We start from the raw sequence: 264,100 nt of genomic DNA, 5'->3' as shown, positions 1-264,100 counted from the left end.
TTTAAAGAAACAGAAAAGGATTGAAAGACTGAAAGTACACTACTTGAAATACAGCTGGAAATATGGCTCACCCAGAAACTTCTGGAACATTGGGTATTTGTAAATTATAAAAAAATCGAGAATAAGAAGAATGTTTTAAACAGGATATAAGTGATGAGACTAAGCAGTATGATCACATTCCGCAACCTTTAGTGCCATAAATATAAAGAACACAGCTAAACAGGAACTGGAGATCAATACTTGGCTTTAACGATCAATACTCCTATTATCCCTTGACTACACATAATATAAAATTACATTTTGTATGCCCATTACCAATAACCACTGATTTGTTTAATAAAAATAACCACAAACAGAGAAAAATATTAATATATCCATCCATGTTGCTTACTGTAAGGATAGTTTGCAATTACTATTCTAAGATGCCAATTAGCAAGGCAAACTGGCCATAATGGAATTAAATGTAAATAGATGTAACCTATTGCACATATTGCACATTTTCCCTCTACATTCTAAGGCGGTATTTTTTAAATATTCTATAAATAGGGTATAGGAGAGCTTTAGAGTAGAGATGAGCGAATTTACAGTAAATTGGATTCGTCACGAACTTCTCGGCTTGGCAGTTGATGCCTTATCCTGCATAAATTAGTTCAGCTTTCAGGTGCTCCCGTGGGCTGGAAAAGGTGGATACAGTCCTAGGAGACTCTTTCCTAGGACTGTATCCACCTTTTCCAGCCCACCGCAGCACCTGAAAGCTGAACTAATTTATGCAGGATAAGTCATCAACTGCCGAGCCGAGAAGTTCGTGACGAATCGAATTTACTGTAAATTCTCTCATCTCTACTTTAGAGGATTAATGCCAGTGACCCTTAAGGACATGCGCCGTAAATGTACAGCGCTGCATAGCACCTTTTAGCGCACAGCGCCGTACATTTACGGCGCGGATGTGATACAAGCGCAGGAGATGCGCTCGCTTCAGTTACCGCCGGTAATGGTGGACATCAGCGATCCCGCTGATGTCTGCTATTAACCCCTCAGGTGCCGTGATCAATACAGATCATGGCATCTACGGCAGTGCGGCACTTATAATGGCTGTGTCCTTAACCCCTTAAGGACCAGGCGTTTTTCGTTTTTTGCACTTTTTTTTTTCCTCCTTACCTTTAAAAAATCATAACTTTTTCAATTTTGCACCTAAAAATCTGTATTATGGCGTATTTTTTGCGCCACCAATTCTACTTTGTAATGACATCAGTCATTGTACCCAAAAATCTACGGCGAAACGGAAAAAGAAAACATTGTGCGACAAAATTGAAAAAAAAATGCCATTTTGTAACTTTTGTGGGCTTCCGTTTCTACGTAGTACTTTTTTCGTTACAAATGACACCTTTTCTTTATTCTCTAGGTCCATACGGTTAAAATGATACCCTTGTATAGGTTTGATTTTGTATTACTACTGAAAAAAAATCATAAATACATACAGGAAAATTTATACATTTAAAATTGTCATTTTCTGAGCTATGAGGGCTCATTTTTTGCGCCGTGATCTGAACTTTTTGTCGGTACCATTTTTGCATTGATCGGACTTTTTGATCGCTTTTTATTCATCTTTTCATGATATAAAAAGTGACCAAAAATACGCTATTTCGGACTTTGGAATTTTTTTGCGCGTACGCCATTGAACGTGCGGTTTAAAAAGTGGTATATTTTTATAATTCGGACATTTACGCACGCGGCAATACCACATGTGTTTATTTTTATTTACAGTTTTTTTGTTTTTTTTTTATTCTTGGAAATGCCAGGTGATTTTAACTTTTATTAGGGGAAGGGATCATTGAAAGGCTTAATGATTTCTTTACACTTTTCTTATGCCATATTATAGCCCCCAGGGGGGGCTATAACATTGCATGTACTGATCTTTACCACTGATTGATGCATCTCCATAGGAATGCATCAATCAGTGTTTTCGGCGATTGAATGCTCAACCTGGATCTCAGGCTTGAAGCATTAATTCGGCGATCGGACTGCAGGAAGGAAGGTAAGAGAACTTCCTCCTGAAGTACAGCTGTTCGGGATGCCGAACAGCTCCCTGAGCTAACCGGCACATTTTACTTTCACTTTTAGCCGCGCGGCTCAGCTTTGAGCGCGCGGCTAAAGGGTTAATAGGGTGCAGCACCACGATCAGTGCTGCACGCTATTAGCGGCAGGTCCCGGCTTCACTATGACGCAGGGCCCACCATGATAAGATGCGGGGTTACCGTGTAACCCCGCGTTATATCACAGGAGCGGGACTAGGGGCGTAAGTTTACGCCCTTGGTCCTTAACAGGTTAAAGGGGTACTCCAGCGCTTAGACATCTTATTCCCTATACAAAGGATAGGGGATAAGATGCCTGATCGCTGGGGTCCCGCCGCTGGGGACCCCCGTGATCTTGCACAACGAACCCCGTTAGAATCAGTCCCAGGAGCGTGTTCGCTCCGGGTCTGATTACTGTCGATTACGGGGACGCAGCATTGTGACGTCACGGCTCCGCCCCCTCAATGCAAGCCTATAGGAGCTGTCACGCCTCCTCCCATAGGCTTGCATTGAGGGGGCGGAGCGCGATGTCACGTGAGGTCACAATGCTCCGTCCCAGTGATCGACAGTAATCAGACCCTGAGTCTAACGGGGTGCGGTGTGCAAGATCACGGGGTCCCCAGTGGTGGGAAACCTGCGATCAGGCATCTTATCCCCTATCCTTTGGATAGAGGATAAGATGTCTTAGCGCCGGAGTACCCCTTTAAGGTGAAAATAGGTGTCCTTAATGGGTGAGTCCTTAAGGGGTTATCCGGCAATATTTTTTATTCTCCCATAATGTGACAAGTAAATTTATATACCTAAACTTACCTCCCACCACCCCCCTGTGCAGCTGGTATCACTCTCCTACCCTCCGATGCGGCTTTCTTTCTGCTTTTGGGGCCTGACACGTCAGAATGCCGCTCAGCTAATTGCTGACTGCAGTAATGTTCGGCCTTAGCTGGGTGGAAGTGTGGATGGTCGGGCACCAGGTAAAAGGCCAGGCTGAGGCAGTACATCACTGTGGAGCAATTAGCTGAGCAGAAGTCTGTTGTGTTGGTCCCCAAAAGCAGTAAGAAGGCACAATAGGAGAGAGGCATAGCAGTGGCACTGGGGAAGCGGCAGGAATTAAGTCAAAGTTTAGTATTTTAAAGTTGTCCAGTAAAATTGATGATGTTCCTATTGTCCCCAGACTGCCTTATAAAGTAGCAAACACTTTTTAACTTGTCTTCCTCCACTCCTTCCTTTGTTGATCAGGTGTTAGGGTGCCCCATTCACGGCTGGTGACACTGCCTTCCCTCGAGCTGCAGGATGTTGCATCTACAGCCAGGGGAACTGACAGTGCTGCTGGCCAATCACTGGCCCGAGGTAGGACACTGCAGAGGAAGGTAGTTCAAGTACTTATTTTATTAGGCAGACTGTGAAAGATTTAAAAAAAAAAAAAAAAAAAAAAAAAAAAAATCTATTTTATCGGACAACCCTCTTAATTCTGAAAGCTTGGGCATAATGGGCGAATAAAAATGCACCCTAAAAATTCAGTTTTTGTCTTTTTAGTGATTAAAAGGCCCAAGAAGAAATGTGTGCTCTTTAGGCATCTGTATTTACACACCCAAAACAGTTTTTGGGCTCTTTCCTGAGCTGTCACATGGACCAAAATACCGTATGTGAAAATTGACTGCATTAACATCTTTCCCTCAAAGTGGTTTTGTGTCATATGTCTTAAGTGTTTTTTTTTATACGGACTTCGGTTTTTATGCGCATTAACTTTTTTGCTTGATTGTATCAATAGAAATTAAATAGAAAACTTACATGCACAAAAAAATACAGCTGCCATGATTTCATTACCATGTACATCTGACAACTGGTTAAATATTGTGAATTCAACTTGAGAAAAAACAGACGTGGTCGCACATCTACAACACACACCTTGATCTAATGCTTTTCAGCACTATTTATTAAACTAACAGGTTGTTGGTGTACTTTATGATCATCATAGCCACCTGTAAGTAGCTGGTCCCAAGCATAAAATGGCGCAGCACTGAGTGGCGCCACCACCGCCGCCCCAACACCATTGCCCACAGGGGGAAGAACCCAACTGACAGAGCATCCCCAATGGCACTTAAAGCAATCCCTGGGCCGCACCATGCCACAGACACTGCGGCCGAGCAGCAACGGAGTCAAATAGCACCGCACCAGGGGGAACAGATGTAAAAAGCTTACCATGTGTTCCCAGTATGAGACTGGGAGGCTGCAAGGAGGGGAATAGGGCCCTAATGCAGCTTCCTGACAATGATACAGGCCTGGGCTGAGGGGGAGGGGCAGAGTGCAGACCAAGCAAAAAACAAAAAGGCGATAGAAAACGCAATGTGAATTCAACTTGAGAAAAAACAGACATGGTCGCACAACATGCATTTTTTTTTGCTTGGTCTGCACTCTGCCCATCCCCCTCAGCCCAGGCCTGTATAATTGGCAGGAAGCTGCATTAGGGGCCTATTCCTCCTTGCAGCCTCCCAGTCTCATACTGGGAGCACATGGGGAGTGAGCTTTTTACATCTGTTCCCCTTGGTGCGGTGCTGTTTGGCATCCATTGCTGCCCCGGTGCTGTGTCTGTGGGGTGGCGCGCGGCCCAGGGACTGGTGTAAGTGGCATTGGGGCTGCTCTGCAAGTTGGGTCATTCCCCCCTGTGGGCACTGGTGTTGGGGCATTGGTGGTCGCCACTCAGTGCTGCGCCATTTTATGCTAGGGACCCACTACTTACAGATGGCCATAACGTGGCTAATGGGCTTGCACTTCATGATCATAAAGTACACTAACGACCTGTTAGTTTAATATATGTTGCTGAGAAGCATTAGATCAAGGTGCATGTTGTGGATGGGCGACCATGTCTATTTTTTCTCAAGTTGAATTCACATTGGTTAAATATTGTATTGGCAGGAAATGTAGGGGAACAACCTGTCACAGCCGTACCCCATATTACAGTACCATGCAATATCCGTAGGCAAATAAACAATACACTGATTAGGTTTCATTATTTAATTCACACCAAATATTTTCCATGATGCACCTAACGCATATTACTAAGAATTCTACATCTGATTAACTGATCGCAACTAAAATAGTAAAAGAAGCCAATTCAGAAATAAAACTTTGACAAAGTTATTGTTCCATTTAAAACAATTATAGAAATAAAGATTTGTTATCTAATTAAAAGATGTTTTATTATTTTTGGAACTATTAAAAATGTTTGACTTAAGAATCTTTAATTTCTATGGTGCTTATGCGAAATATGGAAAATGGTGCCACTGACAACTGCAACTCGTTCCACAAAAAAAAAATATATATATACTGTAGCCACATTCATTTGTTTTTTACTGTGATGTAGTAAAACATAACAAAAAAAATACCACACAGTAAATGCTGTAAATAAACAAATTCCAAAATAAAATAGCAGATTATATCATTATAGTAAACTGTTTGATAGCTTTTTATTTACAATTTTTTCATTAACGGCATTAATTTTGGCGGATAAAAAAAGCATTACATTTTAATGGTCAATTTCCAAATGCTACAATGTCAGTTATGTTTACTTTTTTTTTCTGTCGTTAAAGAGAACCTGTCATTTGGAAATTGCCAAAGCATCCAAGCCCATATGTTAAAGGAAAACGGTCTTCCTGTTCACCCACAATAAACCCAATACACTGGGTTATAGTGTAGGTGAACAGGAGACAGATGCGGGGTCATTGAGTTAAATATGTACCTTCAGCCCGGCACCCGATCCCTCTGAAGGTCCGCTTCTATCGTCGGTGAATTGCACACTGGAGACGGGCCCGCCGGTCGAATTTGAATATTCATGCTCGCTGGTTATGTGAGCCCTTGCGCCAACTGAGCGCTCACGTGACCAGAGCCCTGTGTATTGGGTTTAGTGTGGGTAAACAGGATGACGGATTTGCTTTAACCCCTTAAGGACGGAGCCCATTTTCACCTCTAGGACGAAGCCCTTTTTTGCAAATCTGACCACTGTCACTTTAAACATTAATAACTCTGGAATGCTTTCTGTTATCAATCTGATTCTGAGATTGTTTTTTCGTGACATATTCTACTTTAACTTAGTGGTAAAATTTTGTGGTAACTTGCATCCTTTCATGGTGAAAAATTCCAAAATTTGATGAAAAAATTAAAAAATTTTCATTTTTCTAACTTTGAAGCTCTCTGCTTGTAAGGAAAATGGATATTCCAAATAATTTTTTTTTTGATTCACATATACAATATGTCTACTTTATATTTCCATCATAAAATTGACGAGTTTTTACTTTTGGAAGACACCAGAGGGCTTCAAAGTTCAGCAGCAATTTTCCAATTTTTCACAAAATTTTCAAACTCGCAATTTTTCAGGGACCAGTTCAGGTTTGAAGTGGATTTGAAGGGTCTTCATATTAGAAATACCCCATAAATGACCCCATTATAAAAACTGCACCCCCAAAGTATTCAAAATGACATTCAGTAAATGTTTTAACCCTTTAGGTGTTTCACAGGAAAAGCAGCAAAGTGAAGGAGAAAATTCAAAATCTTCATTTTTTACACTCGCATGTTCTTGTAGACCCAATTTTTGAATTTTTACAAGGGGTAAAAGGAGAAAATGTATACTTATATTTGTAGCCCAATTTCTCTCGAGTAAGCACATACCTCATATGTCTATGTAAAGTTTTCGGTGGGCGCAGTAGAGGGCCCAGAAGCGAAGGAGCGACAAGGGGATTTTAGAGAGTACGTTTTTCTGAAATGGTTTTGGGGGGCATGTCACCTTTAGGAAGCCCCTATGGTGCCAGAACAGCAAAAAAAAAACACATAGCATACCATTTTGGAAACTAGACCCCTTGAGGAACGTAACAAGGGATAAAGTGAGCCTTAATACCCCACAGGTGTTTCACGACGTTTGCATATGTAAAAAAAAAAAAAAAATTCACTAAAATGTGGGTTTCCCCCCAAATTTCACATTTTTGCAAGGGTTAATAGCAGAAAAGACCCCCCCAAAATGTTTAACCCCATCTCTTCTGAGTATGGAGGTACCCCATAAGTGGACCTGAAGTGCACTACGGGCGAACTACAATGCTCAGAAGGGAAGGCGTCATATTTGGCTTTTTGAGAGCAAATTTTGCTCGGGGGGCATGTCGCATTTAGGAAGCCCCTATGGTGCCAGAACAGCAAAATAACCCCCACATGGCATACCATTTTGGAAACTAGACCCCTCACAGAATGTAATGAGGGGTACAGTGAGCATTTACCCCCCACTGGTGTCTGACAGATCTTTGGAACAGTGGGCTGTGCAAAATTTTTCATTTTCACGGACCACTGTTCCAAAGATCTGTCAGACACCAGTGGGGTGTAAATTCTCACTGCACTCCTCATTACATTCCGTGAGGGGTGTAGTTTCCGAAATGGGGTCACATGTGGGTGTGTTTTTTTTTTTTTTGCGTTTGTCAGAACCGCTGTAACAATCAGCCACCTCTGTGCAAATCACCTCAAATGTACATGGCGCACTCTCCCTTCTGGGCCTTGTTGTGCGCCCCCAGAGCACTTTGCGCCCACATATGGGGTATCTCCGTACTCGGGAGAAATTGTGTTACAAATTTTGGGGGGCGTTTTTCCCTTTTACCTCTTGTGAAAATGAAAAGTATAGGGCAACACCAGCATGTTAGTGTAAAATTTTTTATTTTTTTACACTAACATGCTGGTGTAGACCCCAACTGTTCCTTTTCATAAGGGGTAAAAGGAGAAAAAGCCCCCCAAAATTTGTTAGGCAATTTCTCCCGAGTACGGCGATACCCCATATGTGGCCCTAAACTGTTTCCTTGAAATACGACAGGGCTCCAAAGTGAGAGCGCCATGTGCATTTGAGGCCTGAATTAGGGACTTGCATAGGGGTGGACATAGGGGTATTCTACGCCAGTGATTCCCAAACAGGGCGCCTCCAGCTGTTGCTAAACTCCCAGCATGCTTGGACAGTCAATTGCTGTCCAGAAATGCTGGGAGTTTTTGTTTTGCAACAGCTGGAGGCTCCATCTTAGAAACACTGCCGTACAATACGTTTTTAATTTTTATTGGAGAAGGGGGGTGGGGGCAGTGTACATGTGTACATGTAGTGTTTTACTCTTTATTTTATGGTAGTGTAGTGTTTTTAGGTTACATTCACACTGGCGGCAGATTACACTGAGTCTCCCGCTAGGAGTTTGAGCTGCGGCGGAAAATTTGCCACATCTCAAATTTGCAGCGGGGAACTCACTGTAATCTGCCGCCAGTGTGAATGTAGCCTGTACATTCACACGGGAGGGGGGTCAAAACTACAACTCCCAGCATGCACTGACAGACCATGCATGCTGGGAGTTGTAGTTTTGCAACAGCTGGAGGCACACTGGCTGGAAAACCTTGAGTTAGGTTCTATGACCTAACTCAGTATTTTCCAACCAGTGTGCCTCCAGCTGTTGCAAGACTGCAACTCCCAGCATGTACTGATTGCGGAAGGGCATGCTGGGAGATGTAGTTATGCAATGGCTGGAGGCACGCAAGTACAACTCCCAGCATGCCAAGACAGCCTTATGCTGTTCCTGAATGCTGGGAGTTGTAGTTTTGCAAGATTTAGAGGGGTTCAAGTTGTAAATCACTGTCCAGTGGTCTCAAAACTGTGGCCCTCCAGATGTTGCAAAACTACAACTCTCAGCATGCCCAGCCAGCAAACTGCTGTCTGGGCATGCTGAGAGTTGTAGTTTTGCAACATCTGGAGGGCTACAGTTTGAAACCATTTAGTGATCTACAACCTGAACCCCTCTAAATATTGCAAAACTACAAGTCCCAGCATGCCCACACAGCAAACAGCTGTCTGGGCATGCTGGGAGTTGTAGTTTTGCAACATCTGGAGGGCCACGGTTTAGAGACCACTGTAAACTGTGGCCCTCCGGATGTTGCTAGGCAACAACTCACCTAGCAGGACCCAGAAGCCGCCGCCGCCGACGTGGGGGATCCCCGCATGGAGGATCGCGATCCGGGATCCAGGTAGGGACCTTCAGCGCCGACCCTCCCTGGACGGTTCCCCCGTTTTGCCCGGACACCGATAGGTGGGCAAAGCGGGGGAACCGAACTTTAACCCCCCCTCCCCCGGTCTGCTATCGGTCGGTCGCTCGGCCGACCAATAGCAGGGATAGGATTGGTGGCAACCCTGCCACCAAACTCCTATCCCTTTAGGGGGATCTAGGGTGTCTCGGACACCTACGATCCCTCTTATTTTCCGGGTCACCAGTGACCCGTATGACCCGGAATCACGCAGATCGCAGGTCTGAATTGACCTGCGATTTGCGCGCACCGCGGTCATGGGGGGGTCTCAGGACCCCCCTCGGCGATGTGCCGGGATGCCTGCTGTTAGATAACAGCAGTCATCCCGGTCCGATCACCGCTACCGGTGACGCGGCGCTCCCGGAACCCCGCGACGTACATGTATGTCGCCGCGCGCCAAGTGACACTTCGCGGCGCCGTACATGTACGTCGCTCGTCGTGAAGGGGTTAAAGAACCAGGTGGTCCCTAAGTAAATTGAGATCTTTGAATAGCCAGGCTAAGTATGCTCACACTTACTCGACCAAGGTAATCAGAATATTACAGCAGGTAATGCTGCTGTAATATAATCATTGGTGTAAGTTGGTACAAAGTAGAACTACTGGTAAAACAATTTTCATCAGAAGCTATTTAAATTTTATTTTTACCTTGCCAGGAAAGGTAAAAGGAGGAGAGGATACAAAAAAAATAAAACTACCACAAGGACATATTTTTAAATAAGAGGGGCAAAGGCATTTATGCAGTAATATCAGGAAGTATTACTTTATTGAGAGAGTAGTGGATGCATGGAATAGCCTTCCTGTAGAAGTGGTCACTGCAAATACAGTGAAGGAGTTTAAACATGCATGGGTTGGGCATAAGGCTATCCTTCATATAAAATAGAGATAGGCATAGGGCTATCCTTCATATAAGATAGGGATAGGTATAAGGCTATCCTTTAAATATGATAGAGATAGACATAAGGCTACCCTTCATATAAGATAGAGATAGGCATAAGGCTACCCTTCATATAAGATAGGGATAGGGATAAGGCTACCCTTTATATAAGATAGAGATAGGTATAAGGCTACCCTTCATATAAGATAGGGCTAGGTATAAGGCTATCCTTCATATAAGATAGAGATAGGCATAATGCTACCCTTCATATAAGATAGGGATAGGCATAAGGCTATGCTTCATATAAGATAGGGATAGGCATAAGGCTATCCTTCATATAAGATAGGGATAGGCATAAGGCTATCCTTCATATAAGATAGGGATAGGCATAAGGCTATTCTTCATATAAGATAGAGATAGGCATAAGGCTATCCTTCATATAAGATAGAGATAGGCATAAGACTTCATATAAGATAGGGCCAGGGACTATTCATAGTATTCAAAATATTGGGCAGACTAGATGGACCAAATGGTTCTTATCTGCTGTCACATCATATGTTTGTATGATAATATTTATTTGACTGTACATGCAACCTTCAGTACATAGGGCATACCAAACTATGTTTTAGCACCTAAATGAACAAGCTCCGCTTGTTGAGAAGTCCGTCATTTGGGTAATCTGTTGCACAGCACCCAGGTTTTTTTTTCCCCCCATTATGTTTGCACTGCACTTGGACCCCTTGTACTAAATACCCACTGAATACAAAGGATAAGCAAGGCTTCAATGACTTAGGAGGTCAGTACACATAAAAGGTTTATGGTGGTCCACAGCCACAGGAGGTGAGCATGTATTGCTATATGCAAGTACTGTCTATTTTGCTAAACAGTATAACCTTCTAAGGTACTCTTCAGGTGTGCTCTTTTTTTTTTTTTTTTTCTTTTCTTGTAGATACACTAATAATAAAAAAAAAATCTTATGGATCTTAAAATGTGACAGTAAAAATGATTTAAAAAAAAGGCTTGGTCACTAAGGCCTAAAATAGGCGTGTCACAAAAAGGTAAATTTAGACTTACTAAATATAAGAGTTTATATAATATCTCCTAATTGTGGTTTCCAATGCAGTTCCTATGTGTAAGATAATTAGAGATAATTAGTTCCCATTTTAAATACAAAAAATGTGTACATTTATTTTTACATGTATTTTTTGTACATGATTTTATTTTTGTTTGATGCTGAAGTCATGTTACCAATGATTATAATTTTGAATGACAGAAAAAGGTGTGGGGAGGAATAAGTAGAATAATTAGGACAGATAAACATTCCCTAGTAAGAGAAATGTGATACTGGTTGGGACGATACAAAATAGAGCAATTGATTATTATAGGTGCTGTTAGCCTGTTGTCAATGGGCTTTTTTTTTTTTTTTTTTAATATGAGTAGAACTAATAAAAAGTTATATTGAGGCCAAAGGGTGCTGCACAGTGCTCCTCTTCTTCATCTCTAGTACAATATAAATCTGGATTATTCTGATATGTCTACCTGACAAGGTACAGGGCTCCCTACTTATCATGTATCATTTACGATACTGATGTCTTCCTATGGGACACAAGAACCTTTGGGCCCCCTACAGAATCCAGGGCAGAGGTGTGACTGGAACCTCTGTACCTTCTATAGCTACAACTTGCATAGAGTAAGAATTAATATTTGGATTTTTTGGACTTTTGTCAACCTCTATCTGAACTCCACTGTGACAGAAAACCTTATCACTTATATCTTGCTTGGTTTAACCATTTTAAAGAATGCTATATTAGTAACAATTAGGTTTGAAATGAGTAATAAGCCACCACCCCTGAACATGTCATCATTTGTGAGAAATACTGACAGATATATATTTATCTTCCACATCACAACTTTCCCTTGTGTAGTGATTGTCATCTCTGATGTAAACCAGCTCGCCTGTTCCTCTAATGTAATCAATAGCTTACTTTGCTAACATCAGTATTTTAGCTTTTGCATGGGCGCATGTATAGTGTTTTACAGGATAACCATCTGTGAGTCTTTCATTAAGGCTAAGTTTCTACTTGTTTTTTTGTCCTGCGTTTTTTGGTTTGAAAAAAAAAACGCAAGAAAAATGCCTGAAAAACGGCAGTGCAATTTCCTGCGTCTGGCGTTTTTTCTGAGGTTTTTTCATTTGTGTGGAAATTGCAGCTTGGCAGTTTATTTTGGTACCCAAAATTTATTGGGTAACAAAAAAAAAAAGGATGCAGTAGTGATGTAAACATTTTTATTTAACAAAATGTATATATTTTATAACAAAATTTGTATTATTTTTTTAATAAAGTGTTTGTGTTTCACTTTTTTTCTCTGTTTTACTTTTTTATAGGTAGTACTACTACTCCCATCATGGAACATACTGTTCCATGATTGGAGTAGTAGTACCTGTACTAATAGACATATCGCCCCAGGTGTCAGTCGTGACACCTGATGCGATCGTCCATAATATAGCAGAGATGCAGAGTGGCTCTATACAGCGCTCGCATTTTTGCACTATACTCCGGCCAGTGATGTGAATAGAACATCACTCATTCATATTTTCTGCCCAGAGTGGGAATTGGCTGGATGGTTGAAGCCAATCACATCTCTCAGCGGGAAATATGAATGAGTAAGTGGCCGGCCAGAGTATAGTGCAGAGATGCGAGCACAGGAGAAAGCCGCTCCATCTCTGTAATAGATATGACGATTGCATTAGGTGTCAGTAGTGATACCCGCTGTGATCTGTTCTTACCTGCAGGTACTACTACTCCCAACATGGAGCACACTCTGCTCCATACTGAAAGCTGTAGTACCTGCATTAATAGACAGATCGCAGCAAGTGTAATTTCTGACACCTGTTGCGATCTGTCTATTAATGCAGGTACTACCGCTCCCAGCATGGAGTAGAGTGTGCTCCATGTTGGGAGTAGTAGTACCTGCAAGTAAGAACAGATCACAGCGGGTATCACTACTGACACCCGCTGTGATCCTCCTATATAATGTAAAGATGCGGGTGGCCGCTCTTCTATGGTCCCCTGCACTGACCTATATATACACGTATTCCTATTTCCCACAGAGAGTTGTGATTGGCTGGAACTATCTGCCCAATCACAGCTCTCTGTGGGAGATATGAATAGGTGTATATATGGCAGTGCAGGGGACCATAGAAGAGCAGCCGGACACATCTATACATTATACAGGAGGATCGCAACGGGCGATCTGTCAATTAGTACAGATACTACTACTCCCGTCATGGAACAGTGTGTTCCATGCTGGGAGTAGTAGTACTACCTAAAAAATTTTTAAAAAATTATGAAAAAAAGTGATAAACATACATACACTACATTTTTATTATTGTCGGCTACATTTTTAGTGCCCTACCCACCCACATAAATTGATCCCTGTTTTAAAAATTTATAAAAATGTTGTTATAAAAAAGATACATTTCGTTAGATACAATTTTTTCCTTCACTACTGTATCTTTTTTTTTTTTTAATGGTACCCTACGAACTTTTATTAAAAAAGGTATCTCCATAACTTTTTTTGGATCGCTAAAGTCCAAAAAAGAATAAAAAACGTCTGCGAAAACGCCAAAGTTAAAACCTCCATATCGTTTTTCTTGGCGTTTTTTCACTTCCATAGACTTCTATGGGAGAAAAACGCCATGATTTTGACTAAAAAATGGCCAGTGGCTCAAAATGCTGCGATTTTGGAAAACCGCCAAGGAGCTGAAAAACGCCAAAAAAGAGTGAAAAAAAAAACAAAAGGATTAAAAAAAAAGCCAAAGTGAAAAACACCAAGTGGAATAAGAAGTTTGCGATTTCTCATTGATTTACAGCTAACATCTGGCCGCAGCGTTTCTTGACCGAAAAAACGCCATGCAGCAGAATTGGCGTTTTTCTTGGTGTTTTTCCAGAAAAAAAAAACTTAGCCTAAGTAGAAAGTAGAAACTTAGCCTAAAAAAGAATGACAAATAATCCTATATAACAACAAACCAAGCTCTATCGACATCTTTGGAGAGAATGGGCCTCATTCACTAAGAGTGTTGGGTATTTACTAATGTGAAATGTTGTTCAGACTTGCAGGATTCCTCTCTATTTACTATGATGATTCACAGATTTACAACATTTTCTGACCAGCTTTTTCTTGGTGGAAATTTTCAGCTATTTATTAACAGGATTTTCTGTGAGTTCAATAGTAAATAGGTTTAGTTGTGAAACCACGCCCATGTATGAGATGCCCACACCCCCTTTGTGACTGACCATGCCCCTTTTTTGGCTTTTCACATTGCACTGTTGGGTTTGTCGGATTTTCCTGGCACAGACATGCCGCAGACACTATGCACCAAAATATCCTGACAAAAACTATTCGGGTTTAGCTTAGTAAATGAGGGCCAATATGTTCATGGAAAACTGCATATTAAGAAATTTAGCTGCATGTAACATTAGCTATTTGTTTGTGACATTCCAAATACAGAGAATATGTATACTATTCATATATATTTATTTGTTATTTTTAATATAGACAATTACTGTACTTCTTTTTGTTTTCCCTCCCATTTGCTATTATGTTGCCATTTTTTGTCAACTGAGTCACACAGGAATGATGAGGTAGGAAGAGGTTACTAAAACCCCAACAGTTGATTTAACCAGTGACACACTGATGTTTTTTGCATTATGTTGCAACAGAGAAAGAGGAACACATGTTGTAAAGATGTGACATTCTGCAGCAAGTGAATGAGGGAATAAATAAAAACTCTGAAAACAAAAATCATCTGGTTTTGCCCAACGCCACCAATCATAGCTCTGGTTTCATTTCTTTATGAGCTCTGTTAAAATTGAACCTGAGACCTGATTGGTGGTTGTGGGCAAAAGCAGATAGTTCTCGTTTTCACAGTTATTATTTATTAATGAGTAAATAATACACATGTGCCATTCATGGTGCATTTGAGTGGCACCGACCTGGGGGCATAGTTATCAACTGTCAATGGGGCACCACCACTTTAAAACAGCAGTGGCTGCTAGAATCAGATGTGCCTGCATTAGGCATGTCAGTAACCAGCACCCACTGCTACAAGACACCGGTGTGTGATGTCTGCTGAGGTGTCCTGCCCTCTCCTTGCCTGGAGGAAAAGAGCAGGACAGGGGGGAGAATTCTGCCTGTGACAACGATTTACTTACATAGGGGCTATGTGGTGGCTGTATTTAAATGGGTATGCATGAAGAATAGATGGCAACTCACAATCTTGCAGTTAAAACTTTTATTTTCGTCAGGTCGTTCACAGGTATGGCCGACGGGCCGTTTCTCGCTAACACAGCGCTTTCTGGTGGTCTTGAGAAAGCGCTGTGTTAGCGAGAAACGTCCCGTCGGCCATACCTGTGAACGACCTGACGAAAATAAAAGTTTTAACTGCAAGATTGTGAGTTGACATCTATTCTTCATGCATAGGATTTTGGACACTTACTTATGATTGAGCACCACGAAGCAGATACTGTACTGGACTGAGTTAATGCTGAGAGGGGTCACTTCCACCGCATTAAGTGCACAGCAGTGCTGACTGCTTTTCTCTTGGTTTGTATTTAAATGGGGGCTGTATCTATATGAGGGCACAAAGTGGGCACTATTACTGTGTGAGACAATATTGATGGGGAGTTTGTATAGAAGTTGGGATGGTGCTGGAGAAAGAAGCCTAAAATGTTTGTCTGTCAGATTCTGCGGAGACAAGTCATGACCAGAAATAGTCATCATGGAGGATCAGCTATGATTGACTCAGAGAAGACAGCACCTGTGAGTCACTGGATGTAACACTATTCTGTATTATGTTTGTATTATGCTTGGAGGTGTAGGGTTATACTGAGGTCTGATTCTGGGGTCTCTTTCATTCAGGTGGTGTGATTTAAGGCTCTATATCATGCATTGGGGTGCGATTCTGGGGTTTGCATTATGCAGGGGGTAATACTGGGGTCTGATTCTGGGGTCTGTATTATGCAAGTCTCATCTGGATTAAAATGGTTATCCATGCTGAACAAAGACTTCTATGTCACTATTTGACCCTTCCATCATTATGGCCTGTTCTAAAGAGTAGCCTACCACCAACTCAACCAGCACTTTCTCCTACATAAAACTACATCCCAAGTATGGAAGAAGGATAAAAATATAGCCAATTTTTCTGACTTTATACCGGATGTGCCACTATGACACAATCCTTGTATACCTAAGCTACTAGCCTTAAAGGATAGGTAGAACTCATGGGTAAAGTATCATACCCACACAGCAAAAACATACTCAGAATCCAATGAACCATTAACTATTAATTTATAATGCTTTAAATGCCCAGTTCCTTTAATCTCAGGCTCCAATCTCACATTACCCATTAATCTGAGTTTTTAAATCATATAGTAGCATAGTTCATTAGGTTGAAAAAAGACCAGAGTCCATCACGTTCAACCTATAACCCTAATGAGTCCCTACTGAGTTGATCCAGAGGAAGGCAAAACACCCTCATACTCGAGGTAAAAATTCCTTCCTGACTCCAAATATGGCGGCAGAATAAATCCCTGGATCAACCTTCTGTCCCTATAGATCTAGAATCCATAATCTGTAATGTTATTACTCTACAAAAAATTCATCCAGACTCCTTTTAAATTATTTTACAGAGTTCACCATGACCACCTCCTCTGGTATAGAATTCCACAGTCTCACTGCTCTTACAGTAAATAACCCCCATCTGTGCTAGTGTAGAAACCTTCTTTCCTCTAAACGTGGAGGATGCCCCCTTGTTATAGATACCGTCCTGGGTATAAATAGATCATGGGAGAGATCTCTGTACTGTCCCCTGATATATTTATACATAGTTATTAGGTCTCCCCTAAGCCATTTTTCTAAACTAAATAACCCTAATTCTGATACTCTTTCTGGGTACTGTAATCCTCCCATTCCCTGTATTACTCTGGTTGCCTGTCTTTGAACCCTCTCCAGCTCCACTATATCTTTCTTGTACACTGGTGCCCAGTACTGTACATAGTATTCTATGTGTGGTCTGACTAGTGATTTGTACAGTGGTAGAATTATTTCCTTGTCGTGGGCATCTATGCCCCTATTGATGAATCCCATGATTTTATTTCCCTTGGTAGCAGCTGCCCGACACTGGTAACTACAGCTAAATTTACTGTTAACTAAGACCCCTAAGTCCTTTTCCGCATCAGTCATCCCAAGTGTGCTCCCATTTAATACATAATCCCAGCCTGGATTTTTCCTCCCCATGTGCATTACCTTACATTTATCAGTGTTGAACCTCATCTGCCACTCCCCAGCCCAAACCTCCAACTTATCCAGATCCATTTGTAACAGTGCACTGTCCTCTATTGTGTTTACCGCTTTACAAAGTTCAGTATCATCTGCAAAGATTGCTACTTTACTATTCAACCCCTCTACAAGGTCATTAATAAATATATTAAATAGAATAGAACCCAAGACTGACCCCTGTAGTACCCCACTAGTAACAGTCACCCAATCAGAATAAGTACCATTAATAACCACCCTCTGTTTTCTATCACTGAGCCAGTTACTTACCCACTTGCACACATTTTCCCCCAGTCCAAGCATTCTCATTTTATGCACCAATCTTGCACCATGCACCAATCATTCTCATTTTTTGCAATCCAACCATTGCCCCTGGTCCAGTCTGGAGCTCACCTCCTCATAAAAGCTGATCAGGTTAGTTTGACAGGACCGATCCCTCATAAAGCCATGCTGATATGGGGTCATACATTTATTTTTATAGTGGGGATCAAAAGTTTGGGCACCCCAGGTAAAAATTAGTATTAATGTGCATAAAGAAGCCAATAAAAGATGGAAAAATCTCCAAAAGGCATCAAATTACAGATTAGACATTCTTATAATATGTCAACAAAAGTTAGATTTTATTTCCATCATTTACACTTTCAAAATAACAGAAAACAAAAAAATGGCATCTACAAAAGTTTGGGCACCCTGCAGAATTTATAGCATGCACTGCCCCCTTTGCAAAGCTGAGACCTGCCAGTGTCATGGATTGTTCTCAATCATCATCTGGGAAGACCAGGGGATTTCAATCTCAAAGGTTTTAAATGCCCAGACTCATCTGACCTTGCCCCAACAATCAGCACCATGGGTTCTTCTAAGCAGTCGTCTAGAAATCTGAAACTGAAAATATTTGTTGCTCACAAAGCTGGAGAAGTCTATAAGAAGATAGCAAAACATTTTCAGATGTCAATATCCTCTGTTCGGAATGTAATTAAGAAATGGCAGTCATCAGGAACAGTGGAAGTTAAAGCAAGATCTGGAAAACCAAGAAAAATATCAGACAGAACAGCTCGCAGGATTGTGAGAAAAACAATTCAAAACCCACGTTTGACTGCACAATCCCTCCAGAAAGATCTGGCAGATACTGGAGTTGTGGTACACTATTCCACTATAAATAGATACTTGTACAAATATGGTCTTCATGGAAGAGTCATCAGAAGAAAACCTCTTCTTCGTCCTCACCACAAAAATCAGCGTTTGAACTTTGCAAATGAAAATATAGACAAGCCTGATGCATTTTGGAAACAAGTTCTGTGGACCGATGAGGTTAAAATTGAACTTTTTGGCCAGAATGAGCAAAGGTACGTTTGGAGAAGAAGGGGAACAGAATTTAATGAAAAGAACCTCTGTCCAACTGTTAAGCATGGGGGTGGATCAATCATGCTTTGGGTTTGTGAAAAAGCTGAAGTTAAAGAGAGGATGGCTTCTACAAATGGATAATGATCCTAAACACACCTCGAAATCCACAGGGGATTACATCAAGAGGCGTAAACTGAAGGTTTTTCCATGGCCTTCACAATCTCCTGGCCTCAACATAATTGAAAATCTATGGATAGGCCTTAAAAGAGCAGTGCGTGACAGACAGCCCAGAAATCTCAAAGAACTGGAAGACTTTTGTAAGGAAGAATGGGCAAAGATACCTCAAACAAGAATTGAAAGACTCTTGGCTGGCTACAAAAAGCGTTTGCAAGCTGTGATATTTGCCAAAGGGGGCAGTACAAGATATTAACTCTGCAGGGTGCCCAAACTTTTGAAGATGCCATTTTTTTATTTTCTGTTATTTTGAAAGTGTAAATGATGAAAATAAAATCTAACTTTTGCTGACATATTAAAAGAATGTCTAATCTTTAATTTGATGCCTTTTGGAGATTTTTTCCATCTTTCCTTTGCTTCTTTATGCACATTAATACAAAATTTTACCGGAGGTGCCCAAACTTTTGATCCCCACTGTATCAAGATACTCCAAAATAATAATACTCCAAAATCTCTTCGAAAACCCTCAAACAATTTACATACAACGGAGGTTAAACTAACAACCCTATAATTCCCAGGGTAACCTTTTGATTGGCACCACATTTGCCATGTGCCAGTACTGGGGAACAGTCCCTGTTACTATAGAGTCCCCAAATATTAAAAATAGGGTTCTGTCTATTACATTACTTAATTCCTTTAAAACACGGAGGTGAATGCCATCTGGACCTGGTGATTTGTCTATTTTGATTATTTGTAGGCGGCACTGTACTTCTTCCTGGGTTAGACAGGTGACCTGTACAGGGGCGTTTTACCTTATCTCGCTGTATTTCACCTGGCATTTCATTTTCCTCTATGAATACAGTGGAGAAGAATTTGTTTAACCCCTTAATGACGAAGGACGTATATTTACGTCCTCTGCCGTGGTGACCCTGCGTCATATCGGGTCGGTGCCGGCGGCCATCAACGGCTGGGACCCGCTGATAATACAGGACATCACCGATCGCGGTGATGCCCTGTATTAACCCTTCAGACGCGGTGATCAAAGCTGACCGCCGCGTCTCAAGTGAAAGTATCCCGGCTGCTCAGTCGGGCTGTTCGGGACAGCCGCGGTGAAATCGCGGCGTCCCGAACAGCGTACAGGACACCGGGAGGGCCCTTATCTGCCTCCTCGGTGTCCGATCGGCGAATGACTGCTCCGTGCCTGAGATCCAGGCAGGAGCAGTCAAGCGCTGATAACACTGATCACAGGCGTGTTAATACATGCCAGTGATCAGCATGAGAGATCAGTGTGTGCAGTGTTATAGGTCCCTATGGGACCTATAACACTGCAAAAAAAGTAAAAAAAAAGTGTTGATAAAGGTCATTTAACCCTAATAAATGTTTTAATCACCCCCCTTTTCCCATAAAAAAAATAAAACAGTGGAAATAAAAATAAACATATGTGGTATCGCCACGTGCGTAAATGTCTGAACTATAAAAATATTGTTAATTAAACCACACGGTCAATGGCGTACACGTAAAAAAATTCCAAAGTCCAAAAAAGCGTATTTTTGGTCACTTTTTATACCATTAAAAAATTTATAAAAAGTGATCAAAAAGTCTGATCAAAACAAACTTCAGATCACGGTGCAAAAAATGAGTCCTCATACCGCCCTGTACATGGAAAAATAAAAAAGTTTTAGGGGTCAGAAGATGACATTTTTAAACGTATAAATTTTCCTGCATGTAGTTATTATTTTTTTCAGAAGTGCGACAAAATCAAACCTATATAAGTAGGGTACCATTTTAACCGTATGGACCTACAGAATAATGATAAGGTATCATTTGTACCGAAATATGCACTGCGTAGAAACGGAAGCCCCCAAAACTTACAAAATGGCATTTTTTCTTCGATTTTGTCGCACAACGATTTTGTTTTCCGTTTCGCCGTGGTTTGTTGGGTAAAATGACTAATGTCAGTGCAAAGTAGAATTGGTGACGCAAACAATAAGCCATAATACGGAATTTTAGGTGGAAAATTGAAAGGGTTATGATTTTTAAAAGGTACGGAGGAAAAAACGAAAATGCAAAAACTGAAAAACCCTGCGTCCAGATCAGCTAGGATGTGAGCGGAGACCCCCTTACCTTGCTCCATGGCGTTTGATTGCTCCAAGCCTGAGCTACAGGCTTGAGCAGTCGATCCCCTAGAACACTGATCCATGCAAAGTTATGGCTTTGCAGGGATCAGGGTAAAATATCAGTGTGTGCAGTGTTATAGGTCCCTATGGGAGCTATAACACTGCAAAAAAAAAAGTGAACAAAAAACTTAACAAAGGTAATTTAACCCCTTCCCTAATAAAAGTTTGAATCGCCCTCCTTTCCCATAAAAAAAAACTGTGTAAATAAAAATAAACATATGTGGTATCGCCGTGTGTGGAGATGTCCGAACTATAAAAATATATTGTTAATTAAACCGCACGGTAAATGGCGTATGCGCCAAAAAATTCCAAAGTCCAACATAGTGTATTTTTGGTCACTTTTTATATCATGAAACAATGAATAAAAAGCGATCAAAAAGTCTGATCAATACAAAAATGGTACCGATAAAAACTTCAGAACACAGTGCAAAAAATGAGCCCTCATACCGGCCCGAAGTACGACAAAATCAAACCTATATAAGTAGGGTATTAATTTAACCGTATGGACCTACAGAAGATAAGGTGTCATTTTTAACGAAATGTAGAAACGGAAGCCCCCAAAAGTTACAAAATTACACTTTTTCTTCAATTTTGTCGCAGAATGAATTTCTTTTCTGTTTCGCCGTGGATTTTTTGGTAAAATGACTAATGTCACTGCAAAGTAGAATTGGTGGCGCAAAAAATAAGCCATCATATGGAATTTTATGTGCAAAATTGAAAGGGTTATGATTTTTAGAAGGTGATGAGGAAAAAATGAAAATGCCTGCGTCCTTAAGGGGTTAATATTAAGTCCAGTAGGGTGCCCCCTTCTGGTCGGGCCCTGTACCATTTGGGACAGATAATTGTGTTTAACTATATTCAGAAACCTGTTTCCTTAAAGGGGTACACCGGTGGTCAACGTGTTTTTGACTTACCCTTTTTGTTTCATTTCTATTCTTGTTGTTTAGGCGACTCTATTTCCGTTCTTTGTTGTCTTTTTATCCCCCACTTTGTTTCCCTATCTTTGCTTCCATTTCCTGTTTCTTGCTGTGCTGAAAACTACAAATCCCAGCATGCCACATGCCTTGCTGGTTTGGGGCGGCTCCTTTTTTTTTTTTTGTTCCACCCTTTACCCACCCTACTATTTTCCCAGGTCGGCCCCCTTATACACAGCACACTAATATAATCAGCCCTGGTTGGGATACACCGGAATACACACACAAAAGGGACTACAACTCTCAGCATGTGTCATTCAGGAGTCTTCAGTCTGTGGTAAAACACCAGCATGCTGCCTCTGTAGTCTCCTGGGGGTTGTAGTTCACCACACCTCTATAGGGCATACACCAGTGTTTCCCAACCAGGGTGCCTCCAGGTGTTGCAAAACTACTTCTACCAGCATACCCGGACAGCCAAAAGCTGTCCGGGCATGTTGAGAGTTGTAGTTTTGATTCCCTGGTTGGGAAGCAATGCACTTTGTTTGTAATATACTGAATAGGCTAGGCCAGTGTTTCCCAATCAGTGTGCCTCCAGCTGTTACAAGACTACAACTCCCAGCATGCCAAAAGCCTGTCAGGTCATGCTGGGAGTTGTAGTTTTACAACAGCTGGAGGCACACTGGTTTGGAAACACTGGTGTAACATGATGTGTATGCTGAATAGGCTAGGACAGTGTTTCCCAACCAGTGTGCCTCCAGCTGTTGCAAAACTACAACTCCCAGCATGCCCAAAGTCTGTCCAGGCATGCTGGGAGTTGTAGTTTTGCAACAGCTGGAGGCACACTGGTTTGTAAACACTAGCATACACACACATAACAGGGACTACAACTCCCAGCATGTGTCATTCAGGAGTCCCCCTCCTCCACACATAGAAATCATCCCCAGTCCGAGATTTATCCCCCTGCAGTCTATACATCCCCAGCCCGTGCACTTTGTTATCCTCCCCTTCAGATAACACTCTTATCTTCTCTGTCTTCTTTCAGTGCAGACCTGTGTCCTCAGAAGACAAAGCAGGGGGAGGGGAGATGAGGAGCTGTGTAGGAGCTTCTTGCTCTCAAGCACACCTGAGTCCTCCAGGAGGGGGAGATAAGGGGGCGTGGCCTATCTCTGTCATGGAGTTCTGAAAGAACAGAGGGAAAAAAAACTATGACATCTTGTCCACAGCCTAATCCTAACCTGTGGACAACAGTAAGTGTGCATTCACACCAAGTTTTGTACATACGGGTGCCGGATCCGGCGGGGGGAGGGGCAAACCAGGCACTCCCGTACCCCTATCGGATCAGCCCGTGACTACATTTACTTTAACACCTTAAGGACCATGGACGTGTATACACGTCCAGGCTGAATGCACGTTCAGCCATTAGGATGTGTATACTCGTCCATTGCTCTCGTGGGTGCTACCCAGTTCACCCACGAGATCGCAGCAGGGACTCGGCTGTAACACACAGCCGGGACCCTGCCGCAATGCCGGGACTGAAGTAAACTTCCGTCCTGGCATTTTAACCCTTACAGCCGCGGTCGGAAGTGACCGCTGGCTGTAAGTGTTATGACAGAGGGAGCTCCCTCTGTCTTCCCTGCAGCACCTCGCAGCGCAATCGCGGGGTGCTGTGTGTAATCCCCGGCGGGAGGGGACCTGCCACACTGCCGGGACCAAAGAAAACTTCGGTCCCAGCAGTTTTAACCCTTACAGCCGTGGTCGGAAGCAACTGCAAGCTGTAAGGAGTTTTGACAGAGGGAGGGGGCTCCCTCTGTCTCTCTCCTGTAGCACCCCCCAACTATCGCGGGGTGCTGCTGCTTACCTGGGCAGCCGGGGGTCTTTACTAGGACTCCCAGGTCTGCCCCGGTTATTGCCTGACAGGACGTGCCTGAGGCAAGTCCTCATATGCTCCCTGCTAGTGTAAAACTGGCAGACAGCATATAACTGCAATGCTTTGGAATACTAAGTATTCCAAAGCATTAAAAAAAACTGTAAAAAAATATAAAATAAATAAAAGTGTAAAAAAAGAAAATGTAAAGACAATAAATGTAAAAAAAAAAGGTGTAAAAAAAATGTATCGAAAAGTGTAAAAAATAATAAAAATACATTTATTAAATAAATATAATCAAAAATAAAAATGCATAATGTGTAGGATCACACGGCGCACATCCGCAGCATATTACATGCTGCGGATGCCCGCCAGCAGTCACGATAATGAGCTCCCTGCTGCGGCTGGGTAGCTTTGTGTGTCCACTAATAGCGGCGGATTTCCCACCGGCAGTCAGAAGCGGACACACTGAGCTACCCAGCCACAGCAGTGATCTCGCCCCTTGTGACTGCTGGGGGGGCAATAAGCCTTGGATGTGCTCTGTGCCGCTACACTGCGTCCCGTTCATACTGCGTTTGTGCAGTGTTAGAGATATCTGTCAGCATAACGTCAAAAAGAGTGATGCTGACGTATACTGTTGCATCTCCATTTATTTCTGAATGAGACTGCTGCAATATACATTGGCGTCGCTTTTTTGACATGACAACGGACACCTATACTGCAGAAATGCAGTACGAATGGGGACTATCCATATAATGATGCCCTAAAAGATAAAGGGGGCTCCTCTCCTTCTTGGTCCTACCAAGCGGTCAAGCAACCAGATATAGCCTAAGTAGGGGTACTGCCCAGCCCAGGACGAACAGGGTGATAAAATATGGGGCGTATTTCCTCCATTTCAAAGCGACTTACCAAAATTTTAGCGACTTACCAAAAAAAGCTAATTTCTATTTTTTCCACTGACTTTGAAATAATTCTAGCCACACAATAAGGGCTCAAAGTACTCACTTTTGCCCTAGGTGAATACTTTAGGGGGCATAGTTTCGAAAATGGGGTCACTTCTGGGGGTGCGGTATTGTTCTGACAGCTAGAATGCTTTGCAAGTTGAAGTGCGGCCCATAATTTGTATAATGACATCCTGAAAGCCAAATGGGGCTCCTCTCCTTTTGGGTCCCACCATGTGGCCTTGCAACCAAATATGGTCTAAGCGGGGGTATTACCGAACACTGGACAAACAGAGTAATAAAATATGGGGCGCATTTTCTACTTTTCAGATGAAATGTACAAAAAATATGTCCCACAAATGATGCAATTGTGAAAAAAAAAGAAAATTTAGATTTTTCCACAGATTTTGTATCCATTCTAGCCACACAAAAAGGACTCAAAGTACTCACTTTTGGTCTAGATGAATACTTTAGGAGGTGTAGTTTCCAAAATGGGGTCACTTGTGGGGGTTCTGTATGGTTCTGGCAGCTAAAACCCTTTGCAGGCATGAAGTGCAGCCTACAATCCATTCGGGCCTAAAATGATGCCCTGAAAGCCAAATGGCGCTCCTCTCCTTCTGGGTCCTACCATGCGGCCAAGGAACCAAATATGGCCTAAGTGGGGATATTTCCAAACACGGGCCGAGCAGCTTAATTAAATATAGGGTGCATTTCTTGCAATATCAGAAGTGGTGTACAAAAAACATGTCCCACAAATGATGCATTTGTGAAAAAATGCAAATTTCGAATTTTTAACACTGACTTTGTAATAATTCTGCCAAAAAACTATGGTGTTAAAATACTCACTGTACCCCCTAGCGAATACCTTGAAGGGTCTAGTTTTTAAAATGGGGTCATTTGGGGGGTGTTCCTATTAGGGATCGACCGATATCGTTTTTTAGGGCCGATACCGATAATTGGTGGAGGTTAGGGCCGATAGCTGATAACTTATACCGATATTCCCGTATAAGTTATCGGCTATTTATCCCCCCTCGACACCGCTGCAGGTCATTGATTTAAAGCGGGCGCTTTAAATCAATGCGCTGCAGTGGCTTTTGCGGTACCATAGGCCGCGCCGCCACCACCCGCTTCTCTCCCCTACCTGTTAGTGTGGTCCGGGCCATCCATTCTTCCTTCCTGTAGTTTCCGGCGGCATTCCGGGTGGAGGGTGCACCGGTCCGGGCTGTCCTTCTTCTCCGGCGGTCATCTTCTCCACTCCGGGCAGGCTCCGGCCTAGTACGCTGCATAGACGCCGCTGCGCAGTGACGCCCGTGCACAGCAACGCACCTGACGTCACGGTGTAGCGGCGTCTATGCAGCGTACTAGGCCGGAGCCTGCCCGGAGTGGAGAAGAGGACCCCGGAGAAGGACAGCCCGGACCGGTTCACCCTCCACCCGGAATGCCGCCAGACACTACTGGAAGGAAGGATGGCCCGGACCACCCCCATTACGGGTAAGTTTATTTTATTTTTTTATTGACTCGGAGGGTGAGGGAGGGGCCCGACCCGTATAGCGGTATGGGCAAAAATCCATACCGGTATACCGCCCAGCACTACGGTGGATCGGGGGGGGGGGGGCGACGCGGTGGGTCGGGGGGGGGGGAGGCGGTTGCCGTGCGGTGCGGCGGGTCGGAGGGGGGGATGCGGTGCGGGGGGCGGGGCATTATCGGCTTATCAGCAAGGTAATTGCCGATACCAATAATGCCCAAAATCGTGATTATCGGCCGATAATATCGGCCATGCCGATAATCGGTCGATCCCTAGTTCCTATGTTCTACCACATTCAAATTTCTGCAAACCTTGCATAGCACATAAAAAAGATGTACTTTTCAATTTTCAAGTTAAATTGTTAGGCTTCTAATTAATTTAAAATGTGAATTAAAAACAAAAAAAAATGCTGTCAAAATAAAGTAGACATCTGAAAGTATAAGTTTCATAAACTATTTGGTCAGTATGTATAAATATATGCAACCTATTAGTGTTAAAATAGCAAAAAATCGTAATGGTTTTTTAAATGTCATGATTTTTTGCATTGTAAAAAAAAACTACAAATGATATCGGCTTACTTTACTATGTACATGAAGGACAACTTATGACAAAAAAACAATGTCAGACTTATCGTGATTGGCAAAACGTTACCAGAGTTATTCTCTAATAAAGACAGACATCCCCGATTTGAAAAAACAGGCCTGGTCTTTCAGGGGCGTACAGGTTTACTTGTGTTGGTCCTTAAGGGGTTAATGATCCGACCGGAGTCAAACGGTGACTGCGGTCGGCTCAGTTTTGACCCGTATGCGGTTTTGGACCAGACCTAAAACCGTAGTATACTACAGTTTTAGGTTCGGTCAGGAAACCGCATACGGGTCAAAACTGAGCCGACCGCAGTCACCGTTTGACTCCGGTCGGATCATTAAAAAAAATGGAGTCACGAGCTGATCCGGCCGGGGTACGGGAGCGCCCCTCCCCCCGCCGGATCCGGCACCCGTATGTACAAAACGTGGTGTGAATGCACCCTAAGAGATCCAACACAGAACTTCCTGGCCCAAAAACAGGTAAGAAAAAAAGACACATGCTACACAAACATATAATACATGTCAATTGCAAAAAGCATGAACATTAAAAGAAGATGCAATATAGCCAAAAATCTTAACCACCAGAGTACCCCTTTAATGAGATTCACAGGTCTCAGTCTCCCAGTTTATATCAGGATAGTTAAAGTCCCCCATTATTATCACATCATTTTGATTTGCTGCCTTATTTATTTGCCTCAGTAATTGATCTTCTGTCTCTTTCATTATGTTGTGTGGCTTATAGCAAACCCCTATCAGAATTTTTTTATTTTCATCTCCATATATTTCAACCCATAATGACTCCACATTATCGTTTACCTCCCATATATCCTCCCTCAGTGCGGCCTTCAGACTGGACTTTACATAAAGACAAACTCCTCCCCCTTTCCATTTTGTCCGATCCTTCCTGAATAGACTATAACCCTGTATGTTGACCGCCCAGTCACAGCTATTGTCCAACCAAATCTCTGTTATACCCACTATGTCATAATCCTCCTCAGACATCAACCACTCCAGTTCCTCTGTTTTATTGGACAGACTTCTGGCATTAGTCAACATGCAATTTAAAGGTATATGTCTTTTTTTCCTATGAAGCCTATCCCTATTAACTATTGTAACCCCTCCCTCCGCTCCACCCCCAGGTACATTAATAAGTCCCCCTCTCTATCTAAACTATCTTCCCCCTCTACGTTGTAGGTTCCTTCCCCCCCAGTCCCTAGTTTAAACACTCCTCCACCCTTCTATCCATCTTCTCCCCAAGCACAGCTGCACCCTCTCCATTGAGAGGTTCTCCATGCACTCAAACCCCTCCTTCCTACACCAGCTTCTGAGCCACTTGTTTACCTCTCTAATCTTCCGCTGCCTCTCTGGTGTGGCTCGTGGTACAGGTAATATTTCAGAAAATATTACCTTGGAGGTCCTTGCCTTAAGTTTCCAGCCTAAGTCCCTGAAATCATTTTTAAGGACACTCCACCTACCTCTTCCTGGTGCCAATATGTACCATGACTACTGGGTCCTCCCCAGCCCCACCCAGCAACCTGTCAACCCAATCCACCATGTGCCAAACTCGAGCGCCAGGAAGGCAACACACTGTTTGGCGATCCCGGTCTTTGTGACAGATCACCCTGTCTGTCCCCCTAATACTTAAGTCCCCACTACCAGTACCTGTCTGACCTGCCCTGCACTCCTCAATCCCTCCTTACTGGAGCAGACACCCCCCTGGCGGTCAGAGGCAGAGTCCTGCTGCTGTACTGCTAGCTCTGAAATGGCAATCCCCCCTCATCTGCCAACCGGACAAACTTGTTGGGGTGTGCCAGTTCAGGACTAGCCTCCCTGACACTTTTCCCTCTACCCCCTTTTCTAACTGTAACCCAGCTAGCTGCCTGACTGTCCTGCACCTCTGCCCCACTATCCTCCCCCACCTCTACCCCAGAGAGTACTTGCTTAGTGAGCAGGAGACTCCTCTCCAGGTTGTCAATGCATCTCAGTATTGCCAGTGGATCCTCTAGATCCAGGATCTGGGCTTCCAAAAGAACAACTCGCATACATCCTGCACAGCAATATGCACCCTCAAACTGCTTTTCAATGATTGCATACATTGTGCAAGATTCACACTAGACTGCCTTTTCCAACATGGAGGCCATAATTGATTTGGGGATTGCAAAAATTAACAGTAAAAAAAACTATAAAATATTTCAATTAAACTCCCTGAATTTAAAGTCCCTTAATTTTAAGTCCCTCTCACTTTTATGCTTACACTCACTTGTATATGTAACAAAGCTGGATGTGGATCCTCTAACCTGTGTGGCTGATGACTCGGACCATATCGGGGAGCGGAGTCTAAGGTGCCTCTGGTCTCCACCAGAGCCCACCACAAGGCAGGATACCCAGGTCGCTACCCCCGACACGGCTCGACCACACAGGTAGCTGGGCAAGGCGAGGTACAGGAGGATAAGGCAGTAGCATAGTCAACGTAGCAGAAGGTCAAGGCAGGCGGCAAATGTGCGGAGTGAAATAACGTAGCGGAAGGTCTGGATACACAGGCAAGGCAAACAGGCTATAGGGAACCCTTAATCTCAGGCTAGGGGCACTGAAGATCCAGCAGGAAAGTGTGGGAGGTGCAGGGATTTTATAAGATAGTGTCAGGTGCAAACAGTAATTATGGGCGTACTGGCCCTTTAAATTTCAGAGCTCCGGCGCGCGCCCTAGGAGATGGGGACGCGCGTGCCGGAGCTGGGACACAGCAGAGGAAGCAGCAGCCATACAGGGTAAGTGACGGGCTGGGATTTGCATTTGGGCGCATCCTGCGATGCGAATCCCAGCCCCGCCTACAGCCAGGGACAAGTTAACACTGCGCTCGCGGCCAGTGCAGGCAGCCAGAGCGCAGGACATAACAGTACCCCCCCCTTTGGTCTCCCCCTCTTTTATGAGGACAAAAACTTGTGGATAAGGTCATGGTCTAGAATGTTGTCCTGCGGGTCCCAAGATCTTTCCTCCGGGCCAAATCCTTCCCAATCCAAGGAAAAAAAACGTTTTCCACTGATCAACTTGGAGTCCAAAATTTCTCTGACAACATAAACATCGGAGGTACCAGAGATGGGAGTAGGAGTGATGACTTTTTTAGAGAAGCGGTTATGGATAACAGGTTTTAAGAGGGATACATGAAAATAATTCTGGATCCGGAGAGAAGAGGGCAGATGGAGAGAATAAGCCACAGGTTTTAAACGTTTTTTGATCTTGTAGGGACCCAAATAGCGAGGCCCCAGTTTATAACATGGAACTTTAAAATGGATGAGCTTGCAAGACAACCACACTTTGGACGTCTTTTCTTGTCCGCTTGTGACTTCATGCCAGTGGTGGCATGCAGAAGAGAGTCACGTGTCATTTGCCAGATGGAGACGAAGTTCTTCACTTGATCATCTGCCATGGGGACTCCAGAGGAAGTGGACAAGGGTAAGTGAGGACGAGGATGAAGTCCATAGACCACAAAGAAAGGAGAAGACCCAGAGGATTAAGAATCCTTATGGTTGTATGAAAACTCGGCCCAGGGTAGCAGATCGGCCCAGTCGTCTTGGCGAGCGGAAACAAAATGGCAGAGATAGTCTTCCAAGACCTGGTTTACTCTTTCGACCTGTCCATTGGATTGAGGGTGGTAACCCGAAGAGAAATCCAATTTAACTTGAAGGCGTGAACAGAGGGCCCTCCAGTCCAGAACTTAGAGACAAATTGGACTCCTCGGTCAAAGACCATATGGGAGGGCAATCCATGCAGGCGGAAGATATGGCAGAGGAACAACTTGGCAAGCTGTGGTGCAGACGGTAATCCCGGTAAGGGCACAAAATGATCCATTTAATAGAACCTATCCTCAACAACCTAAAAGACCGTATTACTGCCAGAAGAGGGAAGATCGGTGATAAAATCCATTGCAATATCGGTCCAGGGTTGCTCTGGAACAGGCAAAGGATGTAGTAGACCCGCAGGCTTAGAACGAGGAGTCTTGTGCCAGGCACAAACTGAACAAGCTCGGGCAAAATCAACGACATCCTGTTTTAGAGTGGGCCACTAATACTGTCAGGCAATGAGCTATATGGACTTACGAATACCAGAATGACCGGCCATTAAAGAGGAATGACCCAATTTGAGGACTCTGAGTCTTAAACGGGGAGGTACATAAGACTTTCTTGGTGGCAAGTGCTGAAGACACACTGGTGCTACGGAGATGAGACGATCTGGGGAAATATGTTGAGAATGGGATTCCAGGCCTTGAACATCAGAGGATCTGGACAGAGCGTCTGGAGGAAGATTCTTTTCTGCAGGACGGAATTGGATTAAGAAGTTAAACCTGGAGAAAAACAGAGACCGAGCCTGTCGAAAGTTGAGCCGATGAGCAGACTGGAGATAGAGCAAGTTCTTGTGGTCGGAATAGATAGTAAGCGGGCGTACAGAGCCCTCCAAGAAGTGACGCCATTCTTCCAATGCCAACTTAATGGCCAAGAGCTTGCGATCTTCGATGGTGTAATTTCACTCTGCAGGGGAGAAGGTTTTTGAGAAAAATCCGCAAGTTAACGTTCTCCCCTTAGAAGACTTCTGTGTCAACACTGCACCTGCTCCAACAGACGAAGCATCTACTTACAAGATAAATGGCTTGCTAGGATCGGGTCTAGACAGAACAGTAGCTGAAGTGAAGGCAGACTTTAACTGTTTGAAAGCTTCTTCAGCCTCAGGAGTCCAGACTCTTGGATTTGCAGTCTTCTTGGTAAGTGAGACGATGGGAGCTACCAGAGTGGAGTAGTGAGGAATAAACTAACGATCGTAAGTGGCAAAGCCGAGAAAGCGCTGAATTGCTTTCAAGCCCGAAGGTTGAGGCCAGTATAGTACTGCGGACAGCTTGTTGGGATCCATTTGGAGGCCTTGACTGGTAATAATATACCCCAGAAATGGAAGGCTGGTTTTTTCAAACGTGCATTTCTCTAGTTTAGTGTAGAGATGATTTTCTCGGAGACGCTGTAAGACTTGACGTAGGTGAGAGTGATGAGAGTGGACATTGGGCGAGTAGATGAGTATGTCATCCAAGTAAACAACAACACAGGAGTACAAGAGGTCACAGAAAATATCATTAACGAACTCCTGAAAAACTGTTGTAGCATTGCAGAGTCCGAATGGCATCACAAGATACTCGAAGTGTCCATCACGAGTATTAAATGCGGTCCCCTTCTCTTATACGAATCAAATTATGTGCCCCACGAAGATCCAATTTAGAGAAGATTTTGGCACCACGCAGACGATCAAACAACTTTGAGATTAAAGGAAGTGGGTAGCGGTTCTTTACAGTAATTTTATTCAGACCACGGTAGTCGATGCAAGGTCACAGAGACCCATCTTTCTTTTCCACGAAGAAGAAACCAGCTCCGGCAGGGGAGGAGGACTTCTTGATGAATCCCTTCTGAAGGTTCTCCTGGATATAATTAGACATGGCCTGTGTTTTGGGAACAGATAAAGGGTAGATTCTGCCCCTTGGGGGTGTGGTGCTGGGTAGCAAGTCAATTGGACAATCGTAGGGGCGATGTGGTGGTAACACTTTGGCTTGCTTTTCACTGAAGACATCAGCATATTCCAGAAGAAAGGAAGGCAAACCGGGCAGTGGACAAGATGATGGTTCCAATTTTGTGATACGTAAGTGGATACAGTTATTGTTGCAATGAAGACCCCAGCGAAGAACTTCTCCAGTTTTCCAATCCAGCTGCGGAGCATGGAGTTGCAACCATGGTAGGCCAAGCAAGAGAGGAGAAGTACAATGTGGGAGAACATAGAAGGACAAGTTCTCCCTATGCGAGACTCCGACCTGCATAGTCAATGGTTCTGTGCGATAAAGCACGGTACAATCCAGTCTTTCACCATTCACCAAGGAGATGAAGAGAGGCTTTAACAGGCGGGACACCGGCAGACGATGCCTATGCACTAGGGAGGCATCAAAAAAAATTCCAGCGGAGCCAGAGTCCAGAAAGACAATAATGGAGATGATCTCTTTGGAAGGTAGAAAAAGCTGGATCGTCATATTTAAGCGTGGAGAGGTGGTATTCACACCTAGGGAGGCCTCTCCTACAAACCCTTGGTGCGAGCGTTTCCCTGGCTGAGGACACAGAGGACAGTCTTTTAGGAAGTGATCCACACTGGCGCAGTATAGGCAGAGATCCTCAGTTTGTCGGCGAGTCCTTTCCTGCGGGGTCAGGCGAGACCGATCTACCTGCATAGCCTCCACTGCGGGAGGCAAGGGAGAAGGTTGAAGGCTGGTGCCAGACGAGGAAAGCGTAGAGGTCGTGCAGATTCCCTTTCTTGGCGTAGTTCCTCACGTAGCTGTGAGAAACGGATATCAATCCGGGATGCCAACTGTACAAGGTTATTGAGATTAGATGGCAATTCCCGGGCAGCGAGAACGTCCTTGATTTGACTTGACAGTCCTCTCTTGAAGGTGGCACTGAGAGCTTCTTCATTCTATGCTAACTCCGATGCCAGGGTACGAAAGCGAATGGCATACTCACCCACAGAGGAGTTGCCCTGAGTAGGCTCAGCAATGCCGTCTCAGCGGAGGAAGCTCGAGCAGGATCTTCGAAGACACCCCGAAATTCCGACAGGAACGCATGGAGATTGGTAGTGAGAGCATCACCGCGGTCCCAAAGCGGAGTTGCCCAGGCCAAAGCCCTTCCAGTTAAAAGACTGAGGATGAAGGCCACCTTTGCTCGTTCCATAGGGAAGAGATCCGCCATGAGTTCTATGTGCATGGAGCACTGAGTCACAAAACCACAACAGGACTTGGGATCCCCCTCATATTTCTCGGGAACAGACATAAGGGGGTCTCCTTCAAATAATACGACAAACCTATCTCACTCCGACAAGTTTATTGACAGCCTGCCCCAAATGTCATGCAATTGACACTGACTTCATAATTCACCATACAAGACATCAGGTAGTGTGACATTTAAAGCAGGCTTGTAGCATATGCATGCAATTGTAACCCACTTATAAAAATGTCTAAAACTGTGGAATTTGCTAAATGTAACAAGGTGAGTGGAGATCATATGTGCATATTGTGAAACTGTATTTATATCCAGTCCTTTCGAGAAAAAAAATTAATTGGATTAGGTTGACATTAGGCTAGGTTCACACTATGGAATTTCTTAGAAAATTCCAATTGGAAATTCCAATGATTCTGCTGCACAGTGCACACTACAGAATTTCAGCAGCTGATGATCTGCCGCTAAAATTCCACCAAGAAATATCTTGCTCCTTCTTTTGGAGGAATCCACCTTGAATACATTGCCATCTATGAGGCTAGCCACACTCAGAATCTCCAGACAGAATTTTTCTGGCAGAAAATTCCATAGTGCAAACCTACTCTTACTGTGTGTCTGCTAGGAAATATTAAACATCATATTGTATCTCATAATGTAACTGATAACTTGTTTTGATGGGGAGAGAATAATAATATTTTATTATTATTATTATTATTATAAATAATAATAAACTCCTTGCCCTAACAGCTGTCTAACAGTGTCAGCATTTTGGAACGTGAATTGTAGCTGACAGATTCAAATGCAGTTATTGAAAATATAAATAAACTCATAAAAAAACACATAAAACCATAATGAGCACCCGCCCTCCCCACACATGCCAAAGTGGATATACATAATCGCATGAAGAAGGTGGACTGGGTCAACATCTCAAAATGTATGGGCTGTGCAGGAACACAGGGTTGGTAACAGTACAGAAAAGATGACAATCAATATAAATAAAGGCATATATCTCTCGCCCCCTGCTCCTGACATTAACTCCTCCCCCTTCAGCTGACAACTTTGCCACCTTCATGGACATGCCAAGAATGAGGGGATGAATACTGATAAAGTTTTCAGCCAAAGGGGTGGAGTTATCAGCCAAAGTGGGAGGGAGAAGCATTGCTAGAGTACAGCATGGAGAACGCCTCCATTTCTTAGAAATACATACACCAAAATTAATACTTTGAAAAATGTCCTCTTCTGATTCCTATAACTTTTTTAGTTTTCCACTTAAGGGGCGGTATGCTGGTTAATTTTTTTGCACAGTGATCTGCAGTTTTTATTGGTACCATTTTTGTTTTGATTTGACTTTTTGATCACTTTTTATTCATTTTTTATTGTATAAAAGGTGACCAAAAATACGCTATTTTGGACTTTGGAATTTTTTTACGTGTACGCCATTGCCCATGCGGTTTAATTAATTATATATTTTTATAGTTCGGACATTTACGCACGTGATGATACCACATATGTTTATTTTTGTTTACAGTTTTTTTTTATGGGAAAAGGGGCGTGATTCAAAGTTTTTTTTAGGGAAGGGGTTAAATCACATTTATTAACACTTTATTTTCACTTTATTTTTCAATGTTATAGCCTCCATAGGGGACTATAACATTGCACACACTGATTTTCAAGACTGATCACTGCCATGCAATAGCATGGCATTGATCAGTGTTATCGCTGCTCGACTGCTCCTGCCTGGATCTCAGGCAATGAGCAGTCATTCGGCGATTGGACAGCGAAGAGGCAGGTAGGCATCGTCCTCATGTCCTCCAAGCTGTTCGGGACGCCGCGATTTCACCGCGGTGGTCGCGAACAGCACCCCTTAGCTAATCAGCAATGCTTACTTTAGTTTTAAACGCGATGATCAAGTTTGATCACTGCATCTAAAGGGTTAATGCCGGACATCAGCCTGATCGTCGATGTCCGGCATTAGCCGTGGGTCCTTGGTGCCTATAGCAGATTCCCTTTAAAGAGGTACTCTTGAGGGAAAAAATGTTTTGTTTTTCAAATCAACTGGCGCAAGAAAGTTATACAGATTTGTAAATTACTTCTATTTAAAAATGTTTGCCTCGTAAGGACATAGGGCATACAGGTACACTCTTGTGTCCTGGAACTTAATGACCAAGGGTGTACCTGTATGCCCTGAATCCTAAAGTGACTTTGAAGGTGCAGAAGGGTCCCGTTACCTGCCTCCTGGCTTAGCTAGGCTGTATCAGTGGATTGCTGATCACACTGTGTAATGCTATGCCATATGCATGTCATTATACAGCGAATGTAATCTAATGATTGCATATAAAAGTTCCCTATGAGGACTTAAAAAGTGTAAAATAAAAAAGTCTATGAAACTATATTAAACCCCCTCCCCTTCTAAAAAAATCTAATCATTTTACAAAAAAAATTTAAATAACTAATTTGCCGAGTGCATAAATGTCTAAACTATTAAAATATAATTAAACTGAAAAAACATACCAAACACCAAAAATATAGATTTTTAATCACATCATATATCAGATTTTTTTTTTTTTATAAAAAAGCAATTTAATAGTCCCTTAAAAACAAAAATGGTTTTGATAAAAACTGAAGATTACAGCGCAAAATGATGAGCCCGCATACTTCCCTGTATACGGAAAAATAAAAAAGTTATAGGCGTTAGAAATGGTCAATGTGATATATGGCAATTTTGTAAAAAAAATAAAAATAAATTCTAAAAATAGTACAATAATAGAAAAACTACATAAATTGGGTATTCATTTAATTTTATTGACTCACATAATAAAGATAATGTATCATTTTATTATTAAGTGCACTGAGTAAAAACCAATCCCTCCCCCCAGTATTTCCCAGGCAGTGTGCATCAAGCTGTTGAAAACCAGCCAAAAGCTGTCCAGACATGCTGGGAGTTGTAGTTTTGCTATATCTGAATGCACCTGCTTGGGAAACACTGCCATACACTGAGCGATCTTGGCCTCCAGCTCAGCTCCTCCCCCTGCTGGTCATGTGATCACAGACTCATACGGAGGCCTGCTGGGGTCAGAGAAAGGACCAGAGTGCAACAGAACAGATGACTATGGCATGGCTGGCAAGTTACAGGTTACACTATGAATACTGTGCCCTGACCCCTGCCAGTCCTCCCTCCCCCACGGTGAATTCTATCCCTGTACTGTTCTGTGATTGCATATTAAAGGGGTAATCAGGTGGAAAACATTTTCTTTTTAAATCTTTACCCAGTACTTATTAGCTGCTTTATATATGCTTTATATTACAGAGGAAGTTCTTTTCTTTTGGAATACATTTTTTGTCTTGTACACAGTGCCCTCTGCTGACACCTGATGCCCGTATCAGGAACTGTCCATAGCAGGAAAAAATCCCCATAGCAAACCTATGCTATTCTGGACAGTTCCTGACACAGACAGAGGTGTCAGCAGAGAGACAAAAAAGAAGCTCAAAAAGAAAATAATTTCCTCTGTAACATACAGCTGATAATAAGTACTGAAAGGATTGAGATTTTTAAATAGAAGTAATTTACAAATCTCAAACCTCAAGGATAGTAGTTAAAAAAAGAAATAAAAAAAAGGTAAAAAAATATTTTAAAGACCGTGCTTCAATTAAACAGATATTTTATTAGATGTATAAGATTTTAATTGCATATATTCCTCACACAGGGCCCTTGTAGGAGGAAAAATAAATGGCAAATATAACATAAAATATGCAGTGATAAAATCAATGTAAAAAATGACCGTATAAAGCATACAGTGAATTACTAAATTCAGCTACTGGATGTCTGGAAACTAAACAGTCTGTGTATGGTGAAATAATGTTGGTTGAATGTCCATTATTGCAGTAGTGATTACATATTACCCATTCCTGGTGATGGTATCGTGCTGTAATGTTTAAGTCCATGCAATGTTCCTGCTGGTTAGTAAGCGCTGGCAGGCGCAGAATGTGGCTGGTCCAGACTGCGCTGGACCCGATGTTTTGCCACACAGTAACACTCCTCGTGGCAGCGGCGTCTGACGTCAGCCAGGGAGGTGATCAGGGAAGTGGATCTTGGAAGATGGGTTGCAGGATCTCTGTTGGCAGCAGAGAGACAGGACAGCATGGAGGATCTCACAGCAAGAGGATCTCCAAGTGGATGGATTGCAGGAGGTAGATGACAGTAGCAAATTGTATAAATTCCGGACTCATAGCAGTTAGTACACACTGTCTGTTTACTGTGTGGTCATAGGCTAGAACGTGTATTCGGGGTACTCAGGCAAATAACTCTAGACCCCTTCCTCACAGCTACTGAGGAAGGGGTCTGGAATTATTTGCCTGAGTACCCCGAAAACGCGTGTGTACTAACTGCTGTGAGTCCGGAATTTATACAATTTGCTATTGTCATCTACCTCCTGCAATCCATCCACTTGGAGATCCGCTTGCTGTGAGATCCTCCATGCTGTCCTGTCTCTCTGCTGCCAACAGAGATCCTGCAACCCATCTTCCAAGATCCACTTCCCCGATCACCTCCCTGGCTGACGTCAGACGCCGCTGCCACGAGGAGTGTTACTGTGTGGCAAAACATCGGGTCCAGCGCAGTCTGGACCAGCCACATTCTGTGCCTGCCAGCGCTTACTAACCAGCAGGAACATTGCATGGACTTAAACATTACAGCACGATACCATCACCAGGAACGGGTAATATGTAATCACTACTGCAATAAAGGACATTCAACCAACATTATTTCACCATACACAGACTGTTTAGTATCTGGACGTCCAGAAGCTGAATTTAGTAATTCACTGTATGTTTTATATGGTCAATTTTTTACATTGAGTTTAACACTGCATATTTTATGTTATATTTGCCATTTATTTTTCCTCCTACAAGGGCCCTGTGTGAGGAATATATGCAATTAAAATCTTAAACATCTAATAAAATATCTGTTTAATTGAATCACGGTCTTGAAAATATATTTTAACCTTTTTTTTTAACTACTATCCTTGAGGTTTGGGCTATTTTTGCACAACATATTTAGATTATTTCATCACTTTGGGTATAATTGATTGCCCCGATACCTCAGACAGTAGTAAATTGTGAGCTGCACCAACCCCTTTTTTTTCTTATTTACAAATCTGTTTAACTTTCTGGCACCAGTTCATTAAAAAAAAAAAGTTTTCCACCGGAGTACCCCTTTAACCCTGTACTTTTACCCTGTGTTATATACCTGTACTGTGACATCACTGCGTATTATCCCTGGACTGTGACATCAGTGTCTGGCAGTATTATATTTAGAGGATACAGCATCTTGCATCATTATATTAATTATCATTTTCATATAGAGGATCAGACTCCGCTGACAAAGTGAGGAGCCATCTGGGCGTCAAGTTCTACCGAGAGACAGGATTTAGCTGGAACTAGTCCTGGCAGTATGTACCAGCTGAATTAGATAAGGAATGACTATACAGAAGACGTCACCTGTAGTCACTGATATCATTGTGTATTCTCCTCACTATAGAGAAGACGTCACCTGTAGTCACTGATATTATTGTGTATTCTCCTCACTATAGAGAAGACGTCACTGATATCATTGTGCATTCTCCTCACTATAGAGAAGACGTCACCTGTAGTCACTGATATCATTGTGTATTCTCCTCACTATAGAGAAGACGTCACCTGTAGTCACTGATATCATTGTGTATTCCCCTCACTATAGAGAAGACGTCACCTGTAATCACTGATATCATTGTGTATTCTCCTCACTATAGAGAAGACGTCACCTGTAGTCACTGATATCATTGTGTATCCTCCTCGCTATAGAGAAGACGTTACCTGTAGTCACTGATTTAATTGTGTATTCTCCTCACTATGTCCTATCAGAGCTGGAGTCCCTTGAAAGTTCTGCAGTTATGATGGATGAAACAACAACTCCCAGCATAACCTTACCGCTGTTTAGGTCATACTGGGAGCTGTAGTTTTACATGGTAAAAACATCTTTAGCACTTTCCCATTACGTGGCAATTGGCATATTTGATTATTATTCTAGAAAAAACTTTCTGCTACACGCTACACCACTAGCATCATCACAATAGGCTATAAGATTACTTTTGGGGGGGGTTTGTAAGGGTTGACACCATTTTCTACCGCACCAAGTGACACCAACTCTGGCAACGCCACTGCCCAGCTGTCAGCCCGACTCCCAAGGGTATTATAAAGCTTGATTCTGTAAGTATAAAACAGCCTAACATAACACTAAAGGTATGCCTAGAATATGCTTGTGAAGCTGTAGTGCACGGTGTGTATTATCTTCACAAGCATATTCTTGGTGACAGTTGCACTTTAAGTCCAAATGGGCTGTGTCCTTAAGGGGTTAAGCCTTCCACTACTTAGCTGCTGTATGCTCCAGAGGAAGTTGTGTAGTTCTTTTCAGTCTGACCACAGTGCTCACTGCTGCCACCTCTGTCTGTGTCAGGAACTTTCCATACAAAGAGAGATTCACTATGGGGATTTGCTCCTGCTCTGGACAGTTCCTGACATGGACAGAGGTGGCAGCAGAGAGCACTGTGGTCAGACTGGAAAGAACTAAACAACTTCCTACGGAGCATACAGCAGCTGGTAAGTACTGGAAGTCTTAAGATTTTTAAATGAAGGTAATTTACAAATCTGTATAATCTTCTGGCACCAGTTGATTAGAGAACTTTTTTTTTTCCGGAGTACCCCTTAATGGTGAAGAATGACTAATGCCTCAGACTCTGCTTACCCAGTTAATCCTACACCAATTTTATAAATATACAGTAACTGCAAACAAGATGAAGTCCAAAGCATTTATAATGTTAAGGCATACCTATAACCTAGCTAAACTTTTAATATATTGTTCCTTATGTAATTAAAAGACACTTTGCTATTTACTTGCTGTTAGAATTCTCAACCTTTATATGTTTCTCATGTGAATGGAAAATCGGCCACAATGTGGCTCTGTTCTGTTCCCTGTCGCAAGTCGGTTAGTTTGGCCTCCCCCCGACCTCACAGTGTGTGGGTCATGGTGAGGCACAGCTCTCGGAGGCTTCAGTGACGTTGCACCTGCTGGGGGACACCCACTTTTTCCTGCCAGGAGCTCACACACTGTGAGTAAGAGGAAAGGTAAGATACAGAGCTTTTTAAGGGCAGGAAGGGTGTTAGGAGTAGTTAGGGAATATAATCTGAGTTAGTTTAGAAAATATGGTTTGATGACAGGTAGTCTTTAACCCGTTTACGCAAAATCAGGTACATGTACCTGATGAATCGCGGTGACTTCGCGCAACATCAGGTACATGTACCTGATGGACATAAACTGTCACAGCGCCGCCGCGCGCTGTGACAGTTTTATGAAACTTGCTGTGCTACACAGCAGGACCTCCCTGAAGCCGGCCAGGGACCAATCGCAGCGGTCCCCGGCCGGCGATCGCTGCTATTGGTCCGTCAGTTCAGACGAACCGAAAGCAGTGATCTGGCGGCGGTCTCCTCCTTCCCCCTCTCCTCCGTCGCTTCATTCAGTGAAGCGATCGGTGGTGAGAGGGGCCCCGTTGGGGGAGGCCGCCCGCAGCACTCAGGATCGGAGCGCAGCTCCGATCCTGAGTTAACCCTGTAGACGCTGCGGTCACTGTGACCGCGGCGTCTATTAGGATTACAGAGGGAGGGAGCTCCCACTGTCACCATCGGCGCTCTGCAAAGTGAAAGCAGAGCGCTGATGGTTGCCATGGCAACCGGAGGACTGACAGTAGCCTCCGTTGCCATGGCAACATGAGTGATCAGTCTCTACCTAAGGTAGGGACTGATCTTTCCTATGCCTGTCAGTACTGACAGACATAGGCAAAATTCAATGGAGTACAGATGTGTACTCCATTGAATTCTGTGTATAACAGTAAAACAAAAAAAAGTTAAATGTGAAATAAAGTGAAAAAGAAATTAAAAAAGTGGAAAAAAAAATAAAAATGTGAAAAAAAATTAAAATAAAAAATATGAAAAATAAAATGAAAAAAATTGGAAAAAAATAGTAAAATAAATTATATATATATATAATACACCCCAACACAAACTCAAAAATAGTCCCCCCAAAAACATCAACATGTCCCGCAAAAAAAGAGTCCATACACAATTGCGTCAGTGAAAAAATAAAAAAGTTATGGCTCACAGAATACGGCGAATTAAAAACGTGATTTTTTTTACTAAAATCGTTTTTATGCTATAAATGAACTAAAATATAAAAAAAAGCATAGAAATTTGGTATCGCCGTAACCGTATCAACCTGCAGAGTAAAGTTAACATGTCTTTTATACCGCATGACGAACGACCTAAATTCTTTTAATAAAAAACAACTGCAGAATAGATTTTTTTATGTATATCACCTCATAAAAAATAAAATAAAAAACGCTCAAAGTGTCACATGTGTCCCAGAATGGTACCAATAAAAGCGTCAACTTGTCTCCCAAAAATATTTTTTCACCCCAAGGCGTCTGCGACTTTATATGATGCCAACAAAATATCCTAAACTAAAAGGGTGCCCCAAAATCCACATAGCACTCCTTCATGTCTGAGGCCTGCATGAGAGACACGTAGCGCACAAAGGCCACATATGGAATATTTCTAAAAACGTCAGAATTCAGGGAATAAATCTTGAGTTTTATTTCTTTGTCAACACCTATTGTGTTACAGAAAAAAATGGATAAAAATGAAAAATCTGCAAAAAAAATGAAATTTTTAAATTCAGCCTCCACTTTGCTTTCATTTCTGTGAAGCACCGAAAGGGTTAATAAACTTCTTTAATGTCATTCTGACTACTTTAAGGGGTGCAGGTTATAAAATGGGGTGATTTATGGGGGTATCTAACATTCAGGCCCCTCAATTCCACTTCAGAACTGAACTGGTCCCTGAAAAATCAGATTTTGAAATTTTCTTGAAAATCTGGAAAATTGCTGCTAAACTTATAAACCCTCTAACATTCTAAAAAAGTAAAATAATGTTTATCAAATGATGGGAACATAAAGTAGACATATTGCAGATGTGAATTAATCATTAATTTGGTGCGATATGACTATTTATGGTACAAGCATAAAATGTAAAGTCTAGAAAAATGCAAATTTTTCATTTTTTTGCCAAATTTTTCATTTTTTTTACAAAAAACGCTGAATATATCAATCAAAATTTACCACTAATGTAAAGTACAATATGTCACGAAAAAACAATCTCGGAATTGGATTGATAAGTAAAAGCATTCCAGAGTTATTACCACATAAAGAGACACATGTCAGATTTGAAAAAAAGGCCTTGGTCATTGAGGCCAAAACAGGCTGTTGAGTAAAGGGGTTAAAGACACACTATATAATAGACTCTTCATTTTTCATAATAAATCCAAAAATATGTATATAAAAACAATGTAAAGTAGTAAAAATGATAATTTGAGGAAGTATCTTGTTACATACACAAGTTAAAAGTGTTAGCCAGGGTAAAAAAAAATCTGTATTTAAAATTAGTCATGCAACCACAGGATCTAATAGCAGAATGATCTTATCATTGTTCTATTTCTAAATGAGACATCAGAGGGAAAGAGTTAGTTATTTCAGGACATTATCATTCTATCTGTGGCAAATACATTTTCATGTCCTGTCTTGCATAAAAGCCTCCAGTGTTATGTGAAATGGCAATTCCGTAGAAAATAAACTTTTTAATTTATTCTATTTTAAACTATTGTTTTTCCTTTTATATTCAATAAAGTTGTTATTATAAAAGGTTACCGTCTGCTGTATGAAGTTGTATTCTATGTTAAGGTGTGTGGCAATGTGCTGACTAAGTCATTGGTCTTGAGAATAAGGATCAAAGTAAAAGTTTTAGTAATTGGCGTTTTCATTTTTCTTCTCTTCTTCTAAGAGCCATAAATATAATTTTTTTTATCTACAGAGCCATATTAGGGCTTGTTTTCTGTACTTTGTAAATCTTTTATGTTACCATAAAATGTGCTTCAAAACAGAAAATTGGGTGGGGGGCACATTTTTTACACCATTCACTGTGCAATAAAATATGCTATAGCTTGCATCACGTTTACAAAAAAATGCAAGCTGGGAAAAAAAATAATAATATATATATATATATATATATATATATATATATATATATATAATGAAAGTTTGTGGAGTCCGCTCTCACTGAATATCCAAATGGCTCACCTGTGCCAAGGACCGGCCGGGTCCGCCCTCGGCCCAAAATCCAATTGAGAAAAGAAAAAGGTCCGGCACTTTAGGTGAAGGATTAAAACCAGCTTTCCTTTATTCAAAACCTTGACACAGTTCACATACAGAACAACGTCTGAAGCGTTTCGCCTACGTTGGGGCTTAATCGTAGACTACGTTGGGGCTCAGCTGAGTACCCGGCGTTGCCTGGTTTTTCCTTCCTAATCCTTGTCGGGGAGGAAAATCAACAAAGGAGGAATCTTTTGACTTCATATCCCGCCCTCATATCTTAACCTCCTATCCCGACCTCCTATCTGTCCTCATATCCCGTCCTCATATCCCGACCTCCTATCCTGTCCTCATATCCAGTCCTCATATCTTGTCCTCATAGCCCGACCCCATATCCCGTCCCCATATCCCAACCTCCTATCCCATCCCCATATCTCATCCCCGTATCCCAACCTCATATCCCATGCTCGTATCCCGTCCTTATATGCTGTCCTCATATCCCATCCTTATGTCATATCCTGTCCTCAGGTGGGACTGATTTGTGATGAAGATATTGTAAGCTGGTTGCCGCGGGAATCGGACACGACCATCCCTCCCGGGCCACCCACAGGGAACCTTGGATTGGACCCAGCCCTCAATTTTGGGACACCCAGATCAGGTGCTCCCGTTGGATGATTACCCATTACCATTACTCATCCTTTACCGGGCTACCTATGCACAAGATCTTGTGGCCCCTAGGGGGAATTTCCATTCACCAGGATTCATCGGTCATCAGTGTGGCATACACCAGATCATTATTTCTAACAGAACTGTCCAGACCCCTGTCACCTATATTACACAACCATTGAAGAATACCTTATGTACGCACTTTCTCAAGCCTCTATACATGTGATGACACTAAGTAGCCGTGTGTAGGCTCTCTAATGACCCTTCTCCAAGTATTCCTCTTGAATCCCTGAGGAGCTACCTGTAGGAGTACAGAGTAGCGAAACGCGTTGGATTTTATGGTCTCCCCCACATGTACATACAAATATCTTCTACCATACTGTACAGACAACTGCCCTTGTCTGACATTTGAATACTGTACCACACCCCTGGTCAATCCCATGGATGCTTCTACATTGTACCTAACACGTGTTTGATTATTGTATTAGTTATCTGTGCGATTTATGTCTAACCCCCTACCATAGGGGCCACTCTCCTGCTGTACCCATCTGATGCATCATCAGATATGCTTCCCCTTGTAGCCTAGGGCCTACTAGGAGGTTCTGGTGTAGGCCCAGGTCACTAGGACAGGGGACCTACAGTATTGTTAGGCAGCATCTAAAGATAGGGACAAGATCAGTGGTCCCCATCCGATCTACTTTCTTGTAGTGTTGTTGTACCTAATTTATGTAAACATCATATGTGTTGAACCACTCCTACTATCACTGTTATAGTGTTGTTAATAAATATATTGCAAATGGAATATGTTGTTCTTGATTTTCTATGTATTTCCTAACATATTTCCCCTTACCCTAGATTAGTAACATCTCCACTAGTTTTATCTATGCGCCTATATTATGCGCCTATATTTTAAGTGGACATATAAGTAACATGTGACCAAATATTATCTAAATATCTCCAGCTGTTTGGAAGTTATGCAGTAAGATATATTTCCCATAGACTTGTATGGGACTTTAAACAAAAACCCCGACCCTGGCAAATGGGGGTGAGTAAGGGTTAAATTACCTATCCTATGTTTGTTGTTGACATATAAGTAACATGTGTGCCAAGTTTCATGTTAATATCTTTGGACGTGATGCTGGAACACACACACACACACACACACACATACATATACACATTGAATTTTATATATATAAATATACTAGCTGAGTACCCGGCGTTGCCCGGTTTTTCCTTCCGAATCCTTGTTGGGGAGGAAAATCAACAAAGGAGGAAGCTTTTGACTTCATATCCCATCCTCATATACTGTTGTCATATCCCAACCCCATATCCCGTCCTCAAATCTCAACCTCATATCCCGTCCTTATATCCCAATCTCATATCCCGTCCTCATATCCTGTCATCATATCTCAACCTCATATCCTGACCTCCTATCCCGTCCTCATATCCCATCATATCTCGACCTCATATCCTGTCCTCATATCCCAACCTCATATCTCGATCTCATATCCAGCCCTCATATCTCAACCTAATATCCCGTCCTCATATCTCAACCTCATAGCCTATCCTCATATCCCGTCCTCATATCCCGACCTCCTATCTCGACCTCATCTGCCGTCCTCCTATGTCGACCTCATATCCCGGCCTTCATATACCGTCCTTATATCCCGTCCTCATATGCCGACCTCCTATCCCGTCCTTATGTCCCATCCTCATATCCTGTCCCCAGGTGGGACTCATACAGGTCATTGTGGTTTCATAAAACTCCATTAATCTGTGTGACCTGTCTCATTTGGTTGAGCTTGCTACATATAGGCTCAATCAAATGCAGAGCCACAGCCACGATGGATGGAGAGTGATTGTGCTTGGGGGGGGGGGAGGGGTGATTCCCCCCCCCCCCATTTCTCCACCAGGGACGCATTTAAAGCGCAACTGTCACAAATTTGTGCCCCCATTAACTAATTGCAGGGTAACAAAGTTCTTTTGAATTACTCTCCAGGTATACCTTTTACTGCATTCTAGCAGCTTTTATCAGGCGAAAAAATGCTTAATAAGACAGTCATCAACAGTCAGATAGGCGTTATATATAAAAAAAAAAAAAAACAGTCAGATAGGCGTGGCTATGGCCACCCGGCCTTCATGCCTATCTGCTGTATGTCATCGCTAGGACCGCAGTGTGATTGGTCCCAGCACATAGGCCCCTTTATTATCCTTATCTGTGGCGGCAAACATACAAATGTTTAAGTAAAACAAGTGCCCGTTCTTCTATCAGATTACAATGCCCGTTCTCCTATTCTCCTATTAGGTTACAATGCCGTCACAGGGGGTTAGTCTGCATAGCAAGCGGCAGAGGACTACGCTGTGCACTGGGGCCGGGAGCGAGCGCTTGCCATGAAAACTAGCCACCCGCAGCACCGGTGATGGTATCACAGCATGCTGGGGCCATCAGGAGAGAGTGCTTGCAACCCAGAGTACCAGGAGACAGTTTTCTTCACATCACCGGTGCTGCGGGCGGCTAGTTTTCATAGCAAGCGCTCGCTCCCAGCCCCAGTGCACAGCGTAGTCCTCTGCCGCTTGCTATGCAGACTAACCCCCTGTGACGGCACTGTAACTTAATAGGAGAATAGGAGAACGGGCATTGTAAACTGACAGAAGAACAGGCACTTGTTTTACTTATACATTTGTATGTTCGCCGCCGCAGATAAGGATAATAAAGGAGCCTATGTGCTGGGACCAATCACACAGCGGTCCTAGCGATGACATACAGGAGATAGGAGCGGCGGCCGCGGGCTATAGCCATGCCTATCCGACTGTTGCTGACTGTCTTATAAAGCATTTTTTAGCCTGATAAAAGCTGCTAGAAAGCAGTAAAAGGTATGCCGGGAGAGTCATGTTTTTAAAAACATTTCACTATTTCTCTTATACTTGCAAAAATTAATTAATTTGGGATTTGCTAGTGCCTATGGCAGGCTGTAGAAGCAGATCTGTTATGGCAGACACCAAGCCCTTCAGAAGGCCTCAGGCTGCCATGACAAGGGTTTGACACACCACAGGGAGCAATCTGACCTCTATGCTACCAAAGACGAGTGGTACTACTGTTTAAATACCGCAGTCAATGCAGGCAAAATAGTAAGAAGCAGAGATTGCTCCTTGCTTGCATTTAGTGGTGGCCCTCGGTGGTCTCGATCCCGCTCCACACATCATCAACAGGTTAATGTCTGAGTCCTGGGTTATCAGCAGATTAATATCTGAATCCCTAGTAGCCTATGGCAGTGAAGGGGTTAATACAAAACTGCCTGGTGCTCTTGTGCAATCTTGTGACTTATAATGGGGTTCATCAGATTTCACAACAGTGTCAAGTATTTTGAGGGGAAATATAGGTCTGCATGCCCTGCTACTTATAATGTGCACTACTTGTAGCCTCACTGCTGCCACACATTGAGGTTTGGAGACAGGGTACACAGTTAATTGCAACCAAAGTGCAGTTGTTCCCCATCCTTACAGGCTTGCAGCAGGTGCCCTATGCGATCCCATGGGTTGCACACAGCTAAGGCAGGCCATGCATCCAATTGTTAGGTTTTGGGGTACATATAAATTAAAGGGGTTATCCAGGATTAGGAAAACAGAGCTGATTTCTAAAAAAAAAAAAAAAAAAAAAACAGCGCCATGTCTGTCCCCAGGTTGTGTATGGTATTGCAGCCTAGTTTCATTGACGTGAATGGAGCCAAGTTGTAATACCACACACAACTTGGGGACAGACGTGGTTCTATTTCTGGATAACCCATCAAATTGTTCACACTACTGTAAGAATATACATGAGCATTGTTAAGATCATGCACCTCTAAATGGATCAGACATTCAGTCTACAGTAATCAGCTGTCCCCAATTTATAGATATATTTACAGAAGTACTGCTTCAAATACACCAGGGAGAAATAGTCTGCAGCACTCACCATCATGAGGGCTTGAGAAGGAGAACATGCAAGCAAAATGGCTGTTGGCCAGTAGGAGCGCATGTCCTCTTAGAAACTATTTTTTAACTGTTGAAAGAATTAAGATTGGAGAAGCTAAATGGCGAATTCTGTAAATCCTTTTCTCCCCAGTGTTTTGGAAACAAGTATCTTGTCAAGATCATAAGGTGTCTCCTGTTTTATGGCCCTGTATTCACAGGTCTAAGGAAGCACAGTATTATGTATTACACAGTATTATAACTTGGCATCATGGGCTCAAAGGCTGAAGAAAAAACAAATCCTGAATACCCATTTAAAAACATAACATTTTTTCAATCACATCTGTTCCTCACTGGTCAAACTTGATCCAGCCTTGGTGCTGCTTTGGTATTCTAACAAAACCTCCTCACCTCAAAATCATGACTTAGCCACCCATACAATAATGGCAGCAAAGTTGCTAAATTCTTGTTACTTCTTTTTATAGCACCCTTGGTTACAGGGCTCTGTACCTAGTGTAAGGGGTTCAAATACAGATAACACAAGTACAATAAGCGTGAGATAGCAAATGACAGACTAACATAGATATATAAAGAGAAGGCCCTGTCCGCAAGGGCTTAAAATCTGCAAGGGAAGGGTAGTCTGTTCTGAAAAGATGGGTTTTTAGACTGCTTTTAAAGGTCTGTGAGCCGGATATGTTGGGGTAGCAAGTTGAGTCACATGGGGGAGACACAGGAGAAATCTTGCAGACAGTTTTGTGAGGTGGAGATGAAGGAAAAGCTTAGATGGAGGTCTTGGAGGATCAGTGATTATGTGAGGGGACAGATTGTGAATGGCTTTGTATGTCATTTCTAGAAGTTTGAGCTGCATTTGTCGGACAACAGGTAGCCAGTAATGGGGTTGACAGAGGGCAGAGGAGGAGGAGCGAGGAGAGAGTGGGATTAGTTGGGCAGTAGAGTTCAGAATGGATTGGCGGGGAGCGAGAGAGTTTGATGGACCATTGTCATAAAAAATCTTAATGTAAATTAATGTAATTTTCAGGAGTAATAACAGAAGGCCATCACAATACAGGGCACTAAGTAAAGATGCTCCCCAATTATCTTGTGGATAATACAAAGATTTAGTCGGCACTCGGCAGTTGTAGAATGATGTAGTCGGCACTATCTGAATGCCCGTATAGCTGACTCACCCCTGTGTGCAGCTGTATAGAGCCAACTAGGTGCATTTCGCTGTGTCCAGGTGCTCAATCATCAAAAGCAGCAGTCCCTTTGAAAACTGACCTAAGAGGAGAAAGATATGATGATGGCACTCTGCAGCATAGCAATAGCTTCACTTTATTGAAGAGGTAACATAGGCATAACAACAAAGGAGTGGTAACATGAAGCGACGACCTGGGAAAAAAGTGTTGGAACTCACCCAAGATTTCCACTCAAGGGATGGCCCTTCAGAACTGCTGCTTATGGGAACAGTTTTCCTGCTGTGGAAAAAGTGCAGGAACTCCATTCCCATGTGTTCCTGCAGGACTTGAGCCCTGCAGCTGTTAAATGATGTATCCTACAAAGGCAAAATCTCTAATGAGTATTCACGAACAGTCATTTTAAAGTAAACAGATTAGACACCACAGATATATATAGACAACAAAACATTTCCCATGACCAACTGTTGTAAATCTTTTTTGTCTTGCAAAAATTTACTAAGGCTAGAGTTACACATATGCGGCGTCCAGCTCCAGTGAAACTGGGCGAAGATTGCCACAACTGATGCCAGTTGTGTATTATTCGGCATCCATTGTTTATGATCGCCAGACAGGGGAATGCAAGATGCATTTCCTTGTCTGTGCCGGTCCTGCAAGTCCAATCATCTTGTGTCTCCGTTTGGACTACGGATGATTGGACTCGCCGGACCAGGGATCAGTTCTTGCTTCATCTTCCCTCCAGTGCATTTTCTGCAGTACCGGAGAGGGGAAAAAAAACTGACGGTGCACACATGTAAAAGGAAGCCTAAGGGACAGTACAGGCTTAATTTGGTCTTACACAGAATATAGCTGTCAGCTGAATGCTTGTATTGCTAAGAGCTTTCTCTCCAGACTCCTGACAGCGACTTACCTCTTAGATATCTTAATGTATCTGACTGCTTGATCCTTCCCTCCCAAGACGTCTGCTGTCAGTAAAGAGTTGGGAGGCCACAATACACATTAGATGGTTGATCAGTCCAGCCGAAATCAGAAGTTTTGTCTGAAACTTCTCTATCGCGTATGGCTAGCTTTAATCATTAAGTTGGTGGTGATGGGGGGTTTGTACATATATAGTAACAAAGATTCATTCCCAGCTATTATGTTTACAATGTAGAAAACACAAAATACCGACAAGAATTTATTCTTTCTTTTGTTACTTGACAAACAATGATGACTGGGAATACTTGCCCCTTGTGAATAGGAGGCATATACCGACTGAAATTGTTTCTCACCTTCTAAAAACTAGGAGAGAAAAATTTTGTGAAGGCAAATATCTCATTGTATAGAATATACTTACATAATCTTACGTGACTTATTATAAAAGCATACAAAAAGGGACTATTTTGGGGACAGATCCTAAGTGAATAAATTTAAAGTTTTTGTATAATTTTCGTTCTATTGTGAAAACAATCTCGGAATTACTAAAGGGAATTGAATGGCGATAACTTCATGACTAAACTTGGTATAAGTAACTTCATGTGAACTCAAGGAGATAGTTGCAAAAAAATGATAGGCAAAGGTTTGTTTTGAAACAATAACATTTATTAATTCTCAAGATCGGTAATACACGTGTTTACAGAAAAAATAAATTATCATTAAATAACAATAAATATAAATAAAATAAATAATAACAGAAAAGTTCAAACTATTTTAAATAACATTTTTAATACTGACGCATTAAATAAATAAATAACTTATTGTTTACTGACTAAAGTAGTGAAATATTTTTGGAATTCCACTAACAGATGTCCAATAATGGTTTTTATATCTTCCTTTTCGTGTATTTCATGTGTAAGCTGTGTGCAATTGACCTTAAAAACCTAAGGGACAAAAACATAGATTGTTTATCTTGTGATTTCCAACTACTTATCAACAGTTCATACATTTTAATTAGTGATATCGTAAAGAAATAGGGCAGGGTCACAAGGGGCACATCCGCAGCGTATTTGACACTGAGGATGCGCCGACGGCAGTCACAGAGGGAATGCAGAGAGAGCTCCCGGCCGCGGACGATTGCTTGCTCTGCAGTCTCTCTGAGTGCCTTCAGTACATCTGCAGCGTCAAATACACTGCGGATGTGTGATTTCTCACATACATGCATCACCATGCCCCTCCCCCCATCCTGACCTCCATCTACCCAAGTGTCCGCAATAAAAAAGGGAATTTCAGTTATCACAGCTATATATTAATAATAAACTCCCTACTCACTTGAGGCTGTACAAATTACCTATTTTTATACTAACATTGTTAATATTCATTTTGATAGAAGGAACCCTGAACACACCTCGATTTCTGTCTATAATAAAACCATCAACATGCCCATCATTTGTCAGGGGAGAGTTGGCAAACCCTCATATACATACGATTCAGCTGACTTTGCTCTTATGTATACATGCATCTTTAATTTTCATCATGTAGTTCAATACAAACAAATTATGCAGAGAATTTACATAGCTTTTCTATATATAACTGTAAACCGGTGTCCAAAACGGTGCAGTTATCCAGAGTATGATAATTCACATTTAAGACTTAGGCTCCTTCACTCTATACTGTTTCTCCGTTAAAAGACCTGTTACAATGTCCCATTAAGAAAACCCTTAAAAACGGGCGTTAAAAAAATCCTATTCATGTCTAGGGGATTTTTTGATTATCCGTTCTCACCCGTTGTAGCCCTTTATGATCAACGGACGTTGTTTGTGACAGGAGAAAAATTTGTGCATGTGACGTTTTTTTCTCCCATCACAAATAACGTCTGTTATTCAAAACGGGTTTGAACAAATAATCAAAAAATCCCATAGACATGAATGGGATTTTTTTAATGGCCGTTTTTAAGGATTTTCTTAACAGGACATTGTGACAGGTCTTTTAACGGAGCAACAGTATAGTGTGAAAGGAGCCTAAGTCTTAAATGTGAATTATCATACTCTGGATAAATGCACCACTTTGAACACCAGTTTACAGTTATATATATATATATATATATATATATATATATATATAAGCTGTGTAAATTCTCTGCATAATTTGTCTTATATTGAACTGCATATGGGGAAAATTAAAGATGCATGTATACATAAAAGGAGCTTTTCAATATATAACTGTAAACCGGTGTCCAAAGTGGTGCATTTATCCAGAGTATGATAATTCACATTTAAGACTTAGGCTCCTTTCACACTATACTGTTGCTCCATTAAAAGACCCGTTACAATGTCCCATTAAGCAAACCCTTAAAAACGGCCGTTAAAAAATCCCATTCATGTCTATGGGATTTTTTGATTATCCGTTCAAACCCGTTATAGCACGTTATGACTAACGGACATTATCGTCACATGCACTAATTTTTCTCCCGTCACAAATAACATCTGTTATTTTCTCTCCTGCAGTCCCCCGAGTGATCAGCTGTATGGAGCTAAGTTTGCTCCGTGGCTGATGACAGACAATACAGGGGCCAGCGGTTTGTGACGTCACGGCTCCACCGGCCCCTGTATCGTGAGTCATCAACCACAGAGCAAACTTAGCTCCATACAGCTGATGGCTCGGGGGGGGGGGGGGTCTGCAGGAGAGATTGCAGGGGCCCCCAGCAGCAGGACCCCTACGATCAGACATCTTATCCCCTATCCTTGGATAAGGGATAAGATGTCTAGGGGTGGAGTACCCCATCAATACGAAATAGTGGAGATTTGTAAAGAAGAAGACATTCGATATATACAATATATTAAATATAGAAACATAATGCAATGCCTTAAAGGGTTTATCCAGGGAAAAACTTTTATACATATCAACTGGCTCCAGATAGTTAAACAGATTTGTAAATTACTTTTATTAAAAAATCTTAATCCTTTCAGTACTTATGATCTGCTGAAGTTGAGTGCTCTCTGATGACACATGTTTCAGGAACTGTCCATGTGCAGTTCTCGAGACAAGCAGAGATGTCAGCAGAAAGCACTGTTGCCAGACAGAAAAGAACAACTCAACTTCAGCAGCTGATAATTATTGGAAGGAGTAAGATTTTTTTAATAGAAGTAATTTACAAATCTGAAAAATAATTGAATAGTAAGCGTTGTATTATACACACAAGTTACAAACTGACCTGTAGATAGTACGGTTGCTGTGTAAGTGTAATGATCCCACAGCAATGCTGTTACAGCGCGATCGCTGTGTATTGCAGTGAAGGAGGTACCTTACTGAATTGACTCCCGGATGTAGCGGGTAACTTCTTTTAATGTTGTTTTTCAGAGTGTTACTTCAGAACTAATGGTCCATTAAGGCAATCCAGATGACGGAAGCCAAGACTTCCGAAACGTACGGCGATAGCCTTGTGGACTGCTGAGGATACCATAGTGACGTCACTCACAACACACTCAGTCGGAACCTTAACCTGATCGTAGCGTGCGTGCAAGTTAATAGAGGCGCCACCGGCCGGGGCGTGCTCCCACTGCAATCCACGCTCCTTCCTATAGACCGGACCCTTCATGAAGTAACACTCTGGGAAACAACATTAAAAGAAGTAACCCGCTACATCCGGGAGTCAATTCAGTAAGAACCACTTGCAACCTCTGGAACACCACTTCAGGGAGCCCACGTATCTGCAGAGCGGTACCTCCTTCATTGCAATACACAGCGATCGCGCTGTAACAGCATTGCTGTGGGATCATTACACTTACACCGCAACCACCGATTTTTTTCAGCAACCGTACTATCTACAGGTCAGTTTGTAATATAATGTGTGTGTATAATACAGCGCTTACTATTCAATAATTTTTCAGTATATTACTTTCTACACAGTGTGCATCCATAGGGGAGCACATTTATAGTAAAGCAGCAGTACAATCACACATCAAACCAGACCCATCCAGCGCTAGTGATCTTTTTTATTCTCTAATTTACAAATCTGTTTAACTTTCTGGAGCCAGTTGATATATAAAAAAAAGTTTTTTCCTGGAATACCCCTTTAAGTGTAGATAGAAATAATTGAAACCTACATGTCCTGTGAAATGCTTGAGGTGGTAATGCAAAGATTTTAGCTGGTCCGGCATATTTCCTTCAAGTGCTTCAATAGAATGTTTTGCATTGCATGACTTTACTTCAATGGGCACATTCTGCAAAATAACATCATTTAATCACGAGTTGGCATAACATTAAGAAATTGTGTTATTTAGCTATATATAACATGATTTAGTAGTATAATCATAGGACTCCCATACTCCTAACAAGGAACTGTCTTTAATATAGCCATTTTCACTACTTTTTTTCTGCGCTCAACTCCCATCCTTCCAGTGGACTCAGTGACAGTGCTCCCTTTAGTGAGCCCTAATGCTTCAATTCACCTTTAGGCTTCTTTCACACTAGTGAATGGGATCCCTCTAATGTCCGTTATAACTCCCGTTATTGTGGCCAAAGATAGCGAGTGAAAAAGGCGTCTCATGCACAATTTTTCTCTCCCGCTATCTTCCTAATGGACGTCACCTACCAAACGAAAACGGTAGTGTGAAAGGAGCCTTAGTGGTGTTGCAGTGTAACTGAACAGCTATTGCCAAATTCACTTGCTTATTACTGGTGATTGGTAGGAGTCATAAAAAAAAGATTGTCTATAGAGAACAATCTAAAGGACAAACTATAAAGGACATCTATAAGATTCATATTAAAGAAGTCGGGTTTAGTGAAAATGTTTCCCCTATCCAAAGTGTAGGGGATAAGTGTCTGATTGTGTGACCCCCTTGCCATCTCCTGCTGGTGCCCCAACATCTCCCCATGAAAGAAGCTGTGTCGACCACAGCACAAAAGCAATGGCTGACACCCTCCTCCATGCATCTGTACAACACTAGGATGGGGGATAAATTTTACTAAACCCGGAGTACTCCTTTAAGACATCACACAGGTGTATCTAAGTAATCATCCACTAATGTAATATGGTACAAATTCTAGTAAAGTTGCAGACATGATCTCCTTTGCTATAAATACAGCTAAAGGAAAAACATTCAAATATACTACAAATCCTGTACATATAAATACTCAACAAACATACATGACAAATCATAATTACAACCAGAGGTAGGTTGTCTACTAGATGCATATCTGTACATTTATTCATAACAGGTCTGGGTAGAATATTTCTTACACAGCATATTATACATCCCCCATAAAAAAAATTAAAAAAACAAGACACATAAACCAAAGTCTATATATACATGTAGTGGTTTTCTTACCTCTCTTTTATTATCGGGGTACAGAGATTTCATAAGTAGGCTGTCCTATAAGAAAACATTACAATGTAAGTATTCTCAAAATAAAGGCTGTATGAATATGCACCATAATGCTTTCATATACAAGAACACACATATACATATATACTACTTACCTGAACAATTGAGTTTAGAGTTATTAGTTCTTTAATAATTTGCTGCACGGATGACAGTTTAGAGGTATTTAATGATTTGGTACAGACGTAATAGATGGAGAGTGCAATGCACACAGTCCTTAGTAAGTTCCTCATAGTTAATGGTGTCAGTCTGTTTAGGTTTCAATGTATAGATTAGAATTGTCCTGAGTAAAGAGTTGACTTGGTCTGAGTTTTATAGACAACGTGCAAACCTCAACGGGAAGTGACAAACACTACACCAGAAAAAGATTCTGCTGTGTGCTCATAGACATGAATCTGATAAGATTTGTGATAACACAATCCCAATATGTGTAAAAGAAAAAAAAAATTTGATATATTTTGCTCATGGAAAAGGCAAGAAAAGTTGAGCGGTGTTGGGAATTTACAATGACAGACCATCAGGTGGGCAATATGACAAATTTTTCCCTATCTAATTCTACATATCAACTAATAAGTAGATTTTCTATAAGCACACTGTTAACATAAAATGGTTGCAAAAAATGAATACATGTAACCTAATTTATAAGACGCAACTCTGTTATTAACCCCTTAAGGACCCAGCCAATTTTCACTGTAGGACCCGGCCATTTTTTGAACATCTGACCACTTTCACTTTAAGCATTAATAACTCTGGGATGCTTTTACCTTTCATTCTGATTCCGAGAAAGTTTTTTTGTGACATATTCTACTTTATGTTAGTGGTAAAATTTTGTCGATTCTTGCATCGTTTCTTGGTGAAAAATTCCAAAATCTGATGAAAAAATTAAAAATTTAGCATTTTTTTAACTTTGAAGCTCTCTGCTTATAAGGAAAATGAATATTCCAAATAAATTATATAATGATTCACATATACAACATGTCTACTTTATGATTGCATCATAAAGTTGAAATGTTTTTACTTTTGGAAGACCCCAGAGGGCTTCAAATTATAGCAGCAATTTTCCAATTTTTCACAAAATTTACAAAATCTAAATTTTTCAGGGACCAGTTCTGTTTTGAAGTGGATTTGAAGGGCCTTCTTATTAGAAATTCCCCACAAGTGACCCCATTATAAAAACTGCACCCCTCAAAGTATTCAAAATGGCATTCAAATGGTTTGTTAACCCTTTGGGTGTTTCACAGGAATAGCAGCAAATTGAAGGAGAAAATTCTAAATCTTCATTTTTTACACTCGCATGTTCTTGTAGACCCTGTTTTTGAATTTTTACAAGGGGTAAAAGGAGATAAATCTTCCTAAAATGTGTAACCCAATTTCTCTCGAGTAAGGAAATACCTCATATGTGTATGTCAAGTGTTTGGTGTGTGCACTAGAGGGCTCAGAAGGGAAGGAGCGACAGTGGGATTTTGGAGAGTGAGTTTTTCTGAAATGGTTTTTGGGGGGCATGTCGCATTTAGGAAGCCCCTATGGTGCCAGGACAGCAAAAAAAAAACCACATGGCATACTATTTTGGAAACTACACCCCTCAAGGAACGTAACAAGGGGTACAGTGAGCCTTAACACCCCACAGGTGTTTGACGACTTTTCGTTAAAAGTTGGATGTGTAAATAATTTTTTCTTTTTTTTCCACTAAAATGCTAGTTTTCCCCCAAATTTAAATTTTTGCAAGGGGTAATAGGAGAAAATGCCCCCCAAAATGTGTAACCCCATCTCTTCTGAGTATGGAAACACCCCATATGTGGACGTCAAGTGCACTGCGGGCGCACTACAATGCTCAGAAGAGAAGGAGTCACATCTGGCTTTTGCAAAGCAATTTTTCCTGAAATGGTTTTTGGGGGGCATGTCCCATTTAGGAAGCCCCTATGGTGCCAGGACAGAAAAAAAAAAAAACCACATGGCATACTATTTTGGAAACTACACCCCTCAAGGAACGTAACAAGGGGTACAGTGAGCCTTAACACCCCACAGGTGTTTGACGACTTTTCTTTAAAAGTTGGATGTGTAAATTATTTTTTCTTTTTTTTTCACTAAAATGCTAGTTTTCCTCCAAATTTTAAATTTTTGCAAGGGGTAATAGGAGAAAATGCCCCCCAAAATTTGTAACCCCATCTCTTCTGAGTATGGAAACACCCCATATGTGGACGTCAAGTGCACTGCGGGCGCACTACAATGCTCAGAAGAGAAGGAGTCACATCTGGCTTTTGCAAAGCAATTTTTCCTGAAATGGTTTTTGGGGAGCATGTCCCATTTAGGAAGCCCCTATGGTGCCAGGACAGAAAAAAAAAAAAACCACATGGCATACTATTTTGGAAACTACACCCCTCAAGGAACGTAACAAGGGGTACAGTGAGCCTTAACACCCCACAGGTGTTTGACGACTTTTCTTTAAAAGTTGGATGTGTAAATTATTTTTTCTTTTTTTTCACTAAAATGCTAGTTTTCCTCCAAATTTTTAATTTTTGCAAGGGGTAATAGGAGAAAATGCCCCCCAAAATTTGTAACCCCATCTCTTCTGAGTATGGAAACACCCCATATGTGGACGTCAAGTGCACTGCGGGTGCACTACAATGCTCAGAAGAGAAGGAGTCACATCTTGCTTTTGCAAAGCAATTTTTCCTGAAATGGTTTTTGGGGGGCATGTCCCATTTAGGAAGCCCCTATGGTGCCAGGACAGCAAAAAAAAAAAACACCTGGCATACTATTTTGGAAACTACACCCCTCAAGGAACGTAACAAGGGGTACAGTGAGCCTTAACACCCCACAGGTGTTTGACGACTTTTCCTTAAAAGTTGGATGTGAAAAGATTTTTTTACACTGAAATGCTGGGGTTACCCCAAATTTTTCATTTTCACAAGTGGTAAAAGGAGAACATGTCATTGTAAATTTGTAAGTAAATTTTTTTGGAGTAAGGACATACCTCATGTCTGGGCGTAAATAGCATGCACACCGGTCTCAGAGGTGCCGGAGATCAGTCAGGGTCGTTGAGCTGTGTATTTCTCCTATGGAGCCAGAACAGTGGGACCCCCCCTCAAGGGGCATTACATGGGGTAAATAACTGGGGTACACTAAATAACTAAAATGGGGTACAGTGGGAGATAAAATTATAAAACAGGTTATGTTCCCAGAATGATGATCCAGAGCATAGCCAAAACTAAAAAATATGCCCACCCCAAACCCTATGCTCTGAATCATCATTCTGGGAATGTGATGTGTGTGGCCGTCCCTAACCTGTTGCCTCAAATGCACATCCCGCTCAGGTGGAGAGAGCGCTGCGCATTTGAGGCAACGTAAAAAGTCCCTGATGATAGTGACTCAGTGACCCATGACACATTTTTTATAAAAAAAATACCCCCAGAGGTCTTATCAGTTTTTATTTATTGATTTTTTTTTTTTGATTAAACATTTTTTTGGGCAATTTAGTGGTTTTATGGGGTTAAAACTTGGAATGTACTCTGGACTTGGTACACTGGGGTCAAATTGTGGAAAATTTAAATGAAGAGGGAAAATTTAGTACTCCATGGAAGTGTGATACTCCCTGAAGCAATCCTTAATGCAGAGGCCCGGCTGATCGGGGCAAGTGTCACATTGAGTGATGGTGTCCTTCCGAATCCCCCTCTTGTAACACACTCTGCATCTTTTCTGGGCTCGTCCCTTCTTTCCAGTGTGGGGGACCTCACCTGGAAAGTGTTGGCCTGGGACGATCCTGTCACCTATATTTCCAGTTCCTTGGGAAGTCCGGCCTGCTCTTTCCCGGTCGACAAAGATCAGGACCTTTAGGACTTCTTCTTGGAACTGGAGGAATGTCCCTGTGTTGCCAGTGTACTGGGACAGTACAAAAGCATTGTACATGGCAACCTGTACCATGTAGACCGCAACTTTCTTGTACCATACCCGTGTTTTCCGCATGGCGTTATATGGCTTGAGGACTTGATCAGAAAGATCAACTCCCCCCATATACCGATTGTAGTCCAGAATACAATCGGGCTTGAGGACCGTTGTTGTGGTACCTCGCACAGGGACAGGTGAGCTGCCGTTACCATGAATAGTGGTCAGCATAAGGACATCCCTCTTATCCTTATACTTGACCAGCAACAGGTTTTCATGGGTAAGGGCATGGGACTCACCCTTGGGAATAGGTGTCTTAACAAAATTTAGAGGGAGGCCTCTCTGGTTTTTCCGCACGGTCCCACAAGCGTACGTCGATCTGGCGGCAAGGGATGTGAACAGAGGGATGCTGGTATAAAAGTTGTCCACGTACACGTGGTAACCCTTATCCAGCAATGGGTGCACAAGCTCCCAAACGATTTTCCCGCTAACACCCAGAGTGGGGGAACAATCTGGGGGTTCAATACGGGAATCTCGTCCCTCATACACTCTAAACTTGAGAGTGTACCCGGAGGTACTCTCACAAAGTTTATACAGCTTCACACCATATCGCGCCCGCTTCGAGGGAATATACTGGCGGAAGATGAGTCTCCCCTTAAAACTGATAAGAGACTCATCAACCGAGAGCTCCCTAAGCGGTACGTAGGCCTCCAAAAATTTTGCCCCAAAGTGATCGATGACCGGCCTCACTTTGTAAAGCCGGTCATGGGCGGGATCACCTCGGGGTGGACATGCCGCATTATCTGCATAATGCAGACATTTCCAAATGGCCTCGAACCGCTTTCGTGTCATGACCATACTGTAAAGCGGGGTCTGGTATAGGACGTCCCCGCTCCAGTACTGCCTGACACTTGGCTTTTTGACCAGGCCCATATGCAGCAAGAGGCCCCAAAATGTCCTCATTTCTGCTGCACTGACGGCGTACCATTGATTGGACCTTGCCAAAAAAGAATTCGGGTGGTGGGGCGATGAACTGCCTGTCGTACAGATTCGTCTGCTCCACCATCAGATTGACAAAACTGTCACTGAAAAAATAACTGAAATAGTCAATTTCAGTGAATCCAGAATTGTCAATCCGGATTCCGGAGTCGCCAACAAACTCCGCAATCCGTGGCTGATAAGCCTCTGGGGGTCTCCAGACAGGTTCACCGGAAGGGGGCTCTGGTAAACTTGTCTGGGGGGGTCGGACTCCTAGTACGAGCAGCATCACCACTCGCACTAGTGCCGGCCACTGGGCCACTATCATCGGGGGTGCGTGGCCTCGCCTGGCGGCGTCTCCGCCGCCGTGCAGGGGGCTCATCATCAGTACTAGATGATGAGGAGGAAGATGAAGAACACAGGAATGTTGGATCTTCATCGTCCTCACTGGCAGATTCGGAGTCGGAGGCAAGAAAAGCATATGCCTCCGCTACCGAAAATGCCCGGCGAGCCATCGCCTTTTTTCTACGGTGGCGGGGGGGGGGGGGGTGTATGTACTGTGTGTGTGCTTGGTGTAACTATGTATAACTGTGTGTGATTAGAAATCACACACCGTTATATGGGGGGGAAAAAAATGCTGCAGCCCCCCCAAAAAATGGGGGGGCTAATGCAGTGCCCTGAACCCCTAATAGGGCCCGGGTCACACTGAAAAACTGCAGAAGACCCTTGGGGACCTATTAGGGGGTCAGGGAGGGGGGGAAATTTTACTTTTTTTTTTACTTTTTACCCTACCTTTCCCTGGATTGTATTCTTTCCCTGATCTATGGGGGGCTTCTTTTCTTCTGTGGGGGCTCCGATCTCGGCAGAGGGGGGGTCCCGGTCTTCCTCCAGCAGCTCTGACCGCTGACTGAACTCAGCCAGCGGCGGGAGCTGAGGGAAGATGCTGTTAACCCCTCCCCTGCCGGCTGCTATTGGCTGGACGATCGTCCAGCCAATAGCAGCGATCCTGGGGGGGGGGGGGGGTGACGAAATCGCCACCTCCCCATAGATACAGTGGGTGATAGGGGGTGTATCATACACCCCCGATCACCTTGTATCTCCGGGTCAGCGGATCACACGTGACCCGCATCGCCGGAATAGCCGCAAATCGCATGTGTGAATTCACATGCGATTTGCGGCGATCGCCGACATGGGGGGGGGTCTGATGACCCCCCTGGGCATTGGCACAGGATGCCTGCTGAACGATTTCAGCAGGTATCCCGACCCGATCTCCGCCCGGCGGGGACAGGAACTGCCCATGACGTAACTGTACGTCATGGGTCCTTAAGACCCAGGGTGTCGGGACGTAACGTTACGTCATGGGTCCTGAACGGGTTAAAGGGGTACTCCGGCCGTAAGACATCTTATCCCATATCCAAAGGATAGGGGATAAGATGTCTGATCGCTGGGGTCCCTCCACTGGGCACCCCGTCAATCTCTCGTGCAGCACCCACCTGTCTCAGCTGCACGGAGCGATGATCACTCCATGCAGCTAAAACAGGTGGGTGCTGTGTGGGAGATTGCGGGGGTCCCCAGCGGTAGGATCCCCCCCCCCCCCCCCCCGTGTTCAGACATCTTATCCCCTATCCTTTGGATATGGGATAAGATGTCTTAGGGCCGGAGTACCCCTTTAAGGAGAAATTCTATCAGGGCGTAACTATAGGAGGTGCAGAAGTAGCAGTCGCACAGGGGCCCTTGTGCCTAAGTGGGCCCAAGGCACATCTGCCCCATAAGAGACCAATTTTATAAATGGCACATGGGGCCCTGTTGCAGATTTTGCATTGGGGCCCAGAAGTTACAAGCTACGACTCTGAATTCTATCTATAACTGGATTGCTTTTGGGGGATTGAAAGGGCTTACTGCTTAAAATCTGCGTTTGACTCCTTTCTATATACTTTATTATGTCCACTAATAAACACACTAATCTGTATAAAACCAAATGGATAAAAATTGAAAAAAATACACCACTTAGGACAGCGAGAAAAGTCATATGTTGGTTACAATCCCCCAAAAAGGGTCACAATGGGAAAGGGAACAACAAGGAAATAAATGACACATTGCGTTACATGTTGAGGTTATAATGCAACAAATTGCCACACAACTACCGCACCATTAAATAGGTGTACAGCGATGTCATGCATGGAGGCCTTTATGAGGCCCTTGGATACCATGACAGCCCAACGGCACCCAGTGATCGTGTCCTTTGGTTGGCAATGAGGTGACAGAGTTAGCTATCTCCCACTGTCTTACCTTTTTGATGCTATTGCGATTTACGATGGCATATGGGTGTTTTAAGGCAGGGAAGAGCGCGCATGCGCTTGAAACGCGTATGACTGTGGAGGGAGTCGGTTTTACTGTGTATTGTTTGTTCATTTTGATACGGAGAAAATAAAGCTGCAAGTCTTAAATCTGGTGCCGGATCATCGTTTGTTCTTCTGCCTTGAATATCAGCACTTTGCCGAGTGTGGACCCGTGCACAGAAACTGATGGAGGTGAGCTGTACAAAACTATTTTCTTGTCTGTAGGGATTGGAGTTATCTCTGATCCAAGCCACTTCAGCAGATTTGCAGCTGCTGGTGACATACATTTACAGGGCTTTTGTGATAGTGTATAGTTGCAGCGCCATAAATGTATCTCCGGTGATTAGAGAATTATTATGTTTTAGCACCAATAAGTTTGTTCTTTATTCAAGGCTCTTTTTACTTCTGTACTATGCCATTTTTAACAGGGATTCAGGTATTTTTTATGTGAAAAAAGCACAGTTCTTTTTTCATTCCAATATATTTCATTCTAATATGGTGGCAAATATACCAGGACCAAAATAAAAACTTGACTGACGCTATTGAAATGAAAGAATTTTGTCAGGACTTAACACAGTCAATCAGAAAATGTATCTGATATAGCTGTCATAGTTCATTATAAGCCCCTAGGCATCAAGTTTTGGGTGGAATGTGTCTATATTTGCTGTATCAAATGTCTATGGTAAACTAAAAAGGTATTGGATTCTCTATTCAATTCTATTAATTTACATTAATATCTTACATGTAACCCCATATATGCAATATATAAATGTGTCTTCATAATTCCTTAAATGTAATGGAAATTAAATCTTCTCCAAATATGACTGTTCAGTAATATTTCCACCCAGCCATATAGAGACATACCGCAAAGAGGAAATTCTTGAAACTTTGATGCTTGTTCTTATCATGCAGATGCTGAAATTGATACTCAGGATGCTAAATGATGTGTAATGTCTAAGATTTGCCAATGAGATGAGAATTTTTTACTTTCTAAGGAATGTGTGTATTGAAATTAAATTTAGCTGTAGATTATTTAAGAGCAAGGGGTGTTTCCACTTGTGAGAAGTCTAAAGGTAACCTATTTTATAGTTGATAGAGCATTTATTTTCCTTCTGATATTATATACTTAGAAATACTTGTTGACCCCCGCACGAAGCACCGGCTGACACGCCTTCTCCATTTATCTCTATAGGAGAGCGGTTTGGCAATCTCCGGCTCTCCCATAGAGATACATGGAGGGGACTGTCGTCTGCCAGTTTGTGCGGGGGTTAACACGCTCAGTTATCGGGGACAGCCAGGGTCTCGTACAGGATATTGTGAGTGTGTGTGTGGGGGGGGGGGGGGGGGGGGGGCAGCGGCTGGACGAATAGTGTTATGTGCGAATATTCGGATAGCGAAAGTTTATTGTGAATATTGCAACTTCGCGATTTTGCGAATATTTAGAATATGGCTAAATATATTCGTTATGACGAATATTTGTTTTATGTTTTTTGTTTTTTTTTTACAGTACACATCATAATGATGTGTACTGTGTAAATAAAAAGTGATCATCCCTCCCTGCTTCCAGCTTGTGTTCCAAAGAAGGCATATATGAGAAAATTCACGAATATCGTCATTTCCAGAAGACACTGATCCCTCCCTTCTTTTTGCTTGTGGGCCAATGAGAAGGATGTAAATACAGTTGTCAGAGGTTAGCAACATCCCTAGCAACCAATAGGAAAGTAGTTAGTTGAAAGATATAATCGCTCATGCGCATTTTGCGAATTTCATTACGAACTTCACATGGAAAAAAAAGTTAACGAATATGCGAAATTCACGAATATAGGACGAATATTCATCAATATATTTGCAAAATATTGCAAATTCGAATATGGCCTATGCCGCTCATCACTACCCATGATCTAAAACTTATCCCCTATCCTTTGGCGCTAGTGGCATCTGTGCTTTGAGGTGGCAAATTTCAGAGCAGTCAATTCAGAATAGGTTCAAATTGGTAGCACAACACTCTTGGTGCTCGTTCATTTTGACCGATAAGTATGTGTCCTTAGGTAGCGTGGTAGTAAAGTAAAAAGACTTCATTTGTTGCAGGACTAATTTTGTAGTATATGCTGTCTGCTGCACCTGCTCGAGGTTCTACATTGGTTACGCAATACATGCGCTTAATGTTAGATTCCGCGAGCATGTGCATTTGGTCAAGACACAGAAAGGCTCACCAAGACTGATTCAGCATGTCCTGGACAAACATGGGGAGAATACGAGTGTTCTCTCCTTCTGGGGTCTAGAGCATGTTCACACCTCAGAAGATGTGGACTGTCGCAAGAGCCTTACTTCAATGTGAGGCAAAGTGGATTCTGAAGACCAATGCACAGTGTAACTTAGGACTTAACGATCGGTTAGATCTGAGTCCGTTTACTTAATACCATCTACTCCAGCATATATTTCTGTGTAAGATACTTTTACTACTTTTACGAAGCTGTATTATGTGTCGATGCCTTTTTCTCACCAGGTCTTTCCTTTGTTGCACTTTTTTAATATCTGTTCTTTGTTAACGCCTTCTGACGTCATACAGATAGGTGTATTTAATTACCTGGACGTATGAGCAGAGGTGTGGCCTGAAGAAGTGCCCATAAGAGGCGTGAAATAGCTGTTACTGTCTCCTGGTGTGCCTCGTCCACACTTGTCGGTTTTTACTGCTGCACGGTGCATTAAAGAATTTCTAATTTTGCACATATCCCGGTGGTGAGTGCCTCCTGTATCTATCTTCAAGTACAACAATTTTTTTACTTGAAATCTTAGGGCCCCATTACACAGTATCAATATCAGCAAATGCTTATTCGTTGGCTGATCACATTGTTTTAGCAATTTAATATAAAACTCTGTTGGCAGCACATCTTTCTGGTACAATACTGTGGACATTACAATACTGAGAAAACAATAAGGAAAGTGGTCAGTGGGTAAAGACATTGATATTTCAGGGTCCTTGGGTACTCCCCTAAGTAAAGTGCCTGATCGCTGGGGGAGGTTGAGATGGGGTGAGGAGGGGGGGTGGGGGTGGTACCATCGCAATCTCCTGTACGGGTGCCAGCAACTCCCCTGTCCTCGCAGCACACTTAAAAGTTGACTTCCCTTAGATAGTACTCCTCTGCAAAGGAAGAGGTTTTGTTAATCTACATTTTCAGAAAAAGTAATCCAGGGTTTCCATAGTTTTTTGAAGCCCTGGAAGCCCTGCATGGTATTAGATCTAATGCATGTAATTTTTCATTGAACATAATACAAGAAATTATTTCTTCAACTTAAATAAATAAATAGGGAGATTTCCATTGATTTGTATAGAGAATCTGTCACGCATTGTATTCTACCCAAACCATGGGCAGCACAAACATGTGCAAGGACCGGGGTCCTGTAAGACTATGACTCACTCTGAGACGCATGGAAGCTTTAGAGAAATCATAGTTTTAAAAAAGCTATCAGGACTGGGGGGAAGTTCGCTTGGCTGCTCTCCTCTCAGTTGGCCTTGAGTGACGCGTCTCTCTCTCTATTTGTGAGATGCATTTCTTGAGGCTGGCAGGGCGGAGAGCAGCCATGGTTACCGCCCCCGTGACTAATTAGCCTAGTCCTGATGGCTTAACCTATAATTTCTCTGAAATGTCTAAGTGTCTCAGAGTAGATCATAATGTATCAGAATTGCTCTTATTACACCTGTTTATTGCTGCCTATAGTTTGGGCAACATAAAACAGGTAGCAAGTTCAGGTTTGACACCTAACAAGAGAACTTGTCAGTTTGGAGGAATCAGATCTAAGGGCTACCTGGTGCCAAAAGAATGGAACTATAGGGCTCGCCACCATATGTGAGTATGTGTGTCAGTCACCTGAAACAAACAGAGGATGACTATAAGAAGATGACATTGAGCTGTTCAATGAATAGGTGTGATCTATGCTAAATTTTAAGTGGTATTTCTGCCAGGGTAGTTTGATGAATCCCTTTAAACATCCTGATACAGCAGTGGTGCCATCTATTAACCCCTTAAGGACCCGGGGTTTTTCTGTTTTTGCATTTTTGTTTCTTCCTCTTTACCTTTAAAAAATCATAACTCTTTCAATTTTGAACCTAAAAATCCATATGATGGCTTATTCTACTTTGTAATGACATCAGTCATTTTACCCAAAAATCTACGGCGAAATGGAAAAAAATCATTGTGAGACAAAATTGAAAAAAAAAGACCATTTTGTAATTTAGGGGGCTTCTGTTTCTACACAGTACATTTTTCTTTTTATTCTGTAGGTCCATACGATAAAAAAAGATACCTTACTTATATAGGTTTGACTTGGTCATACTTCTGGAAAAAACCATAACTACATGCAGGAAATGTATACGTTTAAAATTGTCATCAAATTCAAGCAGAAACTGTCCAAAAACTCACAAGTTCAATGGATGCAAGACTTGTGAAGCTGCTATCAAATAAGGGGTCCTATGTTAAAATGTAACATGAACAAAGTTTAAAAAGTTAAAATGTTTTTAAAAGTTTGATTGAAATAGCTTTTGATTTCAGTAAATCTGCTGCAAACACAACAAATGACAATTTTCAGTTCTTTACAACCTATAAAGTGTTTTGAAACTTACTGTGCGTAATAATTTGGAGCAGTGCATTGTAAGTTTATGTTAAAAAAAATACTGTTATCATTAGGAGGTTTGTGCAATAAAATTTGAATTGAACTGAAATAGTTGATAACATGAGAATTATGCTGACTGTTATTTAACTCAATTATTTAGGTAAATGAGAAAAATATCATTTGTATAATAATTTGGAACAGGGTGTATAACTTTATCCTATAAGGCAGGGCTTCTCAACTGGCGGACCACAGTCTAGACCCACAACGTGGCCGCCAAATGTCCGGACCGCCAACACTTCCAGCTGGTTCAGAGAACTGGAAAGCGGAGGCATCTAATCTCTCTGCATTCAGTTGTATTTGTGTGTTCAAAGTGTACCTGTCATATCCCACAAAAAAGTTAGATGTTACTTAGTACCTAATCCTGATCATGTACATATAAGTTATATGTCCATGTGAAATTTAATTTTTCCTTTTTAAGAAATTTGCAAAAATGGTGAATGATGGGGAGAAACATGAATTCTTTTTTTTATTGCATCACAAGGCAGCAACATAGCAAAATGTAAAAAAGTGAAAGAATGTTAAAACATTTTGAATGCATTGAACATTTTCATGATAAGTATATGTTCACCACATTCAGAATGTAACTCTAGGTCCAGTAGGCAAAACAGTTATGATCCCACCCCCCGCCCCTTTAGAAAGGAATCAGCCAGTAACACCATTCTTCAGGCATGATTAGACCACTCCAGCCATATTGTTAAGAATATTCCATATGGAGAATGGGTACATTTACGTTAGAACTGCTCTGCTTTTCATATGGAATCTAAATTACTTCCTGAGAGGTTAAGAGAAAGAGAATATACAGTGGGGAGAACAAGTATTTGATACACTGCTGATTCTGCAGGTTTTCTTACTAGTATGTAGAGGTCTGTAAATTTAATCATAAGTATTTTTACTAGGTGGTAGGTTACCAAATCCTTATGTCATACAATAAAATGCAAATTATTATTTTTTAAATCATACAATGTGATTCTCCGGATTTTTGTTTTAGATTCCGTCGTTCACAGTTGAAGAGTACCTATGATAAAAATTACAGATCTCTAAATGCTTTGTAAGTAGGAAAACCTGCAAAATCGGCAGTGTATACAATACTTGTTCTCCCCAATGTACAAAGCTTAATCTCATTGAAGCTAAAAATAGAGCTAGTGGTTTGGACTGCAACCATTAAATTTCTAGGAGTTATTAAACCTAAACAGAAGATAAAGGTCATAGACACAAGGGGTGCAAAAAAAGGTCACGCATTTCGGGTGTTGCCACCCTTAGTGATATTCTTAGTCATGTAGTATGACTAAGGGTGACAACACCCAAAATGTTTGACCTTGTTCACACCACTTGTGTCTATGACAGGACACTTGCACTATCTTCCAGGCTGGATATCTTTTCTTCTATTATTGATAAAGTGCTTCCCATTATCACCCGAGTCTCAGAGAGGATCACATAGGGGTGAATATAAATTTGTCATTTAAATCTAAACTATATGGAGCAGATACAAACAAAGGATCAGTGCCATCCTTCGTTACTTCATATAGCAAATAATTGCTATGCTATGCTATTAAACAAATCAGGAAATGTTATCTTCCGGTTTTAGCATAGAACGCCACTCCACACGAGATGGTAACGAAAGGGTTACATGTAGTAGCTAGGCAAGGTCCCTCCCTAGGATCTATTGTTTGCCCTAGTCTCTTTTTTGGGGGGGGAGAATAAAAAAACACCTAGCAATACTTGGTTAAACCATTTAGGCACCTGGAGTGCTCTGTGCGCTGAGGACAAGCAGGGCTCTGTGCAGTGAGGACAAGCAGGGCTCTGTGCAGTGAGGACAAGAAGGGCTCTGTGCAGTGAGGACAAGCAGGGCTCTGTGCAGTGAGGACAAGCAGGGCTCTGTGCAGTGAGGACAAGCAGGGCTCTGTGCAGTGAGGACAAGCAGGGCTCTGTGCAGTGAGGACAAGCAGGTATCTGTGCAGTGAGGACAAGCAGGGCTCTGTGCAGTGAGGACAAGCAGGGCTCTGTGCAGTGAGGACAAGCAGGGCTCTGTGCACTGAGGACAAGCAGGGCTCTGTGCAGTGAGGACAAGCAGGGCTCTGTGCAGTGAGGACTAGCAGGGCTCTGTGCAGTGAGGACTAGCAGGGCTTTGTGAAGTGAGGACAAGAAGGGCTCTGTGCAGTGAGGACAAGAGGGGCTCTGTGCAGTGAGGACAAGCGGGGCTCTGTGCAGTGAGGACAAGCAGGGCTCTGTGCAGTGAGGACTAGCAGGGCTCTGTACACTGAGGACAATCGGCGCTCTGTACACTGAGGAAAAGCAGGGCTCTGTACACAGAGGACAAGCAAGGTTCTGTGCAGTGAGGACAAGCAGGGCTCTGTGCGCTGAGGACAAGCAGGGCTCTGTGCAGTGAGGACAAGCAGGGCTCTGTGCAGTGAGGACAAGAAGGGCTCTGTGCAGTGAGGACAAGCAGGGCTCTTTGCAGTGAGGACAAGCAGGGCTCTGTGCAGTGAGGACAAGCAGGGCTCTGTGCAGTGAGGACAAGCAGGGCTCTGTGCAGTGAGGACAAGCAGGTCTCTGTGCAGTGAGGACAAGCAGGTCTCTGTGCAGTGAGGACAAGCAGGGCTCTGTGCAGTGAGGACAAGCAGGGCTCTGTGCAGTGAGGACAAGCAGGGCTCTGTGCAGTGAGGACAAGCAGGGCTCTGTGCAGTGAGGACAAGCAGGGCTCTGTGCAGTGAGGACTAGCAGGGCTCTGTGCAGTGAGGACTAGCAGGGCTCTGTGCAGTGAGGACTAGCAGGGCTCTGTGCAGTGAGGACAAGCAGGGCTCTGTGCAGTGAGGACAAGCGGGGCTCTGTGCAGTGAGGACAAGCAGGGCTCTGTGCAGTGAGAACTAGCAGGGCTCTGTACACTGAGGACAAGCGGCGCTCTGTACACTGAGGAAAAGCAGGGCTCTGTACACTGAGGACAAGCAGCGCTCTGTACACTGAGGACAAGCAGAGCTTTGTGCCAGAAACGATGCTGACCAGTCCTGGCACAGGTGCAGGAGGTGGGGGGGCGATGGCTAGATTTGTTAGTTCAGTAACCTTTTTCGTGACTGTACCCCCGAAGGACGAAAGTATCCCCCTGTGCCATTATCCCCCCCTCCATTTTAATCCCCTTGTGACATCATTCCCACCTCCATCTTAATACTCTTGTACCATTATTCCCCTCTCCCCCTGATCCCCTTTTGCCATAATCGAATAATGGCAAAAGGGAATGAGAGGGAGGTGAGAATGGCGGCACAAGGGGATTAAGATGGGGGGGGGGATAATCATTAAACCCCCCCCTCCAGATTAATCCCTTTGTGCCATTCCCCCCCCCCCTCTTATCCACTTGAGCCCCCTCCCTCTGATGCCCTTTTGCTATTATCCCTCCTCCATCTTAATCCCCTTTTGCCGTTATCCCCTCTCCCTCCATCTTAATCCCCTTGTGCCATTATTCCCCCCTCTGATTATGGGCCAATATATGAGATACATACAATAACACCCTCCCATACTGCAGTGTTACATTTAGTTTAACATGCTTACCAAGCCTGTGTTTATCACGTTTGGCAGGAGTCAGTGGGCCGCACTGATGGGTGACTTCCGGCACCTCCGCGCAACATCAGGGACATCACACGTCAGGCCTGACAGCCACTGCAGCTCACGTAAAGGGGCCGCAGCTGCAGGTACAATGTAGTGAGCTGCGCATCAACTGCAGCGTCCAGTCCCCACTCTGCGCTGAAAAATACTGGCCAATGCATGGCCGGTATTTGTCAGTGAATTGCCGTACCCCAGCATAACCCTTGGCATACCCCTAGGCGTACGCTTACCCCTGGTTGAGAACCCCTGTGTTAGTTGAACATACACATGCAGAATTTTCAATCTTTACAGAAACAGCATGGCACATATCTTCAGCAAAGACTCTTTGAGTTGAGGGGCTTCTTAACCCCTTAACGACCCCAGACGTAAATTTACGTCCTGGTGTGGAGGTACTTTGCGCTCCAGGACATACATTTACGTCCTGTACATGACCGCGAGCCTCAGAGCAGTGCTCGCATCATGCACTGCAGGTCCCAGTTGCTATCAGCAACCGGGGACCTGCTGGTAATGGCGGACATCAGCAATCATGCTGATGTCCGCCATTAACCCCTCAGATGCCGTGATCAATACAAATCACGGCATCTGCAGTAATGCGCATGTTTAAATGGATGATCGGATCTCCTGCGGCACTGCCGTGGGGATCTGATCACCCAAAATGGCAGCCAGAGGTCTTCTCACCTGCCTCCGGCCGTCTCCAGGGCTCTTCTGCTCTGGTCTGAGATCGAGCAGACCAGAGCAGAAGATGGCCAAAAACACTGATCAGTGCTATGCCCTATGCAAATCAAATTATTGCTATAGATCGTCCCCTATGGGGACATAAAAAATGTGGAAAAGAAAGTTAAAATATGTAAAAAATAAAGTAAAAAAATTAGAAAAATCCCCTCCCCTGTTTCCCATTTTTACCCCCAAAAAGTGTAAAAAGAAAATAATAAACATATTTGGTATTGCCACGTGCGCAAATGTCCGAACTATCAAAATATAATGTTGATGATCCCATACGGTGAATGGCGTAAACATAAACATTTTTAAAAAGGCCAAAAATGCTGCTTTTTAGTCACATTTTATAAAATATTTTTTTTTTATAAAAAGTGATTTAAAAGTTCCAAATACGCAAATGGGGTGTTGATAAAAAGTATAGAATATGGTGCAAAAAATTAGCCCTCATACAGCCAGGAATACGGAAAAAATTTAAAAGTTATAGGTGGTCAAACTAGGGCAATTTTAACCCCTTAAGGACGGAGCCCATTTTCACCTCTAGGACGAAGCCCTTTTTTGCAAATCTGACGACTGTCACTTTAAACATTAATAACTCTGGAATGCTTTTACTTATCATTCTGATTCTGAGACTGTTTTTTCATGACATATTCTACTTTAACATAGTGGTAAATTTTTGTGGTAACTTGCATCCTTTCTTGGTGAAAAATCCCCAAATTTGATGAATTTTTTTTTTTTAAATTTCACAAAATTCTCAAACTCACTATTTTTCAGGGACAAGTTCAGGTTTGAAGTGGATTTGAAGGGTCTTCATATTAGAAATACCCCATTAATTACCCCATTATAAAAACTGCACCCCCAAAGTATTCAAAATGACATTCAGTAAGTGTTTTAACCCTTTAGGTGTTTCACAGGAAAAGCAGCAAAGTGAAGGAGAAAATTCAAAATCTTCATTTTTTACACTCGCATGTTCTTGTACACCCAATTTTTGAATTTTTACAAGGGGTAAAAGGAGAAAATGTATACTTGAATGTGTAACTCAATTTCTCTTGAGTAAGCACATACCTCATATGTCTATGTAAAGTGTTTAGCGGGCGCAGCAGAGGGCTCAGAAGCGAAGGATTTTGGAGAGTACGTTTTTCTGAAATGGTTTTTGGGGGGCATGTCGCATTTAGGAAGCCCCTATGGTGACAGAACAGCAAAAAAAAAAGAAACACATGGCATACCATTTTGGAAACTACACCCCTTGAGGAACATAACAAGGAATAAAGGGAGCCTTAATACCCCACAGGTGTTTCATGACTTTTGCATATGTAAAAAAAATGTTGGTTTTTCCCCCAAATTTCACATTTTTTAAAGGGTTAATAGCAGAAAAGACCCCCCAAAATTTGTAACCCCATCTCTTCTGAGTATGGACGTACCCCAAAAGTGGACTTAAAGTGCACTGCGGACAAACTACAATGCTCAGAAGAGGAGGAGTCATATTTGGCTTTTTGAGAGCAAATTTTGCTCGGGGGGGCATGTTGCATTTAGGATGCCCCTATGGTGCCAGGACAGCTAAAAAAAACACATGGCATACCATTTTGGAAACTAGACCCCTTGAGGAACGTAACAAGGGATAAAGTGAGCCTTAATACCCCACAGGTGTTTCACGACACTTGCATATGTAAAAAATAAAATAAAAATTTTCACAAAAATGTGGGTTTCCCCCCAAATTTCACATTTTTGCAAGGGTTAATAGCAGAAAAGACCCCCCAAAATTTGTAACCCCATCTCTTCTGAGTATGGAGGTACCCCATAAATGGACCTGAAGTGTACTGCGGGCGAACTACAATGCTCAGAAGAGAAGGCGTCATATTTGGCTTTTTGAGAGCAAATTTTGCTCGGGGGGCATGTCGCATTTAGGAAGCCCCTATGGTGCCAGGACAGCAAAAAAAAAAAAAACACATGGCCTACCATTTTGGAAACTAGACCCCTCACAGAATGTAATGAGGGGTACAGGGGGCATTTACCCCTCACTGGTGTCTGACAGATCTTTGGAACAGTGGGTTGTGCAAAATTTTTCATTTTCACAGACCACTGTTCCAAAGATCCGTCAGACACCTGTGGGGTGTAAATTGTCACTGCACCCCTTATTACATTCCGTGAGGGGTGTAGTTTCCAAAATGGGTTCACATGTGGGTGTGTTTTTTTTTGCGTTTGTCAGAACCGCTGTAACAATCAGCCACCCCTGTGCAAATCACCTCAAATGTACATGGTGCACTCTCCCTTCTGGGCCTTGTTGTGCGCCCCCAGAGCACTTTGCGCCCATATATGGGGTATCTCCGTATTCGGGAGAAATTGCGTTACAAATTTTGGGGGGCGTTTTTCTCTTTTACCTCTTGTGAAAATGAAAAGTATAAGGCAACACCAGCATGTTAGTGTAAAAATATTTATATTTTTACACTAACATGCTGGTGTAGACCCCAACTGTTCCTTTTCATAAGGGGTAAAAGGAAAAAAAGCCCCCCAAAATGTGTTAGACAATTTCTCCCGAGTACGGCGATACCCCATATGTGACCCTAAACTGTTGCCTTGAAATACAACAGGGCTCCAAAGTGAGAGCGCCATGCGCATTTGAGGCCTGAATTAGGAACTTGCATAGGGGTGGACATAGGGGAATTCTATGCCAGTGATTCCCAAACAGGGTGCCTCCAGCTGTTGCAAAACTCCCAGCATGCTTGGACAGTCAATTGCTGTCCAGAAATGCTGGGAGTTTTTGTTTTGCAACAGCTGGAGGCTTCATCTTAGAAACACTGCCGTACAATACGTTTTTTATTTTTATTGGGTAAGGGGGGGCAGTGTACGTGTGTATATGTAGTGTTTTACTCTTTATTTTATGTTAGTGTAGTGTAGTGTTTTTAGGTTACATTCACACTGGAGGCAGATTACACTGAGTCTCCCGCTAGGAGTTTGAGCTGCGGCGGAAAATTTGCCGTAGCTCAAACTTGAAGCGGGGAACTCACTGTAATCTGCCGCCAGTGTGAATTTAGCCTGTACATTCACATGGGAGGGAGGTCAAAACTACAATTCCCAGCATGCACTGACAGACCATGCATGCTGGGAGTTGTAGTTTTGCAACAGCTGGAGGCACACTGGTTGGAAAACCTTGAGTTAGCTTCTATGACCTAACTCAGTATTTTCCAACCAGTGTGCCTCCAGCTGTTGCAAAACTACAACTCCCAGCATGTACTGATTGCAGAAGGGCATGCTGGGAGATGTAGTTATGCAACGGCTGGAGGCACGCAAGTACAACTCCCAGCATGCCAAGACAGCCTTATGCTGTTGCTGAATGCTGGGAGTTGTAGTTTTGCAAGATTTAGAGGGGTTCAGGTTGTAAATCACTGTCCAGTGGTCTCAAAACTGTGGCCCTCCAGATGTTGCAAAACTACAACTCGCAGCATGCCCAGACAGCAAACTGCTGTCTGGGCATGCTGAGAGTTGTAGTTTTGCAACATCTGGAGGGCTACAGTTTGAGACCAGTTAGTGATCTACAACCTGAACCCCTCTAAATATTGCAAAACTACAAGTCCCAGCATGCCCACACAGCAAACAGCTGTCTGGGCATGCTGGGAGTTGTAGTTTTGCAACATCTGGAGGGCCATGGTTTAGAGACCACTGTAAACTGTGGCCCTCCGGATGTTGCTAGGCAACAACTCACCTAGCAGGACCCGGCTGAATTGCTGCCGCCGCACGTGGGGGATCCCCGCATGGAGGATCGGGATCCGGGATCCAGGTAAGGGACCTTCGGCGCCGGTCTCTGGACAGTTCCCCCGTTTTGCCCGGACACCGATAGGTGGGCAAAGCGGGGGAACCGAACTTTAATCCCCCCCCCCCCTCCCCCGGTCTGCTATCGATCAGTCGCTCGGCCGACCAATAGCAGGGATAGGAGGGGTGGCACCCCTGCCACCAAACTCCTATCCCTTCAGGGGGTTCGAGGGTGTCTCGGACACCCCCAATCCCTCTTATTTTCCGGGTCACCAGTGACCCGTATGACCCGGAATCGCGCAGATCGCAGGTCTGAATTGACCTGCGATTTGCGCCCATCGCGGTCATGGGGGGGTCTCGGGACCCCCCTCGGCGATGTGCCGGGATGCCTGCTGTTAGATAACAGCAGTCATCCCGGCCGATCACCGCTACCGGTGACGCGGCGCTCCCGGAACCCCGCGACGTACATGTACGTTGCCGCGCGCCAAGTGACACTTCGCGGCGCCGTACATGTACTTCGCTCGTCGTGAAGGGGTTAAACGTATTGATTTTGTATAAAAAGTTTAATATTTTTTAAAAGCAGTACAATAATTGAAAAGTATGTAAAGATGGGTATCATTTTAATCATATTGACCCATAGAATAAAGAATGCATGTACCGTAACATGTACAGTGTGAAAACGAAACCCTCTAAAATTTGCAAAATTGTGGTTTTCATTTTAATTTCCTCACTAAAAAAATATATTTTTTGGGTTCACTGTACATTTTATGGTAAAATGAGAGGTGTCATTACAAAGTACAATTGGTCAAGCAAAAAACAAGCCCTCATATGGGTCTAGGGCAGGAAATATAAAAGAGTTATGGATTTTAGAAGGCAAGGAGGAAAATACTAAAACGCTAAAATAACATTGGCCTGGTCCTTAACCCCTTAAGGACTCAGGGTTTTTCCGTTTTTGCACTTTCGTTTTTTCCTCCTTACCTTTTAAAAATCATAACCCTTTCAATTTTCCACCTAAAAATCCATATTATGGCTTATTTTTTGCGTCACCAATTCTACTTTACAATGACATTTGTCATTTTACCCAAAAATGCACGGCGAAACGGAAAAAAAAATCATTGTGCGACAAAATTTAAAAAAAAAACGCCATTTTGTAACTTTTGGGGGCTTCCGTTTCTACGCAGTGCATATTTCGGTAAAAATTACACCTTATCATCATTCTGTAGGTCCATACGGTTAAAATGATACCCTACTTATATAGGTTTGATTTTGTCGCACTTCTGGAAAAAATCATAACTACATGCAGGAAAATGTATACGTTTAAAAATGTCATCTTCTGACCCCTATAATTTTTTTATTTTTCCACGTACAGGGCGGTGTGAGGGCTCATTTTTTGCGCCGTGATCTGAAGTTTTTATCGGTATGATTTTTGTTTTGATCGGACTTTTTGATCACTTTTTATTCATTTTTGTAATGGTATAAAAAGTGACCAAAATACGCTTTTTTGGACTTTGGAATTTTTTTGCGCGTATGCCATTGACCGTGCGGTTTAATTAATGATATATTTTTATAGTTCGGACATTTACGCACGCGGCGATACCACATATGTTTATTTTATTTTTTTACACTGTTTTATTTTTTTTTATGGGAAAAGGGGGTTGATTCAAACTTTTATTAGGGAAGGGGTTAAATGACCTTTGTTAACTTTTTTCTCCACTTTTTTTTTTGCAGTGTTATAGCTCCCATAGAGGGCTATAACATTTCACACACTGATCTCTAAGGCTGGGTTCACATCATGTTTTTGCCATACTGTTTTCAATCCGTTTTTCTAAAGAAAACCGAATGGCAAAAAAACGGATGGAACAGTATGGGAAAAAGTAAACCGTATGCGTTTTTAAACAGTATACTGTTTTTAAAATTTCCGTCAGTTTTTATAGAAAAAAAAACATACGTTTTTGAAAATGTTGTCCATTTTTAATGGGAGGGGTCTTGGGTGGGGACTTTAGGATTCAAATGCATATGTGCAAAGTAAAAATGTATAGGTTTTTCCCGTATGGAACCGTATACATGTGCATTTCCCATTGACGTCCATGTTAAAAAAAAAACGGATGCGGTTGCAGTACGGTTTTTAAACCGGAGTCAAAACCGTGGTTGACCACGATTTTGTCTCTGGTTTAAAAATCGTACTGCAACCGCATACACTGATAGCTTTGCAGGGATCAGCCATAGCCATAGATTTGCAGGGATCAGCGAGATAGGGGCTCGATTGCTCAAGCCTGTAGCTCAGGCTTGGAGCAATCAAATGCCAATTGGACGTGACGGAGCAAGGTAAGGGGGTAAGGGGGATTTTATCGCGATATCCCGATCAGCCGGACTGATTTTCATTTTTAGACGTGGCGGTCAACTTTGATAAAGGGTCTAAAGGGTTAATAGCGCGCGGCACAACGATTGGTGCCGCACGCTATTAGCCCAGGGTCCCGGCTATCGTCAGCAGCCGGGACCGACCCAGTGTGATGCGGGGTCACGGTGTGACCCCGTTTTAAACACCGGGACCGGGCGAGGGGCGTACAGGTACGCCCTTTGTCCTGAAGGAGTTAAATAGTGTAAACGAATATGGTACAGTATGTTGTGTTTAGAATTATAGATCTAATATAAACATAGAAAATAAATGTCAACATAATAGTATGCAAAATATATATTATATTAAAATAGTAAAGAAAATATATATAGTAAAACATGGTAAGGTAACCATCAGTGGAAAATTTTTTGATGTTATGCACAATATAGACCATAGCATAAAATGTGTAGAATAACCTATAATGAGTGAAGTAGAAACTTCACATACTATACATGGTATATATAGAGACCATAGCATATAACCTTCAGTCAGTGAAGTGGAAGCTTCACATATTATACATAGTATAGCAAGATACGGGTTATTTAACCCCTTCCCGCTAATAGACGTATACATACGTCCCAGCACCCGACATGTTCGCGCGCTGGGACATATGCATACATCCTGACGATCTCCTGCTCTACCGCGCGCAGCTCAGGAGATTGGTGGCATGACCCGGCTGTCAATCACAGATGTTCACCAACGGCGGAGCCACGTCAAGATTGCGGGTCTCCGTTGGTTGCTATGGCAGCAGGGGGTCAGATGATGACCTCCTGTCTGCCTGCTAAGGAAGCCTGTGAGATCCAGCCAGAGGCTGGATCGCAAAGGCTGTACAGTGTGCAGCTGATCAGGTCATACTGTGCTTCAGTACAAATGTATTGCAGTATAGTATAACCTGTAAAAAGGTTCTTCAATAAAAGTATGAAGTGTAAAAAAAAAATTATAAAAAGCCCCTTTCCCAATAAAAGCCCTGTATTATCATAAAAAAAATCATATACAAACTAGGTATTGAAGCTTACAAAATAATTACCATATATGTGGGTATGTGTGAAACTAACTTACTATAATACCAATACCCTATTAAAATATAACCTTTATTATGTCTTGTGAAAAATATACTATAGATATATAATCTCCAGCGACCTGCTGTATATAAAGATATACAATGATGCTCACATCAAGCTAGTATCTATACATGTCATAGGCATGCATATTTGAAAAACAGATATATGCAGATAGGTTAACAATACAGTATAACAATAATGTTGAGTGTCACTCACGTATTGCAGGCTGTATTCTCTTTTCAGTCCTTAGGGAGGAGACTGTCGTGGGGTAAGATAAAGTTAGGGTGGTATTCGAATGTGTATAGTTAATAATGGTTATAATAACCTAACTCACACTCCTTCTATATCCAGAATCTTACCCTACCTAACAGCGGGGGAGGCGCCCCCACTTCAACCGTTGACTCTCCACTCCCTATGGCTAACTAGACAAAATATATGCATACATATCAATACAAAGCCATTAATAATATATAACATATATATTATTTTTAACATATAACATTTATAATAAATATAACATAACTTTTATTGCACAGTGAACACCATAAAAAAATTTAAAAAACGCCAGATATTTTCCAGTTTTTCCACAATATTTTGGAGTTTTTCACAAAAAATGCTGCATCTGTCAACAAAAATGCACCACTTATAAAAAGTACAATTTGTCCCCAAAAAAAACAATCTCAGAATCGCTCCGCTCTGAAAAAACATTCCAAAGTTATTACCATTTAAAGAGACACATCAAATTTTTGAAAAAGAGCCTGGTCAATAACGTAAAAAATTGGGTCCGTCCTTAAGGGTTTAAAAATTGATTTTTTTATGACCAGTACGCAATCTGGTTAAAAAAAAAAATAAAATACATATAATATAATAAGATGATATAAAAATAATAATAATAAAAATCGATATAGATATACATGCTCTGTTGTGGACCTATTGAGCTTGGGAATAGCACATAAAAAATGAGAATAAAAGTTTTTTAGAGGGATTATCCGCTGCAAGTGATTACCTAACTAGCTCAGTAGCCTTATTAAGACCTCCTGGCATCAATATGCCCAACCTGAAAATCCAGTACTCTTCTACTTAGTTCTTCATATCTATTGGAGACATTCTCTCCAATTTGATCAATCGGATAGATTCTGACGAGGTTGGCTACTCCAGGGTGTTTTTCTACAGTGTCGGGATACACTGTGCAGGAAGAAGCCTTTTTTGATGTTTCTTCTATGACCAATAAGTCTAAGGTGCAATTCTTGGGTGGTGCGACCAACGTATTGTTGGCTGCACATACATTCAAGTACATAAATGACATATGTAGAACGGCAGTTTAGGAAGTGTTTGATGGTACAGGTCTCCCCGGTACTGTTACTTGTCAGGGATTTTGCCTCAGGTTTGATGGTATTACAGCAAAGACACCGGCTTCTTCCGCATTTGTTTATTCCTGGATATTGTTTATGGATTTCAGGTTTGGCTTTATGTTGCTTCAGTTTGCTGGGCACCAACATTGATTTCAAGGTGGGTGCTTTCCTGTAGGTGATTCTGGGATCTGATGGTAATGTATCTTTTAGGACTTGATCGTTTAGTAGAATGTGACAGTTTGGATTTTATTTGGCTGTGGGCGAAATTATATGTTGTTACAAAATTGAGAAGTGGTTGTTCTTTTGTCGGTTTGGTGTCACTGTCGGTAAAGGTCTTTTTTGCCAAACATTCCTCCTGAGAGAGATTATTTGCTCTTTCCAATGCTTCCAGAATTAGCTGTTCGGGTAGCCTTTTATTTTGAAGCGATTGGTGAGGATCTTGGCTTGCTGTTTTGGTACAGTTTTTCGTATTCTTTTAAACTGACAAAATGGTATATTGGGTCGCCATTTTTTTCAGATGTCCACTATTAAAGGAGAGGTTACTGTTGGAGTCAACTTTCCTGAAATAGGTTGTTGTAAGTATTTTATTGGAATCATGATATATTTACAGATTTAGATATTTTATCTTGTAAAAATTGTGAAGTAAGTGCAATGCCCCAGTTGTTCTCGTTAATGGCTCCTACAAATTGGTCGTTGATATCATTCTGTCCATTCCAAAGGAAGAAGAGATCATATATGTATCTCTTGTGTAAGATCACATGTTTCATAAAGAGATCATTAGAGGTGATGAATTTCTTTTCTAAGCTGCCCATGACTAAATTAGCATAAGACCGTACCATCGTGGTACCCATAGCGGTGTCAAGCATCTGGTGATAGGTGGCACCGTCATAGCCAAATAAATTTTTAGTTAAAATAATTTCTAGGCAATCGAATAGGAATTGTTACTGCATGATGGGTATTGATGGCTCTTCTGCCAGGACCTCACCAATGCATGCTATGCCAATATCATGATTGATGTTGCTGTAGAGTGCAGTCATATCCATGGTTAAAAAGATGTATCCTTCATTCCATTTGATACTCTGTAGAAGGGAGATCAATTCATCAGAATTCTTTAAAAAACTTGGAAGGGCATGTACATGTTTTTGGAGTATGAGGTCCAGATATTGAGAAAGGCGAGATATGTGGCTATTTATACCTGATATTGAAGGATTAGGAATGATGAGGAATTTTGTCTCTTCTTTATTGATGATATTCTTCATATGTGCCTCTTCTACAAGCAGACCGATTTTGTGCTGTAAGGCAGGGTATGGATCTTTTGGTCAGAGCAGCACAGATATCTACAGCTGCGCCGGATCACTCGGTCTATACAAACGCAGAGCGCGATCCTGCTAGATACGCAACTCATCACTATTATTATTACTACTACCATTTTAATATTTATACTATTCAGAACCCACTACCATTGCATATCATGTCTGCTTATTATCATCTTAACCATGTTATGTAAATGTATCTATATAAACATTATATAGCAAGTTTGTATGTTTCCGGCCTGAATGTGACATTATCCCTAAGTGAACACTTCTGCGCTTTTTCAAAATACTTAAAGAATAGCTATCACTAACTTAAATTTCCCTAATCCCCCTCCCCATCTGTCCCTGACACTACCTACATCTATCCCTGTATTTATTTAATCGAATTCCCCATAAAAATGTCATTTTTTTAACCAGCTTCGGTAGCTCAAAGTTGAGCAGTCTCCGGAGGGCAGGAAGTGGGCGGCCCCGGTCGGCGTGACATCATCTGAAGCCTGGCTGGGGCTCGCTTCCGCCCGTCTTCCTGAATGCTGTGTGTGCCCATCTCCTCTCTCTCCTGAGACTGCAGCTCAAGCGCTGCAATGAATGAGGAGAGCGAGATGGAGGGGGGGGCGGGGATATTTAAATTTCACGCGCCGCGCGCGCACGAGCGCTGTGCTCGCTCTCTACCTGTTTCCTATACAGGCAGAGAGTGCGCTGTGAACGCGCATTCCGGACCACGTTGTGCCACGTTGCCCGGCCAGCGTTGGTCCGAACGTGATGAATGTCAGGGGGGAAGTAATCCTGAGCCATATAGGGTGACACCTAGTGGCCAGGTTTTAAAATGTAAAAAAAAAACACATGACATGATTTTTTTTAAAATAAAATATATTAGAAACATTTTTATTTTTACATAATCTATTTAATAAAAACATTTTTTTTAATGAGAGTACACATTTAAGGCTCGGCAGCAGTACGGCACCACAGACCTGACGAAGCGAGGGTCCCCTCACGAAACGCGTTGTCTATTGCTTATGTTTTTATCGTTTACTAACCAATAAACCTTATTTGGTCTTATACTTGCTGCCCTCCATGCCTCTATGATGTGACAGCTCTAATCGGCCGCCGAACCGCGATCCTTTCAAGTGAGTGGACCACTTGGACCCTCACTCCAAACTACATATAACTGACACCTATTTTTCCTATGTAGAGAATAACACTAGTCTACATTACTAGTACCTGGAAACTTCAGGAACTTTACATGAAACATTTTCCGCGCAAATGACACCAAGGGGCGCCCGAGCACTGCAGAAAGTGGAAAACTAGAGATTCGCGAATGCTGCCAGCAGATGGCGCGTAAGTGCAGCTATCTGCTCACGTGACAGCCTTCTCAACTCCTTTGACCCGGAAGAGAAAACACGCACAGGAAGTCTTCGTGTGACCTGAGCTTGGCATTGAAGCGCAGAGCGACAAGGTGAGGGCTTAAGTCTGTGGCACCGGGGGGCGGTTGTGTAACGTGTCCCCTGCCTTGCTTATTGTGTTGTTAGCTCTTCGGCCTGTCTCCCGGGCTGCGCACTGTCTTGTGCACGGACATGGATTCCTCCTCTACTTCTAGCAGAGGTTAATGGCCCAGTAACCCTTGAGGTGAATGCACGTTACTTTTTGTGTAAGAAGCTGTAGTCTTGGGATGATAATACACAGGATGGAAGAATTAGTAGTTATGTGTGTGGTCCATCTAGACTGCATACCCCCATGTGTTATCCAGTTTTGCGCCCGTGTGGTAGTTAATGTTGCCAACTGGCCGGTAGTTTGCCCAGCCTGCCAGTATTTTTATACCGGCAATGCAATGGCCGGCATTTATCCAACCAATCCTCCAACTTCCGGAATGTTGCACCATAACCTATAACCGTGAATCCCAACCAGAGCGCCTCCAGCTATTGCAAAACTACAACTCCCAGCATGCCTGGACAGCCAACGTATATACAGTAACCCCCCCCCCCGACATATGATCAAATCGACATACGATGCTTTTATATGTCGGGGCCATCGCATTAACTGCTATTCGACAGCGCAAAATGCTTAAGCTGCTATCGGATAGCAATTTAAGTATCCCGGACAGGTTCACTTACCTATCCCCGCTGCTCCGGGTCCACTTCGCGATCCTCCGTCTTCTGTATCTTCTCCGGGGTCCGGGCCTCGCTTTCCGGCGTCGTTATTACGTCGCCAGAAAGCGAGGCCCGGACCTTGGAGAAGATGCGGAAGACGCCGGAGCAGCGGGACAGCATCGGGAGCCCCTGGGACAGCATCAGGAGCGGTGAGGATGCGGTCCGGAGCGGCGGGGACAGGTGAATATTAAATGCACTTTTTACATTGCACGAATCCCTCAACATACGGTGGATTCGACAAACGATGGGTCGTTTGGAACGAATTACCATCGTATGTTGAGGGACCACTGTAGTACTATATAGTATAGGTCAGTGTTTCCTAACCAGGGGTGCCTCCAGCTGTTGTAAAACTACAACTCCCAGCATGTTATACTATATACTGTAGTAGTATATAGTATAGGTCAGTGTTTCCCAACAAGGGGTGCCTCCAGCTGTTGCAAAACTTCAACTTCCAGCATGTTAGACTATATAGCAATGTATATAGTATAGGTCCGTGTTTTCCAACCAGGGTGCTCCCAACTGTTGCAAAACTACAACTCCCAGCATGCCCGGACAGCCAATGGCTGTCCGGGCATGCTGGGAGTTGTAGTTTTGCAACAGCTGGAGGCACCCCTAGTTGGAAAACACTGACCTATACTATATAGTCCAACATGCTGGGAGTTGTAGTTTTTGTTTTGGGCAGCTGCTGTATCAGGGCATGCTGGCAGTTTTAGTAATTAACTGCAACTCCTGAATTTAAAGGGGGACTCCCGTGGAAAACCTCCTTTTTTTTTTTTTTTTAATCAACTGGTGCCAGAAAGTTAAACAGATTTGTAAATTACTTCTATTAAAATATCTTAATCCTTCCAGTACTTTTTAGGGGCTGTAAACTACAAAGAAAATGTTTTTCTTTTTGGATTTCTCTTATGTCACGACCACAGTGCTCTCTGCTGTCCATATTAGGAACTGTCCAGAGCAGCATATGTTTGCTATGGGGATTTTCTCCGGCTCTGGACAGTTCCTAAAAAGAACAGCAGAGGTCAGCAGAGAGCACTGTGGTTGTGACCTAAGAGAAATCCCCCCCCCCCCCAAAAAAATTTCCTCTGTAGTATACAACCCCTAAAAAGTACTGGAAGGATTAAGATATTTTAATAGAAGTAATTTACAAATCTGTTTAACTGTCTGGCACCAGGTGATCTAAACAAAAAAAGTTTTCCACAGGAGTACCCCTTAATAAAAAATTTAAAAAAAGTAACATCAAAACAAAAATGGTACTGTTAAAAACGACAGATTGGGGCAGAAAAAATGAACACTCATACAGCCCCGCATAAGGAGAAATAAAAAAGTTATAGGGGTCAGAATAGAACCAAATTTCCCCCGCATATGTGTATCCTGTGATGTCACGCATATATAATTAATTATGGAAATTAGCATGGCAGGTATTTTTTATTTTATTTTTTTGCAAGAAAGGGGGCTACACATGGTTAACCTCTGTCATGACCTTACCTGTAGTGTCGATCAGATTGTCCATATAGATCCCATGAAATGAAGCTATATGTCTGGCCTATGACATGGAAGGTGACAGCTGTAATAAGAGAACATTTCCCTATATGTCTGGCAGCGCCTTCCTCCTACACCTGTGACTAAATGCAGCTATAAAGAATACCCATGATTCTTTGACTTTGTGCACTTCAGTATTGATGTTCCCTTTGTCTTTCTAGCTAGTAAACCATGGGGCTGCACTTTGGAGATCTCGCCAAGGTCCGCCATGTCATCACCTTCACATTGTCTCCATTTGAACAGAGAGCTTTTGCCAACGCCTTGTCCAAAGGGATCCCCAACATTTGGAGAAGGTTCTCATCCAACTTCCTCACTATAGTACCACGTAAGTTATTGTCGATGGTTACATAGCACTGATATATTCACTGGTGCCCCTATCAAGCATATTTACCATTACTAGTTCTACCTTACTATCTGTTTCATTCCAGCACAGCTACATTCATGTGTTGTATTACTGTAACTGGGCATTGTGATCACTGTGTTAAATGTGTCGGAGGCTGTGGTCTGTCCTTGGTCATCTGACTTCCTGTTAACTACAGGATGACATCATTACCTACCAGATCACCTTTGGCAGCTCACAGACCCCTTCCAGCTCCATCTGTATGCTGCTCCTGCTATGTCTGGAATCAGAACATATAGTACGGATACATGACCCATGAAGCTGTGTTCGCATGTAGCATTTTTGCTGTTTTGTTTTTTTACCCAAAATCACTGTAAAGTGGCATAATTTGCTACGTTTTTATAAATTGCCGTAAAAACACATAATTTTTACCTCAATTTTGGAAAATCTCTACAAAAAAAAAGCACAAACAATGCAAGATGTGAACAGAGTCTCTTATTAAAACACCTCATGTGTCATTTACACTTCATGGCAATATTTCGCCTTTAAAAAAAAAAAAAAGAAAAAGAAAAAACACTGACCACTTAGTCTCAGTAGTTTAGGCTGCTGGAGCCTATCCAGATGATTCGGTTGATCTTATTTGGTGAAGCGCAGTTTTGAGGCTCCACCCCCTTTCTGCAAAGCCAAATGCTTTATGGGAAATGTAGCCACCATTAGAAAATAACTTCACTGATGAAATTTAGATCAATATGGCTGAAAACCCACCCCACTAGACCACCAGGGATGGTTAGATCCCTTTAGACACCACTGTTAACTTTGATCGCTGCATGCTGGGCTATTAGCCTTCGGCCCCGGCTACTGAAATCAGCTGGGGGCCACAGAATATGGAGCAGGCTTGAGCCAGGAGCCCGCTCTGAGGGCCGGTGTGAGGTGCAGACTTGCGTCCCATGCAAGTCTTCATCCACTCCTGCGCCTCATTATTTAACAATAAAGTCGGTCTGGCCCTGCTTGCCTGATACAGGGCTAAATTTGTGAAAAGTTCACCTGCCCGGCGCCCAGAACTACATGTCAACAGGTGCCAGAACACTGAAACAGATTTGTAAATTACTTCTATTTAAAAACGTTAATCCTGCCAGTACCTATCAGCTGCTGTATGCTTCACGGGAAGTTCTTTTCTTGAATTTCTTTTCTGTCTGACCACAGTGCTCTCTGCTGACACCTCTGTCCATGTCAGGAACTGTCCAGAGCAGAAACAAATCCCCATAGCAAACCTATCCTGCACTGGACAGTTCCAGACATGGACAGAGGTGTCAGTAGAGAGCATGGTGGTCAAACAGAAAGGAAATTCAGAAAGAAAAGAACTTACTCTGTAGTATACAGCAGCTAAGTACCAGAAGGGTTAAAAATTTTTTTATAGAAGTAATTTACAAATCTGTTTAACTTTCTGGCACCAGTTGATTTAAAAAAATAATTGTTTTCCACCAGAGAACCCCTTTAAGGACATGGAGCATTTTGGCCTTGAGAACACAGCCAATTTCCATTTGTGTTTTTTGTTTTTTTTCTTCTTAGCCTTTTAAGAGTCAAACTTTTATTTTTCCATCCACAGATCCATATGATGGCTTGTTTTTTTGTTTTTTTTTTGTTTGCCCAATTGTACTTTGTAATAACACCTTTCATTTTACTATAAAATGTGAAAAAAAATATTCTTTTTAGGGGGGGAATATAAAAAAAAAGACATATTTGGAAATTTTTGTTTTTTTTTTAGTTGCACTCAGTGCACTTTATGATAAAAAATGAAATGTTCTTGTTGTTCTGTAGGTCAATGCGGTTAAAATGATACCCAATTTATATATTTATAGATTTTCTATTATATTTTAATAAAAAAGGCACTTTGCTGGAACTTTTTTTTTATCACTTTTTATTTAAATAATGTCATTTTTTTTTTTATATGATGTGACTTTGATATTTTATTTTTTACATTTACGCTGATCAGTGTGCGGGATCATAAACATTATATTTTAATTGTTTAGACAATTACACACATTTTTATAAGGGGAGGGTGTGTGTGTATATATATATATATATATATATATATATATATATATAAATATACACACACACACACATACACTTTAATTTTACACTTTTGGGTAAATGAGGACTTTTACTTGCAATCATTAGTTTGCATTCACTGTTATTGAGTAGCATTGAGATTTACATTATGTGGATGGCCAGGTGCATGTACCTAGCCTGCCTACAAAAAGGGCACTGCAATGCTCTGTAGGAAGAAGAGACTAGCAGAGGCAGTGTGATGCTCTGTAGGAAGAAGAGACTAGCAGAGGCAGTGTGATGCTCTGTAGGAAGAAGAGACTAGCAGAGGCAGTGTGATGCTCTGTAGGAAGAAGAGACTAGCAGAGGCAGTGTGATGCTCTGTAGGAAGAAGAGACTAGCAGAGGCAGTGTGATGCTCTGTAGGAAGAAGAGACTAGCAGAGGCAGTGTGATGCTCTGTAGGAAGAAGAGACTAGCAGAGGCAGTGTGATGCTCTGTAGGAAGAAGAGACTAGCAGAGGCAGTGTGATGCTCTGGGCAATGTTCTTTTTGGGCCCTGGCATTCATGTGTATACTACTGTAAAACTTGCCCCCTACCTAAATGATGTTGCAAACAAAGATTGCCCCTTCATGAATACAGCAGTCCCTAGTGGCAATGACATCTTTAAGCAGAATAATGCTCCATGCCACATTGCTAAAGTTTCTCAGCAATGGTTTGAGGGCTCACAGTGTTGATTTGTACCATATGCTGGAAAAACAAGTTTAATTCATGGTGGACCCGCCATACAACTTACAGGACTTAAAGGGGTTAACCAGGAATAGAAAAACACAGCTTACTACTTTCAAAAAACGCACCCTGTCTGTCTCCAAGTTGGGTGTGGTGTTAGGGCTCCATTCACTTCAATAGAACTTAGCTGCAGAACCACACACATCCTGGAGACAGACGGGGAGTGGATTTTTATAGAAAGTAGCTTAGTTTTTTTATTCCTGGATAAACCCTTTAAAGAGGCTTTCCGGGCTAATATGATTAATGGCCTGTACTTAAAGGGGCACTCCACTGCTCAGCGTTTGGAACAAACTGTTCCAAGCGCTGGAGACTGCGCCAGGAGCTCGTGATGTCATTAGTACCACCCCCTCATGGTATCCTGCCCCGCTTCCTCAATGCAAGTCTATGGGAGGGGGCGTGACACATTGAGGGGGCGGGACTATGTCACAAGCTCCCGGCGCCGTCTCCAGCATTTGGAACAGTTTGTTCCAAATGCTGAGCAGTGAGTACCCCTTTAAGATACGCCATCAGTCGCTGACCGGCTGGGTTGCTGACACCTTTGCTGATTAGTTGTCTGGTGCCCACGCTACAAAGTGGCCAGCACATTGCTCTATTTACTATGTAGTGCTGCTGCTGCCGCCACATTACTGTTGCTCTGCTTCCATTCATGTGAACATTAGCTGATCTGCAGTAACCAGTTGCAGCCACCACACAATGAAGAGACTGTTGCATTTGGTCCACTTTAGTGTGTCATGCTGGCGATCTGTGTGCGCACCCCACCAATCGGCAATTGATTTCCTGTCCTGAGGATAGGCTATCAATCATATTAGCCTGGAAAACCATTTTCTTCACTAACTTATGAAACTCCTTCCTGTGTGGTGCCACTCATCCACCAGCCAGTAAACCCCCATGTAAACACTCAGGGGGTCACCATTAACCCCTTAATGACAAGCCCATTTTCACCTCAAGGACCAGGCCAATTTTATTTTTGCGTTTTCATTTTTTCCTCCTCGCCTTCTAAAATCCATAACTCTTTTATATTTCCATGTACAGACCCATATAAGGGCTTGTTTTTTGCGTGACCAATTGTACTTTGTAATGAAACCTCTCATTTTACCATAAAATGTACGGCGAACCCCCCAAAATATTTTTTTAGGGAGGAAATTTCAATGAAAACCAAAATTTTGCACATTTTGGAGCGTTTCGTTTTCACACTGTACACTTTACGGTAAAAATGACATGTGTTCTTTATTCTGTGGGTCAATACGATTAAAATGAAACCCATGGTTAGATACTTTGTTTTTGTACCGCTTAAAAAAAATCTAAAACTTTTTGTACAAAATCAGTAATCTAAAATCTCCCAATTTTGACCACCTATAACTTTTTAATTTTTCCGTATATAGGGCGGTATGAGGGCTCATTTTTTGCGCCGTCATCTGTACTTTTTTCGATACCACATTTGCATATATAAAACTTTTAGATCATTTTTTTTGTTTTTTGAATAAAATGTGAAAAAAAAGCAGCATTTGTGGAATTTTTTAATTTTTTACATTTACGCCATTCACCGTACGGGATCATTAACATTATATTTTGATAGTTTGGACATTTACGCACGCGGCGATACTAAATATGTTTATTTTTTTTAATTTACGCTTTTTGGGGGTAAAATGGGGAAAAACTGACAATTATCATTTTTTTGGGGGAGGGGATTTTTCACTTTTTTTTTTACTTTTTATTTTTACATTTTTTCAACTTATTTTTACACTTTATGTCCCCATAGGGGACTATCTATAGCAATTGTTTGATTGCTAATACTGTGCAGTGCAGTATGTATAGGACACAGCACTGCTCAGTATTATCGGTGATCTGCTCTGGTCTGCTTGATCGCAGACCAGAGCAGAAGACCCCCGGAGATGGCCGGAGCTAGGTAAGGGGACCTCCGGCTGTCTTGCTGGATGATCGGATCCCCGCGGCAACGCTGCGGGCGATCCGATCATCCTATCAAAGTGCCGCAATGCCACAGATGCCGTGATCTGTATTGATCACGGCATCGGAGGGGTTAATGGCGGACATCCGCGCGATCGCGGATGTCGGCCATTACCGGCAGGTCCCCGGCTGCTGCTAGCAGCCGGAACCTGCCGTGTATGACGCAAGCACCGTTCCGATGCTCGCGGTCATTACACAGGACGTAATTGTACGTTCTGGTGCGGGAAGTCCCGCCAAACCAGGACGTACATTTACGTCCGTGGCCGTTAAGGGGTTAAACCATAGGATCCCATTACACCGTAAAGATGCCTGATTTTGGTCAGAAAGGTTAAGAACAGGTAACATGAAATGATAATTTGCATCAGTGCGCCTCTTTACATGTTGTTGGTGCTGGCATACTGTACTTCCACTGTTAATTATGTGTCTGTATCGGACCTTATTGTTACAAAACCAAAATCATGAGGTTAGTAATGGGTGCTGAATGCAAACACTGTTCACCTCAAGTTCTGCAAGGTCACTTAAAGAACAGATAGCTCTAGTGCCCAGTGTAGCAGGCCTGATGAGAAGAACCCAAAATATTGTGTGGGAACATGGCCTAAGGGTGCTGCCACCGGTAGTATTGCAAATCCGTAAAGCTGTGTGTTTTACCCCGAGTTGCCTGGTTTTGCAATGTTGTTTCTGGCTGCGCAGCTTTAACAGTACAACAAGTTGAAAGCACATGTCTCGCCTCTAGAGAAGCAGTGTGGCCAAAAACCAAGGCTTTTTTTTTTTTTTTTTTTTTTAACCCTGTATGGGCACTCATCTACAGTAGATGAATAAGTGTCTGTATGAGTTGTTCACATCATTGGGCCACTATTTTGGGTGTAGTCCACTGCCAAACAATTGGGTAAAAAAAATATTAAGACACATAATATGAAATATTTCATATTTACACCTTGATTTAGTAGTGTTTGTCAAGAGAATAGAAATGTTCCTGGCCACAGAACTAATGTCTCTTTTCTTCTGCAGCTTTTGCTTTGGCATATTTGACCTACAACTGGGGAACCCATGAACATCAGAGACTGAAGAGGAAGGACCCCTCCGTGTTTGAAAATGACCAGTAAAGCAATCTTCCTCCGGCCATTACATCCACTAGAACTCTCTAAGGCTCTTCAGAGCTGCATCCTATGAAAAGGATTATTTATTGCAGCGTGAAGTCTGACTTTCCATATAATAAAATTATTTACTCTTCTTTGGTGTGATTGTTATTTTTAGATGTTGCTACTTTCTTATTTGAAAAATTTATTTAAACTTAATTTTTACTTTTTAACCAGTGGTTTTCTGATCGCTAATATAATGCACTGCAATGCTGCCATAGTGCAGTTTATTATGCCTGTAAGCATTATACTAACAGGCAATCTGTACAACCATGCCTCTGGCACGACTGTATACAGACTTATCCATGGCACCCCTGAGGTTCTTCAGAAAGACCCCAGCTGCCACGAAGACCTGTTTACACCCTGCATTGGGCTGAAGAGTAGGTAAGACACCTTCTGTGCCATTACTTGCAGGGGATTGTTTCGACCCTTGCATGTAACTGGTTAACTGCCAGGAACAGAGGTTTCTTTGACAGTCGAGCACCCACAATCCTGACACAGGGAAACAGTATGGGGAGATCAGCCTGCCCCCTGAGAAAATCCCATCCCCTAATAATCCAAATCACCCCCATTTTTCAATTAAACATATAAAAAAAAATCACATTTTGTATTTTTATGTAAACTTGTTTTACTTACAAAAAATACAATAAAAACAACCCCCCACCCAAACTTGCAAAATTGGGATGTTCAATTTCACCCCACACTTTTTTCCAGTTTTGCCATAGTTTTGTATTCAAATGAAAGAAGACATTACAAAGTACAATTGGTCCTGCATAAAATAAGCATTTTAGATGAAAAATTAGAGTTATAGCTTTGAAAAGGTCAGGAGGAAAAAAAAACCTGGCTGCACGATGAAGGGGTTAAAGGACACCTGCTGCAAAAAGAAGCCCCTCTATATAGTTATTAGAAATTTCCTACAATTTGACCCCTATTCAGATTCAGCCTATTTTTTTTAGCTTTATTTAAATGGTGAAATCTCACAGAAAAATTTGGGCGGACCTTACACAGTCAGCAGACATGCGCTCTATAGCAGTGTTGAGAAACGTAGTCTTTCACAGGTGATATAACTGATGCACTGACTACAGTAAGACTAAGAAAATCCAGAAAACATAACTTGGTGGGAGGGGGGGGGGGTCTTGAGGAACGCGCTTGGGAAACACTACTCTAGACAGCAATGCATTTCCAAGCACATGCTGCAGAAAGGATTGACCGGTTTAGTATTTCTGTGAAGTCCAGGACTTTGAATTTCCACTGTGCAAATTCTGCCCTGTGCACAATGCAGCAGAATACGATTGAAAACAAGTAAAGTTTGCTGTAACGGAATTTCAGAGCGGAATTTGTCTACTGGATTTTGCCATATGAGTGTGGTCTTAGTGATAGCAAGGAAAGGGTTACACATCAGCTCAGTAAACATGGCGGACAGGCCACACAGACTGAAGGGGGAATCGTATAGGGTGTGTACAAGTATGGAGAGAAAATATTTTAGGAGACCTATGGAGAACTTGAATTTTTTATTTTTTTGCATAAGTACAAAAAGCAAAAACAAAAAAAATACTTTTAAAAGGGGTATTTTAATGTCACATAATCATATATAGCGCTTCTTAGGTGTCTGCCCCAGTTCAGAAATGTCTGAAAATAATTTGTTTTGTGGGTATGCTATGTGTATGTGATCCTACACTTTCCATTATGCCATTGCTTTACCTTACCTTGTGATTACAGCCTTCTCACTCTACTTCCCACTCACAGCACCCCTGCCAGATAAGGGATAATTTCAAATTGTGGGAATACCTCATTAACAGCAATAATGTTGTCAGTCTGTCCCCATTAAGTTTAGGAGGACTTCCTACACTGACAGACTGACCATAACCGCTATCATTGTCCCCTTCTTCCCCCAGTAATAGCCTCCTGGCTCGACTGCAGTTCAGTTCCTTGCATGTCCCCCTCTCTCTGCTGCCCCCCTCAGTGTCACCTCCAGGGCCACCGGCCTCCTCAGCTCTGCATTCCAGTGAATGATGACGTCCTGTAGAGGAAGATATGTTCAACCTATTGTAACTTCTGGCTTAATGCAGCTGGCAAGCACAAGAGTGATTGACAGAGCAAGGAGCCAATGCCTCTTCACCCTATCGAACTTTCCACCCAGCACCACATTCAACTGTAATAACATCATTAGGATGCATTTACAGTTGAACGCAAGATATATGGGGGCTGCCCAGGGACCTCGGGATGTCCCGTCCCCCCCCCCCCCCCCCAAAAAAAAAAAAAAACAATATGAATGTCTTGGCGGATCCAGGAAGGTTGGGAGATTTGAAAATTGGATTCCTGCAAGGATCCATTTGCACATAAAAAAAATTTAATAGTGTACCTGGCGTCAACAAAAACTTTATATAATGTAGATAATACCATTATATGTATATGTGTAATATACATTGGTTAAAAAATGTGTATATTTGTGTCCCTACAGCTATTGCCTGTGTGTCTCTATGAGGAGTCCAAATACAGAAAGTGAGGGTGGACAAGCAGGGCTCTGTGCACTGAGGCTCTATGACACGCTCCTGGCTCACATAACAGGATGATTGACAAGCCAGGAGCCTCCACAGAACCCTGCTTGTCCCGCTTTCACTTCCTATATTTGGTCTCCTCACAGAGACACCCAGGCAATAGCAGCAGGGACAGCATTTTTTTCACCAAAAAATATACACATTTTTTGAATTCATGTATATTACAAATATACATATAATAGTATTATCTACATTATATAAAAAGTTTTTGTTGGTGACAGGTACACTTTAAGGGATTTTCTAGGACTAAAGATGGATGGTTAGGTTTTTAATTGCAATTATTGTATACAAGGCTTGTAACAGATCATACATTGAGGGTATATAAATGGCTGTTCCAGGTAAAGAGCACGGGAGCACTTCAAAAAGGTTTAGTCTCCAGAGCTGACAAGCCTCCTTTACCATAGGAACTGTGAGTTTATGGAACAGTCTGCCTCAGGAACTGGTCACAGCAAAAAACTGTTGGAGGAGTCAAAACAGGCTTTAGGGTGCTTTCACACTACGTTTGTAGTGTACGGTTGCTTAATCCGGTTGGTAGGGGCAAAAACTGTCTGCTCCCGTATCCCAGCCGGATCCAGCCCGAGCCCCATTCATTTCAATGAGCCAACTGGAGTCAAACGCTGACTCTGGTTGTCTCATTTTTCCCCGAATACGGTTTTCTGACCGGACCTAGAACCATGGTATACCACGGTTTTAGGTCCGGTCAGAAAACTGTATACGGGGCAAAACGGGAGTGGCCGGTTTTCGCCCCTCCCAACCGGATCCAGCAACCGTACACTACAAACGTAGTGTGAAAGCACCCTTAGATGCATTCTCAGAACAAAATAATATTAATGTATGTAGAGATTTAAAACCACATCCCCTCCTCTTCATTCACGCATACCCCTTTCTTTCATCCATCTCCTCTCCTCCTTGAACTTGATTAAACATTGGTGGCTTGTCTTTAGTATAGGCCATTAGTCAATGATCTGTGGCATCCAACATATCCATTGCGTGTAAATGTATTTTTCAGTAGATTACCAGATGATTACCTTGATCTACAGTATAATAGTATTGCAAGAGCTAGTATTTCTGGGACACTGTAACTATTAAAGGGGTATTCTGGCTTTATACATCTTATCCTCTATCCTTTGAATAAGATGTATGATCGAAGGGTTACCGCCGCTGGGGCCCCCTGTGATCTTGGTGCAGCCCCCAGCATTCTGTGCCGGGTGCTGCCTCCGAGACGGGGACGTGATGTCACGGCTCGCCCCATAGACATAAATGGAGGGCTGTGGATAGGGGATAAGATGTATAAAGCCAGAATACCCCTTTAATGATTCCAGTGATTCATTAGCCCCATGCTCCTTAGGCTATGTTCTCACACAGTATTTTGATCAGTATTTTTTGCCAAAACAAGGAGTGGAACTGAGCCTTAGAAAAACTTTTACGGAAAGATTTGCACCCTTTTCTGTGTTTTGGACATTGATGTGCACTATAGTATTTTTAATTTTTAGTAAATTTTTTTTTTTTTTTTAAAGTGAAAAAATAAGGTTAAAAATATTGTGTGTGCACATTAGTTCACATGTACCTCACACATGTACCTCATATCAGATAAAGGAATGAGACATTAATCACAACTATGCAAATTGTTGTATAAAGTCCAATGCATTTGATCATTCGGATGATGGACTTTTCATGTGATGATCACTAGACTATATCAGATCATCAGTTTTATCCAAAGTACTCAGAAAACTGGACGTTCTGATCTGATGCAAAGCAATCGTATTTCATCATCTCTGTCCAAAGACTTCTGGTCTGTGACCTGACTGATGAATGTCATGTGGTGTGAACAATATTGGAGTTAAAAGTGATATGTTTCTTATTATTGACCTATTTTATAACTATTTTCTTTGTACCACCCCTGTGTATGGTGTAGAAATCTGACTGGCTGAGGGCTCATATACCTTATATGGCCCAAAATAGGTAGATACGCCAATTCATTCCAGTGTTTTAGTCACACCCATTATACGGAGGTAATAACCTCAAGCAGTGTCTCCCTACACTCTATGATATTTAGACATTCAGAGATTGGTTGGTGACTGGTTCACCCACATTATTATGTGATCTTCCAAATTTATAAAACATGTATATACAAAGCACTTGCTGCCTTTTGTCTCCATTTTACGCTGTATGTTTTATAATATTCCTGAAAACTTGCCATGACCTGGCACTAGGCCTAAAACTAATCTGAGACTAAGTTCTGTACAGATCATTTCCCAGTAATGCCTTTATTTCTAAGCACAGACAAAGTGACACCAATTTTTATTTTTTATTTATCCCCCCCCCCCTCCATGTGTAATATGTTTCTATGGTGGTACAGCTGCACAAAAGCCTAGGATTGCCAATTGTCAGCTGTAGTGGTGTAGAGTATGCCGCCACTGGACTCTAGAGCAATAGATACGTGTTCTCCAAAGTGATGGATCATGTTTCTTTCTCTGGATAGATGGATGGATTTAATATATGCCTACTGAAATGCATAGTCTCTACTGTAACATTCAATGAAGAAGGAACTTCTGGTATTGGTCAGTTTTTTAAGATTTGGGTCAGGACTCTTATTTACTTTTATTAAAAGTATTTATATAAGTTTTACAATAGTAATAACAAACACCGCCAACAAGGCAAAAAAGAACAGTTACAGACAATAGCACTCCCGAGAGGTCCCAGAGACCATCACCACCATCGTAATAAGGAGGGAGAGTACACTGAAATAGGTACCCGTATAGCAGAGGAGCAGCCCTGCCCTGGGTCCGCTGAGATATCTAACAATAGCCAAGGGGTCCACACCTTATCAAATTTCTTAGGGCACCTGCGACTAAGATATAGAGCCTGATACAACGGGACATATTTGTTTACCAAAGATATCCACCGTGACAGCAGGGGGGGGGGGGGGGGGGAGGCGATATTCTTCCACGTCATGACTACTACTTTGCGGGCACAATACAACAGAAAACGAATTAGCAAACGTCTATGTGAGCTAGAGATCAGATCATAGTGATGTCGCGAACATAAAATTTTCGGTTCGCGAACTTCCGCAAATGTTCGCGAACCGCCATTGACTTCAATGGGCAGGCAAATTTTAAAACCCACAGGGACTTTTTCTGGCCACAATAGTGATTTAAAAGTTGTTTCAAGGGGACTAATACCTGGACTGTGGCGTGCTGGAGGGGGATCCATGGCAAAACTCCCATGGAAAATTACGTAGTTGATGCAGAGTCTGGTTTTAATCCATAAAGGGCATAAATCACCTAACATTCCTAAATTCTTTGGAATAACGTGCTTTAGCCCCCTTTAGGCAGCACATAGAGCCCCCTTTTAGGCATCAGATAGTTAGATCCCCCTTTAGGCAGCACATAGATTCCCCCATATTAGGCAGCACATAGTTAGAGCCCCCCTTTAGGCAGCACATAGGTAGAGCCTCCCTTTAGGCAGCACATAGAGCCGACTTTAGGCAGCACATAGTTAGATCCCCCTTTAGGCATCACATAGTTAGATCCCCCTTTAGGCAGCACATAGATTCCCCCATGTTAGGCAGCACATAGTTAGAGCACCCCTTTAGGCAGCACATAGAGCCCCCCTTTAGGCAGCACATAGATTCCCCCATATTAGGCAGCACATAGTTAGAGCCTCCCTTTAGGCAGCACATAGAGCCCCATTTAGGCAGCACATATTTAGATCCCCCTTTAGGCAGCACATAGATTCCCCCATATTAGGCAGTACATAGTTAGAGCCCCCCTTTAGGCAGCACTGGTTTTATTTCACAGCCAAAAAAGGTATTTTTTTATTTTTTATTTGAACAACTGTCACACCAAATGTGATTTGCACTAGTGTGACAATGAGCAAAAAAGGTTGCCAGCGGAGTTCCCCTTTTAAGCAGAGGTCCCCAACAAGGGTGCCTCCAGCAGTTGCAAGACACACGGACTGAACTTATAGCCCTATTAATACTGTAGTTAGTTGCTTGAAGGAACTTAAGTTTTACACTGGAGTACCCCTTTTAACCAGCGGTTCCCTCCCAACCAGGGTGCCTCCAGCTGTTGCAAGACACACGGACTGATATTTGAGCAGATGTTAGACTAGTGCTTTAGGAGTAAAGTGGACGATGAATACATCACCTAGCAGCAACCTAGCTATCGCTTTCCCTATTACAGCAGGAGCAGCTTCTCTGTCCCTCCACTTTCTAAGCCTGCAGCATGCCGAATGAAGGTAAAATGGCGTCCGTGCAGGAGGTAGGAGGCTCTGGATGGGAGGGACTGCTGCTGATTAGCTGTAATGTGTCTGCTGACTCTGACTCACAGGGTCAAAGTTTACCGCAATGTTAAAGTATAGGGGGCGAATCGAACTTCATATATGTTCGCCCGGCAATGCGAACGCGAACATGCTAAGTTCGCCGGGAACTGTTCGCCGGCGAACAATTCGCAACATCTCTAATCATTAACAACCCACAACAGGCACACCACAGGGTCAAGGATAAAAGGAAATTCCAAATGCTCAGCCAGAAACCCCATCACCTACCTCCCTCCCTCCTGAAGACCGCAATGACTGGACACTCCCACACAGCATGCAAGAAGGTACCAACCTCCGAGGAGCACCGAAAGCACAGGTCAGACGGAGAGAGACCAATACTCTTAAGCCAGGCAGGGGTATAATACAGCTGCAGGACATACCTGGATCAGCATATCTCTACAGCTAACAACCATTGCGTAGTAAGAGCCTTCAACCTCCCTCCATTGACCCTCAGTCAGACCCGGTATATCAGCCACCCATTTATGATAGGCTAGGGAGAAGGGGCTAGGCCCTAGTGACTGAAGAAGGGCATAGGACTGAGTAAGAGGTTTGGATAGATCCATAGTACCCAAAAGGAGCTCCACCTCCGAGAAAACAGGGGTAAATGACAGGGAGCCAAACTGTGCCTGAACAGCATGCCTGAGCTGAAAATACCTAAACAAGGCACTTCCAGGGATGCCATAACGTTCTTTCATGATCCGAAAAGTAGAGGAAAACCTGATCCTCCCGGAACAGATGAAGCACAAATTTGACTCCATGTGGTCCCCAAAAAGTGGCCTCCTGTAACCCATGTAGGTGAGGTAAGTGTACGTTCCCCCACAAGGGTGCCCTGGGAGATACCAAGGGCTGCGGAAACCTATTCGACACCACGGACCATAGTCTAGCGACAGTTAGCAGAGTATAGGAAGAATGAGAATGATACCTGTAGAGTGTATTGGTCAGAGCTTCATAAGACCCCATAAGCGCACCAGCCAGGGCAGTGGCCAAATTTGACAGGTCCAGGTTGATCCACCACACTGCATAGACCAACTGAGAGGCAAGAAAATAGTTGTATACGTCAGGGGCAGCCAAGCCACCACGCTGCTTGGGAGCCTGAAGAAGGGCCCGACCAAGTCTGGGAGGCTTTCCCTGCCAATAGAAGGATCCCAGAGCACCACTTAACGCACCAAAATACTTCTTAGGGGGAATGGCCGGGGCTAAGTGAAATAGATATAAAAATTTAGGAAGGTAGATCATTTTAAAAATATTGATCCTACCAGGTAAGGAAAGAGGGAGCGTGGACCACATCTTCAGTCTCTTCACGGTGGAGTGTAGTAGAGGCTCTAGATTCAGAGGAATATAGTCTAATAGGGATGGAGTTACCTCCACACCCAAATAGCAAAAGCGAGGAACCACCTGCACTCCAGCCGGAAGAGAGGGCAGTAGAGGGACCCAAGAAGAAAGCACCATAAGAGAGGATTTAGCCCAATTAACCTGCAGGCCCAAATCTATCAGGCAGGTCCATAAGGGACACTAGCGAATCCTCAGCATCCGCCATATAGACTAGAGTATCATCAGCATATAGGGAGACCTTCTCGATTATAGACCACCTAGGAATACCGCAGATACCGGGGTCCCTACGAATGGCTGCAGCCAAAGGCTCTATCGCAAGTGCAAATAAAAAGGGAGAGAGCGGGCACCCCTGCCTAGTCCCACGCCTCAGAGGGAAGGGAGCTGAAACATCTAGGTTGGTACGGATAGTATGGGACTATCATACAGCAGACGAATCCAAGCGCAGAACCTGGGGCCAAACCCAAACTCGCTCAACACCTCCCAGAGATAGGGCCACAAGACTGAGTCGAAGGCTTTATAAATATCAAAATTAACAACCACACCTGCAGGAAACCCATCCCCTACCGCCGCTATGATGAGCTGCAGACGCTTCACATTCACATCAGTGGATCTACCCGGCATAAACTCTGTTTGGTCAGGATGAATGACAGTACCAATAACCTCATACAGACGAGTGGCCAGGACTCTAGCCAAAATCTTAATATCTATATTCAAAAGGGAGATGGGTCTGTAGGGAGTACTTTGTCCTTTCCAGGTTTGAGAAGCACCACTATGAGAGCTTACCGCATGGAATCTGTGAGAGCATCAGCCTCAGGTAAAGAATGAAACAAATTGCGCAGAACAGGGGCCAATTGTTCTTAGGACTCTTATTTCCAAGTGAAGGGTAAAGATAGTGCTACATACAAGGGCATTTTAAACAAAGATACTGTATTCTTCCATATTGTGACAACAGTGTAGGGGTGGCCTTTTATGGTTTTAGCATAGCAACCAATCACAACTCAGTTTTCATTTCTCCAGGGCAATATGCGAAATGAAAGCTGAGCTGTGATTGGTTGCTTCTACCAAAAGGACAACTTGATAAATCTTCCCCATATTGTGTTAAGTTTGGTGTGGAGAAACGTATCCTGCATTCCAAACCCATGAAACATCTTTGGATGAATTGAAACAGATTTTAGATCTTCTTATCCAACTTTTGTGCCTGACCTCACATACCTCCTTTTTGGGTAAATGTGGGCAATTCCCACAGAAGCACTCCAATCCCCAGTCGTATGGAAAGCCTTCCCAGAACAGTTAAGGGAAAGGAAAAGGCAAAATTGGGGGTTTCCATTTCGAGCGCTACTGTATAGAGAATCATGGAAGAAGAAAGAATGGATCCAGTGCAGGCTTCGTGCAAATAGGAACTTCTTTTATTCAGGTACCAACATACAGGATAAAAAGTGAAGCGTTTCAGCCAGACTTGTCTGGCTGAAACGCATCACTTTTTATCCTGTATGTTGGTACCTGAATAAAAGAAGTTCCTATTTGCACGAAGCCTGCACTGGATCCATTCTTTCTTCTTCCATGTGAATCTTTGCTGGTGCTGGGGTGCACCTGTCCAGGCGCGGACATTGAACGTAACCAGGGGTGAGATGATGAACTCTCTTTTTCTCTGAACTGGATAGCTAATGGTATGAAGATTCAGTACACTGCCATCAATTACACAGGACATGTCCTTTTTACTGAAGATATCTAAATAAAACAACACGTTTCTGAGAATGCTGGCGCCTTCACACAGCCTCTGCACAGGCAGCCCCATCAGGACGACAGTACTTAAGTGTTGTGGACCTGAGGAAGGAGCCAGCATGAGACAAAATGCGTTGTCCTTTTTACTGAAGATATCTGAATAAAACAAGTCCTGTGTAATTGATGGCGGTGTACTGAGTCTTCATACCATTCTCTAAACAGTAATGCTCGAAATTGAAACCCCCAATTTTGCCTTTCCCTTTTCATTAATTTCCAATTTCGTACCTTGCGGTACTACGGATAGAGGGGTCGAGCAGCAGACTGTTTACAACCACCCCAAAAAACCTAATCCTACGGTACAGTTGTGCTAGTCCTTTGCACAACCATAAAAGTTCAGTGGGGATTTTTTTTTATCCTATTCCATTCCTCCGTAAGTACTACACCAGGGAGCGCCCCGCATTTGTCTCCCCTCTTTCCTATTCCCAGAACAGTGGAAGCCGTGACAAAAGCAAAACAAGACTCCAACTCCCTTTTAACACCCAAGGTTTTGAAACAGAATTTTCAAGAAGCTCAAATAGGTTTGATGGTTAGGTGGTCAAATACATTTAGACATATAGTGGAGGAAGACACTAGTTGATTAGAATGGCTAATGGTACATGGGGGCCATAACATTTTTGTATTGGGCCCTGGAACTTCTAATGCGGGGGGGGGGGGGGGGCAGTTGTTGCATAGAGCGGTAGAGGCACGTGCTTCATATAATATTTATAGGAGCGCCAGATATGCACGAGCACTGTACTAGGGTATCTCCAAGCTTCCTTAGACAATGCACCCAATGCACCACTCTATGCAGCAGGCTATTTCATGAGTCAGGCCCTGTTAAGAAGATCGTGGGGTGTCCCAGAGGTTAGGTAGCCCCTAAGTTTTTTAAGTGGCTGGAATAGTCTTTTAATATAGAGTTTTTATAGTGCTAAGCTACAAAACTCAATATCAAGCTCCAGTATACAATGCAAAATCCAGTGGATCTAGGGGATACATTTTTAGGGGCTGACATACCCCTTTAAGTAGGGTCACATGAATAGGTGAGTCAGCAAAATATTCTAAAGCAATCAGTTTTCACGTTATCATTTTCTTTATGCCCAGCTCCATATTTAGGAATTTTTACAAGGTTCAAAAAGGGAGTAGAATGTAAAACATGATAAGATAAGGTCTATCTGTGGGCAATTCTGATGGTGTCAGTGACCTAAATTCTAGGACCTCAGGAGTACATTTCCCGTAAGGTCTTACATGAGATTTTGAACCTGGTATTGGGTATTCTCACCTTTTAGATAGATCAAATAATAACTGAAAGTATTTTATGTATCAGTGGACTTATCACCATTAAGTTAATTAATTAATAAAAAATTAATAGTGACAGGTCCACTGGACTATTAGACCAATCGGCATAAAAATAAATAAATAAATCAGTTTGTTTATAACTGTAAAGTGCTTTCTCATTAAATGTAGTTTTAGAGTGAGAAATATTAAACTACATAAGGCTAGGTTTAGATTGAGAAAAGTACGGATTTTTTCGGTGCTAGGACCATGCAAACATTGCCACCTCCATAGACGGCAATGTACTCTGCGTGGATTCCGCCAAAAGAATCGGCGAGAGTATTCTTTCAGCAGAGGAATTTCATTGGTGCGAGTGCTTTCTCATCAAATGTAGTTTTAGAGTGAGAAATATTAAACTACATAAGGCTAGGTTTAGATTAAGAAAAGTACGGATTTTTTCGGTGCTAGGACCATGCAAACATTGCCACCTCCATAGATGGCAATGTACTCTGCATGGATTCCGCCAAAAGAATGGGCGAGAGTATTCTTTCAGCAGAGAAATTTCATTGGTGCGCACTGTGCTGCAGAATCCCATTGACAGGAGATTTTGCTGCATCGGAATTTCTGAGCATGATAACGATTGGACATCCCTCAGTAAGAACTTAGCCTAACACGTTAAAGGGGTATTCCGGGCAAATACATCTTATCCCCTATACAAAGGATAGCGGATAAGATATCTGATCGCTGGGACCCCCAGCGATCTCCGTGCAGCACCTGCATTCTATGCGGGGCTGGGTCTTCAGTCTCAGAAACCTCTTTGTTTCTGGGACTGGAAACGTGACTTCACACCACACCACACCACCTCCATTCATGTATATGGGAGGGGCGTGATGGCCCCACTCATAGACATGAATGGAGGGGGCGTGACGTAGAAGTTTCTGAGACTAGAGACGCAGCCCCGCATAGAATGCAGCTCTCCTTGCACATGTTTAATTTTTTAATTTGATCTCACACCAAGATCATCTATTACCAGGGCTGGCGTCAAGGCAGGGCAAACCGGGCAATTGCCCAGGGCCCCCAGGAGGCCCCCTGTGGGCTGCTCAGTGATGGATCGGGGGGGGGGGGGCAACGGGGCAATTGCCCCCCCCCCCCCCCAGATTAATTTCCTTCTCACATTCAGGACATCCCTGTGTCCCAAAAGATCTTTTCGGGACACAAGGATGTCCCGGTCACCTTTATGCGGCCCCGCGTTAACTTTAAAAACGCAGGGGTCGCCGGAAGGTAGCACACGCAGGGACGTCACTGATATCCCGTGTGTGCGCCCATAGGAGCAAAGTGTAGTGGAGCGGAGCAGCAAGGATGCACGCATGATAAGTTACCAGCGGCAAGTCATCTTCAGTGCTCTGACCACTGCTCCTCCGGTCCCGGAACCTACTGCTATGGCCTATAGGCCATTGCAGTAGATCGTGACCCCTGACCAGGTGAGCAGTGGACGAAGCACTGAAGTGGGGCAGTACACAGGCATACAGACCCCAGCCATACACTGTATATGGCTGAAGGCTGTATGTCTTTGGGGAAACTATACTGCCAACCTAATGTGGGAGAACTATACTGCCAACCTAATATGGGGGAACTATACTGCCAACCTAATGTGGGGGAACTATACTGCCAACCTAATGTGGGGGGAACTATACTGCCAACCTAATGTGGGGGAACTACAACCTAATGCAGAGGTACTATACTGCCAACTAAACAGGGGGGAGGTACTACAACCTAATGTGGGAGAACTACAACCTAATGTGGGGGGAACTACAACCTAAAGTGGAGGGAACCATACTGCCTACCTACTGTGGGGGAACTACAACCTAATGTGGGAGAACTACAACCTAATGTGGGGGAACTACAACCTAATGTGGGGGGAACCATACTGCCTACCTACTGTGGGGGAACTACAACCTAATGTGGGGGAACTATACTGCCAACCTAATGTGGGGGAACTATACTGCCAGCTAATGTGGGGGAACTATACTTCCTACCTAATGTGGGGGTACTATACTGCTTACCTAATGTGGGGGAACTAAACTGCCAACCTAATGTGGGGGAATTATACTGCCAATCTAATATGGGGGAACTATACTGCCAACTAAGTGTGGGGGAACTACAACATAATGTGGGGGAACTATACTGTCAAACTAATGTGGGGGAACTACAACCTAAGGTGGGGGGGGGGGAACTATACTGCCAACCTAATGGAGGGGGAACTACAACCTAATGTGGGGGAACATACTTCCAACCTAATGTGGGGGAACTACAATCTAATGTGGGGGAACTATACTGCCTACCTAATGTGGGGGAACTACAACCTAATGTGGGGGAACTATACTGCCAACCTAATGTGGGGGAACTACAACCTAATGTGAGGGAACTATACTGCCTACCTAATGTGGGGGAACTATACTGCCTATCTAATGTGGGGGAACTATACTGCCAACCTAATGTGGGGGAACTATACTGCCAACCTAATGTGGGGTAACTATACTGCCAACCTAGTGTGGGAGAACTATACTGGTATTTGAAGTGACCAAAAATGTGCAGATCTGGTTAATGCACTATTACGACTTTTGGGGCCCCACTTTTGATTTTGCCCAGGGCAATGTGGGGGAACTATACTGCCTACCTAATGTGGGGGAACTACAACCTAATGTGAGGGAACTATACTGCCAACGTAATGTGGGGGAACTATACTGCCAACCTAATGTGGGGGAACTATACTGCCAACCTAATGTGGGGGAACTATACTGCCAACATAAAGTGGGGGAACTACAACCTAATGTGAGGGAACTATACTGCCTACCTAATGTGGGGGAACTATACTGCCTACCTAATGTGGGGGAACTATACTGCCAACCTAATGTGGGGGAACTATACTGCCAACCTAATGTGGGGGAACTATACTGCCAACCTAATGTGGGGGAACAATGCTGCCAACCTAATGTGGGGGAACTATACTGCCAACCTAATGTGGGAGAACTATACTACCAACCTAATGTGGGGGAACTATACTGCCAACCAAATTTGGGGGAATTATACTGCCAACCTAATGCGGGGGGGACTATACTGCCAACCTAATGTGGGGGAGCTATACTGCCAATCTAATGTGGGGGAACTATGCTGCCAAACTAATGTGGGGAAACTATACAAAAATAATAAATTGTACTATTCTGATCCCTATAACTCTTTTATTTTTCTGTATATGGGGATGTATGAGGGTCATTTTTTGTGCTGCATTTTTTTTCTTTTGATGGGACGTTTCAATTGCTTTTTAGATATTTTTTATGGTATTTGAAGTGACCAAAAATGTGCAGATCTGGTTAATGCACTATTACGACTTTTGGGGCCCCACTTTTGATTTTGCCCAGGGCAATGTGGGGGAACTATACTGCCTACCTAATGTGGGGGAACTACAATCTAATGTGGGGGAACTATACTGCCAACCTAATGTGGGGGAACTACAACCTAATGTGAGGGAACTATACTGCCTACCTAATGTGGGGGAACTATACTGCCAACCTAATGTGGGGGAACTATACTGCCAACCTAATGTGGGGGAACTATACTGCCAACCTAATGTGGGGGAACTATGCTGCCAAGCTAATGTGGGGGAACTATACTGCCAACCTAATGTGGGAGAACTATACTGCCAACCTAATGTGGGGGAACTATACTGCCAACCAAATGTGGGGGAATTATACTGCCAACCTAATGCGGGGGGAACTATACTGCCAACCTAATGTGGGGGAACTATACTGCCAACCTAATGTGAGGAAACTATATAAAAATAATAAATTGTACTATTCTGATCCCTATAACGCTCTTATTTTTCTGTATATGGAGATGTATGAGGGTCATATTTTGTGCTGTGATTTTTTTCTTTTGATGGGACGTTTCAATTGCTTTTTAGATATTTTTTATGGTATTTGAAGTGACCAAAATTGTGCAGATCTGGTTAATGCACTATTACGACTTTTGGGGCCCCACTTTTGATTTTGCCCAGGGCAATGTGGGGGAACTATACTGCCTACCTAATGTGGGGGAACTACAACCTAATGTGGGGGAACTATACTGCCAACCTAATGTGGGGGAACTACAACCTAATGTGAGGGAACTATACTGCCTACCTAATGTGGGGGAACTATACTGCCTACCTAATGTGGGGGAACTATACTGCCAACCTAATGTGGGGGAACTACAACCTAATGTGAGGGAACTATACTGCCTACCTAATGTGGGGGAACTATACTGCCAACCTAATGTGGGGGAACTATACTGCCAACCTAATGTGGGGGAACTATACTGCCAACCTAATGTGGGGGAACTATACTGCCAACCTAATGTGGGGGAATTATACTGCCAACCTAATGCGGGGGGAACTATACTGCCAACCTAATGTGGGGGAACTATACTGCCAACCTAATGTGCGGGAACTATACTGCCAACCTAATGTGTGGGAACTATGCTGCCAAACTAATGTGGGGAAACTATACAAAAATAATAAATTGTACTATTCTGATCCCTATAACGCTTTTATTTTTCTGTATATGGGGATGTATGAGGGTCATTTTTTGTGCTGTGATTTTTTTCTTTTGATGGGACGTTTCAATTGCTTTTTAGATATTTTTTATGGTATTTGAAGTGACCAAAAATGTGCAGATCTGGTTAATGCACTATTACGACTTTTGGGGCCCCACTTTTGATTTTGCCCAGGGCCACGCTAAGCCTAAAACCGTACCTGTCTATTACCATCACATAGTGGTTGAATATTCAAGTCCTCTATACTATTATTGAATAAAAATCTCTATAAACAGACCAATTTTACCAATAATACTATACAAACAGGGCAAATAATACTGGCATAAGAAACTCACATCGCAATAACATAGTGACTGACTTATACCATCATACTGTTGCTGAATAAAAAACAGAATGAATGGAGAGCCGTGGAGCCATTCTGGAGATTGCAGGGGTTCCCACCCGTCGACACCCACATGATCAGACACTTAGGCGAATTGTTTAAATGTTAGATTACCTCTTTAACTGCTGCTGTGCTGTGTATAGTCATTTACTTACTGTAGGCACCCTATCAGCCCCCAGAAAACCTGCTGCAGCCTGTTAATAATATAACCTAAATGGAATATGCCACCATCCTAACTTGTTCCTCCTCCACTGGGCGCCAAAAGACAATGGTAAACAGTGTGATGATGGCAGTGCAGCTCCCAGCCTCCACCCCTAAGCTACATTGGAAAGATGGGGCCTGCTGCCTGCTTGAATCCTGGGCTGGCGTCAAACTATTAACTGTGATCTCCAATGATAATCCAGCTTTGAACATAAAGCCCATTAAAGCCCCCACGATATGTCCTCGTTAAATGGGCATTGTCAACTCAAAAAACTTTTTATGAGTTGTTACTGAAAATTAAAGACCTTTTGTAATATAGCTGTTTACATTTTTTTGAATATTTAATAAAGAAAACGGCTCCTGAAAGTCCCACCACTAGGCTTGACCTCACTGCAACTCAGCACAGACTCTAAGAGCCAAGAAAGTGAAGAGACTCCTCCCAGGGCTTATAAAGGGGAGACTCTTGTAGAGTCCCATAGGATATCCTTTGGTCACCGATACCTCACTGGGTAACAATCACATGACAACTGGTTAATCACGTTACTTGTTCTTAAAGCTATAACACAATACAGGTATAATACACTGGATAACATATACAAATGAATATTCAGGGACACTGTAGGGAGGCTGCCTGACAGGGGTACAACTCTTGTACTGGGCCACCACACCCCCTTCCCCTGAGAGAGTTTTTAAGGCCATGTTCACACATAAAAAATTTTGTGCCAAATTCTGCATTGGAATGTTTCTGGCACAGAAATCCCGTTTTCCGTATCCGCAGAAAGAATGAACGCGTTCATTCTTTCTGCAGACTCCACACTGAATGCTTAGCTATCTATGAGACGGCGCATTCCAATGTGGTCAAAACGTCGGCTCCCACAGAGACTCTCCGTGCGGACATTCCGTTTTGGGAACATAGCTTAACACTGTGAGCTAATGAAAAGAGGTGTTTTATAATAAGTATAGGTGATAGATACATAACAATTACCGGTAGATTTATATGGTCAGGATTAGTTACTAAGTAACATATTAATTTGTTGTTGTTGTTTTTTTTTCTTTTGTGGGATCTGACAGGTACGTTTTAGAGGGGTACTCCACCCCTAGACATCTTATCTCCTATCCAAAGGATAGGGATAAGATGTTTGATCGCGGGGTCCCACCACTTGTGACCCCCGCGATCTCCCTGCTGCACCTGGCGTTTGTTTAGAGCTTTGGGTGCAGTGCCGGAGGCTTGTTACATCAAAGCCACGCCCCCTCAATGCAAGTCTATGGGAGGGAGCATGACGGACATCACGCCCCCCTCCTATAGACTTGCATTGAGGGGACGTAGCCGTTATGTCGCGTGACCGTGACGCCACGAGCCACTGCCCCGCATCACCAGTCATCTGGCACAGAGTGAAGTTCGCTCCGTGCACCGGATGACAGGGGCTGCAGCCGAGATCGCGGGGGTTTGCAGCGGCAGGACCCCCGCGATCAGACATCTTATCTCCTATTCTTTGAATAGGGGATAAGATGTCTAGGGCGGAGTACCCCTTTAAAGCCTGTCTGCCCCTTTTCAAAAAATATTTTTCCAGACAGCCATCCCTTTACAAAAAAACAAAAAAACAAAGCAGCATATTATGGTGTCTGATCTACTTTCGTATCTGTAATATTTTGCTAGTTACAAAGGTGAAGTCTTGTATCTAAGACCGAAGTGTAATTACCGTGATGCAGCAATTATTTCTATCTTTTTGGCAAATACTACAATATAATTGAGGTGTTTTAGGTCATTTACAATATTGTAAAATGGGCTGACTGTAGGTACAGGTGTGAGGGCCAGAGCTTTGCACACAAATCCCACCAGCCCACATAAGGCTAAGTTTCTACTTCTTTTTTTGTCCTGCGCTTTTTGGTTTTAAAAAAACGCAAGAAAAAACGCCAGTGCAATTTCCTGCGTCTGGTATTTTTTCTGGCGTTTTTTCATTTGTGTGGAAATTGCATTTTTGTCCCCTTTGGCGTTTTTGCTTTTTTTTGGTACCCAAAATTAGTTGGGTACCAAAAAAAAAAATGCAGTAGTGATGGAAAAAAATGTATTTAACGAAATTTATATTTTTTATAACGAAATTTTAATACATTTTTAATAAAGTGTGTGTGTTTCACTTTTTTCCCCCTCTCTTTTTTGACATTTTTTAGGTAGTACTACTCCCAGCTTGACAAACACTGTTCCATGATGGGAGTAGTAGTACCTGTACTAATAGACATATCACCCGATGCGATCGTCCATAATATAGCTCTATACAGCGCTCACATCTCTGCTCTGTTCTCCGGCCAGTCATGTGAATAGAACATCACTCATTCATATTTTCCGCCCAGAGTGGGGATTGGCTGGATGGTTGCAGCCTATCACAGCTCTGAGGAAAATATGAATGAGTGAGGTTCTATTCATATCACTGGCCGGAGTATAGCGCAGAGATGCGAGCGCTGTATAGAGCCACTCCGCATCTCTGCAATAGAAAGGACAATCACAGCGAATGTCACTCCTGACATCCGCTGCGATCCTCCTGTATAATGTATAGATGCGGCTGCTGCTCTTCCATGGTCCCCCGCACTGACGTATATATCCACCTATTCAAATTTATCACAGAGAGTTGTGATTGGCTGGAACCATCTGGCCAATCACAGCTCTCTGCGGGAAATATGAATAGGTGTATATATGTTACGCCGAGCGCTCCGGGTCCCCGCTCCTCCCCGGAGCGCTCGCTACACTCCTCTCACTGCAGCGCTCCGGTCGGTTCCACGGACCCGGGGCGCTGCGATACCGCCTCTGGCCGGGATGCGATTCGCGATGCGGGTAGCGCCCGCTCGCGATGCGCACCCCGGCTCCCGTACCTGACTCGCTCTCCGTCAGTTCTGTCCCGGCGCGCGCGGCCCCGCTCCCTAGGGCGCGCGCGCGCCGGGTCTTTGCGATTTAAAGGGCCACTGCGCCGCTGATTGGCGCAGTGGTTCCAATTAGTGTTTACACCTGTGCACTTCCCTATATCACCTCACTTCCCCTTCACTCCCTCGCCGGATCTTGTTGCCTTAGTGCCAGTGAAAGCGTTTCCTTGTGTGTTCCTAGCCTGTGTTCCAGACCTCCTGCCGTTGCCCCTGACTACGATCCTTGCTGCCTGCCCCGACCTTCTGCTACGTCCGACCTTGCTTCTGTCTACTCCCTTGTACCGCGCCTATCTTCAGCAGCCAGAGAGGTTGAGCCGTTGCTAGGGGATACGACCTGGTCACTACCGCCGCAGCAAGACCATCCCGCTTTGCGGCGGGCTCTGGTGAAAACCAGTAGTGACTTAGAACCGATCCTCTAGCACGGTCCACGCCAATCCCTCTCTGGCACAGAGGATCCACTACCTGCCAGCCGGCATCGTGACAGTAGATCCGGCCATGGATCCCGCTGAAGTTCCTCTGCCAGTTGTCGCTGACCTCACCACGGTGGTCGCCCAGCAGTCACAACAGATTGCGCAACAAGGCCAACAGCTGTCTCAACTGACTGTCATGCTACAACAGTTACTACCACAGCTCCAGCAACCATCTCCTCCGCCAGCTCCTGTACCTCCTCCGCAGCGAGTGGCCGCTTCTGGACTACGACTATCCTTGCCGGATAAATTTGATGGGGACTCTAAGCTTTGCCGTGGCTTCCTTTCCCAATGTTCATTACACTTGGAGATGATGTCGGACCAGTTCCCCACTGAAAGGTCTAAGGTGGCTTTCGTAGTCAGCCTGCTGTCTGGAAAAGCCCTGGCTTGGGCCACACCGCTCTGGGACCGCAATGACCCCGTCACTGCCTCTGTACACTCCTTCTTCTCGGAAATTCGAAGTGTCTTTGAGGAACCTGCCCGAGCCTCTTCTGCTGAGACTGCCCTGTTGAACCTGGTCCAGGGTAATTCTTCCGTTGGCGAGTATGCCGTACAATTCCGTACTCTTGCTTCTGAATTATCCTGGAACAATGAGGCCCTCTGCGCGACCTTTAAAAAAGGCCTATCCAGCAACATTAAAGATGTTCTGGCCGCACGAGAAATGCCTGCTAATCTTCATGAACTTATTCACCTAGCCACTCGCATTGACATGCGTTTTTCCGAAAGGTGTCAGGAGCTCCGCCAAGATATGGACTCTGTTCGCACGAGGCGTTTCTTCTCCTCGGCTCCTCTCTCCTCTGGTTCCCTGCAATCTGTTCCTGTGCCTCCCGCCGTGGAGGCTATGCAGGTCGACCGGTCTCGCCTGACATCTCAAGAGAGGACACGACGCCGCATGGAGAACCTCTGCCTGTACTGTGCTAGTACCGAACACTTCCTGAGGGATTGTCCTATCCGCCCTCCCCGCCTGGAAAGACGTACCCTGACTCCGCACAAAGGTGAGACAATCCTTGATGTCCACTCTGCTTCTCCACGTCTTACTGTGCCTGTGCGGATGTCTGCCTCTGCCTTCTCCTTCTCTTCTGTGGCCTTCTTGGACTCTGGATCTGCAGGAAATTTTATTTTGGCCTCTCTCGTCAACAGGTTCAACATCCCAGTGACCAGTCTCACCAGACCCCTTTACATCAATTGTATAAACAATGAAAGATTGGACTGTTCCATACGTTTCCGCACGGAGCCCCTTCTAATGAGCATCGGATCTCATCACGAGAGGATTGAACTTTTGGTCCTTCCCAATTGCACCTCGGAAATTCTCCTTGGACTTCCCTGGCTTCAACTTCATTCCCCAACCCTGGATTGGTCCACTGGGGAGATCAAGAGTTGGGGGCCCTCTTGTTCCAAGGACTGTCTAAAACCGGTTCCCAGTAACCCTTGCCGTAACTCTGTGCTTCCTCCAGTAACCGGTCTCCCTAAGGCCTATATGGACTTCGCGGATGTTTTCTGCAAAAAACAAGCGGAGACCCTACCTCCTCACAGGCCTTATGATTGTCCTATCGACCTCCTCCCGGGCACTACTCCACCCCGGGGCAGAATTTATCCTCTCTCTGTCCCAGAGACTCTTGCCATGTCTGAATACGTCCAGGAGAATCTAAAAAAGGGCTTTATCCGTAAATCCTCCTCTCCTGCCGGAGCCGGATTTTTCTTTGTGTCCAAAAAAGATGGCTCTCTACGTCCTTGCATTGACTACCGCGGACTTAATAAAATCACGGTTAAGAACCGCTACCCCTTACCCCTCATCTCTGAACTCTTTGATCGCCTCCAAGGTGCCCACATCTTTACTAAATTGGACTTAAGAGGCGCCTATAACCTCATCCGCATCAGAGAGGGGGATGAGTGGAAAACAGCATTTAACACCAGAGATGGACACTTTGAGTATCTGGTCATGCCCTTTGGCCTGTGCAACGCCCCTGCTGTCTTCCAAGACTTTGTTAATGAAATTTTTCGTGATCTGTTATACTCCTGTGTTGTGGTATATCTTGATGATATCCTAATTTTTTCGGCCAATCTAGAAGAACACCGCCAGCATGTCCGTATGGTTCTTCAGAGACTTCGTGACAATCAACTCTATGCTAAAATTGAGAAATGTCTGTTTGAATGCCAATCTCTTCCTTTTCTAGGATACTTGGTCTCTGGCCAGGGACTACAAATGGATCCAGATAAACTCTCTGCCGTCTTAGATTGGCCACGCCCCTCCGGACTCCGTGCCATCCAACGTTTTTTGGGGTTCGCCAATTATTACAGGCAATTTATTCCACATTTTTCTACCATTGTGGCTCCTATTGTGGCTTTAACCAAAAAAAATGCCGATCCCAAGTCTTGGCCTCCTCAAGCGGAAGACGCCTTTAAACGACTCAAGTCTGCCTTCTCTTCGGCTCCCGTGCTCTCCAGACCTGACCCATCTAAACCCTTCCTATTGGAGGTTGATGCCTCCTCAGTGGGAGCTGGAGCTGTCCTTCTACAAAAAAACTCTTCCGGGCATGCTGTTACTTGTGGGTTTTTTTCTAGGACCTTCTCTCCGGCGGAGAGGAACTACTCCATCGGGGATCGAGAGCTTCTAGCCATTAAATTAGCACTTGAGGAATGGAGGCATCTGCTGGAGGGATCAAGATTTCCAGTTATTATTTACACCGATCACAAGAACCTCTCATACCTCGAGTCTGCCCAACGGCTGAATCCTCGTCAGGCCAGGTGGTCTCTGTTCTTTGCCCGATTTAATTTTGAAATTCACTTTCGGCCTGCTGATAAGAACATTAGGGCCGATGCTCTCTCTCGTTCCTCAGATGCTTCTGAAATTGAACTCTCTCCTCAACACATCATTCCTCCTGACTGCCTGATTTCCACTTCTCCAGCCTCCATCAGGCAAACTCCTCCAGGAAAGACCTTTGTTTCTCCACGCCAACGCCTCGGAATCCTCAAATGGGGTCACTCCTCCCATCTCGCAGGTCATGCGGGCATCAAGAAATCTGTGCAACTCATCTCTCGCTTCTATTGGTGGCCGACTCTAGAGACTGATGTGGTGGACTTTGTGCGAGCCTGCACTATCTGTGCCCGGGATAAGACTCCTCGCCAGAAGCCCGCTGGTTTTCTTCTTCCTCTGCCTGTTCCCGAACAACCTTGGTCTCTGATTGGTATGGATTTTATTACTGACTTACCCCCATCCCATGGCAACACTGTTATTTGGGTGGTCGTTGATCGATTCTCCAAAATGGCACATTTCATCCCTCTTCCTGGTCTTCCTTCAGCGCCTCAGTTGGCTAAACAATTTTTTGTACACATTTTTCGTCTTCACGGGTTGCCTACGCAGATCGTCTCGGATAGAGGCGTCCAATTTGTGTCTAAATTCTGGAGGGCTCTCTGTAAACAACTCAAGATTAAATTAAATTTTTCTTCTGCATACCATCCTCAATCCAATGGACAAGTAGAAAGAATTAACCAGATCTTGGGTGACTATTTACGACATTTTGTTTCCTCCCGCCAGGATGACTGGGCAGATCTTCTACCTTGGGCCGAATTCTCGTATAATTTCAGAATCTCTGAATCTTCCTCCAAATCCCCGTTTTTCGTGGTGTACGGCCGTCACCCTCTTCCTCCCCTCCCTACCCCCTTGCCCTCTGGTCTGCCCGCTGTGGATGAAATTTCTCGTGATCTTTCCATCATATGGAGAGAGACCCAAAATTCTCTCTTACAGGCTTCTTCACGCATGAAGAGATTCGCGGATAAGAAAAGAAGAGCTCCTCCCATTTTTTCCCCTGGAGACAAGGTATGGCTCTCCGCCAAATATGTCCGCTTCCGTGTCCCTAGCTATAAGTTGGGACCACGCTATCTTGGTCCTTTCAAGATTTTGCGCCAGATTAATCCTGTCTCTTACAAACTTCTTCTTCCTCCTTCTCTTCGTATTCCTAATGCCTTTCATGTTTCTCTTCTTAAACCACTTATCATTAACCGTTTCTCTCCCAAATCTGTTCCCCCCACTCCTGTCTCCGGCTCCTCGGACATCTTTTCCGTCAAAGAAATTTTAGCATCTAAAAAGGTCAGAGGGAAAACCTTCTTTTTAGTGGATTGGGAGGGTTGTGGTCCAGAAGAGAGGTCCTGGGAACCTGAGGACAATATCCTGGACAAAAGTCTGGTCCTCAGGTTCTCAGGCTCCAAGAAGAGGGGGAGACCCAAGGGGGGGGGTACTGTTACGCCGAGCGCTCCGGGTCCCCGCTCCTCCCCGGAGCGCTCGCTACACTCCTCTCACTGCAGCGCTCCGGTCGGTTCCACGGACCCGGGGCGCTGCGATACCGCCTCTGGCCGGGATGCGATTCGCGATGCGGGTAGCGCCCGCTCGCGATGCGCACCCCGGCTCCCGTACCTGACTCGCTCTCCGTCAGTTCTGTCCCGGCGCGCGCGGCCCCGCTCCCTAGGGCGCGCGCGCGCCGGGTCTTTGCGATTTAAAGGGCCACTGCGCCGCTGATTGGCGCAGTGGTTCCAATTAGTGTTTACACCTGTGCACTTCCCTATATCACCTCACTTCCCCTTCACTCCCTCGCCGGATCTTGTTGCCTTAGTGCCAGTGAAAGCGTTTCCTTGTGTGTTCCTAGCCTGTGTTCCAGACCTCCTGCCGTTGCCCCTGACTACGATCCTTGCTGCCTGCCCCGACCTTCTGCTACGTCCGACCTTGCTTCTGTCTACTCCCTTGTACCGCGCCTATCTTCAGCAGCCAGAGAGGTTGAGCCGTTGCTAGGGGATACGACCTGGTCACTACCGCCGCAGCAAGACCATCCCGCTTTGCGGCGGGCTCTGGTGAAAACCAGTAGTGACTTAGAACCGATCCTCTAGCACGGTCCACGCCAATCCCTCTCTGGCACAGAGGATCCACTACCTGCCAGCCGGCATCGTGACAATATATATACGGCAGTGCAGGGCAGCCGGCCGCATCTATACATTATACAGGAGGATCGCAACAGACCCGGGGTGATCTGTCAATTAGTACAGGTACTTCTACTCCCATCATGGAACAGTGTGTTTCGGCTATATTTTTTGTGCCCTGCCCGCACACATAAATTGATCCCTGTTTAAAAATTAATAAAAATTTTGTTATAAAAAAGAGAAATTTCGTTAAATACAATTTTTTTTTTAATCCCTACTCTACCTTTTTTTTAAATTATTTTTTAATGGTACCCTATGAAATTTTTGTAAAAAGGTATCTCCATCACTTTTTTGGATCGCTAAAGCCCAAAAGAGAATAAAAACCGCCTGAGAAAACGCAAAAGTTAAAACCCACATGGCGTTTTTCTTGGCGATTTCAGGGGAAAAAAACGCTAGTGGCTCAACATGCTGCGATTTTGCTAAACCGCCAAGGAGCTGTAAAATGCCAAAACAGAGTGAAAAAAATGCCAAAAGGATTGAAAAAAAAACACCAAACAGAAAAACGCCAAGTGGAAAAATCATTTTACGATTTCTCATTGATTTACAGCTAACATCTGGCCGCAGCGTTCTTTGGCCCAAAAAAACGCCATGCGGCAGAATTGGCATGTTTCTTGACGTTTCCCTAGCAGTAGATGGTGACCCCGGGCCGGAGGAGCGGTAATCAGAACACTGTGGGGGCAGTACAGACATACAGCCTCCAGCCATACATTGTATATGGCTGGATGCTGTATGTCTGTGAGGGGGGGGGGGCTGTCTACTAATGTGGGGTAACTCCAGACCTAATGTGGGGTAACTCCAGACCTAATATGGGGGAAGCTGCCTACTAATGTGAGGGAGTTGGCAACCTAATGTGGGGGAACTGCCAACCTAATGTGGGGGAACTGCCAACCTAATGTGGGGGAACATGCTGCCTACCTAATGTGGGGGGAACTATACTGCCTACCTGATGTGGGGGGAACTACAAGGTACTGTACATAGCGGTAGGAGGGGTAGTCTTATACGGCAAGTATATCCCAAACTCTATATTTTAACTGTAAAAGTTGGGGGTCGTCTTATACGCCGGCATATACGGCACACACAGGGCATAAACATGTGTATAGCAAAACATGTGTTACTGCAATCCTTTTCTGTGAGAAATACTTCATTTTCTAGAAAAATTTTAGGGGTGCCAACATTTACGGCCATGACTGTTTGTGAAAAATAAATAAAAATGCAATTTTATAGCTCAAAAAAACACCCAAGCAGATGGCTAAATAAGTCAAAAAGCAACCTTAATAAACAGCTTGTTTGTAATATGCATAAAAACTTTTGCAGCAGCAAGATAAAAAATTGAAAAAAAAAAGTGCAGACCAAATGGCAGAAAAATTGCTAAAATGTGTCAGCTATTTAAAAATTTTTTATGAGGTTCAAAAAACTGAGTAGAACATAGCCAAATAGTTTGTTTGCATATACATTTGTATGTTTTCTTTTATAAAATGACCACAGTATTCCAAAAATATGTTGCAAAAAAGTGGATTTGGCTCATTGGAGTGCTGCATCTACCTTTTTGTTTGTATATGCCGAACTAATATAACCTCTTTGCAAGGCCATGGGTTTTTATTACTGGATAAATCCCAAGTGTCTAGCATAAAACATCTTTCAAAGTCCACCATACACCTAAATGATTGTAGCATCCAGAAGCCACTAAGGCAGAGGTTAGATTACCATGACACCAACAAGATTCCATGAGACATTGAGTAATGCGGCAGTGTTAATAAGTGCATTGGTAGCTATTAACTTATTAAATTGACTATTGCACTTTGGCCTTTAGGATGTAAATGACGAAATCCGCTGAGACCTTTGTCTATAAAGTCCCAGGCGGGATGCATGATGTTTCCTCAATGCAGCAGCGGCCTTTTCAGGATCATCCATCACTATGAGGCTACAGTTTGGGAAGTGGACAGCTATCTTTGTGCTTTGTATCTTATTGATACTGCAGGTGAGCCTTGGTAGTCTGGAATGCAGATATCTATACTTCACATTCCTTTTTGCAGAAAATTGCTTCATGACTGTAGGACATTCCAGGGTTGTAAATGTCATAAAAGCTACTAAACTATTACAAGTATGTGTATTGACTGGACAATAAATAGGATTTTTCGCCCTATAGGACCCTCCGGCATATAAGACGCACCCAATTTTAAATGAGGAAAATCTAGAATACAATGTAAAGTATAGGTCACAGTGATCTTCAACTAGCGGACCTCCAGATGTTGCAAAACTACAACTCCCAGCATGCCCGGACAGGCCAGGAGTTGTAGTTTTGCAACATCTGGAGGTCTGCAGGTTGAAGACCACTGGTATAGGAAGTAATACTCATGTGTCCCCACCGCTCCGGACCATCACCGCTGGCCTGGATGTCGCCCTCCATCCCTGTTGCCGCGTCCCCGGGGTGTCCCGTCGCTCCGGAACGTCTCTGCTGCCCGATATCCTCGCTCTCCGTCGCCGCCACGCACGCCCCTCCTATTGGATGACGGGGCGGCGTGCGCATCGACGTGATGACGACGAAGGAGAGCGCCGGCCATGCAGGGGATCCCGGCACGGAGCAGACACCGAGGAGGCAGGTAAGGTCCCTCCCGATGCCGCCGGGTTAGTGTCACTTTCGCTTCAGACGCGGCGGTCAGCTTTGATCGCCGTGTCTGAAGGGTTAATACAGGGCATCACCGCGATCGGTGATGTCCTGTATTAGCCGCGGGTCCTGGCCGTTGATGGCCGCAGGGACCGCCACGATAGGTGTGTATTTGCCGTGTATACGGCGAAAAATACGGTATATGTACTAATAACAGCTGATGTGTTACTCCTGGGTACATGTCCTTGACAAAATTGTAGATTCCAGCTCCCGAAAATAACTGATTAAAAGTCCATAATTTTATTCACATAATTAAAATGAATGGAAAAATATATGAAAACCATAATAAGATGATTATAAAAGCAAAGGCGTTTCTGCTATGCTTTTATAATCACCTTATTATGGTTTTCATATATTTTTTGCATTATTTTTAATTATGTGAATTCAATTTTGGACTTTTAATTACGGTAGTTATTTTTGGGAGCTGGATCTACAATTTTGTCAAGGACCTGTTCATACCAAGCATGCGGTTTGGATTTTGTGTTCGGTGCTTCCTAAAGGACACCTGAAATTCCCCCATTCAAAAAAACCTACAAGGCGTTGAGGTGGTCTTTCTCTGTTAACATTTTGTATACTCCTGGGTACACGTTACCAGAGATTCCCTAATCCGCCTATAGTTATCTTGTTTACCATACTGTGTGAGAGGAAAAACTGGAGGGATTTTCCCACAACAACCAATCACAGCTTAGGTTTCACTTTACCTCAGCTCGTTAGCTGAGCTGTGATTGGTTGTTGTAGGAAAATCACTCCAGTTTTTCCTCTCACACTGATAAATCTGGGCCTTTGTGTTACGATTTTCTGCAAAATTTTCCTTTCAGGTTTTAAATGTTTGCAGTCAGTGAATGAAAACATGGTTTCATTCAAAAGCTGCAAAAAAAATGATATGCGTAGTGTGTTCATTCTATTGGCCTTATCATTTTCATCATTTCATCTTTTTCAGTGACTAAATCTAGACTCAAAAAACTAAATAAAAATGTAATTACGATGACTAAAATGATTACAAATTTTTGTCCACATCTTTGTCAACTGACTAAAACTAGATCCCATCAGAATTAATCTTTTTTTTTATCTATACTCAATGTTCAAACCTTAATATAATTAAGTAATGACATGTAAATAGCTATTTTATTCAGGAGTATAGAATCAGTTTGCTTTATTTGAGCATTGCTCTAGAGCAGTGTTTTTCAACCAGGGTGCCTCCAGCTGTTGCAAAACTACAACGCCCAGCATGTCCGGACAGCCGTTGGCTGTCCGGGCATGCTGGGAGTTGTAGTTTTGCAACAGCTGGGGGCACCATGGTTGAAAAACACTGCTTTAGAATTTACATTATTCATATGAAGAAAAGAAAAGCTGTCCACTCACCATAGTCCATCTTCTGGCTTTTATTGCAGCATATAATACTCACAAATACATAAATACATAAATACATAAAGGGAGAGGGAAGGAGCGGGGGGTACAAAGGCAACAAGCTCTGTTTCGCACTTAAAGGGGTACTCCTGTGGAGAACTTTATTTTTCAAATGAACTGGTGCCAGAAAGTTAAACAGATTTGTAAATTACTTCTATTAAAAAATCTTAATCCTTCCAGTAAATCTTAGCAGCTGAATACTACAGAGGTTTTCTTTTTGGAACACAAAGCTCTCTGCTGATTCACGAGCACAGTGCTCTCTGCTGACATCTCTGTCCATTTTAAGAACTGTCCAGAGTAGGAGAAAATCCCCATAGCAAACATATGCTGCTCTGGACAGTTCCTAAAATGGACAGAGATGCCAGCAGAGAGCACTGTGCTAGTGATGTCAGCAGAGAGGTCTGTGTTCCAATAAGAAAACCATTTCCTCTGTAGTATACAGACCCTAAAAAGTACTGGAAAGATTAAGATTTTTTAATAAAAGTAATTTACAAATCTGTTTAACTTTCTGGCACCAGTTGATTTAAAAAAAATATATAAATAAATAAAAAAGTTTTCCACGGGAGTCCGCCATTAACAAGTGTTTCTTTCAGCCAGAAGAAGCACTTGTTAAGTGCTAAACAGAGCTTATTGCCTTTGTACCCCCCACTCCTTCCCTCTCCCTTTATGTATTTATGAGTATTATATGCTGCAATAAAAGCCTGAAGATAGACTATGGTGAGTGGACGGCTTTTCTTTTCTTCATATGAATATCACTGCTGTATATCATTAATAGCCTGAGCACCGCAACGATCTATAAGCAAAGAACCACTTCAAATCGGGGATCGGTATTTCAATACTACCGCAGTGCCGTAGGCATATTTCTACAGGTTAGAATTTAAATTATACTTTAACTAAACCTGCACTGTAGACTGAGGCAGGGTTAACACCACATTTTTACCATACTGTTTTATATCTGTTTTTATAAAGAAAACTGTATGACAAAAAACGGATGGAAACGTACGGGAAAAAAGTAAACCGTATGCGTTTTTAAACCGTATACTGTTTTGAAAAGTGCATACCGTTCCGTCCATATTTATTGGAAAAACCCATACGTGTTTTGAAAATGCTATTTAAAATAATTTTTTTTACACTTTTTTTTTATTTTACCTTTAGGATGCGCATGTGCAAAGTAAAAACCATACACGGTTTCCCGTATGGAACCGTATACATGTGCGTTTCCCATTGACGTCCATGTTAAAAAAAACTTATGCGGTTGCAATACGGTTTTTAACCCGGAGACAAAACCTTGGCAAAACGTACGCAACTGGATGCATCTGGGTACATACAGTTTTAAATTGTTTGTCTATGTATACGGTTTTCAATACGGTTCAATACGTTTTTTATCATGAAAACGTGTACGGGAACCGAACATGAAAAACATGGTGTGAAACCCATCCTTAATCAGTTAAAATCCAATGGTAGTTGACTAAAACTAGACTACATTAGACCAGACTAGGCCAGTGATTGGTGGAGTGGCACTGTGACATCACGTCTACAGCTCCAAGCAGCTTTACGGAAGCAGACTATCAGCGGAGACCGGCCAGAGATGGGGCCTCCTGATACAGGAGCTACATAGGGGGTGGCGGAAGGTGAGTTAAAGTGTTTGCTATTTTTGTAGGCAGCCTGGGGACAACCCCTTCAACCGTGAACTGATACGATAAATTAATGCAAATGCCAGGAATATAGTAAATAATGATTTTATTTAATTACTTGAAAGGGATTTTGTTGGCTGCAGACTATCTGCCTCCTTGGCACTTAGCTGAGAGATAAAAAGGAGATTTTATACATTGGACAACATAAGCTCCAGGAAAAGGTACAGTTCACACTACGGAATTTCCAAACTAAGAAATTCAGCAGAAATGAAAATTTCAGACTCCTCTGAAAGAATGAACATGTTAATTCTTTCGGCGAACATCCGCAGACTGCATTGCCTTCAACAGTGATGGCGCATGTCCGCGCAGCCCTAGCCCTGAAGGATTTCAGCGGCTGCCACAGCGGATGACATTTTCGCTGATGGGTGGAGATTCTCAAGTGTGATGTAGCCTTACAGCTTTACAACACTGCAGCACACTGAAGTATGGTAAAACCTGGCTTTTATTGGAGCAGCTGAAATCTCAAGTCATGGACATGAACAGCAGACACAATACTTATAAAAGAAGCAGATTTACAAGTTTTAAGTGTCAAGGACTCTTTATCATTAATTATGATTAAGAGTCCTTGAGACTTGAAACATGTAAATCTGCTGCTTTCATGTGTATCACTGGATTGAGATTCGAACTGCTGCAATAAAAGCCATGTTTTACCGTACTTCAGTGTGCTGGATTTGATTTGCTGCAGTTACATTTAAGGATACCAGTACCTGAAGCATGCACACATGAGCTGAGCACTCGTTTCTTTGTTTAGCTTTATAATACTACAGCTCAGCAAATACAGCTGACAGATTCCCTTCAGGTCCAGGTAACAAATAGAACTATTTGGGAGAGCCATTTGCCTTTGCAGTTGAGGTGGATGTGTACATCCCAAGTGACATTTCTCTAAAGTTTTAACCATTACTACATATCACTAAGAAATTCCTGTTTCTGAAAATAAAAATCTGATGATTTAAGAGGTGAAATATATATATTTATATATTGCCGTTATATATTGTCTCCTTAGCTAGAAGCAGCTCCCCTAGATAATGAACGACCCAAAACAGCACTGAGGGTAAAGAGAATGACCCCATTCTGGAGAACAATGTCCATGCGTCCTGTTGGGGCATCTTGCAGAGATGATACGGAGTGTCTTACAAGACTTTGCAGGTAATTTAATAATATAAAGTAGAAATATAAATAAAATAGGCAATATTAGAAAAATCATATCAATCAAATATCAGGACTGGTACTAAACCATAGATCTGTGTTTGCTGTAATTTTTACTGTATTAAAGGGGTACTCCCGTGGAAACCTTTTTTTGTTTTTTAAATCAACTGGTGCCAGAAAGTTAAACAGATTTGTAAATCACTTCTATTAAAAAATCTTAATCCTTCCAGTACTTTTTAGGGGCTGTATACTAAAGAGAAATCCAAAAAAGAAATGCATTTCCTCTGATGTCATGACCACAGTGCTCTCTGCTGACCTCCCCATATTAGGAACTGTCCAGAGCAGCATATGTTTGCTATGGGGATTTTCTCCTGCTCTGGACAGTTGCTAAAATGGACAGCAGAGGTCAGCAGAGAGCACTGTGGTCATGACATCAGAGGAAATGCATTTCTTTTTTTGGATTTCTCTTTAGTATACAGCCCCTAAAAAGTACTGGAAGGATTAAGAAGTGATTTACAAATCTATTTAACTTTCTGGGACCAGTTGATTAAAAAAAAAAAGTTTCCGCAGGAGTACCCCTTTAAGTGAGATGGTTTTGTCAAGTGTCCTAGAAATACATGCAAACAACTAATATCAGGTGACTCCAACAACTGAAAAAGATAAAAAAAACAATACAAATATCTACTGTAACTCAGAAAAATTTACTACAAACTGGAAAATGTTAATTGAAACCACAATAACCTGTACAAGTCCCTTCCCAGTATTTATGGACTGTCAATGAATTTATGGAGAACTAGCAACCCTGTCTTGCACTATTTTTAACCTCTAGGAACATTAGACTTACAACAAAGGTTACTAATCATATGTGATTCCTCAGATGGTCCATGCAATGTAAGGAAGTGAGATTATGCTGCACGGTAACATGTGCATGTGACCTTAAAGGGGTTTTCTGGCATAAATAGTGTTTTAAGTATGAAGTGTGGGTGCTTTAAAAACAAATAAAGGCAGCATACTCACCTGCCCTGAACCTCAGAGCTGCCGGTAGACGTCATACTGGCAGCTGCAGGAATTGGAGCAGGTAAGTATGCCTTCTTTATTTGGAAAGCAGCTTCACTCCATGCTTAAACACTTGTTAATCTAGAAAATCCTTTAAGTGCACATGAGCCCACAAAGATCATCCTAAATATGTATGAGAGAAGTCATCAAATGCATGTGAAAATGTAACGCCTGCTGTCCACTTTTACTTTCAGGAACCAGAAATGCTGCTTAAAAACTTTTGCAGATAAATAGAAGACTCAGCAGCTTTTCTGTGGCAATGGGAATTATACAACACCTCCACGAATACAGATAAAAGAGATCTTTTTACAAAAGTGGATATATTTATTTGACTCTGAGGTTATCTGAGTAAAAATTGCACTCATGTTTTGTATATTTATTTCATGTATAAAATTGTATTTTGTAAACACAAGTTCTCTTTTTATGACCAATTAGTTATTTCTTTTCATGCCAAATGTTTTATTTTAATCCAAACTAAGAATGTAATGAGAAATGGGAACAATAGTAATGAGTCTAGGCAATGCTCTGTAATAGTGTTGAGCAAATTTACAGTAAATGGAACCCAAACCTGGCAGTTCAGTCGTTGATTGAACAAATTTAAGCAGATTAATGCAATTTTTAAAGGGCTCCGGGTGCCCTAGGGGCACATAGGATACCACTGAGCAATCAGGGAATGTGCTGTCCGTCCTCTCTTGTCATGGGTAAGAAACAATCTGAAGTCGGAATGTGTAAAGGTTTGGATTAAAGGGGTACTCCACTGGCAAACATTTTTTTCTAAATCAACTGGTGCCAGAAAGTTAAACAGATGTGTAAATTACTTCTATTTAATAATCTTAATCCTTCCAGTACTTATCAGCTGTTATATGCTCCAAAGGAAGTACTTTCCTTTCTGTCTGACCACAGTGCTCTCTGCTGACACCTCTGTCCATTTTAGGAACTGTCCAGAGTAGGTTCAAATCTCTATAGCAAACCTCTCCTGCTCTGGACAGTTCCTGATATGGACAGAGGTGTCAGCAGAGAGCACTATGGTCAGACAGAAATGAAATTAAAAAAGAAAAGAACTTCCTGAGGAACATACAGCAGCTGATAAGTACGGGTAGGATCAAGATTTTTTTAATAGAATTAATTTACAAATCTGTTTAACTTTCTGGCACCAGTTGATTTAAAAAAAAAAAAATTCCCAGTGGAGTACCCCTTTAATCCCTTAAGGACCCAGGACGTCAGGGGACGTCCTGACACCCTGGGCTTTAAGGACCCAGGACGTCCTGTGACGTCCTAGCGTATTCCGGTCCCTGACGCGCGCGGGGCAGAGATCGTAACGGCATGTCTGCTAATATCCTTCAGCAGGCATGCCGTGCAAATGCCGAGGGGGGTCCCGGGACCCCCGCATATCGGCGATTGCCGGAGATCGCTTGCGAAATCACGCAAGCGATCTTCGGCGATTCGGGTCACTTGTGACCCGATGACCCAGAAATAAATGGCGATCGTCCAGCCAATAGCAGAGCGGCAGAGGAGGAGTTAACGGCTCCTTCCCGCTGCTGCACCCGCTCTCTTCGTTCAGTCAGCGGGTGCAGCAGTGAGAAGAAACCTTGGATCCCCCCTCAGAGCTCCGGAGCCCCCTCAGGAGCCTTAGAATAGGTTTGCAGGGAAAGCTAGGAGTAAATCAGTTAAAAAAAAGTTAAAGTAAAAAACAAAGTAAAAAAAAAAAAAGTACCCCCCCCCCCCGGGTCCTATTAGGGTCTGATCCCTGACCCCGGGTCCTATTAGGGGTTCAGGGAGCTGCGTTTGCCACCCCTTTTTTTTGGGGGCCGCAGCTTTTTTTTTTTTTTTTTCCTATTACTATAAAACTTTTTACACCAAGCACCACACAGTACATACTTCCCTGCGACTCAGGAATCCAGATTAACACGGCTGGGTTCACTGATCTGGACTTTTTAAAGTTTTTTTTCAGTGACAGCCTGGTCAATCACATGGTGGAGCAAACGAACTTGTATGCCCAGCAGTTCATTGCCCACCACCCCGATTCCTTTTTGGCCAGGTCCAATGAATGGCGCTCCATTGATGCAGCGGAAATGAGGACATTTTGGGGCCTCACGCTGCATATGGGCCTGGACAAAAAACCAAGTGCTCGTCATTACTGGAGCGGGGACGTCCTCTACCAGACCCCGCTTTACAGCATGGCGATGACACGGAAGCGGTTCGAGGCCATTTGGAAATGCCTGCATTATGCAGATAATGCGGCATGTCCGCCCCGAGGTGATCCCGCCCATGATCGGCTTTACAAAGTGAGGCCGATCATCGATCACTTTGGGGCCAAATTTTTGGAGGCCTACGTACCGCTCAGGGACCTCTCGGTAGATGAGTCTCTCATCAGTTTTAAGGGGAGACTCATCTTCCGCCAGTATATTCCCTCAAAGCGGGCGCGGTATGGCGTGAAGCTCTATAAACTCTGCGAGAGTACTTCCGGGTACACTTGCAGGTTTAGAGTATATGAGGGACGAGATTCCCGTATTGAACCCCCAGATTGTTCCCCCACTCTTGGTGTTAGCGGGAAAATCGTTTGGGACCTTATGCACCCATTGCTGGATAAGGGTTTCCAGGTATACGTGGATAACTTTTATACCAGCATCCCTCTCTTCACATCCTTTTCCGCCAGATCCACGTCCACTTGTGGGACTGTGCGGAAAAACCAGAGAGGCCTCCCTCTAAATTTGATCCAGACGCCTATCCCCAAGGGTGAGTCCCGTGCCCTGACCCATGATAACCTGTTGTTGGTGAACTATAAGGATAAGAGGGATGTCCTTATGCTGACCACTATTCATGGGAATGGCAGCACCCCTGTTCCTGTGCGAGGTACCGTGGGACCGGGCCTCAAGCCCGATTGTATTCTGGACTACAATCGGTATATGGGGGGAGTTGATCTCTCAGATCAAGTCCTCAAGGCATACAACGCCACGCGGAAAACATGGGTATGGTACAAAAAAGTTGCGGTCTACTTGGTACAGGTTGCCATGTACAACGCTTTTGTACTATCCCAGTACGCTGGCAACACAGGGACATTCCTCCAGTATCAAGAAGAAGTCCTAAGTTTCCTGATCTTTGCTTACCGGGAAAGATCAGGCCAGACTTCCCAAGGGTCTGGAGTTATAGGCGCCAGGATCGTCCCAGGCCAGCACTTTCCAGGTGAGATCCCCCCCCCCCAGTGGAAAGAAGGGACGATCCCAGAAAAAATGCAGTGTGTGTTACAGGAAGGGGATGCGGAAGGACACCAGGTACCAATGTGACACTTGCCCAGATAATCTGGGCCTCTGCATAGGCTGCTTCAGGGAGTATCACACTTCCATGGAGCACTAAATTTTCCCTTTTCATTAGAATTTTCCATAATTTGACCAATGTCCAAAGTACATTGCAAAATATAACCCCCATAAATCACTAAATTGCCCAAAAAAACCTGAAAAAAAATACCTGATAAGACCTCTGGGGGTGTTTTTTCAAAAATGGGTCATAGGTCACTGAGTCACTATCATCGGGGACTTTTTTATGTTGCCTCAAATGCGCAGTGCTCTCTCTCCACCTGAGCGGGGTGTGCATTTGAGGCAACAGGTTAGGAACGGCCACACACATCACATTCCCAGAATGATGATTCAGAGCATAGGGTTTGGGGCGGGCATATTTTTTTTAGTTTTGGCTATGCTCTGGGTCCATATCCTGTTTTATTATGTTTCATAATTTTCTGCCCCACTGTACCCCATATTACGGGCCTCTGTACCCCACCTGTCTACCCCAGTTACGGCCTGTTGTCCCCCACAGTGTTCCCCTATTTTAGAGCTCAGTGCTCCCCCCCATTAATGCTCCTTGAGGCCCCTGACTGACCTCCCACTCCAAGACCTGGTGTGCACCCGCGGAGCCAAAATCATCAAAAAATAAGGTATGTCCTTACTCCAAAGAAATGTATTTACAAATTTTTGGGGGTCTTTTCGGCTATTAACCCTTGTAAAAATGTGAAATGTTGGGGAAAACCCACATTTTAGTGAAATTTTTAATTTTTATTTTTTACCTATGCATAAGTCGTGAAACCCCCCTGTGGGGTATTAAGGCTTACTTTACCCCTTGTTACGTTCCTCAAGGGGTCTAGTTTCCAAAATGGTATGCCATGTGGGGGCTTTTTTGCTGTCCTGGCACCATAGGGGCTTCCTAAATGCGACATGTCCCCCCCATTTCAGCAAAGTTTGCAAATGTGACTCCTCTTCTGAGCATTGTGGCGCTCCTGCAGTGCACTTGACGTCCACTTATGGGGTACCGCCATACTCAGAAGAGATGGGGCTACAAATTTTGGGGGGTATTTTCTGCTATTAACCCTTGCAAAAATGTGAAATTTGGGGGGAAACACATTTTTGTGAACATTTTGTATTTTTTTTTTTTTAACATAGGCAAAAGTCGTGAAACACCTGTGCGGTATTAAGGCTCACTTTATTCCTTGTTATGTTCCTCAAGGGGTCTAGTTTCCAAAATGGTATGGCATGTGTTTTTTTTTTTTTTTTGCTGTCCTGGCACTATAGGGGCTCCCTAAATGCGACATGCAAAATTTGCTCTCAAAAAGCCAAATAGGACTCCTCTTCTGAGCATTGTAGTTCGCCCGTAGTGCGCTTCAGGTCAACTAATGGGGTACCCTCCATACTCAGAAGAGATGGGGTTACAAATTTTGGGGGGTATTTTCTGCTATTAACCCTTGCAAAAATGTGAAATTTGGGGGGGAAACACATTTTAGTGAAAAATATATATATTTTTTTAACATAGGCAAAAGTCGTGAAACACCTGTGGGGTATTAAGGCTCACTTTATTCCTTGTTACATTCCTCAAGGGGTCTAGTTTCCAAAATGGTATGGCATGTGTTTTTTTTTTTGCTATTCTGGCACCATAGGGGCTTCCTAAATGCAACATGCCCTCCAAAAACCATTTCAGAAAAACGTACTCTCCAAAATCCCCTTGTCGCTCCTTCGCTTCTGAGCCCTCTACTGCGCCTGCCGAACAATTTACATAGACATATGAGGTATGTGCTTACTCGAGAGAAATTGGGCTACAAATATAAGTATACATTTTCTCCTTTTACCCCTTGTAAAAATTCAAAAATTGGGTCTACAAGAACATGCGAGTGTAAAAAATGAAGATTGTGAATTTTCTCCTTCACTTTGCTGCTATTCCTGTGAAACACCTAAAGGGTTAAAATGCTGACTGAATGTCATTTTGAATACTTTGGGGGGTGCAGTTTTTATAATGGGGTCATTTGTGGGGTATTTCTAATATGAAGACCCTTCAAATCCACTTCAAACCTGAACTGGTCCCTGAAAAATAGTGAGTTTGAAAATTTTGTGAAAAATTGGAAAACTGCTGCTGAACTTTGAAGCCCTTTGGTGTCTTCCAAAAGTAAAAACACGTCAATTTTATGATGCAAACATAGACATATTGTATATGTGAATCAAACATTTTTTTATTTGGAATATCCATTTTCCTTACAAACAGAGAGCTTCAAAGTTAGAAAAATGCAAAATTTTCAAATTTTTCATCAAATTTGGGGATTTTTCACCAAGAAAGGATGCAAGTTACAACCAAATTTTACCACTATGTCAAAGTAGAATATGTCACGAAAAAATCTCGGAATCAGAATGATAACTAAAAGCATTCCAGAGTTATTAATGTTTAAAGTGACAGTGGTCAGATGTGCAAAAAATGGCCGGGTCCTTAAGGGGTTAAAGACTTCACAGCCCTGCTGCAGACTGATACACTGTAGCAGACAGACCTGTGCAGCTGCTAACATATTTCTCTCACAGAGCATAGTGTACACTGTATACAGTTGCATTCACTTTTCAGCTGAAAGAGGCAACAGTTTTCAGCCTTTAAATAAAAGCAATATTGTTATTCACTGACAGCAAACATACATTTTGGTCATAGTAAAACCCTGAAAACAAGTATATTAGATTGTTGTTTAAAATGTTATGTATTTACAGTTTTCAAAGAGGAATTACCATCTCATAAAATGATGAAATATCACTAAGTTATGCCATCTTTTTATGATTGGTGGGTCCAATCTCTGGGACCCCTGAAATGATCAGAGAGAACTAAACCGGAAGTGACCAGAAGGTGACTGGTGTTCCGTCATTGATACATGGTTTCTGCGTTTTATTGCAAAAGAACCAATACATAATAAGCCAGGAAGTCTGAAAATACCCCTTTAATGCATAAAATATCAACTCGTACCCCGAACTCCTGAGATTCCAAGTGCACACAAGAAATGCCCCCTCCCATAGACTTGCATAGCGGGGGCGGGGATGTCACATGGGGGTGGAGTCGTGATGTCACGATACTCCGAGCAGCGTGCAGCTCAAACTGGTGGGTGGCAAATACAAGATTGCGGGGGTCCCCAGCAGCGGGACTCCCGCATTTAAACATCTTATCCCTTATCCTTTGGATAGGGGATAAGATGTCTCAGGGCCAGAGTACCCCTTTAAGTCCACAATGAAGGACTTTAATCACCTTTTATGGTAGGGTCACAAGTGCTGTATTATGCTGCATATTTTCTGCATCTGATTATTTTTACTCATTGACTTCAATGCGTAGGATAATAGGCAGCCGCAAACATGTAGCAATATGAAACCTGTGTTATATATCCTAGCAAGACACATGCTACTTCAACAAGTCTGTGGTCCTGTTCAAAGATGAGATCAAAAAGGAGATTTTTGTTTCTCGGAGGATCAATGGGGGACACAGACCGTGGGGTGTATGCTGCTGTCTCTAGGAGGTGTGACACTATAGTAATAATAAAAGTCGGCTCCTCCCAGCAGGATATACCCGCCTTTTACAGTTACATGGAAAAAAAATGCATGTCTACGCTTCTTGCATAGAGCTGAAATGAATTAGCAAAGAAACCTTGGAAATATTCCTTTTCACAACACAAGAAAGTGATTAGTTAACCTTATAGGGTCTCCACTACCTATATATGAAAACTGTGTTTCGGACATACTGTCCTATTAGAAGTTTTGTTACCTTTTATTTTCTCTAGATGCATTATGGTGGTGGCTCACTAATGTTTTGGGGTTAAGTGAACTCTACAGGCTTGTGGAATCTTGTGAACACTGATGGCGACAAGAATGCAGCATGTTATTAGAAAATACTGGCAGACAATTTACAACATTGACCCTAAGCACAATGCCAAGTTTCCTCTCCAGTGGTTACAGCAGAAAAAGGTGAATGGTCAGGAGTGGCCCTCACAGTCTCCTGACCTTAAAGGTTTTTTTTTTTTTCCAGGTGAGGTTTTGGTTTAGAAAATATCCATTGTTCATTATACAAAAAAACAAACAAACGCTCACTTACCTCCAACACTTACTGTGGTGCCTCTGGTGTCCTGCTCTGGCCCAAGGTTGCGATCCTCTACTTGTTAAAAAGCCTGACGCCTGGGCCTGGAGTGTTAAACTGCCGCTCAGCCAAATTCTGGCCGCAGCAATGTTCCACCTTGGCCTGTGATTGACTAGTTCTCTTCCGGTGTTTGGTGTCAGACAGATCATATTCCAGCTCCGCTTAGAACCAGGCCTGTAATAGGCTGCAGCTTAGCCTATCACTGGCTGAGACAAGACATCCCTGCTTCTGCAATTAGCTGAGCCACAGGGTGACGTGTCAGGCACCAAAAGAGGACCAGGGCCGGTAATATCAGTGGAAACAGGGCAGCAGCAGAAGGTAGGGGGCTATATCATGCAATCTTTTGATTGCATACACTGTTCAATGCCAAGCCATGGCTTAGTGGTGCTCTGCTGCTCCAGCCTGCATGGCACGCTTGGAGCAATAGTTCACCAGATGGCGAGAAGGGAAGTAAGCAACCTCCCGCTGTCCTCTCAGCTGATAGTGACATCGCAATTTCATTGAGATAGTTCTGATCAGCTACGCTGAGCTGCCAGGATACTTTCAATTTAGATGTAGCAATCAACTTTCATTGTGGCGTCTAAAGGGTTAATGCCAGGCATCGGCCCGATCGGCAGTGCCCGGCTTTAACCCTGGGTCCTGGCTGCTGATAGCAGTCGGGACCCACAGGGTTTGAAGCGTGCTCAGCTCATGAGAACGCTTTAAACCCCAGTTACGGGACTCAGGACGTACAGATAAGCCTTGAGTCCTTAAGTGCTAGGGTGTACCTATACGCCCTGCGTCCGTAAGTGGTTAATGACAGCAAAGCACCATTTACTTTAAAATGACTAACCTCTTGAATGGTATAATGAAAAAGATCTTGGTAATTCCCATATATCTCATATATTCCAAAAAAAGATGTGGCAACATGTGAGGTGATTGCTCCTCATTGGCAGTCCTTGTTTAAAACCTCTAAAAACATATTTTATAGTAAATAGTTAGACATCACATGGACTTTCCTTCTCCAAACAGAATTCGGTACACAGTATCTAGCAGTTGGCAGAACAGAAATTCCTAACACGTATTCTGCCTATTGTAGACTTTGAGACGTGGCGGTTGTGCTGTTTGGCTTTTTGTTCATTATTTCTTAACTGATCAGGTCAAACTAGTGACACTAAAACCTACAGAACAGCACGTACACATTCAGGATGGGAATTATTACTTTTAAACTGGGAAAAGTCATGTGCAGACCAGAGATAATTCAAACCAAAAGTGAGATAAAAGATCTTTAATCTAATAACCCTTGAGAGGCCACTGCAGGGAAATATATAAAAAATATATAATTTTCACACAAAACTGAGCATTCATAATAATAATAAATATTGTCAAATTGGTAGTCAGCTCTCTACATCCAGTAATAGCAATATTAAATAATTTAAAGGAGTACTCCGCCCCTAGACATCTTATCCCCTAGATAAGATGTCTGATCGCGGGGGGGGGGGGGGGGGCGCGATCTCGGCTGCGGCACCCTGCTGTCATCACTGCACAGAGCAAACTCGCCAGAACACTGTGATGTCATAGCCCCGCCCCGTTGAGACATCATGGCCCATCCTCTTAATGCAAGTCTATGGGAGGGGGTGTGATGGACTTGTATTGAGGGGAGGAACGTGACGTCACGATGCTCCAGCCCCTGTATCGCCAGTAATTACACACAGAGCAAAATTTATCTGTGCAGTGATGCCAGCGGCGTGCCGCAGCCGAGATTGCGGGGGTACCCAGTGATCAGACATCTTATTCCCTATCCTTTGGATAGTTATATGTAAAGCGCACTTCTGACAGTTAAGGACAAATTTAGGAAGATATTTCTTGTTATTCTGTACCCAGTGTCCTATTGGACTGGGCTAATACATTTGAATGTCCCAAAAAAGTATTTCCAGGTCATGAGATAATGAAATCTTGATTAAAAATATATTGGGGTAAACCACACAAGAGGGTATGTCTTGGCTCCACATTTATAACAGTCTACCAACTGGATCATAAGGATACCAAGTTGTGAAAATCCCCTACAAAAATGTACCTAACAGTGGGAAAGTTTCCATATTCAGCCTTGCCATTTGTAGAATCATCTCTTAAGAGACCCTATTAGACAAGACTCGCTTTCTTAGGGTAGAGTCATGCAAAGCGCATCCGCAGCATGTTGCATGCTGCAGATGCAATCACAAGAGCGAGGGCTGGGTAGCTCCGTGTGTCAGCTCGTAGCAGCGGTTTTTGACGCTTTGAGCGACACATGAAACTATCCAGCCGCAGCAGGGAGCTCACACTTGTGACTTGTGTCAGCGCCAACAACAAGTGGAGATTTGTCATTGATCTTAAATACTTGAACCAAGATTCAGAATGAACATAAAATGTTATTCATGCTTCTGGAAGGGGATTATATGGTAACAAGAGACATCACAGATGTATATCTTTACAAAGTGATTTTGAAGTAACTTAAAAGGTTTCTCAGAATGCAACTTCAAGTCCTGGGGGATGCTGTGAGACCACATGGAAGGCATATAAATTCAGTGTTTACAAAAACCACAGTAGTAGTTGCAACAGCCCATCTAAAAGGATAGCCCAATATGAGAGCTGAACCATGGATGTATAACTTAAGAGCACATGAATGTATTAGGCCCCAGGAAACTGCCAGAATGGCTGCAGTAAATAGAGATGAGCGAACTTACAGTAAATTCGATTCGTCACAAACTTCTCGGCTCGGCGGTCGCTGACTTTTTCTGCATAAATTAGTTCAGCTTTCAGGTGCTCCGGTGGGCTGGAATAGGTGGATACATTCCTAGGAAAGACTCTCCTAGGACTGTATCCACCTTTTCCAGCCCACCGGAGCACCTGAAAGCTGAACTAATTTATGCAGGAAAAGTCAGCGACCGCCGAGCCGAGAAGTTCGTGACGAATCAAATTTACTGTAAGTTCGCTCATCTCTAGCAGTAAACCGACCTAAACAGCAACATGGCCTTCAGGTTGCCACAGCTTTAGAATAAGCTGCACTGTTCTATTTCTGGCAGCATGTGAAATTCAAAAGTGGACAAGAGCGCCATCATGAAGGTCTAACCGTAGCAACAAGCCTCCTAGTCCTCAAGCCTTTCATCCATGCATATCGGAATATCTTTATGTTTCTTGAGGGAACAGGGGGGACATGTATCAATGTTGGTAGACTTTTTTTTTTTAGATCATTTTGGTTGGTCTAAATTTGGTGCAACTGCACCAAATTTACCATACTAGTGCAAGGCCCATGATAAATTTCGTGCAAGGTTCTAAATTTAAAGGACCTCTAAAATATTATAATAATAGTGATGAATTATAATCAGCCATTTGACCCAGATAAGGGCCTCTTAGCAATAGTACGCCAAAGCTATGCTGCTAAAATATAGACCAGGGGACAAAAGTTCCCAAATATATACAACAAGATATCACATCCAGGATACAATCTGCCCAAAGGGGCTAGATGTATCCCATGACACACCGGCCCTACGCGTTTCGGCACAAAATAACGTGTCCTCCTCAGGGGCTCAACAAATGGATGCCATGAAACAAAAAATCATTTATCCACAGTGAATTATTGGATAATGGTCTATAGCCAGGATGTGGCTCGAAATATCTGAAGCGCTTCCTTCACCCTTCCACTTACCTCTTGCGCCAGAACTGTTTCACGTCGAGTCCCGACAGGACCGTGGAATCTGGGAAGGGTGAAGGAAGCGCTTCAGATATTTCGAGCCACATCCTGGCTATAGACCATTATCCAATAATTCACTGTGGATAAATGATTTTTTGTTTCATGGCATCCATTTGTTGAGCCCCTGAGGAGGACACATGTTATTTTGTGCCGAAACACGTAGGGCCGGTGTGTCATGGGATAAATCTAGCCCCTTTGGGCAGATTGTATCCTGGATGTGATATCTTGTTGTATATATTTGGGAACTTTTGTCCCCTGGTCTATATTTTAGCAGCATAGCTTTGGCGTACTATTGCTAAGAGGCCCTTATCTGGGTCAAATGGCTGATTATAATTCATCACTATTATTATAATATTTTAGAGGTGGTTATTAAAAGTTATATTTTATGCACACTCCCCCCATTTTTTCCAATTTAATTTTGGGAGCTGATTAATTACACTGGTCTGTAGATACCACATCATCTACCTGTATATCAAGGTTCTAAATTTACACACAGTTCTATTCGTACACCTGATCTACACCTCACAGGAAAAGTGGACACAAGGATTTTGTTCTAATGCTTTGAGGCTTTGATTCCATTAATGTTTTTTGTCCACCAGTAAAAACACCAGAAAAACTCAGTGTTTTTTTTCTCGCATTTTTGCTGGTGTGTGTGGAAACAATTTTTGTACCCTGAGGTGATTTTTTTTTCACTGCCTTCAGGTACCACTCTGTGGGTCAGATGCAGAGTGCCCAGCCCACAGAGTGTGTAGGTGAGGAGTGATGTATAACATATACAGGGTGCAAAGCATCACTACTTACCTTCTCTGTCTGTATAGTATACAGGGGTGCATAGTGTACCCATGTATACTATACAGGAGCCCAGCAAGGAAAGCGATAACCCATGTTGTTGCTGAGCAGTTTTGGGTTAAGTCTTTGTGCACTATCCTGTAAATACAGTCTATAGATTACTGTATACAAGATACAGTAGGCAGACGTCAACAATTTGAGGCTCCCTGTTACACTGCAGTATGGGCGCACTCCCCAGGAGAGAGCGACATTTTTTTTCCTTCTCATTTTAGATACGTGAATGCAGAGGACTACATCAGATTTGGTGGATTGTGACAATGACCAGCGTGGTTTTAATGTCAATAAAAGGGTTAACAAGGGCTGTGGGGGAGTGTTTTTTTTAACAAAATTTTATTTTCAAAGTGTTGTGTTTTTTATAATTGAATTTTCAGGCTTAGTAGTGGAAGCCGTCCTGTAGACGGAATCCATTACTAAGCTGGGGCTTAGTGTTCGCCACAAAGCAGCTTGTGCTAACCCCCAATTACTACCCCGGTACCCACCACCATAGGGGTGCCGGAAAGAGCCGGTACCAACAGGCCCAGAGCTTCAAAAATGGCGCTCCTGGGCCTAGGCGGTAACAGGCTGGCATTATTTAGGCTGGGGAGGGCAAGTTTCAATGGTCCTCGCCCACCCTGGTAACATCAGGCTGTTTCTGCTTGGTTGGTATCTGGCAGATACTAAAAATAGGGGGAACCCCATGCGTTTTATTTATTAAAACAACAAAAACGCATTGGATTCCCCGTATTTTCATTCTCAGACAGATATCAACCAAGCAGCAACAGCCTGATGTTACCAGGGTGGATACCATTGATACTGGCCCTCCCCAGCCTAAATAACGCCAGCCTGTTACCGCCTAGACGTGCCATATTTGATGCTCCGGGCCTGATGGTACCGGCTCTACCCGGCACCCCTGTGGCGGTGGGTACCGGGGTAATAATTGGGGGTTAGCTCTAGCTGTTTTTGGTGCTAACGCTAAGCCCCGGCTTAGTAATGGATTCCATCTACAAGATGTCTTCCACTATTAAGCCTGAAAATTCAATAAAAAAAAAAAAAAACACAACACATTGAAAATAAAAATTATAAAAATAAAACTCCGCCCTCCTTAACCCTTTTATTGACATTTAAAAAACCGCTGGTCATCGTCGCAGTCCACCAAATCTGATGTTGTCCTCCGTATTCACATATCTGAAATGAGGGGGGTTGGAAAGAAAGTGAAAAATGGGTTCGTATTTTTTTTGCCTCTCTCCCCTTTTATGAAAATAAAAAGTCTCCCCTGGGGAGAGCGCACACAATGCAGTGTTTTCCTAAACAGGGAGCCTCCAATTATTGCTAAACTACAACTCCCATTGGGGGCTGTAGTTAAAAAAACAGCTGGAGTCACCCTGTTTGGGAACACACTGCCAGAAAGGCTCTGTTCCACAATGTATAACGCATGAGAACAGAGCCATACTTAACACCCTGGCTTCAGGCCTGGACTGTAGCTCTGCCCCCTAATGATGTAATCACTAGGGGACAGAGTAGTAACGGTAGCAGGGGGTCTCAGGAGTGAGACCCAGTGCGATCTGTCCCTCTGCCGATCTGTTGGACTACTACTTCCATCATGGGACATTCTGTGTCCCATGATGGGAGTAGTTGTAGCAGCGCTGAGGGACCGCTCTTGCAGATCCCCCAGCTGCGGGACTCTATTGGGACTGTTAGGACTACTACTCCCATCATGGACAGACTGTCCATGATGAGAGTTATAGTCCAGGGGCTGAGGTGCAGATCGCAGCAGATCATTCTCTAGAGACCAGCTGTGATCCGCATTTATTAACTTAGAAAGCCGGCGGTACATGCGGCTTCACTGCGTTGCCGCTGGCTCCTGTATACACTGTCATAATCCCTGCAGGAACACGGGAGCTCTGATTGGGGAATAGCCATTAACCAATCAGAGCTCCCGTGTTCCAGCAGCGGGGATTATGAAATGTGACAGTATACAGGAGCCAGCGGCAACGCAGTGAAGCCGCATGTACCGCCGGCTTTTTAAGTTAATAAATGCTGATCGCAGCGGGTCTCTGCAGAATGACCTGCTGTGATCTGCACCTCAGCCCCAGGACTACAACTCCCATGATGGACGGAGTCTGTCCATGATGGGAGTAGTAGTCCTAACAGTCCCAATAAAGACCCACAGCCGGAGTATGTGCAGGAGCCGTCCCATCAGTACTGCGGTACAACTACTCCAATCTTGGGACAGATTCTGTACCATGATGGGAGTAGTTGTAGTATTGCAGTGCTGAGGGCTGGCTCCTGCATCGTCCAACACTTTTCTATGTGTCCTTGCTACCACTCATACATTTGTGCGCAATTGCGCAAAAAAAAAACCTGAAAACTTTTTTGTGCAAATGATACATAGCAGTCCACTGGATAAAGTGGTGTACGGTACACGAAACAGGTGACAACTTTAGAAAATCATCAAAAAAAACCCCAAAAAAACATGCAGCTAAAATGCAAAAAAAGCGCAATTGCGCAAAATTTATAGACGTGAAAAGTAGTCTAAAAGGTAATGATACATGTCCCCCTGGGTCACTATTTCAAACTGTTCCAACGTGGTGAGTGGGGAAAAGACACAAATTGTTCAATACAGAAAATCTATGATATTTATTAAACGTAGTTTCTCCAGTTACAGTTTGCATTTTACAAAGCATTTTAATGACAATTAAAAAGGTTTTTATTTTTTACAAATTGAAATGCAATACCCTTTTCTCCAAGTATTTGAATTGCCATAGATTTGTTTAAAAATACACATTAAAACTTATGCTTCAGACACTCTAAACTTCCTATAATTCTCAAAAACCACAAAATACATATACTATACAGGCGTGGGAGAGAAAAACTTTAGTCAAGTATACTTTGCTTAACATTACAGCTTTGTGATGTGAAAAGCTCAAACTCACATATAAATTGAAAATTTGAGCACATAAAGTAAATTTTGTAATTTAAAAATGTATTGCAACAAAAACATTTTTAATTAAAGATTTGGTTAAAAAAATGACATTTTGGATTGAAGCACAGTACAAAATTTGATTAATAATAAAAGCTTTTTTTGATCTTTTTTACCTTACTAAATAAATGTAATTTCCAGTGGTAAAAATTAATTACTAAATAAAAATATGTATACTACATTTCAACAATAAAAATGATTTTAATAAATACAGACATTCCCAAGCCTTGATTCGACTTGAAATGGGAAACATTCTAAAACACGTATTAGAAGACGTTCAGGAAATAGAAGCAGATCACACATCTGAGTGTTACCAATAAACCTCCTGCATTGTATGAATTGCTTCCGCCAATACATCACTTCACTGCAATACTTTAAGTTGGTGTCAAGTGGAAGGAGAGCTGGATGTGTGGATGAAGCATAACATTGGGTATAGTATGACAAGGGCTATGTAACTGAGGAGATCTTCAAATGAATATATGCTGTCAATGTATCCAAAAGCAGAGAACAAAATAGCCAATCACAATAAACTTGCCAGAAATAACACTGGGGGACAATTCGTCTGTAGGCCTGAATGGCAAATATACCTTTAACATCGTAAACTAGTATGACAACATATTACCATTGTGATTTTATGTAAATATGAAGTATCTACATATGTATTTTCCAATTACTTTATAAGGTGCATTTTTAGGTCGTACAATAAAATTGTTTTTTTATTTAACTTAAGAGTCCTTGAATATATTTCACTATTTCTAAAAGAAAACCTGCCATCACTTTCATGTCCTAGTTTACAAATTTTTGGGACGTGCCTCAGTGACTCGACTGCCCGGCACTTCTTAATTGATAGATCTATATGCAACTAAAAAGTAGTCTGTCAAAACTAATAAGGAAAAGGGACCACCCCAATGGCTCGTGATTTGGGCAACACGAAAGCGATGACATTTTCTTTAAACAATGACTGCTCGTCTGACACGTCAGTCATGGAGTTGCAGTATTATCATAATCTGACCTACATAAGATATTATACAAGACATTAGATGATGTTATAAGAAAACCTAGTTTGATATTGATTAAACTTATGGACACAAGTGGTGTACAGACATAGGACCAGATTTACCATTACAAATTGGCCAGAATTCTGGGGCACTTTGTTACATTATTTATTATGAGTTAAACACTTTCAGTCTTCCGATATGCCAGATTTATCAAACTCATCCACATTGATAAATTTGAAGACTGTCCCTCCAAGTTAGCATTTCCTAAGAATTACAATTTGAGCAGATCTGGGCCATTATTTCTATAAATGGAATTTCTAATTTCCTGTGCACAAAGCAGCAGGTGAACGACGATCGGATTTAAGTCAAAATGAAAGCATACATAGAGCTGAGAAGCAAAGGTAAATACATATTGCTTAACACTGCTACTTGGTAAAATATTAACTGCAAAGCTTCAATTTTTTCTTATGTTTAAACTTCTGAATTTCACGTGGAGGAACAAAGATGCTGTTCCAGCTTTAGCGCAATATGAGTGGCTTTTAATGTGGGAAAGATGCTTAGATAACTATAGCACAAAACTGCAGCAAAAACAGTATATAGTGTTATGGATGGGGATCGCCTATGACAAGCTAATAAAGTTATGTTGGCGCATACATGACTTCAGGTTAAGAATATGTGAGACAGATTCATATGAACATGTAATTCCCTAGACAAAGCTGAAAAAAACCTATCCTGAATTGTATAGACATGTACCTAAGGCTGGGTTTACATATGTCTGGTGTCCGGCTCAACCTAAACTCTCTGCCGCTGATGCAAATGTGCATCAGTTGTTTAGGATCCGGCATTTATTATTGTGCATGCTGGATAGAGGAACACAGCGTTCCCTGTGGTGTGTCCACCTTACATTTCAATGGGATCGTTCGCATTCAGACGTCGCAAGTTGGATCAGTTCTACAATCAGTTTTCCTCCGATGCTTTTTCTACAGCATCGTCGAGAAATGCCACCAGAAGCCGATTATATTTGAAGGGAGCCTAAGGTATGGCCTCTGTTTTTCTTATAATACAATGATCAAGACAAAATCCAGCAGTCTAAGCAAATGGTGCTGAAAATGAATGTGTAGGGAAGCACTTTAGTGTGATGCTCTCAGACAAGAAGAAATCTAAAGTATATGAGAAGGTCCCAATACATGCAGTTACCTTCTCCTATACCTTGGCATGCAGACTGCTGAAAACATTAAGGGGGAGATTTATTAAAACCTGTCCAGAGAAAAGTTGCTGAGTTGCCCATAGCAACCAATCACATTTATTATTTCATTTTTCACAGGCCTTTTCAAAAATGAAAGAAGTGATCTGATTGGTTGCTATGGGCAACTCAGCAACTTTTCCTCTGGACAGGTTTTGACAAATCTCCCCCTAAGTTCCCAAAAACAACACCAAATTAGTGACAAAGTAAAACCAGACCACCCCATAAAATACCTTAATAGGAATACACATGTAAATATGAAATTGAAAATATGCTTTAAATCTGGAAATACTTCAGTCAACACTAGTTCTCTGTTAAACAGATCTTATACCAAATTGCATCAGATGTGTAAGAGAATAATATTCTAGACATTATAGGCGATCCATTCCCTTTAAGACTACAAATACATTCTTCATTTCTAGTGTGTTAATATCTTTGTAGATTTACTGTTTTCTGTACATCATTATGGGGGCGCCATCTTTCCTCAGCTGCTCTTAAAGTCATTTGCAAAGCAGCTCTAGGTCATGACTGATGACACAAACCTTTAAATGTAGCATCCAAAAGAGAGTGTGCCTAGAAGCTTACTGCATACTGTTTTAACTTCCTCTGGTGCAGAACTTAATTGGAAAAAGCAACAAAGGCTTGAAAGGAATGTGTCACCAAGGCTGTTATTGGCAGATACTTTAACATTTTGTGTGTAAATAGATTTCATTTTCGAAACATTATTATGGGGCAGCCATACTGCCTGAACTTTCTGCACACATTTAGAGCATGCTTTACAGCAAGCTCCATGGGCATAGGAAACAGACTAACTCTATTTACTACTATGGGAGAGTTTTCTAGAAATGCCCAGTGACCTGTGCTAGGGGGAGGGTCACAGGAGGGATGCTGTAACACCACCTATTGTGAATGGTCTAATACTCTTATGTTTGAATGTTTAACATGAACACATTCCCTTTAAAAAATTGAAAGGTCAAACATTCTGCCAGGGAAAGGGTGGGGGATAATATATTGGGGTTTGTTTTTTTATCTTTGTTATATGAAGGACATCCTTTTTGTTAACATTAGCCTGTTTAGTCACACATTTCAGAACAGAGGAATGGTACCACATGATGCAAGAGATAAATGTTTCAGAATTAGGTCATGATGAACGAATGATTTCTAAAACAGACAGGCCAGGAGATATAAAGGTTCTTTTTTTTTTTAAAGTACAACAGATGTCGGGGAACTACCAGTCTTCACAAGTCTCATCTTTTAGACCCAAATATTTTGCTATAAACAATATCAAATAAACAGGTTCATGGTCATCTTTGTAGACCATCTAACTAAAATACTGAAAAATTCATTCAACAGAAATAAATTATACCTGGCAAACTGCCAGAGCAAAATAACTGCAGGTAGCATGTCACTGAAGGGGAACATCAATGCAGGACAGATACTATTAAAATACCTTTGTCCAGACTATTGGTATCCTTTCACGTGTATGGACAATTATAAATAAATTTATTTCTTTAACATAGAACTAAAAAGAGCTAAACACAGCAATTAGGCCTCAATCTACAAGGAGAACATTGCACTTGAATATTAACCTGCAAGAATGGCAGTGAAGACAGCCTTATTCCTGCACTCTGAATAAATAATGATATGGTTAGTTGTACGCTACCTCTAGAAAGGATTATCGACCAAGATTCTACAACCATATTAAACAAGTACTATACACACACTGCATACTACAGTAAGAACAGAATAGGAACGTATAAGACCTCAGAGATAACTTTTACCCATTTTCTTGGTGTGTTTTATACGTTTAGGTCTCAAAATCAATGTGAACTTCGCTTGATCAGGATCCCCGCATGAGAAAACCATTTGTCCTAGCTCAAATTTTATGCCAATGATCCTTAAGCACCCTGGAAGAATGTCATTTCTATTTAAAAAAAATAAAAAAATAATAATAATATACAACAAATATTGTACAATAACTTAACCCTCAAAGATGGCAACCCTTCGGCTATATATATGTTTGACATACGGAAAATGTACCACGGTCTTTCATATGTTTAATAGACAGCAAGCAATACAGGAAGGCCATTAGTCACCTATGAAATATGACTTATATTTTAGGCTTATAGTATAATTATTCTGGAGACATTTCCATACACGCAATTCATTTATTTCAGATTATTCTGAATCTGTACATCTGACTATATATGACTGTTATGATAGCAAAATAAATCTGTATAAATCAAATATGTCATGATTTCATAAGAATGTCATTTACTTAAAAATAGTTCATTTTAGATGAGATCTATTAGATGCATAATTTATTCACAATGTAAAGATGCTAAAATGAGCCCATTCTACACAGTGTTCCTAGCATCATAGTACTTTACTAATGGAGCAGCTAATGTCTTCAATTGGCACCAGACACTGCCCCATGGTAACATGCAGTGACCAAACCAGATTCTGGCAGAGAGTGCCCATAACTACTATAAAGGAAAGGAAGCAGCAGATTGGAATACTGGTACACAATTTATGTGATGAGTCTGGGATGGGATCGGGGGACCTAAGAATACAGTGCCATTTAGATAATTTAACTGGCACGCTGCAGAATGGCAGCTGGGTTCTCATTGTTAGATATTGTCAGCACCTCATTTTATTTTATGTCTATAAAAACACCTTTACTATTGGATTAAATGAACTCCTCACTTAACCTCCTGCTGCATCAAAGCGTCACTGAATCGGAATATAACCAATACCACCAAGCAAATGGATCCAAACAGAAATAAGTCTTTCACACTAAAGTCCTTTATGGTCCTCTGTAATGCCAAGCAGATGGTTCTACTACAAATTGAGGCTGAAGGTCAAATACAGAGTATCCTGGTCTGTTAAACAAGCATGAAACAGGGCACTTTTAAGTGTAGATAAAAGATACTCAGAGAACAAATTCCCTTTTTGTGCTTCCATTATAACTGGCATAAAGTGACTTCCTTTTCTTTCTAGAACACTGGGATGTAACTGAACAACAAGGAATAGTATACGGGCCTGAACAGTCACTGTAAGGCTACATTCACACTGCTGGTTGTCTCCGGCAGTGTGAAGCCTGTTATTTTAGGCTTGAGAATAGCCGGAGGAAAAAATATATATAATTAGTGCTTGCACTGTCCTTTTCTCCCGCTATTCTCTCCAAAAATAATGGCACCCGACAGTCCCCATTGACTATAATGGGGTCTATCGGGACCAGTAATTGGAAGTTATGACCCGTCAAAATTATAGCTGTCAAACTGCAAAAAAAATAAAAAAGGTGTTTGACGGCATTGTGAAGGGGGCCCTACATGGTGAATTTCCCCTATAGGTGTGCACAAGTGCGCACATAATACAGAAATGGCCAACACCACAATCATTATTTTAGCAGGCTCTTACTAACAGTCCAAGTTCTAAAAAAGATACTGAGGTAAGGCACACAAGGAGACAGAGGCATAAGGCTAAAAACACAGCCATTGTTTCTACTAATAAAGGGCCCACACAATGACTAGTATGCTATTAACTAAACTTACTGAATATTGTTAGATGTAAAAGACAGGTTACTCTGAGTAAAATGGTTATATGTAGGCACCATGAGATTCACTTTTGCTGTGATACTTTGGATGAAAGCACTTTGATAGCAGCCCTCCAACAGACAAATTCACCTATAGTGACAATAAGAAAACACTGACTGATTATTAACAGACAAGCAATACAGTTCTATGTATCACCTTAATAATCCCTTCTAAGCGAGCAACAGAACGTTTAGGTACTACATTTTTAATAGATTGCCTTAAAATGTGGCATTTTGCACATAGTCCACAGGAAAACCTTGTGCTGGCCTTGTGAAGCTGAAGTAGATTAAATGCCCTCCAGATAGTGTCAATTTACACGCTGCATGTTTACTACAAAATTGACCCAAGTTATACAATGTTTTAATAAAATGGTCTTTTTTTAAAGATTACATTTTTTTTCCCCCTCAAAAAAATAACAAAAAGAAGTAAACCAAACATACAATGAGCTAAAACCTGGATACAGACAGACAAGGTGGAGTCTGTCATTACGGAGTGCTTTAAATGTGGGTTAGGTGGTAGATTGATTGAGACTTGCTGCACAAAAATAGAACAGAGGAATCCCTTTACATTTCTACCCAACTCAACTTTAGTGTGAAGAAGGAAAAAGGAGAATTCTGTTAAACATTAACTGGGCAGCAAGAGGCCATCACTCTCAAAGTTGTTTTCAGGTATAAAAAAAAAAAAAAAAAAGGGGGGGGCTTCCTTTTGTTTTCTCAAAAATAGTGCCACTTGTGTTCAAGTGTTTGGTATTGCAGTTTGGCACCATTCACATAAATACAGTGGTCCCTCAACATAGGATATTAATTGGTTCCAGGAGAACCATCATATGTTGAAACCATCATATGTCGAGTACACATGTCTATGTAAAAATGGTAATTGGTTCTGGGGCCTTGGAACCATTGTATGTTGAATACATATCTCTATGGGAAACTGCTAATTGGTTCTGGGATGACCATTGTATGTGGAGTGTATGGGGAGTGTTTAACAAACCAGGGTGCCTCCAGCTGTTGCACAACTACAACTCCCAGCATGCATGTACAGCCATTGACTGGCTGGGCATGCTGAGAGTTATAGTTTTGCAACAGCTGGAGGCACACTGATAGGGAAATATTGATGTATGGGGTGTATAGTGTGTATATGTATTGTATGTGATGTGTGACATTGCATACAGTACTGTACAGTTCTTTAAATAACTTCAGGGGGGACAGAATGTCCTCCATTAGGATCCTGCCGACTACAGCTCTATAGGAAAGGAAGGGGAGGGCAGCCAGCAGCTCATTGGATGCCTGCAGCAAGAAGCTCCAGGCTATTGGCTATGGCTGCACTGGGGGGGGGGGGGGGGGGGGGGGGCTTACACAGAGCTCACAGTGGAAGCCTGCGTGAGTTAGCAGGACAGCATGTGAGTAACAGGAGGCAGAACGGGGCACACGGGGACATTAAACAACTGTCAGTTGCTGAAGTTGTCAGCGCTGTCAGATAGCTGTTTGTACGATGGACCCGACACACAGCAGCATCATATGTCGAGGCTGCCTTCAACATACGATGGGCTCTGAGAGGCCATCATATGTTGAAATGATCATATGTCGGGGGGTCACTGTAATGATGAGCGAAAATAACAGACTATGGTAAACAGTGGCCAGTGGTGTAGTGTCTGAGGGGCGGAAAAGCAGACCTTTTTTCTACTCTAACACCACACTTTCTAGGTCTTAAGAGAGTACTCCGGCACGCACTTTTTTCCTTTTATCCTGTCCGGGCTGCAAAATAAAACACACACTTTCTCTTACCTGCCAACGAGCCCCCGGAGCTCCGGTACACTCCGGTACAGGTGTTCGGTCCCCGGGCTGTATTGTTCTTACTTCCTGTTAGCCCGGCACGTCACACGGAGCTTCAGCCTATCACCGGCTGCAGCGATGTCCCGCCTTGGCCTGTGATAGGCTGAAGCTCCGTGTGACGAGCCAGACTAACAGGAAGTAAGAAGAATACAGCCCGGGGACTGAACACCTGTACCGGAGCTCCGGGGGCTCGTTGGCAGGTAAGAGAAAGTGTGTTTTCTTTTATTTTGCAGCCCGGACGGGATAAAAAAGGAAAAAAGTGCGTGCCGGAGTACTCCTTTAAGACCATCACCTGGTAGAGTGTGTTTATGTTTAAATATGCAGGGTGATTATTATAAATAGAGAGCAACATGGCAATATGGGTATAGCCTTTATCAACAATGGTCAGGTTGAGCAGAGTTAAAGTAGAACTATAGCAAACATATTTTTGGATATATAAGGACAACTCAATATTTTGCAGGGTAATTGGTTTCACCCATACATTTGAGCCTTTCATTATGACAGCTGTGTCATGTGATCCCAAATATGACACCAGTCTCTCTCCCCCCCCCCCCGCTGTGGAGCATCTCCTGTGACCTACACAATTACATCATCAACCTAGTTCCTCCCTGCAGCTTTCAGACACTCCCCTTCCCTACAAAGCTTCCCCCTTGTGCGTCTGTAAGGCCCATTATACATGCAGTAGTGCTGAAGAAATAACTTCTGCCCTATAGAAGGACAAGTGAAACAATAATATACTGAATTGATCCCTACAATGATTAACTGCAGAGATATAAAGCTCCACTGATTCTAAACTGCCTGTCTCTTCTATGTGCAGTTTCGCTAGTGTGTCCTATAAGATGCAGCTTCACACTGATCTCCCCTGCTGCCTGCTTGTGATCAGCAGCTTTCTTTGTCAGTACTAACATGCATGATCTCATAATACAATGGATTCAACCCACAACCTTCACAAGAAGGAACCTTTTTACATAATATTTTTCAGTTTCCATTGGACACATTCATCTCAAGAGCATAAACACCCTTGTGGCGTATCTGTCTAAAGGACACATAGCGTTCTAATATAAATCATGTGTCCAAAATGTTTTATTAATCTTCAATGCTTTGCGTTTTTACTATACAGACTAAATTCTGTCACCTAAACTGACCCCTTTAATGAAGGCCCATAAGCACATTCTAATCACAGGTGACGTCTGGGAGATAGGCGCATCAGATCAGCATAGCTCCAGAACTTCTGGCCCCACCTCCACAGATAACTGACTTCTGCAGTTTTTTGCTTATTTTTGGCCACCACAAAATAAAAGTATGTTAGGACATAACGCAGTGAGGTGAATATACTCATGAGCCTAAATAACAGGGGTCAGTTTAGGCGACCGATGCGCTTTAACACTGTTGTAGGAAAATTTCTATGTAATTAAATCTGTTAAAGTGACACAGTAACAGCTATGCGTTCACTGCTTGGGTGCAATATTAAAAACAGTAACAGAATCTGGCAATGTCATGAATAAAAGCAGAATTAATCTGTAAAAAATCTGGCATCTATCATTGTCAATCCTTGAGGTTAAAAAATGATCCTATGGTCAGAAGATGACCACTGCCAACAATTGCTAGTTTATTCTTTTCCGTTTTTGCTTATGACCACTCTGAAAGGTTGAGACTTTAGAATTAACCAATTTTCTAGAACCAATGTGCCATATACTAAATGCGAAAGTGATCAAGAATGGGAGCATGTCATATTTCGATCTCACTGTACCAGCAGCACCCAGCCTAAGATGGCTGACAAAGTCCAGGAGCTTTCACTCACCAAAACAGTGCCATAATGAGAAACAACAAAAGCAGAACTACTAAGGAGGAAACTTAATGTAGAAGTCTTACTTTTATACACAACATTTTCTCAATTAATAGCTTCTTTAAAAGCAACCTACATAAAACAGGTTATGACACATTTATTCAATAAATAAAAAGGATTGCTGAATGTTATGTTAAAGCTAAATGATCTATATGTATATATTAAGCACTCTCTGAGAGATCCATATGTTTAATTTTCACATAAAATGTAAAGTATTAGGTGCAGAACCCAGCACTGTCGCCGACGCTCACTGGGGGATACTTGACAAGCCTAGCATAAGTTTCCCTTCTGAAAAGCAGAACACTGTACACAATGAGAATTATGCATCCGAGTCAAAGTGTAGAACATCCTTAATCCAATATAAAAATTTTGACATTAGAAAGTGGCAAATTAGAAAATACCATAAAATACCTTGGCACCAGGGCTAATAAATTCTGTAGGTACATTTTATCAAGAAGGACTTGCAGACCTCCAGGTTAAAATCTTTAAGAATCCCATTTCATGGGCTAAAAACAGAGAAGCCTTGCTTCACATTACATAAGGAGTTTCCCTGCCATCAGCTGAAAACCAGCTACACTTCTGTATATCTCAACATTTTAATATCCTACAATCCGTGAGGAGCAATACTGGGAAATACAACTGATTCAATACTATAGGCCTGTCACAGTTCATGTTATTCCATTATGTAAAACAAATCATACCCTGTTTTCCCAATCGGAAGATTGTATTTCATACAAGCTATGTATCCTACTGATTGTAAAATAGTGTTTTCTCATGTGGTCTAGAGCTTCTCTGAACAGTCCCTCTTCACTCAGTCAATAATACTTTTATACTTTCATATATTTATATAGATATATATATATAGTCTCTACAATTTCTCTTGCTTATATGAGCTCTTATATTTCATGTGCGTGCTCCGTTATGGTTTTTCTGTGATAAACATGATCCTGTCACAGCTGCTGTATGGCATGTATGAAAAGTACCTATCGCTACACTAAAATGCACTGCTGCTTCTTCTCTAACAAGGTAGACAGTACAAAGTAACAAAGCCCACGAACCATTAAAAAACAAGAAATGCATAAGTTGTGTCATATAAAGTTCTTGGAAGGCTAATTTGATAGGTGATATATTAAAAACTGCACAACCCCCTTTCACTGCTGAAAGACAGGATTTAAAATGTCAAACCTGTGACACGCCACAGCCATCAGAAAATGAAGATGTGCGGTCTGTTGAACATACTACTGACAACAGGTGGGAGCACAATAACCCCCTTACACTGATGAAGGTTTGACCATGGACAAGGAAAAGGGCACTGCCTCCTTGTAGTTTTTACATTTGCAATAAGCTTTATAAAATAAATAGTTTTAAAAAGTTATCGTGCATGATATCAGGAATATTGATTCCTCTGTAGAATGATGGAAAAAAATATAACATTCATAATGCTATGAAAAATAGTTTAAATAAGTTCGTTCTTCTTAAATAAAAAGTGAAGCTTCCGCATGTCTCAACAAGATGACCAGGAAAGTGTTAAATGGATATGGCTGAAACAAAGTTGTGCAGAGCTGTTTGTCCTCAGCGCCAGCCACACAGTATGTTATGGCATCTTCCTTCTAAGCAGGACACAGTGTTGTGGAAAAATTAAGAGGCAGCAAGAAAAAGATTTCCGATCCCAATACTCCGGTCTTTAATGTTTCAAACCAGCATCCAAGCGCAACCAATGCAGGCCTTGACGGGTATAGCGTACCAGTTCTGTCATGGTGCTCGAGTTAAAGATCAAGGGGCCCATTACTTTATCCAGTTCTGTAAAAAAATCTGAGGAAAAAAACAAAACAAGGTTTCTCAAACATGGTAATACCAGAGTAAGTCGGCAGTCATCTATGGGTTCAGTAAGAACGTACCACTTTGCTCTTTACAGAGCTGTTCAGCTTGGTCCCAAATTTCAGTGGCATAAAGAAAATTGGATGTGACCTGGACGTAGCTGGCAGCCATTTGATGAATCCTCTGCGGAATAGTCACTGATGTTGTGCCACCCGATGAACTCGACACACTGGAGGTATAGTTGTTGGAACTACCAGGGGACAGCTTTGGAGACACTGGAGAAGGCATGCTAACAGACTTACTGTTTAAAGAGAGAAAGATACAAATCATTAGAAAGATAATATTACTAATGGTATGTGCACATGTAAAAGATTATATTCAGTGTATTCTTAGCTAATACAGTGACCCCACGACCGACAATGGCCCCGACATACTATCATTTCAACATACGATTGTCTCTCAGAGGCAGCATCAACATACGATGCTTTTCTATGTCGGGGTCATCGCATAAACGGCTATCCGGCAGTGCAGACTGCTTCAGCTGCCGCCGGATAGCAGTTTACGGTGCCCCGTGTGGTCCGCTGACTATCACTTACCTGTCCTCGGGGCTCCGGCGCGTCCTCTTCGGGATCCTCTGCATCGTCACGCCGCTCTGCACGTCGTTCAGTCATCCAATAGAAGCGGCGTGCGTAGCGACGTGATAGCGGCGATGTGAAAGGGAGGATGCCGGGGAAGCAGAGGCCTGGCCGGAGGGTCGGGGACACCATGGGGACGCAGCGACAGCGATGGAAGGCGACATCCAGGGCAGCGGTGATGGACCAGAGGGGCGGGGACACGAGAGTATAACCTCCAATACCAGTGGTCTACAACCTGCGGACCTTCAGATGTTGCAAAACTACAACTCCCAGCATGCCCGGACAGCCGTTGGCTGTCCGGGCATGCTGGGTGTTGTAGTTTTGCAACATCTGGAGGTCCACAGGTTGTAGACCACTGTCCTATACTTTACATTGCACGGATCCCTCAACATACGATGGTTCATTTGGAACGGATTACCATAGTATGTTGAGGGATCACTGTATATTTTACAGTACTATAGTGTAAAATATTTTACCCAGAAATCAGTAAAACAAAATCTTGACTGTTAGGTGATTATTAAAAATATAGTTCTAAAGCATAGATGATAAAGCCATTGTGCTTATTTTATGCTATATAAAAAAAAATATATATAAAAATGATAACCATATAAATAAAAAATAGGTCACTAACTCTATATAGTCTGGAATTTAAGTGAACGTTTCTTACCTTCCCAAACCTGGTGATGGAGCTTGCGAATTATTGTAAGAATTCTGGAAGGATAAGAATGGATTTAGTTTACAGTTTGCATAATTCCCATCACTGACCATGTTCTCAAAGAAGTCACATTACTTTCCTCACTTCTTGGATTATAATGGATAGGTAACGCACAGTTATCTGATCAATTATTCTAAAGTAGCTGAAGATTTCAATACAAACTAAATGACTGAACACGGCATCAAATCTGCAGCTTCAAATCCTGTGCATCAAATGTGGCAGGATACTGTATGTGAATCCACCCTTAAAAGACTATTCATTCTATTAAACAGGTTGTCCCACAAGTAAATATATATTGCACAGATTATGACAATTTTAAAATAATCTATTAAAGGGTTATTACATTTGGCATAGTGATACTCTGTTAGGCTGGGTTCACACTACGTTTTTCAACTACGGTTCCCGCATACGTTTTCTGTCAAAAACCGTATGGGGAAAAAACGGATGGAACAGTGTGGGAAAAAGTAAACCGTATGCGTTTTTAAACAGTATACTGTTTTTAAAAGTGCATACAGTTCCGTCCGTTTTTATAGAAAAAAAAACCATACGTTTTTGAAAATGTTGTCCATTTTTAATGGGAGGGGTCTTGGATGGGGACTTTAGGATTCAAATGTGCATGTGCAAAGTAAAAACGTATACGTTTTTCCTGTATGGAAATGTATACATGTGTGTCTCCCATTGACGTCCATGTTAAAAAAAAGGTATGCGGTTGCAGTACGGTTTTTAAACCGGAGACAAAATTGTGGTCAACCACGGTTTTGACTCCGGTTTAAAAACCGTACTGCAACCGCATAAGTTTTTTATTTTTTTTTTAACATGGACGTCAATGGGAAACGCACATGTATACGGTTCCATACAGGAAAAACGTATAGGTTTTTACTTTGCACATGCGCATTTGAATCCTAAAGTCCCCATCCAAGACCCCTCCCATTTAAAATGGACAACATTTTCAAAAACGTATGGTTTTTTTTTCTATAAAAACGGACGGAACTGTATGCACTTTTAAAAACAGTATACTGTTTAAAAACGCATACGGTTTACTTTTTCCCCATACTGTTCCATCCGTTTTTTCCCCATAAGGTTTTTGATAGAAAACGTATGCGGGAACCATAGTTGAAAAACGTAGTGTGAACCCAGCCTTACTGAATTATTTATTATTCCAAATGCTTCTATGCTGCTTGGCAGGGAACAACCAGAGTGTGTTCAGCAGCACAAGAATATACAGCAAACCTGAGAAGACTGCTTGTGAGGACTGGTGGTGATGTGTAGCTCAGGAGGTGAAGTACATATTGGAGAGATGGAAGGAGTTTTAGGAGTTGTAGGCAGTAAATAGAGATGGTCACTTGGTATTTTCCACTGACACAGATAAGTAGTAGTACACAGAGAAAGCAAAGCCACATTTTTATGGGTGGAAACTGTGCAAGTAGTTAAAAACTGTGGTAAGTAGCCTTCTGAGACTTATTTACACAAATCCGAATCCTGGGTAACTCCATTAATACAAAGAATGAGACATCGCATTAACTTTACAGTAGGAAAGTAGTCGTTGAACAGGATACAATGTTTGAAGTAAATAGGACTAGTTACAGCTGCTTACCTGTACAGGGCATTAAAGCTTTTAATACACAAAGCAAGTTACATAAATTAATCTGCAGAAGATTGTCTGACTTACTTTTAGGTGCTCTGTTAATGTTTTTGAATACTTCAGTGCACTCTCTTTCTTCAGTTTAAACAATCTCAAGTACAGGAGGGACTGACATCGGAGACTAGGAACAAAGAACACAAATATATACTGTCAAATGCTAATTGATTCTAACATACGTATACATGCAGTATATACCGGATCAAAAAGAAAACCAGTAGATGCACAAATCTCTAACACACACTTGATTCTGGGACTTAAGAAGCTGGTGTGAGGAGAAGTGTGAGGAGAAGTGTGAGGAGAAGAGTGAGGAGAAGAGTGAGGAGAAGAGTGAGGAGAAGGAAAGAGGGGGAAAGCACAGGCTTATATTTATATATAGAAAAAAATAATCCTCAAGGGCATGAAATATAACCTTCAAGATTTTATCTGTACGTACCAAAGAACACCCAGTCTTTTATCAGCTGCTGTAGCATCTGGTGCTGATGAACTTTTAAGTTTCATAGTATACCTAAGAAGCAAAACCAGATAAAATTTTTTATAGCTCTATATAATATATATTATATATATATATATTTATATTATATATATATTTATATTATATATATATATATATATATATATATATATATATATTATGTATATTATGTGTATGTGTGTGTGTGTGTATATAGACAAGATGTAAATTAAATATGTCATACACAGAACATCTCTCACTTTTATATTCTCAGATTGTTAAAATAAAACAAACACTATCTATATACCTGATACACAACAGATTGCCAACCCAACATTAAAAAGTTAGGTTTAGCTATTGTGTATAGGCAATGAAGGAATTAACAAAAGCGCAAAACATTAACCCTACATTAAAATCCAGGTTCCAAGACCTGAAAACAAATTTAACCAACACTAACACTTACTTAATAAGCTCCACCGTCTCCGAGTACATGGGAAAGGGGGATTTTGACTCTTGAACGCTTTTCTCTAATGCATTTCCACACTCAATGAAGGAAACCACAGCATCAAGGTAGTATACTGCCTTTTCAAATCTGTCAGACTACAGAAAGAGATAATATGTTAGGACACAGTGCGCTATTGAATTAGTTATTGAGTCTATGCACACACAGTGGGGGGGGGGGGGAAGTATTTAGTCAGCCGCCAATTGTGGAAGTTCTCCCACTTAAAAAGATGAGAGGCCTGTAATTTTCATCATAGGTATACCTCAACTATGAGAGACATAATGAGAAAAAAATCCATAAAATCACATAGTCTGGTTTTTAAAGAATTAATTTGCCAATTAAGGTGGAAAATAGGTATTTGGTCAATAATAGAGATGAACAAACTTACAGTAAATTCAATTTGTCACGAACTTCTCGGCTCGGCAGTTGATGACTTTTCCTGCATTAATTAGTTCAGCATTCAGGTGCTCCCGTGGGCTGGAAAAGGTGGATACAGTCCTAGGAGACTCTTTCCTAGGACTGTATCCACCTTTTCCAGACCACCAGAGCACCTGAAAGCTGAACTCATTTATGCAGGAAAAGTCAGCAACCGCCGAGATGAGAAGTTCGTGACAAATCAAATTTACTGTAAGTTCGCTCATCTCTAGTCAATAACAAAAGTTCATCTCAATACTTTGTTATTTACCCTTTGTTGGCAATGACAGAGGTCAAATGTTTTCTGTAAGTCTCCACACAGGGTTTTCACACAATGTTGCTGGTATTTTGGCCCATTCCTCCATGCTGATATCTTCTAGAGCAGTGATGTTTTGGGGCTGTCGCTGGGCAACTTGGACTTTCAACTTCCTACAAAGCCCCAAAGCATGATGTTTCTACCCCCTGCTTCACAGTAGTAGGTATGGTGTTCTTTAGATGCAACTCAGCATTCTTTCTCCTCCAAACACAATGAGTTGAGTTTTTGCCAAAAAGTTCTACTTTAGTTTCATCTGACCATATGACATTCTTCCAATCCTCTTCTGGATCATCTAAATGCTCTCTAGCAAACTTCATACAGGCTCAAACATGTACTGGCTTAAGCAGGGGGACACGACAGGTACTGCATGATTTGAGTCCCTGGCGGCATAGTGTGTTTCTGATGGTAGCCTTTGTTACTTTAGCCCGAGCTCTCTACAGGTCATTCACTAGGTCCCCCTGCTCACTGTTCTTGTGATCATTTTGACACCACAGCTGAGATCTTGCGTGGAGCCCCAGATCAAGGGAGTTTATCAGTGTTCTTGTATGTCTTCCACTTTCTAATAATTGCTCCCACAACTGATTTCTTCACACCAAGCTGCTTGCCTATTGCAGATTCAGTCTTCCCAGCCTGGTGCAGGTCTACAATTTTGTTTCTGGTGTCCTTCAACAGCTCTTTGGTCTTGGCCATAGAGCAGTTTTAGTGTGACTGTTTGAGGTTGTGGACAGGTGTCTTTTATACTGATAAGTTCAAACAGGGGCCATTAATACAGGTAACAAGTGGAGGACAGAGGAGACTTTTAAAGAAGAAGTTACAGGTCTGTGAGAGCCAGAAATCTTGCTTGTTTGTAGGTGACCAAACACTTATTTTCCACCACAATTCGCAAATTCTTTGAAAATCAGACAGTGATTTTATGGATTTTTTTCTCATTATGTCTCTCATAGTTGTGGTATACCTATGATGAACATTACAGACCTCTTATCTTTTTAAGTGGGAGAACTTGCACAATTGGTGGCTGACTAAATACTTTTTTGCCCCACTGTATCAGTTGGATAACCAGAAACTTACTACACTCAAGTCAACTAAATACCTGTCTAATCCTTACTGCCTCTCGTGCCACCACTCAGCTCCAAGCTGCCAGCTCTGTTTATATGACTGCAACAATTATGTGCCATATACCTACATTACCAATGTAGCCAATCACTGATCCTTAAATTGTACCTGCCATTTACAAAAACTTTTTATATAATGTAAAAAAATAACATATTTGTAATCTACATGGGTTAAAAAATTTGTATATTTTGAGTGAAAATGCTGTCTTGTCCCTGCAGCTATGGTCTGTGTGCAGAGACCAAATACAGGCAGTGTGGGTGGACAAGCAGGGCTCTGGGCACCGAGGACAAGCAGGGCTCTGGGCACCGAGGACAAGCAGGGCTCTGGGCACCGAGGACAAGCAGGGCTCTGGGCACCGAGGACAAGCAGGGCTCTGGGCACCGAGGACAAGCAGGGCTCTGGGCACCGAGGACAAGCAGGGCTCTGGGCACCGAGGACAAGCAGGGCTCTGGGCACCGAGGACAAGCAGGGCTCTGGGCACCGAGGACAAGCAGGGCTCTGGGCACCGAGGACAAGCAGGGCTCTGGGCACCGAGGACAAGCAGGGCTCTGGGCACCGAGGACAAGCAGGGCTCTGGGCACCGAGGACAAGCAGGGCTCTGGGCACCGAGGACAAGCAGGGCTCTGGGCACCGAGGACAAGCAGGGCTCTGGGCACCGAGGACAAGCAGGGCTCTGGGCACCGAGGACAAGCAGGGCTCTGGGCACCGAGGACAAGCAGGGCTCTGGGCACCGAGGACAAGCAGGGCTCTGGGCACCGAGGACAAGCAGGGCTCTGGGCACCGAGGACAAGCAGGGCTCTGGGCACCGAGGACAAGCAGGGCTCTGGGCACCGAGGACAAGCAGGGCTCTGGGCACCGAGGACAAGCAGGGCTCTGGGCACCGAGGACAAGCAGGGCTCTGGGCACCGAGGACAAGCAGGGCTCTGGGCACCGAGGACAAGCAGGGCTCTGGGCACCGAGGACAAGCAGGGCTCTGGGCACCGAGGACAAGCAGGGCTCTGGGCACCGAGGACAAGCAGGGCTCTGGGCACCGAGGACAAGCAGGGCTCTGGGCACCGAGGACAAGCAGGGCTCTGGGCACCGAGGACAAGCAGGGCTCTGGGCACCGAGGACAAGCAGGGCTCCGTGACACGCTCCCGACTCAGACAGCAGGACGATTTACAAGCCAGGAGCCTGCACAGAGCCCTGCTTGTTCTCCCACACTTCCTGTACTTTGTCTCCTCACAGAGACACAGGCAATTGCTGCTGGGACATTTAAATAAAAATGTACACAATTTTTAACCAATGTATATTACATATATACTTATAATGGTATTATCTACATTATATAATAAGTTTTTGTGAACAACAGGTACACTTAAATGGTCAAGTATTGCTGAGATGGTTGGCAGCACAGCATCACTGCAGCCATGTAAACAAAGGCAGCAAGACGATTGGGACGACTGGACTAGAACAGATGAGTATAGAGGTTCTAGTGTTTTTTTTATCACAATCCCAAGCAGTAAAAAAATGTTTAAATAATTCAGACTACCCCTTTATGCTACTCACATATTCTCTAAACATATAAACCTACTGTTGAAGCAAGAGGTTACATAAACATAAAGTCAGTATGAATTCGCTTTTACACCTATGGGCACTTTGCATAATACTTCCTTCTACCCTCTGCAGACCGGTATTACGGTAGTTTTATATTTCTGCACCTTACACATAGCCACACCAATATTTACCAAAGCGTCTGCATTGTGCTTGAGTTTCTTTGCTTCTTGCAAATAATGGTCAGCCGAATGATTCCTAGCAGGAAGAAAACAAAAACAAAGTACAGTTTTATTTAAAAAGTTATCCAACAACGACAACAAAAAAATCAAATTAAATAATGAAATCTTTAAAAAAAATGAATTAAATTAAAGTAAAATAAGTAAGTAACTAGAATATGCCATAATTTGACAGATAGTGGTCGAATTGTTGGCACTGCAACACATTGCCAAATGTGTATAATCGTTTTGTAACTTTTACCCAGCAAACAAATCCATCTTGTAAGGATAACTACAAACTACATGTGAGAACATTTGGAATCTAGTTCTCAGAATGCAGTCTTCGAAAATGCGTAAGACTACCTGCAACTGCCTTCATTAGAAAATGTTCAGTATTTCATACTGAAAAATCCAGTCAAAAAACTGCCCCCCCCCCCCCCCCCAGCCTGCTAGGACACATACTAGTCCTGGTTTGTCCATGCATCATCACCTATGTCATGGACACACTTCCTTGATTGACAGCTGTGAACGCAGGGCTCACACCTGGAGGAAAATTCCTACCACTGTCAGCTTGTGTCCCGCTACTGTCAGTGAGGACAAGCTGGGAGTTGAGGTTTTGGGAATGCTAGGGGAGATGTGAGCAGACAGCACACTGAGGGAGGGGGCGGAGACCTGCACAGTGAGGCCACGCCTCCTCCTTTTGAGAGGAATTCAGACTAGTGAGCTAAATTAAAAGTGTAATAAAAAAAGGCGCTAGACACAAAAATTTGATGTACATGGTCAGGATTAGGTACTGAGTGATATATAAAAAATTTAAAAGTTTTTTGTTGGATCTGACAGGTAGGCTTTAACTATATTTACAATGCTTTCAGTGTAATAAGAAAAAAAATAAAAACATGCTAAAATTACCTGTCCTCAAACGTCAGCTTTGCTCTTCGAGATTTGTTATCAATTGGTGGTATAAAGGCAACAGTAGCAGAATTACTTGAAGCTTTCTCCTAGAAAGTAAATATTTTGGAGAACTATTAGTGAAGACATGCCAACTGCCCATGGATATATTAAACCATAACCCCTAGAGGATGCAGGACGTACCTGTACGTCCTGGCTGCCAGGTACTTTGTGCACCAAGACGTACATGTGCGTTCTGAGTCCCATTTTAATGACAAGTTGAGCTCAGGACCCGCTGCTAATAGCAGATATCAGCGACCACACTAATGCCCGCCATTAACCCTTCAGAAGCTATGATCAATACTGATCATGGCATCTGAAGTATAAAAGGGTTTTTGAGGAACTTTTAAAATTGTAATAATCCTGTATAATAAAGTAAAAAATTGCTGATTTTTGGCCACATTGCATCCCAGAAGAAAAAGGTATTTAAAAGGTGAGAAAATAGTCACATATATGCAATAAAAAAAACTACAGATCACAGCGCAAAAACTGAGCCTTCATATAGCCCCATTTACAAAAAAAAAAAAAAAAAAGTAATTTGGGTCAAAATAAGGCAAATTTTAAGCATACTTAGGTTAATATTTATACTGCTTTTAAGAAAAAGTATTTTTTAATAAAAATGCAGGTAAACATAGGTATCGTTTTAAACGTATTGACCAACATAAAATAACATTACCATTCACGCATAATAGGTGTAAATGTGACTACTGGTAAAATATACTACTGTAATTAAACCCTTACAGTAACTACAGCCAAATAAGGATAATCAGATAACAAGACGACTAACAGGACCATTTTTCTTCTTTACCTTGGGTTCCTTTGTAGTGTTAGAGGACTTCCCTTCAGTCTTACGTTGCTTGGCAGAAGAGTTACTTTTGGTGCTGGTATCTTTAGCGCTGCCACTGCTTCCCGATTTTAGGGAGGATGACTGACTAACTGTTCTTTTCCTCTCCGTTTTTGAATCTTTCTGTAGTGCAGGTGGAGCAGGGGAGGGAAGGGGATCTTTTTCTTTCACTGGATTCTGTTTAGTTGATCTGGGGGGAAAAACAGCACATTAAGAAGAACTGAGTGAGGTTAACATACTGAAATGTTGCAAATACTATAGTTTAGTTCTGAGAATTGTGAGAATGATGTACGTTTTGTGTACAAATTTTCTAAGTGTCTAAATATGAGTAGATGTCCAGTATACTTGCATCTTTTTTGGCCATCTGTGATGTCCCAGTACGGGATATAGTCCCGTACAGTATCTAGGGCCCTGTCAGGTTGAGTCCCTCTGTGTCCTAGGGGCCCTCCTGCAGTGTCTCCCCCATAGTGATATATATATTATGTATAGTGTTATGTATAAAGGACCTTTGAGTTACTCACATGATAAATGTGTTCACATGATGCGTTTGTTACCCAGAGAGCACCAGCTAACCTGCAGCTTGACCTATGGGCTTCTAGCTCAGCCACCCTCTAAAAGAGGGGCAGCCATTACAATATCTCTCTTCTACCACACTTCCTACTGAGCCACAGTAAAGACCAGACATCTCAGAGCCAGTGCCCAGCACATCTGGAGGCCGCAAGCCTACCTACAGCCACATGCTACTAAGTCCAGTCTTCTATGTCTGCTGTCACTACCAACTCAAGTCTATTATAGTCAGTGTGGCTGTCCTAAAGTCTATCAAAGTCACTAAAAGTCCCAGCAAGCTGCGAGGTACTTCTATGTTACTGGCCACCTTTCTGGGATCCTGGCCTAGCTGTAAAGACTATTCCCATCTTCCATTCATTTTACCTTTGAAAATTGCCCTTCAGAACAGCGTCCACTAGGGGTCCCCATATCCTCTACTATGCCACTCTCCGGCCATCACCAACTAAAAACCAACTGTGGAAATGCTCCTGCACAGTTGGAATACAGGAAGTGGGGTGGGCTTAGCACTGTGCTAGGAGTCAGCTGGTCTGCCAATCACTTGGCAGAGCACAGTACAGTGAGAGCAAGCAGAGCTGCTGGACATGCAGGCTCTGCTTCCTCTGACACAGAAGGGAGAGCATACTGAGTGGCAGACTGACTGTCAGCAGTGTCTGACATCTTCCTCGCTGACAACCGTGCAGCCTCTCTTCATAACTGTTGTAATACATGCTGTAAGAGGAGTGGAGAGAGAAAACTTGATGTGATGTAATGTAGCTGTGTGGGCGAGGGCGCCGTGGCCTGGGCGAGGGCGCTGTGGCCTGGGCGAGGGCGCCGTGGCAGAGCCGTGTGCGTATTCACCGATTGGCTGCTGCTAAGAGACAGAAGGTTTACAGCAGTGAGGGCAAGCGTCATCACTGCCTGGAAACCCGCCAGAGTTTAGGAGAACAACAGATGCCTGCTGAGGAGAAAGGGGCTGCTTATAGACACAGGGAAGTAGAAAGAGAGAAAAGGCTGGATGTGATTAGAGACCATTACCTGAGGAAGACTGCTCAGTGATGACTGCTACGCTTGGAAAGGGTTTTTAGAGCTGACAGAAATAACTTTTATAATTAAGTAGTTTTTGTTTTTCAATATATTGCCCAGCTCTGTGCAGCACAGTTTCCATGATACCAGGGCTTGCTGTGGGTTGGATTATCAATGTAAAGGTCTAAGTTTCTTCTCATTTCTCTCCTCTCAAGCATTGCCTCTCTTTACTAGTGCATGCATGCCCCTCTTCTACAAGGTGTAAGGCAGTGTTTTCCAACCAGTGTGCCTCCAGCTGTTGCAAAACTACAACTCACAGCATGCCCGGACAGCCATTGGCTGTCAGGGCATGCTTGGAGTTGTAGTTTTGCAACAGCGGGAGGTACACTGGTTGGAAAACCCTACACAGCACTGCTGTTCTATAGTGCCAGAGAGCTGCTGCCCAACCTATGAAACACAATCTTACCTGAGACAGGAAAGGAGGGAGGGAGGGCGCCAGGGAGCAGTAGAGATAAGAAACACATGATGTACATCCTGTACTATGTTGAATGAGAGATAACCATGTGTTCAGTGAACCAGATATGGAGTTTATGGGCATGTGACTGTTAAAAATCTTCTGTAAGCCTGTCTTGCATACAGACAGTACATTAGCAAGGTACTCTTCAAGCATGTAAACCATATATACATTTTTAAAGAGTTGGAAAAATCCGTTTAACATACAATGATTTTTTTTTATATAATTAATAGCAGTTTGACAATGTGAAAATATTCATTTCAATATTGATTTGTCATGATGGAATAAGTTTACTATTGAAAATGTGCCCGAATCCTGGTGCAATGTGCGCCTAAAAGTAAGAAATAGGATGCACAGCATGTTCACGTGTTTTTAGCCAAATCTGTTAAAAAGATGAGGCTTTTGCAAAAAGTTGTGGCACAAGATTCGGCAGCCCATATACAGAGAGTTGCTCTTCAAAAGCTGCAACATATGCTGTGGATTCAGTGCAGCAAACTGTATTATTCTCAAAATCATTGGAAGCAGTATAAAGAGGGGGCCATATCAACATATCGCAAAAATCGTGATGCACAATAGTTAACTCACTCTCTGCTGGATGTCTTGTGGCTTGATGACTTCTCCTCTAGTTTCTGTTTCTTGCTCTCATTACCTCTGACCTCTTCATCATTCTGAGAGGAGAAAAAAAAAAAGTTAATAGCTTTGAATTTCCATTATTAAACCTGAATAATAGTACAATAAAGTAGACCTATTTAGCGGATCAAGACAACAGCTGATCACAGGAGGCTTGGCTTCTTATCTTTCCTGACAAGCCAGCCATCAGATGGTGCGTGCCGTCCACCTATACATGCCGCAGTTAAACGAGTCACCCGCTGTTAGGCTGGGTCCACACTACGTTTTGTCCCATACGGGAGCGCATACGGCAGGAGGGAGCTAAAAGCTCGCGCTCCCGTATGTGACCGTATGCGTTCCCGTATGCCATTCACTTCAATGAGCTGACCGGAGTGAAACGTTCGGTCCGGTCGGCTCATTTTTGCGCCGTATGCGCTTTTAAACCGGACCTAAAACTGTGGTCAACCACGGTTTTAGGTCCGGTTGTAAAAGCGCATACGGCGCAAAAATGAGCCGACCGGACCGAACGTTTCACTCCGGTCGGCTCATTGAAGTGAATGGCATACGGGAACGCATACGGTCACATACGGGAGCGCGAGCTTTTAGCTCCCTCCTGCCGTATGCGCTCCCGTATGGGACAAAACGTAGTGTGGACCCAGCCTTACATGACCTCAGTAGTCTGCAGATAGATGGGGAAGAAGCCAAGCCCCCTGTGATCAGCTGTTGTGCCAGGGGTTGTGCCAGAAAGTTAGATTTGTAAATTACTTCTATTTTAAAATCTAAATCCTTTCAGTACTGATCAGCTGCTGTATACTACAGAGGAAGTTTTTTTTTCTTGTTTAATTTCTTTTCTGTCTGACCACAGTGCTCTCTGCTGACACCTCTGTCCATGCCAGGAACTATCCAGGGCAGGAACAATCCCCCATAGCAAACCTCTTCTGCTCTGGACAGTTCCTGACACGGACTGAGGTGTCAGCAGAGTGCACTGTGGTCAGACAGAAAATAACTTCCTCTGTATTATACAGCAGCTGGTAAGTACTGAAGGATTAAGATTTTTTTAATAGAAGTAATTTACCGTATATACTCGAGTATAAGCCGAGTTTTTCAGCACGATTTTTCGTGCTGAAAACACCCCCCTCGGCTTATACTGGAGTGAACTCCCCCACCCGCAGTGGTCTTCAACCTGCGGACCTCCAGAGGTTCCAAAACTACAACTCCCAGCAAGCCCGGGCAGCCATCAGCTGTCCGGGCTTGCTGGGAGTTGTAGTTTTGAAACCTCCGGAGGTCCGCAGGTTGAAGACCACCGCGGCCTTCGACATCATCCAGCCCCCTCTTACCCCCCTTTAGTTCTGTACAGTACTCACCTCCGCTCGGCGCTGGTCCGGTCCTGCAGAGCTGTCCGGTGAGGAGGTGGTCCGGTGGGATAGTGGTTCCGGGCTGCCATCTTCACCGGGGAGGCCTCTTCTAAGCGCTTCGTGCCCGGCCCTAGAATAGTCACGTTGCCTTGACAACGACGCAGAGGTACGTTCATTGCCAACGTACTTCTGAGTCATTGTCAAGGCAACGCCTCTATTCCGGGCCGGAAGCGCGGAGAAGAGGCGCCCCTGGTGAAGATAGCAGCCCGGAACCACTATCCCACCGGACCACCTCTTCACCGGACAGCCCTGCAGGACCGGACCAGCGCCGAGCGGAGGTGAGTACTGTACAGAACTAAAGGGGGGTGAGAGGGGGCTGGATGATGTTGAAGGCCGCAGTGGTCTTCAACCTGCGGACCTCCGGAGGTTTCAAAACTACAACTCCCAGCAAGCCCGGACAGCCGATGGCTGCCCGGGCTTGCTGGGAGTTGTAGTTTTGAAACCTCTGGAGGTCCGCAGGTTGAAGACCACTGAGGCCGGATGATGAGAAGAGGATGATGAAGGGGGGGTGTGGGATGATGACAAGGGGATGATGAAGGGGGGTGTGTGGGATGATTACAAGGGGATGATGACAAGGGGATGATGGAGGGGGGTGGGGATGATGACAAGGGGATGATGAAGGCGGGATGTGTGGGATGATGACAAGGGGATGATGACAGGTGATGATGATGATGAGGGTCTGGATGATGACAGGCGGTGATGATGATGAGGATGTTAATGACGTGTCTGGATGATGACAGGGGGGGGGATGATGTATTTCCCACCCTAGGCTTATACTCGAGTCAATAACTTTTCCTGGGATTTTGGGTTGAAATTAGGGGTCTCGGCTTATACTCGGGTCGGCTTATACGGTACAGTATATACGGTACAAGTCTGTTTACCTTTCTGGCACCAATTGATAAATATATATATATATGAACCAGATACAGGCGCAGCACTCCAACAAAAAAAGTGATTTAATATCTCATGTCAGCATTACAACGTTTCAGCTCCTCCTGGAGCCTTTTTCAAGCATATGCTTGAAAAAGGCTCCAGGAGGAGCTGAAACGTTGTAATGCTGACATGAGATATTAAATCACTGTTTTGTTGGAGTGCTGCGTCTGTATCTGGTTCTTATCTTGGATGGACTCTGATCAAGTCCTTTGGGACGCTGGCACCAATTTTTTGGTTGGACTGGATAAGTAGTGCTGCTTTATTTTGGGAATATATATATATATATATATATATATATATATATATATATATATAATCCAGTCCATTTTTATTTTTTATTTTAAAAATGTATTTACTACTTACAAAACTAACATAAAAGGATTAATAGTTACCTGACCGAAAATTTTCAAAGGTTCCTTGCTATGTTCACCTAGCTCCAGTGACGACATGTTGATACAACAACATGTGACCGCTGCAGCCAATGACATCAAGACCTCACTTCTGCGACCAGTGGACATATACCAGGTTAACACTTCATAGCTGAAGTCAGACTAACAGAATGGTGGAATAGCACACAGGTACCAGTAAGAGGAGTATTACTGCTTTTGTCATTTTATATAATTTGTAAAGCCATTTGTTTCTTGGGAGCTGATGATAAACAGTATGTAAGCATTAGGGATCGACCGATATCGATTTTTTAGGGCCGATACTGATAATCAGTCACCTTTCAGGCAGATAGCCGATAACTTATACCGATATTCCGGTATAAGTTAAGTTATCGGCTATTTCAACAACCCCCCCCGGCGGGCAGAAGCCGTTGCAGATCAATGATTTAAAGCGGGCGCTTTAAATCAATGAACTGCAGCGGCTTTTGCCGGGCCAGAGATCGCCACCAGCTTCTCTCCCCCTGCCTGTCTTGGGGTCCTGAGTAACCACCACAGTTGCCCCATCGCCTCTCTCCATACACTTTTAGAATGTCAGACATGTCAAGAGTTTTTATCGATTGGTGTTTCAGTGTTGAGACCCCCAGCGATCAGGAGGAGTGAAGAGCGCAATAACGCACTTTAGTCTCTGGGTCTCAGCGATCTGTGACATGTCAAAAGTTTTTTGTTCTACAACAGGCACACTTTAAAAGGGATGACGTATTGTACAAGACAAGTGCTCATACTTGCTATGAAGCAATTCTGCTTGTAATCAGATTGCCCCAAAGACATGTTTTTTCCACTGTACATAAAAAATGTTATACAGAGAAGTATGACAAGATTTCACTATTACTGCAAACAGGGATTCTTTACTGTAAAAGCAATGAGACTAGGGAAAACTTCCACAGGACATTGTGATAGTTCATTCACTGAACACTGTCAAGATGGCATTGGTCCGTTTATTTTAAGTAATAATATTACAAGTTAACCCAATGATTTATTTTGACTGCGGTGTATAAAACTTATCCCCGACACGCCCTCTCCATGTATCTCTAATGACGACACACGCATTAGCCGGCAGGGGTGGGTGGGGTGGTAATGGTCCTCAACACAGATCAATATATACAAAAAAGAAACCATCACAAAAAATTTGTGGCAATCTTCATGAAGAGCCATATTTCGATGGCTCATCGTCACATACTTACCTCTGAAAGCCTTTAAAATTAGGACCAAAAAATAAATACAACATGATGCTGAAACCAGACAAACAATCTACAGTCAACTATCAACATAGAACTAAGTTGTAATATAAAATGAAAAAAACCAAGGACTAACCTTGTGTTTTCTTTTTCCTTTGCTGGAAGGCTTTTCTGTCTGTTTCGGAGTTTCTTTTGGATGTTTTTCTGGTGCAATTTTTTCAACCTTCGGTGGTTCAGTCTCTTTAAAAGGCCTCCCTGGTATCCGTGATAACAGGCTCAAGTCAATTTTAACAATAAGTGGGTATCTGTCCTCAGGCTCACTTAAGGGGGAAAGAAGCTCTTTCTCTTCCATAGGAGAGAACAATCGTTGCCGAAAAATTGTATCATCCTCCTCAACGGAGGGTTTAGCTGGAGGAGTCCTATTGCTCTCAGAATACTTGGGGGTTTGGGATGAAGGTGGAAGGCTTTCAATTTCATCAGAGTCAGAAGATGAGGTATCAGTGTCAATGAACTCCTTGGATTTTTGGGAGGGTTTATTTGAGCTTTTGTTGTACTTTTTCCTTTCTGCTGCAGGCCGAGGCGATGACTTTGTTTCTTTTTTTATACTGGGTTTTCTGGACCCTTTTGTGGCTGCTTTATGGCGATTTGCAGGCAGGTTGGTGGTCGTTTCTGCTGTTGTTACACTTTCAATTTTTAACTCTCGTCTTGGAGCCTCTACAGTTGTCTTTTCAATTTTTTTGGGTTGTTTTTTACCAACATTTCTCCTCTGCGATGTACTTTCACTCTGAGCTGGAGACTTCTGCCTCCCACGACTACTCTCTGATCCTTTTTGGGCGCCCTTGGAGTCTCTTATTGGGGTAGAGTTATTAGATTCCTTGGGCCCACTAGGTTCTGTGTAATTTGTTCCGGATACCTGCTCTTGTACATCCTTTTTGTATCCTTGTGATGACGGAATATTACTCTCAACTGAAGATGCAGGAGATACTTTATGCGGATTGACTTTATTCAGCCAATTGTCCAGTTGCCATTTATTTGATGGTGGAGGCTCAGGCTTTCAAGAAAAGAAACAGAAGTGTATCAGTAAAAGACTTCTAACTGTGGCTTTGAGGTCAGCAATAAAGAAAAGCAAGAGCACTAAAGTTCTCATCACTATGACATTTTGTAACATTAAAAAACAGAACAAATCTACAACCCAGAAACAGGGTCCCTTGTGGCATTGACACATTATGTAAATCCCTATTTAGCCCTAAATCCATGCAAAGGATTCCCTAGAAAATGCAAATCTTTTTGAGACTACTCGGCAAACAAGCCCACATTTGAATACATTACAGTAAATAAGCGTGAAAAAGATGACAAAGTGACGTACATACAATCAGTTTGTAGTCTAATGGATCACAGAGTCATTATGTTACTGTTTAAGAAATTGAGCAGCCAACTGGGGGCTATTAAAGTGACCAGTCAATTGCCAAGGTGGAGTTTTCTGCCCAAGCAGTATTTCTTACAAGCGGTGCTAGAAACAGAATAGTAACAGGCTACATGACACTGATGTCTGTTTTTAGCTGGAGGAAACTTGCAGGGAAGATCTATGTATAATTTAGGGCAGGGGAAAGACCAGATTGAATTAAAGGGGTTCTCCGGTGCTTAAACATCTTATCCCCTATCCAAAGGATAGGGGATAAGATGCCCGATTGCGGGAGTCCCGCCGCTGGGGACCCCCGGGATCATGCACGTGGCACCCCGTTTGTAATCAGTCCCCGGAGCGTGTTGGCTCCGGGACAGATTACCGGCGGGTGGCGTGTGACGTCACGCCTGCGCCGGCATGCGACATCACGCTCCACCCTGTATTGCAAGCCTACGGGAGGCGCCGTGACAGCTATAACGCCCCCTCCCGTAGGCTTGCATTGAGGGGCGGAGCGTGACGTCACACGCCGCCCGCCCTGTAATCGCCGGTAATCAGTCCCGGAGCAAACACGCTCCGGGGACTGATTACAAACGGGGTACCGCGTGCATGATCTCGGGAGTCCCCAGCGGCGGGACTCCGGCCATCAGGCATCTTATCCCCTATCCTTTGGATAGGGGATAAGATGTTTAAGCACCGGAGAACCCCTTTAACAGAAGGTTCCTCACTGAAACCATTTAGGGAAGACTACTGTTGTCAGATTCCTCTTTAAACTAAAAACGAAATCTTTGTGACTTCAGGCACATGGAGCCTGAATAAACAAACCCCACTGCAGAATTTCATAGGGAATGATGAGTGTAATAACAAGGAAGTGTATATACTTAAAAAATGGGTGAGGCTGAACAGCTGCCCTTCTCCCTGGCTGGCTCCCTAGTCCCCCTGCCATTTACCTGGCTGCGGGTCCAGCATGCTGCATTGTGAACAGCAGTTTCACACATGGGTTTCTATGTAACCATTAGATATTCAGAAAATAAAGAAAAACTACTTCACACACAAACCCATGTGTGAACCGGCTCGTCACCATGCAGCACACCAGGACTATGTGAATAGCAGGGAAACAGAGCCACATGGCGGATGTTTAGTCATATCCTGCTAAAGCCCCTTATTGAATATTTTATGCTTAAATGTTCCTATAGAATTGTTTGAGCAACCCTAGTTACGACAAGTATAGTTTTTCTAGCTTATTTTACATATTGAATAACTCTAAAACCTATAGAATTCTGTAAGGAACAATTTCTCTAAAGTGAGCAGTCTTTACAATTATTTTCTCTTTACAGCTGTACAACAGTACATAGATTTGATTGTTACCTCAGGAGAGGCACTGCGGGAGGGTTCATTAGCTTCACTATCACTGGAGCTGCTTTCACTTTCTGAATCGGATCCGGAGCTGCTCTCTGATCCACTGTGACTGCTCGAATCGTCCCTGGAATTCTCTGCTCCTTCGCTGTTAGGCTGTGATGGCTCAGAGTTACTAAAGAGGGGAAAAAAATTTATGTACTCTGCATTTGCTCATGTTCTTTTCATTAGAGAAAACAGGAGTGTGCCTTTTTTGGATGAAATTGGCTTTGTATTCCTATTCTCGGATACCCCTATAATTGTAAATCAGCTAAGTTAGGCAATCAGCAGAAGCCAGTTAAAGTGCCAGAATAGTTACCAAAAGAAATAGACATTGAACAGCATTGAGCAACAGGCACTTTGCACTATATTATTGTAATACACAGAAGCTGTAAAAGAAAAAATACCCAAAACAATACTTACCTACCCCCTTGTTCCTAGAGCTCTCGTTCCGAGTGCTTCAAGTCCCCCACTGCTTCTCTCTTCTGACAAGAGGTCGGAGCAGGACCAGCACAGTCAATCACTGGATGATATGAGACACTTCCGCGACCAGTGAATGGCCAAGCAGGCAGGTCCTACTCTGACCTCTCGTTTGTAAAGCAAGCAGAGGAGTCCAACAGTGTGGGGCCAGAAAGAGCTACACCAGGGGTAGGAAAGTATCATTTGTTTTGCACCAACCATACAATGAATTTTAGAACAATGGAATACCACTTAATCTATAATAGTTCTATAATTGGGGCCAACATCACATTCAATCTTTATTAGCAAGAAAAAAAAAATGGTGGCTTTTGTCGATTTATAATGGGGTCTCTCTCAAATCACCAAAGTGTAAAAGATACAGCGATTAAAACTGCTAAGGAAGCCACTGAAGCAGATGCAAGCAGAGCCTTAACACATTCACATGAAGCATTTTAGTAATATCGTTGACAAAAAGACACAGCAGACAGACAGTTAAGCAAGGAATGCAAGAAGATTTCAGCACTGACCACAGCAGAATCATGTACGGTGTTATCAGCTTTAGACTTGCTCTCCCCGAAAACTAGTACAAGTTATGTCTACAAGACTCTGCTTCTTATGTAAATAGATATCTATATGTAAACTGTAAAATGTTACATAATGGTGAACAAATCTGATAAACAACCATAGGTAATTGCCTTATTCTACAAATGCTAACCTAATTAGCAAAATATCAAACAATGAAAATGTGATTCCCCTAAAGAATGTCTAAAAGCCACTTACCTTCCAGGTGTGTTGGTTGGTACAGTTTTATCACAATCCTGAAAGAAAAAACAAAGTAGCACCTTGTAAGTAACTAAAACAAAGCCATTCAATGTATCAGTTACAGAACTTACTATGGGTTTTTATCTTCAATCATCTCAAAATATCAAAGTCTCCATGCTACTATAGAAAGGATCACGCAAAGCATGAAAATGTATTAAATGAAATGGGGTCTGTCGCTGGAAAAAACCTTTTGATTTATCAATAAAGACTGAACACTCAGACCTTGACCAATTAAAACTTTTAAAGATAGGTCCCTATAAATGCAAGTCAGGAGAGAGAATGCGCTAAGCGTGCATGTTTCAGGTCTTGTTCTAGTGATTGGTTGGGTTTATAAACGTGTTACGTGATTGAGAAGGACACATGATGCAAGTCTGTGGGATGGTCTTGCTCACGTATACACAGGGTGTTCACAACCTGACAGTGGCTAGAAAAAAGGGTCCGTCACTCTAGAGGACCCGTCACGTCTGTAGATTACACAGGCCGCAAATAGTAATTAGTACTTCTGTGAGATCTATGCAACATTAACAAGGATAAGTATCCTAACATAAAACAGCTAGACTTTCAAAGAACCGCTCAACAAAAGCTACCTTGCCAAACTAGTCAAAAGGAATTTTCATGGAAAAGGGAAAAGAAAGATGGAAAATAAACACACAAAATAGAAAAGAAATGTTGCTGTTAAAAAGGCACCTGATCTCCATCGCTATCTTCACTGCTGCTCAGCTTTAGGTCCTCCTTCAGCATGCTGTAAAACAGATCAATTTGCTATAAACAAAACTACTGAAAATAAGGTATGCATCAATCTTGACATCTTCACCTATGATTTAACTGTTGACAAATATGAATTACACGTGTGGTGTTATAAGGACCTCCATGCTGCTTCTGTGTATCTTACAGCAGCATGGAGGACTTTATACAGCAGTAATAAGCAGTGTTGCTATGAATCCAGTACTCAAGTGATCTAGTAGAACACTTACTGGAAGCAGCAGTCTTAGCTGTGTTTATCCATCTCTGAATCTCAGTCCCTTCCCTCTCTGCAGATTTCTAGGGTAGCAGCTGTAACTGATCCTTCAATGATTCTGCAAACCTGTCCCCTCGCTGCCCCATGCATGTGGATGTTTCATAAGATAAAAATATTTAAGTTTCTTATGTACTTTATGTATTGATTTATTGGAAGTGAATTGGCAATATACTTCACAACAATTGATCATTGCTACTTCCCACTCTTATGTTTGAAGCATAAAGCAGCCATCATAACTATAATGTAAAATGTTTAAAAGGGGTCCTATAAAATTATAAATGGAATCAAAATTAAAAAATAATTATATGTTATATGAACATTCTACTGTGTAATTAGAAAATAATTGTTAAATCAACATCTTTTCTACTGTGTAATTTTTTTCAGCTCTATGAATGTAAACAATTGATATTTTTACATTTGTCTTCCATGGCTCCAGAAATGGTCTCATCTCATGTACTACATTGTACTTGGAAAGGTTAGTTAAGCAACATGCAGATGTTAGTTCCTAGAAGCGGATATCTAATAACGTTAATAAAACAAATTAAACATAACTAAATAACACTATTAAAAAAAGTAATGGTCTATTTTTCATGTGCAAATGGATAAATAACAGACGGGATACAGAATCAAAATTACAGATCAACAAGTGTTCTTTAAGGACAGAAAGCTGCTGCCAGCTTAGTGGCATTAGGAAAACTCCCTGTGTGCTATTTATACTCCCCTATGTAATCCTGTACCAGACAACACGCTATCACAATAACCTGAAATATAGGACTGGTATTATTTTAGCTAGTTTTCCTCTACAGACTCAAGTTGCATAGAGTAATTTACTTTGTGTACTGACAGAAAAAAAAATAATGTTTAAAACACATTACATTAAATTAACGAAACAGGAATGTTTTCTAAATACAACGCAACTTACGATTTTGGTAGGTGACCATTGGAAGCTTTTGTTGACACACTGTACCGCTCTGTGAGATAAAAAAAAAAAAAAACACAGTCATGGTAACTAAGGGAGTAGATATTTATAGTTTTTAATATAAACATCCGCATGGGATTAGAACACATACATCCCCCATAGTACAATAAAGAAGAATTAAGTTTACATTATATGAAGAACACACTCACTTTGATCAGTGCTGGAAAAGCTTGATTGTTGGGAATCCTAAAAACAAGGTGTAAGAAATAAAGTTAATACTGTATAACAAAAGGCAGAGATATTAAGTCTACAATTAATCTCTGTTTGTAGTACATTGTCACTGCCACTAAGGCCAGCATTGGCCATCTCTATCCAGGAGCCATTTCAGAAAAGGCCTCTGAGAAAGATGAACTGCAAATAAAATATCCCAAAATTGAGTGCATTGTTTATGTGATGATGCAACCAATCACTGACCTCAGTGGTCACATGCCATACATAAAAGATACATTTGCTGACTGCATTGCAGATTTTAAAATGTGCATTGTGTCAATTTATGACAGTTTTGGACATCCTCATTGAAAATCTATGGGGAAGGTAAAATCTGCACCAGATCCATTGTATTTGTATGGAAAACCCACACAGATTTCAATGCAGATATTTTCCACAAGTAATCCCTTTAATTTACACTTACCCTTTAAAAAAAACATATTTAAAAACTAGTCACACACATAGAAGCAAAATACTGTACAGCACAACAAAAATTCTTTAATACAAACCTTAGTTGGAAACGGAAATTTGGAAGGCTCAGTTTTGCATGGGGTATGGATGGCAGTTAGAGGGGGAGGCCATGAGTGGGTCATTTCCTGCAATCAAAAGTATAGATTTAAGGAAAGCAACAAAAAAACCAAAAACACTCAAGCAGTGACACCAGCAATGCTCCCAAATCTGTCAGTCATTCTCCTGATGTACCTTGTATGTCCGATTGTGCCAAAGCACTTGAAATCCCAATGTACCATCTATGTCACTTTGCCGCAAGGGGTTAAAGTAGTATCTATAGAATACATGTAATCTCTCCTGTTAGGTCTATGATCCTTGCTTATTTTAGTAAATACTTGAAAGAGTATAATAAAAAAAATCTGAATTATTTCATAGACCATACATTAGTCCTACTGGAAACACATGACTAAATAGACAACTGGGTGCTACTAGAGGGGGGCTTGTCCCTTCACCATCTAGACTGTCCGCTTCGAATGGATAGTGTCAGACTGTTTAGGGACACTGCCTCAGCTGGTAACACCCAGTTGGTTATTTACTCAACAAGGAGAGACACAGAGCTATAAGAAAAGAAGCTCCAGAATTGTTATTCCATGGGGCATACAAATATTTACTAAAGCAGACAGGTCAGGAAAAGCCACAGGTCCTCTTTAAATATTTAAACTTTGAATTGCTTCCTCTTTGGATTGTCACGTTACAACAAAAATGAAACGGTAGTCTCCAAACTAAATAATAGAGCTGTACCCATTTGTTTGTTTTCGCTCAACTACAAGACTTTTTAAATCCGTACACCACATGCTCAGCTTTCTTAAAGGAGTAGTGCCAAGAGGAAATAAGGGCACAGCACCGAAATTACCGCTACTGCCCATTTAAGCAATATTTAGGATTATTTTGAATATGTTTATTTCCTTAAATTGGATTTAGTTAAGAGGTTTTCCCCAAAAAAAACCCCCCCCCAGATTTCAGAAAATCTCCTTAAAAAGGGGTACTCCGCTGCTCAGCGTTTGGAACAAACTGTTCCGAACGCTGGAGCTGGTGCCGAGAGCTCATGACGTCATAACCCCACCCCTCATGAAATCATGCCCCGCCCCTTCAATGCAAGTCAATGAGAGGGGGCGTGGCAGCATCTCATAGACTTGCATTGAGGGGGCAGTGAGTGACTTCATGAGGGGGCGGGGGCTAAGACATCACAAGCTCACGGCACCGGCTCCAGCACTCGGAAAAGTTTGTTCCATATGCTGAGTAGCAGAGTACCCCTTTAAGAACATTAGTTAAAATAAAATAAAAATTACTTACTTTTAAAATTTCATCCACACAGCTCACATCACCAGATGCTGAGGCCTGAAATAGAAAAGTGAGAGTTGCTGAAAAACACAATATAGAAAAGTGAAACTCAAAGTCATTGGTATTAATTCAACTTCCTAGTATGTATAATGCAGAGACGTGTGGATTCTCTCCTAAGAGGTGGATAAGACCATATATATGTATGACCATAAAAAAAGCTTTACATTTACATCTGTCTGTGTAGGCAAGAAAAGAGAAGCAGATTATGCCAAGAAAATAACTAACACTTTATGTTCTTATTCCATATACTGCAGACAGAACCAACAACTGATACAACATTGTTAGCTCACATCGAGCTGATTAACCATGAGTAATATAAAGGTGAGACTACAGGACAGTGACGTGTTCTATGGCTCTGGCAACCTTTGAACTGCTTTGTGCAAGGAAACTATGTTATGCAAAAGGAAAAACCTTTGGGAATAATCACTGTATTCTGGCTGTCAAAACTCTGGTTTTTCTTGTCTCATTACTCCCATGGAATTTTTTTTTCTTTTTTTTACCTCAACTAGTGCCAGAAAGCTAAACAAATTTGTAAATAGCTTCTATTTATCCTTCCAGTACTACCTAGCTGCTGTATGCTCCACAGGAAGTTCTTTTCTTTTTTAATTTCCTTTCTGTCTGACCACAGTGCTCTGTGCTGACACCTCTGTCCATGTCAGGAACTGTCCGGAGAAGGATAGGTTTGCTTTGGGGATTTGTTCCTACTCTGGATAGTTCATAAAAAATGGACAGAGGTGTCAGCAGAGAGCACTTGTGGTCAGGCAGAAAGGAAATTCAAAAAGAAAAGAACTTTCTCTGGAACATACAGCAGCTGATAAGTATTGGAAGGGTTAGTATTTTAAAATAGAAGTCATTTACAAATCTGTTTAACTTTCTGGCACCAGTTGATTAAAAAAATTTTTTTTTTTCCCCATGTACCCCTTTAAGCTTTCCCAACTAGTTGCTACTAGTCAGAGGATCAAACAGTTTCTTATGTAAATTTAGGAACACACTGAGTAGATGACAGGAAAAAAAAAAAAAAAAAAGTGGCAAACACTCTGGTCCTAAAAACATTGTTGGGGGGGGGGGGGGGGGGGGGATTTGTCAATGTGTCAATGCTTGCATGACAGTTTTCTGGCATAAAAATTAAAAATAAATGCAGACTTTCCTATGCCAGTTTTCTCCTGTAGGCAATGAAACTCCACCTAGAGTATTCACAACATATCAGTGTTGCCATTACTGCCAAGATTGAGCCCAAACTCCCAAGTGTTTGGAGCCTGTCTAGTGCAGCTGGACAAACATTGCAGCCTTTAAGTGAAGTGTGCCATTGTGCCCCAAGTGACCAAGAATTTTGAATTGTCTGACATGTCTAAAGTTTTTCTAAAATGACAGGGACCCTTTAAAGTAAGAAGTTAATCAGTACTGCAAGGGACCTTCTGTACCAATTCTTGGGTTAAAAAGAAAAAAAAACTGCAAAACTTTTAGGCGAGAAAACCAATATATATATATATATATTGCAAAATTGGTAGGTACATATGGCCTAACCATTTACCAATGTAAATATCTACTCTATGTAAAATAGGCCTGAATGCCTAAGAAGATTTGTGGTCAACCCTAACTCAGTTGGTCGGCTAATTTTTGCCCCATATCCGGTTTTCTGGCTGGACTGAAAACCGCAGCATACCGCGGTTTACAGTCCTACCAGAAAACTTAATACGGGGCAATAAATTAGCCGACAGGAGTCACTATCTGAGTCCTGTCAGCTCATTCAAATGAATGCAGATGGAGTGTGAATGCAGCCTTACAATGTGTGAACAAAGCCTTTAGGTTACAGAGGCTAGAGAAACAGTGACTTACATCCAGAGGTTGAGAAGGGATCTTCAGTTTGGTTAAGTGTGCTTTGGAGGACTTCAGCTCACTCATGCTATTGCCTTGAGACTGACCACTGTAGTGCTCAGTGGACAATTTGGGTTCCATAGATTCAGGCCCATCCATTGGCCGTACATAAGCTGTAGGTTTCTGCAACATTGAGCTAGATTTGGGCATTAAAGATGGTGGAAATGCTTGTGAGGAGTGCTGTCCACTTGAGAATGAAGGGGCACGAGAAGGGGAGTCCCAATTAGCATCCGGGTCTCTTGGAGATTTGGAGCGTGTACGATCTTTGCTGTGATGATCAATCCCATGAGGACGGGAATGGCTAGAACTCAAAGCAGACTGCTTTCCTGGGCTGATGGACCGTGATTTTGAGTGGTCTGACCCGTGTTGCCCCTTCTTCCGGCTACTGCTATAGGACTCCCTATCATGTCTTTGACTGCTGCTGCTCCTGCTATGACCTCCTTGTGAACTGGATGAGGAACGTTTCTGGGACTGAGAAGAAGTGCTTGGTGCAGGCCCCACAGGAGTCCATTTACTGCTCTGGTGTGAAGTACTATGTCTCTGGTCAGCATAGAAGCTTTGTCCCGATTTATCATCGGATGGAGGAGGAGGGACACTGTGCTTGGAAAGTCCAAGTGACAAAGGTGGGTCAGTTATCATATCCTTCATTTCATCGTAGTTTCCCAGCATACTCTGGATACGGTTGGATAATTTATCTTCCTTGGTCTAAAATGGGAAGAGAAAAAAGGAAAACGTTGGTATGAAATACTTAGATGGGCTCTATCAAACAAAACTCAACACAAACACAATCACATAATAACAAGTCATCAACCTATTATCTGCTGGAAACATTACAGATAACAATAGAAAAGAAAGGGGATGGGTGAACTGAGGAAGCAGACGTAAAGAAAAATTGTATAATGTTTCAGTAAGTTTTTTTATTTTTATAAAACACAAGTTTTCCCCCCATTATACTGAACTCAATATGACAAAGTCAAAGTTAGAAAGTCAAAAGTTGTGAAGTTCTTTCCAGTCTGACCACAATGCTCTTTGCTGACACCTCTGTCTGTGTCAGGAACCGTCCAGAGTTTAAGTAAATCCCCATAGCAAACCTCTCCTGCTCTGGACAGTTCTGACACTGACCATAGTGCTCTCTGCTGACACCTCTGTCAGACAGAAAAGAACTAGAAAACTTACTCTGTAGTATACAGCAGCAGTTATATACTGGTAGGCTAAGGATTTTTAAAGAGAAGTAATTTACAAATCTAACTTTTTGGGACCAGTTCATTTGAAAAAAAAAAAAAAAAAAAAAAAAATTCTCTCCATCGGGGTACCCCTTTAATGAAAACCTTGCTCAATAAGCTTTTCTTCAACCCAGACCAGTCTCCCTGTCCTAGATTGGTGGAGTGCTGTGGCGTTTACTTTCTGGATGTTTCTCCAATCTGCACACAGGATCTTTGGAGCTTACCTTCAACGATCATTTAACTCTTTGTCTGCCCTCTCTTACTAAAGCCCTTCGTCCCTTGTTACATTGTTTGGTGGGGCGGCTAGCTGAAGTAAAAGTAAAAAGTCATAGCCATTTCAAACTTCTTCCAATGAGGAACAAGGGAGGCCACTGTGCTCGTGAACTTTTAGTGCATAAGAAGTGTTTTCGTACACTTCTCCGGATACGTGAGGGCACTACAGGCGGTTCCTTCCATATAATTGTTATTTTGTATCAATAAACAAGTCCTACTCTGGATCTTTAGAACGGCCATGCCCTGCTACCTTATTTAACAAGATTTAGCTACAGTTCCTGTTACCAAGGGTCAATTTTATCCTACTACTAGAGAAGAGCGAAGTTAGTGATTCGATTCTTCACAAACTTCTCGGCTCGGCAGTTGCTGACTTTATCCTGCATAAATGAGTTCAGCTTTCAGTTGCTCCGGTGGGCTGGAGACTCTCTCCTAGGACTGTATCCACCTTTTCCAGCCCACCAGAAAGCTGAACTAATTTATGCAGGATAAAGTCAGCAACCGCCGAGCCGAGAAGTTCGTGCCGAATCGCATTACTGTAACGTCGCTCATCTCTACCTACTACTATTTCTTTTCAGACTTTGTGTTTTCTCTGATCTACATTGTCTCTGTCTTTCCTAATCCTGTCCAATCATCTGAATTTACCACAGGTGACGCCAATCAAGGTGCAGAAACATCTCAGAGATGATCAAGAGAAATGGGAGGAGCCAGAGCTACGTCGTCAAGTGTCAAAGCGAAGGGTCTGAATATTTATGTCCATGCAAAATTCTAGTTTTTAAATACATTTGCAAAAAAGGTGAACAGTCAGTTTCTTCTCATTGTGGGGTACTGAGTGCAAAATGATGGAGGAACACTTGAATATGCTTTACCTACACACAAAAGGTCTCAACCTAAAATGTTTAAAAAAAATTAAAATAAAAAAGTGAAAGGATCTGAAGATTTTTTTGAATGCATTGTATATTAGAGAAGCTTTGTGAACTAATGCTGACAGCTCATACTTAAGAATCAGCACCAATTAGAAAAGTGTTTTGACATGTCCTATTAGAGGGGGTATCCGTGCAGAGACCTCAATTAGCTAGAACGAGCGGGGATTTGGAAAAGCACAAAGCAGGGCCCCTCTCTCCCCTGATATCTCCTTGCCGTAGGAGACAGATTCTATTAAAAAAAAAAAAAAAAAGTCTTCGGTGCCCATCTTAAGCAGCAATGAGAGAGACATGCTCTATCAAATCAGTAGCGGTCTCAGGGGTGGCTCTCTGTTACTATGCAAATTAAGCTTGAGTGTCTAGGGTTAGTGTGGCTAGTATTCCCCAGCATGAGTCCAGCCCATGCTCTTCATCACCCCCAGCCATGTGCATCTGCCAACCACATGTGATTGACAGTCACTGGATAAGGAGATGGGTTGAACCTTCCTGTACTCTTGCCATGCTAGGAAATGCTCTCTGGGCACTTGAGTCTTATTTGCATAATAACAAAGGCTTACACCTCGGAAATGGAAAGGATCTATATTAACACTTTTTTTTTTAATGTCCAAAATCATGATTATTAACAATGTCCAGCCATGAGCTTATTTACACCCGTTTCCTGCTGACAGCTCCACGTTAAACTTAAGTTATAACTACATGATGATCTGGATGCGACGTGCGATTTCCCCGTTGAACAACTTATCAATACTTTGCCATTACACAAGGTGGGAGGGAAGATGTGAGATAACTTTTAAGATACCATTCACTCAATTGTAACCAAAGCAACAAGTTGCGCAAAAGCTGCCATCTGCTCCTAGCCTAAAGATGCTTCTGACAGTGGTCTGAATTGAATATTAGAACAGGAGATTGTAGATTTTTGGGTGCCATTAAAATTGACATCTATTTTCTGTTGATTTCTATTTCAAGTTCTTGTTGAGAACTACAACAAAGTCAGAATCATGTTTGTAGAAAGAAGACCAATACATGACACAGAAAATTAGGCCAAAGTTATTAAACTCCATTTTATATTGTTCTATTGGGCTCATAAGGGCCCAGGGCTTCTAAATAGATCACACACTAAGGGGGGACATGTATCATTATTTGTGTATGGTAGACGCAGTTTACCCTTTTGCCGAATTCTAAATTACGTGCAGAAGCTCTAAATTTATCAATCAAGCGCAAGGAGTTTAATAAATTGCAGGCAAATATAGTAATCTCCTCAATTTACTCTTTAAAAAATGGAATCAATGATTTAGAGCATCTTGTTACGTACAGTCCAAGATGGCTTATATTTGCGTAAAAAATATGGTCATTGCACCTGATTTCTGCAGGTAAATGAAATGTACACAGTTGATAAATTTGTGTGTAGTAAATAGGTCACTCCAAGGTACACCGAAACATACACATCTGGAGGAAATGCTCCACGCAAAATGCTCTACCCAAATAAAAATAAAGACAAAAAAACAGCTTGCGCTAAAAATGTAAACACAAAACAGGGTTAAAATCTTTGATACATGTCCCCCTAAGATCCCTGGTACAACCACCCAGCTTCAGGCATACTTCCACATTGACCTGAAATGGCTCTTCCATGAAATACAAGCTCCAAATGCATTCTGGACCGAAAAACCTCAAGCATACAAATCAATATTGGACAGGGAACTATTCCTTCTAAGATTTATATTTAAGGCTGTCGTGTCACACCGAGCATGCATCAAAGAAGCTTAAAGGAGATGTCCGGCGCAGACTTTTTCTATTCCGTCCTGCAAAAAAAGACAAAAACAAACTTTCACTTCGCTCCATATGTTCTCCCAGAGCTCCGCAACAGCTGATCGGTCGGCCTGTTTACTTCCTACTTCCTTTAGCCCGGTACGTCACACGGCGCTTCAGCCCATCACTGGCCGAGGCGGGGGAACGATGTGGCCGGTGATAGGCTGAAGCGCTGTACCGGGCTAAAAGGAAGTAGGAAGCAGACAGCCTGGCCCAAAGATCAGCTGTTGCGGAGCTCCAGGAGAACATATGGAGGTAAGTGAAAGTTCGTATTGTCTTTTTTTTTGCAGCCTGGGCAGGATGGAATAGAAAAAGTCTCCTTTAAGAGCCAGCAAGGTACAGTTCCCCCCCCCCCCCCCCCTTTTCAATATCAGGAACACTCCCCATATCTAGTACTACAGTGCCATTTGTTTTATTCCAGCACAGCTGCACCTATTCATTTCATTGCTGTAACTTAGTCACGTGATCACCAGTCTAACCCACAGAAAATTACATGGATAAAGATGCATTCACATTTTTTTTTTTTTTACATACGGTTGTCATATCAGTTTATACTTTTTTATAACATCATGAAAGATTCCAAAAACTGACAGACCCGTGCCCAAGACCATAGTAGACCACTGTTTTGAGCACAGGTTAAAAAACCCACACACACCACACACGATGTGAATGACATGTCAGAAGTAGTTCGTCCTGGGTCAGCTGACTTCACCACCTACCAGATCAATCCTGCTGCCAGACACCTGCCAGCTCTATTTGTATACGGATGTTACCTCCGTGGGATGAGTATATATAGTAGTTATACACCTGTCCCAAAGAAATGCCCATACTGTTTCTTGCAGCAGTTTTTCTGTTTTTTGCAGTGATTTTCCCAATAGCGCAGAAAAAATGTGATATTTTATAGCAATTGTGCAAATAATGGTAATCTGTCATTTTTACCACAAATTTAGAAAGTCACAGAGCAGTACAAATGTGTGTAAAATGCAGTAAAAGGGGTTTTCCACCACAAGGTGATTTTAGTACGTACCTGGCAGACAGTAATGGACATGCTTAGGAAGGGTCTGCGCTTGTCTTGGGGCTAAATGGCTATGTTTTTGTGAACTGGATATTTCCTGTTGGAGTTCGGTCTCTTAAACTACACATCGCATAGTTCATTATTTGTAAATGTGAAGTTCCATTCCTCCCTCCCACACATCTGCCACCCCACCCATTGAAACAAAAATGAACTGCATCCATTCAAAAGACCAGTGTTTTCTTAACCAGGGTGCCTACAGCTGTTGCATGATCTCTCTCCAACCCAACAGTCGCTCCCCCCATTGAAGCAGACATTGCACACCTGACTAGTGATGTCACGTCTCGATGCACTGCAATCTGGGAATACCCGAGACTTGAGTAATTTTGTATGCTGTTAAAAATAAATACTGGGGCGAAAAATCACAGGATTGTGAGAAAACAGTCACATACAAGTACAGACACTATTATGAACTACACAAACTTTACAGCCCAACTGTAGCATAGTCAATTAAAAAAAAATTCTGGAATACCCCTTTAAGATCCCTTTTCCACCACAAGTTTGATTATAGGTCAAATCAGTGTCATGAAAATGTTTCTCTAAGGAAGTGCATCATAACTGCATTCAGTGCAAACCAACACCAACCAAGTTTCAGCTCACCTGGGTGAGCCCTAGCATCAGCAGTCTAATTAGATGACCAGGCGCAGTGATCAAATGCCACACACTTAGGAAGGGGATTCATTGGAAACTTAAACAGCATTATAATGTAATTTCTAGTTGGAATTGGAAACCAGTATAAAAAGTCAAACCCATACATGACACATCAGCTAAAACAGGTAAGCACAAAGTATACACAAAAAAAACCTATAAACAGAAAAAAAAAATCCCAGAATGCTTCTTCAAAGTCAGGAAACTGCTAACATGCTGTTCATTACATTACACTTCCTCAGAATGCCTTTCTAAAGCAAATAAAGAACTGCTTGACTTACATAGGACCTTAGTTACAACAAATAAAGTACTACCATAAATGCCCAGGCTACTACATCCATCACATCCCTCACAGACACGTGATCTACCAGTGCAGGAAAAGAGGGGCGCTGCCAAGAATTCTTATTCAGCCAACCAAACTGGCCACATCCATAGAAGACATTAATGTCCAGCACTGAATGAACACTCGGCACATTGCAGTCTTGCCCTGCCTTGCTGGCAAAGTTGGACATCAATGTAAATTTTCTTGAAACATTATTTAATCCATTTATAATGCAAAAACATTACACATCCCTTCATTTGCTCTTCAAAAGCAATACTTTTGTGCCACTGAGGTTTTTGCCTAAGTGGGGATTTTATTGCATAAAAATTTTAAAAAAAGTTTGCTCACAATTTTCAGCATTTCTGGGCATTTTTTATGGTTATAGCCATTAAAAGAATTGTATTATCTGCATTATTCTTACTAGAGATGAGCGAATTTACAGTAAATTCGATTAGTCACGAACTTCTCGGCTCGGCAGTTGATGACTTTTCCTGCATAAATTAGTTCAGCTTTCAGGTGCTCCCGTGGGCTGGAAAAGGTGGATACAGTCCTAGGAGACTCTTTCCTAGGAATGTATCCACCTTTTCCAGCCCACGGGAGCACCTGAAAGCTGAACTAATTTATGCAGGATAAGTCACCAACTGCCGAGCCGAGAAGTTTGTGACGAATCGAATTTACTGTAAATTCACTCATCTCTAATTCTTACATATACCAGATTCTTTTTTTCTTTAGATTTGTACGGTTATGGATGCAGCCATCTTGCATGAACTGCTGTTAAGAGCATTTAAAGTCACGCTTTACAACAGCCACATGGACAGTAGAAAATAATAGACTTGATGGGGCCCTAGTGAATTCAATGGGAGAATTTTTTAGGTATGCTCTGTGACCTGTGCAAAAAGGGGGAGGAGGAGCTGTGACCATCACCTTTTGTGAATGGTGTGATCCTATGTTATCTATATATAGGTGTCCCATTTCATTGTATTCCTGCCGGTGAGACATTATTAGAAGTAATTTGTACAGATCAGAACATGTCAACTGATTAATAGTCCTAATGATCAGTGTATAAGCTTCAACATTTAAAGATTTTAAAGATAAAATAGAAGCTTATTTAAAAAGGGAAACTAACGGCAAGATCGCCCACACTAACCTAAATATACAAATTAATAGGACAAGTGATGATGATGATAAAATGCACTTTATCAGGAAAAAGGTATTCAGCAGCTCCTGAGAAATCTGTATTAGCCTGTATATCAGGTTAGTGCATATGATGTCGCTGTCAGTTTCTCTTTAGAAATAAATATATAAATTAATACGGTATATATAATATAATATAATGGAGCAGGACACTGGAGGCACCACAGAACACTAGAGGTCAGCAAACATAAAAAAATAAAATAAAAAAATGAATAAAAAGGGGGGGGGGGCATGCTTCTAAACCCTTCTCTCGCTGGATACCCTCTTAGATTTACATGGGCCAGGGCAGCCAGAGAGGGGTTATTTTTTCTAAGAAAGAAGCAGCCACAGCACCGCTTTAGGGCTGCATCCTCTTTGTAGTTTTTTCATGCACTGCAGTGCCCTGGCCATCCACTGCACAGGAAACTGCAGTCGGCATATACACTGCTCAAAAAAATAAAGGGAACACCTGAACAACACAATGCAACTCCAAGTCAATCACACTTCTGTGACATCACACTGTCCACTCAGGAAGCAACACTGATTGGCAATCAATTTCACATGCTGCTGTGCAAATGGAACAGACAACAGGTGGAAATTATAGGCAATTAGCAAGACACCCCCAATAAAGGAGTGGTTCTGCAGGTGGTGACCACAGACCACTTCTCAGTTCCTACGCTTCCTGGCTGATATTTTGGTCACTTTTGAATGCTGGTGGTGCTTTCACTAGTGGTAGCATGAGACGGAGTCTACAACCCACACAAGTGGCTCAGGTAGTGCAGCTCATCCAGGATGGCACATCAATGCGAGCTGTGGCAAGAAGGTTTGCTGTGTCTGTTATTGTAGTGTCCAGAGCATGGAGGCGCTACCAGGAGACAGGCCAGTACATCAAGAGATGTGGAGGAGGCCGTAGGAGGGCAAGAACCCAGCAGCAGGACCGCTACCTCTGCCTTTGTGCAAGGAGGAGCAGGAGGAGCACTGCCAGAGCCCTGCAAAATGACTTCCAGCAGGCCACAAATATGCATGTGTCCACTCAAACGGTCAGAAACAGAACCCATGTGGGTGGTATGAGGGCACAACGTCCACAGGTGGGGGTTGTGCTTATAGCCCAACACCGTGCAGGATGTTTGGCATTTGCCAGAGAACACCAAGATTGGCAAATTCGCCACTGGCACCCTGTACTCTTCACAGATGAAAGCAGGTTCACACTGAGCACATGTGACAGACGTGACAGAGTCTGGAGACGCCGTGGAGAACGTTCTGCTGCCTGCAACATCCTCCAGTATGACTGGTTTGGTGGTGGGTCAGTAATGTGTGGGGACCTTTGGGGGGGCCGCACAGCCCTCCATGTGCTTGCCAGAGATAGCCTGACTGCCATTAGGTAATGAGTTGAGATCCTCAGACCCCTTGTGAGACCATATGCTGGTGCAGTTTGCCCTGGGTTCTTCCTAATGCAAGACAATGCTAGACCTCATGTGGCTGGAGTGCGTCAGCAGTTCCTGCAAGAGGAAGGCATTGATGCTGTGGACTTGCCGACCCGTTCCCCAGACCTGGGGAACGGCACATGTGGGACATAATGTCTTGCTCCATCTACCAATGCCACTTTGCACCACAGACTGTCTAGGATTTGGCAGATGCTTTAATCCAGGTCTGGGAGGACCATCTCATCAGGAGCATGCCCAGGCATTGTAAAAGAGGTCATACGGGCACGTGGAGGCCACACACACTTAGTGAGCCTCATTTTGACTTGTTTTAAGGACATTACATCAAAGTTGGATCAGCCTGTAGTGAGGTTTTCCACTGATTTTGAGTGTGACTCCATATCCAGACCTCCATGGGGTGATAAATTTGATTACCATTGATAATTTGTGCGATTTTGTTGTCAGCACATTCAACGATTCAATGTAAAGACGAAAGTATTTCATAGGATTAGGTCATTCATTCAGATCTAGGATGTGTTATCTTAGGGTTACCTTTATTTTTCTGAGCAGTGTATTTAAGTGAATGGGGCTCGCTGCAGCTTCCTGCACAGCTAAGTGGCCCAGAGCATGGCTGTATAAGGAAAACAGTGCCCCACTGATCATAAATTGTTGACATATCGTAGAGATGGGAACACTCCTAAAATATAGAGTTTACTTTCCTAAATTTCAATAAAGTACTAAGGGCACCTTAATAGGGATATTAAAGAAGATGTCCAGCGTTAATAAATGTATCTGCAGGATAGGTGATAAATGTTTGACCACAGGGGTCTAACCGCTGGGACCCTGGCTCTGCTCCTGTATGTGACATTTCGCACATAGTACATCAGCTGGTCAAAACATGCCCCCTCCCCATGGGAGAGGAGGAGACAAGAGAACACTGTATACGCCTCTCAAATAGAGATAAATGGAGAGGGTGTGTCGACCAGCTGACGTGCTGGGTACGAATCTAGCTCTAGCAGAGCTGAGCCGGGGCCTTTATGAGAGAGATCACAGGGGGTCCCAGCGGCTGGAGCCCCCGTGCTCAGACATTTATCCCCTATCCACAGGACATAATTAAAAAGACTTAAAAGCCACTGAAACCACATAAGAAATTTGCGCATTACCTTGGATTCAAAGGCAGATTTTGCAGTGGTTTTAGACACAATTAGACTCCTATAATGGAGCTAAACTTCATCCTCTACCTCAAGCAGTTTCTGGGTGAAATTAATGCAGAAATGTAGCAATAAGTGACAAGCCCCTTTCAAAGCCAGATGGTAAAAAGCTGCACTGTGTAGACTAAAGTACAGTTTCCCATTTAAAAGGGAATGCCAAAGACACTATTTGGGCAGAATTGACAATGATTTTAGCACAGATTATGCCCTGGAATCAGTGTTGATTTTGCCCAAGTGAACATGGCCCAAGGCTCCATTGTAATAAACCAATGATTCTTCCTGCAATAATTTTTCACTCCAGAAGCCACATAAGTGAGTCGAGTTTGGCGAATGCATAAAATACATTCACAAGCCAAGTATGTGACAAGCGATGCATCCAATGTCGATTCAATGCCTGAAAACACTTTAGAAGCCAAGCCTCCTAAAGGGTTATGGCAATTCACCTGTAATGGAACTGCCTCATGCAGGAAGTGCAATACAAGTACATAGTCAGCAGATGAAGACTTGCACTGGCAAAGCAGAAATATTATTACCATGTAGCACACTTACAACTTTATAAGGTTCAGCAAAGAGAGGAGAGGTAGTTGGAAAGGCCTCTTCGCCCTGCTGGATTTCTTGATTTCGCCTTTCTCTTTCTTTCATACGCAGCACGTTCCGTTCTTCACGGTTCATATTGCTACAAAGAAAGACGTATACAAAGTCAACATTTCAACAGATAACTACACTATTGAGTCCACAATAGAAACCTATTTTGGAATAGGTCAGGGGATTGCATTTAACCAAAAGTAGGAAGGAATCCTTTAACACGGAGAAGACTAAATAGACACGTATTAGAAGGGAACGATGCCTGTTTTCCTGCAGGATGAAAGCCAATAATTGATATTATGTAATGCCTGTAACTTAGATAAACATGCACTTGTATACGGACGTTGCTAAGGATGAAAGATGAGTAAGGATACAGAAATGAGAAAGCCGTATATCCAGTTTATTAAAATGACACTTTTACATTCCACCAGACTTAAGTACTTTTTTTTTTTTTTTTTCCAGTGAGTCTGTCACTAGGAAAACCCAACAAAAGTGACCAAGGTAAAAATAAAAAAGCCCCATAAATAAAAGAGCCATCAGCTTCCTGCATCTTAAAAAGGAACCCATTGAAAAACACAGCCAGGCAGCATGATCTAGATCAGGAACATTGGAGAAGATATATAGATATGTCATGTCATTTGCTGCCCCTTATATCCTTAGGGGTCCAGTGGGCGGTCCTAATTAGTAACGACCTCTCAACGAATGCACGCTCACAGAAAGGAAGCCTGTCACTCACTCATCAGAAGTACACACTAAACTGCCAAGCATTAACAGAGCAGAAAGAAGTCAAAGCTTACCCAAAATGTTTAAATTATGCCAGATTTAATGTTTTAATTCAGGCTCTGTTCACACCAAGTTTTTCTTTATACAGAACCTATGTGCTGAGAAAAAAATCCAAACACAAGAACTGGACCTCACCAAAGAGGCCAAGGGCATCATTTTGAGCTCAGTCAGCATTTTACCTTTATTTATTTTAAATTGCTGCTTGCATACGTTTGGGGACTTCACCTGATGTGAAGAGAGTCTCAATAAACGGGTTCAAAAGGAGGGGAGGGAAATCTAATGATCTCCTCCTCTACTGCCGGTAAGAGCATGATGTCTATGTATATGAACAGCATGTGACTGTACAGTATTATGTAAATGTACACATGACCAGGATCGTGTTTCCTCTAACCTGAATGCCAGCCAACTAAATAACCAGCCTGGATAGATCGTGTGTAACACATAATTACAAGGGTGTGGAGCCACTTTCTGTGTAATACATTGTTATTGTTGAAATGACCTGTACAGAACTGCAGAAAATATGCGGTTTAGAACACTGAAAATACTTCTGGGTTAGTTAACAGCTTTCAGTGTGCCTCATACAACTATGGATGTCCCATACTCCCGATGGGGAAGACAATGAGACAAAAACCGCAGGGACATGGACTCGTTTGTTTGTTAATTTTTATTAATTAAAAAATAAACACACAAACCAGCACTAAATCCAATATGTTAATCATAAGCTTTGTGCAATGGAGGCAGGACAGACAGGACCCGCCTCCGTTGCATTAAGTAGGTGGTTAACATATTAGCAATGTCGGCCTTTAAGGGGGGGTCTATCTCCGGGACCAAACCAGATCAGGATACCTCATTTTAATCTGGTTCAACCACATTTTTTGGCACACTGTACCCGAAGATACTGCCATATCGGGTCAATGCATAGAAGGAAGAAAGTTTCAAAATCTGCCCCCATTCTCAAAAAAAGCATTTTAACCCTGTGTATTGGGTTCAGTGCAGGTGTCAGTTTCCCTTTAATAATAATGTTCTTTTCAGGTACCTGTATAAATTATTATATAGAACTAGAGAGTCCTATGCTTAAAACATACACTCAGGATGAACAGGTTTTCAAAAATATTAAGATTTCAGGATAAAAGCCCTGTGCGGGTTACTGTGCAGATAAGGGGAGAAGGAGAGCTGTGAACATTAGCTATTGTGAATGGTGGTAGAACCAGTGTTATCTACTGACACCACCTTTTACTGTAATCCTACCTGTGAGAAGACTCCTGAAAAAAGTATCTACTCACTCAATCATCACTCCTATTGGACAGTAGTCTCCCCATGTAAAAGGAGCCTTAGTGGTAAAACTGAAAACTGCAAGAATTAGTTAAAAAAAAAAATATATAAATATCCAGAGTAAAATGGAGTATTAGAAACAAACATCCGCTAAAAGAATCTTAAAAATGTATAACAAAAAAATAGGTCATTTTCTGATGACCCATTCCCTTTAAAATATGAAAAAGTCAGTAAGTACCAAATGGGCTTGCATGAACCCTCTGCACTTTTGACCACTCCAAGCACGCAACAAGGGGACTTGTGCCAAGTAGTATGAGTTAGGCTCTTAAAATAGTATGTCTAAATATGGAACACCTACAAAAGCCATCTTAGGGTGCTTTCACACTACGTTTGGAGTGGACGGTTGCTGGATCCGGTTGGGAGGGGTGAAAACCTGCCGCTCCCGTATCCCAGCCGGATCCGGCCCGAACCCCATTCATTTCAATGAGCCGACCAGAGTCAAACGCTGACTCCGGTTGTCTCATTTCTGCCCCGTATACGGTTTTCTGACCGGACCTAAAACCGTGGTATACCACGGTTCTAGGTCTGGTCAGAAAACCGTATAGAAAAACTGATGCAGCCAGACATTTTTCAAACCGTATACAGTTTTCAACTGTATACGGATTAAAATTTATACACACATTTTGATACAGTTTAGTCAGGTTTAGAATTTTTGTTTTAAATCAAAAACCTGATAAGGAAACTGTATTGCAAAAACGTGGTGTGAACCCAACCTAAGTCAGAAAACACCAAGTAGTAGTCAAACCTGAAAAATGATGCAGTGACTGTAGTACAAAAGCTGTAGCCGCACGTAAACCAGCCATCCTGTCACATTCCTAACCTGATAAGGTAACACTACAACCGGCATCCATCCAGTATTTTGCTTCCATGGCCAGGGGCAAACACACGCAGCAGACACAGCCACTCTCCTCTGCACAAACATCAGAAATGCCATGGATTCCTAGCATATGTTTGTAGGATCTTCACGCTCAAGTTTCCTGCACACCTTTTCTATCTTTACAAGCATCGTAACATACAGTCAGGTCCATAAATATTGGGACATCGACACAATTCCAACATTATTGGCTCTATACACCACCACAATGGATTTGAAATGAAGCGAACAAGATGTGCTTTAAAGGGGTACACCGGTGGAAAAGTTTTTTTATTTTTTTAAACAACTGGTGCCAGAAAGATAAAACAGATTTGTAAATTACTTCTATGTAAAAAAAATCTTAATCCTTCCAGTACTTATTAGCTGCTGAATACTACAGAGGAAATGCTTTAATTTTTGGAACACAGAGCTCTCAGCTGATATCACAAGCTCAGTGCTCTCTGCTGACATCTGCATTTTAAGAACTGTCCAGAGTAGGAGAAAATCCCCATAGCAAACATATGCTGCTCTGGACAGTTCCTAAAATGGACAGAGATGTCAGCAGAGAGCACTGTGTCCCAAAAAGAAAAGAATTTCCTATGTAGTATTCAGCAGCTAATAAGTACTGGAAGGAAGATTATTATTATTTATTTATTTTTATTTACATAGAAGTAATTTACAAATCTGTTTAACTTTCTGGCACCATTTGATTAAAAAAAAAAAAAAAAAAAAAAGTTTTCCACCAGAGTATCCTTTTAAAGCACATCTTGATCGCATAATTTCAAATCCATTGTGGTGGTGTATAGAGCCAATAATCTTACAATTGTGTAGATGTCCCAATATTTATGGACCTGGCTGTAGTTCATAAGGTAGAAAAAAAGACCAGAGTCCATCAAGTTCAACCTATAACCCTGAGTCCCTACTGAGTTGATCCAGAGGAAGGGAAGAAAATAAAAAATAATAATTCTAGAGGTAAAAATTCCTTCCCGACTCCAAATATGGCTGCAGAATAAATCCCTGGATCAATGTTCTGTCCCTAAAGATCTAGAATCCATAAACTGTAATGTTATTCTCCAAAAAATGCATCCAGACCCCTTTTAAATTATTTTACAGAGTTCACCATGACCACCTCCTCTGGCAGAGAATTCCACAGTCTCACTGCTCATACAGTAAAGAACCCCTGTCTGTGCTGGTGTAGAAACCTTCTGTCCTGTAAACGTAGAGGATGCCCCCTTGTTATAGATACAGTCCTGGGTATAAATAGATCATGGGAGAGATCTCTGTACGGTCCCCTGATATTTTTATACATAGTTATTCGGTCTCCCCCAAGCCTTCTTTTTTCTAAACTAAATAACCCTAATTCTGAATCTTTCTGGGTACTGTAGTCCTCCCATTCCCCATATTATTCTGATTGCCCAAGATTTTTTATTTATTTTTTTATAAATCTAAAAATTCCAGTTTTAATCCAAAGATTTGACAAAACATATTCTAGATAGTCTGAAGCAGAAATCTACAGATGAAAAAAAAAAAAAAAATGGGATTTCTGCCACAGACTAGCCAAGTGTTTCCCAACCAAGGTGCCTCCAGGTGTTGCAAAACTACAACTCCCAGCATGTCTTGGTTGGGAAACACTGGACTAGCCAGTTGACCAGCTCACAGATCAGCCCAATTTCACATAAAGTGGGAATTATAACATGTATTAAATGCTAAATGTTGTCAGGTTTTAGGTTGAATCCTGATGGAATCCTTAGCACATGATTATGGACTAAGACCTTATTCACACAGGGTTTTCTGCTGTTACAAAACTCCATGAAAACCCTTACCCATTCAGCATCACAAATTGAAATTGTGTGGATTAAAGAATCTGCAAGTGGAAAATTATACTGTATATAACATTTAATGGGCTTATTCAGGATTAGACAAGTAGAGCAGATTTCTTCCAAAAACAACCCCACCTCTTGTCCAAAGGTTTTCTGTAGTATTGCAGCTCAGTTCCATTGTAGAGAATAGAGCCAGGTTGTAATACCACACACAAACTGATGATGGGTGGGGGTGGTGTTTAGAATAAATCAGCTCTGCTTTTCTATTACTAGATAACCCCTATAGCGTAAGTTCATATGTGCCTATTCTGCTGCAGGTTTTCCAACCCATTGACTTCATTGCATAGAAAAGTCAGCAGCAGCAAATAAGCAACAAAAAACCCCTGTGTGAAAGTACCATAAGGGCTCGTTCACACAAGCGTATTTTGTTTCAAACTCGCAGCAGATTTCCCACTGATAGTTTAAAGGGGCGGGCTCTCAGCCGGCTGTCTGCAGCTGCGAAACAAAATACGCTTGTGTGAATGTGTCATAAGGGTGTATTTACACACCGGTTCCTCTGCGCATTTGAAGTTGTAAAATCCCCAATTGTGGATACACAACTAGAAATTTTGAAACTGCAGAACTGCAATTGCAGATCCGGTGTGTGTGAATACACCCCAACATTAGGGTCACACACAGCACATACGCAGCGTATTTTACTCGGCAAAACATCTGCTAAGCAGGGGGAAATACATTGTGTAGGAGCAGACACAGGGCTTTCCTGGCCGCAGCCCTGTGTGTGCAGTAAGGTCCGGAGGCGGTCTGAGTGCACTAAGAACAGACACATGACCTACCTCTGAACCCTACTACACACACAGGGCTGCGGTGAGGAAAGCCCTGTGTGTCTGCTTCTAGCACATACGCAGACTATTACCAACTGCCCAGCAGATTTCTCGCAGTGTCAAAACCGGCGTTTCAGTTTTAAGTACATATATCTGAATGTAGAATTTTTTTAAAGTTATTTTAGAGTTCCTTCACTTAGGACCCTCAGCTACTAACTGCAACATAGAGAAGCTACAGAAGATTAGTTGAAAAGACCCAGTAAAACACTGCATTAGACAGGGTTATACTGACAAACCGCAGCAGCACAGCCACCCGACAGGATGTCCAGACCAGCAGCCCAGCACACAGCAATTTCCTGAACCTGGGTGGACCTGAGTAAGTCGTTAGTGAATGCCGAAACACGTTGTCCCCATTATAAAAAGTATTCGTTGTCCTACAGTTTTATTACAAAAAAAAAAGTTCTAAAATAAAAAAATAAAAAGTATTCGTTCTGTGCTGCCTCATTACCCAACTATCTTTGCAGCGCCTCCCAATATTTTTTTTTTTACCCCACTGACCCCCTATCATTATATATCGGCCTCCAACCATGGATCCCAATACCGGTCAGAGCACAGCAGCCAGCACCTATAATCATCTCTGCCATTACCACTGTTGCACTTTTTGGTGCAGCTACTACTAAGGTCGGTATATCACTTTGGTGTGGAGGAGGATGCACGCCAGTGAATATACCTCTACAGGGAGCGCCCCCTTGTGTTTTTTTTCTCTCTCTCCTTTCAAACCCTACATTAGGAATATAACCCATTTGGAAGGGGGTTCCCACTTTAGGTGTTCACCACTTCAGAATCACTGTTTAAAGGGATACTCCACTTGAAAATTTTTTTTTTTTATATCAACTGGTGCCAGAAAGTTTAACAGATTTGTAAATTACTTCTATTAAAAAAATCTTATGCCATTCAGTACTTATCAGCCGCTGTATACTACAGAGGAAATTATTTTCTTTTTGTATAGTTCTTTTCAGTCTGACCACAGTGCTCTCTGCTGACACCTCTGTCCATGTCAGCAACTGACCGGAGCAGGAGAGGTTTGCTATGGGGATTTGCTCCTGCTAAAATTGACAAAGGTGTCAGCAAAGAGCACTTGTGGTCAGATAGAAAGGAAATTCAAAATGAAAAGATCTTCCTCTGTAGTATACAGCAGCTGATAAGTACTGGAAGGATTAAGATTTTTAAATAGAAGTAATTTACTAGCCTGTAACTTTCTGGCACCAGTTGACTAAACAACCTTTAACTACCCTAAATCCTGCCTATATGAATGCAACAAGTCATAAAACACACAATTTTTCATGGGGAGATCAAAAACTACAATAACTTTGCAGTGTGAAATCTACTCATTTGCAAACCCAATTTTAATATTAGAGCGAATATCAGGTGATATTAGGAGGAATCACAGTGTCAGGGGGTGTGTATGTTTTACACTGACGGGCATGTATGTCTAAAACACATTCCCACTTATCTCCAATTTCATTAAAATTAAGCTCACGCCCATCTGACTGATCCCCTGAATTGTCACACAAACTATAAATCCTTCTCCGGATCAGGAGAGCATCAAGAAACTAAAAGTGTGTGATCAGGGCACCCTAAACTATTTACTGATAATGCAATCAGATTTTTTGGGTTGGCCACGGTTACTTTTAGAATACATTCACTTGTAAGGCAGCCCTGAGCAAAAAGCTGCCTCACCATTAACACTGTACACAGCATAACCAGGATAGCTAAAGCAAGATGCTCCTACAATGCAGTGCCATAGTGCTGACGGCAATCACTGGCGTCACTCCAGCACATTACTAAAATGAGAGACTGCTGGAAATCCAGCACAATGGCACTGCAGAACAGCCCTTTCCTTTCTGAAGGCTCTGGACTAGTTTTTCCTCCTGACAGTGTGAATGAGGATAAAGAGGAGACAAATCTAGCAGAAATGTATAATCTACACCCCCTCAAACCCAATGAAAAATCCTTCAGAGATTTACAGAGACTATAGCCTTAGTTTTCATTGCTTGGATAAGAGTCTAGAAGGCGCCTGAAGTCCTCATCCTCTCCCCTAGCTGCAGCATTCCTGACTGTCACATGGAGTTTGTTATTGGCTAAACAAAGGCTAATCCATACAATGTTTGCCTGCTCATCCTAGCTGAGCCGGAAGTAAGAATGGTCATGTGCTGATGCAGCTATATATTAACCCTTTAGCGCTTTTCACAAGCTTGCTTCTACCTCACAACTAAGGCTTAGCTTCCGTTTATAATGGGACACCCTAAAACTATATTCAAAACGGATCCTAAGAATACTGACCGGTTCTAATACTCGTGAAAATAATGAAACCCTAACAGACCCCAGATACCTGATCATTTTTTCTAATCTGTTTCTAGTTTCAGATTGTAATTTGTTTTTTTTTTGGTTAAATTTTTTTGTCACTTCTCTATATACTTGTGTCTCCTTTCATGTTGGATTAGTGGGGTCCATCATTAAAATACTTGTCACTTGACATGTCAGAAGTTTGGATTGGTTGGGGTCCAGGGGTTGGAGACCATGACAGATTAAAGGGGTATTCCAGGTTTATACATCTTATCCCCTATACAAAGGATAGGGGATAAGATGTATGATCGCAGGGGTCCTACTGCTGGGGACCCCTGCATTCCGTGCTGGGTGCTGCTTTCGAGACGGGGACGTGACATCACGTCATGCCCCCTCCATTTATGTCTATGGGAGGGGGCGTGACTGCCATCCCACCCCCTCCCATAGACCTGTATGGAGGGGGTGTGGTGTCACAAGGGGAGGTGTGACCGTGATGTCACGTCCCCAGCACAGAATGCAGGGGGCTGAACAGATATTGTGGGGGTCCCCAGTGGCGGGACCCCTGCGATCATACATATCTCCAATTCTTTGGATAGGGGATAAAATGTATAAACCTGGAATACCCCTTTAAAAAGGGATTCAAGGGGCAGAAGCAGAAACTGTACTGAAAACCCTCAACAATTCTGTAGAGTGTTGTGATCCTTCTTTGACATTTTCATTACCGAGGCCGTCATGCTACCTGTACTTCTGAAGACACGCTGTACTCCAGAAGGCACATTTACAATGGCTTATACTTTCCAAGTCAAGATCAAGGCTGGTAAAGCGCAGTCATCACGCTTTTTAGTTTTCTAGTGCAACATGGGCTACTAGGGTTCATTTACATGTACATAATCTAGTGTGGTTTGACTTTAATGGGTTTCCAGCAGGACTGCGGATTTTCAGCAGTGGATTATATATGTGTAAACAAAACCTTAGGGTCAGTTCACACGGACAAACTTTCTTGCAGTAGCTTCCCATTGCTGACAATGGAATTTCCATTGCACAATTCCAAATTCAGAATGGAATTAGTTTCCGCAGAGAGAATGAACAGGTTTATTCTGTAGAATTTTGTGACCTGCATTGCCGTCAATGGGGGCGACAAATCCGCATTGTCAGTGGTGATTTGTATTAGTACAGTACGCCAAATTTGAGTTTCCAGGTGGAAATTCTCGTTGTGAATGTACCATTAGAGAATAATGTAGAAGTGTACTAAATAGACAATCACATGGAGAAGTTAGCGCCTAATTTTTAACCCTTTTGTTTTTGTGGTGATATTAAGATTAATAAAGTTATTTAGGGATATATGGGAAATTAAGAGTTTATTGGATCACCCCTTGTGAGTGATCAATAAGTGAATACATTTATACAAATTCCCTCCATATATTGGTGTCAATTCAGGTTGAGTCATGCATAGGGCATAGCAGTGATCAGTGATATCGGTCATCTTATGCTCTGGTCTGCTCGATCGCAGACCAGAGCAGAAGACCCATGGAAGGCAGCGGAGGCAGGTGACGGGACCTCTGTCTGCTGTTCTGGATGACCGGATCGCTGCAGCAGCGTTGCGGGCGATCCAATTATCCATTTTAGTGATCACGGCATCTGAGGGGTTAATGGCGGACATCCACGCGATCGCGGATGTCGGCCAATTACCGGCGGGTCCCTGGCTGCTATCAGCAGCTGGGACCTGCCGAGCATGACCCTTACTCCCAAGACCTGCAGCGAACTTGAGATACAAGCCAGGTAGAGGGGCCAAACTGTGCTCCACTCCCTGCCGGCCAATCCATCCTTTTCTCTGCATAGAAGTCTAGGCATTTTTGTATGGACAAAGGTGTTTTTATTGACTACCGCTTTAAGCATAGTTCTTACTATTACTATTTGTTACTGTGCAATTAAGCAAGCTGCCCAAAACTTAAAGGAGCAGTGCAGTGAAAAGTTACTTAAAATGAAGTAACCCTATCCTTTGGATAGGGGATACGTTACAGATCGTGGGGCGTCTGACTGCTGGCATACCCCTGCGATCTCCGGTACGGGGCCATGGAAGGCTGCAAGAAGCGGACATTCCAACCCCTGCAGGAAGCCGCGGCTGACATGCACCCTTCCAGCAGACTGCCGAGGCCCCTATGAGATTGCTGGGGTGCCAGTGGTCGGACCACCGCAATCTATAACTTATCCCCTATGTCAGGGGTAGGCAACCTTTCGGTAGCAGAGTGCCAACAAAAATTTCTAAGCTGCTTCGTGTGCCGTAAATACGTGGGTGTGGCTTATGGCTGTGGTATATTGTGGGTGGGGAGTCTTGTCACTGAGGTTTTTTTCAGGATTTTACAGTGAGGGCAATACACAGAAATGTGGATTGCACACAGCAGCCAAAACATGTTTTTTATACTGACCCTAGTACCACCATCCCCATGTGTAATACAGACCCCAAAATTACCCCCCTGCATAATACAGACCCGAGTATTATCCCCCCTCATGCATAATACAGACCCCAGAATAACACCCACTCCAGAATATTGACCCCCAGAATCACACCTCACTGCATAATACAAACCCCAGAATGGAGTCATTCACGTTTCCTTTTCTTCTCCATCTGGCCTAGACCTCCACAAAGACTTCTCCTAGCTATGATTTGTCAGACACACATATAAGGCTCCTATTTCCAGCAGGATCCCTACCTCTATGCAAACTCTCCATCCATATTGACTCCCATAATAATGCCCGTTTCCTGCACCTCCACATGCGCACACAGCCCCCAATACACACATACACAGCCCCCATAAGTAAATCCCAGTAATGTGTGCTGCCAGCTGCTCCAATCCCCTATTGTGGGCATCGGGCAGGGAAAGGGAGGGACACACTGGCTAGTGACGTCCCATACCAGCAGCCAGTGCAGCGACATTCTGAAAAAAATGTGATACTTTGTCTCCCAGTCAGCGCTCCCTCACATGCCACCCAAATGCACTCCACATGCCAATCATGGCAAGTTGCCGACCTCTGCCCTATCCTTTGGATAGGGAATAAGTTATCTTTCACTATACTACTCTTTTAATATGCCCCTGTAAATTAAAAACTAAGAAGTAAAAAACCTTTGAGATTTCAAAGACCTGTGAAAGGTTTTAATCTGTCACGGTCTGGTTGTTTAGACCCCAACCAGTTGATAGAACAGACAAGCCTTTACTGAAGCTCAAAATACAAACCTGCATATACTGTCACGCCTATATGCGTGCATGTATTCATTAAAAAAAAAAGGTTGTTTAACCCTTAAGAACACAGGACGTACATTTACATCCAGTGTGTGCTCCCAGCGTATGAATCACGCTCTGGAGCCGAGTGCTCTTTGTATATGGTGGGTCCTGCCTGATCTTGGCAACTAGGACCCATGGCTAATGCTGGATGTTGCCAATCATGCAGATATCTGGCATTAAAGGAGAACTCCAGAATATAAAAATTGTCTCCCATACTGCTGGCAGTAAAAAAATAAAGATGTACATACCTTCCTCCGCTCCCCCGGGGCCTCCGGTAACCGGCTCCGGTCTCCGCCACGATCCTCTTCCTGGTTGCTGGTGGTCGGAGAGTCTTACTGTGCTCAGCCAATCACCAGCCACAGTGAAGTCCCGACTCGGCCGGCGATAGGTTGAGCGGCAGTGTGACGTTTTCGGCCCAGGCAGCAGGTGCCGGTGTAGTGAAGAATTTTGTGTCCTGAAGCGTTCTCACACTGCCACTTAGCCTATCGCCGGCCGAGTCGGACTTCGCTGCGGCTGGTGATTGGCTAAGCGCAGTATGACTCGCCAACCACCGGCAACCTGGAAGAGGATCACAGCGGAGACCGGAGTCAGTTTCCGGAGGCCCCGGGGGAGCGGAGGAAGGTATGTACATCTATTTTTTTAACTGCCGACAGTATGGGGGACGATTTTTATATTCCGGAGTTCTCCTTTAACCCTTTAGACGCTGTGATCAAAGTTGACTGAGGCATCTAAAAGTGGTAAAAATGAGTCATTAATTCAGGGTGCTGATCAGGACCACAGCAATGTTGTATATCTTGGCAAAACCTTTCTAATAAACTTCATAAAAATGTCTCTCTTTTTATAGAAATCATGGCTTATAAACCAAAAAAATATATATAAATAGATATAAAAAATAAATAACCACAGAGAGAGGGTCTTTTCTATCCCTCACACACATGGCCGAAGTCTTTACTGCTGGCCATCAAGATGGTTATTAAAAATAGAACTCCGGCTGAGGTTGACGTATCCCCTTATCCACGGGGGGTTGGGTCGATTGTTAATTTTTGCCGTTTTCCTTTAAGTCGCTCGACAATTTCCAACCCCAAGGTTTGCATCAGTCATGATTACTACAGATCTGGGTGATCATGGGACACTGCACGAGACTAATTGGGGGGGGGGGGGGTTCGAGGGAGCCAAACAATGAACAAGTTTTATTGTTGACAGCACATTTCTGGGTGGTCCTAGCTCTGGCAGAACATGCACATTCTTTTATTCAATTAAGCACCACAATCTAGGGGTGCTGTCATGGCTATAGGGGCCTTAACGTGGCGAGTGGGCTTGTACTTTTTGATCAATATGTAAACTAACAATCTGTTAAATTAAGCTGGGAGGCAAGTAGATCAAAATACAAATTGTGGATGTGCGGCTATGTTTCTATTTTTGTTGTATATTTAAATACACAAATATTAACAATGAAAAATGTCAGCATTTTATAAGATGAGGAGCAAATTGAGCTTTCACTTACATCAGTCATGCATCCATATGTATCTTAATGTACATCATACCTCAATCCAGCTGGACAATATAAGCTTGACAACCTCTGATTTGTAACTTCCTTTGTAGTAACATTAGAAAGCTATATTATACACTGGAAAGGTTTCCTGGAAAAATCTAAACACAAAGCTCTTTAGTAGAATTTGTCCAGGCCTCCTTGGTATGCACTCCCTCGTTGTAACAGCTCTGTGACCATACACTGTAAGAAGCAGCTCAGGCTACTTCAAGCGCAACTGTCATCAACTCCGGGCTATATAACCTACATACAGCCATTGTACCGTTTTTACCTTATTTCTGCCGGCTTTATCACCCCCCAAAAATGCTTTTGATCACAGCCACACACAGTCGGATAGGCATGGTGCGAGGTATGTCCCACTGCCACCACGCCCACCCCTGTACATCAGCACTGGGACCGCTGTGTGATTGATACACAGGTCCCAGTGCATGTGCCCCTCAGCTCAGCTAACGTGCGAGCCAAAAGCAAGTTTATTCAGGTATGCACCTTCTATAATTTATGTACTGTACTCAGTGTCTTCTATCCTCTTGCTTCTTTCCACTCTCCTGAAAAGGCACGCAGGACAGTCCCCGTTACTAGAGGCTGAGAGGACGTGCGATCTCTGCCTCTAGTACTGCACAGGTACTCTGAGGAGGCAGGCCGCAGGAGTGAGTGCTTGCCTGGATACCATACGCTGCAGCACTTGTTAGCTTGTCAATCACACAGCGGTCCCAGTGCTGAAGTACAGGGGTGGGTGTGGTGGCGGCGGGGCATAACGTACCTCGCGCCATGCCTATCCGACTGCGTGGCTGCGACCAAAAGCATTTTTTTGGGGGTGATCAAAGCAGTCAGAAATAAGGTAAAAACAATGCAAAGTACAAAGGCTGTGTGTAGGTTATATAACCCGGATTTCATGACAGTTGCGCTTTAACTCAGCAGAAAATACCAGCAGGATCTGAACAGCCATTAGCAGCTCAGCTCCTGCACACACAAGCCTTCATATTGGCAGATTCAATTTAGTCATTTTTGGAATTGAAATTTTCTAAAAGGAAGAAAGAAGAAATGAAAAAACACTTCACAGGCTTTAAAAAAAAAAAAAAATTTAAACCCCAAATAGAATTCACGCAAACGTATATGCCAAGTTGTCTAATGTTATATTTTTACAGCTCGGACATTTACTTCTGTGATGATACCACAGATGTTTATTTCTGTTTATATATTGTATTTTATTTTTTATTAAAGGGAAGAGAGGGGTGATTCTAACTTTTCCTAGGGGAGGGGCTCATTCACATTTAAACTTTTCTTCATTTTTATTCTATATTTTCCCCATAGGGGACTATTACATAGAATCTTCTCATTACATACACTGGAGCGCCAATCAGATGGGATGGAGACAGCCCATCCTCTTGGCTGATCGGAACCCTTATGATTTCACCATGAGTGTCCCAATGAGCTAGGGGGTTAGTTTTCATGCATTACAGACGCAAAGAAACTTTGATCCCAGCGTCTAAAGAGTTAATGCCAGATATCACTCAGATCTGTGACATCTGGCTGTGATGTCTGGCATCCCACTATGATGCAAGCAGGTAGTACATGAAAATCCAAACTGGCTCTGACCTCAAAGCCAAAATGGGCTGTGTCCTTTGGGGGTTAATATTACAGCTTTAAAAATAATTGATGCATGTAAAAATGAACTGCCTCATGGCTATTTTTGACCTTTTACTTGATATTTTATGGGACAATTGGGGAAATTTATCAAAAGTTCACCAGTTACCCAGAGCAATCAGATGGCTTCTTCCATTTTCAAAAAGGCCCCAAAATCAAAAGAAGCAATCTGATGGGTTCCTATGGATAACCATTCCACTTTTCATCTGTACAGGTTTGCTAAATCCCCATTGCCAAAAGAATGAGCGCGCTCAATCTTAAGGCGGAATCCATGCCGAATTTGGAAGGAAATTTAGTAGTGTGAACCTTGCCATAGGCACAAATCTGTTGTACACAGTCAGGGTATAAAGCCAAAAAATCTCCAAACAAATGTAACAACTATTCCAACTGTACTGTAATCTGAAGGGAACTGTGTCTAGTATAACATATCTTTATAGAACTTCACAAGTATTTTCAATTACGGTACATCTATCCCTCCTAGGAGCCATTACATTAATCAGAAATAATAGTGAATGCCATGGAACTTCTTCCATGTTTGTACAACACTCAATCCAGCATTTCACTTCCTCTACTCATGTTCTCCCCCAGGGTTGGAGAGTGTTCAGCCCTCCACTCATCAGAAGAATGAGCCAGGAGACGTCTGCGCTCCCGTGCAATCCTCACCTTGCTCTGTCACGTGACCGAGACACACTCATAGACTTACACTTAAAGTGTGTCTCAATCACATGACATTGAGCCAGGAGAGGGCTGAGCACAGACCTCCACTGAAACGCTCTCCTGATTGGTCTGAACACTTAGACCTACATTGATCAAAACTTTTGACATGTTGCTAGAAAATGTCAAATGTCTTAATGACAGTGGGCATTTAAAATGTTTAGTTTCTTAAATTAGTTTTTGGAAAAATTTCCCTAAAGTAAACTTCTTATCTCCATCATGGAATCCATGAGAAAAAAATATATATATATAAATAAAATTTTAAATATCAAATACACAATGCCTTTACATAAGATAAAAGGCACACAGGAATATACAGTATGAGCCCATTTTACACTAAGGTGGCTATATTCGGAATACTTGTGTACTAGTGGACTATTATTTAATGCTATTTCAGCAATGTTACATTTTATTCAATGCAATTGCATCTAAGAACAGTAGATGAAGAGAAAGACAGACAGGGAGAAGGAAGGAAAATGAGATACAAGGAAAGAGAATATGACAGAACTAGAGACTTTACCAGTTATCACCGCCAGTACTTCTGTGTGCAGAATGAATGCCTGTGCTTCAACCATGCTTCTAAGAGTTGTGTTTTCCCACACGTATACCTAATGGGGACATTAGGAGGAAAATTAGATATTACAGAATACATCCAACAGTAATTGCTTATTCAATTGCCCTATAACCCTCATAAGAACAAACATAAGACTTAGGGCCTCATCCGGGTAATTTTTTTAAAATTCTGTTATAATGTTAGGAGTGAAGGGGGAAGAAGAAAAAAATAAAAATAAAATAGACCGATCCCATTTGTCTGAGGCTATGTTCACATGATGGAATTTCCACGTGGATTTCCACAGAAGAATTCTGTACAGACATTCCGCAGCAGCAGAGTCCCATTGATTTCAATGGGATTCTACTGCACTATTCGCATGGCAGAATTTTCACACATGTTTCTGGTACGGAAATTCAGATTCCAATTCAGAAAGACCAGACATGTCTATACTTTTTGTGGAGTCCGCAGGGAAACGCACTGCAGTCTATGAGATGGCGGATTTCCAATTGATCCCAGCGCCGGCATGTTGTGCTGGAGCTCCGCTGTCTGAAATGTCTGCACAGAAATGTTCCGTGTAGACAATCCACCACGTGAATATAGCCTTACCTGTTTTGTGTAACTCCCATCAGCTTTAGTGGGAGGTGTGTAAATTAGCAAAAGGGGTTGGGGAGTCTTCATGCAAACAAAGAAACACCCAAGAATAATAGAATTTATCATATTGTCATATCACCTTCAGATTATAAAAACAATAGCATACAGAATTGTGCTTCATAGAAACAGATCGGGAGAAATTTACTAAAATGCAACTTCTAGCTCCAATTGCCTAATGTGTGTGTCAACATTTTCTGGCTTCTAACACTGGAGAAGAACTTCTCTACAGAAAGCAAAGTGCCACTGACTGATAAAACAGGACTGCTTCTAGCTATGAGAATGAAGCTGGACTACAGCCCACCACAGCCAGTGCTCGGCAGCCCGGCTGGAACAAGCCACATACACATTCCTGTGTTTCCTTTAGTCCACAGGATACAGTTCTGGCTGCACCTCCCAGTCTCAAAGCAAGCAGCAGCAAACCCAGACCTAGGAGTCAAGAGTTTGCAACCATAGGTTTTTTTTTTGTTTTGTTTTATTAAGTAACAGTAATAAAATAAATTCTGCTTAAGGATAGTATCCAAGACATGTAAACTACTGTACCTCCCCCAGCTGTAATAAGACACCCTGAAATAAGCCATGGAGAAGCCATTTCCTGATACACAAGCCTCTATTAACATAGATGGCAACATCCTTTCTGCATTCTGCTTTTCAATAGAATATTTTGAAAACAAAAATGTATTATATATTTATATTTACAATACATATACAATAAGCAGGCAAAACACTGCATGTAAAAGGGAATATTATCAGAGTTTTTACAAATGGTAGACAGTTTTAAATAAAAAAAATATATGCTAACAGTGCGACTGTGGCAAAACGCCATGTGGTTTTTGAGGAGTCAAATCTCCACATGTGGCAAATAACTTGGCTCAACCATACGAACACTTTAACCTGGAACCTTTTGGACACAGCTGGTCTCATCTTACACTCACAAAGAGTAATAAATACCGTACCTTACATGGCACGAGTCATTTGTAATAAATAGGTTATAGATTAGCCTATTTGAGTTACTTTTCTAATATACTTAATAAGACTGTCTCATGCTACCACTAGAGTGCAAGCACCGCCAGCATTCAAAAGGGACCAAAACATCACCCAGGAAGCATAGGAACTGAGAAGTGGTCTGTGGTCACCCCCTGCAGAACCACTCCTTTACTGGGGGTGTCTTGCTAATTGCCTATAATTTCCACTTGTTGTCTGTTCCATTTGCACAACAGCATGTGAAATTGATTGTCAATCAGTGTTGCTTCCTGAGTGGACAGTGTGATTTCACAGAAGTGTCATTGACTTGGAGTTACATTGTGTTGTTTAAGTGTTACCATTATTTTTTTGGAGCAGTGTACATGTATTTTGTGGGACTGAAAAGAATGTCTGTCTACGATAGATAGATAGATAGATGTAGATCTATGGCAGTGTTTACGAAACCGTGTGTCTCCAGCTGTTGCAAAACTACAATTCCCAAACGTGCTGATAGTTGTAGTTTTGAAATAGGTGGAGACACTGATTGTCAAACACTGATCTAAGGGAGCTAGCAAAATAGGTAAGCAGAGGCACTGCTAGATTATGAGCAAGAACATCTGAACAGACACTTAAAAAGTAAAAACTGAGGTAAGGGCACCTTTACCTATAACAATAATTATTTTTTTCTACTAAGAGCCTGTGAATAATAATAATAATAATTTAAAAAAAATAAAAGTTAAGTGATAACGCTTCAGTTTTTTTTTTACTTCTAAATCCATTAGACGGAGTGAAGCAGTATTTGTGTATTTCTTTAATAACGGCAAGTCAAACTGTGACTAAGGACTATAAAATGGGGCTATGCACAGGTCATACCAGTGCAAGGTTATCACGTTTTAAGAGTACCTATTACTATGAAAAATGAGCAGTCTGACCAGAACACGTCTTCGTGGTAACATCTTCAGGAGGCGCAATGTAAAATAAGCATAACCACTTACTAAATATATTCTACTTGGTATGCAAGACACAGCACTTCTTATATTAGCATTAACCACCACACAGCTTTAGCTTTAAGACGACAATGTTAAAGAGTACCTGTCAAAATTTTTGATATGTTATAGCTGATTGTATATAGAACAACTAATAGGATATTATAAATAAATAAGCTTCCTTTTATGTGTATTTTCATTTTGAAAATGTGACCACTAGGGGTCTCCCTAGGAGTCCCTGGCCACAAGCTTTTGCATTGATTTCGGACTCACGCTGGCCTGGCAGCGAGTCCGAAATCGCAGAGCGCTGGCTGAGCACGTGACGAGCTCAGTGCAGCTCCCTGCCTGTCAGATAGGCCATGGCTCTGGGCACAGAGGACAAGCTCTGCAAAGCGGGTTCACTCGCATTCACACCAGCGATTCCAGGACATATGGGTCTACGGTAACCCGGAAAATAAGGGGGATCAGGGTTGTCCAAGACAACCACAATCCCCCTGAAGGGATAAGAGTTAGGTGGCAGGGGTGCCACCCCTCCTATCCCTGCTATTGGTAGGTAAGAAGTGACCAACCAATAGTAGATCGGGGAAGGAGGGTTAAAGATCAGTTCCCCCACTCTGCCCACCCACTGTAGTCCAAGCAGAGCAGGGGAACCAGCGGTGACCGAAGAAGGAGGTCCACTTACCATCGGCAAGGCGCGGCACAGAACGGCGATGAGGCTATCATACGGAAACCAGGGAGCTGTTGCCTAGCAACATCTGGAGGGCTACAGTTTGAAGAACACTATACAATGGTCTCTAAACTGTAGCCCTCCAGATGTTGCAAAGCTGTTTGCCGTTTGGGCATGCTGGGATTTGTAATTTTGCAACAGCTGGAGGGCTACAGTTTGGAGATCACTGTGCAGTGGTCTCTAAACTGTGGCCCTTCAGATCTTGCAAAACTATAACTCCCAGCATGCCCACACAGCTAAAAGCAGTCTCGGCATGCTGGGAGTTGTAGTTTCGTACCTCCAGCTGTTGCATAACTACATCTCCCAGCATGTCCTACGGCGATCAGTACATGCTGGGAGTTGTACTTTTGCAACAGCTGGAGGCACACGTTTGGTTGGAAAATACTGAGTTTGGTTGGAAAACCTTCAGTTAGGTTGTTAACTCAGTATTTGCCAACCAAACTGAAGGTTTTCCAACCAGTGTGCCTCCAGCCGTTGCAAGAGTACAACTCCCAGCATGCACGGTCTGTCAGTGCATGCTGGGAGTTGTAGTTTTGAAAAAGCTGGAGGTTTGCACCCCCCCCCCCCCCCAAGTGAATGTACGGGAGGGTTTACAGTGAGTTTCCTGCTTCAAGTTTGAGCTGTGGCAAAATTTTCCGCCGCAGCTAAAACTCCTAGCGGGAAACTCCCCGCCCGTGTGAATGTACCCTAAGAACACTACAATAACACATAATAAAAGGGTAAAACACTACATATACACCCCCTTACACTGTACCCCCCCCCAATAAAAATAAAAAACGCATCGTATGGCAGTGTTTACAAAAAGGAGCCTCCAGCTGTTGCGAAACAACTCCCAGCATTTACGGACAGCCACTGACTGTCCAGGCATGCTGGGAGTTTAGCAACATTTGTAAATGCACATGGCCCCTGACTTCCATTCCATTCCAAACAAATTCTCTCTCCAAAATCTCAATGGCGCTCCCCCTCTTCTGAGCATTGTAGTGCGTCAGCAGAACACTTGACGTCCACTCATGGGGTATTTCCACACTCAGGAGAAAATGCCCCCCAAAATTAAATTTGTAATCCCATTTCTTCTATTACCCCTTGTAAAATGTAAAATTTGGGGGGGATAAACAGCAATTTAGTGAAATTTTTTTCTTCTTATTTACACATCCAACTTTAACAAAATGTAATACACCTGTGCGGTGTAAAGGCTCATTGTACCCCTTGTTATGTTCCTTAAGGGGTGTAGTTTCCATAACAGTATACCATGTGTATTTTTATTTTATTTTATTTATTTTTATCTTTTTATTTTTTTTATGTTGCTCTGGCACAATTGGGGCTTCCTAAATGCGACATGCCCCCAAAAACCATTTCAGCAAAATTCACTCCAAAATCCCATTGTCGCTCCTTCCCTTCTGAGCCCTCTACTGCTCCTGACGAGGGGGGGGGGGGGGGTTCTCCTATTGTAAAAATTCAAAAACTGGGTCTACAAAAACGTGTAAAAAAATATGAAGATTTTGAATTTTCTCCTTCACTTTACTGCTGTTCCTGTGAAACACCTAAAGGGTTAAACTTTGTGAATGTCATTTTGAATACTTTGAGGGACCAGTTTCTATAATTGGGTCATATATGGGGTATTTCTAATAGGAAGGCCCTTCAAATCCACTTCAAAACTGAACTGGTCCCTGAAACATTCAGATTTTGAAAATTTCGTGAAAAATTTGAAAAATTGCTGTTGAACTTTGAAGCCCTCTGATGTCTTCCAAAAGCAAAAACATGCCAACTTTACAAGCAGAGAGCTTCAAAGTTAGAAACATGCACAATTTTCAAATTTTTCATGAAGTTTTGGAATTTTTCACCAAGAAATGATGCAAATATCGACGAAAATTTACCACTATGTTAGAGTAGAATATATGTCACGAAAAAAAAAAAAAAAAAACTATCGGAATCAAATTCATAAGTAAAAGCATCCCAGAGTTATTAATGCTTAAATGGGCACTGTCCAATACAAAAACTTTTGATCTGATGTAAAGCATGTATAACCAATAGGTTTTGCAATTGCTTTCATAGAAAATGTTCAGTATTTCACACTGAAAAATCCAGTCAAACAACTGCCCCCCCCCCCCGCCTACTTTGACACATACTAGTCCTGCTGTGTCCATGCATCATCACCTATGTCATGGACACACTTCCTTGATTGACAGCTGGGAGTGCAGGGCTCACTCCCACTCAAAAGTCCTCCCACTGTCAGCTTGTGTCCCGCTACTGTCAGTGAGGACAAGCTGGGAGTTGTAGTTTTGCTAATGCTAGGGGAGATGTGAGCAGACAGCATACTGAGGGAGGGGGCGGAGACCTGCACAGTGAGACCACACCCCCTTCCTTTGAGAGGAATTCAGACTAGTGAGCTAAATTAAATGTGTAATAGAAAAAAAAATAAAGGTGCTAGACACAAAAATTAGATGTACATGTCAGGATTAGGTACTGAGTGATATATAAAAAAAAATGTTTTATTGGATCTGACAGTACGCTTGAACTTTGTTATCAGGGGGAAAAGAGAGGGGACAGCAACTGAAGGGTTAACTCTTCACAATGTGGTCCACACTTCCTCCCAGCCTTCCCTGTTAACCCTTCCCTCATCCACTATTTTTATTTCTTTATTTTTTTTAATTTAATTTGTCAAACCAATAATCTGCCAACTAATCGATTTTGCTAATAGTTGCAGCCCTAAATACAGACAGCAAAAGGATTCACTGAGTTGGAGAAAAGTAAAAGTGATCTATCCTATGATTCACGTTGTGCCTGACTACCAGCTAAATCTAGTAGTGCGGCACCTACCACATATTCTTAAGTAATCATAAAATCTTGCCATTTCCATTCTGACCACTGAAACCTAAAAGGCCATATTAAATAGCTTGACAGATTAAAATCGGTGATTGGGGGAGGGCGCACAAACAATCCAGCTCCCGTGATATGTCAGCAGCACACTCCCTATTACATAGAGAGATTTGTGGCTGACAACTGATCGCTTGACATGTCAAAACAACGCATTCAGCAGATGGATGAGAATTTGTTTGCTGGCTGGTCATTTTACACAGGGCGGTAGCCTATCTGGCAAATCATGCAATGTAATAAGGCCCTTAGAGGACACTACTTTTCTGTACAGATAACTTTCTAGGAGTGTCCTTATCACAGACAGAAGAACAGTGAGAAGGTGATCGCAGTATAAAAAAAAAAAAAAAAAAAAAAAAAACGCAGCCGTAGTAGAAATAAAACAAAAGCTATACATTCGGGTAACACTAAAATCCTATTGACAAAAAAATAAATAAATAAATAACATTGTAATAAATTATACAGTTATGTTTTCCAGTTTTGCCATGTAAATTATGGTAAAAATAAAAAGTACAATAGTTCCTGCAAAAAAGAAAGAAAAATAAGCCCTCCTATAGTTCTGTAGATTAAAACAATAGTTGAGTTATGGCTGTTAGAAGGCAAGGGGAAACAAAGCATGCTGTACACACTCTCCCAGCTCTATGCCACACAGCTTAGATGGACTCCAAGCTTCAGTTGTGAGCAGTGCTCTGTCGCGGACCCCTCTCCCAATTCGTTCTAGCAGGTTTTTTTTTGGTTTTTTATTTACTTGGCAAATTTTGAAATGACAGGTACAATTTAATGCCTAAAAAAAAAAAAAAAAAAAAGGGAATCCCTGAAGGGGTTAAAATAAAAAAATAATAAAACCATACTATGACCTTTCTATCCTTGAAAAGAAGACATTCACGTCACCTTTCAGGTGCTGTAAGATTACAGTGTTTACAGTGAACATATACTGGCTATAGTAAAAGCACAACAGTCCATAAAGCGAGGCTGTGCAGTCCTCTGGTTCTGTGTTGTCTATACACGGAGTGAATACTGTAAAGCCAAGATGACACTGGCTGCACCAGACGTTTACATTTCCTCTACATAAATAACATTGTATGTTACGATGAAAGACAAGGATATTGTGCTAGCGCTTCAAATGCTAAAGCTAAGAATATCAGAATGTGGAAAGTGTTCCCATGAAGAATTTGGGACTGTCAGAAGCCAAGCACAATATCCAACACGTCAGTAACCAGTGTGTACAGGGTGAACCATTACAGTGTTCAGAACTGTCCCATGATCATATGCAGAACCTCATTCACAAGATCAGCCAAGATGGTAAAACTAATAATGAAACCCATAAAAGCTTGTCATACACTGCACATAGCTGTCAGCCAAAAAACATCTCTCTACACCTTCATGCACAAATTCTGAATGGGATTTGGGGTGGCAGCAGTTTTAACCCTGACACCAAAAGGATTGGGATTGTGTGAGGTGAGACATTAACGTCAGCGTGCTCCTGGAGCGCCGCTCGTGCACCATACCTGCCGCCTGAACGAGGAGGATAATGGGACCAAGGATCAGGGGTCCAACAGGTTAGTGTGAGGACAAATTCCCTTTAAGGCTGCCAGTGATTTAATGCAGTAACTTACCGTAATGCTTGGTTCAGTTTTATTATTTAATATAAAAGTATTTTATACTAACTGCAATTATAGAAAACTAAGCCAGGGATAGATGTGAGAAAAAAAAAAAAAAAAAAAAAAAAGGCTTTCCTTTATAAATGTCCTTCATTTATGACCTGTTTGTTCCTGTTTTTGCATTCAATGACTGCATTTAAGAACCTGAACAGTTAAACATACCTTCAGGGTAGTGATCATAGGAAGCCTTTATCACAAAGTCCTGACCCTGATTAAATAAGTTTACATACCCTTAGCGCAATGCCTAGTTCCAGACAAGTTAAAACGGAAATTTACCCCTTAACGACGAAGGACGTAAATGTATGTCCTGGTGAGCTGGTACTTAACCCACCAGGACGTACATTTACGTCCTATGCATAATCGCGAGCATCGGAGCAATGCTCGTGTCATGCGCGCAGGTCCCGGCTGCTGATGAGCAATACAGATCACGGCATCTGTAGCATCGCGGTACTTTAAATGGATGATCGGATCGCCCACAGCGCTGCCGTGGGGATCCGATCATCCAGCATGGCGGCCGGAGGTCCCCTCACCTTGCTCCGGCCATCTCCCGGGGTCTTCTGCTCTGGTCTGCAATCGAGCAGAACAGAGCAGAAGATGACCGATAATACTGATCTGTTCTATGCCCTATACATAGCACTGAACAGTATTAGCAATCGAATGATTGCTATAAATAGTCCCCTATGGGAACTATTAAAGTGTAAAAATAAAAGTAAGAGAAGTGAAAAAAACCCTCCCCCAATAGAAACGAAAAAGTATCCCATTTTCCCTATTTCACCCACAAAAAGAGTAAAAAAAAAAACGTAAAAAAATAAAAAGTCCAAAATAGCTGTTTTATAACATGTTACCGGATATACTTGAGTATAAGCCGACGCGAATATAAGCAGAGGCCCATAATTTCACCCCAAAATCCCAGGAAGAAAAAAAAAAAAAAAAAAAAAAAAAAAAAAAAAAAAAAAAAAAAAAAAAGTTATTGACTCGAGTATAAGCCTAGGGTGGAAAATACATCATCCCCCCTGTCATCATCCAGACCCCCGTCATTATCACCCTCCTCATCCTCACCCCCCTCATCCTCACCCCACACCCCCCTCATCCCACACCCCCCTCTCATCATCCCCTTATCATAATCCCCCCCCCCCTTCATCACCACCACCGCTTGCCAATGTCTGATACAGTTTCAAAACTACGACTCCCAGCAAGCCCGGGCAGCCATCGGCATTACGGCCATAGCCATACGGTATTCCCCCCCAAAAAAATTAATAAAAAAAAGTATTAAAAGTTTTATATAAGCAAATATGGCATCAATAAAAAGTACAGATCATGGCGCAAAAAATTATCCCTCATACCACCGATTATACGGAGTTATAGATCTTCAATATAGTTAAACAGTTTGCGATTTTTTATTTTTTATTTATTTTTTTAAGTGCAACAGTAATAGAAAAGTATATTATCACGGGTATCATTTTAATCGTATTGACCCAAAGAATAAAGAACACGTGTCATTTTTACCGTAAATTGTACGGCGTGAAAATTAAACCTTCCAAAATTTGCTTAATTGCGGTTTTCTTTTTAATTTCCCCACACAAATAGTATTTTTGGTTACGCCATACAATTTATGGTAAAGTGAGTGATGGCATTACAACAGACAACTGGTCACGCAACAAAAACAAGCCCTAATACTAGTCTGTGGATGAAAAAAAAAAAAAGTTATGATTTTTTTGAAGGCGAGGAGGAAAAAACGAAAACGTAAAAATAAAATTGTCTAAGTCCTTAAGGCCAAAATGGGCTGTGTCCTTAAGGGTTTAAAGGTTATTTAAAAAAAAAAAAAAAAAAAAAAAAAAGGTTTTTCTGCGTTTCCAGAGGGCTTTTTAAAAATTAAGGAGGCAATCTGCTATGGGCAACTGCACCACTTCCTCTATACAGGTTATGATAAATCTCCCCCAAGGAGTGTACCTTTCATGTGGATGCACTGAGAAGGAGATATACTGAGCCATAGGGGGCAGAACAGTGAAAAGACCTGTGTTACAAGGCAATAAAACATTATAAAGATGGAAAGGGATATCTAAAGGCTTGAAAATGCCAGTCAGTACAGCTCAATCACTTAAACGGGTACTCCGCCCCTAGAAATCTTATCCCCTATCCAAAAGTATAGGGGATAAGATGTCAGATCACTGCGGTCCCGCTGCTGGGGAGCCCCGAGATCCCCGCTGCGGCACCCCGCTATCATTACAGCACAGAGAGTTCACTCTGCACGTAATGACGGGTGATACAGGGGACGGCGCAGTGTGAAGTCACGGCTCCGCCCCTCTTGACATCACAGCCCGTCCCCTTAATGCAAGTATATGGGAGGGGCGTGATGACCGCCACGCCCCCTCCCATAGACTTGTATTGAAAAGGGTGGGCCGTGACGTCACGCCCGTCATTACATGCAGAGCGAACTCGCTCTGTGCTGTAATGATAGCGCAGTGCCGCAGCGGGGATCCCGGGGCTCCCCAGCAGCGGGACCGCGGTGATCTGACATCTTATCCCCTATCCTTGGATAGGGGATAAGATGTCTAGGGGCAAAGTACCCCTTTAAGTGGAAAATTTGGACAATCATGTAGGCTAAGAACGATTTCAGCCACATCTGCCTAAAAAGAAAACCCCACAAGTAACCTCAGGAGTATTACATGCTATTTTGGAAAAACATGGCGTGGGAAAGTGTGTTAAAACTAGAACAAATAGGAATTGATAAGAAAATAGGGGGGGGGGGGGGGGGGAGGACCATGTTCCAATATGCCCAACAACACTGACACCTCACAGCTTCTGGCACACTGGAATTCAGAGTGATGACCAAAGGAGCTTTATATTATACACACACACACACACACACACACTTTTTCCTTCCTCATCCTTGTTGGGGAAGAAAATTAACAGAGGAGGAAGCTTTTGACCACCTATCCCCGACCCGTAATATTTGAACCAGGTATTGAAATATCTCCAGCCGTACGGAAGTTATGTGGGAACATACATTTCCCATTGATTTTCTTGGGACTTTAAACAAAAACCCTGACCCTCACAAATGGGGGTGGTTAAGGGTTAAATTAACTATCCTATTTTTAAGTGGACATAAGTAACATGTGACCAAGTATTATAGAAATATCTCCAGCCATACATATACATATATATATATATATATATATATATATACACACATATATACATACACATACATATATACATACACATACATATATACATACATACATATATATATATACACACATACACACACACACATATACATACATATATATACATATACACGCAGCAGAAAATACTGGCAGATACTTTACATTCTACTGTATAAAAGCTGCGCATAGGATGCTCTTGAACTTTCCAGCACGACAATAACCCTAAGCACAAGGCCAAGTTGACCTCCCAGTAATTACGGCAGGAAGAAAAAAAAAAAAGTGAAGGTCCTTCAATGGCCATCAGTCTCCTGGGCTTGCAGATATACCAACTGCAAGAACTAAGGGGCTCAGACAACTATAAGAAAAGAAGGCACCAATATTGATGCTAAAGAGCAATACACTGCATTAGAAAGGTCTTTTTTATTTGTTGCCATGTTTTGTTTTATCCTTTTGCCATTTTGTTACAACCTATATAGGAATATGAATCCCATAAGAGGTGTTTTGCCTGCTGAATCACGTTTTCTTTAAAAATGGTAGTTTTATCATCAATTCTCCAATAGTATGCAGACTTCTGAGCACAACTGTAGAGAACATCCCTTCACCAGAAGTAAAATGGCCAATACTAGCTTTCCTTTAAACAGAAGGGAAGATATTTCATCAGTGGTGACAAAATGTATTCCCTTAAGTCTGTGGCCAAGTATTTACCGACATCAGACCATATTAAGTTGTAGAAGCAGTTCCCAAGAATGAGGAATGTGGATACCTGGAATGTGTTTGTCTAGTAAACCCGAGTCATGTGACGCAGTGATGCTCAATGTGGGATTGCCTTCATGAAGACAGAAGAGCTCTGGATGTGTGACTACAGCCTTCACACAAGAGTACAAACTGCATGTAAAACAAAAATTGTATATACAGTAGTAACTGCAAAAATGCCCCACAGCAAATGACTGTTCTAAAACAGAAAAGCCATTTAAAGCATAACTCTGATGTCGGTCCTGCAGCAGGATATAACTGGTTAAACCTCCCGGCAACTTTGTAGCCCTAAACTAAAGTGACCAGAATATGGATTTTGTATGTCCTGAAATATCAAGAAGTCGTCTAAATAAGTTCAGCACATTAGGCCCTTTGATCTTAAATGAGTTATTACCCCTTTTATAGCCTCGTTAAAAGGTGCGGTGGAAAGACCAAAAAACGATTACGTTCCAATGGTACAGTTGACAGCGCCTCCCATAGAGTAGAACAGTTAGGTCATAAAATGTCAGATGAATATACAGTTGTGTACTGCTCACCTGGAGTTGGGTTTGAAGACACAACAACTTCTAGTATGGAAAGATTTCCACAATGGTGGTGCTGCCTCCCCAGAGATGGCAGTTCAGGAACAAGCTGAGCTGATGAATGTAGTAAATGTTGACCACAGAAGAAAAAACCTGCGGATACTTTCAGGCGCAATCCAGCCAAAGTAACTCACAAAGTGTGGAGTTAAAGCATTGAGTTTATTAAGCTCTTTAATAAAGCTTTAAAGTTTATTTAACATGGCATGCAGTGTTCACATTGAAAAAGTAGTATAACTCGAAACCAGTAAGTGTTTTGCCTTAAAGGGGTACTCCGGTGAAAACCTTTTTTCTTTTAAATCAACTGGTGGCAGAAAGCTAAACATATTTGTAAATTACTTATATTAAAAAATCTTAATCCTTCCTGTACTTATTAGCTGCTGAATACTACAGAGGAAATTATTTTCTTTTTGGAATGCTCTCTGATGACATCACGAGCACAGTTCTCTCTGCTGACGTTATTATAATAATAACACTTTATTTATTGTTGTCCTTAGTGGGATTTGAACCCAAGTCCCCAGCACTGCAATGCAGCAGTGCTAACCACTGAGCCACCTTGCTGCCCTTAGCATACATCTGCTATGCATGGTTGCTAAAATGGACAGAGATGTCAGCAGAGAGCACTGTCCTCGTGATGTCATCAGTGTTCCAAAAAGAAAGGAATTTCCTCTGTAGCATTCAGCAGCTAATAAGTACTGGAAGGATTAAGATTTTTTAATAGAAGTAATTTACAAATGTTTAACTTTCTGCCACCAGTTGATTTAAAAGAAAAAAGGTTTTCACCGGAGTACCCCTTTAATAAACTCTGTGCTTTAACCCCACACTTTGTTGTGAGTTACATTGTCTGGATTGCGCCTGAAAGTATCCCTGGGGTTTTCCTTCCGTGTGTAACAATTTTTAAGAGGAACATTACTTTAACTCCTTAAAAGCGTACCCGTCAGATCCAAAATCAATTTTTTTTAAATATGTCCCCTAAATAGTACCTAATACTCACCATGTACATCTAATTTGTATGTGTCTAGCACCTTTATTTTTTTATTACACTTAATTTAGCACACTAGTCTGAATTCCTCTGAAAGCGAGGGGGGTTGTGTGTTGGTATAAATAGCCGTTAACTTATACCGGAATATCAGTATAAGTTATTGGCTATCGGCCCTAACCTCCAGAGTGTATCAGTCCTAAAAAGACGATATCGGTCAATCCCTAAATCAAGGTCTTTGGAATGGCTAGAATAATCATTCTGAGGAGATTATTTGCACCTGAGGGTCCATGTTGCACTAAGTGGCAGAAGGAAATAGCCTCAAATCTTCTCATTTGTTCTATTACCGGGGGTAAAAAAGATGGGACAGAAAATGTAAATCGAGTGGAAGAAGTGTGGGGAGGCATCCTAGCTGGTAGTGGGGTGGGGAACTTGGTGTGGTGGGAGAGTGACCATTGGGGAAAATGTTTATATGTGTCTGCATTTTTGTAATTTTGATATTATGAAATAAAAAAAGAAAAAGAAAAAAAATTACATTTTTTTTTCACGGATCACTGTTCCAAAAATCTGTGGGGTGTAAATGCTCACTGTACCCCTTATTACATTACATGAGGGGTGTGGTTTCCAAAATGGGGTGACATGTTGGGGGGTTCATTGTTCTGGCACTATGGGGGCTTTGTAAACACACGTGGCCTTCGATTCCGGACAAATTTTTTCTTCAAAAGCCCAATGCTGCTCCTTTTCTTCTGAGCATTGTAGTTCGCCCGCAGAGCACTTTACATCCACAGATGGGGTATGTTCTTACTCATTTTTACTTATTTTTTTGGGGGGGGGGGGCTTTTCCCCCCCATTTTCCCTTGTGAAAACGAAAAATTTAGGGTATCACCGGCATTTTTGTGAAAAAAAATAAATTCTCTTCATTTTCCCATCCAACTTTAACGAAAATTCGTCAAACACCTGAGGGGTGTTAAGGCTCACTATACCCCTTGTTAAATTCCATGAGGGGTGGAATGAGTATTTTTTTTTTTTTTTTTGTGTTTAAGTCAGAACCGCTGTAAAATCAGCCACCCCTGTGCACATCACCAATTTATTGTGCACTCTTTCCTCAGCCTTGTTGTGCACCCGCAGAGAATTTTACGCCCACATATGGGGTATTTCCGTACACAGGAGAAATTGTGTTACAAATTTTGGGGGTCTTTTTTTTTTACCCTTTTACCGCTTGTGAAAATAAAAAGTATGGGGCAACACCAGCAGGTTAGTGTAAATTTTTATATTTTTACACTTACAGGCTGGTGTAGACCCCCAACATTTCCTTTTCATAAGAGGTAAAAGGAGAAAAAGCCCCCCAAAATTTGTAGTGCAATTACTCCCGAGTATGGTAATACCCCATATATGGCCCTAAACTGTTTCCTTGAAATATGACAGGGCTCCGAAGTGAGTGCCATGCGCATTTGAGGACAAAATTAGGGATTGCATAGGGGTATTCTACGCTAGTGATTCCCAAACAGGGTGCCTCCAGCTGTTGCTAAACTTCCAGCATGCCTGGACAGTCAATGGCTGTCCGGAAATGCTGGGAGTTGTTGTTTTGCAACAGCTGGAGGCTCTGTTTTGGAAACACTGCCGTACAATAAGTTTTTCATTTTTTATTGGGGGGGGCAGTAAGGGGTGTATATGTAGTGTTTTAACACTTTATGTGTTCGTGTAGTATAGTGTTTTTAGGGTACACTCGCACTGGCAGGTTACGGTGAGTTTCCCGGTAGGAGTTTGCGCTGCGGCGAAACATTTGCACATTGGGGGGGGTAAACTTCCAGCTGTTTCAAAACTACAACTCCCAGCATGTACTGACCGACCGTGCATGCTGGGAGTTGTACTTTTGCAACAGCTGGAGGCACACTGGTTGGAAAACCTTCAGTTTGGAAAATAGGTAACAGAACCTAACTGAAGGTTTTCCAACCAGTGTGCCTCCAGCTGTTGCAAAACTACAACTCCCAGCATGTACTGATCGCCGAAGAGCATGATCGAGAGGTAGTTATGCCGAGACAGCTGTTTGGGCATGCTGGGATTTGCAGTTTTGCAACATCTGGAGAGCTACAGTTTAACACCACTGCACAGTGATCTCCAAACTGTGACCCTTCAGATGTTGCCAAACTACAAATCCCAGCATGCCCAGACAGCTGTCTGAGCATGCTGGGAGTTGTAGTTTTGCAACATCTGGAGGGCTACAGTATAGAGACCACTGTATAGTGGTCTCATACTGTAGCCCTCCATATGTTGCTAGGCAACTCACTGGCTTCCGTAGGATCCAGGGAGCCACATCACGTTCCTCTTCTGTTGCTGATCTCCGTCCCCAATCATCGCTCCGCTGCCACGGATGGGTAAGTGTACTTCGTCGCCGGTCCCCTTAGGTTTCGCCGTTCTGCCCGGCCTATTGTGGGTGGGCAGAACGGGGAAACCGAAAGTTAAGCCCCCCTGCCCCCGATCTGCTATTGGTCGCCGCGTCTATACAACCAATAGCAGGGATAGGAGGGGTGGCACCCCTGCCACCTCACTCCTATCCCTTCAGGGGTATCGTAGGTGTCATGGACAACCCCGATCCCCTTTATTTTCAGGGTAACCATAGACCATATGACCCGGAATTGTGCAAATCGCAAGTATGAATTCACTTGTGATTTGCGCCGATATGGGGGGGTCTGATGACCCCCCCTGGGCATTTGCACGGTATGCCTGCCGATCCAGGCATTTGAAGTTATGCTGGAATATAGATACATATGGGGAGATTTAATCAAAACCTGTGCAGAGGAAAAGTTGCTCAGTTGCCCATAGCAACCAACCAGGGGTGATTTAGGGAAGATTTATCAAAACCTGTGAAGAGGAAGAGTGGTGCAGTTTCCCATAGCAACCAGATTGCTTCTTTCCTTTTTAAAAATAAAGAAGCAATCTGATTGGTTGCTATAGGCAACTGCACCACTCTTCCTCTACATGTGAAGTGATGAATCTCCCCCATTGATGAATCTCCGTACATTGTTGTCGGCCTGTTTGGCTCAGATACTGTATAAGTAACCGGTCTGCGGGGACACTGATTAAAGTCATATACATTGTACCATAATTTCACCAGGCCACAATCGGTAATGTTTACAAAAGAAGCTTCCAAAGAAATGTATTTGCAGTGTTATTGAGTAACGCTTGGTACTTTCTGATTTTATTCTTGATCTGAATATATTGGAAAATTTATATTATATAAAAAATAATAATTATGTTTCTACACAACATGAAATCTCCTGTAGTTTTGTATTAATTATCTGTGTGTGGTGTGGCCATGTCCACTGATGTCACACATGTGATGTCATAAATCTATAGAATCTTGGGGCTAACAAAAACGGCTGCAGCCCTGACTTTGTTGAGGGAGTTGTATCACAGCAGTGATGGCGAGCAGTGGAAAGAGATCAAGCAAGCGAAAGTTTGACCAAGTGACCGAGGATACCAGCAAACGGGCTATACCATTCCAGCCAACACCGGCCAAAAGAGCTCCGCCCGCTTTGGCTCCCAGACCAACCCCGGCTTCAACATCTCAGCCGGAGGACATGGAGGTGGAGGGGAGACAGTTCCCTGAGGATACCGAAATGTATGATCTGGAGCCAAAGAGGAGGAAATTCGCATATGATGCGGATGGAGCCTGTATAATGACCGATATGAGCTGGATTTGGCAGAGGAGGAGATAGATTCTACTTCTCCAGCACCATCTATAACATCTATTGGGGAACTCTCTTGAGGTAAGAACTTTACTGCAATGATCTCTTCCCATACTCTTCTACTATTGCTCAAATACTAAATATTTATTTATTTCTCTTATTTCTATGTAGTTTCCCAATAACATCTATAACATTTGAGACTCCCCTGAAGACTCATCCAGTGAGGAAACCTCAGTGTAGTAGATTAGCAGCACCCGGCACATCTGATCCAGCGCCTTCCAGCCTCGCTATAGAGAAGACATCACTGTGCTCCAATCTCAGAACATTTGAAGATACTGCGCCCTCCAGCCTCTACGCAGAGATGACATCACTATGCTCAAATCTCAGAACATCTTACAATTTGAGATTTAATAAATATATTTTTTTATCATATGTTATTGTGTTTTATTGTATTATTACTAAGTCTAATACTCAGGGGACAATGTATCATGGCATAGAGAAGTGAAATATATTTGCACAAGGCTTGTTTTAAGTGAAAATTTGCAACCTTACCAACTTTTTGTGACGCTAGAATTGCCACCTGGCCGGTATTTTAGACTCTCTGCTGGTATGTTTTATCTAAAAACACAGGCTATGCAATGGCCGGTATTTTTCTAAGCCCTCTGCGCTGTGAGGGAGAGGAGAGAGCTTACCCCGCCCCCTACCTTTGCCAGCTGAGCTCTTATTGGTGGAGACTTCTCCCTCACACACAGACCTGTCATCTGCCTGCACAGAGCTCAGGACACTCAGTAAAAGAAGATTAACCCCCTCCTGGCCGCCCTAATCCTAAACTAAGTGACTGCAGCCCCTGTAAGTACTCACAGTGTCTGATAAGGGGAGAGGGTGGCAGAGCAGCAGACTGATAAGAACATTAAAGGGGTACCCCGCTGCTCAGCATTTGGAACAAACTGTTTTGAACGCTCGAGTCGGCGCCGGGAGCTCGTGACGTCCTAGCCCCACCCCCTCAATTCAAGTCTATGGGAGAGGGCGTGATGGCAGTTTGTTCCAAACGCTGAGAAGCGGAGTACCCCTTTTAAGGAGGAGGATTGTTTTGTAGAACTACAACTCCCATTGTGGTCTGCTCAGCCTGTGCTTCCTCCAACCTTGAGCCTTAGGGGGCACATACAGAGCACACTGGGAGTTGTAGTACTTTTATAATTTTTACAGTCCCCTATGACTCTGCAGCTTCTGTAGACTTATGAGGCTCAGCCTTGGGGTCAGTTCACGCATCCAATTATCCTGCAGATTTTGGTGCCTATTGAATTCAATGGGCAGTAAAATCTGCTGCAAAAAATACTCATGTGTGAACTGTCCCTTAGGCTGTGTTCACACAAGCAGATTTGTTTTCAAACTCGTACCGAGTTTCCCGCTGTGAGTGTGAATGGGGACGAGCTCTCCACAGCAGATTTTCTGCAGCAGAATTTCCTCTGTGGAAAATCCACCACAGACCCTATTGACCCCATTCAAACTCACAGTGGGAAACATGGTATGAGTTTGAAAACAAATCTGCCCACGTGAACACATTTTGCTGCCGTTTGCTGATTTTTCTGCAGCTGATTTAGCTGCCGTTTAATTTCAATGGGTATGAAAATCAGCAGCAAAACACACAGTAAAATATGCATGTGTCAATGTACCCATATGCAGAATTATGGCTTGTATGGCGGTATTGTTAGGTCATGGTATGGCGGTGTTATCCAGTCTTGATATGGTGGTATTGCTCCGTTCTGGTATGGCGGTGTTATCCAGTCTTGGTATAGTGGTATTGTTCTGTTCAGCTGTTATGGCGGTGTTATCAAGTCATGATGTGGAAATATTCAGTTACAGTATTGTTTAACCCCTTAAAGGGGTACTTTGGTGCTTAGACATCTTATCCCATATCCAAAAGGATAGGGGATAAGATGCCTGATCGCGGGAGTCCCGCTGGGGACCCCCATGATCTTGCACACTGCACCCCGTTTATAATCAGTCCCCGAATCGTGTTCGCTCCGGGTCTGATTACCAGCGAACACAGGGCCGACGGCGTGTGACGTCACGCCTCCGCCCCCATGTGACGTCACGCTCCGCCCCTCAATGCAAGTCTATGGGAGGGGGCGTGACAGCCATCAGCCCTGTGGTCGCTGGTAATCAGACCCGGAGCGAACATGCTCCGGGGACTGATTATAAACGGGGGTGCTGCGTGCAAGATCACGGGGGTCCCCAGCGGTGGGACTCCCGCGATCAGGCATCTTATCCCCTATCCTTCGGATAGGGGATAAGATGTCTAAGCACCGAAGTAGCCCTTTAAGGACCCAGCCAATTTTCAGTGTAGGACCTGGCCATTTTTTGCACATCTGACCACTGTCACTAAGCATTAACCCCTTCATGCTATATGACGTATGCATACGTCATGAGCGGGCTCCCGCGATAGAACGCGGGGTCACATGCTGACCCCGCGTCATATCGCGTCGGTCCCGGCGGCTATCAATGGCCGGGGACCGCGACTAATACCGGACATCTCCAATCGTGGTGATGCCTGGTATTAACCCTTCAGACGCGGCAACCAAAGTTGATCGCAGCGTCTTAAGTGAAAGTAAACTGTGCCGGTTAACTCAGTGGAGCTGTTCGGGACCACCGCAATGAAATCGTGGTGTCCCAAACAGCATGCTGAACAGCTGGAAGGTACCTACCTGCCTCTTTGCTGTCCGATCGCCGAATGACTGCTCCGTGCCTTAGATCCAGCCAGGAGCAATCAAGGGCAATAACACCGATCAATGCCCGCCTGTTGCCAGGCAGTGATCTGTGTAGAAGATTAGTGTGTTCAATGTTATAGCCCCTTATGGGAGCTATAACATTGCAAAAAAAAAGGGGAAATAAAGTGTTATTAAAGATCATTTAACCCCTTCCATAACAAAAGTCAGAATCATCCCAGTTTTCCCCAATAAAAAAAAATAAAAAACTGTGTAAATAAAAGTAAACATATGTGGTATCACCACGTGCGTAAATGTACGAACTAAAAAATAAAATAAAAATAGTCATTTTTTCCGTTTCGCTGTGGATTTTTGGGTAAAATGACTTATGTGACAGCAAAGTAGCATTGATGGCGCAAAAAATAAGCCATAATACGGATTTTTAGGTGCAAAATTTTAAGAGTTATGATTTTTAGAAGGTGATGAAGAAAAAATGAAAATGCAAAAACGGAAAATACCCTGCGTCATTAAGGGGTTGATAACTCTGGGATGCTTTTACCTTTCATTCTGATTCAGAGATTGTTTTTTCGTTACATATTCTACTTTATGTTAGTGGTAAATACTTGCATCATTTCATGGTTAAAAATTCCAAAATTTGATGAAAAAAATTGAAAATGTTGCATTTTTCTTACTTTGAAGCTCTCTGCTTATAAGGAAAATAGACCTTCCAAATAAAATACGGTATATTGATTCACATATACAATGGGGGATATTTATCAAAACCTGTCCAGAGGAAAAGTTGCTGAGTTGCCATAGCAACCAGATTGCTTCTTTGCTTTTTGAAAATGAGTTATATTTTAATAGGTTGTACAATTACGCACGAAGCAATACCAAATATGTTTATTTTTATTATGTTTTTATAAAGGAAAAGGGGGTGATTTGAACTTTTAACATGGAAGGGGTTAATGCAGCGGTCTTCAAACTGTGGCCCTCCAGATGTTGCAAAACTACAACTCCCAGCATGCCCGGACAGCCAACGGCTGTCCTGGCATGCTGGGAATTGTAGTTTTGTAACATCTGGAGGGGCACAGTTTGAAGACCACTGGGTTAATGTGTGTCTTTCAAACTTTTATTAAAACTATTTTATTTATTTTATTTTTTTACACTTTATTACACTTATAGGAGGAATCATTAGATTCCTCAGACAGATGAATAGATTCTATTGAACTCAATTAATCTGTGTGCTCTGTGATCCATTGATAGAGCCTGGTCCAGCCAGGCTCTATCAATGACAGAGCGGGACAGCAGGGAACACTACTGGCTAACTCCATAGTGGATCGCCCCCCTGTAATCGCGCTGCAGGGGGGGGGGGGGGGGGGGGGGGGGGGAGTAGGGGTTGCAAGGGCGATCCACCCCACCAGGGAGCATTCACATGTCCCTTTAGACGCCGCTGTCAGCTTAGACAGCGGCGATCTAAAAGGGTTAATAGCCAGCCGCGGCGATCGCCGCATGCTGGCTATTAGCGGCGGCCCCCGGCTACTGAGAACAGCCGGGGGCTGCAGAGTATGGAGCGGGCAGGAATCCGGAGCCTGCTCCATACTCCTCTGTGAGCGCCGCATGCAGTCTCCCCGTGCAGACGTGCCTCCTCCCCTCAGCTCTCCGAAGCTACAGCTGGGTGGAGTGAAGGCAGAGGACGCAGGTCTGCACGGGGAGCAAGAAGCCACGCCCCCTCATCTCCCCCCGCACGTCTGCAGAGCAGGGGAGAGAAGACAAATACACAGCTTCTCATCTCCCCTGCTCTGCTTCGGAGGACACAGGCTGCAGAGTATGGAGCGGGCAGGAGTCGGGAGCCCGCTCCATACAGACTGCAGATCACCACCGCACTTGTCAGGTCCGGCCCTGCTTGCCCGAAGCCGTGCTAAGGGCCGGACAAATTCACCTGCCCGGCGCCCAAAACTACTAGTCCCGGGCGTCTGGCGATAGGAATTCCACATCCCTGAGTGTTTTTAGGGTACATTCGCACTGGCGGGTTACGGCGAGTTTCCTGCTAGGTGTTAACCTGCTCGAGTGAATGTACCCTGTACATTCACATGGGGGAGGGGGGCAAACCTCCAGCTGTTGCAAAACTACAACTCCCAGCATGTACTTCCAGACCGTGCATGCTGGGAGTTGTACTTTTGCAACAGCTGGAGACACACTGGTTGGAAAACCTCCAGTTAGGTTCTCTTACCTAACTCAGTATTTTCCAACCACTGTGCCTCCAGCTGTTGCAAAACTACAACTCCCAGCATGTACTGATCGCCGAAGAGCATGATGGGAGAGGTAGTTATGCAACAGCTGGAGGTACGCAACTACAACTCCCAGCATTGCGAGACAGCTGTTTGGGCATGCTGGGATTTGCAGTTTTGCATCATCTGGAGAGCTACAGTTTAGAGACCACTGCACAGTGATCTCCAAACTGTGGCCCTCCAGCTGTTGCAAAACTACAAATCCCAGCACGCCCAAATAGCTGTCTGGGCATGCTAGGAATTGTAGTTTTGCAACATCTGGAGGGCTAAAGTTTAGACACCACTGTATAGTGGTCTCAAACTGTAGCCCTCCAGATGTTGCTAGGCAGCTCACCGGCTTCTATAGGATACAGGGAGCCAGCCGCACAAAATCACCGCCCACCCATCTCCACCGTCGATCGTCACCTCCGCCGATGGGGAAGTGGACCTCCGGCGCCGTCCCCGTCGGTTTCCCCGTTCTGCCCCGTCAATTGGGTGGGCAGAGTGTGGAAACCGAAAGTTAACCTTAACACCAACCCCCCCCGACCCGCTATTGGTCATCGTTTCTATAGGACCAATAACAGGGATAGGAGGGGCGGTACGTCAAGTGTCCTTGAGTGGTTAAGGACCAGACCAATTTTATTTTTGCATTTTTTGTTTTTTCCTCCTCCCCTTCTAAAAATCAATTCTTTGTAATTAGTTCATATAAGAAGTAGCACGGCACTGCGGTATTGGTGGAAACTAACGTGTTGGATATGCGTCAGTGTAGCTAGGTGCTGCTGGTGGTGCTCTGACACAATGAGATATCCATATAATATTCCAAGAGAAGAGAAAGAAATCGGCAACTCACCATTCAACTGGTATGTTCTTCTTTTATTGAAACATACTCACATAAATATAACAAAGGGAGAGGGTGGTGGGGGGATAGTGATATGCGACCGAGCTCCTTTTTCGCACACTAAGTGTGCTTCCTCCGGCCATTCTTTGTAATTACATCACTTATTTTACCATAAAATGTACAAAGCAACCAAACAAATATTATTTATGTGGGAAAAATTAAAATAAAAACGCAATTTAGCTAATTTTGGAAGGTTTTGTTTTCACGCTATACACTTTCCGGCAAAAATGATATGTTTTCTTTAGTCTGTGGGTCAATACGATTAAAATGATACCATGTTATATGCTTTTCTATAATTGTACCACTAAAAAAAAAAAAAAAAAAAACGCAAACCATTTTAACAAAATTAGTATGTTTGAAATTGCCCTATCTTTACCACCTATAACTTTCTCATTTTTCCGTATATGGGGCAGTATAAGGGCTCATTTCTAGCGCCATGATCTATAGTTTTTATCAGTACCCCTTTTGCTTAGGTTTTACTTCATATAAATTTTAATTTTGGGGGGAATAAAATGCGACAAAAAAGCAGCAATTTTGGACTTTATTTTTTTTTTTACGTTTATGCTGTTCACCATACGGGATAATTAACAATATATTTTAAATAGTTCAGACTTTTACGCACGCGGCGATACCAAATGTGTAATTTTTTTTACGCTTTTCAGGGGGTAAAATGGGAAAAACTGATGTTTTACTTTATTGGAGGAGGGGATTTTTCACATTATTTTACTTTTTTGTGAGTGGGTGAGGGGACCTCCGGCTGCCATGCTGGATGATCGGATCGCCGCGGCAGCACTGCGGGTGATCCGATCATCTATTCAAAGTACCGCAATGCCGTGATCTGTATTGATCACGGCATCTGAGGGGTTAATGGCAGACATCCGCGCAATCGCAGATGTCCGCCATAACCGGCGGGTCCCTGGTTGCCGATAGCCGCACAATGTACATCATGGTGCGTTAGACGTTATGACGTATATTTAAGTCTCTTGTCGTTAAAGGGGTACTCTGGTGGAATGTTTTCTTTTAAATCAACTGGTGCCAGGAAAGCTAAAACAGATTTGTAAATGACTTCTATTAAAAAATCTTTATCCCTCCAGTACTTATTAGCTGCTGAATACCACAGAGGAAATTTTCTTTTTGGCACAGTGCTCTCTGCTGACACCTCTGTCCATTTTAGGAACTGTCCAGAGCAGCATATGTTTGCTATGGGGATTTTCTCCTACTCTGGACAGTTCTTAAAATGGACATAGATGTCAGCAGAGGGCACTGTGCTCGTGATATCAGCAGAGAGCTCTGTGTTCCAAAAAGAAAAGCATTTCCTCTGTAGTATTCAGCAGCTAATAAGTACTGGAAGGATTAAGATTTTTTAATAGAAGTAATTTGCAAATCTGTCTAACTTTCTGGCACCAGTTGATTAAAAAATAAATAAAAAAATAAAGTTTTCCACCGGAGTACCCCTTTAGGTTTAAGACTGGCCTGACCAACCCATCCGGGTTTAGAACCAGAGGTCTAATATTTTATCTGACCTGAAATGAGGCTTCCTTTTTTGCATGTATGAGTTCAGGGTCCAATGGTCCAAGGTAATATTCTGTCATATGTCTAAATAGTCGCGAGACTGGATAACAGTTTTTGTTCTTACCTGCATCGGTTCTTTTTGCAGAGGCATTTCTGGAAATTCCTATTCTATAGGTGGAACCTTGACCTCTGTTGTAAGGCTTTTTGGATTGTCCCTGACTGGATTCTCAGGTCCGACCCTGGTACAGATTAGACTGTCACTTGAGGGTCTCTCAAACTGCAGGAAGGATTTTTCAATTCTGAAAGACTTGCGGGCTCAATATCTGCCCTTTATTTTCTGCATAAATAATATGGATTTTCAAAGTTAGGGAATTCATGGCATTTGGGTGCTAGGTCTGACATTACTGTTGAAGTAAGCCGGCGGACTGTTCTTGCTTTATTAATATATAATAAGGACAGCTACAGTCACTGCTTTGAGTAAGGCTATTTTGGGAGCTAACAAAACTCATGTTATCCATATTTTGTTCCTCGTTTGCCTTCGTAAAATGCATTCGTAATTTTAAATTGGATATTTCACATAGTATTAGCAGTGGCTACATTGCCTGTGATAGATAGCAAAGGCAGATTTCTGGCGCAAGTAGCGCTTGTATATCTGGAACGCCAACAGTTTCTGAGATCTATCATCAACTTAATGAGTGTAGTCCCGAATGCTTACTGTGCAAAGTCTCTTACGTCTGAAGACTCCGCTATTTCCCCATTGCTGTGATAATTTACTGGGGGCGCTCTGCCAGCCAAGCCCACTCCATCTGTTTGTCTCTGTGGTGACCCCTCTCAGACAAGGCAGCTGACCTGGTGATCGACTCCTAGTCCTAACCCATTTCTGTGAGGAGGGACCTGGCAGGAGAAGAAGACGCTTTATGTAGGGAACTTCTTGGAGATACACTCAAACATGCTGAAGATAAGGAGGTTGCACCTTTATTCAGCCTGTTGATCAGTACTTTATGTGCCTTTTTAACTCTCCCTAAGGGTGCATTCACATGGTAGTAACGAGCAGGTTTCCCGCGGCGAGTTACACAAGAATTTCAATGCGTCCGGCCAATAGTCTCATATGCAGACTGTCCGCAAACCCAATCAAATGAATGGTAGTGTAACTCACAGCTGGAAACCCGCTGGTAGTTACTAGCGTGTGAACGCACCCTTAATCGTGGTGCACTTTCAGGGTCTGATTCTGAGGAGTCTGTGGGGGGTCCCTTTTCTCAACCACCTTTTTCTTTCTAGGTGGTGCCGCTGAAGATGTGGAGGAGGAGGAGGGCTGTCAGTGGTTCTGAGAAGAAAACCCTGCAGAAGCAGATGTAGCTACAGCTACCCCCATGTGACCGCCACTGCTATGAAGAGAATCAGCATTCACCTTTTCCAGCTAAGAAAACAGGAATCCAGCTGCCAGACCAACAGAGTTATGCTTTAAGCTTTCTTCATATACCTTATCAGAGAATTCTGACTTGATTGAAATAGCACCCCCTATTATGGGCCGTGATCTATTAGCCATAGTTGAAAGCAGCCACAAAGAATTTCTGATGAAGGAAGAATTGTGCAGCACTTACCATTCACCAGCATAAAAAAAGTGCTGTACAATATTTTACACTTAAAAACTAGAGGTGCACCGAAATGGAAATTTCAGAACCGAAACGAAACCGAAATAAAAAATAAAAAAAAAATGTCCGGACGAAACCGATACCGAAAATGACTTCTCCCCGTCTTCTGGTAAAATGCAGCGCTCCGCTCATTAGATTAGATTCCCCCACATTAGATTGCCAGCTCCCCCACATTAGGTCGGGAGTTCCCCCACAATAGTAGGCAGCTCCCCCACAATAGTAGGCAGGTTCCCAACAATATTAGGCAGCTCCCCCCCCACATTAGGTCAGCAGTTCCCCCACATTAGGTCAGCAGTTCCCCACAATAGTAGGCAGCTCCCCCCCACAATAGTAGGCAGCTCCCCCCAACAATATTAGGCAGCTCCCCCCAACAATATTAGGCAGCTCCCCCCCAACAATATTAGGCAGCTCCCCCCCAACAATATTAGGCAGCTCCCCCCCAACAATATTAGGCAGCTCCCCCCCAACAATATTAGGCAGCTCCCCCCAACAATATTAGGCAGCTCCCCCCAACAATATTAGGCAGCTCCCCCAACAATATTAGGCAGCTCCCCCCAACAATATTAGGCAGCTCCCCCCAACAATATTAGGCAGCTCCCCCCAACATTAGGTCAGCAGTTCCTCCACAATAGTAGGCAGGTTCCCCACAATAGTAGGCAGCTCCCCCCACATTTGTAGGCAGCTCCCCCTTCACCCACAATATTATGCAGCCCCCTCCCCACAATATTAGGCAGCTCCCCCCCCCCCACAATATTAGGCAGCTCCCCCCCAACAATATTAGGCAGCTCCCCCCCACCAATATTAGGTCAGCAGTTCCCCCACCAATATTAGGTCAGCAGTTCTCCCACCAATATTAGGTCAGCAGTTCCCCCACCAATATTAGGTCAGCAGTTCCCCCACAATAGTAGGCAGCTTCCCCCCCCACCCCACCCCACAGACATACAGCTTCCAGCCATATACAGTGTATGGCTGGAGGCTGTATGTCTGTACTGCTGCCCCCACAGTGATCCGGTCACCGCTCCTCCGGCCCGGGGTCACATCTACTGCTATGGCCTATGGACCATAGCAGTAGGTGCCGGGACCGGAGGAGCGGTGACCGGAACACTCAAGAAGATGACGCGGTCACTTACCAGGCCCAGGCCAGCGCGCGTTCTCCTGCGTCTCTATGGTTGTACGCACGGGACGTCCCGTGCGTACGACCATAGAGGCGGAGAAGCGAGGGACCGAAGGAGGATCGCAGGAGGACGCCGGGGAATGGTGAGTGACCGGCGGATATCCTTATGTCCCGAAGAGATTTTTCGGTACACAGGGATGTCCGAGATAGGGATACTTCTTTTTATGTGCCCGGGCCGGCTCCCGTGTGTGGCTGCAGGCGGGAGCCCGGCCAGAGCATATAAAATCTAATACTGTATACTAAAAACCAGGGGGCCTCCAGCTGTTGTGAAACTACAACTCCCAGCATGCCCGGACAGACTTTGCCGGTCCGGGCATGCTGGGAGTTGTAGTTTCACAACAGCTGGAGGCCCCCTGGTTTTTAGTATACAGTATTAGATTTTATATGCACTGGCCGGCCCCCGCCTGCAGCCACACACGGGAGCCGGCCCGGGCACATAAAAAGAAGTATTCCTATCCCGGAGAGCGCGCCCCCCCCAGATGTTGCGCCCGGCCCCCCCTGCACCCCCCACGAGTGCCTCTGCCACTGGCAATGTTAGTAACTTGTGCTGTGGGCGGGCAGGGGAGGTGGGTCATTATCGGCACATTTTTTGTTGTTTCGGCATTTCCCCCGAAACAGCTATTTTCGGCTGATATGTATCGGCCACCGATATATCGGTGCATCCCTACTTAAAACATACCTCTATTCAAGATCATGGTGGAATTACATGTGCTTTAATTTCTGAGCCGCTTCTGATCTGTGACTTTCTTAGAAACTATTGCGATCTGGAGATTGATTGATCCCGTCATGGGATCAGAAGTGGCAGCAAAAATTAAAGTACATATCCTGTCGTTTGGACTGCAATTAGAGGTACCCTTTAAAGGGGTATTCCAGGGAAAACACACACACATATATACATATATATATATATCTCTATATCTCAACTGGCTCCGGAAAGTTAAACAGATTTGTAAATTACTTCTATTAAAAAATCTTAATCCTTCCAATACTTATTAGCTTCTGAAGTTTTCTGTCTAACTGCTCAATGATGATGTCACGTCCCGGGAGCTGTGCATGATGGGAGAATATCCCCATAGGAACTGCACAGCTCCCGGGACGCGAGCCATCAGAGAGCAGTTAGACAGAAAACAACTCAACTTCAGAAGCTAATAACTATTGGAAGGATTAAGATTTTTTCATAGAAGTAATTTACAAATCTGTTTAACTTTCCGGAGCCAGTTGATAGATAGAGATAGAGATATAGATAGATATATAGATATAGATATAGATATATATATATATATATATATATATATAAGTTTTGGCCTGGAATACCCCCTTTAAGGCTTATTTCCCTTAAAGGGTAGGAGCTTTGTTCAGGGACTGCATTCACAGAATCCATTTACATAGTGGGGCATGAGCAGACAATACCACCGCAAGTAGTCATTTTTTTATTTTTTATTATTTGCTTAAACCCAGCTAACAGACAGATGAAAAGGAGACGGACCCCATTAAAATCAAAGGGATTCTATAGGATCCATTGTGCAATGGACTGTCTGGCTCAGTTTGCTGTAGTGACGCCCTTAACTACAGTCTGTCGAAGATGTGAACTTAGCCTAAAAGCTCACATCTCTATTCTCATTTCTAGCTGTCTCTTCCATCATGGGAGCAAACAAAAAAAAAACTAAAAACTTTGGATCTATTTCACAACATATAAGCAGTGGTACCTTACAGACCCCACTGACTTATATGGTGCTTTACATTGTAATGCCACTTTACCGTAAATCTTTGCCCTTCACATTTCACAAATTTTTTAAATAAACATAACGAAATTTGTGATAGAAGCGCCAACACAGATATGACAGAACGTTGCCTTCAATCATTAGTGTATGACTGACACATGCCAACGTTTTGGATAAGGTCCCTTTCACACTATAAACTTCTGTTAGAAAAGCCTTAAAAACAGATGTTAAACGGCCATTACAAAATCCCATTAAAGTCTATGGGATTTTTTGACTATCCGTCATGACCAGTTATAGCCTGTCATGAGTGACGTTCGGCTCCTTTCACACTATGAGCACATATCTGTTATTAAACATCCGTTTTCTGTGTAAAAACGGATGTATAATAACGGATTAAATAATGGGCGCCAACGGTTGAATAAATATTCATCCGTTAAGACCAGTTATAACATCCCTCATGTACGGCCGCCGTAACACTTCTGCCTACAGACTCCCACAGCCGGGACTACTACTACTCCCATCATGGAACAGACTTCTATCCATGATGGGAGTAGTATTTCCCCACCTGCGGGAGTCCGACGGTGGCTGGGGAGGCTACATTCGTGTTTGTACTACTACCCCCATCATGGAACAGACTGTTCCATGATGGGGGTTGTAGAACAGGGGCTTAGAGATTGATCGCACAGGGTCTCACATCTGAGACCTGATGCGAATAAACATCATCAAAGATTCTCAGGGCTCCCGGCAGGGTTTTCAAATAGAAGCTGGGGGAATAATTATATATATATATATATATAGACGGTCCAAGCTATTTGACCGCCGGCGGAGACAAATTTGCGAGCTAAGTGCCTCACTATTTCATAGTTTCACATTTGCATCTATTACACCATAGCTGTATAGCTCTCCATGTTTTAACTACATATTCATGTTGCACCTATATCCTTGTGCTGGCAGTGTGCTGCTGCATTCTTCTGTTGCTATATATATATATATATATATATATATATATATATATATATATATAATCTATCTATATCTATCTGGCCCCCACAGCGCTTCTATATATCTTGCCCCCCGCAGCACATTTATGTTCCCTTCCCCCGCAGCGCTATGAATTAAAAAAGTATTCTACAGCAGTGCATCTGGTCGACGCAATGTGCTGCTGAAAGAATACTTGTCATTCATAGTGCTGCAGCGGCATCTGTACATAGATGCTCTGCAGGGATCAGACATATCTGGCCCCCACAGTGCTTCTATAATCTAATGTCTTCGCAGCACTATGAATGAAAAGTATTCTACAGCAGCGTATCTGGCCAGCCAGATGCGCTGATGTAGAATACTTTTTCATTCATTGAAGTTTAAAAACCCTGCCGTGCCGGCCATTCAGGGCTCCCGGCAGGGAAGTTAAAAATGAAAGCAAAATACATTGTACATCGCAGGGGAGCGCAGCATGCCGCCCGCTCCCCTGTTTAATAACTTCTAATCGCATCGTGTCTCAAGTGAGACCTGGTGCGATCAATCCCTCAGCCCCTGTACTACAACCCCCATCATGGAACAGAGTCTGTTCCATTATGGTGGTAGTAGTACAAACACTAATGTAGCCTCCCCAGCCGGGACTACTACTACTCCCATCATGAAAAGAAGTCTGTTCTCCAAGAGCCCTTTTGTTATGTCACTAGGAGTAGAACACTACATAAAATGAGTAGCACCGGGCTGGTGAGCTGAAGTATTCACCAGGATTATTAAGGATGCACTGTTTAACCACTGCAGCAAAAACAACATCCAAGAACAAACTGTCAGAAAAGAAAAACAAAGAAGGTGATGTAAAGACCCATGGCAGAAGAACTAAGGCACCAAAATTGAGGGCAAAACATTATGGTGAATGCACACCACGTTTTTTGCAATACAGTTCCCGTATCAGGTTTTTGATGAATAACAGATTCCTCAAAACCGGACTAAACTGTCAAAACGTGTTTACAAATTTTAATCCATATACGGTTTGAAAAAGGATGTCCGGTTGCACTCCATTTTGAATAAAGTTTCACTTGTTTGATTGAAATAACAAGAAAAAAAACACTGTGCAAAGTCAAAAACCATATGGTGAAAACCGGATGGAACCGTAAGTACATACAGTTCCCAATGACTCCCATGTTAAAAATAAAACAGATACGGTTTAATACAGTTTTTCACCCGGACCAAAAAAAAACGTGGTCCGTTTTGGGTACAGGTAAAAAAAAAAAAAAAAAGTATAAGACGCAATACGGACTAAACTGGATGATGCGTTTGACATACGATTTACAATGTTAACTCAATGCATACGGTTTTCTATACGGTTCCATATGGTTTTTAACTTGAAACCATATACGGGAACTGTACAAGGTATAACTATTGTACATCCTACAGAATAGAGCCTCCCACAGTATGCTTGCTGGAAGTATTCACGCTATTGCCAATATAAACAAATATTCACATTACCTCTAATATTGAACTATGTTGCTAGTGGTTAGGATAAATCTGTATAGAAGTATACCCATCATCTACAGAGAAATGATACTTGAGCAGGCAAGCCATGGAAATTTCCCAGTACTGGAAGGGCCACATTTTTACATGCTTACTCACACAAGCTGGGTGTATTCCTGTATGGAGTATAACACAGTGGTGTAATAGGGACCATAAAGTAGCTGGAAATCTGTAACATACCAAAGTACAGGGTTCATCAAGCACAGATGACAGAAATAACACTGAACCCCAATAGACGACACAATGTCTTCACTCCAGCCTTAGATTATCCTCTTTAGAGACCTGACATTTCTAGTTGCAGTTGTAGGATATATGAAAGTAAAGGATCAGCTGCATTGTGCGAGGGTCCGGCACTATACTTGTTTTAAAGCCTGTTGCATGGTTGTCAGAAGAATACTCATAGCTGTAGATAAAGTTACAGTAGTCAGAGGGCTGAATATCATATGAAGCAAGGTGGAACCGCCGAAATGGCAATGTCTAGTGACTCTCATAAGCTTACAAAACAAACAAGTCGGAAATACAGTTAGCACTAAGGTGGCTTCCATAACACTTAGTAGATGTAAGACAGGGGTAGATGCTTTAGTTAAAATGACTATATACCATAATACAAACAATAGATCAGAACGTATGAGTAAAGGCGAACATGGGCCATAGCTGGACAGAGCTCTTCAGGCTGTGCTGTCAGCCTAATGACTAAGGATTCCATCCGCAGGGGTCCAACTGCTGGGGGATGGGAAGGTGAGGAGATCTGCATTTCCAAGGAACTCCAAACTAAATGTTAATAGCTTCCACTGACTGAGGAAACAGTATGACACATGTACACTATACTCCATTTAAAGTCAATTGGAGTTTAGCAATCTAAAATTTAGAACATTTCCAACCTAAAAACTGATCAGGCCGATGTCCGGCATTAGCCCTTTAGTTGCTGCATTTAAAAATGATTGTGACTCCTAAATGTGGAAACAATCATTGCGGCTAGCTTAGGGAACAGTATGGGATCACAGCTGAGAGGACAGACTGAGGTCACTTACCAGTCTTCTCTATGTCAGAACTCCTTTACTGCAGGCAGCCCCAGCAGCTATTAGTAATGGACTGCCGATAACACTGATCAATGTCGCAACATTGTTTAGTGTATGCAAACGATTGCATGTGATGGTTCATTATTGGAAAAAAAAAAAAAATTATAAAATATATATAAATATATATATATATATATATATATATATATATATATATATATATATATATATATACATACATACACATATATATATATATATACATATACACACACATATATATATACACACATATAAGTTTGAACAAGCCCTATCCATAATAAAAGTTTGAATAACCCCCTTTTTTTTGCATTTTTCAAAGAACTAAAAAATATATAAATTAAAAGTGTGGCATTGCGGAAATGTCCAAACTATTAAAAAAGATTAAATAAACTGCACGATTAATTTTTCGTGTAAACGTAAAAAAAATATATATACATATACATCTTCCAAAATTGCTGAGTTTTGATCACTTAAAATAAAATGCAATCAAAAAGTCCTATCAAAACAAACATGGTACCAATAAAAACTACAGTTCCTGATACGGACAGAGAGCACCGTGGTCAGACTGATAGTGCAACTTTCCTGTGGAGCAAACAGCAGCTGATAAGTACTGACGGACTAAGATTTTTAAAATAAAAGTAATTTACAAATCTGTTTAACCAAGTTTGTTTTCAACCAGAGTACCTCTTTAAGGGGTGAAAAAGATTTGTATTTCTGTAACTTTATCACTAGTTGAATTAAAACATTTTCCCTCCGGAATAGAACTTTAAGAGCCAAGATGGGCCCTGCTGTCAGCTTTAGATAATAGAGAGAGCCCTACTTTCTTTAACCCCTTAAGGACTCAGCCCATTTTGGCCTTAAGGACTCAGACAATTTAATTTTTACGTTTTCATTTTTTCCTCCTCGCCTTCTAAAAATCATAACTCTTTTATATTTTCATCCACAGACTAGTATGAGGGCTTGTTTTTTGCGCGACCAGTTGTCCTTTGTAATGACATCACTCATTATATCATAAAATGTATGGCGCAACCAAAAAACACTTTTTGTGGGGAAATTAAAACGAAAAACGCAATTTTGCTAATTTTGGAAGGTTTTGTTTTCACGCCGTACAATTTCTGGTAAAAAATGACATGTGTTCTTTATTCTGAGGGTCAATACGATTAAAATGATACCCATTATTATATACTTTTATATTATTGTTGCGCTTAAAAAAAAATCACAAACTTTTTAACCAAATTAGTACGTTTATAATCCCTTTATTTTGATGACCTCTAACTTTTTTATTTTTCCGTATAAGCGGCGGTATGGGGGCTCATTTTTTGCGCCATGATCTGTACTTTTTTTTTGATACCACATTTGCATATAAAAAACTTTTAATACATTTTTTATAATTTTTTTTTAATAAAATGTATTAAAAAAGTAGGAATTTTGGACTTTTTAAATTTTTTTTCGTTCACGCCGTTCACCGTACGGGATCATTAACATTTTATTTTAATAGTTCGGACATTTACGCACGCGGCGATACCAAATATGTCTATAAACAATGTTTTTTACGCTTTTTGGGGTAAAAAAGGAAAAAACGGACGTTTTACTTTTTTAGTGGGGGAGGGGATTTTTCACTTTTTTTTAACTTTTATTTTTACATTTTTTTACATTTTTTTTTTTTTTACACTTGAATAGTCCCCATAGGGGACTATTCATAGCAATACCATGATTGCTAATACTGATCTGTTCTATGTATAGGACATAGAACAGATCAGTGTTTTCGGTGATCTTCTGCTCTGGTCTGCTCGATCACAGACCAGAGCAGGAGACGCCGGGAGCCGCACGGAGGAAGGTGAGGGGACCTCCGTGCGGCGTTATGAATGATCGGATCCCCGCAGCAGCGCTGCGGGCGATCCGATCGTTCATTTTAATCGCGAACTGCCGCAGATGCCGGGATCTGTATTGATCCCGGCACCTGAGGGGTTAATGGCGGACGCCCGCGAGATCGCGGGCGTCGGCCATTGCCGGCGGGTCCCTGGCTGCGATCAGCAGCCGGGATCAGCCGCGCATGACACGGGCATCGCTCCGATGCCCGCGGTTATGCTTAGGACGTAAATGTACGTCCTGGTGCGTTAAGTACCACCTCACCAGGACGTACATTTACGTCCTGCGTCCTTAAGGGGTTAAACAGGTTAGCCAATATGTAAACACCAACGTCATGTACTCCAACAAGTTCTGTAACATACTCCTAAGAGGTCTCCAGAATTGTGCATCCCCTGCATGAATTGTAAGATGTTGGAAACACATTGCAGCAAACTGAATGACATGGTGAGGAGTATCACATGACTACTCCTCACCCATTATCTGCACATGTACGGGTAAACATCAAGGGCAGAATGCCAGTACACAACCAACAGTGAGAGGGGAACAAAAGTACAGACTGGCATCCCATGAACTAACATGTAACCTCATCATTTTTAAACTATCACCCATTTCTGCCAACTTACCTTGTGAGTCTAGAAAACTATGGAAATCTTAGTTATAAGTTATAGACACTTATCCCCCCGCAGGATAGGTGTCTGATTGCAGAGGGTCCGCCCGCTATCTCCCATACGGGGACCCATCATTGCTTTGGCTAGTGCGCGTGTTGTCAACCTCACTGAGATCCCCCCTCCATACAGCTATATGGGAGAGGTGGGAAGTATGGACGCTGCATCTCCGCCTCCCATAGATACATGGAGGGGGCGTATCATCATGCTGCGGCTGACACACCTCATGCATGGGAGAGCCAAGGCCCGGGAAATGAGATTGCGGGGTCCTGCAGATAGGGGATAAGTGTATGGCTGCAGATCTCCTTCAAGGTTTTTTTTGTTTGTTTTTTTTAAATAATCCCCTATGCCCAGGCAGCAAAAAGTAAAAAAAAATAAAAATAAAAAACAAACAAACTCACCTTCCAATGTTTCCCCGTTGTGATGTTATCGGCATCCCCTTCCTCCGGTAAGAGCCTTCTTCTTGTGACGGTGACTCATACTGTGCTCAGCGTATCGCTGGCCGCAGCAATGTCCCGCATTGGCCGGTGATAGGCTGAGCGTACAGTCATGTAAGAAGCCTGGGCCCCCCTCCCCCCCCCCCCCCCCCCCCTTCTCCCCCGGCTCCTTACATGACAGTGCAATCAGCCTATCATCGGCCAATGCGGGACATTGCTGCGGCCAGCGATACGCTGAGCACAGTATGAGTCACCGTCCCCAGAAAGCAGTAAGAAGCCAGCCACAACAGATGACCGAGACAATGTAACAGAGCAACATCGGGAGGGGAGATAAAAAGTTTGTTTTGTTACTTGTTTGCAGCCCGGACACGGGAGATTATAAAAAATGTGTACTACAGATCTCCTTTAAAAGGGGTACTCCGCCCCTAAGATATCTTATCCCCTATCCAAAGGATAGGGGATAAGATGTCTGATCGCGGGGGTCCCACCGATGGGACCCCCGCAATCTCTCATAAAGCACCCACCTGTGTGAGCTGCATGCAGTGCTGGAGGCTCCTTCCATAGACTTGCAATGAGGTGGCGGGGCGTGACGTCACGATTCTGCCTCGTGTGATATCACGATACTCCGGCCCCGTGGTCGTTGTGCTTCAGACTGAGCCTCCAGCGCTGTGGAGAGCTCACACAGGTGGGTGCGGAATGAGAGATTGTGGGGGTCCCCAGAGGCGGGCCCCGCGTTATCAGACATCTTATCCCCCATCCTTTGGAGAGGGGATAAGATGTCTTAGGGCTGGAGTACCCCTTTAAGATGATCAAATGTAACAATTGAAGGTATAGGGCTTATTTCATTAACAGGGAAGCAAGAAACTGCAAATATGCAACAAAATACAGTTTTCTTATTTGTTCAATATTGCAGCGTAAAATCCATGTGTTCAAGTCTTTGAAAAAAAAAAATAATAATAAATTAATAAAATGACCGGGCACACAGGACAATACTGAGCAGAGGGACGAGTATGGGTTTTGTTACCTCCTGTCCTTTCATGCTGTCCACACATTTTGTTTAAAAGCACTGGAAAACCATTGGAGCACCTCTCAGGGTGCGAACATGGCCTAAAAGGTACATTTAAAATGAAGCCTTCTTGTCACAATTTGCCAATTTCTTAGCAAATGCTACAAAAAAACGTTGCTAGTGGTAATGACCAATAATAAAACAAAATTTTTTATCTTTTATCCTGACCGATCATGCTGAAAAAAATTAAGTAAAATAAGATTGCTAGTGACACAACCTGTAAATATCACTCATATCTAAGAGCCATTGCAGTCTGGCATATAAATCCTACAAAAGCAGTTACTAGAGATCAATGACATTCCCAGCTAGGCTAAAATCATCGTAATGACAGAAGTATATCAGACCCTCTATTCTTTATACAAACAATCATTAAAGGGGTACTAAACTGGAAAACTTTTTTATTTATTTTTTAAATCAACTGGTGCCAGAAAGTTAAACAGATTTGTAAATTACTTCTATTAAAAAATCTTAATCTTTCCAGTACTTATCAGCTGCTGTATAATACAGATGAAGTTCTTTTCTTTTTGAAATTTCTTTCTGTCTGACCACAGTGCTCTCTGCTGACACCTCTGTCCATGTCAGGAACTGTCCAGAGCAGGAGAGGTTTGCTATGGGGATTTGCCCCTAATCTGGACATTTGCTAAAATGGACAGAGGTGTCAGCAGAGAGCACTGTGGTCAGACAGAAAGAAATTTCAAAAAGAAAAGAACTTCATCTGTATTATACAGCAGCTGATAAGTACTGGAAAGATTAAGATTTTTAAATAGAAGTAATTATATATTTAAAAAAATATTAATATTAATAAAATAATAGTCAATAAATATTAATAATATAAAATAATATTAATACAAATAATAAGAGATGAGCGAACTGGACTGTATCCACCTTTTCTAGTCCACCGGAGCACCGGAAAGCTGAACTAATTTATGCAGGATAAGTCATCAACTGCCGAGCCCAGAAATTCGTGACGAATCGAATTTACTGTAAGTTCGATCCTCTCTACTAATAATAATAAAAATAATATTAATAAATATAATAATATTGTTTTCCAGTGGAGTACCCCTTTTAATTGTGTGAGAAATCTCTGTCTTACAAGACCTGTCCCCATTTGTAGGACACATTACTTTGTGCTCAGGAGATATATGTAATATTGGGACCCCCACCACTCCTGAGAACGCTTCTGGACATGCTGTACAGAGAACTGCACCACAGACACATTTCATGTGAACAGACTCCACAGTGCTGAGGACACTACATACTCCCAGCTGTTACCACAGGTCAGAAAGTGACAACATTTCCTGGCAAAATAGGTCATCACTGTCTGAGAGGAAAAACTCCTATCTGCAGCTACAAATATTACAAGGACAGCAGGGCATCCCCATGCCAAGTGGCTTCTCAGCTCAACTCCATTAGTAAAGGGCTAATCCAGTGTTTTCCAACCAGTGTGCCTTTAGCTGTTGCAAAACTACAACTCCCAGCATGCTCGGACAGCCAACGGCTGTCCGGGCATGCTGTGAGTTGTAGTTTTGCAACAGCTGGGGTCACACTGGTTGGAAAACACTGGGCTAATCTATGACTCCAGGACACTCCTCCTGCCCTTCCCTGTCTGCTCAGATACACCTGTATTTATACACAGCCATTCACAGGCTCACCCAGAAGTCAGTGCAGGAAGAGGATTTCTACTGGATTGGATTCGCAATCTCCCTTCTCCACGGTAAATGGCGCAGGAATTATCTGGAATCGACACTTCAAATGGGACCTTTCTAGTGGATTATGATTCCTCCTCAGATGCTCCACTACGGAACAGAGCAATGGAATTAACACCGAGATCAACTGCAGCAATGAGAAATGTTCACCGTATTCTGTGTGGATTTTCCATAGTATGAACAGCACCTGTGAGAAGGTGAAAGGTATCATGGTGATGGATGGGCGCTATGTATCACCAAGGCTCCTGGTATTATTCAGGGTCTGTGCTGCGGTGCAGACTGACACTATGGCAATAGTATGGCTGAAAGGCTAATCCAAGACAGCTCTTACTGGGAATGACCAAGTGCAGGGTGGGGGGTCATTCCCCACAATCCAGGGCGCCTTTGTTTGCCTTAAAGGCAGCCTGCTTCACCAGCTGAGGGGGATTTGCTAGTTGCAGCTCACACTGCCAGAGAGATGAGAGTGGAGTTCTTCCCTGTGTTTGCTCCAAGAGCGGAAGCTGCTGGACAGCCTAGCTGGAGGCCTGGAAAAGACTTGCTTGATGCCACATGGCAGGAACTCAGGTGTGAACAAACACCTAAGGAATATAGGTGGACTTTTGTTATGCTTTCCTTTTGTTCTGTGTTTAAAGACTGTTTGCAGTGTGCATAAAACACTGAACTTTGATTTGAAAAGCACTGTCTCCCTGCCTCTATACTGCAACCTCTCCTATCTGCAAAAGCAAGTCATCACACACCTTAGAGGGGTACTCTGGCCCCAAGACATCTTGTCCCCTTTCCAAAGGATAGGGGATAAGATGTCTGATCACGGGGGTCCCGCCGCTCTCATGCAGCACTCACCTGTGACAGCCATTACACCCCCTCCCATAAGCTTGCCTTGAGGGTGCAGGGTGTGACATCACACGGGGCGGAGTTGTGAAGTCACAGTACTCCAGCCCCATGGTTGTGAGTCTTCAGACACGGAGCCATCGGTGCTCCGTACTGCATGAGAGCTGGAGACCCCCTGCAATCTCATTCCGCGCCCACCTATGTGAGCACTCCACAGCACTGGAGGCTCAGAGTCTGAAGCGTTATGACCACAGGGCCGGAGTATCGTGAGGTCACGATCTGCCACCTCAATGCAAGTCTATGGGAGGAGCCTCCAGCACTGCATGCAACTCACACAGGTGGGTGCTGTATGAGAGATTGCGGGGGTCCCCATCTTATCAGACATCTTATCCCCTATCCTTTAGATGGGAACAAGATGTCTTAGGGCAGGAGTACCACTTTAAGGGTGGGTTGCAATACAGTTACCGTATCAGGTTTTTGGATGAAAAACGGATTCCTAAACTGTATCAAAACGTATGTACAAATTTTAACCTGTATACGGTTTGAAAAATGATGTCCGGTTGCATTCGTTTAAGAAACAAATCAAAAAAAAAAAAAAAAAAAAAACACACACACTAAGGCTAGGTTCAGACTACGGAATCTCCGGGCAGAAAATTTCCGCCCGGAGATTCAGAGTTCCGCCTGCACCGACTGAATTAGTCGGCGCTAGGACCATGCGGACACTGCAGTCTCCTATAGACTGCTATGTGTTCCGCTAGGATTTCCACCTGAAGAAAGAGCAACCCCTTTCTTCAGGTGGAAATTTGCTAGCGGATTTTTCATCTGGATTTTCCGCTTCACAAATTCAGAAGTGTGAATTTGTGAACGGAAAACCATTCACTACACTATGCATTATAGTAAGCGGAATTTCTGCCGGAAATTTTAAAGCGAAAATTCCGGCGGAAATTCCATAGTCTGAACCTAGCCTTACATTTTCACTCTATTATAAATAAAGTTTCACTTGTTTGATCGAGATTCCAAGAAAAAAAAAAAAAAAAAAAAACTGTGGCAAGTCAAAAACTGTATGGTGCAAAAACACATACGGTTCTGTACGGTTCCCATTGACTCCCAAGTAAAAAATAAACGTATACGGTTTTAATACTGTTTTTTCACCCGGGCCAAAAACCGTGGTAGGCTACGGTTTGGGGTATGCGAAAAAAAAAAAAAAAAGACAGTCGTACAAGATGCTAAACAGACACAACCAGATGCATAATTTGGTATACAGTTTAAAACGGAAAGTCAATGCATAATTTTTCAATACGGGTCCATACGGTTTTCAAATTGAAAACATACACAGGAACTGTATTGCAAAAACGTGGTGTGAACCCAGCCCTAATATGTTTTTTTGTTTTGCTAAAGCACTGCAGCGAGTATAACAACATGTACTGATAGATTTTTTTTTTCTTCCTCAGGCCACGTTCTCTAATCACGGTGTTCTGTTACACCCCCCCAAACACGCACACTCTGTTCCCCATCCATGTATGCAGCTGAACACTCATTCATTCATACATGGCTGTCTATGGAGGAGCATGTGATGATACGAATTAGGGATCGACCGATTATCGGTTTGGAAGATTTTCACGATTTTGGACGTTACCTGCTTTAAATCAATGATCTGCAGTGGTGTCGCCAGGGGGAATAAATAGCCGATAACTTATACCGATATTCCGGTATAAGTTATCGGCCCTAACCTCCACAGACTATCGGTATCGGCCGATCCCTAATACGAATCACCATGCCTCCTCCACTACGCCTGCGCTCCTTACATAGTTAGTATAGTTGGAAAAAAAAGACATGCGTCCATTAAAGGGGTACTCCACTGGAAAACTTTGTCAAATTAATTTTTACTACTATATTTTTAGTAATATAATATATAAACATTACTGCTCCAGGGGAAGTTCTTTTCTTTGAATTTCCTTTCTGCCTGACACCTGTCTATTTTAGGAACTGACCAGGGTAGGAGCAAATCCCCATAGCAAACCTATCCTGCTCTGGACAGTTCCTGACATGGACAGAGGTGTCAGCAAAGAGCACTGTGTTTAGAAAGAAAGGAAATGCAAAAAGAAAAGCACTTCCTGTGAAGCATACAGCAGCTGATAAGTACTGGAAGGGTTAAGATTTTTAAATAGAAGTAATTTACAAATCTGTTTAACTTTCCGGTGCATTGCCGTAGAATGAGATTTGCCATAGAATGAGATTCTCCGCCTCCATCACATCCTATTAGCTCACTCTTGTCACGTGACATATTTAAACGTCACGCATCGATGCGCACAGCAGTCTCAGTTTGGCTATCACAGGGAGAGGATCTTCTCTCCCTGTGATAGCTGAAGCTGTACGGAGCTCTCATGGCCTCTGTGGCCCGACAGAAGCTCACACATTTACGCAGCTCATATACATTTACTCTATTATTACATGTAGTGTTGATCCACAGCGCTATCGGGATCCCGATGCCCAATGGCGCTGTCATCAGTGTGCGTCCCCGCGAGCGCCCAACGCCCGCAGCTCTACTCCCCGTCCCCCGCAGCTCTACTCCCCGTCCCCCGTTAACACTCAGGGAGCGATCCACAGCGCTATCGGGATCCCGATGCCCGATGGCGCTGTCATCAGTGTGCGTCCGCGCGAGCGCCCAACGCCCGCAGCTCTACTCCCCGTCCCGTTAACGCTCAGGGAGCGGGGAACACAAAGTAGAGCATCAGGCGCAGGTAAAGTAGTACTGCGCATGCGCAGCACTACGCGAATAACAACCTGCGCCCGATGCTCTACTTTCTGTTCCCCGCTCCCTGAGCGTTAACGGGACGGGGAGTAGAGCTGCGGGCGTGGGGCGCTCGGGGGGACGCACACTGATGACAGCGCCATCAGGATCCCGATAGCGCTGTGGATCAACAGTAAATGTATATGAGCCAGCTGTATGAGCTGCGTAAATGTGTGAGCTTCTGTCGGGCCACAGAGATGAGAGCTCTGTGCGGCTTCAGCTATCACAGGGAGAGGAGATCCTCTCCCTGTGATAGCCAAACTGACACTGCTGTGCGCATCGATGCGTGACGTTTAAATATGTCACGTAACAAGAGTGAGCCAATAGGATGCGATGGAGGCGGACCATCTCATTCTATGGCAAATCTCATTCTACGGCAATGCACCGGCACCATTTGATAAAAAAATAAAAATTAATTAAAAAGTTCAACCAAGGAATTAAAGGGAAGGGGTATGGTTGGACCAAGCGGAATGGATGTGATTTTATATTTCCGCATAAGCATGAGTACTGAGTACTGTCTACTGCTATGGAGGAAGCTCATGGATGCGATTTTATATTTCTGCATAAGCATGAATACTGTGAGTACTGTCTACTGCTATGGAGGGAGCTCATGGATGTGTATTGTCAGGCTGCATACAGGGAACAGAGCTGGGGAAGCTCTGCGATTAAAGAGAATGGGGCCGCAGAGAAGGTTCTATGTATAAGTAGTGAGAACATCATACTCCCTGCAGTGCTTTAGCCAAAAAAATATATAAAAACCATGTTAAAGGTGACCAAGCTGTTTTACAACCTTTCTATTTGGGCAGAAAACAACCAGCTACAAGCGTGATGGGTCCTATGTAGATCACATGATTTAACATTCACTGGATCATACATATGGCCATACACTGTCATGACTGTCAGCACATTGTTTACACAGGGAGATGTACTGTCAATAATAGACTTTAGGGGCCCAGGAGTAATGCGATTGGAGGACGAATTAACATTTTCAGGGTCTTTTACACAGGGAAATCGCCCCAAGTATAGTAGCCTAATGCTGGGTTCACATTGCATTTTGTGTTCAATCATCCCCCCCATTCTAGCGTAGCGGTCTGTGCTATCCTGTTAAGGAAAAACACATATGTTGTGGTGCATTCTCACTTAATGTGAATGGCGGTATGCAGCTGAACGCATACGTTTATCTTTCAAGTGTAAACAAACCTGTATGTCTGATGTAAACACAAAAACAGTGTAAACACGGCCTAACCTTTTGGACATTCTAAGCATGGGAGACTAGGTCAACAGGTACTGTAAAGAGTTGCACCCCTTTATTCTGGTAACTGCACCAGATCTCGGCATGGGAATGCCCCAATACCACCTTTGGCATTACGACATTTTGCGCTTATTTAACAATGTCTAACCCAGCTTTGACATTTTTTACTGAAAGGGAATTCTCACACCGGACAGAACTTAGGGTGGGTTCACATCAGAATTTTACTATACGGTTTCGTTAAAAAAAAAAAAAAAAACACACAAAATAAAGTATGCAAGCGGACATCATTTTTCAAGCCGTATACGGTTTTTAACCGTATACAGATAAAAATTTGTACACGCGTTTTGATAGTTTAGTCGGTTGCGAGGATTTTTTAAAATCAAAACCCTGAAACGGGAACTATATTGCAAAAACGTGGTGTGACCCCAGCCTTATATGGATTTCTTGTGGATGTTGACTTCTCTACTGCTGTTAATGGGGAAAACCTGCAATGCACCTAAACATGTGAAATTTAAAATACTGCCCCTAGTAAGCTTCTGGGTCACAAACCAATGGCTGAGAATCCCTCATAAAAGCCCATACCAGTGTTTCCCAACCAGGGTGCCTCTAGGTGTTGCAAAACTACAACTCCCAGCATGCCTGGACAGCCTTTGGCTGTCCAGGCATGCTGGGAGTTGTAGTTTTGCAACACCTAGAGGCACCCTGGTTGGGAAACCCTGCCCCATACAAACGGGTGCACAGTACATGTGGGTATAAGAGGTACTGCTGTGTCGCTACTATCACCAGCGCTGAAGCATCACAAAATAGGGCTAAAGGATGTGCAGGAATAAGACATAAAGAGGCGATGAGAAAAGGCTGGCAGTGTGGTTACACAATCACTACTTGCCCTCCAGTGTCTCCAGCACACCACCCCCCCCCCCCATCAGTGATGCCACAGACATGCTCACTGGACTAAAGTGGAGGAACAAAGCCCTGACGTCAATTACTGGAGCTTCAGCCCATCACAGGCCGAGCATCACAGCGAGGACATGAAAAAACACTGCGATCTTGTTCCGGGAAAACACAAAAGGCAAAAAACATTGATTTCAAGTGAGGGGCCAGGCGGAAAAGAGAAGCCAGTGCCAGCCTGCCATGGGGGGCTCCCTTCACCCACAGCTGGGGGCCACTTTGCCATCACAAAAGAACCGTTACAGGCTTGATGGGAAAATAAGGGGAGGGTGGGGGGATGCAGCCTCCTTCTATGTACACACAGTGCTGTCAAACCGTGCACACTGCAATGGGTTAATGGGAGCAGGTCTGAGACAAGTGGAGGAGGTCACACCTAGACATGTGTCTCGTCACAGACATCCACCCACAAAACGTGTCACAGGAGTCAGGGGAACGTGCCCAATAATCCACCCAGGACAGCCCAGGCCATGGTCAACAGCAAGAGGCTCCTCACCTCCCCCGCCAGGTTATAAATAGTCTGAGGAGTGGGTGTACACGTCTGACCTCACATCCTCATCAGTCTACAGCACTGCTCTCCGAACTGGAGAACTACAACTCCCAGCATGCCCAGAAAGGTGGCTGTCCAGGCATGTTGGGAGTTCTAGTTCTGCAACATCTAGAGGACCACAGTTTGGAGATCACTGGTCTACAGATACACAAGGGGGGCCATAAACTACCAAGAGGCAAAGCTGTCACTTCTCGAGAGGTTCTGCAGCAGCAGCAGCCCCCAGTGTTGCAGGCCTATTGATAGGCTGTACTGTCCTGTGACCCTACATGTGTACACGGCTGAGGATGGGACAGACCCCCCGCGGGGAGGTGATGGGGTCAGGCATGGAGGAGGGGCAGCTGGAGGACACCACTGCCGGACCACATGACAATACGGTCGGCCACATAAACACAGGACTGGGGGGAGGGTGGCAGATGACGAGGAGCCATGGAGGAAGGGGCTGATGGCGTACGGATCTCCTTACCTCCTGTGAGGCCTCCGGCCCGGGCGCTACCACAGCTCACACTTGTCTCCCTCCTCCCCCACCGTGTGTACGGGGGGATTAGCCCAGCGACTGTCCTTAGCGGCTTCTCTCAGCCTCGGGTAACCCTCCGGCGGTCAGGCCCATGTCTCTCCGGCCTCAGGAGGGTTTCGGGCGTCTCCTTTGTGTAAATGAGCCGGGACTCGGGCTCTCTCCGGTGTCTCTGCGCCTCCCGGTCTCAGTATCTCCCAGTGACCGTCGGGAGGGGCTCCCAGGGAGTCACGTGACGTGCCACAGGCGGAGCTTCTGGCTACATAGAGGCGTGGCCGTCTATATGCCTTGGCGCCAGCGACCCAGACTGTGTAAAGCTGCGCATGCGCTATCACTTCTTCTAGTGACCACTCGTAGCCCGCTAGAGCTGTGTCGCTTTTAAGGAAGCAGGTAGCCATTTTGTTGGTGGCGCGTTGAAGTCTGGATTTTTTTGGGTTTTACTGTTGTTCCTCATGTTCTTTTTCTATGTGTAATTCAAGTTATCTTGTTTTAGGCAATAAAAACAACGTTTGACTAATGTTTTATTTACAATACTAAGTAAGGCACGGTGTTTACTCCACCTAATGGTAGAAGGAGATATTACACTTTTGTAAAAACCAAATGTAGCCTCTTCTTGTTATTTTTAGGCTCCAGTTGTGTGACATATGGATGGACTTGTCTACCAATGGATCTTAATGGAGCAATGTCCAGAGCTGGCTTCTTACCTGCGTTCCCTTGGTTCCCATCAATGGAGCAGAACGATGAAAGAAATGGCGCACACCGGACACAAACAGTGCCCAATAGACCTCAACGACTTTAACTCATTAAGGACGCAGGGTTTTTCCGTTTTTGTATTTTCATTTTTTCCTCATCACCTTCTAAAAATCATAACGCTTTCAATTTTGCACCTACAGACCCATATTTTTTGCTCCACCAATTGTACTTTATAATGACATCAATCATTTCACCACAAATTTTACGGTGAAAGCAGAAAAATATATTTGTGGGGCAAATAAAAAAAATAAAAACACAACATTTTGTAAATTTTGGGGGCTTCCAATTCAATGCAGTAAACTTTACGGAAATAATGACACCATATCTTTATTCTGTAGGTCCATACGGTTACAGAGATACCTAATTCATATAGGTTTTATTTTATTTCACTACTTAAAAAAAATTATAACTACATGCACCAAAATTTGTATGTGTAAAATTGTCATCTTCTGACCCCTATAATTTTTTTTATATTTCAGTATATGGGGATATATGAGATATTTCTTGCACCGTGATCTGAAATTTTTATCAGTCCCATTTTTGTTTTGAACACTATTTTTATACATTTTTCTTAGGGTATACAAAGTGACCAAAAATACGCAATTTTGGGAATTTTTTACGTGTACACCATTGACCGTTCAGTTTAATTAACATAATATTTTTATAGTTCAGACATTTACGCACGCGGTGATACCACATATGTTTATTTTTATTTACCGATACATTTTTTTTAAATGGGAAAAGGTGTTTAAAACTTTTATTAGGGAAGGGGTTAAATCACATTTATTAACAATTTTTTTACACTTTTTTTTTTTTTTTGCAATGTTATAGCCTCCATAGGGGACTAAAACATGCGATACCTTGATTGCAGACACTGATCAATGCTATGCCATAGCATTGCATTCATCAGTGTTATGGGTGCTCTGCTGCTCCAGCCTGGATCTCAGGCATGGAGCAGCAGAGCAACGACAGTGGGAGGCAAAGTAAGAAGCCTCCCATTGTCCTCTCAACTGTTTGGCATGCGGTGATTTCACCACGGTGGTCCCAAACAGCCCACTGAGTTAACCTGCAACACTTTTCTACCCTTTTAGATGCCACGGCAACTTTGATCGCAGCGTCTAAAGGGTTAATACCAGACATCAGCCCGATTTCCGGTATTAGCCGCAGGTCCTGGCTGCTGATAGCAACTGGGACCTGCCGGGTATGAAGCGTGCTCAGTTCCTGAGCACGCTTCACATAATGGGAGCCGGCCACGAGTGTAAATACACGCTCGTGATCGTTAAGGGGTTAATGAGGGTTTGTTGGGTTTTTGTTATAGCAGTAGTCTCCAAATCGTGGAGCCAACGGCTGTCTGGGCATGCTGGGAGTTGTAGTTTGGCAACAGCTGGAGGTCTGCAGTTTTAATGTGTTATGTGTCTAAAATTGTACTAGATTGTGCTGCATGCGACAGGTCCCGGTGCTCTTCTTCCCACTTCCTATGTCCCCTCTTGTTCGTGTTTTACCTATCACCAGCTGTGGCAGGTCACCTGCACCAACAAGACTTTATAGGAATCGGTAAAAAGTTAAGAGCAGCAAGGGTCAGATGCTGTTGGAACAGTAGAGGCGGGGAATCTGGGCAGGTGAGTATATATTTTTTTAAATATTTGCAGCAACCTGACATATCAAAAATAAATATAAAAAAAAGTAAATGTTCCACGTAGACTACAATGAATCTGGTCAAACCTAATAAAATGTATTCACCTCCCACCGTCAGTACAAATAATGTAAGCACTCACCTGCCGTACAATAAATGCCCCCACTTCTATACAATTAAAGAGGTATTCCAGGATTTGTTTTTTCTCTTCAGCCTTTGTGCCCATAATTCCAAGTTATAATACTGTGTAATACGCTCCTATGACCTCAGTGTGCCACTTTTTTATGCACAGAACCCACACTCAGGAGTGCTTTAGTGAAAGGCTTTTTATTTCACTGTTGTCTCTGTCCTTTCCAAGCATTCCTTGCGGCCAGAGTCAATAAGTCACATGGTCTCCAGGGAGGCGTGGCTATGCTGCAGTGGGTTGGTGAAGAGCATTACTTCAGTAAATCCCTTCCTCATTGCTAATCCACCCACCCACTGCATCATAGCCACACCCCCTGGAGACCATGTGATTTATGACCTATTGTCTCTGGCAGCATGGAATGCTGGGAAAGGTCAGAGACAATTTTATGATAAAAAGACTTGCACTACAGCACTTTTGCCAGGCATAAAAATAGTACAAAGTGGTGCACAGAGGTAATAGAAGTATATTACACAGTATTATAACTTGACATCATGGGCTCAAAGGCTGAATAAAAAAAAAAATCCTGGAATACCCCTTAAATAATACTCACCTCTCCACACTCTTGTAAGTATACATTCATTGACAGCATCTAAACTTTTATTTTATGAGGAGGATTGGTGGGAGTCTAATTGCAATGGGGGTCCTCACCCATGTCACATGCATTTTTTTATGCCTTTAACATTCGTTATCCAGACAGGGCACAACGTGGCCTGTCAGATCCCATTTACTATCATAGGGGCCGTTGGTCGTCATAGTTTTTTAACAGGAGTAACGGGAGAAAAAGATGTTGCATGGAGTACTTTTTTCTCCCCTGTTTCCCTGACGGGCGTTGCACTGCCGTGTTCAAATGGCAGTGTGACAGAAGAATGTTTCCTGTGCACCTTATTGATCATTTGTGTGGTGCAGTGGACCTCTGTTCTCACAAACTATGTAATATACAGTATCTGTTCTCACAATATTTATGCCATTTCATGTAGATTGTGTGTAAGTGCGATAAATTAACTGAGGGTTAGTAGTAGTATTAATAGAATTGTATCCAGGGCTGGCATTAGGGCGGGGCAAACCAGGCAATTGCCTAGGGCCCCATCCCCCAGGTGGCCCCCTGTCGGCTGCTCAGCACAGGCCTTATTAAGCCCGGGGGTGATCCTTTTCGGGACACAAGGATGTCCCTGTTACATTTCTGCGGCGCCCCCCATGTTAACTTTAAAATCGCAGGGGCCGCCGGCAGTTAGCGCACGCAGGGACATCACTGACGTCCCGTGCGTGCGCCCATAGCAACGGAGGAGTGGAGCGGAGCTGTGAGGAGGACGTAAGTCGCCAGCACCAGCTGGCAGCACGTCGGAATGGTAAGTCGCCAGCACCAGCTGGCAGCACGTCATCTTCGGTGCTCCGACCACCGGTCCTCCGGTCCAGGGACCTACTGCTATGGTCTATAGGCCAGACCTGGAGGACAGGTTGTCGGAGCACTGAAGTGGTGCAGTACACAGACATACAGCCTCCAGCCATACACTGTATATGGCTGGAGACTGTATGTCTGTGTGGGGGGGGGGGGGCACTGCCTACCTAATGTGGGGAACTATACTGCACCTAATGTGGGGGAACTAAACTGCACCTAATGTGGGGGAACTAAACTGCACCTAATGTGGGGAACTATACTGCACCTAATGTGGGGAACTATACTGCACCTAATGTGGGGAACTATACTGCACTTAATGTGGGGAAATTATACTGCACCTAATGTGAGGGAACTATAATGCACCTAATGTGAGGGAACTATACTGCACCTAATGTGGGGGAACTATACTGCACCTAATGTGGGGGAACTATACTGCACCTAATGTGGGGAACTATACTGTACCTAATGTGGGGAACTGTACTGCACCTAATGTGGGGGAACTGTCCTGCACACCTAATGTGGGGGGAACTGTACTGCACACCTAATGTGGGGGGAACTGTACTGCACACCTAATGTGGGGGGAACTGTACTGCACACCTAATGTGGGGGGAACTGTACTGCACACCTAATGTGGGGGGAACTGTACTGCACACCTAATGTGGGGGGACTGTACTGCACACCTAATGTGGGGGGAACTGTACTGCCAACCTAATGTGGGGGGAACTGTACTGCCAACCTAATGTGGGGGAACTATACAAAAATATAAAATTGTACTATTCTGATCCCTATAAGTCTTTTATTTTTCTGTATATGAGGATGTATGAAGGGTATTTTTTGCGCTTTGAATTGTAGTTTTTATCGGTACCATTTTTGTTTTAATGGGACTTTTCAATTGCTTTTTAGATATTTTTTATGGTATTTGAAGTGACCAAACATGTGCAAATCTTGTTAGTGCACTATTACGACTTTTGGAGCCCCACTTATGATTTTGCCTAGGGCCACGCTAAGCCTAAAACCGGCCCTGATTTTATCTAGGTGGTAGCATTAAGGGGGTATTCCAGGATTTTATTTTCTTTCAGCCATTGAGCCCATGATGGATGAAGTTGTAATACTGTGTAATATACTTATATTACTTCTGTGCACCGTTTTGTCCCATTTTCATGCAGGGGACCCACAGATGGAAGTTTTTTAGTGCAAGTCTCTTCATTTTTCTCCTCATTGTTGTCTCTGACTTAGGGAGGTAGATGATAACAGGTTTGAGGTAGTGAGTAATAATGGATTGTCCACAACCGGAAAGCTTTTGTAAACAGCGTTAACTTTACTGACAATGGTTGGGACTTTAACTTTAAAAGCCTTTAGTCTATTGCGCTGTTCCACTGGATTGAGGGGAATTAGCTGTGGTCCAGTAATCATGCTAATATTAGCAGGAATTGGGGTAAAACTCACGATTTTTGGTTCTGCTGAGGCCATAGGTTTTGAGGCCTAGCGTGTCTTTGAAAGTTGCGTAGCACACCATCCTGTTACTCCATCCACGAGAGCAGCAACCCAAGAGAGCGATAATTGGACGCAGCTCCCTTATATGGGCAGGGGCTGGACTAACGTTAATTGGTCCAAATGGATGTCAATCAGCTTTACAGAGATTTGAGGGTAACATGTGACCCAAGGACCTCCTATGGTCCTGTAACATACCATAGAGGTTACTAGCATGGTCACATGACCAAAGGTCCTGCGACGCTGAACAAGGTAAGTACTATACATTTCTATACATATAGGTATAATTATACAATATAGGTATAATTATTAATATATACATTTACGAACATTAAAGTAAGACTTAAGGAGAGGCGACTAGGGGCTGTCCCACCTGAGGAACCCTACCTGAACGTAGTTACTCTGACTTTGGGGACCTCTACACTAGGTACTGGATGCAATACAGTACCGGGACACCACAAAAGTATAATGACAGCGTAGGAAATAACATACCCCACTGACACCAAACAAAGGAAAAATGTAAATATGCACAATCCAATGGCGGGAATACAAAGACCATACAAGACAACAGGGAGGGAAGGGGGGGGGGGGGGCTAAGGGGAGGGATAACACAAGAAAGGGAAAAAATAGGGTGGATGGAGGGGAGGGGGAGGGGAGGGGAGAGGGGAGGTAAAAGAGAACCGGAGGAAAGCAGTCCAACACTTAGAAACAAAATTATAAGAGAAAGAGAATAAAGAACCGTGAAGAAAAGGAGTGGAACAAGAAAAGGAAATGAAGTCAAGTGTCACGGGGGCTGCCTGTCAAGGAAACTATCCCAAGGGTACCAGATAGAAAAGAATGCCGGAATGGAGTTATTCAGGGATGCAGTGAGATACTCCAGAGAACGGATCTCGCAAATCCTGGTTATAAGGTCATGCTCCGAGGGGGGGGGAGCGTCTTCTTCCAGTACTTGGCAATAAGGGTCTTAGCCGCTAGTACTATATGGAGAAAAAGTTTAAACGGCTTCTTGGCCAGGGCTCTATGGGATAGGTGCAAGAGAAAGATCAGAGGATCTAGGGGGACCAGGGTTCCCAGGACGGAGCAAATCAATCCCTGCACTGAGGTCCAATAGGGAACAATTAAGGGACAAGACCAGAAGATATGAAAGACAGACCCCAAACCCACTCCACAACGCCAGCATTGCGGAGGGATAGTAGGATTCAACCTGTTCAATAGAACAGGTGTATGATACCATCCTATGAGCATCTTAAACTGAGTCTCTTTGTAAGCTGTGCAAATAGAAGCCTTTAGACGCAAATTCCCAAACAATCTTCCACTGAGGCAAAGAAAGAGAGGTATTAAGGGTTTCTTCCCATTGCCTCATATATCTATGAGAGGGGGGGAACCATCCTGAGCGGAAAGTAAAAGGGAGTAGATTCTGGAAAGCAGTCCCCTCATCTGAGGACCCCCCCTCCTCCCCCTACACAGCACCTCAAGGCCCATGGGCAAGGAGACCGTCAGAGAGCCATACCCCGAGGAAAAGAAGCGTCTGAGCTGTGTGTAGTGGGCTTCCTCAGAGGCAGGGAGGTCACAGTGAGAAGCCAATTGAGGGAAAGGGAGAAAAGAGCGTGAGTCAACCACGTCAGCCAATGCAGAATAAGCCCCAAGATCCCCATTCCCGAACCATGGCCGAGGTCATCCCAGGAGGAAAGGCAGGGTTATATAGAAAGGACTACATAGGTGAGGAAGAGGAGAGAAGACCAAAGCGCCGGAAGCAATAAGTCCATACATAGCGGGAAAACGACATTGGACCCAGTAACGTGCATTCCGGTGAGTAAAGTGGGACAGACCATAGAAAGGAGATCGGATGGACAGGGGCCAACCAGGGCTTTTCCAACTCCATCCACTTACTGTAAGCATGATAAGTGGACCAAGCCGCTAGGTGCCGAAGATGAGCAGCCCAATAGTACTTGGCAACGTCAGGAAAGTCCAGACACCTCCCCCCCCCCGAAGACCGACCCGCCAACATCACCGACATTGGGAGGCGATGTCGTTTAGTGTCCCAAATAAATTTAAAGATAGCAAATTGAAAGGAGCGCAACACCGCTAAGGGGACTTGAACAGGTAGCATCTAAAAAAAAAAAACAGCTTAGGAAGGATGGTCATCTTAACCGCCGTGATTCGGCCAAAAAACAAAATATATTGAGACCTCCACTGGTCCATCAAAGTCCGCAAGTCACCAAGAAGACGAGGAAAATTAGCAGCGTACAAGGAAGAGTAACTAGGAGTGAGGGCGACACCAAGATACGTGACAGAAGAAGGAGAACAACGGAATGAAAAGTTAGTTTGCAGGAGAGAGGACAGGGAAGGCAATAAGTTAAGGGGCATAGCCACGACTTAGAGAGATTAACTTTATAGCCCGAAATTATACTGTATTCTTGGAGCAATTTATATAAAGAGGGCAAAGAAATTAGTGGATTAGTCAGGGTAAGAAGGATATCCTCAGCAAAGAGACAGAGTTTGAAATCCCATTCATGCAACGAGACCCCTATAACGTCCGGGGACCCGGATCAATGCAGCAAGAGGCTCAATGCACAAAGCAAAGATCAGGGGGGACAATGAACACCCCTGTCTAGTGCCATTAGATAAAGTAAAAAAGGATGTAGAAGAGTGAGGCAGCTTAAGAAAGGCAGTAGGAGAAAAGTAAAGACCCCGCAGAGCAGTAAGAAAACTACCAGAGATACCAAACTTCTGAAGAGTAGCAAAGAGAAAAGGCCACCCTAGCCTATCAAAGGCCTTTTCAGCATCTAAACTCAACAACAAGGCATTCTCAGACAATCTATTGACTACATCAATCAAGTCCACAACCCTTCTCGTATTGTCACCTCCCTGACGACCTGGGATAAAGCCCACCTGATCTTTGTGGATAAGGGATCTGTAGGTGCTATATAAATAAATAAATAAATAAATAAGGGATGGCATAAAACAACAGAGGCGATTAGCTAAAACTTTGGAAAAGAGCTTCAAATCAGAGTTGAGAAGGTCTATGGGCCTATAAATGGCACAGTCATGAGGGTCTTTTCCAGGCTTAGGAAGGCAGAGTAATAATAATATGAAGAAAAGATTGTGGTATACCCTCCCCACCCAAGAACGAGTTAAATAAAGATACAAGTCGGGGAAGCAAAACAGAAAAGTAGGTTTTATAATACAAGTAGGTGAAACCATCAGGGCCCGGGGAGCATCCCGCAGAATGGGACTTCAAAACTTCCGTAAGTTCCTCAAGAGAGATAGGAGCGGTCAGCGACTCTCGATCGGTCGCCGAGAGAGACGGAAGGCTACATCTGGCAAGAAAGGAATCAAGCATAGCAGTCCGCTCACTAGGCTTTGAGGGAAGACGTGAGGGAAGTGAGTAAAGTCGAGAATAGTAATCAAGAAAGAGTTTGGAGATAGAGTCAGGATGATAATGCAGAACCCCAGAGGAATCCCTCAATGCGGAGGGAGCCTGAGTAGCAGCACGCTCCCGCAGGCGTCTAGCCAACATGGTGTGAGCCTTATTGCCTTTCTCATAAAAGCGCTGTTTTGCATAAAGCAATTGGCATTCAACTATTTGAAGAGCCAAATCACTCAATTGGGAGCGGGCCGCAATCAGGCACCTCAACGTCGAGGGGGAAGAAAGAAGAGCAGATTCTAAACGAGACCCATGGACAACTACATATCTACCCCGGGGATCCGCATAGGAGGAGGTTACCTGTAGGGGAAATCAAATAGCTACCCCGGCAACCTTTCGATCAGTAGAGGCCATATGTATTTGGGGGTAAATGTGCTGTAAGAAGGAGAAGGAACCTGATTTGTCGAAGTGTGTCTCCTGAAGGAAAACAATGTCCGCTTTCAAAGCCACCAATTCTCTCTGTAGTAAATACTGCTTAAACGGGGAATTGAGGCCCTTAACATTCAAGGAAACACACTTAGCCATGGCAGGGTATGAAGCAATAGGGTTGCAGTGAAGCAGGGTACTCACTCAGGTCAAAAGGTAGAACCCAGTGCAGCCAAGAGGAGGGGGAGTCCCCAGGAGACATCAGTGACTGTCTTCCGCACCTAAAGAAAAGAAGGACAAAGAGCTAAGAGAAAAAGAGGGTAGAGGCACTGCAAGGGAAGGGAGGGGACGTAAAACAGACAAACAAAGATGAAAAAACAGGGGTGTCAACCACACAATACCATAGAAGAACCAATGGCCCGAGAGTAAGAGGGTAGGCCACAAAAATACAAAACTTCTGTAAATAAGGATACAACTGTGATACTTAGGAATTTGTCAAGGCCTCAGGGGGGGAAGTGGAAGTACGCACCAAGGGAGACTACCAGGTGGAACAATAGTCCCGCCCCGAGGCCAGGCTAAAGATAATCAGAAGCCTAAATGCCGCAAGAAAAGCGGAGTCAGCTCAAAAACAAGCACATAAGGGGAATAAAAGGCAAAAAACATAATGCAGAACAATAATAAGGCAAATTCTTATCAGGAAGTCCCAGCAGCTAGAAAAGAGAGCGGGCAACAGTCACATTAATGGGATCAGGGAGGGTCAGGACGTAAGCCACCGTGGCCCTGGGCAGCAGAACTCCGACCAGACCGTTGGCGCTTTCCACGAACCGGCTGCCATATAGGTGGAAGTGGAGGAGGCGGAGGAATCGGTCCCCAATCCGAGATCTGAGGGACTGGGATATACAGAGCAGCACAAAATCCCGGGAGGTCAGCATGGGAGCGCAGGACAGCAGAGTGTCCATCTCGTCGAGCCTGAAGTGCAAACGGGAAAGACCAACGGTAAGGCACATGGGTAGAGAGCAGTGAGGCTAGGAGAGGTTGAAGCATCCTCCACTTACAGAGGGTAATCCAGGAAAGGTCCTGAAATAGCTGTATAGGAGCACCGTCGAAATCAAAGTTCCTGAGGGAGCGAGATTTAGACATGATCCTCTTCTTTAATTGAAAGTCTGCAACACAGCAGATCACATCACGGGGCGGCCCATTCATAGGACGCGGGCATAAAGCACGATGAGCACGGTCCAGTTTGATCTTATGAGATGGGGGCTCGCCCAGGATCATGGCCTACAATGTGACATATAAATCCTCCGACTTGGTAGCCTCAGGAAGTCCATGGACCCTGATGTGGTTACGTCTGCCCCGATTGCCAAATACTACGTAGCCCTGCGCATGCGCAGTAGTCCTTACAGAAAAGGGCGTACGTTAGTAGCGGCATAGCCCTGAGCTGTAACGACAACTGCGCATGCGCAGGGCTATAATAGGAACGTAAGCCCTGAACTGGAAGGAGTACTGCGCAAGCACATGGCTACGCTACTAACGTATGCTACGTTAGCACTACGCTGGCAGCGTAGGGATGCGCAGGCGCACATTTCTCTACCGAACGATGGAACATAATGGGCGTGGAAAGAATAAACAAGGGGCGTAAGCTAGGACACCTATGGGCGGAAGTAAAAAAAAAAGGGCCATGCACATAGGCGTGAACAAAAAAAAAGGATGGCCGGAATAACAAGGAAAAATAGGTGGCACCTAAGCGCATAATCAGGCCGCAAAGTATCAGGGGAATGGTAGTTTTCACGGACCGAACAACAGGAAATAAGCAACAACGTGAGCCAGACAGAACGCCAACTCAGGGAACGACAACGCTAATGGATAAGGCGCATACAGTACAGTGGTGTTATGTGAAGTCTTCAAGTAAGAGGTAAAAAGTTGGTGTAATAAGCACTAGGCAGCGGAGTACCCCTTTAAGTTCAGTAGTCACATAGATTTAGGATGGAGTTTAGTTGAACTCACGGTTTGGTATTGAAGTTAGCAGGCTTCAGGCCTAGATTTGTCTTGAAGGCATGCACAGAGCTCCGCTCGCTGTCATATCCCAAGGGAAAGAGAGCGATGATTAGGTAACAGAGCCCTTATATGGCAAGGGGCAGACTCATAGCTTATTGGTTCCCACCAAATTAAAGAAGGAAGAGGTGACAAGGGGTTATCCCACTAGAAGGATCCTACCGGTACACAGGAACTCTGACTTTGGGGACCACACAAGGTACGGTACAACGTACGGTACCAGGATACCACAACTCTATATTTATTTGTTAGTGATCTATGCTGCAGTGGGTAGGTGGATAGCATTACTACAGTAAAGCATTTACTGAAGTAATTCTATCCACTAACCCACTACAGCATAACCAACCCCTCTGGGGACCATGTGACATCACATAATGAGGGAGATTTATCAAAACCTGTCCAGAGCAAAAGTTGCTGAGTTGTCCATGGCAACCAATCAGATCGCTTCTTTCATTTTAACAAGGTCTCTGCAAAATGAAAGAAGCAATCTGATTGGTTGCTATGGGCAACTCATCAACTTTTCCTTTGCACAGATTTTGATAAATCTCCCCCATTGTCTCTGGCCCCATTAATTGGCTGAAACTTGTTTAAGTATCAAATTAAAAGACAAATGATTAACCCCTTAAGGACGGAGCCCATTTTCACCTCTAGGACGAAGCCCTTTTTTGCAAATCTGACCACTGTCACTTTAAACATTAATAACTCTGGAATGCTTTTACTTATTCTGATTCTGAGATAGTTTTTTCGTGACATATTCTACTTTAACATAGTGGTAAATTTTTGTGGTAACTTGCATCCTTTCTTGGTGAAAAATTCAAAAATTTGATGAAAAAATAAAAAATTTAGCATTTTTCTAACTTTGAAGCTCTCTGCTTGTAAGGAAAATGGATATTCCAAATAATTTTTTTTTTTGGATTCACATATACAATATATTTACTTTATGTTTGCATCATAAAATTGACGAGTTTTTACTTTTGAAAGACACCAGAGGGCTTCAAAGTTCAGCAGCAATTTTCCAATTTTTCACAAAATTTTCTAACTCACAATTTTTCAGGGACCAGTTCAGGTTTGAAGTGGATTTGAAGGGTCTTCATATTAGAAACACCCCATAAATGACCCCATTATAAAAACTGCACCCCCAAAGTATTCAAAATGACATTCAGTAAATGTTTTAACCCTAGGTGTTTCACGGGAAAAGCAGCAAAGTGAAGGAGAAAATTCAAAATCTTCATTTTTTACACTCGCATGTTCTTGTAGACCCAATTTTTTAATTTTTACAAGGGGTAAAAGGAGAAAATGTTTACTTGTATGTGTAACCCAATTTCTCTCGAGTAAGCACATACCTCATATGTCTATGTAAAGTGTTCGGCGGGCGCAGTAGAGGGCTCAGAAGCGAAGGAGTGACAAGGGGATTTTAGAGAGTACGTTTTTCTGAAATGGTTTTTGGGGGGGCATGTCGCATTTAGGAAGCCCCGATGGTGCCAGAACAGCAAAAAAAAACACATGGCATACCATTTTGGAAACTAGACCCCTTGAGGAACATAACAAGGAATAAAGTGAGCCTTAATACCCCACAGGGGTTTCACGACTTTTGCATATGTAAAAAAAAACTATTTTTTTTTTCACTAAAATGTTGGTTTCCCCCCAAATTTCACATTTTTTAAAGGGTTAATAGCAGAAAAGACCCCCCAAAATTTGTAACCCCATCTCTTCTGAGTATGGAGGTACCCCATAAGTGGACCTGAAGTGCACTGCGGGCGAACTACAATGCTCAGAAGAGAAGGCGTCATATTTAGCTTTTTGAGAGCAAATTTTGCTCGGGGGGCATGTCGCATTTAGGAAGCCCCTATGGTGCCAGGACAGCAAAAAAAAAACCCACATGGCATACTATTTTGGAACTAGACCCCTCACAGAATGTAATGAGGGGCACAGTGAGCATTTACCCCCCACTGGTGTCTGACAGATCTTTGGAACAGTGGGCTGTGCAAAATTTTTCATTTTCACGGACCACTGTTCCAAAGATCCGTCAGACACCTGTGGGGTGTAAATTCTCACTGCACCCCTTATTACATTCCGTGAGGGGTGTAGTTTCCAGAATGGGGTCACATGTGGGTGTGTTTTTTTTTTTTTTGCGTTGGTCAGAACCGCTGTAACAATCACCCACCCTTGTGCAAATCACCTCAAATGTACATGGCGCACTCTCCCTTCTGGGCCTTGTTGTGCTCCCCCAGAGCACTTAGCGCCCACATATGGGGTATCTCCGTACTGGGGAGAAATTGCGTTACAAATTTTGGGGGGTGTTTTTCCCTTTTACCTCTTGTGAAAATGAAAAGTATAGGGCAACACCAGCATGTTAGTGTAAAAATGTTTATTTTTTTACACTAACATGCTGGTGTAGACCCCAACTGTTCCTTTTCATAAGGGGTAAAAGGAGAAAAAGCCCCCCAAAATTTGTTAGGCAATTTCTCCCGAGTACAGCGATACCCCTTATGTGACCCTATTCTGTTGCCTTGAAATACGACAGGGCTCCAAAGTGAGAGAGCGCCATGCGCATTTGAGGCCTGAATTAGGGACTTGCATAGGGGTGGACATAGGGGTATTCTATGCCAGTGATTCCCAAACAGGGTGCCTCCAGTTGTTGTAAAACTCCCAGCATGCTTGGACAGTCAATTGCTGTCCAGAAATGCTGGGAGTTTTTGTTTTGCAACAGCTGGAGGCTCCATCTTAGAAACACTGCCGTACAATACGTTTTTCATTTTTATTGGGGGGGGGGGGGGGGTTGGGGGGGCAGTGTACGTGTGTATATGTAGTGTTTTACTCTTTTATTTTATGTTAGTGTAGTGTAGTGTAGTGTAGTGTTTTTAGGTTACATTCACACTGGCGGCAGATTACACTGAGTCTCCCGCTAGGAGTTTGAGCTGCGGCAGAAAATTTGCCGCAGCTCAAATTTGTTGCAGGGAACTCACTGTAATCTGCCGCCAGTGTGAATGTAGCCTGTACATTCACATGGGAGGGGGGTCATAACTACAACTCCCAGCATGCACTGACAGACCATGCATGCTGGGAGTTGTAGTTTTGCAACAGCTGGAGGCACACTGGTTGGAAAACCTTGAGTTAGGTTCTATGACCTAACTCAGTAGTTTCCAACCAGTGTGTCTCCAGCTGTTGCAAAACTACAACTCCCAGCATGTACTGATTGCGGAAGGGTATGCTGGGAGATGTAGTTATGCAATGGCTGGAGGCACGCAAGTACAACTCCCAGCATGCCAAGACAGCCATATGCTGTTCCTGAATGCTGGGAGTTGTAGTTTTGCAAGATTTAGAGGGGTTCAGGTTGTAAATCACTGTCCAGTGGTCTCAAAACTGTGTCCCTCCAGATGTTGCAAAACTACAACTCGCAGCATGCCCAGACAGCAAACTGCTGTCTGGGCATGCTGAGAGTTGTAGTTTTGCAACATCTGGAGGGCAACAGTTTGAGACCACTTAGTGATCTACAACCTAAGCCCCTCTAAATATTGCAAAACTACAAGTCCCAGCATGCCCACACAGCAAACAGCTGTCTGGGCGTGCTGGGAGTTATAGTTTTGCAACATCTGGAGGGCCACATCTGGAGACCACTGTAAACTGTGGCCCTCCGGATGTTGCTAGGCAACAACTCACCTACCAGGACCCGGAAGTAGTGCTGCCGCCGCCGCCGCCGCACGTGGGGGGAGATCGCGCTCGGGGATCCGGAATCCAGGTAAGGGACTTTTGGTGCCGACTTTCCCTGGACAGTTTCCCGTTTTGCTCGGACACCGATAGGTGGGCAAAACGGGGGAACCGAACTTTAACCCCCCCCCCCTCCCCCGGTCTGCTATCGGTTGGTCGCTCGGCCGACCAATAGCAGGGATAGGAGGGGTGGCACCCCTGCCACCAAACTCCTATCCCTTCAGGGGGATCGAGGGTGTCTCTGACACCCCCGATCCCTCTTATTTTCCGGGTCACCGGGTAACCAGTGACCCGTATGACCCAGAATCGCAGGTCTGAATTGACCTGCGATTTGCGCCCATCGCAGTCATGGGGGGGGTCTCAGGACCCCCCTCGGCGATGTGCCGGGATGCCTGCTGTAAGATAACAGCAGTCATCCCGGTCCGATCACCGCTACCGGTGACGCGGCGCTCCCGGAACACCGCGACGTACATGTACGTCGCCGCGCGCCAAGTGACACTTCGCGGCGCCGTACATGTACTTCGCTTGTCATGAAGGGGTTAAAGTTACTGTTCTGCTGGCAGTGTAAAGCAACTGGTAT

At 42.9% G+C, this 264,100-nt stretch overlaps 3 protein-coding genes across 7 annotated transcripts; 2 read left to right on the top strand and 1 right to left on the bottom strand.

The window, feature by feature from the left end:
- Nucleotides 1-83,386: 83,386 nt before the first annotated feature.
- On the top strand, nt 83,387-92,107 carry LOC130367050 (cytochrome b-c1 complex subunit 8). Of its 2 annotated transcripts, none has more exons than XM_056569423.1 (3): nt 83,387-83,506; nt 85,898-86,061; nt 91,886-92,107. In XM_056569423.1, the coding sequence occupies exons 2-3, from the start codon at nt 85,908-85,910 to the stop codon at nt 91,978-91,980; spliced, it is 249 nt and encodes an 82-aa protein (XP_056425398.1). In that variant the 5' UTR covers nt 83,387-83,506; nt 85,898-85,907; the 3' UTR covers nt 91,981-92,107. The 2 variants fall into 2 exon arrangements, with proteins under 2 accessions (XP_056425398.1, XP_056425399.1); XM_056569424.1 differs by lacking the exon at nt 83,387-83,506 and adding an exon at nt 83,526-83,676.
- Nucleotides 92,108-118,654: 26,547 nt separating this feature from the next.
- On the top strand, nt 118,655-125,142 carry LEAP2 (liver enriched antimicrobial peptide 2). 2 transcript variants are annotated; one of them, XM_056574943.1, is made up of 3 exons: nt 118,655-118,755; nt 123,547-123,689; nt 124,940-125,142. In XM_056574943.1, exons 1-3 carry the CDS (start codon nt 118,693-118,695, stop codon nt 124,977-124,979), a joined length of 246 nt encoding a protein of 81 aa, XP_056430918.1. In that variant the 5' UTR covers nt 118,655-118,692; the 3' UTR covers nt 124,980-125,142. The 2 variants fall into 2 exon arrangements, with proteins under 2 accessions (XP_056430918.1, XP_056430917.1); XM_056574942.1 differs by lacking the exon at nt 118,655-118,755 and adding an exon at nt 119,254-119,377.
- Nucleotides 125,143-147,526: 22,384 nt separating this feature from the next.
- Nucleotides 147,527-248,913, bottom strand: AFF4 (ALF transcription elongation factor 4). Of its 3 annotated transcripts, XM_056574939.1 has the most exons (22): nt 248,460-248,913; nt 203,320-203,407; nt 187,621-187,747; nt 176,964-177,707; nt 175,080-175,124; nt 173,786-173,872; nt 173,219-173,255; nt 173,013-173,061; nt 171,760-171,814; nt 171,031-171,068; nt 169,765-169,927; nt 167,134-168,048; nt 163,005-163,087; nt 160,301-160,526; nt 159,454-159,542; nt 158,521-158,584; nt 154,912-155,048; nt 154,431-154,502; nt 154,025-154,118; nt 152,308-152,351; nt 151,086-151,306; nt 147,528-150,999 (listed from the first exon to the last, which is right to left on the bottom strand). In XM_056574939.1, the coding sequence occupies exons 3-22, from the start codon at nt 187,741-187,743 to the stop codon at nt 150,872-150,874; spliced, it is 3,414 nt and encodes a 1,137-aa protein (XP_056430914.1). In that variant the 5' UTR covers nt 187,744-187,747; nt 203,320-203,407; nt 248,460-248,913; the 3' UTR covers nt 147,528-150,871. The 3 variants fall into 3 exon arrangements, with proteins under 3 accessions (XP_056430916.1, XP_056430914.1, XP_056430915.1); XM_056574941.1 differs by lacking the exon at nt 248,460-248,913 and having other exon boundaries at nt 147,527-150,999; nt 203,320-203,326; XM_056574940.1 differs by lacking the exon at nt 187,621-187,747.
- Between the last annotated feature and the right edge of the window lie 15,187 nt (nt 248,914-264,100).

Source organism: Hyla sarda, chromosome 4 (genome assembly GCF_029499605.1).
Source record: "Hyla sarda isolate aHylSar1 chromosome 4, aHylSar1.hap1, whole genome shotgun sequence".
NCBI lineage: Eukaryota > Metazoa > Chordata > Amphibia > Anura > Hylidae > Hyla > Hyla sarda.
Note: the sequence above shows the minus strand (reverse complement) of the source record. Positions and strands in the feature narration are given on the sequence as shown.

What these genes read in the sequence shown, in the direction of transcription:
- LOC130367050 (XM_056569423.1), top strand. Translation starts at nt 85,908, where the DNA reads ATGGGGCTGCACTTTGGAGATCTCGCCAAGGTCCGCCATGTCATCACC. An exon ending in CTTCCTCACTATAGTACCAC is followed by an intron (nt 86,062 to 91,885) that starts GTAAGTTATTGT and finishes TTTCTTCTGCAG; the next exon opens with CTTTTGCTTTGGCATATTTG.
- LEAP2 (XM_056574942.1), top strand. Translation starts at nt 119,312, where the DNA reads ATGACGACGAAGGAGAGCGCCGGCCATGCAGGGGATCCCGGCACGGAG. An exon ending in AGCAGACACCGAGGAGGCAG is followed by an intron (nt 119,378 to 123,546) that starts GTAAGGTCCCTC and finishes TTGTCTCCTTAG; the next exon opens with CTAGAAGCAGCTCCCCTAGA. An exon ending in TGTCTTACAAGACTTTGCAG is followed by an intron (nt 123,690 to 124,939) that starts GTAATTTAATAA and finishes TTTTACTTTCAG; the next exon opens with GAACCAGAAATGCTGCTTAA.
- AFF4 (XM_056574939.1), bottom strand. Translation starts at nt 187,743, where the DNA reads ATGAACCGTGAAGAACGGAACGTGCTGCGTATGAAAGAAAGAGAAAGG. An exon ending in CTTTTCCAGCACTGATCAAA is followed by an intron (nt 173,062 to 173,218) that starts GTGAGTGTGTTC and finishes TTTATCTCACAG; the next exon opens with AGCGGTACAGTGTGTCAACA. An exon ending in CATTAACAGAGCACCTAAAA is followed by an intron (nt 152,352 to 154,024) that starts GTAAGTCAGACA and finishes TTATCCTTCCAG; the next exon opens with AATTCTTACAATAATTCGCA.